This window comes from Gavia stellata, chromosome 4, assembly GCF_030936135.1.
Source record: "Gavia stellata isolate bGavSte3 chromosome 4, bGavSte3.hap2, whole genome shotgun sequence".
Lineage (NCBI taxonomy): Eukaryota > Metazoa > Chordata > Aves > Gaviiformes > Gaviidae > Gavia > Gavia stellata.
Genome location: NC_082597.1, coordinates 70,404,806 through 70,693,163, shown reverse-complemented (window position 1 = coordinate 70,693,163; position 288,358 = coordinate 70,404,806). Strand labels below are relative to the sequence as shown.

The following is a 288,358-nucleotide window of genomic DNA, read 5'->3' as shown; positions in this document are numbered from 1 at the left end:
TTAATAATAAGACCGAGATACCCATTTTTCTAGGAATACAGCAAATGTCACAGAGCCAGTCACTGTATGGTGAGATAGATAAGAGAATTATCCCAATGCACATTTCAAAGTGCAATCAAGAGGATGTGTGGGTCACAAAAATAATTTGTTCCACAGCTGGGAAGAAGAGCCAGTTATCTCAGATTGCAACCAACAAGGTCAACCTATTCTGAACTCCACAAATCAGATTAAGTACGGGCAGCAGAAAAAATAAGCTGAGATAATTCCAACTGAGCAGTAGGCCATAACCTAAGCTTGTCATGGTCTCTTGCTACTTAAAAGAAGAATATGCAAACAGAAGATAAAGCAAATTAAATCAAAGTACAAAATACATCTCTGAACAACTAGTCTGGTTTAACTCTGCATTGAAAACTGAGCTGGACTTTATGTATTTAGAGGGCATCAGAAAGCGAAACGTTTGCTCTGGCCACAGAGGCAGAAACAGAGAAATAAGAAAAGTGTCCACATCAGACTTGCTGTGCATCAGACAGACTTTGTGAGAGGAATGGGAAGGATTTAATGATGGCAAAAGGCCACTGTGAGCTGTCATCTCACCAGCTTCCAAACGACAACTGAGGTCATGTCTAGTCAATGTGTGAATAAGAAAAGCCAGTGAAGAAAATGGATGAAGCTTCTGTCACTGGTGCTCTGCTGCTTGATGCAGCACTCATCTTGTTGTGGGGGAGTTGTAGAGGCTGTTTCCCGGTCTGGTTCCAAAAGCAGAGGGATAGTAATTGAGATGAGGGGTGTAGATGACTGGTTGAACTGCAGCCTGCCTTTTTCTCTTGGCAGCCTCAAAAAAAGTAGCTGCCTTGCCAGGCTTTTCCTTTTCACATACACAATTCATACTGCACCTCTGCAATCTACTATACCTCACTCTTTCAACAGGAACATTTTACTCCACGGTTCCTACAGTATGAAGAGCCCAGAAAATAGTTCTGCTAAGATGATGATCTAATGAGACAGTAAGCAAAGTTCTCCGGAGAGCTGAGAAACAGTGACAAACCCAGTGAAATGATGGGTTGCCACACATCTACAAAATAAGAAGTCAGGCTCATCAATCTTTTGCTATCAAAACACTCTCTCATACATACAAATCTCTTCACTTGCTTTTGTGAAGCTGTTTCAGTGAAGCATGATAAATGCTACAGGGTAGATGAGGATAACAGCAGGGACTAGGTGGTGAATTCAGATGGTGCAAAGCACATATATAATTTACAGATACCCAGTGGAAGTATCTGATCAGAGTTTGGCTGGAGTACAGGCTGCAGATAACTACCCTGAGAGACCAATATTGTGGATGTAGCTATATAACTGCTGTAGCTTTGTTTTTCCCATTCTGCCTCCTTAATATGAAGGAAGGACCTGAACACCTTACCACTTTATAGGCAGTATGGATACAGCTTCTTACAAAAGACATACTTTATTTTTTTTTCCTTTGGCTGTGGCTTGCCTTTAGCTAACAAAAAAACATTTCAGCTGGAAGCACATAGCCAGCTGTCGATGTCAGAAAAAACTCAGTTTAAGATTTACTAAGAAACAGCATCTCTAGCACACTGAACTGCGGCAACTCTGAGTGTAGAAAGACACACATTAAACCATCAACACCACTTTCCTTCAGCACCTGGGCATTGCTTGGAGATTTTTCCATCCAGCTGTGGATCGGACCAGCCCACCTTTACCTTTTAAGCTCTGATGAATTCCCCTGAAATACAATCTGGCTTCTGGCCAGTAATGATCTGCAGTTCTACAATTTAATTGTACTCCTCCAGTGTTTGGGGACTAAATTACAAATGTCTAAAGAGATAACTACAGATAAGTCAACTAAGTGGATCTCAATGCACTCCCATTCAGAAGGCAGACTGTGGGGATAAAATGTTATAGAACTAAATAGCTGAAAGACAGAGAAACAAGCGAGCATTGCAGAATAATAGTGATGTTTAAGTGCTTTACATAGTGGTTTTACATACATATAATTTTAACACATTCAGGTATATGAATACATAAATATATACAATTATGAATTTATACACACAGACACACACATGTAAATGGTTAGAGAAAGACTGTTGGGAAAAGTTTCTGCTCCTCCCCAATAAAAGAAATGCTAGTCTAATTCAGGCAGATTTTTCATAGACGTCATTTTCCTGAAGATTGAAGTACCATTGTGCTTGTGGTATCTTCGAATAGTTTTGGAAAAAGGAATTGCTGGGGAGTCAGGTATGCTCTAGTTTAAAAAAAAAAAGAAACAGCAGCATTTTACACAAGCTCTCCAATGCTGCGTCTATAACTATCAAAGAAGAGTTTCACAGCAATTTAAGCCCTTTATTTATTTATTTATAAGCTGTGGCAGTTACAACAGATGGAGGAATCATGCAGAGCTAGAAGCACATAATTGCTATATGTAGCTATGCATAAAGCCAAACTTTGTTAATTCAATACTAACCTTGCAGCCCAGAGGATATAAAATAACTTCCGTCCCTCTGCGTCCTGACACTGGGTCATTCTCAAGTTGTTAAAGAAACACTATGAGGAAAACACAGAGCCAAATGTTCTCCAGCAATTCTCTCATGCCTCAACAGCTCAAGTCAAGCTAAAGAAGGAAAATTCTCTGTGGTTTTATGGTTGTGTATTAAGTACACCTCACATCATCCCCAGGGTGATGCTAAAGGATCCATCTGAGCAGGGATGAGAGAGAACCAGTAGCCACTGTGCAGAAGAAGAAAGACTCTGCACACAGGCTAGTAATCAGGCAACGAAGAGCAGAATCCTCCACTCCTCCCCTCAGATCTGCTCCACTGTTCATGTAGGGCAGGTTAAGGGATATGGGGGCAGAGAGATGGGCAAGTGCCCAATCAGAGATCCTGCCTCTGGCACCATATGGCTTCCATGACCTTCAGAACACCTATACAAATATTCATGTGAAATAGACATTTAAAGTCATCTTTGTTCCCCATGCACCCTAGACTCTGGGCATTTCTGAAATAACATCTTTTGGAGGAAGAGACAGAAACTATATGAAACCTACAATTATTTCTTTTAAAGAACACCCTAATGAAATATTGTTGAGCAAATCAACCATCCCTGACTCACCTCCATAGACAGACACCAATTTCCTGCCTCCACAAAACAGGCAGCAGCATGCTCTGTCATTAAATCACTCAAGCAAGAAGCATTTCCACAATTTCTGTTTGGAATCTGTTTCTTGACAGTCAGCCTCAATTGTCCTTTTCCTTTGCTTCATCCCATCATGTGAAGGTCCACCTTTCAGGCCATCTCAGTCTCTTCTTCATTGTTGCGCTCTCATATTTTTGTCTTAGTCACCACCTCTGCCAGATGGTTGAGAAGAACAGCCCTGATCATAGAGAGCTCCCACTCCCTTTCCCAGCCACTGCAGAGAAGACAGGTTTCTTCTTCTAACAAAAGTCCTCTATAATTTCAGCCTGAATATGAGCAGATTTACTTCTCTGCTCCTACAACTGAGGACTCCCTGGAAGGATAAATGCAATCTTTTCTTTCCAAGTCAGCACGTAACTACATACACTCCAGACATGGTCTGTAGCATCTTCACAGTTATTTTTGACCCAGAGAAGGATTACACTGGGTGCAGCACCATGCAATATATTCTAACATAGAGTAGGGTCAGAGCCAAAAAGCACTGAAATCGAAGCCTTTGACTACTCTCAGTGTTAACTCTGGCCTAGAGTCAATGGTACTTTTGCTGCCCCCATGCTTGAACTACCTGGGTACCCTAAACTATTGTGCATTACTTCGGTGTTTCCCTGTGAGATAGGAACTACCAATATCCCTCTTTTGGAAATGATCAACCAAGGCACAAAAAGAGCAAGATCAACAACTCAGTGTTGATTTCTTGATCCTTAATGAGCCCTAACTAGAGTTAAAATCCAAGTGTTTCCACCACTGCACTGGAACCAGTCCTAAATAGACAAGTCTTGTGTTTTCACAGGTACTGCATTCATAAAAACAAAACAAACCAGCCACTCCCCTCTCCCCTCACACTGAAATGATTAACCAAAGAGAAGAATGCTTATGAACAAAGCAAAGTACACATTGTGCTTTTCTTTGATTCGAGTACAGATTTGAAGCAGTTCAAACTGGGAATAGGTCTCAAAAGGAAATCCAAAGATTAAGTCTAAACCCATAACAAGAGATCATTAAAAGCAAATTAATAAGTGAGGAACAATACATATAGATTGCTTGAAGTATGGGAACGTCTATATTTCCTATAGTCTTTTTTTTCAGAAACTTTCCCATCTCCCATCCCTTCAGCTTTTGCAGTATATTTTTGATTTAATCAGCCCTGAATTGTTACATCCTCCCATGTCTTCTAAAATAATTTTTCTTAATATAACCCTTGATTTCAAAAACTGGAGCTGGGCACTGATACCAAGAACACTAAATCAACCCACCTCCAGTCTGGTGTTTACAGCTGGCATAACTGGGAAATCATTGAGTGTGTTTTTAAGTTACATCCTCATTTAAAATGACAGCACTGTGAACTTAAAGTAAACCATGTTTCTTCTACGAAATGGCTGGGGATCTGAACAAAGTTACTGGGGATATTCAGCTGTTGGGAAGATATCTGCAGAACTAGCAGCAAGAACAAATAACCCTGCTCTGGCAAAGATATCAAGACTAATAAGTGTATATTATTGGTTATAATTCATTGCTGTCTGGTCAAGCAGCATAGCATTCAGAAATGACTATACGCTAACTCGGTTGTCACGCACGGGTGGAGCAAGTGCTTCATATCTTATTACTGATGCCAGGCTTTCATTGCTCAGAAACTGCTCCGGTGAAGAGAGACCTCTCCACTCAGCAGGAGATCCAACAGCACATAGGGTCCTTTGCACACAGAGCTACCAGTTTCAGCAAGATCATGCCTCAGCCTGTACTTCTTCAAGAGGTTGCCTTCCCCTTTACACCCCTCACTCTCTGGCTTTCTTCTCCCTCCCACCCTCTTCCTACCTCCTGGCCTCCCCGCACCCTGACCTCCTCCTCCGGTAGCAAAGCACCATTCAAGACAGCAGTTTATTTTGCTGACCAAACTTCTCAGTTTATCACTTCCTCTGGAGCTTCAGCTCCAAGACTCTCTTTCTCCAGTGAATAGAAAGTGGTCTGCTAGACCAAAGCTTGTTTTTGCAAAAGCAGTATAACCGGTATGTTTATTTCACCAGAGGAAATGCCTCCAAAGTCCAATTTCCATAAAACTTTCAAAAGGAATCCTACATTACCCTTCTCAACTGAAGCAGCTCTGTGACACCATCAAGGGCAGAAATCATACAAGCAAAATTAAATAGGAGCTCTTTGAGGATATATTTTCTTATACAGTAGCATTCAGGTATATATGCAACAGAAGTTGATAAACTTGTAAATTGGCAGACCTGATAGCATCCTAAATAATAAGCCATCTTTAGTCCTGCCTTACAGTAGCAGCACTTTCATGAAAAGATTGTGTGAGGGAGTTTAGAATTTATTCCATACCAAGTTTGAGTTAAAGTTCCAGACCCAACTGTCCTTAGACATTGTGTCCACAGCTTCTCATTAGTAAGAACAACGGAGAGAAAGGAGCGTCTTCTCTAATCTGAACATTTGTGCAAAAACCAAGGATAAACTTAAAAGAGCCACAACAGATCATGGTGGTTGGTGGCTTCTGTCACTACAGAATCAATAAAGCATTCAAGGAGTTAAAATACTTTCAAGCTCTCTTTGCTGCTGCTTGATGCCACTTAGCAGCAAGAGCTCTGAACAGAGAGTAAGAAATGTCCAGAACAGCTTTACAGAGCCGTTGATGAAGCACTAGTTTCCCTACACAACAAGCAGCTATTCAGCCTAAGATGTGCTTGGAAATGAGGTTTGAATCCCAGAAAATTTGCTTCTATCAGGAGATAACCCGTGTAAACTGGACAAAAAATAGGTTGCCTGGTGTGGATCCTGGGAATCCCTTCAAATACAGCACCTGCTGTACTTCACTGAGGGTTTTATGCTGATCACTTACCCAAACTTTTCAATAAGTGTAGAACATCCTAAAACAAAAAAAACCCCTTGTGCTATCCCATTTACTAGCATTTAATTTTGATTTCCGTTTACTCATATTACTAGACCCACTGTAGCCAAACCTGCTGAACCATTTTAACTTCTCCAGCATTTTCTGCATAATATATAATGCAAGCCTTCTCACGCTCAGAAGTAGTTATTAGTGATGCCAGGCTGAAGAGCTGAAATACTGGATCTTGTTCAGAAAAACAAGGGCATTCATGGTTAGGGGCATCCAAGAGTTTATTCTGAGACTTGCCACAATTTTCAATACTATCAGCATATTTACCAGACAATTGTTCTTTGGATGAGTGATATTGCTACCATTTTTAAAACAAGGCTAAGATCTATCATTATTCCTTAGAATTTCAAACCAGATGTTTGGCTTATGTCCTTTAATGACATTAAATCTACAATATAGCCAAGATTACTGTTTCAGTCTATCCAAAACAGGCTGCACAGTCAGAAATATAAAAGATCACATCCATTGTATTGTCACTGCAGCCTTCAGGGTAGCCCACCCCAGATCCCCCAGATAAGAAAGGGATGAGAATCAAAACACCCGGCAGTAAGTGCATCTCTGGAATAAAGCCCTCCATCCAAAAGTTTTCCGACTTCAAAACTAGTTAAGAAATTTGCATTTTGACCATCTCTGTAGCATCAGGTAGAGAGCACTCTAACATACTGAGCTAGCATCAGGGAATCTGATTATTTTCTAAGTCACCTGTACATATGGTTTGTCACAGAAGGAGCCACATCTAGGTAGACTAGGATGTGTGAAGCTACTGAATAGAATTAACATCTGAGTCAAAATGGTCTGGAAAAGATTGATCCAAAGTTCACTGAAATCAATGCAGAGAATCTGAGAAACATGGGCATTCACAAACTGGTCCTGTTCAAGGTGGAGGAACCTCATGCTCTGAATTTCAGCTATTCTTAATTTCTTAAGCACCTATGGTATTCAAAATGCTTTAGAAACATGAACTCTCAAAAACACTTTGCTGTTAAGGATCAAGCTGTTGTTGTCACCCTACATTAAAAATAGTGCATCCATAGTGCTAATTGCTGGTCCTGACTTGGACAGAACTGAGAAAATGTCAAAGTTTGCTTTGAACTACGTTTTGAAGGTCAGTGGAATATCTATGGCCTCATCTAAACACTAATCACCACAAATCACCATGTGTCATATTAATGCTAAGAACATCTTCAAGGAATACGCTACAAAGCTGCAATTCTAATTATTTACTCTGCATGCTTTCTGAAGGCAGTTTATGAAGAGAAAAATGTAATTCAAAAAGCTGGTTGATAAAGAGAGAAAGTAATTCCTTCCAATTACTTGCAAAGAAGTGATTGTCTTTTGGGTACAGCAGGTGCTAACCAGGGACAGGATTTTTTTTTCCTATATACACCATACCATCTGCCCAGAGCACAGTGGAACATTTTCATTAATTTTCCTGTAGGATCTTTACTACTACACTGACATTGAAGCCACAGAAAGAATTTTTAATGCATTTCATACAGAAGTGCTGGAAATAAGGGGCATATTTTCATAGCTTGTCTAACTGAAGCAATACAAAAGGTCAAAGCAAGTAGCCAAAGCAATAGTGTTCTGGATGGAGCCCTTACTGAGGAAAAAGTTGTATTAATAAGACATGGAAAGATCATTGACAGTCTTTGTAATACTGACCAATTACATAATCAGAGGTGGAAAAACTGTAAAATAGCCCTCTATGCAAAATGAGCAATCTCTGACCTAACAAAATTCATTGGCACTTAGAAAAAATGGTCATTGCTGAGCAACCTCAGTGACATGTAAGTCAGCATCAGCTGTCCCCAGGCTAATCCAAAAATGAAGTTGTGTTTTACCCCATCACCACGTAAAAGTCTATAGTTTGTCTGTAAATTTCCATTATGGTTAAGGGATAATGGTGTACTACTTTGTTCTTCATGTGATATGCCACTCACATTTAATTTCAGATTCAGCAACTAAATACGTCAGTGGCTTACAAAAGTAGTAACTAAGGTTTTATATATGGTTCATTCTGTGGGTTTCTCCTTTTCCTTCAGAAGCATTGCTTCCTCCACTGCAGCTCTGCCAGGACCCAGCCTAAGCCCTGCAACCAACAACATCACTTCTGGAAGCAGCTCATTTTCCACCAACAGAACAAAAGGTACACCAAACAACCACGACCACACCAAGAATACAGAAGAAATAAATTAATTTTCCAATTCAAATTCTCACATTTCTCACTTATGCCACCCATTTCTCCATGCCAGAAATAAAACACCTGAGCAGTCTGACAATACACACTACCAAGCAGGCTGCAGCTGCCAGACTGAAGTGATAGAGGAAACTGGTTTTTAATATTAAAGCCTTCTATCATCAAGGAGACAACAGGAGAAATCCAAAGGGTGGAAAGTGAAAAAAGAAAACTGGCTCTGGATAGTAGATACTAAAGGAAACATTTACCTATTTGGTTTCTTTACATTCACTAGCATCTCTCTAAAATGTACAAATACTAAAATGTACAGACATCTCTCTAAAATGTAGAAACACATCAGTCATCATCTGGAGGAAGTGTATGTCTCTGCGGTTCTTGCCTGGCATTGCACGGTTTGATGCCGTGTACACGTGCCAATTTGGTTGACATTAATGAAGAATCTGTGACCTCTCCATCCTTTTCTCTGCTCATCTTCACTAACTTTGCACCCACAATTACATCAGTTGCAAGAGGGTAAGGTTGTATACAAGACTAAGTGAATAATTGTCATAGGTTAAAAAAATAGCTTAAATTGTGAAAGCTGACAGGCAGTTAGTTGAGTTTGGGTGGCTGGGTAGGTGGGTGAATGTCCAAAACTGAACTTTTGAACTCTCCAGCAGAAGTCTGATGCTTGCTAGCTGCAACAAGTGCAGGCTGGTTGTAGATTTTGAGAACACCTGGACTAAACAAAAGTGGCACATCCCAAATCCTTCAATTAAGAAAAAGGCATGAGACAGAACCATCAATTAGGAGGCTGACCACACGTTATGCTGCTTCTCACACACTGTTTAGACTGGGACAATCAGAGGTTTATGGTTTCAGAAAGGAGTCCAAAAAGAAGAGTTCCTTTAGAGAAACAGTAGTCTTGGAGAAAAGGGGGCCTGGGAAGAGGAAGGTGAAGATCCCAGCTGGAGGAAGATCCGGAACATCAAAGAGCTGTGTGGAGACAAATGCTGAGGGAGGCCCAGGGGAGTTGGCCAGTAGCACCTGAGACTGGCAACTGGAAGCAGTGCCACAGAATGAAGCACCATGGCTTTCTGCCCAACCTTCCCAGGTCAACAGCAACCTCCCCATGGGGAAGGGAAGTTGAGACCCAGTGAATGCAACACTAATGGGGGGAGCATGTGAGTGAGAGAGATACTCAAGGAGGCTAAAAGCTCATCTAAAAGTTTTTTGGTTTTGTTTTGGGGATTTTTTTTAAGTTTTTAAAAGGTAGAAGTTTATTTAAGAACCTCAACAGTTCTTAAATAAACCCCAGTGTTCAGATCCACTATGGGCTCTCCATAACTCTCTGCCACCCATGACAGTGATGTTCAATGTTCACTGTATTGTAGAAGAGATTCATCTATCGCAATGGCTCATACTGGACACACAGGTCGTACCACAGGGCTGCCAGACATAACATCATCAGCACCCACAGCCCTAGAGAGACCTTAACCTCATTTTCCTTCCCCAAGGGCTCTGCCCCTTTCCAGGAATTTCTGGTTTCCAAAAGCTTTCCTCTCATGTCAGCTGATCAAATGACATGTCACCCCCGAAGTGGCACTGACCAGAGGAAAGGGAGGGCAGGAAACTGCAGCAAGGTATGGGATGAGATTGCTGTTCTTTCCCATGGCACTAGAGATTTTCAGGACAGCATATGAGTAGGAGAGACATGGAGCTACAGAGGGAGTTTGCCAGGGGGGTGAGAATCCAAAATCCTATGCATAATCCCATCTTCTCTGGAGTGAGGAGCAGGAGAAAGCAGATCTCTAGCTGGAATCATGTATGCTGCTGCTAGCAGTATGGCAGCGGAATGTTAAACAGAAAATTTAACCCCTTTTTATCCTTCCCTCCCTTTCTCTATTGAAACTGTAGCTAGTAATGATCATTGTCACTGTAATCAGAGAGAAAGATGACGTGTAAAATGAGTGTGCCGCAACTACAAGGGGACAGTAACAGAAATGTGAACAGCTCTCCGGAGGTGGAATGCCTGATCTCCTGCTCCAGTGCTAAGTCATGTAATTTGGGAAGAGCAGACATTATCCAAAATCTCTCAGATGTGAGCAATTCTCAGACTCCTACAATAAACCATCTCTCAGCTCAGCTGGGGAAAAAAAAAAAAAAAAAAGAGAAACACCAAAACTACTGATCCATTTACAGTGAATCATCTGGTTAGTAGTCACTTTTGTATGACATAATTTGCACGGTATTCATAAACTGCTTTTTGTTCTCTGATGTTCCAAGCCAGCAAACCTACAACGACAAAAGCCTTCCAACTTCCACAGAAAAACTCCTGGGAGAAAGCTTGCAGAGCTATGCTTCAGTTCACTGGTTAGGATGCACAAGCCAGGCTGTGGCTATGCACGCATGGAAATTACTAGAGCAGGGCATACCAACATCCAGTGCACCAGCACAAGGAGCTTGTGGAATCCCCCATATCCCAAGGAAGGATCTCCCAAAATCCCTTGCTCCACGAGGGATTGCATTAGGCAGTGAGTGAGAAGATCCTGTTTGCTGGATCAAAAAATCACTGCCCACTTTGCCAATCTCAGTGTCTCAACCTCCATACAGTGCCCATCTACTTCAGGTTGGCCCTTGCCCATAGCTTGCAGTCCACAGTTTGGCTAGATTCCAAGGCTCATGATCCACAATTTGGCTAGCATCTGAGCCTGCCTAAACTTGCTTTTCAACCTGAAAAAATATTTTATGCCAAAAATATAAGCCTATTACATTGCCTGACCTTCTAATGAACCCTAGCTGCTGTGTAGACACTTTATTCTCTTTGCCTAAGTTAACACAGTGACAACAACAAAGTTGAGTAATAGAAAAGGACATACCTTGCTGGGAAGCAGATCAGCAAAAAAACCACTTCAAAGCAAATTTCTTTGTGATTACCAGGTACCCACTTTCCTATAAACCTATTTAAGGAAAACAGCTTTTCAGTATTGAAAGATTATGGGTTAATGCAACTTTAGGATTATAGGCAATATACTAAGATCACAAAATACAAAGTTTTACAGATTCATTATAGTTTCCTTCACTGAAAAGCTATTTAAAAACACCCTGAGAAATGGGGTTAGATTTTAAATTTAGCACTGTTCTACAACTCTGGCCACTTGTAAGCTGAATTTGGGTATCATAACTAGTTATTTAAGTCCTCAGTCAAAAAGCAAAAGTTTTATTGGGTCAGATTAATTTCTTAATAATTCTGGACACATTTTTTATATGGATATCACAAGACCAATTCATTATTTTACAGGAGGTGTCACCAACCAGTGCTTTTACAGACATTCTTACTTTTTTCCAAAAACAGAGACAGAACTGTCTTTTTTGGGTTTGTTTTTTTTTTTTAATACTATTGTAGTACTATTGTTTTGTGTGCCAGTTTCTTTAGGGAAGCTGTAGCAATCAGCAGGGAAGTTAACTCCATCTTAGTACTTACCTAGAGTCAATTTTGGAGAACTCAGAGTCAATTCTTGGGACAGTGGCTATAAATAAACTCCTAAATATAACGTGTTCATGGACTGACCCAAGGCAAAGAGGCAGTTTCTGACTTCCACCCGCCCTGTGCAGAATAAACCCACTGCATCACACATTTGTCTGCAACAGCGTTAACTGGAATAGTCCAAAGCAGAGCCAGGAAGAGAGTGAGTAATCAAGGAGTGCTGGTAACCAGAGGGCTGGGACAAGAACTCTCTCTGTATCTTTTATTTAACAGTATACACATACCCATATCCTAGGACTCTCATGCTGATGCTTAGGCAGAGAGTGCTGAAAACAGGTTGCTTGCCTGTATTTCACAGACCATTCCTGTGCTAGCAATAGCGTAAATAATGTCAATAAAAATTTCTTTCAATACGTGCCCAGGTTGCACTATCAAAGATTTCCGGAAGACAATAGCTGCTGCTCAGCAGAGTGATGAATCAATATATTAAACTGTCCAGGGCATTTACATCATGTGGGCTGAGGATATTAATAATCAATTTTGCAGAATGACTACAAGTGACAAGTTGCAATTTGACCACTGTGGCAAATAAGAGAATTGGCACTAGGACTTCAGCCCCTTCGTCACAGCAGGGAAGGGAAGCAAAGCTACAGCAGCCATCCTGCTGGATTAAGAATCTTTCACACTAGGAGTTAAATGTTATGAAACAATATTTGAGTCATTTTACAAGCAAATCATAAAACCTCTAACTGGAGACTTAAAACCAAAACCCAACAACAACAAAAAAAACCCCAAAAACAAAAAGCCAAGTTCATTCTAATTTTTCCTTTCCAATAACCAAACCATGACAAACTACTAATCCTGTGCATAATTCCATTTTATGGTCCACGCATTTATTTGTACTTTTATAAGAGACAAGGAAGAAAGAAAGGACTTTTTCTGCAAAGCAGTCACTTCAAAGCTGCTAGCTTTGCACCGTCAGGGTGATAACGGTATTGTTCTGTCCACCTGCAGATATGGGAGATGCTTACCAATTCCCCTCACCATCAGCAGTGATTTCTTTAACTCAGCAGCCAAAACCATTAGGGTTCGCTCAAGCTTCAAACATAGTCAATGGCAAGAATGCCACTAACTCTCTGAGAAATGACTGAACCATTAAAAAGATACATATTACAAGTGACATAAATACTGTGTTCCTGCTAGGTGGAGTTCCTTTGAGGTCATCACAAATTAAAGGACCCATGGAAATGCAGGGCTGTTCAACTGCAATCAACCTAGAATGCATTAAACAAGAAAGGGATTTGCCTCCTGGAAAGGTGTAGAAAACAGCTCCTGTGAGCTGTTTACAAGCAGACTCTCTGAACAAGAGATCAACAAATACGCCGATTTACCTGAACTGTGGCACTAATGCTCTTTGATGTCTCTCTCCTCTGAATTTCTTCAATACTTGATGAAACACAAAAGCTCTAGTCTTTTTCCAAATGCAAAAATAGATGCCTTCGAGACAACTATCTGTAACATATTGGACACTAAATGCTTTCTCACTTTCTGTCCTAAACAGGACTGTTGCCAGCTTGTGCAATATTTTTGTGTTGTGTTTTACTTAAAGCTACAGCAGTTTGAGTTAGGAGGATCTCAGCTTTTAATTTTTCTTTATTTTTAACCAAGTAAGAGTAATTTATCATTTGTTGTTGTGGAAAGAAGTAGAAAATATGTCACCTATTTAAGCTCAAATACTAGCTAGAAAATTGTATTCTTCTCCTAAATTAAAATAAAAATAAGATCCTGAGTTTTAACCTAGTTCCAGGTGGTCACATGCTTCACAGTCACTGAATACTTGGAGCTAATCCTACCAAGGCTATAGCTTTGTTACTGCACTAGCTACGGTTTATCACACTGTGTGTGCGAGAGACCATGCAGGAGCAGTTGCATGCAAATACCTATGCCTTTAGTACTTCTTACCTCCCGAAAGTTTAAGGTATATAGTCATTTTTGGGAGAGCGCCAAGCAGGTAGGAGGTACACATGCTTCATATCTTTAACAAACATAGATAGATAGATAAGAAGCTGGGTAGAGGAACAGCACTTCTGCTTGGCTTATAGCATGTGTTCATTCCCCATCAGACATCAGAGTATCACATAGGCACACTCCACCTGAAAGGCACCTCTGTAAAACAGGCCTCCCTAGATCCAGGCTCTCAGAAATCTTGTTCGATTTAGAAATGCAGCACTCAGCTTATTTATAAAACAATCAGCTGCCTATCTATATCTAAGTATATTTCAAAGTTTGGAAGTTAAAAAAAAAAAAGTAGTTTAATCTATTCCTTTAATCTATTCCCCCCTAACATATGTTTTCTATGCTGTCCTCCCGACTTCCAGACGGTAAGCCATTTCCAAAAACATATCATTCTTTCTGGATGTCTTTCTACAATACAACCCAACCAGAAGCTACAAGTTTGATGCAGCTATTAGTGGCTGGATTCTTTGGCTTGAATTATGCAGAAGGTCTGATTAACTTATTATAATGGCCACTTCTGGCCTTAAAACAAAAACAATACAAAACAACACAACATATAACATCTAATTCCCCTTTTCCCCTTCCAAAGACCACAAATATCTTGGGACTAACTTTCTTCTACAGAAGGAAACCTAACAGTATATGCCGTGGGTACACCAACCCATGCCAGTGAAGTAATCTCATTTGTTTCACTGCCATAGTGATTGCGTAGTATTTCTGGGAAGCAGAGCTCTTGGCTTACAAATCAGAACCCACAAATGTTATTCTTACTGTTACATGAAGCTCTGTGCAACGTGTGGTTCTCAGAGCGTGCAGGACTTGGTGCTTGAGGACTCGTTTACCTGCTGTACCTGCACCTTCCCTTCTACAGGAGGAAATGAGCCAGTTTGGGCTGTTTTCAGGCCTGACTCCCAACACTGGAGATGGCTTTTGGTTTCTAACTCTCCATGAAAAAACAGACTCTGGAAGTTACTAACAGCTTTTGCAGGATACTCTGTATCTCAGAAAAAGTGATAGAAACTGGGTGCTTTCCAGATTTAAGCTGTAACTTGCAAGAGCTCATACTAATCTTTACTGTTAGTAGCTGCACCCCTTACAGAGTGAAAGCGTGACACAGCTGGGTATTTTGGGAGTAGCCCAAGCATACTGAATCTAAGACTTTGGAAGGGGACACTTGTTGGGAGATGGGCACCTATTTTCTCTGACAACCCACTTGAGATGAAGTATAAAAGGCTGCCAGCTTCATATGGTTTCCTCCCCATATTTTCTTGGTTTAGGTTTCACTAAGTGTATTAATAGATTCAGAAAGTCGCTCTGCCTGGCATTATTTAGCATCAACAGTATCATTCATGTGGCAGTTGTGCTATCTAGGGATTAAAATAGAATCTAGTGCCTTAATGCATGCTATGTGCGCATTGCATCCCAGACACAAGCATTCTGAGAAACTCTGGAGAGAGAACCAAATATTGTAAAAAGCTGTTAAAAGCAGCAAGCCAAGCTTTACAGAGCAAGTAAAAATTTAGCCCTGGTGTAGTGCAACTGGATTTCTTGATTCAAATGGCCAGATTTCGATTGGGCAGAAATCAATTAAACTCCGTTTTCTGGCCCAAAGCTTCCTAAAGACAAAATCTCATTAAGTCATTTGCCTCTTGATAGGACTGAAAAATGCATCCCAGCAATTGTAACACTGGGAGAATATGAAACAAACCTCCCACTCTCTCCGAGGCCAGCTCCACACTTATGCAGATACTGCAGTTATTCATCAATGTCAGTTTGATTTCACACTAATATCCCAGTTAATCTTCATGATTTCAGTTGCTGCAGACTCTCGTTACAAATCTCTAGTGTGCATTCAGTGGCTACAGAGGCATAAGATTAATAAGACTATAGGATAAAGACATAGGTGGTCGTTTATTATAATTTGTTTTGCCATGCACATAATAAAACACTTCTTGCCAAAAGTAAATGTGCATAGCAGTATGTTTTCTATATCTTGCCTCTGATTTTATTTTTGCTAAATCTTATGATCAAACCCACTCTACAATAGCAAATTTATTACTAAAATTTATACCACAGGGTGAATTTCCTTCTTGAAACTGGGCTGCTGACTGAAAGATGTGTGGGGAAAGTCTAGGAGTGGAAATTTTACTTTTTGTAACACCTTCGGATCCAGCACAATCTTTTGACTGACAAATGCAGACAATTCTTAGTTCATTTTGGTCCCTGACACTGAGAAAAAATAAGCTTTGCATAAGCTGTCAGGTTTATTTAGTCAGGAGAATAACTTTACCTTACAAATATTTGTACAGTAAAAGCTCTTTTTGCCATTCTTCTCTCAGTTTTCTGTGCCAGCCATTTCCTATTAACTGGATTTCTCAAGTTAAACAAAATTTATTAGAGGCTGAGGGAGTATACACATACCTTTTACATGCAAAGGTGCTGGTGGATGCTCTGCCTGATGTAACCAAAGATGAGCAACCCACAACCTTAGGGAGGGGAATGAAGACTTTGTTCTTTGAATCATAGTGAGAGAGAACAAGGGACTTTCCTTTCTCCTGGAGAAAAAGACAGTCTTGCCCAAGTAGAGTATCCAGACCAATGGGAAAATTGAGTGAACAGCCAGTGAGCTTTGTAAAATGAGAAAATGGAATAAAAAAAGGGAAATGTTAACACCATTCATTGTATTAGCCAGTCAGATACAAAGAAAGGAAAAATTATAACTTAGATATAATGTCCTCAAGGTGTCTACATATTAGCAGCAGCAGATCAAGCTGGCAACAGAGATTTGTTTGCTCAGCTCTGACGTATAGGTTTAGTTGTATGTCGGAAGATGAAATATTTCAGCCCTCTTTCACCTGAAGTTTCCTAGTTAATTTTAAGTAAAGTACATATATTAGATTAAGTCTCTGCATGCAGATCATCTTGTTGGTTACAGATCTCTTTTTTGGTTGGCTGGCCTTTATGAAATAGGTTGATAATTTGTTTACTCAGCTGGACCCCTTCCAAATAGTGTTAATACACTCAGACTATCCTAATCCCAAGTATCTGTTTATAATCTGTGTTATGTTTACTGATGCAGTTGACAACATTGCAACTAGAAAGAGAAGCCATCTGCTGCTGAAGAGCACATAAAGTCTAACATTTAGCAAGGTCATTGGTGAGAAATGAGCACACCTCTCTGGTGATGAGCCTGTTGGTGTTAGCAAAGTCCTAGGAATGGCTGAACCTAAACAGATAAATTCAGAATTGATCAATCCTTTTTCTCATCCCTTTCATGAAAACCAAGATTAAATGTTTTTCAGGTTTGGTAAGAGGGACTTTGTTATTCTTCCACACACCCCTTTCATTTTCACATGCTTCTCTCATTTCTTGGCTCTGGCTGGGACCAGGAGAAAGGTCAGGATGCTCTCATCTTTCCAGCCTGACTAGAAAAGGGAAATATTAGAAATCTAATGAATGAAAAGCATGTCCCCTGGAGATTTTCAGCCCAGTTTTGCAGATGCAGCTGTAGTTCAGATAATCAACAAGACTTCTGGGTGCTTACTTGAATAGAATTATTTGGTTGCTCTGCAACACTAATTAAAGCATACATGGGATAAGGTGGTTGGCTTGGATTAATGGAATCTGTCGCTACCTACAATCTGTACTTTCAGCTCAGTTTTATGAGGTGCTAGTACTCAGCACACTGATGTCCAACTCTCACCAGCATCACTCATTTTCTAAATGATCTAACCCCTAGAGAGCAGCACTCAAGTAAGTTTGTTTTGCTTAAATAGACCCACCATTGAAAGAAGCTGCTCTTTCATTTGCAATTACAGAAAAGCTGTTCAGCAGGTATTTAGCCTATACCATCCAGCTTGTGTTTTGCTACAGCTTCCCACTTTCCTGTCCCTTTTACTACTGCCAGCTTGAGTAACTCATTGCCTGGCTAGATTGTACAAGATAGGCCAACATACTGGCTGTCTCTGGGAGACAATACTTTTCACCCTTTGGAGAAGTCTCCAGCTCAAGCAGCTCAGTATCAACTGCACAGTCTATGGTTGCATCGTACAGAGGGCTTCCACTGATTACAGGACATGCACTAAACACAGCACCAAGAGGAGTGAAGAATTTTGCCCTTATTTAGTGAAAAGAGCTTGGACACATGTTGAACTGATGAGCTCAACTGGGTCTATAGCAAATAGCCACAATTATTTGCCAAGTTTTATTTAACATTCTTAAATAGGTTTATTCTGTTAAAGGTGAGCCATTCTAAAGCCTTCTGACTTGGGATCCTGTGTGCAAATCAGCTTTAAGTAGAGGAATGCGTGAAGGGGAAATCCATAGAAAGTATCTGTAAACGGATGCTGGTGATTACAGTGTGATCTCTGATTATTTAAATGGATTCTCTAACACATTCTTGCTTGACATAATTAACTATACTTGTTATTCTGTTACACTACAGTAGCTAGCCATATGGTAGCTCACCCATTTTTGGAGTATTTTTTTTAATTATTATGTTTTTAAATTTGTAAAGGTTTAAATCTAGTACAGAACACACATTACATGATAAATTAGCCATATATTACCTTAATAAATTTATACGTAGATCTAGCCAACACACATTAATTTTGCTAATTAAATGTCAATATGTGCCCAAGAGTGCAGCTCTTCAACATTGTAAATGTCACAATTTAGCAAACAGGCAGAATCCTCTACAACTATATTGGTCCAGATTACAAACAAATTCTGCCATGCATCTCCCATGACACAATGCGGGGAGAGGAGGGGCAAGAAAGCAGGTGGTAGGATCTGCCAGCAGAGAGGCAGCAGCTAGGGGAGCCTGTTCCTGCAGCACTCCACGTACACTTTTTTCTCCCGTTATTCCCTGTTGGTCATTTGTGTTGCCAACTGCGGCATACAGAGAGGGGAGCCAAAAATTCGAACATGAGTATGCTGCTAGAGAATGCCACCTTTGAGCTCAGGGAAATCAGCCAGTGAGATTGCCTAGCATTAAAGGTCTCACATAGTGGTCCCTAACTATAGCCACTGATCTTAATTTTAGCGGCCTTGAATTAATTCTTTGGTCCTGCTGTTTTCAGTGGTTTTGACAGAGTGAAGTCTGTTGCAAAGAGAAAAGCCTTCTCTGTCAGTCCCTCCCTCCTCTGAGGAAGAGCAGGGACTTTCCTAACAGGGTTCAGTAACCGTGTACACTGGAACCCACCAAAGATCTTGCAAGTAAAACCTGCTATTTCTGTTACACGCTTTGTTGCAGCAATTCTAGTTCCTCATCTTCTAGAGGCGATCTGGTCTCCATTCCCTTAGGGCAATTCAGCTACGACAGTTTCTCCAACTTCTCTTTGTACCTCTTGGTCTTAAGCCACCTGAATCTACTGATGTTAAATCCCAGCATTTTAACATCAGTTCAGGATGATATATCAGCCCCGCAGAAATGAATAAATAAAGATGTATTCAGTTCACAACTCTAATCAAGTAAATTGATATAGGCACTTATTGCTTACTCTGTAGAGATATTGGCCAGATTTTCCACTGCCATTACTGCTGAATTTCCGTTGTTTCTTTCTGTCTTCAACATACTGCTTATTGCAATTTTTGAAAGACAGACTTGCATAAGAATAATTTCAAGAGAATGTTAACTTCATGCTATAAGTGTAGGCAGCTTTCCAGTTCTCAAGACTGATTCTAAGGAAACCTAGTACCTGAAGAGTCACTCAGAAATCACAAACTTCTATAGGAAAAAGATGCCTTTCAACCATTACAAAGGGCTGTATTAGCAAAACTACTCTGCACTGCCACCTTGTGACATAAATGCTCAGCGGGAGTCTGGCTTTGTGGGTTCAAATTCATCACAATAGTAATTGTGAAAGGCGATAGAGAGATATTCACTGCGAACACCTCAGATTAAACACTTGTTTGCATATTTTGATGCGACAGGTCTGAAAGCACTGTAAGGAAAGGCTTCGTTTCTCAGTGCAGTATCATCTGTAAAAGGTGTCAGTAGTTACGGAAGGGCATGTGGAGTTATTCTGGCTCCTCTTTCTGACATTGCTATTAGCTATTATTCATTCGCAAAATGAACGTTGGAAAAGTCACCTTTTGACTGTGTCTGACCCCCAAAAAGGTAACTACTCCAATAAACATCTCTACAGAAACTTTCCTCAGTTGTTGCCTAATCCTGTAGAAACTGAGTTCTCGGCTCTCAGAGCTTCTGTGCTCTTCCAAAAAAGTTTCAGCTGCCTGCTCTGTATCCATCACATGTCCAAGACACATCAGTGTCTATAAACTAGGTTTTCTTCTACTCATATTCCGGGATCCTGCTCGTCTTTGCAGAGCACACAGAACAGAGTGAGCTCTGCTCCAGATAGTTTTGAGGAAGAGTCAGAAGTTAACTTTGTCCCTCTTGCCCCATGCACATAGAGAGAATTCGTTACTTTCTGTTTAAACTCTTCTCCTTAGCACAATTTATTTGTTATTTGCTGACCTAAAGGAGAGAGTGAACACAACTTTTACCAGTGTTTAGAGAACGAACTTGGTACATAGGAGGGTTGTGCTGTAGTTTCACTAAATAATTAACCCAAAATAGCAACCCCAGAAGGCTAAGAGGACCACTCATGCAAGGCAGGAGTTCAGTCATTTTTCTCAGATCTAATTCAAGATACAAAAGAGAAATTCACTTCTCTAGCCCTCATGTAGAACCAATTCACCTTCATTCTTTCAAAGAAAGCTATCCAAATCCACCAGCGTGCCCAAAACAAAAAAACCCCACATGTGGGGCAAAAAAAGGACCTAACCTTCCCAAGTATCTAGTAATATAACTTAACAACACCTATCTAGTTTATTTTACTAAATAACTAGTGTTCTTACTGTTAGAATTTATTCTTATATTTGTAGGAAGCTAAAGAATCTACTTCTGATTTGTGGGAAACCTTCACATGTAATTCTGGACTGCACATTCTGCTAGAGAGCCAGATGACTCAGTAGTGACCATCTCAACACTTCACCATTTTTGTGACATTTCCCAACTCCCCCAGCTATAGAAATGACCTAGTAATAGTCTCTAACCACATAGGAGTATAATGAAACTCATGTCTTTGCTCTATCAATAAACAGGCTTTGAAGACTTCAATGAAATACACTATTTAAATGCAAGTCACTCTGCAGTGTATGAAATCAAATTTAGATTTTATTAGGAATGATCTTTGGGGGGGAAAAGTTTATGAAAGAAATGCTTTAGTGCTTGTCTGAAATAAAATGACGGGAAAATAATTAAGGTTTGACCTTTGGAAGGCCTTCCTTGGTAGAATCAAACTACAACAATGAGATTTAATATTAAATACATTATAGGATAAATACTCATTTCCTCTTTATGATTTCTGTAGTTACAGGGAATAAAACTATTATTGATTAGACAGACTGAAATAGTTTAATAGCTTCTCAAAACCAAAAACCATCTAACTCTTCCTTTGTCATAATTCTTTGAATAAATGTTAGCCATCTATGCTCTGAGAGACAGAGATTCATTCCTGTGATTAAAACACACTTCAAATCAAGTAAAATAAGAACAGCACGCCTGACACTACAGTTGCTGGAAGTAGAACAATTCTACTAAAAACCTAACCCCATCAAGGAAACTTGCTGCAACTCATCAATGCAAATTATTTCTGGTCCAGCCTGACAAACAAGTAGCCAGCTACCTGTTCTCTCATGCAGAGCCAGAAACGAAAAGTCTAGTTTTCCCAGACAAAACCACTTAGTTTTAAGGCACGTAGTTTTCAAGGCACTGTGCTTAGTATTGGTTTATTACTCTGCTTTACAAATACACATAACAGAGTTCACAATTCAAACGTGTTACTCACACTGCTTTTGGAGCTACATTGTCCCTTATGTACAACTTATCCTTCACTGTCTGCAGTATCTTCCCACGGAATTAAATGCCAACTGCTTTTTGTACCATTACCAGAAAAACAAACAAAACACACCACCCCTTCCTTAATTCCTACAAAATCTCAAGGGGAATCACATGCACACAAAAAAACCCAAACATTCAGCATTTGATTTTTTGGATGTAAGAGAGAATACCACTCAACAATTCACCTAAATAGAACTGTTTCTCTTAGCAGAAGCATTTCTTCTTAAGCAGGTGAAAATGTAAAATTTGTGTGGCCTGCTCTGCCAGTTTTATATTTAGTTACCTTGAACATAAAACATTACTCAGTCCCTAGATTTATGTTCATCTATGAATGCCCCGACATTTCTGGCATCTTAAGTTCAAATCATCACACAAGTTTGATAGTCTTAAGCAAGCAAAACCTCACATAACAGTGGAGATGGATAAAGTAACCATGATTTGTGATGCCTCACTGTATGTATGTCAGAACTATTGAGGGTGGCCAAAACCAGCTTGCTGAGCAGTAAAATATAACTAACATTAAATTCTCTTTACTTTTAACAAGAGGGCAGACACAAAGCTGTGGAAAATTTATTTGAATTCTTACCATTTTATAACAAAAGAACACTCATCTCACACTCTAGGCAGTGTTGACAACCTTAAAACTACATGTATAAACAAACAGAGCCATTAACTAGCTTAAGTTTGACTCAAACAACCCAGCAGCAACGCCATAAATATGAGAAACCGATTACAGCGTCTCGCAGCTCTCCACCACAGCTTCAACTCACTTTTCAGCTCTGAGGAATTTCCCTTCCCCTATGGACTTGGAAAAAGATCCAGATTCCTACAGCTGGATACTAAGGGGGCCATGCACCTACACAGGAATATAAAGCTAGTCCATCCTTCATCCGAGCCTGTGGAGGCTCATCACAATCTCTTGTTATAGAGAAATGATCTCTAACTTCCGCCAGCAGCTATAACTAATTCCAAAGAAATAGGGATTATTATTTTTTTAAATATGAATCTCAGGTGTTCATGTTAGTTGCTAGCAAGTTTCCAAGCATTCCCTCCAGCTGTATAATACAAACTAGTTAAATTAGAAAAATGACCATGGTTATTTGGTATATTTTGCAAAGGTTTAAAAAGACATTTCTACCTCTTGACAGTCTGAACAAAACAGGAAAAGTCAGGAATGTTTAAGAATAGTTCCAGTTTGCCAAAGGCCTTCCCATATCCCTGACATCCCTACTGTCTGAACTTGGTTTGGAAGCATGGTTTTCATCACAGAAGGCCTATAAGTTTGGCTTTTGCTCAGCTTCTCTCTTCCATATTAATTTTATGGTCAGGTGTTTCCTTTTCCAACAGTCTATGTTGTATTTTCAACCCAGATTTATTTTCAGCACTTGATAATATTCCATCAGAAGTTGTAATTCATCCTCTCTTTTTGCTGCTGTTTGTCATCATCAGAAGACTGCTTTCAAAGCTTTAAAAATGCAAATGCAGAAACAAGTGTAGAGACAAGCCATACCTCGGTGCCACCATCTAAGAGAAAAATGTGTTCTCTAATGACACTGAAGTTCTCATAGCAGAAATTCAAAGCAGGTGTCGTGGTTTAAGCCCAGCCGGACTAATCACCACACAGCTGCTCACTCACTCCCCTTCCTCAGCTGGACAGGAGAGAGAAAATATAAGGAAAAGGCTCGTAGGTCAAGATAAGGACATAGGGAGATCACTCACCAACTACCATCATGGGCAAAACAGACTTGACTTGGGGAAATTAGTTTAATTTATTACCAATCAAAATCAGAGTAGGATAATGAGAAGTAAAACCAAATCTTAAAAAAACAACACCTTCCCCCCACCCCTCCCTTCTTCCCGGGCTCAACTTCACTCCCGATTTTCTACCTCTCCCCCCGAGCGGCGCAGGGGGACGGGGAATGGGGGTTGTGGTCAGTTCATCACACGTTGTTTCTGCCGCTCCTTCCTCCTCACACTCTTCCCCTGCTCCAGCGTGGGGTCCCTCCCACAGGAGGCAGTTCTCCACGAACTTCTCCAACGTCGGTTCTTCCCACGGGCTGCAGTTCTTCACAAACTGCTCCAGCATGGGTCCGTTCCACGGGGTGCAGTCCTTCAGGAACAGACTGCTCCAATGTGGGTCCCCCGCGGGATCGCAAGTCCTGCCAGCAAACCTGCTCCAGCGTGGGCTCCTCTCTCCACAGCTCCACAGGTCCTGCCAGGAGCCTGCTCCAGCATGGGCTTCCCACAGGACCACAGCCTCCTTCAGGCATCCACCTGCTCCAGCGTGAGGTCCTCCACGGGCTGCAGGTGGATATCTGCTCCACCATGGACCTCCATGGGCTGCAGGGGACAACCTGCTTCACCATGGTCTTCACCAGGGGCTGCAGGGGAATCTCTGCTCCAGCGCCTGGAGCACCTCCTCCCCCTCCTTCACTGACCTTGGTGTCTGCAGAGCTGTTTCTCTCATATTCTCACTCCTCTCTTCTCCGGCTGCCGCTTCCCGGTTTTTTCCCCCCTTCTTAAATATGTTATCACAGAGGCGCTACCACTGTTGCTGATCAGCTCAGCCTTAGCCAGTGGCAGATACGTCTTGGAGTCGGCTGGCATTGGCTCTATCAGACATAGGAGAAGCTTCTAGCACCTTCTCGCAGAAGCCACCCCTGTAGCCCCCCCTGCTACCAAAGCACTGCCACGCAAACCCAATACAGCAGGTCTTTCTATTTTTACATTTTTCTGGGGAATGTTAAAATAACACATGACATAGGGAAAAACCCCCACAGCATGTCTCAGTATTAACCAGATAATTTACAATGTACAAGTATTTTTGAGGGTGTTTTTTTTATCAAATACTGTTTTCACTTTTTCTAGGCCTTCTGGATATTTTTGAATTCTGCTTCTTTAAAAAAAATTGCAACCATGCCATTCACCTCAGTACTCCTTGGAGCAAATCCTGGTGCAGATGTGCTTGTGTCAAACATTAAGCTCAGGAGAATCTGGGGCGCAGAACTGACCTTTTGCAGCTAAGGCCCATTTTGCAAACTGCACAAAAGCTGATGTCCATCATACTCATGGTCAATCAAACACTCTTCCAAAACTCTTCGGGAGAAAAATCATTTGCCTAGTGGTTTTGACCAAGTGAAAGGCCTTTTCCCCCCTTTTCATTTAAGAAAAAAAAATAATTAATTACAATGTACAGCCTACTGCCGTGTTCCTTTAAGGATGTTTTGGTTAACTCATCCCTACTGGAAATAATGCTTTTTGTCTATATTCCCTAATGTTTACATTTCAGAAATTTCCCAATGTGTGCTTCAAAAGTTTTTTTAAAATTAATATGTATTCTCAAGAACTATTCCCTGCTTAGAAGATTTTCTACCTGGCGTATCAAAGTGCATATGGATTTTTCAAAGAAATGAGATAGTGAGATAAAAGAGATATTTAAACGCTAGTTTCCTGAGTCACAGACATGACCTGTGTGTACATATTTCCAGTATGTGCTACTACCTGGTCCAAAAGCTGCCAGGTGCACAGTGCTTGCACATCATGCACAATTGTAAATGTCAGAAGAGTGCAGTATTCCTTAGAAGTGATTAGCTAACTGGATGGAAAAAAATGCATTTGTCTGTGCTTTTTGATCAGGCTTTCTTGTAACATATACAATGGTCCTTACTACTTCATGAAAGGGTCCTGTGCTATACTCAGAGCCATCTACCTTGTCACACTAAGTGGAAGATCTGGTTACCCAACACTGCAGAGCAGTAAGCATAATTACTCACATGTGTATGTGCTTTCCTAAAACCAAGGTCCCACAATATACCCGGAGGGCTCAGGCCATCACCTGATGAGTAGGTGGAGGCTTTGACCTTTCCAAGCAGTGGACAGATCAGGGATATCTGTGCTGCACCACTAATGTTCCCTCCTGCTCTGTGGACAGAGGGCTCATAGGGAAAAAAAAAGACGCCTAGCCAGGAGGAAGAAGGAAAAGGGGCTGTATATGCAGGCTCTGCTGGGGATCAGCTATCTTCTGCAGAAAGATGGGGCCCTTCCCCATCCCCACAAGGAGGGAGGGCAGAGGAGACACCGGGGCAGGGGCTCCCACTGCAGTAGATGCTCAGCACTGGTGCTGGTAGCTCTGGGAAGGGTTTTTGGGTTTTTTTTGAGAGGAGCAAAGTTATCCAAAATCATCTTGGCATTCTCATTGCTTCAGCAAGTGTGATGGGGGTGTTGCATAGAGGGCAACATAAGACCGCTCCAGAAGAGTCTGGGGCACTCAGATGGTGAAGGTCTAAGCCTTTAGAGGCAGAAGACAGCCCAAATCCTAGACCCCACTTCCTTATGAGCAAGAGGCAAGACCACAGACAAATGATTTACAGAAAGGTGGGGGGCATGGACCGTATAGTCCAGATAGCAGGCATAGAGCACACCTTTGCCCATGTACCAAACTCTAAGTTTAGGATCCTGATTCCTGATTTTGATCTTGATTTGGGGTATTTGGTTATAGAAAGTTATGACTTACTGTTTCAGGTCTGTATCAAGCATCTCTGGCACCTTTCACCTTCAGACATAGCCAATTTTCTCTCCTCCCACTTTCAAAGAAAATCTGAAGTCATTTCCTTAGGCGAGGGGCAGCATATGTTCAGATTGCTGATCACACAGGTCCAGCAGTTGACACTTAATATGCAAAGTAATTCTCACAGTAACTACTCATGAGAAGCTCCTTCCTGGCACAAAGCTCCTTAGCAAAGGATTAGCACCATGCTGACCTGATGCTAAATGAGAGTGCTTGATAATAAAGTTAAATAGAATAACTGTCTCTCATGCACAGCAGCGAGAAGTTATGGATAAAATAATAGGCTCGACAAAAATGTGTGTTTGCAAGAAAGACTGAATTTAAATATGCCTGCACAAGGTTCCTCTTTACAGCCAATGTGAATGGGATTATGATATGAAAGGTAAAAGACAGGAAAACATGACCATCTAGGCACTCTGTAGCTTTCTCCTTTTAATACATTATTTTTACAAGACTTAAGTTATCACTTTGACATTACTCAAAATTTTAGAGTAGTTCTAGTACAAACAAATGTCAGTCTACATCAGTCCTATTAACAATTTGATTCAGTACATTTAAAACAGGCTATTTCTGACAAGATTTCACTAGAAAATGAAAAACAATTGGGAAAAAAATACTTTTTCCTTCAGAAGCAGAAAATAGGCTTGTTTATCTGTACAGACATTTTAGTCTTCCAGAAAACCATGTAAAACTGTAGAAAATTCACATCTTGTAACAATTTAAGCAAACAAAAAAGATACGAATCTTCTTTGCAAGCTTTTCTTATCTTGGATTTTAAATAAAGAAACGAGAATTGCAAAAATGAGCAATGTTTTCATTAGATATCAGCAGGTTTAAATTTGAATGATTTTTCAACTACTCCTAAAACCAGACACTTAAAATTAGCAATCTCTTATAGAAAACGCTCTAGAGATTTTCAGCTCAAAATTAAAACAGTGAAAAAATCAATAAAGATACTACCCATCAGAACACTAGTACCTCTAAAAAAAATTTAGCAGGGAGCAATAGGAACCCAGGCAGATACACATCCAACTAGGCCCATTCTGCTAGATACCTTTAAGAAAAATGGCAGTAATTTTTTTCCCCACACTTTCCAGCCCTGCTCCTCCTCTTCACACTAGAAACAGTCACAAGTTTTCAAAATAATTTAAGATCTTATGTGTCAGGATTCCTTCACATCATTCATTATCATGTGATTAAAAGTCTGGGAGATATTCTTCCTGGTGTCAACTTTCTGCCTAAATGCAGAGCAACTTCATTTTACAACAGATAACATGAGAACAACCATCCTTCCCCATTCAATAAAGAGTTGAAGGATAAAGAGAGAGCGGGTTCTGTATATCTGGATGCAAAGCAAGGTACTCTGATGCAAGACCCTGCCATCTCTCCCCTGCACCAAAATGCTTAGCAGGTCCTCCTCATAACTGCCTAGAGGGCTGCAGTGTTTGTTCCCTGGCACACTGTATCAAAAATTTAAATGAATTGACTTAGAGGTAGGTCTTGGCTGCAAGAACTTTTTTGAACTGAAACACATCAGGGGGGAGTCATAGGAGCCACTTCACTGGCAGCAGGCAATGGGCAGCTGGGGTTGTGACTTCTTCCACCAGCACAGCCAGGCCCTGGAAGAGACTGTCGGCGGCTGAAGCCCTGAGACAAACACACATTGGGCTGGTGTGCAGAAAGCACATAGGATCACAGAAGCCGTTGGCTTTCTCCTGTGCCACGCTGTCAGACAGTCCATGATGCGCCTCAGCCATACACTGATGAACAACCCCACAAAGCCGCATGATGCATATGTTAAATAGCAGCAGAAGGGAATTAGTACTGCATGCTCGGCGTGAGGTTAAAAGGTTCTGGTAACTACAAGCATGAAATGATGTGCTGCAACAGTGATTTGCCCAAGCTCTGTAGTAAGCCTCCCTGCACACACTGGCAACTCACAGCAGTGTTGCAAGAACCCTAAATGCAAGGGAACACAGTGACATTCTTAGGTTTAGCGATTAAGGGAGACAGGTCCATTTCAGAGAGTGCTCCAGTATCTTGGTGGAGAGATCCCCACCTTCCCCTCCTCTCTAGAGGTGGAGAGGTCCCCACCTTCCCCTACTGACCTCTGGGTTTTTGATGAGCCCAGCTGGGACGGTTGCCATGGCTGTGCCAGATGCCAGGGACTGCCTCTCGGCCCCAGGGGAAACAGCAAGATGCTCTTATGGGCACAACAGGTCTGCCGGCACACAAATAAATTACACTATTAAGCCCACCCAGGAACTGCTATTTTCCCCCCGTTCCCTGGCTTTCGGAACATGCTGTAGCAGAGGTGATTTGGAGACTGACAGTGCTGTGAGCAATGCAAAATAGGGGTAGAAGGTGAGGTGCAAGGTACAACAGAGCTGGGTAACCAGCAACAGCCAACTGAGTCATGCAGACATAGCCCCCCTGCACTGCAGTCAAGATAAGGATTCATCTAAAAAGAGCAGAGTCCAACATTAGTTTGTTTCAATTGCTTATTCTTCAAGTAGTTCTCTGAGCTTCAATGGATTTGGATATGGCATGGGAGGCAGCCCAATTTACCTATTTTCTTTTCAGATTTACAGCTTGAGTTTGGACAAAATGAAAATATATAAAGGTACGTATTTTGGGCCAAATTCCTAATTCTCACTCACTTAACATTCAGATGGCTTCATGGGAGATGGAAGGAGTGGAGCAAGTGATGTTAGTTTCTAATATGAGTACATACAGCATGGCTTTTGTTCCTATAGCATATGGTAATAGTTTGTGGTTCAAGTAAAAGAAGATTGAGGACAATCAGGCTATTTAGCATTTTATTACTTGAGAAAGTGTGAACTATACAGCATTGTAGACTCTATTGTCTTCTTAGTGCTTTTCAGGAGATGGGAAAACAAAGTTTTGTATCCCTGTAAGATACAATCTTACAGTTAGAAAACTGTCCCTGATTGTTCATGAATTAAAGAAAGGTGAAAGACAAGCAATTCTCTCTCAGGACACACAGGCTTTAAAGTAGCATTATCTCCATTGGCAGATGAGGTGCTGCAGACAAAAGAATTTATAGAGGCTGATGCTAGGCAATCTGAAGAATCATAAGTGGGTTAGAAATGTCTTTTAAACAAAGGAGTGCTTGTGAATCCTTTGGGATACTAGCCACCAAAAATAGAAAAAGATGTAATTGGTTTGCAACTTCTTGCGTATTTTTATTGTAAAAGCAACTCAAACACTGGTGTTTCACACACCTATCTGTTACAAATAGTGCATGACCCTACCTAAGGTTATGGAAATTTGCTGATCTAGCCTTCTACTGAAAGCCTGGGCCAGAGAGAAGCCTCAGATTCTCAGCTTTCCAAAAGATTTTCTAAACACGTGTTCTGAATCTGCAGAATTTGGTTTCAGCTCATTATAAAACCAGAAGCCAACTGATGTTAACAGGTCTGCTCAGAGGCCTTACTGCCATAGGTTTTGCATTCTTTCAATTCATTTAGACTTAACTTCGATACACATGATTTTTAACTTTTATTAAGCATTAAGCGTTTGCATGTAAGATTTTCCGTTTCATTTGCAATGTCAGAAAGGACACCTGGACCAACCACAAGAGCTCTGAAAGTCACCATGGATAAGAGGAAAGGCTACAGAGGAGAACAAAAAGGAAGGAAAGAACTTTGTAGCCATCAGGGAAGCCTAAACAATGGGAATAGTATTGAGCCTGCATTAGTAAAATCTCATTATTTGTATCTCTAAAAACAGATTGAAAATACTGAACCACAAGGATTCAGTGCCAGTCAGATTCTGGCTGACTGAATCACACCAGCCTCAAAGAGGTACAACTCCTTTGTCCAAAAGCTGATGTTAAAACTGATCTTGTATTTTCCCATCTCCCACTCTTAAAATCTATGAATACTTTCCTTTCTTCAAAATAATAAACAATGACAAAAAATCTTTCCAAGCTCAGCAACATGCAGAGTAACATAATTCCCATCTAAAATAACACTGGATGAGCAGTGAACCTGGAGGATACACCTGGGAAACAGCAGAGGTACTTATTCTGCAATCACACCTATTTCTAGTCAAAATTCTGTGGGACAGAGATTTACAGAAACACTCCCCTGATCGGGTTGTAAGAGATTAGCTTCCTCTGGAAGGAGATGCTTTTTTGCCAATGACCAAGACAGCAATGTCAGCATGGAGAAAGCACATGACGTTACTGGCAGCAAGGTGTTTTTGTGTCAGCGTGCCAGCCTTCCTTGTTTACAGGCATGTGAAAGCTTCATGTTAGCACAGCCTAAGGCACTGCTGGGCTCTGCCTCAAGCCCTGCCACGCTTTTGCCTGCTGGCACAAGCTTTGCTAACATTTTATTTCTCTTCACTTTCCTCAAAGTGAGACCTTAAGCATTTTCCCTGTTTATTTCTGCTTCTGCCTATTCTAGAAACAGTTCTAGTACTCCACTTGCTTTTAGCACAGGGATTACAACAAATCACTATGGGTTTTCATTTTGAAAGCCATTCATTGAAGAACAGCCTTAGTTTGCTCTAATGCCTTTTTAAAAGCTTTGCACTTTTAGAGAACCTTCTGCCCCAACTTAAAATGCGTGCAAGACCATTTGGAGGGGTCTGTTTGAAACATAAGAGAAACTTACTCACTGTAAGTAAGTGCAGATCCTTACTCATTGTAAAATAGTGTGAATATTAACATTCGCAGAGTGATACAAACAGATGTAAACTGGTCGGTGGTATTGAACAGAAAGCAAGGAGACTATTTTAATCAGCCTGTCATCTCCAAGTCAAATTTGACGTTCTATTTGAAGATATCACCCAGGAAAACAGTGCCTCACTATACAGCATCGGGTGCTGGGTTCAGCACTCACTTGGGAAGCAATGGAAGCTGAGAAGATGAAAAGGAAAGCAGGAGAAAAAGCAATTGTTTGGAGGTGGTTGTTGGTTTGTTTTGTGGGCTTCAAGAAAAGAATTAATATTTACTGTTGATTTTTTTTTTTGGTTGTGCAAATCATCACTTGAAATACTATGTGAAATGCCTTATACAAAGAGCATAAGAGGCCCAGACCCCTTGGTAGCATCCTGTTTAAGCTCAGAAAGGGTTTTGTTTTGAGAGTTCAGAGCTCAGTGACATTTTTGAGGTCTGTATTCCTTCTCAAGTTATGCTCCAAAGAATGCCTAGGTTTTGGTGGTGAGATTATGAAGTTTGAAAATATGAACAATCAGCTGAGCAGAAAAAAGAAAAGAGAGCAAGGATTAGCTGTAGCAGTGACTCTGCAAATGGGGACCCTGCTGCAGTCCAGAGTCAGGGGAAAGAAAATTAGCGTGGAAAAGGGAGCTATAGGAGAGCTAAATAACAACCTGTGGAAACATTTTTGTTTACTGAAATAAAAACTGGGAGGGATAAGAGGTAGAAACTCCTCTGCGGTAAATTAAAAATACACAAGCTTGCTTCAAGTTACAAGGAAGTAAAATGCAGGAGCTGTGAATTCCAGAGAAAATGGTATTTCTGTATTACTTTAGCTGCAAGCTGGGTATCTTTTTTCAGAGCACCGAAGCCTTTGCAGTTTTAAAGCCTCACTCCCCTGCATCTCTGCTCTCAGGTGTTTTTCACTAGTGCCACAAATCTTTGAATTAACCAGAGAAATCTGGGAGGGGAGAATGACACCAGTTTTGCAAAGTACCATCATAATTCCTTGATTCACTCTTTTTAGAGCACTAAAATGCCATCATCATCATCCACTGAGGCATTTCAGACCTAGTAACTAGTGAGCCTGTGTCCAGGTCTAATCAGAGGCCCATTGAGAGAGGACTGAATGAGTCACCAGGTAGGGCACCACTACCTCCTCACAGTGGAGTAAACCAGCAGTTACCCCAAGATAAAGGCTAATCAGGTCTCAGTTTCCCCTCCCCTTCCACATCTATCAGATCTTGAAAGTTGGTGTCATTTCCTTTAATACATATTTGGAAAAAAAAAAGATCATTGCAGTAATCTCTCCTGATGTCTTGGTTAAGAAAGAGCATGGACTTTTTGCCCTGTTTCCTGCATCATGACTTTAACAGCTTTTAGGAAAGGATCTAGAAATGCACAATTCAACACATCTTCCACAAATGAAAAGCTCAAAGCCCTGAAGATGCTGATTTCTAAAAGAAGAATAGCGTCGATGATTGGGATTTTAGTTACATCATCAGAAAAACTGCACAAAATTCACACACTCCTTTGATACTGGTGAGGCTTCAGAGGCACACAGCAGCCAAGCCTATAACGTGTTTTCTATGAGTAGCCAGGAACATTCATATCTATTCCAAAACTCACTTCTCAAAATTACCGAAAACCTGCCAAGCTTGGAATCACTTTGGCTCCAAATGCTAAGCTTATTAACTGTGATACTAAACAGCAAACAAAATGTGTGCAATGAGATTTACCACACAACTCTTCAAATCACAAGAGCTTCTGGAAAGAGAAAAAGCCCTCTCTTCAAAATGATTTCCTTTTAGAGTTCAGCTCAAAAAAGCTAGCATTGTCCTCAATCTTTGAATACCAAAAAGTCAATACCAAAATATTTTCTAAACACAAACGTATATGATTTATGCTTGGATACAAAAATACATGCTTTACATAAGGCTCTCCCAGAAAACAAAGACAGTTTTACTGAAGTAAAAACAATAACAACAGGACTGTCTAGACAAGATGCTATCTGTTCGTTCTGTTGCAGTCATCATTCCAAATGTAATCACTACAGTTGTCTCCTGACAAATAATCCTTGATAAATAATTATGACTGTAAGGAAAAAATGTCATCTTACTTCTCCGTCTACATCTCTTATAGGAGAAACACAACGTTAAAAAAGAGGGAATGTGGGAAATTTATAGGATTTTTAATAAAAAGAAAATAAAGTATGAAATAAAATAAAAAAAATATTTATTTTCCTTACATTTGGATCTTCTGCCAAGCCAAGGAAGAGGCTCTAACCTCTAACCCCAAAGCTAATCATGGTGAAACTTCAGTGACCTGAAATTTAGAAACTGTACTCAAATATTAACCCTGTTTCTGTTCAAGGAATAACACAAGCCAACAGTGATAAAGAGACTAGCATCTTTTTGGTTTTTTTGTTTTGCTTACTCACCTTATTAGGGATTCTGGACACTTGCTCTACTAAGGTTTGGTACTTGTTCACTACTATTGGAAACGCAATTTACTTTGATGGGCACAAGCCCTTCATACCATATTGTGGCTTCAAAACAGCCACATCCACATAGAAAGATTAAAATACAATCACTGTATTAAAAACAAACAAACAAAAAACAAATAAACAAGAAAAACCCCAAACAAACCAACCAAAAACAACAAAATCCACAAAAACTCTTGGTTGCCCACAACCAGGAATACATGTTTTGGGATGCACCATCAGTAGAGTTTCCCCAATGACCACCATGAAAACCTGATCCTTCTAACGCCTTAGTAATGTGCAGCCTTTTCCCAGAAGAGTAAATATTAGCAGACGATTCCTAACAGCCTTGCACCACCCCTTACTCTGGTGTTTTCCCTCTTCTTTTCCCAACTTTTTTTCCAGCTCAAGTTTGTAAATTTTCTGCTCCTAGATTTCCTTCAGGCTTACATCAGTGTCCCATCAGCATGAGGCAAGTCATCCCACATGGCTCTATCTGGCCTTTCAGATTCAAAGGAAGCACTGCCCTTCCCCTTCTATAGCGGCTGGGGCAAAGGCAGCTTTTCATCCCTTGACCTGTTTGCAACATGCCTTGATAACTGGAAAGGAAACGAAATTGTCAGGAAGTTTTACAGGAGTTGGAAAATAGAAAGGAAAAGAAGTCATAGAAAACAGAGAGAGAGAAGCCAATGCACCGCCACAGTGCAACCAAAAAAAGAAAAAATCCAACTCACTGAACTGCTGCATCCTTTAAAAATAGTCATTTTTTCCAAGTACAGACAAACTGAAGTAAACCAAGTACAAAGCTCATGATCATGGATATGAAATTCACTTCAACAACTAGATCACTGAGCCAAAAAGCAGCATTGCCAGTAGCAGGATCCGATATGTACTTTGGATACAAAATTATTAGAATATTACTGGATAGCCAACACTTGTCTGCTGTCCTGAATTTCATGAAATTAATTTAATTTTCTTGCTATTGAAAAAATAGAAGTTGGAAGTTCAGGATATCTAGAGCTAGTCTTAAAAAAAAAGCCAGTGCATGGTTGATTTTTTTATTTGAAAACACTCTAATGCATGTGTGCACACCCAAGACTGCAGAACCCTCATGGAGTTAAATGTGGCAAGGATAGAAGCAATGCCTCTTTAGGCTTCTTATACATTCTTCACCTTAGCACCTAAGAGAATTCTGGTTTAGAAACTACAGAATTATCAATCCACACTATCCTAAACTCCCCCTATAGCAAGTAATCACTGGATAACACACTGAAGTAAATGGAAATTAATTTTCTAGTTGTTCAAATTTCAGCTTATGACTTTGGCTTCAGTAGACAGCCCTGTCCTTGTATCTTAAAGAAAATTGGCTCCAAAATGCATGCTTTTTAAGCTGGGTCTTTACAAGCAGTTATTGATTTGTGGTTCTTACAATTTTCTTTCTGTTGGAAATACGTTTCCAATAGCAAGTTGGGAAATATCCATTTTAAGAAGTTTGGTTACGGTCAGAAGATTGACATTGTAGAAATATCATCTTGATTCCATAGCTGGTTTGGGGGGAGCTATGATTCTGAGTTGCACAGGGTGAAACAAGCATTTATTTCTGTTTGCATTGCCAGGCCTTGGCTGGAACAGGAGAGGTAGCTGACACTAGGAAACATCGAGGCAGTTAGCAAGTCAGGCTGAATAGTCCTTATTACAGTCATACAAAAAGCAGAAGGAATATCTTTGGCATTTCAGACACTGGAATGAGATTTTGGGCTGTTAGATAGTGTGCTACATACCCCTGTTTGCAACTTAAGAGACTGTTTCATACAAATGAGAGTGAAGGAGAACAAACAGAGCATCGCACTGCCATTTTCACAGGGATATTTTCTAACTGTAATTCCACTTGACAGTTTAATACTGGCAGAAGTTTTAACTGACACCTGTTCAGGGAGATTTCTCACATTGACATGCAGCATATAGCTGCTTGAAACACTAATGAGATTGGTCTTCTGGAGAAAAAAATCTGAATTGCCGATTGTTCAGCACAGACTTACAAAGGTAAATGGGAAGGCTCCTTATTTTTCAAAAGACACAAAGAAATTAAAACAGTAGCTGTGGGTAACAACATTTTGATGCAGCTTCAAATATAAATCTGCCTTTTTTCCAGACATAAAATTTTTGTAATTTGTTCATCTTGCATAATAATTATTTTGCCACTTGTTTCACATGAATCAAGGTCAGATTCTAGTTGTTCTTTCTTCATGAAGAATGTGACTCAATGACTAGGGCAGGGGACTGGAAGTCAGAAACTCTGGCTGGGAATTTTGCCAGACTCCCAAAGCTACCTATCATCTTGATTTCATTGATGACTACAAAGAGAGATTTATGCAAGATCTGATGCCTTTCTGGAATGACACAAAGTGATAGCTATGGCAGCAGCTTGTGAATGCTTACAAATACTTAGCTAGAAGTTTACTGTGCACATAAAACAGTCCTGCATATTTCTATAGGCTGGTTTTCATTGTTTCAGTGTGATTATAAAAAATCCTGTTCTGTAGCTTAACAAGTTTTGTTTCAACTGGTAAAAGAAATTTAAAAAAAAGCAACAACAAAAAGAACCATGTTAGATGTCCCCAACAGCACAGGTTCACAGGTCCAGGATAAGCCAGAATCAGGCCAGCTAGAAAGAGGGGAAATTTTGATCCAAACATAGACTTGAATCATAATTTGGCCTGAATTAGGATTTCAATGCATAAATTTTACTACTTCAAAATTTGTTTAAAGCCAAGTGTATTTCCAAAACAGACCTGAAGTGTAGCATTAATCACCAGCCATATCTAGACTACAAAACAGCTTTGTTAACATTACGCAAATAACTTCGCAACACCCAGGTACTTGGATACTTAGTACCATGCCTGGAATTGCAGACAACCATGCATTCAATTGGTATTTGAAGTTGGTGAATCCTGTCACCAACTGAAAATGCCACAGCTTAGCGATCACAGCTATGGGCAGGCAGGAATACAGTGCAGGTGGGCACCTTCGCTGATGTCTGTGACACTTCCCAGCTTCCAGCATGGGTGTACTTGACTACATACATATCCTGCTTACTCAATTGTATTACTCCCAGACACCTGTATAATTCAAATATTTGTATGGCATCATTTGAAAAAAATAACAGTTCAACAGAACAGAAGTCAGATAAAAGTCATAAAAGCAGGGGGTCTAGCTAGCTACAGTCAAAACATTTTAAAGAAATTAGCATTAAAGTAGCTTTTTGACAAAGCTTACAATCTACATTTAATAATTTTTTGTCATTATTGTTACAATTTAATGAGTTTATCCAAAGGTCACTGAAGTCAGTGGGAGTCTTTCCATTTACATCACCAGGTTTTGGATTTGGCCAGCAGTTTGAGAAGTACTTTGGGATACTTTTGGATGAGAGTATCTGCATAAATGAAAGCTCAAGTATCTAGTATAGCACTATGAATTTTGAATGGCAAAGAGTCCTCAGACAAGGGATGAAGAAATCTGATTACATATCTGTGGAGGTGTAGCCACTTTTGTATTTTTAAAAAAATATTGTCAGGAAATATAATAATTATTTTGTTGAAACAGCATTATCTCAAACAGGAAATTGCATCCACAGATTTGGAAAGAAAGAGAAAGAAGTTAAGTGACAGTTACTAGCACTGATGGACTTTAGAAAGCTCACATTCCCAAGTGGAGATACAGTTATGCAAATATAATATCCAGTAGCTTCAAGTATGGTTGTGCCCCATTGAAAAAAGGCAAAACTTATTCATAAATCTAAGAACATTCTCATGTCACCTTTTAAAAATGATTTGGTGAGATTTGGCTGAATCTCTAAGACCCAGAAAATTCAGTAGAGCAACACCATCAACACTTTTCGTTGCTATTCACAGTGACAAAGTGAAATTCTAAATAAAAAAGGGACATAACTAGATAAAAAAATCATGGTTTATATAAGATATTTTAAACTGGGTTTCCTTTGACATTCATCCATTCCCACAATTAAGCAGATCAATGTTCTTTATCTGTCAACAGAATCTGTCACCTTGATGCTAAATCAAACATATCCACGTGTGTTTTCCCCACAGTAAGCTTTAGAAAATACTGTGAATTTCAGGGTGAGTAGAGCTGAGTTACACAATGTGATCCTAGGTTACATTTACATTAGTGCGTTAGGAGTGGATTAGAAGATCAAAGCAGCCAGTGTCAAGAACTATACATGTGCACTATAAGCATCTCAGAAGCTTTACGTCAGAGTAGTTCTAGTGTGGTCTCTGAACTGTACTGTACATGTAGTTCAAAGGATAATTATGCTCTAAACCTTTGTTTTCTTGGATACAAGACCCTTCATGGATCAGTCTAGGTAGCGCCATTGTCTTTTTGTCTGTCTCATACAGAGAACACAGCATACCGCTCAGCGCCTGACACTGTCACCTACCCAAGGCCTCACAAATGTATGCAGATCTCATTTCTGTTCCTGATTTTGCTCCTGTTCTATTTTTTCCCCCCGTACAAAAAAAATACTACTACTAACAATAATAATAAAAAAAGAGTGCCTGAAAGCAGAATCCTCAGTATATGCATTGAGAATCCTACTATATCAATATGACTAAAAACATATCTGAAAAATTAGTAGGACTTTTAGCCTAATAAGAGACTTTATTAGACTAAAAAAATAGCCTTTTAGGGCATGCAAAATAAATTCCATGGATTCCCTGTACATTTTCAAATACTTAATAAACTGCCAAGAAGAAAATAAGAAAGCATGAGCACTGGGCAAAAATCTCAGGTCCAGAGAAATTCAGATCACAGATCTGAGGAATCCCACGTAAATTCACTTTATATTGATGACAAAAAGAATTATTTATCCCACAGAAATTCACACTATATTTAATGTCAAAAAGAATTACTTAACTGGGAGTGTTAAGTCCCAACCTGACTTAAGTAAGGACTCTCATCTCTTCCTCGTTAGCCTAAAAGATCTAGAATTAAGACACTTTCCAGCCAATGAAGAAAAATAAAAAAATCCACTTTAAGGTCTTTGGTTTAGCTTTATTTTCCCCCAGAAAGAAGAGGTAATTTATTTTGGCCTGCTTATTCCAGAGGAGAACTTCTTAACACCTCTTCGCACATCCTCTTCATCCTAGACTCCTACCATGACTCTACTCAGTTGAAGCAGCAAGTCACTACCTAGCCCTAGCTCGTTAGAAGTTCCATCACACTGAAGTTGTTTCCAAGGAATGCTGAATGTACAATGAAATAAGGCTATTTACCAGCTGTTAATCTTTGCAGTGAAAAATAGTGTGGAAGGAATTGATTTTTCCAGCTGATGACTAGGTGGTAATTTGTCAAACATGCTTGACAGAGGAGACGAAGGGGAGAGATATCCAGGTAGCACTTCCTTGCTAATAAAAATCTGTAATATATTAGTGCTAGGGAGTGGCAGAGAAAGAAATATTAAATGGCAAGAGGACGGGGACATCTTCAGTAATTTTATCTCCTTCGGAAATTATATGGAAAGACTGAATGCCTAGAATCAGGGAAAATTGGCTCTCTCTTTCTAGCTAACTGCCTGAGCATTATATCCCTGAGCACACTTCAGTACCTCCCTTTCCAGATGGGAAAGGGAAGCTGCACCACTCAAACTGATATTTGTATCACCACAGTTCCCCAGACTTTTCCCCCCATGTTATTCACTTTACTGTCTTCCGCTGCACTTTCAACAGTCTCTCACGTTCCCACCTGCCCCCATGCTGAAGTTTCCTTACACAACCACACACAGCAGCAACCCCTTTTAATTCCTCACTGTTTTTAACTCCCACCATGGCTGAGGAATGGTTTCGACCCCTGCTTCCTCAGCCACTTCCTCCCAGGATGCTCCCAAAGGTGTGCAAGGGTGGACCAGCCAAGCCACCCACCCGCCTGGTGTGCAGCAGGGGCAGAGGCAAGGTCACCTCAAGCAACACCGGCCCCCGCTGACCCACCAGCGGCACACTCAGCTGAGACACGTGCACACACCGTGCCAATGGGAGACTGTAATGCCTGGCAGTGCCACAGAGGTGGGAATCTGTCCCACGCTTATCCCTGCTCCACCTCACTGACCCACTGTCACTCTTTTGTGCATTTATTTCACCCACAAAAGTCATTGTGCTGATTGTGGCAGTGCATTCCTTCGCCCCTTCCTTTTTCTGGGCCACTCTATGATCTCAGGAATTCCAGCTAGGCCTTAGTGCCATGAGTTGGGCGGTTAAGCATCCCTTGACCATACAGAAACCCTTGCATGGAGAAGGTGGGGAGTAGCACTGACTGCATCAAGCACTCCTACTACCCAACTCAAGGCGGGTAACGAGAGCGGGAATAATCAGTCATTCCCTGACAGCCCTGGAACATCCCTTACCTGGACTGTAGCCTGAGTGGAAGGGTACCAGTGTTGCTGGAATTGCAGTAACTTTCCAGTAATTTGCTGATGACTAAAGCCAATCTTACAAACCTATAAACGGTGGTCCCAAGTGAGACCCTTTGAGCTCTCCTGGACCACAGCAGGCTGTGACCAGCATCTCCCTCCAAGTTGGATGCCTCTCAGAGTTTCACAGACTCTCCAGTTTGTGAAATTTGGAGGACCGTCGCCGAAAGCTGGCGACGGGATCTGGGCTGAAACCCCCTCCTCCTCGAGGCTCAACCCTCAACTGTTGAGAAATGCTGAGACATTTGAAGTGAGTATTTCATGGAACTCGAGGGGAATTTTTAACAGGTATACTTTTATATATCTATCTATCTTTGCATCTGTGTGTAAATCAATTTGAGTACTCAATAGCAAGTATAATACTATCATTCTAAGTCTGTAATCAAGCCACTGTTGTGATTGTAGTAAACTCTATCAACTCATTTTGCAAACTTTAAACTAATCCATGATTAAGATGTGCTAAGATTTTATGATTTACCTTAAACTGTGAATGAAATTTAGATTGCTGCTAAATACATATAATTCTTTAGATATAAACTGTTGACCAAATCTGAGACTAGAATTAGACCTAGCCACACCTAAACTCCTCTCTGAGAAGGAGTTTAGAAAGCAAGGGAGTCTATTCTGAACCTCATGACTCAACAGGAGGGTATTCCTTACTCTTTGTATCTCTTCCACTAGACATAAATGGTTGTCCAAGTCTGGCACTAGGAGTGGACCCAGCTGGTCTTCTCTGAACCTCGTGACTCAACGGGAGTATTTCTTTGTCCCTTGTACCCTTCCTTTCCTTTAGACATGAACCGTTGATCAAGTCTGAGACTGTCTGGATTCAGCCACACCTAAACTCCTCTGAGAAGTTTAGAAAGCAAGGGGGTCCATTCTGAACAGGGAGGGGTCCTCTTTACCCTTTTCTTTCTCTGGTCTCTCTGTATAAATCATTCTGATTCAAATCTAATTTGATTTTCCTTTATATGATTTGAAAGTAATAGAGTGAACCTCACCATCGAATTCTGTTAAGTTGCATTTTTATAGACTTCTATTAAAATCGCTTTTGACAATATCCTTGACGGTGATTCTTCAAGTGGCCTAAACCACTCATTTGCGACACTGATGTATTTACCTCCATTCTTTGCAAAGCCCTCCTTGCTGAGGGTGAACCGCCACCCACACCGGGGCTCAGCACCGCTCCCTGTGGTCCATGTGGGAAGGAGGCTGACGGGAAGCGCTGACAGCAGAGCGGGTGGGCAGCGGAGGCTGTCAGTGGCCCTGCTCCCAGCCGGCCGGGGAGGCAGCCAACTCCCACCATCTGCAAGAGCAGGTGAGGGCCAGACTGCCCTATAAACACACAGCAGGGAAATCAGGATGAAGCACCGCTCTGAGGAATTCGCTGAAGTCCAAACCCCCCGGAGGAAGTGAGCTTGAGCATAGAAAACACAGATCTTAATAAACCCTAGCAATTCATTTGAAGAGACTCAAGGGAATTTATAGGCAATGTATGGCAACAAATCTTGTTGCATGACTTAACATTTCTTCCTAGTATTTTGTCCCCTAGAGCATAACCACATATTAGTATAGATACCAATGCAATTTAATCCAAAGTAGTTTAGAAAAATAAATAAAAGGATAAGAGTAGTGTTTGTTGACTGCTTCCTTTTAACATCCGTTTTGCAGATTCTTTTTCTTGTCAGTGCTTATAAACTGTGTTACCTACGAAGAGGTTTTTATATAGGTGAACTCACTTAAATTCAACAGGAGGGCACGAGGCAACACTGCACTGAGGAACTGGATATTATCAGATAGCTTTCAATAATTCAAATCTTAATCGTTTCATAAAAGATATTCTTTCTTACCCTCAATATTCTGAATTTAAATCTGCTTACTTTGATTATTGAAAATTGGCCTCTGATCAAATAAATTTTAGAAGCAAATAAATTTCTTCCTGTTTTCTCTATATAAACAACAAGATCTAGAGGTATAACCAAGGCCAGCTGCAGGCATAGACAAGGTAGGTAATGCAAAGGGGAGTAACCTGTTCGGGACAGCAACATGGACATGGCTCTGGTGTCCGTTTTGTCTCTTGCAGAAGAGAAACTTGCTCTGGCTGCCATTCATACAGAGGCCAGAGCAGGTAAGTTGCTGGCTGTTCCCAGGAGGGGTAGCTTCACCCAACAGCATCTGCTGCCTGCACCATCCCTGTGCCGGCAAAAGGGCAGCAAGTCCAACTCTCCAGAGTTTTGTCCTTTCCTGTGATGGGAGCAGCCACACTTTAAGCACTGATGCTTGGCACTGAGAATAGGTGACTAACAAAAACACCATGTTACCTGATACCAGGACATAAGAGCAAAGGTAAAAGAAAGATGAGACCTTGCCTCACATGGACCACCTCTCCTCAAGCCTTGCCTGTCCTTCCTCATGACCAGCTATGCCTTTAGGGTTAAACCTCTCAGTCTTCATTAAAATTCATCATCCCCACACCATCAGCTGAAGGTTTGCTTTTCGTTGCTAGTGCTGAGGGTTAGTCCCCTTCTGACTAGTAGCTCACCACAGTGGTTATGCAACAGTGATGCTGTCTGCAGCACACAAGCGGAAGAACCTTCTGCTTTACTTTGTCCACAGAGCTACATATAGTCAAACATGGCCATGTTGTGCCTATCTTTGAGGTCAGACAAATTCAGGGATTTGGGCGTCCTGGCTTTGTATCTGACAATTACAGGAGCTACCTGCAAAAAAAACCTCCAAAGTCCCAGATGACTTTCTGCTGGTCTGCAAGCAGGCACCTTTCCCCACCTAGCCTCTCCTTCACCCAGCACACCGCTCCTGGCTCTCCCCTCTGGCTGAGCAACCCACACTTCTGACCAGACCACAGCATTTGGCAGAGTATGGGGCACGTTCGACATCCATCTGGGAATGTAAAGAAGTTGTGAACGGAAAGACAGTTTCCCAGTACAGTATTTTAAATGCTGTTATGAGCCCAGAGTGACTGTGTCTGGGATTTTTGGAAGTGTAAGATACAAATCCAGAGTTTGTATGCAGATAGGTAAAACAGACAGATTTTAAAGCTGGAGCTAGCAAATCAAGTAGAAAGTAACACGAGATTCACACTGGAATTTAACTGTACGCCTCTTGATGTGAACAGCCCTGTCATAATTTCTCCCTAAAAATAAAAGCATGATTCTATATAAAAATCTGAACGATACCAAGTTTTAACGCTGAGAAGCACAGTGATTTAACAGGTTGGAAGCTGGCAGTCACCTGTTTGATGCCATTTAAGTTTCTCAACCTTAAGTTTCAGAGTTTTGACTTTGAAAGTACTCTTTCACAAGAAAATAGTTCCACAAGCTCTGTATTTCAGTTGGTCAAACAAAAAATTGTCATGAATGGTAGCAGATCATCTCATATAGCATTAGATCCTAATAAAAACAGCATAAATTCAGACAGGCCTTTTGCAATCACTGACCATTTGAAACCTTTTTTGGAATTTAAATAAGTCTATGTTATGCATTCATATTCTCCATGTGTAGCAAGAAACTACTGCAGGTATCTCAGAGCACAAAAATCCAACAGCATAAGGAACAGGAGTGTTTCAAGGCCATACTTTTAACTGCAGCCAAAAAAGAAAAATACAACAAACCTGCCCAACACCAAAATATAATACTGTATGTTGACAATTCTGCACTGAAGAAGTTTCTATTCTTTAGGGTTATGAGTAAAGCACTCTCCTTCCTTTTTTATTAAGCAAGTCCCTTTTTGTTTCCAATCAAAACTACTTGTTACCATAGTTGTATAATAAAACTAGAGAATACAGTTACCCCACCTTTCTCTATTTACAAATTTTTTTCTTACGCTCAGCCCTACTCCTAGCCAAGGATGATCACACACCTTAAGATGACAAATAAGGTAACTTAATCAGAGAACGTAGCTACACTGGCATTTAGGCCTACTTTACAGGAAAAGGGAAAGTCAAGGCAGAGACATACAGCGACTCTCCTGCTGTCACCCAGCCATCAGATTTTCCACGTGAAAGGCAACATGCTCCATTCCTTGTCCTTTGTTTCAAAGTCTGCCCAGAATCCAACCCTCCACCTTAGTTTCCATACCAGAAGTTCAAGCACAAGCGAAGCTGATGTAGCTGCACTCTGAGGCAATGCAGCTCAGGTCAGTGAGAAAGCAGAGGCACAAAGGGGAGAGCTCTGCAGGCTCTATCAGGTGATGGATGTGTTGTAAACAAAGATAATAGAAATCCTAAGTCTGGGTAAACACTCGGGCGTTAGCAGCAGGCAAACAGGGAAATATCTTTCATGACTCATTTTCTGTCTGCATTACTGGCAAAGCTCTATTGTGTTTTCAAAGATGCAAAGCATCTTCACAGATCTGAGGGACTGTATAAAGGGAAGAATCTGTAGATAAAAGATTATTTGCTTTTAAAGCCTTAAAAATATCAGAATGCCAAGATTTAGCTGCTTTGTTATACTGGGAAATCTGGTGAGAAGACAGGGAATTGAAGACAGGAACCATGTACTTCTTAGCTGGTGAGAGGAGTAAAAAAAAAATTTTTTTTAATGTTTCCTCCCTCTTATCCCAAGAAGAGGCTCACACTGACAATTCTACGCTTGAAAAATCTCTTTCACTCTCAACGCCTCAGCTTATAGTCCAAATCTAAATCAAGACCAGGCAAGGATTTTAAGAGGTCCAAACTATATAATTTTCTTTTTTTTTTTTGAAAAGGATCAGAAACTCTAAATATTTTTCTATTATAATGCAGATAAAACTGTTGGAGGGAGCAAGGGAGGGAATGAGGGAAAAGGAAGAGACAAAGTGAACAAAAGTGCATTCCCACTCCCACTTGGAAAGCTGACTCTGCTCTTAGAAGTTAGGACACTACACATGAATGCCAGGAGATCATTGGGATTAGGCTTGACCACAAGACTTCCAGAAACAGCTCTTCAACAAAGTGTGCGCCTGCCTACAAATTGCAAAGCAGTGGTAGGTTAAGATGTAAAAGCAGACCATAAGCATTCACCTGGGTTGAGGTATTCAAGTGAGAAGACAAGCTAACTGCAGCCTCCAAATCCTCTGCACCATGCTATTGAGACTGAACCAAATATTTTTGCTTAAATTTGATTCCCTGTGTCACATTTACTTAGTACTCGATCACTGTACTTCATTCAACATCAACAAGTATCTGCCTCTCAACATTTGCCCTGTATTTTGGTGACAAAGCACCATTTATTTTGAACAGTCTCTCAAATCCAAGCATTTCATTGAGAAGTCTGCTTCAGCAAGTTTCCTGTGGAAGGTTTCGAAAGTCAAAAGCTCTTGTGTCACACAACTATCATACAAGCTCCTCTACTGGATGTTTCAATGCAGTTCTGTTTTGCAAAACTACATCACAGGGTTGGTTTGATTCTAATGCAAAATAAGCGTATTGAAACTATTCAAATTTCTGCAAAACATCCAGTCCCCAAGTGGTCAGTCCTGAGGCCACAACAGCACCAATAAGCAGTGGGTAACTGGAATGACTTCTGCTGAAGTATTAATACAGAGTGCAGCAACACCACCGCTGGCTGACATCCAGAAGCTCAGATAATTATCTCTCTTACCAAAGCCTAAGTTTCATCTGAAGGTAACAACCTGCTTCAATTTTATATTCTGCTGCAAAGATAGATTCTAGGCAGATGTTGCTGGAAAACAAGATTAAGAAGCAGAAGGTCAAATAGCAGAATAAACAACAGCATCCTACACCCTACAAACTAAACAGCAGCACAAGAATACTAAAGCAGCATTCTGTGCTTATTATCATAGCATCTGCAAAAAGCAAATCCCAACCTGGTCTAAATCAGGCTGCCAGAGACATTTAACATGGGGATCTAGCAGAACCAAAATACAAATTATTACAGTGATGATTTGGATAAGACAAAGAACAAGTATCAATCTTTGTTCAGAATTTTTCTATGGCACATACAGTGCCTGATATATTGTGAGCATAACAGAGCGAAGTGACCCAGGGAGTAGCTTGCCTAGCAGTGTAATTTTTTTCTCACAAGCATCCCCCTGTCCCCAGAGCATAATAACAACTTTTCCTCTATAAGTTTAGAGCTTTCTTTGCAGCTGCAAAGTCGAGGAAAATAAATATTTCACAACCTTTTTCACAAGAGAGTACAATTTTCTTTGTATTTAAAAAGATACAAGCATCCCCCTATACATTGTGAATGACATGTGTACTAAATAAGGAAACTGTTCAAGTGGTTCTTGTTATGAAAGCCAAATGTAACCACTCCTTTAATTATAAATTTAAAATGCTGAAAGCCTCTGTAGCTAGATGAGCTAAAATGCATTGTAAACCATTGAGACAACAATGAGACAGTCACAATATTTTGTAGAAAATGCCCCTTAGAAACAGCTTTCTCCCTGTCTTATGTCAGTAATCTACCAGGAATGTAAAAAATGCAAGAAAATAGGAATTTTAAAAAAAAAAACACAGAAGTACTGATAAAACAGCATGCTATCAAGATGAGTGGATGGATTAGCAGGCAGAAATTCTGAAGACTGGAAAAATAAATAATTTGTTTTCCCCACAAATAACTCCTCACATGACATTTCACTTGTCCATCTGATAAACTGATTTGCAGCAGTCTCTCATTCATCTGGTGTCTGCTGAAGTCCACTGTATGGCCTATATACAGAATAATACTCGCTAATTTGAAGTTGATCCTGCAGTCTCACAAAGAGCAGACACTGAAGGAGTGGTGTTGAGTAATTTCCCAGATAAATGGCTTTGCATGACTTACAGGTAACTGTAATCTGTCACAACTCAGGCACCTTTGAATAAGATGAAGTACAGGGCAGGAAGACAGAGTATTAGTCTAATCCTACTTAACCTTAAAACTAGCACTACACAATTTACCTGCTCTTGACCACCACCCCCCCCCCCCCCATCTCCTCACTCCCACCAATGTCTCCAAACCTGCAATTTGTCATCCAAAGGGCTCCTTGGTGTGTGTCTAATCATGGGCAGAAGTCTTTTTCTGTGTTTAACAGAAACAAAATAATCTATGAAGTTTCATGGGAAAAATTGGGGGCCGCTTGAAGAGATTGTGGAGTTATACTTGAAGTAATGAGAGACTATTTCGTAACTAAGTCATTTTGTTTGGGCTTAAACTTATAGCTGAAACACTGTAGGGATAGTTACTTGTGTTAGCTAAGGAAGAAGGCTTAGTTTAAGTAAAATTGGTCAAGATCAGAGGCAGGATGATACTTGTAGGTTAAAGTAATAACTTCTATTGAACAAACCATATGATTGGAAAAATAAGCCTGAAATAGAAGCAGCAGCTTTCAAAGCTAAATGCAAGCTGAGAAATGCATTGCTTGGAGCTTAGCTAGAAGGATAAGTGCAAGAACATTTTTTGAGAGCAAAGGTAGTTAGCATCCCTGTGGAATAAAGTGAGATGATGAGGGTGAGGGAGAAAGAAAACTGATACAGTAATTTCACCCTCAGGGGAACAAAGGCTGGTCGTAAAGATAAGTAATGTATCTCCTGTGGACCACATAGCTTTTAATGTGCTATGAACCACTCAATAGAGTCCATATTTCTGGAATCTAGTAGCATCATGAATTTTAGCTTTTAGGCTGATCTTTGGCTATTTTTGTAGTAAAAGACCTACAGGTCTGAGGACTAGGACCAGAGAGAGCGATTGCTTTGTACAGAACATTTACTCATTGTCAGTAGGTGTTTTTCCCCTTTGCAGACTGCCAGTGAGAGTTTGTTCTGCTGCAGAACAGTTGCTTAGCTTCACACCTACTGCAAGAGCACTTCGGGTACATTCCTGGAAAGGCAGATGCAGAATCTGGGGATGCCAATAGCATTTCTGTAGGGAGTATTTGCTGTTGTAGAATAGCAGAGATGAACAGGAAAGTTTTTTCTCAGTCATGTTTCAGGTGTGTTATGAGGTATAGAGACCTTTGCCTGTGCTGAGGTTAATGCAAATAGGGATTTGTGTGTAGTCCAGCCCAGATGGTTCTGGGAAGCTTTCTTCCCATACAGGGGCTTCTTTAGTACTGTTGGGAATGCTTAATGTGTTTCCATGCAAGTAGCAGAGAAGGACAGTATATGACAACCAGAAGTATAAGACAAGAACTTATTTTATGCTGAAATAGTTCCTTATAATGTGCAAGCAGCTCTCTCAAAAGCCTGCATCTTCTTCTAGGGGACCATTCCTTATGGGTAAAAATCCCCTTCAGTTTACATCTTGATGGCTTTCCTTAGAGCAGAGGCAGGGGTATCTGAACCTCAACTATAACTTGGTACCTATCATTATAGCTGTCAAATTTAATAGCAGCGGCTGAGTGAGCTGTCAATCTTCTTTATAGGTAGCTATCTGTACTTTTATGTGGTTGACTGCATCAAGAGAAGTCACATGGACATAGAATCAACTTTCTATCCCAGATTCAGCAGTAAGGAAGCTCCAGTGTCTGTTCCTACAATAACACTACCTTCATATGATGTTAGATGCAGTGTGGGCTTGGTCATACAGTTGTTAAGAAATGTTCTTCCAAGCTAGGCCATGACAAAATCGATAGTGTGGTGCCAGTGGAGACAACTAGTTACTACAGTGTAGGAAGGAAGATTTAATATTTTCTTTTTTAATAGTTGCTACAAGTGGAGATGAAGTGGATAAGATCGACAATAGCTTTAACCCAGTAATCTGAATGCTGTCTCTCTTGTAAATACGCAGACAATATCTGTCAGCACAGTCCAAGGTGTTAGCATGAGGGCTAATGGAACTAGGCATATACAAGAGTAAAACTGTCAAGGCAAGCCTGCCTTAGATGCAACCCAAGCGCAGTGACTTTTCTTACTCTTGACAAAAATCCAGTCATTCTTCAGCACAGAAATAAGATTGGAGAGATGCTCTTGTCTTCTTTTTTAGACTGAAGAAAAGGTTCCAGGGCATTGTGGCATGTTAGTCCTGCAGTTGTCCCTCCAATTCTCCCAGAAAAAGGGGTCTAAAATCCAGGTGCCAATGAGAGACACTTACGTGTGAAGGGAGAGCGAGGGGATTTAAATAGAACCTGCTAAATGGTAGAGCACTGCTTAGCTCAGTAACATGCAAGTCTAAGTCTTGCATTCACTGTTGCAGAGTTCCAGGGGAAAATAGCCTGGGTATTTTCAAGAAGCTATGGTTTAGGGGCTTAATACTACTGGTTTTTCATCTCAGACTCACTGGCACAGACATCATGCTGAGCTCCAAGCCTTGGTGTCTAAGTGGAAATAGCTAACAGAAGACAGATTTGAATCCTTTGTTTGAGTATAGGAACATTGTCAATAGTAGCATTCAATCTCAAAATGTGTTATTAATATCTGAGCTAGGAGTAGTTTTTGTTTCATGATTAAAGTGCATGAAGTGTTATACCCAACTGCTTCATATGGAAGCCATGCCAGAGCTAGACTTGACTGGCTGTGCAACTGCTCCAACAATCACTTCTCTGTGTTTTAAATTCAAATTGCAAATCAAGGGGAACATTTTACTAACATTACCACTTATGTTATATGAGCCCCTTTAGGAGCTGTCTGTGAGTGCAGCTTCATTTACAACAGCAATATCTCTGTCTAAGTGCACTATTTGGCATCAGAACCAGTCTGAATTGGCATTTAATAGAGTTATCCTGAGAGGACAGAGCAAGGCTTGAACTTGATCTGTTAGGAACTAACTTCACTCTTCTTTTCCTTGCTCTGTGCAACTGCGTAATTTGCACGCAGCTACCAGAAGGAATTAGTCTATAATTCAAGCTGCAAACGCTATGTGTCTACATATGCCAACAGCTCGGTGATCAGGTCCTGGGAAGACACCTTCTCCTGACTTTGCATTAGGATAGTGCCGGAGAAGTCTTAAAAGGAATAGGCAATGGAGAGGCCAAGGAGATCTCCTCCATGCATTCTTGATCAAGAAGGGCTTGAATTCTGGATACTAGACCAAGACACCACAAACAATTGAGACAGTATCTGCTGAGAAACAGAAAGTCATTCTGCTTCTAACTCTAGATTAGTTTATGTCAAAGTTGGCCTCCTACAACTGCATGCCATCTCTCAGTTAGCAATAGTTACACAGAAAGTGGATCCCAGCTGACAAGACCAAGATTACTCTTCAAGCAGAAGTTGAACATGGCTTAATGAAGATGCAGGTCTTATCAGCAAAGGATCTGTGTTTGCAGATGTAGGAACTATGCTTCAGAGGAAACGAATTGCTCTGATGCAGATATTAAGAGTCTAAGCTAGAACTTGGAGGCAGCAGAGCTTACCTGACACTCTTAAGCAAACTAAACAGCAGCAACGTCCACAATTACATTGTTGGTACTTGTCAAAGCTATTAGTTTCAATTCTTGTATAGCTCTTCCTCCCACGCTACTAAGTGCTACAGAAACATTAAACTTTCCTGGCTGCAATGAGACCTATGTTCCTCTTGCCTTTTGGGAGACCTTTGTAACATTTCTGCCATCTTTGGCTTAACTCATCTTGAGCTTCTTCCATTTTCTAATTGCTGAAGCTGTGAGGCAAGATGTCAATGTGCAAGAGCTAACTTAGTCTCTACCACTTGATTTTATCATTAAGGTGCTTTCCACTTCTCCCCATATATCAGGGCTCTCAAAATGATGTGCAATATAGTAAGTTGATAAGCCCTATTATTTTGATCAAGGTCCCACCACACTTCATAGAAGAGTTGCAGTAACAATCTTTTTCCTGAAAAATAAGTTGTAGGTGAGACGGGAGCATTGTCTCACTGCTAGGTGCAAGCCCATTTTTAATTCTGAGCACCAAACTCTGGCACTGTGGAAGGGACTAGGAATTCAGAACGAAGGTAAAAATACCATGAAAGGGAGCTTGATGCTCCAGCTGGCACATCTGATGAATAAGATACACTGTTGAATGTAGTGCTCAGCCTCTCTCACCTGGACTAGAAAATACTCATAAGCACACTGTAGGCAAGGTTTATGAGCTAACCCTTACCTACTTTTGTGCTTGTGCACAAGCTAATTCATCTCAGATTGCACAAGCTTATCTGAGGAACAGAATAAAAGTTGTCATTCTTTAGGTTAGAGAGAGAGGTCAAACATGAAGAAAAAAGTGATTTGTACAGCATTAACTGCCTATCATTACCCAAATATTTTACTGAAGACAAATTTATAGCATATATCTAGTGTCACTTCACTTCAGCACTTATGACAGTAATTGCCTTTCATAATCAAGCCAGTTTCCCTCTCACACACTCATGTGTACCAATGTGACTACCCAAAAATCACACAAAACCACCCCTCTGTACTACCCTGCTGCCTATCATTACTCCAATAAATGAGATAATATTATACTTTCCTCCATCAAGACATCCCTGTGTCAAACTGGAAATGTTACAGAGACAGCCTACTTTATGGATGCATATAGGTTGATGAAAGCCAAAGGAACAAACAGTTTGACTTAAGGAGTGTCGTTATCTACGATGGTAGACAGGTAAGCCAAAAGCCACCATACTACATATTGCCTAAATCTTCATCTTTTTTAATCAGAAAACAGCAATCTACAGCTTTTCGTATTTATCTAGCACTACTCTCCTTCTGCCTATGGCTATTTGTTCTGTTCTTGACTTTACAGTCACATTCATGCTGTCAGTGATCGATCCGGTGATCTTCACACTAACTTGCACAGTCTTTTTTCTTGTATCTAACATCATCTTCCCGAGAATCTGTCATTTTGTGGCATGGAAAAAGCAACCAGCAGTGATGTCCCAGCACAGTGACTTAAAGCACCAGTTACATTCCCCAAACAAGGAGCTTTGTTGCACTTAGCCTATATATTTTAAATAGCATCTCACCTCGCAACACGGAGGGAATGCTTTTTCTCCCCCAGATGGGTAGCAGTTCTGTCCTCAGATATCAGGCCACAACCACTAAGAGCCAGACCAGTATACAAGCTGAATTGTAGTCACTACCAGAAAGCACAGTTTAAGAGACAACTTTTCCATTTACAGTATTTGATGTGCATCATTGCTGTCAACAAGAGATGAAGGAAATTACCTTATCAGGCTGTTACTGAAGAACTGACAGCTACTCCTCTTTGCCTAATTGAAAGCTAGACTGTACTCGATCTCCGTAACAACAATAGCGACCACATATGCTCAAAAAGGGATGGACAATCTACTAACACAGGAATCAGGTTCAGTTTATGTCTACATTGTAGACACATTTTAGTGCTAACCAAGTCCCAGCCAGGCAATAGCAGCTATAAATCTATATCCTTGCATTGTACACTGCCATTTTCTCAACTCCCCATCTTTCTTCTTGGAGTTTAATGTCTGTTCAGGAGAGCTTCCACAAAACATTAGAACATATCTCTGCATCTCAGCTGGACATTTTCACCTGGCTTCCAAGTAAGCTACCTAATTTAAGCCATAATCAGGCCTTAGCCATTCTCCTCCAGCTATGCTGCTTACTATGAAGAGTATGAGCCATGTCTGCCAAAACAGACCTCTTACCAGAGACAGGCTGCTGCTTCCTCACCCCACTCTTGACACTCTGCAACTCTGAGAAGGTTCCCATCAGATCTCCTACTAAACAGTACCAAGAGGCTGCCCAGATAGCTTCTTAACACCTTGTCTCAAGTACCAGCACACTCTTTTTGTGTGTTATCAGCAGGTAAGCTTTTTGTCATCAGGTAGAGACCATGTCTGAACTTATACTCCTCACCAAGAGACTCCTAGTGCCATCCTAAACTGCTTCTAGGGATATCACCTTTCAAGTCATATTGCTCCTTATCTGAAAGGAGTGACATCTTAAGCCCTACCAGCTGGTTAGGGCAAGTCAAACAAGACTCAGTAGCCAGTAAGGTATGTAGATCCTTTAACAATTCTCTCAAAGACATTGACAACAGGCTACAAAGCCATTACACAAAGCAATGCTACTTGCAGCAATTACTGTTAATGGATATTTCCTTGTTCCAAAGAGCAATAAGGTGCCAGAATAAGCATTGAAGCTGGTGAATAGAAACTGCATGAGCCTTTAGAAGAGTCTCTGCACAGTATGCTCACCCTGCAGATCAAACCTATTTGGAACTGGTAGTGAAGAGCCTTTCTCCACTGCATCACGGGAGGACTTTATGAACAGACTCTCCAGACGCAGGAGGACTTTATGAACAGACTCTCCAGAGATGCATAGGTAGTAGCAGCCATATTAGAAACTTTGTTTACTAAAGGTAACATGTTCTATAGTCTAGCCAGTATAACAAAAACAAGGACAGCAAACAACTAGCAAAACAATAGTGCAGACTTGGGTGCAAAGCACTGATTTTATGGACAATTATTTCTTAGGATATTTTACATATTCCATGCCTTGTAAGGCTGGTGAGACTACAAACTCAACAGTTCCTTGCAGAATTATTGTAAGCCAGGTTCGAGATATTAATTTACCTACCTAGAAAAAGGAAAATATAGCAGTGTTTTCCTGTGTAAAGCAGGACATAAAGTCAACAAGATGAGTACTGGCCAGTCTGTACATATATAAGAGATACACAAGCAACAGCACTTACCTGATGCATTTGTCTCCCATTCTCAGATGAAGCCCTGTGCATTTCTTTTCCAAAGAGTTCATCTTACAGTATAGACAAAACACAGGCACGAAAAGAAGCTGAAATTACACACTGCAGCCTTGCCTGTATGGGCCTGGGACCACCCGGTCAGGCCACAAGCCATGCAACCTCTTTACAGTATATGCACATTTAGAGAAGTTGTTTTTAAGGTAGCAAAATCACCATCATAATTTTTAGCCTGCAGTACTGTCTTCCAATTCATGGCTTTCACCTGCCTTTTATTTCCACTATTGCCATTAAAACATCTTTTCACAAGTTCAAGATAAATAAAGAAGTCAAGTCACATACAGAAGATAACATTTTTCAAAAAATATCTACACTCACATACACTCAGATAAAAGCCAAGCTGTTTCCCCAAAGGGAAACAAATTTAGAAAAGACCAGCTTCCAAAGACTACCAAGCATTGTCCTAGCTGCAGCTTTTCAGCATCACAACTACGTCGGATATTCACATACCTAAATATTACACAGACCACTGAACCAAAATGTTATGAAAACACACCTTAAAAATACAAATTCCTACAACTTAAATGAAACTAACTCCAAACTCTCCATGCATCAGTCTGATGTTTTGTTTCTAGCTACTGGCTCAGGGCTTACATAGCCTTGCTGATGACCAACATTAAATTGAGAGTTCAGTGAGGCAATAAAAATAAGGCATCCCCTGTCCTAAGAAATAAGAGAGCGTAATTGGGGTCTCTTTATAGACTTCATGGCTTAGAGGTAAGCACTTCACCATGTCTGATTCTAATCAATACCTCTGATTCTTTAATTACCAGCAGCATGTCATTCAGGTGGCTTCACTTGAAAATTAACATTTTGGTAGTTAACATTTTGTAAGAAGGGCTTCTAAATCCAAGTGGTTATCCTTGATCCTTTATTAAAGTAAAAGGTGGTGGAATTAAAAGAGGGGTGGGGAAGACATGAAAAAAAAAGAAACAAAACAACACAAAACTCTGGGACAAATTTAAGGTCTAAAATGACTATTTTTCCAGGAAAAAACAAGGTAATCAGTTGTAAGTCTGTCCTGTGTACTTCCAAATGGGCCATATCACAATTGTATGCACCCTGGGGAAATCCTGCTGCCCTATTTATCTGTGCCTCACTAACAAAATGGGTATGATAGTACTGCCTTAACTGATGAGCTTAGAGTAAAGATAAATCTACTTCTAAATGTAGACAGGCTCTGAAGTTTTGGTCACAGACTTTAAGAAAAAATGCTAAAACTTTTGTTTGGAGCCAAGAGAATTAGAAGCAAGGTGGTTAAAAAAAAAAAAAAAAAAAGCACCACAACACAAAACTTAAAATCTGGCATCTCAAATGGCTGACAACAGGACCTCTGTATAGCCAACTGCACAGATAATCTCCTTGGACTTGGTTCCCCCTCATAATGATTCAAAACCACCAGTGAGCAGAGGCAGATTATGACAGGCTCACAATAAACATGTCTGAATTCCAGGCATGCAATGATGTCAGTGTTAGGGCAACTTTAAAAATACATTTAGAAAAAAATGCAAGCTATGCACAGAGCATAGCTACAACAGTCAGATCTGCCTCTTTGCCCACAGCCTTCAGCAATACATGGCACATCGGGCAACCCTCAGCAGAAGCAAGGTGTACTGCAGCCCCAGGACACAACATTTCCAACCCATGACCGGCTGCCTGTGGGCTGGGCACCGTACAAAGTGAGAGAAAACCCATGTTCCTTTCCACAAAGGCTAAAAGAAACTTGGAAATGTTTAAGGTGGCCTGGCCACCACAGGGAAACAAAATGCAATACTGTGTTGGCATGGGCTACTCTGCCTTTCCAAGGTGATTTTATTCAGCGTATTTATTACCTAGATTGTCCAGGTCTTGAAGCAATCAAATAACTTTCAGTGATGGAAATCTGTTATAAAGTTTTCAGAAGTACAAATCCTTCAGTGAAAGCTCAGAATTTCCTCAGGAGCTGAAGGGGAAATTTGTTCGTAATTTGAGTGGCACAATACTTCCCATAGATAGCAGGTTCCTTACCCCAGTCTTCTCACACGTAAACTCATTTGCAGTCAGAACTGGCTTACCACCACTGACAGGAATATCAGTCATGGCCTTTGCTCCCTCCTTCACCCAAATATAGATTTGATGTCTGAGCACATCTTTTGGCTGGCAGCATATATACAGGAAACCAAGTGACAGACAGCTGATGGAGGGCAAACCATTCACTCCCTTTGAGATGTCCAGGCAGGCAAAGCAAAAGAAACTCACAATAGACTGTTGCACCTGGGAAAAGGAAAGTGTGGCACAGAGTGATGTTATCCCAGGCTATTAGAAGATAACGTGGCATTTCCAGTGCAATGGCCAAACACAAGTATCCACAGGCCCATCATGTGCTTGACAAGTGTCATGAAAAGACCAGGACAGAAAGATGCTCCTCCTGACAGTACAGGCATGGCTTAGGGCTGGACAGATTGTCTGCTTGTGGAAATTATCAGGCCCTCACAGATAGGTCAGCTAGTTTACATTAGCTGATGCCTGCTTTCCACTGGCTGGGAAGTAAAATTAAGTAGTCATCTTTCTTTCATTTGGGACTCATTTCAGAAGCAGCATCTCAAATTTTCTGCTTCTAACTTGAATGTTAGTTCGGACATGCTGGTGCAAACCAGAGTGCTGGGACTGAGCCTCATCCCCTCCTGGATGGGCCCATTTCTTTCTCCTCTCCCCTCATACTCTGTGGAAGCCACATTTGGGTCTGTCTTCTTAGACAACAGAGAGTAGTCATTCATAATTAAAAGTACAAGGGGAAATACAGAGCAAAGTTAGACTGGCCTTCTAATGAAGTTAGGTAAAAGAAAGAATACACTTTTTACAGCAAATTACAGCATAAAGTGACTTCCACAGACCCAGATCCTGATCCTACTTTCAACAGCAAAACTAGAGTAACTGTAAACATCTGACAATCTCCTTCTCCCTCTCCGAAAGTGAGAGAATTTTTTTAATTTTATTTAGAAATGAAGACGCAAAAATGAGGAGGAGATGAGCAGACAGGAGAGAGGTCTCACCTCTGACACTGAAAGCATTCTTAATACTCTTTGTGACATCCTCCCATTGTCCCTATCGATTCACGTGATTGTGCATGATGAAATGGCACAGAAGAAAGCAGGGTTGGAGAAGGGACTGTACACCAGCAGGTGGGTTTTTTCCAATTCAACAATCCAGGTAGCTGGAGAACAATTGTGAATTAGTCAGCCCAGTTAGGTCTCCTGAAAAGCATTACAGCCGCCCTCCCCACTGCCCACAGACACTTCCACGTGCACCTGGCTGCCCAAGATTAAAGTTCAAAACTAAATGAGCACAAAAGGGCCTCTGCCTTTTCATAATCCAGAGCCTGCCATCCTGCAAGGGCACACTATGAGCTGGATGCAGTCCAGGGCAGACAGCGAGTGCTGTGCATGCAAACCCAAGCTCAGGAGCTTGGATACAGAGGGAACACCGGGGAAGCTGATCTGCTGTAATGTCACTGTTGCATGCCCAGCAATTTACTCCCACCAAAATGGAGATGAAAGGACAAAGAGGGGATATTTAAGTAAGTACGTAATTTGCATGCTGAATCTCACTCATGTTCCTGGCCTCTGAGACACCATTATTTTCCACGTTTTTCCCACATCTCTCTAATGGAAAAGACAACAGACCTATGAAAATTTTAATGTGCACTTCTACCTGTCTCGACTCTGATACTATTTGAGCCAGAGCACAGAAAACAGCCTCTCCGAGGCCAGACGCAATGCTCAGTCACATCACCAGCCCACATGCACCCCTATTTATGAAAAGGACCATAATTTGTGGCAGCCTTCCCGCTTGGTCAGTGCCTGTGTCACCCCGAATACACAAATCCTCCCCACTCCGCTGATTCCCCCAGCGGGTGCTTTTGGTCAGCAGAATTTAATTCAGCAAGATATTCACACAAAAGGTGTTGCCCATACCCCCCCAGCCACCCACCCCAGGCTCTTCATGCAGGGTGCGGTACCTGATCCAGCTCCTGCTCCCGCAGTGCTTCCTGCGCTCCCGCTTCCCGCCTCCCGTAGACCCAAAGCTCCACCGTGGGTCCTCTGACACCACCACTGCCAGCGGGTGTGGGCAGTGGGTGGGGGTCCTGCCAAGGGGGCTCAGGGCAGGGTACTCCCTGCTGCCGGCCTCCGGACCCTGACATGGGCAGCACAAGGCTGCGTCAGAAGCGAGGGCAGCGTGCAAAACGGGGGGCATGGGGAGGGAGGGGTGTCAAATATCCAGGCAGAAGGCTGGGAAATGAAACATAAAGAGATTAACTGACTTCTTAACTCAAATCACACAGGGCACCTACAACAGAAGTGGAGGCAACGCCTGGATCCCACAGCGCAGCTGTAACACCCTGCCTCCTTCGGAGGGAGCAACCAGCACCCAAAGGAGAGCGATGGCAGCCTGGCTGGTCTGCAGGTCATTAACTTTGTTGGCAATCGTCTTGACCTGCAGAGCTGCTGTGTCTTAACGATTAGTGTACCTACAGCAAAATATCCTCAGAGACATTTTGGTACAAACAGAGCACCTTTCACATGGGTCTTTAAAAGCTTGGCATTTAACATAACAAAAAGCAATCGTCATGTTGTTACATGGAATCTTATGTATATGTTCAAGAGGCATACAATGTTATATAGAGAGATTTTGGGGGGGGGTACTTCAATGCTTCTCAATCATTTTTTTACTATCAGTTTAGAAAAGTTATCATTTACCTTCAAAACAAATAAACATATGCTTCTGGCCCTTATTTGAATTGACAATATAGCTTGGAATTTGAGTGGTTCTGGGCAAATGAATCAACATACCTGTGAGAAAAAACAGCCTAAGTCTGAAGTCCTGTTTCCTATCTCATGTCTGATTCACCAGCAAATTTCTTCAGAGAATAGGGGCTTAATTTCTGCTCACACAAAGTCATACCTATTCCTGAAGGAATGCCTTTATTCCTGTTGCCCGTTTGAAAAGTCAGAATGTACTGCACTGCATAAAAATGATCTATACTTCCAGATTAAGAAAACAGTTTTTGAAATAGAGCTAAATTAGGTTTAACCATCCCTCACACATCCCAGCCTGAAGGAGCACCCTAGCAACAACCTTCAGCATTTTGCAAACATTTGCTACTAATTATGGGTTCTTAGAACAATAATACAAGGCTCCATGCTTTACAGAAAGAGGCCAAAAGCAGCCTCAAAAGTAAGCTTTAGCCTTTAATTCAAACCAGTGCCATACAAATTCTCAAATATACGTTGCAAAAGCTTCCCAAAACACTGCTCTGATTAATGGCTCTGAAAACTTGTAAAAGCTCAGCTGCCAAGCATTAAAATGTAGGCTGAGAAAAAGCTCATATAGAGCAACTAAATAAAAATCCTTTGAAATAGCTTTTCCCTGTACCTTAAGCAACAGCAGCACGATACAGCAGCACACAACAAAACTCCCAAGAGCACAGGGCTCGCTCCGTAACAGTTCAAGGGCTCCCATACCTGCTTCCAGCAAGTTACTCAGGCCCCATGAAGGGCCACTCTGCCCCAGCAAGCTTTCCCTCACCTCTGATAAATCAGCCAGCCTTCCATAACTCGTCTGCTCACATTCCCATACGCACAGCTGTCCTCTCTAGCCTAAAAGCTCCCCTATTACCGCTTAAGCTACCTTTAGCCTTCATGTACTCTTGCATTTCCCTTGACCCTAAGCAGGAGGCAGAATGAAGCAGGCACAGAAGAAACACTATCCTTTCCAGATTCCAGTTGTTTTCATTCTCAGATTGTCTCACCTTAACAAGCAGCCAAGCCATACTCCAACCCCTCCAACCTCAACCATTCTGTGATTCACATTAGCTCTGCTTACAATAGGAATTTAACATGAACAGCCCTTTCCTGGGAAGCAGGGCTGGGTACCCTTGGCCATAGCCCCTATGAAGATGTATTGACTGGAACCCTTCTGCCAAGAGACTGGGAGATACATCTGTCCAAGATGAACTTTGGTCTTAAGGCAGAATATCAGCCCATAGGGATGTCCCTAGCTGAGAAAATGAGAGGGTGGGTTTTGGTTGGGGCTTTGTTTTTTTTTTAAATTTCCTGTTACTCTCACTCAGTCCTATTTCACATTTCCTAGATAATTTTTAGTGATTCAAACCTGTGGCCACAAACTCTCTGATACCTTTTCAATTTTCTTCATGAAGGGGTAAGGTATGAAACTATTTTATTTGTCTTTCATGCAAGAATTGTATTGGCTTAGAAACTTCAAAACTAATAGGAGAGCGGAATGACAGAAATGAGTAAAGACACTAGATTGCCGGCACTGACTCTTAAACATCTCAATGATTTAAATGACGGCAGAATTTCTTTTACTCACAGAATATGAGAATAAGAGAAACATCAAGGAAGTAAAAAAAGCTCTATTGTTTGCTGAGGCTGGAATCTTCTTCCCTGGGCTTAACAGTGGATTTCAGCATCACAGGCTTTCTAGTTCTCTGTGTGTTTAAAAGCAAAAAAGAAAAAAAAAAATAGCGGGATTTTTTAGCATGTAATGTGTTGGGAAAGGAATGTTCTCTTTAGGGGACCAGCTGACTATATCCCCTGCCCTGAGACTGAAGCCTGTTCATACTACTGCACAACTATTACTCTTAATAGGCAAAACTACCCCTGAGTTTCACTGGGCCTAATGGCTGATTCACTGCTGAGTATCCAGCGTGTCTCATGCGATTTCCACCAGTCAATGCTGACCTGTCAAACCACAATGCTTCTAATATCCCATGGAAAGGAGGGATTAAGTCCTTCATCTCCCAGACCGAAGTACCACGTGGGGCAGCACTTCCCCAGCTACTTTAAAAAGCTTACTGAAAATCCAGTGTCTGTGTGAAGGGCAGATGGGTGGAGGAGAAGAAAGGAGGACCTAGAGGCCTCCTAGAGGCCCAGATTTTGATACTTGTATAAAGAAGGGACCAGGGTTTGGTTCAATGTTTCAGCAAAGTACTGAACCTGCAACTGCTTGATGATTGTACTGCTGGGTCTTGTCATTTTATCTGGAGGGTTCGGTTATCTAAAGACGTGAAGCAAGAAAAACCCTGCTGTATATGATCTTCCCCCAGGCAAAAAACGCCTTGGAGCTGAGTCTTCTGGAGCTTTGGGAAGATCTGAACTCCAAGCACTGCAGTTCTGGCCAGCTCTCACCTAAATCTAGCATTAACCTTGGATTCTCTGCTGTCTGCGTTATCATGAGAATACATAGATATTGAATTAAAAACTGTTGGGTTTGAACAGTTTGGTAGTGATGGTAAAATTACGATTTTTTCCTTGTGCTTCAGGAAAAAAATTACATTCTGATGAAAGCAGGCTTCTACCCAAAGGCATCTCAAGATTCCATTAAATTATGGGCTTTTTTTTATGAAACAGAAAATGTGTTTTTAAATGGCAAATATTTTTGCTTCTACAGTTTATCACAAAACTGGCACATACATTATACAACAAAAGTTTCTTGCTGAAGTGTTTGGAAATGATTGGGATGCCTAACCTTCTGTAAAATGATGGTGATAAACTCATGTAGTCGTGATCTTTGTGACAGACAGAACTGGCCCTTTTAACACAAATTTTAATAAATGTCAGCATAAGTGTACCCCGTACAATTATTATATCATTAGACAAAGGCTGATATGACACAGCTGTTACAAGGTTGGACAATCCAACTAGAAATATACAATGGACAAAGTTTACCATCAGGTCTGAAATTATTGATAATCGGATCATTTGCCCCTGCATTATTTAAAACATACCTGATGGCACTAATTCTTGGAGATGGGCTAGTAATTCCTTTAAGTTTTGGCTTTTTTGGGCTAAAACAAAAGCAGAGCTTCTGTTACCCCGTCTGGTCTGTTGTTTATGCATATGGCAGCTTCCAATTTACAAAGAACCGTTTCCTCCTCTGACATTCTCCATCCTCTGTGTTTAAGAAAATAGTACTTCCAAACAGTCCCGGTCAATATTCAAGCTGTGAGGATTCCTGTTATTTGTAGCTCTTCATAAGTCTCTTCTAGTGTTTCCAAGGACTTTTCTTAATTAACCCAGTCCCAAGCCTCAATCAGCAGTAAGCAGCAACATGTTTTTTCTTGGTATGATTCATATGTAATTGGTTTTACAGATTCCATTAAGACTGGAAATAAATACAGATACCCATAAGGCTGAAGCCAACTGCAAAGCAGGCAGGTGCCATTAAAGTGGTGGGAGCAAGAGTCAATAAAGAAAGATGGGGTACTAATGGCTGCAACATCCCCCTGGGAGGGAATAAAAATAAACAGCTTACAATAGATGGGAGATAAAAACAAGTAAATGCCCTAAAAGATTTAAAGGGAATTGATTTCTATCTCATCTTCTTCTTACTATCCTAAGTTTTGGAGTTGTTTGCTTTTTCCCAGAGGTAATGGAGTCCTGTTACTGTAATGCCGAAGGTAAAGGGAGAGAGGAGAGGTGGTTCTGTTCAAAACAATTAACTGCTCTTTTCTCTTGCAGACAGCAAGACAGGGCTTAGGGTACAAATCAGGACTCATACGTTTTCTGGGAGAAGTACCAGTTGAAAGTCTCATTCATGTTCTAGAAAAGGTTACATTTCACTCCCTTGTACAAATCAAATGGTATTATGTTAAGGAAGTGCATTGCTATAAGCATGAGAACAGCATGAAATAGCAGCATCTGCTGCCTATTGCTGGGTCTAATTACCACCCATCACTATATTCTTTTTGTTTTCTTTTACAAAAAGTTTGTAACTCAAGAAGGAGCAGCAGGGTCAGCAGATGACTCACATAAATGCTCTGCAGTAAGGCATATGGTATGTCTTGAAGCCTTTAAATGTCAAAAGCTCTACTCTTTTACTTATAAAGCAGTTTTAGTAAGTATTTTAGAACTCTGTGGAAGCACATCCCCAAAGCAAGTTCATCTCTCCCAGCTTTGATATCCATGCAGTAGGCACGTTCCATAAGCCCCGAAGAATTAAATGGCATCCATGTCTGCATCAGTGTGAACCATCCAAGGCATTATAACATTTTGTGATTCAATCTGCATAGCTGGCTCTGTGCATCATCTATAATGTATTTTGAAAAGGAAATAGGTTGAGGAAGTGGTGAAACAAAACATGTTAATCTCACAGAAGTTCAATATTAGCAGTCAACAAATAAGTAAGAAAGAAAAACTAAGCAAAGCACTTGGACCTATGTAAGAATGTGCAGAGGAACACATTTTCTCCACTTCCTTTATACTGAGAATGCCATTCCATATTTTAGACTGTTTTTACATTACTGGTAATACCTACCTGGCTTAACCAGTGGTTGAACCCTGAAGGTAGATGAAGAACCTAAGATGCTGTGAGCCAAGCCTCCCAGTGAGCATGAGAATAAATGCATCAAGCTTACACTTTTTTTTTTACTAGGAGAAAGTTAGCTGTAAATAAACATATGTTGGTCAGAATTCTCCCTTTGGGAACATACATTTGTTCAGAGTGAAACATTTTACAAAAATATATTTCCACACTGTTTTTTTTCCCAAGGGGTGAGGAGAAGAATATTTTTTTCAGCATCCTTAAAAGGGAAGCAAATGATCTGGTTACAAAGTTTTCTGAAGGAAATGTTTTAGACTTACTAAAAAATATTTTACATAACAACATTGACAGGATGAAAAGAAACATCTCAATATTATTAATTTACCTGAAGTTATTGTAGAATCGTGTCTTCTGAAGTATCTTACTGTTTTGGTTAAGTTTAAAATAAAAAAAAAGAAAAAAAAAAGAAAGAAAAAAGAAAACTTGAAATTTTTTCTGCCTGTTGGAAAATTTAAGCTATCAGTACTGTGGGTGTTTTATATAAAGTGATCTTGCCAAGGCATAGTGCTGCATTCCAAGTGAATTATTATGACTTTCAAGTATTGTGATATTTGACTTCTGTCTATGTTAATGAATTGATATGTTTAAATAAAAAAGGAGTAATATTGTAATTTCCAGAAATCTGCTCCATTTCAAAGCTAGACTGAGTTAAATGGCAACAGGATGAAGACTTGACTGTAATGCACATCTTAAGAAAAAAAAAACACAGTTGAAAGCTGTATATAGCAAAGTATACACATTCATTCTTTGAAGGCCTCTCCTAATAACGTTTCAGCTATGACACACACTTGTTCTGCACCAGCAGAGCAACATGTGTTCACAAGATCAGTTATTATTAGCGACAGGACTAGAGGAAATGGCCTCAAGTTGCGCCAGGGGAGGTTCAGGTTGGATATTAGGAAAAAGTTTTTTACTGAAAGAGTAGTGAAACATTGGAATAGGCTGCCCAGGGAGGTGGTGGAGTCACCCTCACTGGAGGTATTCAAGGAGCGTGTGGATGTGGCATTGTGGGATGTGGCTTGATGGGCATGGTGCTGTGTGGTGTTGGGTGGGTTGGTTTTTGGTGTGTGTGGTTTTTTGGGGTTTTTTTTGGTTTTTTTTTTTTTTTAGGTTGGACTTGATGATCTTACAGGTCTTTTCCAACCTTAGTGATTCTGTGATTCTCTGATTCTGTGATTATCTTAAATTTTATGAAGCCTTTGTTTTTGGTAACTCAGAAGGCTGCACAGTTTATCTCTGCGTCTTCAGTAATTCCTGCGTAGGCAATGCCCATGGGAGTCCAGCACCCCCCTTGGCCCCCAGCGCACCAGAACCTAACACAAGGTTTCCACAGTGGAGACGTGTATCAGTGTAGGGTCTCCAGGTTCCAGAGGCAGCCTGGGACCTACTGGCCCAATGGCCACTACAATTTTACAACTGCTTAGAGCCCTTAGTCAAAAGGCAGAGTAAACCAGGCTTATAAATCCTTAGTTATATTCATTTTGATTTTTGGCTCCCTCACTTGCTTCCATCTTTTTGTGATGGTATTTATTACATATTTCCCCCTACAGAGTTCCTCAACTCATTTAAAACATGCTTTTCTTCATACATCACAAATATTTAAACAATTTGCTGTATCAGATTCCTTAATAAATAACCTATCACCAGCGCTTAGTGTCCCTTTGATAGGTGAATTTCAGATAAATGAGAATTTGAAAACTTACAGGTAAAATTAATCTTTTGTAGTTTTCCCTTCAGTTCCAGTTGCAGCTATAAAGCTGCATTTGTTCTCCTGTGAGGTACTGCATCAAACCATAAATCTGCAACACTCCCAGGTTGGTCATGGGGGAACAGGAGCAGTTTGTTGACATGAGTAAGAGGCTTCCATTAGCTTTGTTCCATGACTCAGAGATGCCATTTTCAAGGAGGTATCTCTGACAAATTTTTCTGAGCTGTAGCAAGACATAAAGGAAAGCTGAGTACAGAAGTAAAAGGTTTCCAAATACATGTGAGGTAAACATGCTTGACTTTTTTGCTGTTTTTTCAAAACAGCAGGACGGGTGAACACAAAAAATAACCTTTTCAGTGTGTCCCTTATGGATGCCAGATTTTTCTTCTCTGCATTTTCCTTGTATGTTGTAGTTAGATTTGCAGAATGAGGCAAGATGGTTTATAGAAATCTTTTTGGTGTTAACTCCTCATGCCTCTTTGTCTTAGCCTCTGTCACACAGAGCACTGGCTCAATCCATTGCAGTAGTGACCAGATAACGCTTGTGATATTGTGTTTCTTTAAAGCCATGAGGCTCATGAGCACCAGGTGGAAAACCAGAAACTACAAAAATTCCGAGGTGCTGGATAACCCCCAAAATAATACGTATTAAAGCAGTGCAACAAAAATACAGGTTTGTTTAAAAGACCTGAAGAAATAACATCTTTACAGAATGGCTATTGGTCACCCACTTGTACTCTCCTCAAGTCTCGATTAGCAGGCCTGAGCAAAGCCTGTCATACAGACAGACAAATTTTTTAAAAATCAGGTGAAAGCTTCCTGCAGCTAATTCCTCCAAGAGTTCATGCTTCCAGGACTCTTCAAGCCACATGCTGGATCTCACCTTCTTAAAGAGGAGTTGCCACTTCTGCTGATAGGTGCATCACCTCTTCCAGGGGGTCACCAGGATTAAGAACTCATTCAGCTCAGGCATCTCCAGCATGCAAGATGAACCCAAAGGAAACAGAACACCAGGAGGAGATCAGACAGTGATTAATCTGAGAAAATTTACCTAAAATACAAAGGGATGATGAAACATGGCAACTAGCACACACATTATGTGAATTTGCAATGTGAGGCAGCAAAAACATCAATGCAGTTTCAGAGTGTTTGGTGTTTAGGCAACAAAATAAAGAGCAAGGGAGCAGCAGGCGTCATTTCTCATCTAGGTTCCCATTCTCCAGTGAGCTCCAGACAAATGTGCTGCTCTGTGGGGAATCTCACTAAATCGGTAGGACTATAGGCACATGCAAAGGTCTAACCCCATAGGTCTCACTGTAAGACAGAGGCCTCGAAGAGACAATTTTTTTTATAGCCACCCTTGGTGGAAAGTACTTAATTCCAAGAACCTCAATTCCCAGGCAGAAATAACCCAACTGAAGGGATTTCAGAGAAAATAACAGTAATCGTATATTTATACTTAACGTATGTAATGGCAAAAATAAAAATAAGTAAAATCTAGAAGAAGATTTTCAGAGGTGTACATTGCCACATCTTCACAGAGGCAAAAGAACTAAAAGAAGTCATGCAAGATAAATATCTCTCTTGATAGAATAGTAAAGTAGTTCAAAGCAGATTTGGCAAAATACAGGGTAGGTACAAAAAGAGCTGAAAAATAAAAGAAAGGTTCAAAATGGAATAAAAATTTGAAATTAAAACGGGAAGAACGTGATGAACAAAAATATGACCCTGGAAATAGGTGCTAAAGGCCAAATCTAGGTCTTTAAAATTAGAATGGGTGAACAATAATGTCACAAGCTCAGTACCATAGACTGGATGAAAAATAAGGTTCCTTCTTTGTAATTTCTCTGAATTTCTCAGAATCCCTCTAGGTTTGGGAAATAAAGTTGTTCTGTGACAGGTATGAAAAGAGAAAGTCACAGAAGAGTCTTCCTCGTGGTCACAACAATAAAGCCACTAGACAGGAGGACCTGTTACACAGCATGGTCTCTAATGAGTGGAAGAAGCTGTCAGTAGCTTTAAAGAAAAAAAAATAAATCACTTTAATGACCAAAGGGAAGTCAGCAAATAAAATTTAGATGAGGTTAAATACAAGGAACTGGGATCAATAGATTCCAGAAAAATAAAACTGACGCAATCATCCTGTGAAAAAAAGAAAAAATGTTTAATGGCTTTATAGACTTGAGCATAGTAGAAATGTCCTGTGTTATGCTCCTCTTGAACCAGTACTTGCCCTCCCTCACCCCTTGAGCACCAACAGCAAAATGTTTAAAACAATGGTAAACTGAGACACTTTGAGCAGAGTGTTGTCATTCCTGCAAAATGCAATAATAAATTTGCATTCTCTTTAAACAAGTCATAACAAAGCTTCTAACACAGAGTACAAATGATAAAATGAGCGAAGATAAAAACATCTTTCTGTGCCACAATGCCTTTTCAAGAAGTGTCCAGGCTAGGTTGAAGAGCAATGTAATAACATTCATTTAGAGACGTGTCAAACTGCTCAGTGCCCATCTGAGCCCAAGCTTGCCCAGCATCTGAGCGAAGGCAGTTCTGAGGTTAGGTGCTGGCCCATCGTTATGTTTCATTCTGGCTCATGTAAACATCAAGCACTTAAGTAACTACTTTACCATACGTTTAATCCCCATGTAAAATAATGAAAATAACTGTGCAATAGCTAGAAACAACTACTTTAACCAGCCACAGGCAGCTGAGGGTTTGAATTATGGGAAACATCCAACTGGAACTGGTTGATGCCAACAAAACTCTTTACAGCTGGAAAGGTCTCTGGTGTTAATTTCAGGATTTCAGAAACAATGTGCCTAAAGGCGATGTGATGGTTGGACCAGAAGCTAATGAAGTGCATTGTGGAAAGGAGATATAATGATATTTACATGATCAACAGGTGCATATACTGAACAGCTTAGCTAAAAGTCATAAAGACTCCTGAACACCAGATAAAGATATTTGCGGGAGTATCTAATTGAAATCTCACCTTGTTTGTCTACTTCTTTTTCCAAGGGGAAAAAAAGAAATAAAACTGTAATTACTTTAGTATTATTTTTTCTCCTTTAGTATGCATCACAATGCACACACTTTTTTTCCCCTGTGTTTCCTCTGGGGCTTGAGTAAAGCATCTGAAATGCTTTTATAAATCTGGCTCTAGTCAGTGGTATTTACTTGTGGAGTTCATTGTTTAGGAGTAAGATAACCATCAAAATCCATCAGAAATAAGCATCCTCCAAAAACCATATGAGATTGAGTTAAAATTGTGCTAACTTCCTGAGAACCTCCCAGAAATATCTATTCTTGTCTCCTTTCCTTGGAGTGGTATTCACAAAAAACAGACTACTTCAAAGTCTACAACGGTCTTCTCTCAGTACCATGCTGCAGGTTTAGACTCTGAAACTGTCCTTTTCCTCATCCTCCACATCCCACTGAGACTGTGAGCAGCCACAGGTTGTAATCAGGAAAGGACTCAGGCCTGGCATCAAGAATATCCATCCAATTGGGACAAAAGAAGAGCTTTGCTATTGAATTACCAAGAAATGGGGTTGGTTTGGGTTTGGGTTTTTTTTGTGTCTCTACACCTATTTAATCCTTTTGCTTAGAAGAGTCAAAAACATCCTGATGTCTTTCTTGGGGTTATGAATATATTCCCCAAAATAAAACATATTTCAGAGCACCAAAGAGGCTTTGCTGTGACATGTAGTATTGTGAAGGTTTGGGATACTGAGCACTAGGTCAGAGATGAGAACTCCAAGACCTCCATCTTCTGCTACTATGGCTACCTCATTTCTATTTTTCGTCTTCATTTTTCTCAGTCATAAGATGGGAAACCACAGTCCCAGCCACAGGGTTGGTGTGATTAGGAATGTTATTAGGGTTCAGCCTAACTACAAAGATAGAGCCTGACTTTGTATTGCATGCTGAGGATGCTGGATATCAGTTTTACATTCAGCAGAAACTTATACATATTTGCAACCACTAGGTCTATCTTGAGCCATTTGCCCAGCCATCAGCAGGACATGCTGCACACATTGACACTCCCTCATACCAGATCACACATGCGAAATACTACGTATTTTTGTAATACTGATATAAAACAATACATTACAAATTATATACCCTAGGATCTATGCTATATAAAATATCAATACACATATAAAATACTTTATAACAGTTAATATTATGTATGCCATATTACAATGATGATGATAAGTGTAATTTTTTTTATTGTATCTGCATATTTTGGGTTTTTTTCAGATCATGAAAACATTTCAGGAGTTTGTAATTATAAAAAACAAGAAGAATATAATCTGTCCATGCACTAGGCAGCCCTTACAAGATTATTCTCCTTAAGAGGAAATGTTCAAAATTTGCCATGAATATATGCATAGTACAAAGTATTTAATAAATGTCTGGATAGGCAGAGGTATAGGAATATTTCATAGATTCATTTCATTACACAGCTAAAGTCTCATGCCTCTGAAGCAGAGGCAAACAGTAATCCACAACTGAAAAATATATGGTGGGTTGGTGGTAGTGGTGGGGGTTTGGAGGGGAACTTGTTTGTCTTTTTTCAGAGGAGATACATTGTTAAATTAGAATCCTTAGCAATACATGAGATTATAAGTCTACCCAGTGTATTGAAATATAACAGTTTACTACCTTTGAAACCTAATCTTCACATCTGCTTTGTTCTAAACTCTAGCTGTGAGATAAAGCATCGGAATAGTGATTACGGAGAGTTTATGCCAAAAGCAGGTTATACTGCTTGTAGGTATCATAAAACTACATACCGTACCTAGGGCTTTAATTCTGGTAAGCACATCTTGCATTCAGTGATGCAGTTTCCAGATGTCATTACTGTCAGTTCGTTCGTTATTCCCTCAGTTCCTCCACCCTGGCCCTGTCTGAATGGTTCTTTTTATAACATTGTCAGAGGATTTCTAGTACTTCAAAAGTATGCACACCACATAGGGTCCCTGTGGCTGCTGCTATATAACAACAGTTGTTCCCAGAAATGTACAATAGCAGAACCAGCAGATATATAAACACATGAATCTCCATTCTGTACAGCAGTGACCTGTTACCCTGACCAGTAAAGCAAGCCAGATCATTTCACTCAGTAATGTCAGTTCAGCCTAATTCACAACCGCTTTCCTCTTCAGCAGTGGGCAGGATGGGGAGGCAAGCTGAGGCACAGCAATGCCGAAGCCCACCGCGTCTCACTGAGGAAACAGTCAATTTTCAGTCTCACAAGGTGCTTGTGTGAACAATGGAAAAGCTAAAACAAAATCCCATTTGGGAACGAGCATGCCACTTTGAAAGCTCAGTGAAAATATATGTTTTTGAGTAGAATTTGGTGTGACCATCCATAAGCAGGGTCAGCCACAGAGCTACAGCAATTGACACGCATATGTGGAGCTCACAGCATTATCAAATGGTGACATTCGACCTCTGTTCACACTTCTTTAATTGGCAATGCCCGCCATTGGAAGGGCACAGCACTGGCATATGCCCATTGCCACAAAGTTGCTTCAGGTCCTAAGATGTCATTGAAAAGTCAAGTTTCTAGTGTCTATATTTAGCAGAATAACTTTCTAAACACAGACTATATCCAAACCAAAGGCGGCTGTTGCCTTAGTTACCTCACCACTGTGGAATTCTGAAGTCTATCAAGATTATTTATAGATGAATATTCATTTTTTTATTATTCAGCATTTTTGCAATCCAAACTTTCTCTAGTGGTATCCCAGCTTCCAAAATCCTAAATGCCATACTCACAACTACACTTCTTGAAAAACACAACCATGTAATTATGTGCTGGCAGTTATTCTAAAGTATTTTAAGTACCAGGAAATGTGGGAACAACGTAAAATAAATAGCATAATACAAAAGGATAATAATATGAATCACACAGTGTATTTTTTTGTTAGCTATGTGAAAATGCTCCAGTTTTAAGTTGAGCCAAAGCTGTTGCAATATATTCATTTTAACTGATCTGGAGTGCATCAAGAATATTTTGTCCTGTTACAGACCGTAAGTCAAGGTGAGACAAATGATATAAGGTCTTAAATGTTATTCCCATCTGTGATTCTCCATTTCTGCTTTTCATCTCCTGCCCTTTTGGATACAAGGGGTTTGTCCTGGCCAAGCAGAAGTTGTCTTTTCCCACAGCCTGCACTACTTGGGTGGAGACTACCGTGTCCTTGCCAAGTGGCCTGAACTCTAGGGATTTGCTCCAAGTGCACCAAAGTTTTCCAAGAGGAGTTCACCTCACCATGGAGCTGTTTCCAGAGTCCTGTAGCAATGTGAGATAAGAGGGTCTCAGATAACTGCTTCTTCAGCTTCTAAATATGGCTTGAAACAAGCTGATTTTGTTCCAGAAGCCAAACCATCTGAGTTTAGAATATTCTCAGTAATTATACTTTTAGTCACTTTTTTTAAACTTAAGCTTGTTAGAAAACTGAACAACTTAATATCAGTAACTATATTTGGAGTTGGTCAATGAACAAATACTTTAGAAAAAGAGGAAATTGTCCTATCAGTTGCTTAAAGAACATTTGGTTTCATACCATGGCTGGAAATACGACACAGAACTGTAATTGTTAATGATGGAGGAAGCTTAAAATCTTGCAAGATGCTTTTCCACACTCTTGATCTCGTGAAACTCCTGTTCTAAGAATCACCTGCTTCCTTTCTTAATGCACAGTATACAGCACTGCTGGAGAGGGATTGATGTCCTCCCCTTCGTTCTCACTGTTTCCTCCACCCTTCATCAAATATTCTGTAAACCAAAACCAAACCTGATTCCTGCCAGTCCTAACAGACATAATCTTTGGAGTATTTTGAAAATCAGAACACTTAGGAAAGACAGATAGCTTAGGGAGACTTGAATCACAAGGCAAAGAGGTGAAAGAAACCTTCAGCTAATTCACCTCATCAGCATGTCTGATACCAACCATAAAATAACTTAGGTGATGCTCAAAAAAAAAAAAAAAAGGTAGAGACTTGAAATCATAGACTTTAAAAAAGTATACCATGGAACTTTTAATTAGATATTCAGCCTTAATGTTAACTTTGTTCATATTCTCATTACTATGAGGATTTGGCTTTCTTTCTCTTAATTACTTGCAACTAGACACTACAAACTGAAGAAAAGTATCAGATATCAGAAGACTAAAAGAAAATGACAAAAATTGTCTATTTTATTCTCTCTTCCACTGGCTGCTGTGACAACATTTTATTAGTAATATTTTACCCCTGGAGAAATTAAAATGAAGAGCTTGTGGCAGGGTATCAGCTGTAGAAGTGAGAGCAACGTTAGACGAAGTGTCAGCTTCTGCAGGTTTCAAACTGCTCAGAGAAACCCAGAAGGAGTGAGGGAGCTTCCTCTAACACAAAAGGTACATAAATTCATGCTGGAGGACTTATAACTGGTTCTATTCCTCCTGCCAACATGAGAGGAGCTCATGAACAGAGTGACGCTCAGCAGTACCCAGGACTTATTTCCTAGCATCACAATATGTCAGAAGAAAAAGACAGACAGGCTCTTGTGCATATTATGGTGCCAAATGCTACAGACAAGCTGAGTAAACAGGGACAGGCTAAGGATTTCTGGAGATAAAGACTTCTCTCCCTTGACTTGTAGAGTAAGAGTAGAGTCGATCCAGAGCTGATCTGGCTGCCTTAGAACTCTAAAACCTCCCACATCTGCTATTCAGCCACCCTTAATGTATCTAACAGGCTGCTTTGCAAAATTCCCATCACAAGATGAGCTACGATCACACTCCTCAGCAAAACACAAACAAAAAAAACCTTACCAAGTCATCACAGAAGTTGTGACATCTCTGCATCTTTCCTGCCTCTGATATTAGGATAACTACTTATTTTTTCTGTACTCTTTATCTTTCCCTGACTGAAACAGAGACCCCCAGGCAAACACCAACTATCCTTTGAATCTGAGGGGGAGAGAGGAAGGGAAAAAATTAAATTTTAAAAAAGTATTAAAAAAATTGCAAAGGTACTTTATTTGCCCTTCGAGGTTCCACAGATCATTTGTACAACAAGCTAAAAAGACAAGAAAGCAAGGTAAATTTTCTATAGATGTTTGTACTAATTAGTGAACATAGTGGGATAAATAGCACTTGTCACAAATGCCTGAAGGTGTCTTAAAATGGCAAATTAAAATATACAGTAAAAATATCTTCTTTAACTGTTGACTTTTTAATTTTAGCTGATTTGATGTGTCTATTTCCAACATGAACAGCTCTGAGTTATTTATACAAGGCAGTTATACATTACAAAGTATCCCTCATTATGCTTTTTACTGTTTTGTCAAACCTAAAGCACATAAGCCTTCATGCTTCAGGTGAGATCCACATTTTTACTTTCCACACCTGGGCATTGTCTCATCAGCATATATTTTTCCAGAACCCAAAGAAGAATCTAGTAACACCTGCAACTCTGTGTGGAGGATACACAGTGCGGATCAAAACACAGAAGGGCACAGATGGAGATGCTTCTCTGTGCATACATGGCACTAACCAAATGCGAACCTTAAGTAGCTTATTTAGTTTGCTCAGTGCCCTTGAAATAAAAAGCAGCTCTAGATTCAGATTTCAAGTTACAGGCAAGCATTCAAGGATGCTCAGACTGTGGACTGAGTTTAACTCTTTTGCAGGGAAGGTAAGATGGGAAATATTATTTCTTGAAAGAGAGGAAATCAGAGCACATAGAATGCTGAAATTTTAAGTTAGGGAGACCAAGAAAGCAATTTTAAACACTAGCATCACAATGGAGTGCTAGTCTGTATTACATATGCGTAGAGAGTACCTGAAACGCTGCACAATGTCAAGGACATGGGGAAAGAAGTATACCAAAGAGCTGCATGGACAACCCCTGCTGCAATCAAAACATGGAGAAATTGAAAAACAGGCTCCCAGAAAGGTAAGAAATAATTTTGAACCAAACAAATAACATAATTACTGCGAACTAGTTACTGCAGGTAACTTTCTGAGAAAAATGCAATATCCCACTACACTTTTTGAAGGATTTATCCCTTTGCTAAGTGAGATGCACATAGGTGCAGGAAGGGAATTCAGCTCACCAAACTACAGCTGTGTAGAACTTAGTTGACTAGACCCCACTCGAAGACTAGAAAGGAACCGGCCTTGCACAGAGTTTTATCTGCAGGACAGGGCTTGGCCATCTCCACCAAGGTGAGATGAATCACTGCGGGGGAGTACTGATGGCTCCATTGCCTGCTGGAGGAATCTGTATGAGCAGGTGAGATGCACCATGTAGACGTTTCAAAGCAGGGAGGAGTTGCACCATTGTGTCCCATTAATCTGTGCGGTAATTGAGTGGCATCAGCAGCGTTAGAAGCCGGTGTATGCAGGACCTTTTGTTTTCCTTTTCAGGGCCAGGAGCCAGCTCCCACCCCAGCCAACAAGTGTAGCTGTCAGTTGCAGAAACCCAGAATTATAGCTGGCTTAAAATAACACCCCTCCTCTCAAGAACTGGTGCAGCATCATTCCCCACTCAAAAGCTGTTCACTAGGTTTGTGAAAAGAGCAAAGACTATTTGTATGAACCTTCAGAATGTGTTTTAATTTATTTAATGCTTTGCCAGCCTTTTTGCGAAAAAGGGCAGCAGAATTCTGGAAGTGTTTTGCCATATGTTTTAGGTTGGGGGTAAGCAAAAGAAAAAGCTCCTCCTTCAAGATGCCTCTCCTTCCTTTTTGCCATGATAACCGTCTCAGCTGAAATAAAATTTGGAATGTACGGTATAGCTCCCACAGCTGGAGATGTTCAGATCTGAGACATTGATGGGCAGCTGTAGAGCTAAAGTACACCTACAAAATCAGGAACTAGGTTTGTGCAGCAGCATCCATCACTTAGAGTTATTCTGATCCAGACTTCTGTCTGGGGATATCTTTAGTCTATAATTCTCAAGGAAAAAAAGAAACAAAAAGAGACAAGGCAGTCTTCCCCCAAAGAAACATCTCAACCCATTGCTTCAATCATTTCTTCACCACTTACTGCAAATCTGAACTTCTTTTGGGTTTAAAAAAAAAAAAAGAATAAAACAAAGAATCTATATCTTTCAATGTATCTGCCTTTTGCTCCTGCCTCCATTCTGTGCTCCACTGAAAGGCATGGAAGATATGCCAAAATAACACAAAATGACTGTTCTTCCTCCCATGCTCCCAGCTAGACAGGAAACACTCTGGCCTCACAAGAGTATTTTTTAAAGAACAACTGTGGCTTACCCTGCACTGAGCTCCATGGAAACATCAATGGAACTCATTGCTGGACCGTAGCCTAAAGCTGGGGTTTAGCTCAGTTTTTTGAGTTTGTTCTCATTTTGTCCAAAACAGCCTACGCATCTCTGGTACAGCTCTGCTGGCCTGTCAGGAGCTAAGCTGAGCTCTCCAACTTCTTTTAAAACAAGATACCAAGCAGCCATGAAATGGTAATGACTTTCAGTATTTGACCCAGTAACCTACAGGAGGAATGCAGGTAAAACTTCGTTGACTAATGCTGCATTATGTAAAGCCATGATCAGATAAGTGCTGGTATTTTTTCAATGCTTGCCATAATGAATAAAAGCACACAAAGCTTTATTTCAAAATATAAATGGGGTTGGGCTGAACAATTCCTGTAGCTCTTAAAAATTACACAGTTGAAAAAGAATTGTCAATCAGTTTTGTAGGGAACAATGGATGCTAAACCTCATTCAAGACTGTTTCTGTACTGGTCTTATTTTCTTAGCATAGAGCACATTATTGTGATCCACATATCAGATGGTATCTGTATGCCCTGTTCTTTGAATGATTTCATCTTTCGTGCATAAAGCCACAAGAGAATCCTGAAAAACCTTTTCAATTTCTTGATCTGAAAGAGTGTTTGAAAACTGGAGAAGCCTAGTTATTTTATATCCTTGACTTCATTATTTTTACAAAGTACAGCTACATGTGTTCCATTTTAACCAATAAGTAGGCCCCTGAAAAGTATAAATATGCCACTCAGTATGCAGGATTTTTTTTTCCCTGTCTGCAACAAGATGTTCTGCCAACTAATTCACATTTGCATGACATTGTAATACTTCCATTAAGATGGCTGATAAAAGTTTTGAGAGTCTGAACATGTTGGCAACCTTCAACATTTTTAAAGAAACTTTTGCTCTACCTCTTCTTGAGTAGGGAAGAAAGAAAACAACAAAAGAGTCAGACTAAAGGACTGAAGCAAATCATCATGACTTCAAAAAATGTGAATTTTAGTTTAATTAGCTTCTTACATTAGTTTTAGGTGGGAGAGCAAATCCATTTTTTAACATTCTGCTGTTTTAAATGTTTTGAGGAAATCAACATTGTAAGTGAAAGCGACATCCTGTAAAAGTTGGGCGTAAAGCCAGAAGAATAGGTCACTCGTGAGTGAATGTAGTCCAGAACTGTATTATCCACAAAGTCAAGATATGCGTCAAACACTGAAAGCAGCCAAAGGCCAGAAGGACGAGATAAAGGATAGCAAGGAGACAATCCTGAGCAGTTCCTACTTCATAAATATTAAGAGTAGCTGGCACACCTTGTCCAGAGAAATCCTACCTTGTAATGGGCAAATGGCATCCACCAAAACAAGTCTCCCCCAAAAGGCAAGAAGACAAAGAGCCAGAAATCCGCGTAATACAGGAGACAAATAAGGAAACAGATACCTCAGACTGAAAGTAAGCAGGTAATTAGGATGCTAAAGCCTCTGCTGCTCTGAGAAATAGGGGTCAAAGAAATCACACAGGGTCACAGGTATCAAAGGGAGAAACACTGTTCTGTTTGTGTCCTCAGAGACATGTGAAATTCAAGCCTCCCTCATCTCATGTGAGAGAGTGTCACAAACCCTGGAACAGGGAAGTTACCTTTATTTTTTCTTCTTTACATAAAAAAAGCAAACCAAAATACAAAGGTTGACTGATAAGTATGGAGAAAATAATAAATTTAGATCAAGAATGTCAGACAAGAATCAAGGCAGAGAACGCCAAAGCCCCTTTTCTCCTCACTCACAGCTCAAGACCCTGCTGCTGGGGGCAAGGGGGAAAGAATACACCCCCTAACCCTCCCATAGGTTTCCTGCTGTTGTCAGGCAACACTCCTGACAACTTTAATGCACTGATTAAGGAACTCATAACTTAACCTTTAATTAGTTGATCAACATCTTACAATCAGCAATGTGCAGCATACTCAATTCTAATCCTGCTCCACTCAAAGCTATCTTGATCCTGCAGAGTATTTCGTGCATTGCTATTCTTAAGTGCAGGCTGTTTTCAAAACTGATGATATAATTCTTGCTATGTGGGAGAGTTGGAGGGCTTTTTCTTCTGGAGGGTTACACTGGAATAATGCTTGTGCCTTCTAGAAATGTTATACAGGAATTCAGCCTACCCTGTTTCATAAAAATGTAATTTTTTAAAGCATGATAAGGAATACACATTCATAAAGTTCTTTATTAAAAGCCCAAGTGCACAGTGCTGCAGGACATTCTTTACCTGCAAACTCTTGTGCCCATGTACTGCTCCATGTAACAGAGCAGAATCTGATATAAGAACAACTGAACCTACCACACAATTGGGTCCTGTGTAAGGCAATCTCTTTGAGCCTGAAGCCATGTTTTAACCTAAATAAGAATTTTAATGGTCTGCAAAGGGCCCTAGCCAGTGGAAGAAAGCTTTATTTTCTTCTTTTCTACTTGCTCTCCAGGACAGACCTTGCACCCATTGTAACCCTGCAGATGTCACTCGGATCATCCCAGGGATGAATCTGCTGATACTGCATTAAATCCTTAAGGAGTAGGAATAAATGTGTTGCCTTTGCTTGACTAAAAACACCACTGGCAGAACAAGCAGGCTCCAGCAGATCTCTTGTTTGTGGTCATGCAAAAGCTCCTGTACAAAGCAGTTCAGAGGCGCACATTCTCACTGCAGGGTGGTACGATGCCCCCATTATTTTAAGCCACCTTAACTTTGGGTTTACAGTTCCTCATGATCTTGCCACTAACCTGTTCACACTGTTCTTATGAATTGAAAACCAGCCTTTGAGGGACTATTTCAAATGTCTTTACATTTCCATACCATTAACTCAAAGCAAGAATAGTTCCAATGTAACTAAGTGCAGTCTTTAAAAATCTGTAACAGCAGTGAGTGAGAAAGAGCTACGCCTAATGAGCCTTAGCCCACTAGAACAGATGTTTGTCAGTACTGCAGTCTATATTTGTTATGTAAATTATTGTACAACCATTTCTTGAGTCTCAAATACTAATGACTTGGTGTGAAAGCAGAAAATCAAGAAAGCAACCACGTTATTCATATCTGACTGTTTTTATTTCTGCCGTCTACCATCCGTTCTCCAATGTCAGCCAGACTGTTTCTCGAGATAAATCTTTTAATCCAGTAGTGAGTGCCAATGAGTTTCTGTGCTTGTGTCTGCAAAGGGGTCTAATAATAGTAGAGACATTTTGGTGCACACTGAGAACCAGCAAGGGAAATAAAAGAACCTCTAACCCAAAAGATCATCTTACTTTGGACCCTTTGGATTCCATAGGAAAGTATTTCTACACAGTTCATGGAAGAGCCTAAGTAATTTTTTTTTCCCCCCACATAATAGGTAAACCCATTCTTTCCAAAGCACCATAGACATAATTCTGCATCAGTGACCGCCTACAATGAAAACCACCCTTGTTTATTGTTTTAGTTTTGTAGTGCAGGGCTGACTATCTGCTGTAAGAAGCATCTCAGCTGCCTTTTCCTTAGTTTAAAAAAAAAAAAAATTCATTCTGACCTCTGTCAGAAAGAAACATTTTTCAAGTTAACAAGTTACCTTTCAAAAACATCTATGTTGCAATCTTAAAAGTGATTGACAAACAGGTAGTCCCCAGCTCCCTATTAACTAATTTTAGGCACTTAACTAGAGTTACCCTGAGTATCCTAGGAGATAACAAGGCACCTACTGACAGCACTTGAGATCTTAGTGGTACTAGCAGCTTATTTCTCTCCACTGACTACAGGGGAGACTTAGGACAATTATGTTCCTAACTGAAGTGCATCAATTATGTACCTAAAGTTAGGCAAGATGAATGCAGACCTACAGAACCTAACATTTTCAGACAATCAGTGCACCTAAGGTGCTTCTGTGGACAGGTCATTCTTTTAAAAGGCTTTTAAAGCCCCATGGTATGTTTTTAGGTACGTAATCCCCACTGGTTTTTAGGTACGTAATTCCCACTGAATTCACTGGGAGTTGGTGAATAACTGCTTTTAAAAAGACCTTTTCCCAAAGCACATTTGAAAATATTACCTCTTTTTCACCTGCTTTGGGTGGCTGCACTCAGCAACAGAGCAACCAAACACCTAAGGAGAACAGCTAGCCAGTTATAGGAGGAGGTACAGCTGCAGAAGAAAGAAAATTGCATTACCTTGTTGGTATTTCCAGCACTTCAGAGGCCACTGTGGAATCCTGATGGCTTTATGTGATTGACGTGATTTGTGAAGGTCAAGGAGTCATGAGCAGCAGCCCTAGGTAGATGCCACAGCTGACAGCGTTCCTCTTCAGTGGGAACAGAGGGACACAAGGCAGTGACAGCATGCAGAGTCTATCTCCGTGATATGCACTACTTTAACCCTTTATAAAAGCATGTTTGGTAAGGGCTTGTGTATTTATTTGCAAGATAAAAATGTCCTTATTTTGACAAAAAAGAAATCTGTTACAGTCCAAACAAAACTTTTGTTAAATGTAAGCAAACAGAGGCTCAAAGGAAAAAAGCACTACACACACACAAAATTGGTTGGTTTTATTTAGCATGCAAAAAATCCAAAGAGAGTTGAGGATTTACCAGAGCAGATCTGATAATATCCCATATGTAATTAGAGAAAAGAAAACAAATACATCATAATGTATCTGGCAGATCTCCATCACTGTATGCTACAGGAAGAAGTACAATTCTTTTCTCTCTCCTGAGATAGACCATTTAAACGTGAGATATGTCAGTTGGGTTTTAATATGTATTTTCACAATAATAAGAGGTATAACACAAAAACCTGAGAAATATAGGTAGACAAAATTAGTAAGGAACATCCATCTCCACACTTCCCACTGCTTCCGTCATGAAAAGAAGAAAACATCTGCAGCACCAAGCCTAGTTCCTTTCTCATTACTGACTTAGAAAAAAAAATATTACCCCATTGGTGTGAATTTCCAATACATCTCCACATAATCTGCCCCTTAGCTCTAAAATACCCAGTTTCGAAATGCCAGACTCTTCACTTCAGACACGGCTTACAGAATGGAAGTACAATCCTCCTGCACATAACACAACCTGATGCAAACCACAGGCCTTCCCTATGCTGTGTCATCCACGTCGTGAATTTTTATGCAGCTAGTAACATGGCAAATGTAAAGCAGTTCATCTTCCCAAAGGTAAGACAACATTGTTCTGCTTAGAGAAGAGTCTTTCAACCTCAAAGGAGTAGGTGGAAGAGTCAGCAATAATAGCAGCAATGGGGATGGACAACATAATCCAAATACACTGAAAGTCAACAGTTTCCTTCTCTGTCCACTAGTTAACCATCTTTTTCTATCAGGGACAATTATTTTACTATTGGTACTCCTGTCATTGCCTCCTTTTGATATTTTGTGCCACATCGTGCCCCCTGTCATTGCACAAGTTCCTTCCTAAATCAAATCTTCAACCTGGCTTTGTCATCTTAGTTGCAGGCCAGGGATTTGTACATTCAAAGTGTCCCATCAGACATGTCAAACATCACGGAGTGAGAAAGAAAAAGAAATGATCACTGGTAACATCTAAAACGTGCATTACTGACTCAGATCAGCACTATTACTCACTTTTAAATAAAAATCCGTGCCCACCTAACAAAGTGTTGACCTGTTGATCACACCTCAGCCAGACGTGCCTCCTGTATGTGGTACCAATATGGGACTCTACTGAGTAATGTGTCCTAGGATACACTGCAAAATAATGTGCAAGGCAACATGAAAGGCTGACTTGACAACCTCTGGTAGCTGCTGCCAATATTTATTGGACAAAGTGAGAGAGGCTTTCTACGGAGAAAAGCCAACTTTTTATGAAATAATTTATCACAAAGTTGAATATAATCCATTTCCTCTTATGCAGGACACAACAAAATATGTTGCATTGGGCACACTCCTAAATGGGGCGAAAAGTGGAACGGGTATCTCCTTCCAGTTAGGCTTTATTTAATTTAGCTTTTTACTCTGGCTGAGCCAAATTCCTGCATGCAACCATGGAAAATACTATAGGAGGCTTCCTGATCCTCCAAGCTGCAGTGTTACTGGTGAATTTGGTTTATAAGTTGTTCAGGGAGTATTGGGAAATTGGTGTCAGCAGCCAGCTCTAGAAAAGACAGCACTGAAGTGCAAGGCTGTTCACTGTATTAAATAAAGACTGAATTTTAAGAGAGTCATGGTCCATTTTCTTCATCATAACATATGTGATACCTGAGCCTGGTGAATAAAAGTGCTATAAAGAATCTCTGGCCCAGAGCAGGTTATGCTTTTAAAGCAAGAATTAATAACAATACCAAATAATCTGTGCAAGTCTCTTAACCTCTCTGGACCTAATATTTCCCCTCCACGAAACAGACATAATGTATATTACCCTCACAAAAATCACTATGATGATGAAAAAATATTACTTACATCCAACCCCTCTTCCATGTGAATATTTCCCTTTAGAAAAAGATTAAAAACCCGACCGATACACAAGCTTGATGTAGGCTCAGCAACATTTTCTTTCATTACAGAAGACATGAAACATATGCTCATGTGGGACACAGGTTATGGCCTTACTTCTGGATTCTTTTTGTAAATTTGTGTTCTAGAAATTAAAGCTTTTTAGTTCTTTATTGAGGTTTGTGATGGCATCTAGTGGTGGCTGTGTGAATGGGACATTTCCCTCTATCCCAGCTGTCAGGTGAACTAAATAATGGCTATGAAGAAAAAATTCCTGTTGTGAGTTGTGGCTCCCACTCTCTCACACAGGAAAGGTGGGAAAGAGCTAACCAGCAGAACTCTTGTGTAGCTGACACTTTGGGATGACAAATATAGACTCTTTGAATGTGAAGAAATAACTCCATATGCTCTCCAATGCTTTGCAACAAGCTAATCTAAGTCCTTACCTAATATTTCTTAATGTTTCATCCTGGTGACCGAAAATAGCTCCTTTCCTAAAGTTTCCCTCAAAGCCTTCAGGGTCTATGGCTTTTAAGGTGTGCCCAACCTCACTCTCGGTCCAGCGGAAAAGAAAGCCAAGAATGGTCTTTCCTAATGGAGAAACACAGATTAACTTTCAATACTCTTGGAACACAGTCCAACCATGCTGCAATAACAAGCAGCCATAAAGATGGTATTAGTGTCTGATTTTCTCACAGAAGAAATGTTTTTGAACTTCATTCCTTAAGCTGTCTTCTAAAGGGTCCTCAGGTTCATTTCAAAAGCATGACACTATCCCCTGGTGAGGGAAGTATATGCATTTTTCCTCACACGTAAGGAAAAACTTCTGCATGTATGGTCAGGCCTTAATGGCTTCTTTGTCAGACGCCATTCATCATTTGTCTCTTACCTACCTTGAAATCGTTCTCATAAAGACTTCTTCATCCAAAACTGGAGTCTCCTCGCTACACCACCGCAAAAATCTTTTAATGGTTTCCCTCTTTCTTCCTCCTCCTCGTCCTCCCTTCCCCCCTCTTCAGACCAAAGGGCCAGGTCTCCGTACAGTGAGAGGCTCTAAATCCAGCAAAGCACTGACACGACTGGGGGGCAGTGACGGCAGCACTCACTTTAGACACCACGTTATCCGTGTTCAATGGGTCTGGGAGAATCCGTTCCCAACATACTTGCTAGCAGAAATCAAGCTTTACAGAGTGCTTGTCAGAGATCTAGACATGCTCAGGGAGGGCCAAATGAGAGGTGAATCTATTTAAAACATGAAGAGGTTTGGGGTTTTTTTTTAACTTCTCATTTCTTCAAGAGCTTGTAAAGGACTCTCACTCCATTTAGCTTTTAGTTTCATCTGAAATACAATCCATTTAATAGTCAATTAAAATAATGACATCCTCTCATTCAGCTTTTCAGCTGGGTTCCCAGAAGAGGGTATAAGCCTCAATGGAGGAGCCCACAGAACAGCTTTGAAGTGAGTGCTTATGTGTGCTGGGAAACTGAGGCACAGATAGAAGATCATACAGATAGGACGTGACAAGGTCAGAAATAAAACCCAATTTTCCTAATCCCTAGGACCCCATCCTAATCCCTGAACACATTCCTTTCCTTGCAAGGGGTATTTCAAAATGAACCGTTAAATCCCACCACCGTTCTCATCTTTCTCTGGCCAGATGATAGCACATGTTGCTTTCATTATTGGTTTGTGCTATCCTTTGGCTCTCCTGCTCCACTCCAGCTCTCTTGGCTTGGCCCACAATCTCTTCAAAAGCACAGCACAAGTATTATTTCTGTTTCATGCAAAGTTTGCCTAAATTTGTGGCAGAGAAAAGGCTGCAGAAGACTCCCAAATGAAACCAGCTGCCTAGTATTTCCACGTCTGTAACTTTAGACCAAATTATGTGAGCTGGAAAGCTAATCTTTGGCCACCCTTTGACAGAGAGAGATCTTTATAATTATTTTTATTTACATTTTGTGCTGTTAGCATAGAAATTTGATCACAAATGTGACATTATTACCATCTCCTCTCATTCAACCAGTTTTTCTGCTAAGCTAATTACAACAGTGATAAGGGATATTTGCCTTAATGTGTCTTTAAATTGTAGCTGCCAAGTCTACTAATAAGAGGCCAATGATCAGTGACATCAACTTCCATAGGTCATCAAGGTGTAGGTGCTTGTGGCAATTGATAGCAATTGCAAAGCTCTCCTGCAGTCTTTACCCTGCTTCCTGACAGGGTGTAAAGACTTCACACCAAGCTCCATGCTATTATAGACCGTCCACGTCTGGTAACCATAGTACCTAATCTAGAGCTAATTTGGGAATACCTAAAGAGGCCAGTGTAGGTATAACATTAGACGAGAGAAGGATATTGGCACCATGGGCTCACCGAGAGTAACTGGGAATCATTGATGCTACAAGCTTATCTGCAAGATGAAGATTGCTTGTTTTTCAAAAATCAGTTATCTCACTCCAGAACAGTGAGTCAGTGCAGAAACTGTCTTGTGAAACACTATGGCCAGCACTCTGTAAGGCATAAAGTAGGCGATCGTGATTTTCCTTGTGGTTATTAAAACATATGCTGGTGAGGCCACACCTCAAATACTATGTTCAGTTTTGGGCCCCTCACTACAAGAAGGACATTGAGGTGCTGGATCATGTCCAGAGAAGGGCGACGAAGCTGGTGAGGAGTCTGGAGCACAAGTTTTCTGAGGAGTGGCTGAGGGAGCTGGGGTTGTTCAGCCTGGAGAAGAGGAGGCTGAGGGGAGACCTTATCACTCTCTACAACTACCTGAAAGGAGATTGCAGAGAGGTGGGTGTTGGTCTCTTCTCCCAAGTGACTAGCGACAGGACAAGAGGAAATGGCCTGAAGTTGCACCAGGGGAGGTTTAGGCTAGATATTAGGAAAAATTTCTTTACTGAGAGAGTGGTGAAACACTGGAATAAGCTGCCCAGGGAAGTGGTGGTGTCACCCTCACTGGAGGTGTTCAAGGAACATGTGAACATGGCATTGCAGGAGATGGTTTACTGGGCGTGGTGGTGTTGGGTTGATGGTTGGACTTGATGATCTTGCAGGTCTTTTCCAACCTTAATGTTTCTGTGATTCTGTGATACAGTCTTCTCTTGACCCTATATGTTAATGAGTGCTCATCTTGCAGCTACCAGCAGGGAGGAGTGCCTTGACTTATTTCACCTGAAGCGTTTCAGAAGTAAAGTTTCTCCTCCAAGCTTCTTTATTCTTGTGGGGAGGCAGAGATGGGAAGATATGGATATTTTTCTCATGTTCTTCCTGCCTTATTTCCTAGAACTCTTCTTAGTCATTCTGCCTGCTTGAGGTCTTGCAAGTGACTACACCTGACAGTTAAGTGACACTGGTAAGTTTATTTCCCAAAGTCAGGGTCTAGCAAGTGTAAGGGTGAGTGCATGAAAGCAGTCATAACATAGCACTACCTAGTGTCTTTAATCAAAATTAAAATTTCAGTGCATTAGGAGCTGCATAGCACCTCTTCCGTGAGTACCAACTAAAAAACTAGCCACCATGCATATCTTTTACTACCTGTACTCTTAAGTGCAAATGGATTGTGTCTATGGCACATCAACATCATCTGATTTGCATGTGAATTCCGTTTTTTGAACTTTTTCTTCCCTCAACATTTCAAAAGCCAAAATTCAAAGACCCACATAGTCAACCCTCAAAAATTTAAAATGGCTTATGCAACCTATTGAGAAACAGGTAACTATTTTCCTGAATAAAGCAGCAGATTTCACAGAACTCTAGGTGAAAGTAATACATGGCATGAACTATCTTCTTCCTTTGGAAGAACTGATGATGATGCTTCATTGGAATATTGTGCAGTAAAATATTTACTATTGATATTATGGAAAATCTGAAGATCCAAAAATAGAAGGTGGCAGAAGCAGAACACTTCAATGCCAGGTCTGAATTGTTATGGTCTATTCACAGCCAGAATCTTGAGGCTCAGAACAAATCCTGCAATATACTTTCTTCTAAAAATAATTTATGGTCAGGAAGAAAGCTGACTAGTGGTATGAACTCACCGTAAAACAAACACATGCACAAATCCTGGTACTCTTCAAAGGATAATAGATTGAAATCTACTTCCATCAAATTATTTCTTCATTTTCAGAGGGTACAGAGGAATGAAAGTATTCAAACTTTATCTTAACCCTGCCAGAGCTGCATAACAGAAGCCGGCTTATAGCTTAAGGCAAAAATATACTTATTTCTAGAATCTTTGTCTTCCTGGCTGCACATCTCATAGGCTGTGAGCATCCCACAGGCTGTGAGCATCCCACATCCTTGGCCTGCTTAAGTCTCCACTTCAGCAGATCTTCAGTATAACACATTAGTGAAAGTGAAAAATCACTAATTAACCCACAATCTAGGCATGCAATAAGCTCTCTCTCCTTTGACAACCTGGAAATGCAGAAGATGTCCTCAGTCTTCCCAAAATCATTTTAATTTTTTTAATTTCCAGAAAGATGTTTTTATTTCTGAATTTAATTTAAATTCAGAACAGTGGCAACAAAACCCAGATGCAAAAATCCTAGATCCTATGCAACACTAGTCTCACCATGTCCACAGCTTTTGTCTTACAGTGATAACTCAGAAGAAAGGTCCCAACTCCTAATGATTCTACAGATTTCTTTTTCCTATATAGTTTTGCAGTAGCCAGGGTTTTAGAATTTGATTGCCAGCACATGACTGTTGGCTATTCTACATAATGAAAGTCCCCCTTGTAGTTCTAAATGAATATATATATTTGCACATGTTTCTGTGTGTATATATATATTTACCTAAGTGTCAACATAAGCTGATAAATATGTAAACAAATCCTGGAGAGTGTAAATTATAGCATGCATCTGGCAGAGTCAGTTGTATTTGGGTTTGCCTATCAATTTTCATTTTAACTCCTTGCTCTTACATACTCATTACCTCTAAAAGACTTGCTTTTATTATTGTTGTTACTGATTGGTGTTATAGTAGCACTTATAGACTCAAGCCTTTTCTTTTAGGTATTGTATGCAATAGACAGAAATGTTCTGTGATTAGTTTCAAAGGTATCTCTTAGCTCTTGACATGACCCACAATCTGATTGAGCTGCATGGGTTCAGCAAAGCCCCAGAGAACCCTTCCAACTGACTGTGTGGACCATGCAAGGGACAGAAGCGTGCTGAGGTGTTGGCAGGATTTTGGCAGCTTATAGTACCTAGAATATACACACTACTGCAGGGTTCACAGATTATTTTTAAGGCAGTTTCCCAAATGCTTCTATTGCGATTTCTTCCAATTACAATTTCTTCAATCATTTAAGCTTGCTTAGACCTTCTAAAATAAAATTTTTTTTGTACTTCTTTTAAGTCTTGAAAAATTTATAGTGAGTCCTTTAGTTAAACAATATAACACTAAAGTGGCTGAAGCAGAAGTATTTTTCATGGAATGTTTCCAATGATGGAACACATTGAAAACACAGGATTTGATTTACAAGGTCTAACTGGTATAAGATATTTGATTTCTGCATGGAAGTGTGAAGGCCCCTTCCTCAGGCTGAAACAATATAGCGGGCACAGATTTAATAAGAAGCTCAAAGATAGGACAGCCAGCACCTTTATGGGACCAAGCTTTTTCCCCCTCCCTCAGTGCTGGGCAACTCTCAATGCTACCTTTGGTGGGGTGTTAAGACAACCAGAAGCTTCCCACACGTGCATTCTTCTATGTAGAGCATGCAGAGAGAAAACAAGATACTGCTTATCACCTCTTACACATGCTGTGTCTGGATGGCCAAGACACACACATGTTGGGTTTGCTGCACATTATATGCAGGAACCTATACAATCTCTCACATTAGACTCAAACATGTACTATGGAGACCACATGCCTATATTTCAAAAGTTCAAAAGTTCCCAGACCAAAACAAATAGCAATTTGTTCAGTGCTATATGATGCAGCCATGGTGTTTCAAAGCCTGCCTTCTCTCTCTCCCCGGCCCCCCCAACACATCACCTGGAACTGTACTTTCTCCTATGTACTCACCTCCTTCTCACCCTAGTGGAGATGTCAGGTCAGCCCCAAAACAGGCCAGGGAGTCTTTTGCAAAGATGAGAAAAGGAAATAGAAGCAGGCACAGAAAACATAATTGCTGGGGCTATCCAAAAGACAGTACTTCAGAAATAAAACTTAGCCTGAATTGATTTTTGGTCCTGCTTTCACATTAAACTCTAAGAGCATAGTTAAACCCTAAGTGGTAATGCTAGACTTGTACGTGCTTTGGGATGTACAGTCTGAAGCTCCAGCTGGCATGGACAGGGTTTGCAGCCGAGAATTACCACCTGACAAAAGTGGAACATGAACAACTAGCAAATACACTGAGTTGAAACTTCATTGCGCTCGAAGGCCTGAAACCTCAAGGACTTCCCAGAGCATTGTAGCTTCCCATCACCACAGCAGACTCAATCCAACCTTTTCTTGGTTGACACAGCCGTTATAGTGGTGTTCCTAGCAGCACTATGACATTTCGTAGAGAAGAAAAGGTTCACAACAGAACTGAAGACTTCACTCATATGTCTGTCTAATCCTAGACACCACTGTTGAATTCACTTGAAAATATCTTGCTTCTCAGAGCCTGCAATTACGTGTTTTCAGTCCTTTTTTGGCCCAGATTATTCCCATTTTTATCCTCTTACTAAAGCTAATAAAATGTGAAGTTTAATAGTACAGTAAAATGTTCCTTCACAGCTTCAGCTGTGCCTTAAGCCAACCTCAATATATAAACTTACTACAACCCATGCAAGGTCAATGCCAGTTTTTATTCTTTCAGTGTGCCCATTTGAACAGCAGAAATTTTGAATCCAGTGAGACTCATTAGAAATTTCTGGAGTTTTTCTGTCTTGGAACAAACACAGATCTTGGGTCTGTTGTTTTCAGAGGCACTAAGACATGGCCCAACATTTCTAACTTGGTTCTGTTGGTATTGTAGCATCTCAAAGTTCTGCTTTTTCATCACCATCATCTATAAAGGCATCTTATGCAAGTAGCCAGGAGCCTTTTGGCCCAGATTCCCAGCTGATACAACTCAGCATACCACTGTCTCATCAGAGAGGAGACTTTTCTTCAACATATTTATAAACAAAAACCTTACAAGCAAAGTACAATATTAACTATTCTATGAGTTTCCAGTAGAGAACAGAGAAATAACTTTTCCAGGCTACTTTTTCCAAGAGTACTGAAGCAAGCTGAAAATTTCCAATGGATACTGGCAGTGTTTTCAGAAAGTTTTGAGAGTGGCTTTTTAACACACTTGCATGACAATTACTATTCAGACTGCCACAAAGAGACTTTACTTAGGCTAAAGTTACTCTAAGCAACAGTAATTTCTAATCCCTACTTTTGTACACAACCTGAAAATGGGTTTGGACCATCAAGTTACTCTAATTAGTTTAGAGATTCAAGATATTGAAAAGAACAGGGAGCAAAACTCTCTCTGTAATTCCAGTACTGTATGTATACCAGGGTTATTAATTTCACGCAATGACAACAGATTATAAAGGTCATGAATCCTTGCTTCATTGTGATATTTTTGGTCTGCCAGGTTGCAGGAACTGATCCAGGTAATAAGTTTGCTCAGTTAATAGGCTTGATTTCTAAGTCTTAACTCACCTTTGACACATAGCAGATTAAGTGTTATCAAGTGCCAAGCCATTCTGGTGTCATGTTTTGCTGCTGCTTACAGCAGAGGCACTTATTTTAACTTTCATAACAATCAGACTTCGATGATTATGGGAGAAAGCTTCTTAGTATATGAATTACAGGCTGATGATCCAGTTGAACTCTCTCCACCAGCAGTCAAGCCCTCTACCTCAACATGAAAAGAAATCAAGTCCAACTTATACTACATAGGGGAGCCACAGCTCTCTTTTGGTTCTACTGTACAATGGAGCTTCAGAGAGCCCATATGCCAAATTGCATCATACATAGTTGGAAAGGATAGGAGTACTGGGTCTGCCTACTGCTAGCCTCAAAACCAGTCTCATTGCAAGCACTTAGAGGCAGCATTTGACCACAATATTACTTAACTTGAAACCTCTGGCCTAGCACTTACCATACCAGCCACGATAGTACTTTAGAAGAGACAAACTTTCAGTTTGCTGGCTTTGCCTAGTAGTGAGATGGAAGTAATTTGCTGCAAATCATTTATCATTCTTAAGCTTCAGTGAGGCTGAGAGTATGCAAAGTTTTAAACACATTATTCTCCTGCATCACTCCATATAGTAAGATGGATACTTTAAGTTGCTAATTTTTTCAGGGTCCTTCAGGAGAGGTGTTCAGAGCATCTCAGCAGAACCACGGAGCCAGGGACTTTGACGACACCAGGTTACCTAAAGGGTTTTGTGGCTGCACCTGTTTAATCCAGTCTTTGCAGCAAGGTGCCTTGGTGTTGCTCACAGCAGAGGTGTTTCATTGTTTTTTGTTTCTTTTTTAAATTTGGGTAACAATCAAACTGCGGTAGGTATGAGAGCATGCTTCTCAGTATGTGACTTACAGGCTGCATTGGATGACTGCATGTCCCTTGTGAGATTTTTTTCCCCACCTGGAGAAAAGAGAAGTACCTCACTATTTTAGGCCAGAGATTAATTGGTGACTATGGCTATACAGAAATCTTAGCACCATTGCTGCATACGAAGATGATGTGGTAGTTTTTAATTACTCTACTACCCAAGAGCGGGTAAATGTGGAAACAAGATGTGGAAAGAGCACCTGGGACTGCCAGGACTCGATAGAGATTTGAATATATTTTTCAGTCTGATGTGACACAATACCATAGCCTCAGCACAACTCCACATCAGCAAGATCTAGGATAGCCTGCAAAGCAATGTTTATGGTAAAGACAGTGCAATATAGGATCACAGCTTATATTGTGGTTGGCAGAAAGGAGTCAAAGTGTATTTCCTGAAGATTTGTAATTTAAGAACAGGGAGAAAGATAAAAAAAATCATTTAGTGAACTTAGCTGAAGGATTTTCAGAGAGCAGCTAGTGTCTATTGCTTCTTTCTATGGCTATGACTACTAAAACAGCTTGGGACTCCATGTTGGTCATGACTGAAAAGACTCATTTACCCTGAAAATTAAGATATTTATAGATTATATGCCACTTCTTTAAAATTATGAATAAGATGGGCAAAGTAAGTCCCTTTTACAGCTATTATGTCTAAGTGAAATAAGCCGGAAAAAGGATGAGGCTTTGGGTGAAACTGCAAGCCACCTGAAGGCTTCCACCGACTTAGTAAGGCCAAGTATTTCCTTATTTCCAATTTCTTTTTTTATTATTTTTTCTATTTCCCTTTGAGTACACAGAACTAATAAATGTGGTTTTATCACCGAGAAATAAGGTAGCACTGCTGGTATCTGCAAGAGCAAGTGGGCATGGAAATGCCTTTTTTTTTTTTAATAAAAGTTTTAATAACGATGTATATACAAGCCTTCCAGCTCTTCAATAAGAGCCTAAGCCTGCATGTTGCTTAAGACCTCAACTTCCCCTGAAGTCAGTGAACTATTTTACAGGAAACAATCTTGTGCTGGTCCCAAGGCAGTGAACAATATTATCTAATATATCTATCTTGAACTTCCGTGATTAGGTTTTTAATTATATCAGTTGGAGAATACCTATGAACACAGGAGAGCAGATACGCAGATGCAGCTATTTGCTGTCCTGGTGCAAGAGGGGGTACACGCTCCCTCCCAGCCTTGCACAGCGAGTGCTGGAAGGAGACAAAGCTCCCAGGGTCCCCAGCCGCTCTGCCCTGCCACAGCCCCGGAGCCAGGCTGAGCCCATGGCCTGCAGCAACGCTTCAATTCCTGGCCGCGTTATGGGAATATGAGAGACAAGACCTTGATGGACAACAGGTCTGACTGCTGCCAATAGTGCTAGGACCCAGAAGTCATAGAATCATCGAAACATTTAGGTTGGAAAAGACCTTTAAAATCATCGAGTCCAACTATAAACTAACACTGCCAAGTCCACCACTAAACCATGTCCCTAAGGGCCACGTCTACACGTCTTTTAAATACCTCCAGGGATGGTGACTCAACCACTTCCCTGGGCAGCCTGTTCCAGTGCTTGACCATTCTCTCAGTAAAGAAATTTTTCCTAATATCCAATCTAAACCTCCCCTGGTGCAACTCGAGGCCGTTTCTTCTTGCCCTATCACTTGCTACCTGGGAGGAGAGACAGACTTCCACCTCACTACAACCTCCTTTCAGGTCGTTGTAGAGAGTGATAATGTGTCCCCTCAGCCTCCTCTTCTCCAGACACCACCAAGACCAACACTATGATAGCTGGCAAGTTTTTTCATCAAAAACTGCAGCCTACAGGAGGTGACAGTGTCTGACACCTTTGCTTGCGGTAAACAATGAGGAATTTTTAGCAGGAAATTGCAAAAATAATTTTGGAGCCAGTAATTCAAAGTTTTTTGAAGTAAAAAAAAATAAAATGGATTCATACTGGTAACAAGAGTTTTCTGTTTCTAAAAGGGATATTTGATAAATTGGAAGTACCAGTTAATAAAACGAACTAGGCTAGTCAACTAGACAGAGAATGCCTGCTTGCAATTTCTGCAAGTTCATAAAAGAAGCATAAACTCATAAATTCACAGCAAGTTCATAAAAGGCTTTATAAAACATGGTGCCTGCAAGAGCAAGCAAGTGAGCTGCTGTGTGATCCTGGCAGACTTACCCTCCTCCCATTCCCAAACCATCCTTCATGATCCGGCCTCTTGAAGTACATTCTCAGACCTCCTTGGTGTCCGACCACCAGCCCAAGGAGCTTGCGCACAGGTATTCCCAGCACAAGGAGCAATTCTAGCTTCAGGCCAGAGGAAAAGTGGGATTAAAATTTGGTCCCCTGTTTATGACTTACACACACGCTGCTCCGAATATAACAGTAGAAAATTTAACTTACATTAGGGGTTTTTTTTGAAGCATCTTATTTGTGTTTGAACTCAAAAATGTGCTGAGAGTTGATTTACACTGTAATAAAGAAATATCATTCCTTTGGCAAGTATTACAACTACTTAGATATTCCAGTGAGAGCATTGCTTTAATGAAAGCAACAACAGTAAGAAGAAAAGACAAACAAACAATTTTCTCTGCCTGTTGAACTGTGACAACTGCTTTGCCTCCTATCCACCTCCATTAACAGTGGAAATAGTTTTCTCCAACAAATATTTGTAATAAAAGCTGTAGGCAGTTCCAAGTTTGGGGAGATCAGCACTTTGAATTTAATTGCAGATGAGTTCAGATGCCTTTTAATAATTTTTTTTTTTTTTTAAAGTTGAGTGCTACAAGATGCATCCAATTAAAGAAAAGACCAGACCAGCTATTTACTAGGAGAAAGGCTGATTCTGTTTTAAGGCTAAGTCACACTTAACACCAATATAAGTAGTACAACACGAAGACTTACAGATCTAGGAGGGCAGGCAGGAGGTACAAAACAGAAACAGCAACAGACAGGAGATGGCATGGAGACACACCAGAAAAGAAAAGAAAGAGGGGTAAACTCTAGCTGTCTTTTTTTTCCTAGCAGTCTCTGACAAGACAGATAGTTTTACTGTCTCCCATTTTCTCAAGCTGCAGGAGCACTCAGAGGAGCAGGGCTGATAGCACGTGAGACTGAGACAATGATGAAAATGGATTTTGGTTAAAAAAAAGCCCAGACAACTGCTGCTATGTCACTCATTCAAACAGCCACCACAAAACAGGTACACTTTGATTCGGGCATAACACAGAAACCCGCAGCTCTGTAGCGAGATAGGAGCTAATGACGAGGTATTGCTCTTACAGCCTGATTAAGGCACTGGAAAAGTTACAGAGGCTTTGATTTCTGAGACTCAGACACATAACATGTAATAACACATCTTCCCTACTTTCTCCCTTGTTAACCTACATTTTCATAAGCCTATTGCAACAGATGGTACATAACAAAACACAGATACACTTAGCTATGGGCCTTAAGAATAGAGAAAAAAAACCACCACATTCACTAGAAAAATAACTGCCTATCTATTCTATCTTTCCTGAGCTATGCACCAGTTAAAAGACTTACCTACTGTCCGATATAAGCTGAAAAGACTTGTTTACTTTCTGATTATGGGATTTCTGCAGCAATGGTTGCAACAGCTCATCACCTAGGACATCCACAGCACCCAGTTCATGCATGGGAGGATGTTTGTGTTCTGTGGGGTTTTTTTTTTAAACATAGTAAGTCAGCACACAGTATAGGAAAGGTTCAGCTATTTTAGAAACTGTTATTGTAAGGGAAAAATAAAAAAAAGTTACTTAACTAAGTTGTCATAGTCCTGATGGTGCTACCAGACCTTGCTGTCCCTGGCCAACCTTAGCCCCTCGAAGCCCCATGCTTAAAAGGGCAGGGGTGTAAGAAAGGCCCCAGGTGAGGCTGATTGGAGCCATTAAAGCTTATTTGTGCCCACAGTGCCCTGACCTAAATATCTCAAATAACCAGTCCTCCCATCATGCGGCTTATCCTAAGATATTTGCAAAGGAACAAGTAGTGTATTCCTTCATATTTCTGAAATACAAAATCCACTCTGTATTACAGCAGAGAAGTCCCTGCGTTCTCCTGTTGTACGAGTTTACTTAAGTATCACAGTTAGAAAAGAACACATTTTTACTTGTGCTGCGTGAAAAAACACCCATGATACACATTGTCACTTTTTCAGCTCTGGTGACTCACAGGAACAGGGACGCTTATGCTGAGGCAACTTGGATCTTCAGAGCCACAGGGGCCAAATGAAAGGAAAATTATGGAGACCCAGGCCAGTAATTAATCTTTAGATAACCTTCAGAATTTCAAGTAAATTTGATCTAGAAAGTGACTAATTTCTCCTGTGTTTGCAGAAGGACAGGGACAGAAGGAGAACAAGAACATGCCTGACATGAGGAGAAGTCGCTGGCTGCTTTGAGCAGGAAGAGAAGAAAGGGCTTGGTCTCCCCATGACTTGACTTCTCCAAGCGTGAACCTACTCTGTCACAGCCAGGCTCATAACATGGCCATCTCCCTGCTGCTATTTTTCAAATTTATATATGCCAGAGTCCCCGCCCTTAAGAGCTTATAACTGGAAAGGAGAAAACAATAGCAACAGGCAAAAGAGAAAAAAAAAACCAACAACAAAACAAAACTGGGTTATCCAGTTCTGGCACTGCTGCTTTTAATTAAATCAGTGGAAAACAATATGACACAGATAGATTTCCATTGTGGGTAGGAACAGAAGACTGACTCCATGATTAAAGTTTGTGCCATGCAACGTCTACTTTCTTTTAACTGTATACTTTCTTTTAGCTTTTACAAAGCTAAAAGAAGGAGCGAGCAAGTCCAGGGCAGCAAAGGTGAAGGAGCAAAGTGGATGGGACTGTAGAGGAGATGACTGCAACTAACAGAAGGACAGTGAGAGGAGGTGGGCAGCAAGGGGGAGAGGATAACGAAGGGCTGCTGTGATAAGAAAGCGATACGGCTAAAGGGGTCAGACTGCAAGTGCAGGCAAGAGAGATTCTAATTCCAAAGGTATCTAATCCAGCTGACTGACAAGCTCTTCACAGCTGGTTTGGATGCCTCCTTGTGAAATCCTCTATATAGAAAGGAGGTCCTTTAGCTGGAAGACTTTCTTTTTCAGTTGTAGCTGTGGCAGCTTTCAAAAAGGCTTCTCCCAACACTGAAGCCACGAGTCTCGTGAAACATAAAACAACAGAAAGACCCATGCACAGCTGTGGGGCCAGCCACTGCCTGCAGGCAGTACCCTACCCAAGGGTCTTCAGATGTTAGTCTGGTATTTATATGAAATTATGAAGACAACAAGACAGAGAAATTTTCTGTGCCTAGTCATTGACAAACTAAACTAATACTTCATTCAGCGCTTGGTACAGTTCCCTCATAACAGTAACAGACTGCACCTCCCACAGATTGCTCTTACTTAATAGAAAGCACAGATAACACATCATTCTGTGTTACTTCTCTGTGTAATCTTCACAACAGTCTGTAATTAAGAGCATTAAGCAAAAGAAAGAATCAGCAGGAAAAAAAGATGCTAAAAACCAGGATGAAAGCATATTTTAAGCGGCAAGAAAAAGGTTTGTATTCCCAGCAGAACATCTAGGAAGGACCCTGATCACAAAAATCATTTAGATTCAACCCTACCCTGAAATGAAATTTGAATAGGCTTGGGGGAACCCTCCTGTGTAAAATGGAAATGCTTTGAATGGAAGCTACAAGCTGAGCTGTAGTATCATGGATCTAGAGGTCAAGAAAGACTCTTATTGACTTCAGCTAGTTAGAATAATTTTCTCCCCATCTTCCTTACCTACCTACTACACTGATAGTCCTCGACTCTGCAAATAGATGATAGCTCTGTTGGGTAGCACCATCAAGGTTGAGATCATCAGAAATTAAAATGCACAGATTTTTTTCTACTCTCTATGGGTCTGACTGCAGCCTGAAAAGATTTGGACCAGGCTAAAAAAAAAAAAATAATCACATGCGGGCATATATTATGAGTTCTTACAGGAGTGCTGGAGAAACCTGGCATGATTTTCAAAGGAGAGATGTAAGCATCAGAGGAATTATTCTGAAGTTGACCATTGTAAGGCAGATTCTCTATACATTACAAAACTATACTTTATGCCATCGGATCAAAGAACATATGGATTAGCAGAGATAGAAGATTTGTGATTTATAGTGGCATGGCAAGAATTTGAAAACAATAAGACCACCAGAACGATAAGAAAGGAAGATAAGAAAAAGGCAGTTGCAAAAGTTTCCATAAATTAAAAATCCAAAGTCTTCCTTTGTGTGTATATTTTCACTGGACTACGAGTATGAGTCAGCTAACCAGACTATGAAAGTCAGTGAAATGGAAAATGTAATAATGTATACTACAGGTAAGTTACATCAGCAGAATAATAAGCACCATTGTGGTGATGTGGTCAATACTTCAGAATTACATTAAAAGGGTCTCCATTTCCAAAATGACACCCTAGTCTCTGATTAACACACCTTACTGTATGTATGTTTTCTGGCATATACAACAAAACACTTGGAAGCAGTCAAGTATTTTATGTCAGCTCAGTTTCCAGTTTGATTGTACATGTCAAATTAGCAATCCGTTTTGTTTGTAGATCAGCAGCATACAAGAAATTAATTCCACACATAAACTCAACTAGTGTGAAATAAAAGAGACAGTATAACAAAGCTTTAATGAAACTGCATCTAGCATTTGGGGAAACTATTTATGGAAAAGATAGACAAGCTTCTTCACAGGAATTCAGCAAAATAGCATTTGTAATGCTCTGATAAAATGTGAAGAACAGTATAATCTTCCTTCAGCTTGCTGGAGTGTAAACCAGCAACATTTTTCAAAGTTATTAGAATTTCAGCAGCTGATAGTAAGGAGGCTTGGAAGTGATTTTTTTTTTTAATTGGTGTAAGATGTTAATAGCAAAATGGAAGTTTGATGAGGACGCTAGTGTTAATGAAGTTACTGTCTCCACTACCAAGGCAAGATCATACAAAAAAGTCATCACAGAGGTCTGTAGTGCCATCCTACGGCAGCAGCTCAGTAGAGATAAGTTCTTCTCAGCCCTGCCAGATCTCAAACACGCAACTGAGATGTCCCGTTCAGGTGGGTCTACTGAGTGTCAGGGAGATCAGCAAGACACCAAGCAGATCTAAATATTCCGACTATTTGCACTAGATATACTCTTCTTATGCCTGATGGTTTTTCATCCTCTTGAGATATACATGAAATAACCAAGCAAATGGCTTCTCTTTCACACAATAATATTTTGCTTTGTAATTCCTAGAGTGAAAGGGAGAGAGATGATTGCCCTTTTAATTACAGAAATATATTTTTAAGATGTAGTGAAGCTGATTCCTATACAGTGTTTGAAACCTGACAGCCATGAAGTTCTGTTATTCAGAGAAGACAGAGTTTCCTTCAATAGCTAAAGTTTTCTCACTGGTTTTTAGAAAATTTCTCAGTTGATACTGGTAGTTACTTCTGCTGGAAAAAAAAAGTGTGATGGTCAGAAATAAACATGCCAAATCTTTTGTACTTATTTGAAGGCACTACAAAGAAATAAAATATGTTTCATTCTAGATAGCTAATTCAGTGTAAAAATTCAGCGAAAATTAAAACCTGTGTTGTTTTTATGTGAGCTATTTGGTTAGAATAAAATCTATAAAGAACATGAGAGTTTATACTGACTTCTTGACTGAAATGAAAACTACCATCTGATCTGCATTAGGATTTTACCACCCAGTCATTCTGAAGTTATTTTTTTCATTAGCAAATCCACTGCCAAAGAGTTTTTCTCTCTCTCTGCTCTAATCCGGTTTACTTCCTCTCTGCCAAGTCTGTCAAACAGCTAATGGTTGGTACTTTTGTGTGCATGCTTTAGTTCAGCTGATCATTGCAACTGAACTGACACCTCTTCACTTTTGGGTTAGTCCCTTTTTGAACAAGCTCTTGAAAAAAAGACCAAAAAATCTACTTAGTTTGAAAGCTGTCCTTGAATCAACTTTAGATTAAATAGCTCTTACTCCCTCCTTGGCATGCCACTCAATTTTATTTGTCTCTCTTTGGATTGTTTCAAAAGGGCAGGGTCTTGTAATCTCCTCTAGTAATACAAGCCATGCTTCCCCATATCTGCTCCAACTTGATTCCACTTGGACTCCACCCTTCTAAACATGGGTGACTAAATGTGTACATAGTATTTCAGATAAGGGCTTGCTGTGCTTTTTAATGGCATTAATACTCCCTCAAATTTTAATGAAAATACCTCACCCAATACATCACAGCTTTTATTTAAAGCCAAAATGTATCAGTGAGCATAGGCCATACAGCAAAAGGCCAGCAAGAGGTCTCCGAATTAGCAGAGGCTTGAGATGATAGTGAAGATTAAAATTCTTCTTTGAAGCACTTTTACATTTAGAGAAAATGTACTGAGCATAATCCAATCTTTTTTTTTGGGACTATTCCCTCCAAAGTTTTTCTAGGAAAAGGTCAAATTGCACCAGAGGGGTTTGGCATATTATGGGCATCAGTACAGGCACCATGATGTAACTCACCAGCACTATGTTTTTGTGCATTAAGAAGTGCAGGTGGAGAGAGAAGCTTAAAGGACCAGATTACCACAGAACTGAGCCATCTTTGAATCTACAGTCAACAAGCAAGTGAAATTTCTGGGCCTGATCCAAAGCGCACTCAATACAGTGGAAACATTTGTCCTGATTTTCATAGGTTTTCAATCAGATGCAGGGAGAACTATAACTCAACTTCAAGCCTTGTAGCAAATGCAATGCAGGTGTTTAGGAGCTGTTCTATTTCAGATACCTGTGGATCTGTTTTTCAAGAAGTATTTCAGAGAACATCTGGATTCTAAAGTTAAAAAAAATGAAAATTTTGAAAAATATTATTGTAGCTCCGATGAGAAACCCTGCTTAAGTCCTTTTTTTATTTAGTGAAGATTTGTATATCCTGATATTATTAAAATTTGTAGGCCTGTTGTGTGTAAGAAACACCTTACAAGGATTTCAGCTTCTCTTTATAAGGAGTTATTAGTTCACTTAAAAACACAGCCAGACAAGCATTCTGCATTTAGAGATGACAAACTCCCCCATTCTTTCTCTCCCTGTCTGTCTTTAGAGGTAAACAAGGAGTTTGGTCCTTCCCTACGCTCAGTTCTTTTCTGCAGAAAGAACCAATATATTTTGATTTAAGATGACGTCTTCTTGAATGAGAATTTGACTAAGGTTCTCATCTGTATTTGCAAAGAACTGCCAAAAGATAATGTCTGAATTATTATCACAAAAACAGCATAAAAGGTTCTCCAAAAAATGCTTTATTTTTATGCCATGTGTGTTGAGATCCCAAACAAAACCAGGCTGGGGAATACATTTACTTCTGCTTAGTCAGGTCATTGTAGGAATCTTATCCCAGAATGAACTGGAAGCTTACACTGAGGATTACTTGATGTATCTAATCTGAAGTTGATGAAAGGATTTCAGGTTTCTACAGCTTTCAATGTAATTGCTTTCACAAACAATAAAAGGTGTTTACAAAAAAAAAGAAGTATGTAGCAGACTTCTGTTTCTTTAATATTAAAAGATAATGAAACTGAAGGCTCCTAGAAACATGGTGACTTATTAGTACCATTTGAAAGCCAGAAGCTAATCACAGCAGCTACACCAAAAAGAAGAGGCAATCCTGCTTTGAATTGGACTCCTTCATCTCTAAAATACATCAGCTGATCTCCTTTTCCTTTGTGAAACCATGAGGAGAAAGCAAAGTGGCAAAACAAGACTGTTTAAGGACAGACAGGCAGAAGGAAGGAATCCAGATCCATAGCAGGAAACGGGAAATCCCTAAACACACCCCTGCACTCCCTCTCTTCAGTTACTTTTGGGCTATATCAAACCTCTGAGCTATGGATCGGGAGAAGCTGACCTATTTCTATCAGCTCTCCAAAGACCTTTCTGCCTCTCAAGACAAAGATTGTTGTGTGCGCCTGCCCTCCAGAGCGTGGGGTCAGAGCCTGGACATGATGATCCCCTGTTCTGCTCTCTGACATAGAAACTGCACGTGCACCAACAAATCTTCAAAACACATCACAACTTCTTCATTCAAAGGTTGAATCACTGATATAATGTTCTTTGCCCTAATAGGTAGTAAACTATTACAGGAAAACAGAAGGTGGCCAAAATTAATGATCATATGGAAGACAACTGTCTGGAAAGGAGAGGGGAGTATTTGCTTCCTACTGCTTAATACACTAACAGTGTCCTGTTCGCTAATAGAAATTAAGTGAGAATCCAATGGCATTTAAAAGAAAAATCTTCCTTCTCTCACTCTGACCATATATTGATTTTGCAGAATGCAGGGTCCTGTTCGGAATCTAGCCTGGTTTTGCCTAATTATAAAATATTAGAGCTTATTTCACTTCTCTCATTCAGAGAAACATAATTTTTAAAATGCATTCTCTCAGCCATTTAATCCTTTCCAGTTTATCCAGTGGTCATGGCATATTGCACAGGCTCTTCTTGCCACAAAGAGAGCCAGACATTTTTTCTAAACAAGCTATTTCTGAGTGTGAAGCCAGTGTGAAACTGTCTTCTCTTTACGGAGCCAGCAGTTTGCAGGCAGCAGTTACATATGGGAAGGAAATGGCTTTCCACTAGATTTTACTGCCTTGTAAGAAGTGGCATTACCTGCATATCCAAAAGAGCCCATATGCAGTGCTGAGTAGCTTATAGGGGAGTGAAAACACAAAAGCTAAAGAGTTCTTAACAATGCCAGTTATCAGAGAAACACAGTGTTTAAAACCCTGTCCAGATCTTGTGCTTTACACCTACCAAACTGAGTCCCAGAGGTACCGCACTCCGTGAGTCCAAGAATTTGTGACCAAATCCCGTTCTGGAAATGAACTTCACAGCTTAGGGGCTTCTCTGCATCATTATAAACTATGCAAGCAAGAAATGTGTTAAAAATCTTGTACCTAAGGAGCCCCATCGTACTCCCATTTTAGTCAATAGAGGGTTTTTAAAAAATGGGTTTAACAATCCACACTGCTACACATCTGTGCTTACAGCTGCCAGCTGTAATGGCAGCAGCACCTGTCCTACCATAAGGTTGTCTCTGCAGGGCCCTTCCCCATCTATTCTCCTTTATAAACACAAGTAAATGTGAAACACTGGCTGTTTTTTTCAAATGGTAAATTCATTGCAGGAATACCACTCGAAGTACCAGAAACCTTGCTGCTTTTATAAATCATTTCTTGTAATAAGAGCTTTGTCGCGTAGATAATTAAGTCCCTTGGAGGCAGCATGCTTGGAATGGATTGCAAATTAAGACCTTTATTTTCCTCTGTCTTTCTTCAGCAATCCCTCATACATCTATTTTTATTTCTAAATTCTTATTTATCGCTGTTACTAATTCCACTTTTGATAGATGTCAGGTCGCCAAATTTATATGAAACTCTATCAGTCTTTTTAGTAAAATGATAAGTTTTTAATACAGAAATTAAAGAATCAAAGACATTGGCAAAAAGGACTATAATTAATGGGCTTTTTTCTCCTGGCAAGGCCCTCCATCAATTCCCATGCCCTAGGATACATGGAAAATAAAATTAACGCTGCAGCCAGATTTCTAAAAACGTCAGCTGATAATAAAGGGCAATATGATAACATTTGGAAACAATAAATTGTCCTAGATACAGAGAAAAGTTTTCCAAGGGGGAAGATAATCCTTATGGCTTCCTTCTTACCACTATGAGCTTAATAAAGTATTAGTTAATATACTGTTGAAATAATCACACATTAAACTTCTCCACTCAGGCCAGGCTGTCCTTAAAATAATGTCCTGGAGCTGTATCCAGCTCAGGTATGGGCATCCCACTGCCCCTGCGTGCCTTACCACTGCTGTGAGCGGGTCCACGCCAGGCTTTCCCTCTGTACCAGTCCCTTCGGACCAGCTATTCCTGCCACTCGCATTCAGGGCACAAATCAAAACAAACACGTTGCTGCTCAGGGAAGTGATTCTCCTACAATCTCAGCCTAGCACATAAATAAATCTAAAGGCACTATTTTATTCTTCATCATCACTTTACCCTAGGCTGTATATAGGCTCTGTCATGTACTCTCCTATATCTATGATTAATGAACTAGGAAGTCTGCAAAATAATTCCCTCATCCTAAGGCCTCTGCTACCTAATGTGCCATGGATTGCAATAAGCTATATCATTAGTGTTTCTTCCATGACATTGCCATGCGTTGCATGCCCCTTTGAGTACTTGCACATTATTACAACTGGGAGCCCCCAGCTTTCTGATCCTAGGAGAAGGCCACCGTGCTGCACAAAGGGTAGGCAGCTACTCATAGATCTTCCTGTAATTTATTCAAATGTAAATATCACTGGTTTGTAAGAAAGCTGCAGATGGGTACATAATAGGCCCCAAGCCCTTAAACTTTCATTTGTGAAGAGTAGTACTCCTCTTCTCTACAAAATTATATCACTGAATCTGTGTTCTTTCTAGCAGATCTAAGTCTTGTTGTTCTTGGAGACAAAGAACACAACAAGATTGTCATTATGATGTTGATGCAGCTATTACGATGTTATCCTAATAATATCTTTAAATCAAACATCTTACTTACAATGACTCATTTTCATCTTAGAAAACTGCATGTACACACTTAGTCAAAGCTATTAAAAATCTTCAAATAAAATTATACTATGCTAAGCGACTACTTTTGAAACTTCTGACCAAAATTACTTGCACTGCATAAGTGTCAGAGGCAAGATGAAATTTTCCTGCTAGTTTGCTATTCTCACACCAACTCATAGTTTTACAAGAAACAATTGTGTTAGGTCTCAGACAGGTGAATAATCCTTTGCATTTAACAAATTATTTCTCAGTCCTTGAAACAGGAGCTGAAACACACCATCAAGTACATATTCACCCTTATTCAGTAAAGCTCTAAAACACCTCTTAACTGCTCTCCACAGCACACAAGCCAAACAGAGACATCAAACAACTGTTAACTGCATATGTTGTATGAAAGAAACAAAAAAGTCTACCCTCTTCTCCCAACATTCTGCTCTTAAAATCAGTTTGTGCAGCTCCATCCCTCAAATGCAATGGCTGAGCTTCTACTGTTTTTCAGTGGGACCAGGACTAGCCTCTAGGAGCTCTTTCTATTCTCTCTGGTATCACCATCATCCGCAGCTATGCTGAACATGACGAACTGCGCTGGGCCTTATCATAAGGATGCCCATTTTGCCTCTTGACATTCATGTTGATTTTTTTCCATCAACCCAAAGATGACATATAAGCAGGTCATTGCAAAAGAAGCTTTTGTTACAACCAGAAAACTAATGTGACTTGCTTAAAAAAAACCCCACAGAAGTCTCTCCTTAACCAAATACAGAGACCTAAATTTAAGTGCCCATTAATTCCTACATAAAGGCTCCTCACATATATCTTACCAATCTGAAAGTCTGCTGTATATCCAACCATATTGTAACCAACCCTTTCAAAGCTGGAATAGAGCCAACTATAAAGTAAAAAACAAGAACAAACAAACATAAAAAAACCCCAAGATATTACGAAAATGGAAAGCTAGACAAGTTAGACGAGTTTTACTACCATACTCTAAAAACTTTCCTGCACGTCCCTTGCCAGGTATTTTAAGTTTGAGGGTTTTTTCCTAATAATACTGCTCTAATTGAGTGGTAGCTAAGCATGTGTTTTGGTTTGCAGAAAAGAATGGGTTTTTTTGATAGCAGACAAGATTTACCCCAGAAACCCCAATACTTTAAAAGAAGTCTTTCCCCTAATCATTGGCTTCACACTTTCTCACATTGAAGACCTCTGCTAAATCAGTGCAAATCAATAAAGTAAAATCATAATAATGCCTCAGATATTTCATTCTGCTATTCTGTGTACTGTTGATATTATGTGAAAATAAAATGTGTAGCCAAAGAAAGACATGTAGTTGACCACTGTGTTCATGGTGTGAATGAAACAGCTTAGAGCTGGAAGCAAGCATTCAAACAGAAGCAGTTAGCCAAAAGAAATACAGAGATTAAAATATGAGGCTGAAGAGAAAGAAGAAAAATAGAGATGATGCAGAGGAAATTATATTATTAGGGAAAGAGATAAGATGACAAGGGACTGAATAGCACTAGGCTGGAAAGAACGGCTCAGGCATTAGGCTTAGACATTGAAGAATAAAAGACTTCTTGCCAATGAAATGGCAACAGCCCTGCTTCCAACAATACATTCTTTTATCTTCATTATTTCTGCCATTACATTTCTAGCAAGAATCTTGCAGCTGGTGAAGTGTTCCTACAAGTTACCAGAGAAGAAAAACATACAAAAAGAATGAAGGAGTAATTCAGCTTCTTCTAAACCATATTACATGGAGATTTTGCACCATCTACAGGTCCAGGAAGATATAAAGAAACTACAAATATACCCATCCTATAATAAAATACAATAGCTATAGGCATAATTTCCAGTTCCAGCAACAGTGGATTTTGTGGGATTTTTCAATGCGGCATTTGTGGGTGCTGTGGCTATGGGGGAATGGCTGTTTTCCCCCTTTCAGACCGCCTGAGTGCTCTCCTTCAAGAATCAAGCTGCCATATATATTTAATTTTTCCTTTATGCTCCAATTGAGTACAGAGCACTACCCTGCTAGCTGGGTTCAGAGCACTTGCAGTGACCACAAGCCTTCTTTGGACCAAGTTCTTTTGTTCACTACTTGGAAATATTAGAAGAAAGGGGTATTAAATGACCACAACCTACAACATATTTAGCCTCACCTAAACATAATCACCTTGTACTTCACTACATATTAAGTTAGACAATCTATCTTTTTCATGTACTAGTTCATATTCTTTGTACTTCTCTGCATGAGACACTTTTGACCATACATGGTAAGACTGAAAAATCAGCAGCAATCATAAAATTTCTTTTAGAGATAAGATGATTTCAGGTAAAGCACACCTTTTGCCAGTGTCACTTTGGAAGGATTCAACAGAAAGATATTCTGTGTTCTAAAAAAAGGGGTCAATATTGGAAGCTAAACAAATGTATCAGTGTAATCATGCGATGAAAATTCACAGTGTAAAAATCACTCAACCTAATACACTAGCACAAAAATCAATATAAATAGATGTAAGACATTAAATCATTGGAGTTTGAACTTTATTTTCCCAAAAAAGAGTTGTCCTCTAAAATATTACAAGAGAAAAATCTTGACAGTGGCTGACAAAAGAACAAAATAAATAATATTGTATTTAAGATGAAAGTGAGTTTGATGGATTTGGTAAAACCAGTTATATATTACAGTGCATCCTTATCTGATACATCTGCCCTACTACATATTACAGTGCCACAAATATAAACAAAAAGTCAGTGATTGATGGTAAAAATTTGTGATGAAAAGACATGTTGGACTAGTATCAAGTGTATTCCAGGGAAAGACTATATACAACTACTCCTGATGACTTCAATGTGTATTTAAAACAGACAGCTGCTTTCAATTGATTTTGAAACCTCCACTGACGTCAATAAGAAAACAATGTCAGCAAAAGTTCTACGATAAAATATGATGAGCTTTAAGAGCAACTGCGCTTTTGGTTATTTATTTTTAAAGTACTTTGTTGCTTTCAGTGAGACTTAGATGAAAAACACATTTACATTTGAGTATGACCACCCTACTTTCCCTACCTCTCTCCTTTCTCTCTGCATCTCTCATTTTGCATGTCTAATCTCATACCCTGCACCTCCTACACAGAAGATATTCCTAAGTCTTCCCCTGGTTTCCCTACCAGTTACGCCTCCACTTTCACAGAATCACAGAATCAGTACGGTTGGAAAAGACCTGTAAGATCATCGAGTCCAACCTGAAGGGGAAACAAAAAAACAAAAAACAAAACAAAAAAAAAAAAAACACCAAAAAAAACCCAAAAAAAACAAAAAACAAAACCCACGCCACACAACAACAATAACAAGCCACAACCCACCCAACACCACACAGCACCATGTCCATCAAGCTACATCCCACAATGCCACATCCACACGCTCCTTGAATACCTCCAGGGAGGGTGACTCTACCACCTCCCTGGGCAGCCTATTCCAGTGTTTCACCACTCTCTCAGTAAAGAACTTTTTCCTAATATCCAGCCTGAACCTCCCCTGTCGCAACTTGAGGCCATTTCCTCTAGTCCTGTCTCTAGTCACTTGGGAGAAGAGACCAACACCCACCTCTCTGCAACCCCCTTTCAGGTAGTTGTAGAGAGCGATAAGGTCTCCCCTCAGCCTCCTCTTCTCCAGGCTAAACAACCCCAGCTCCCTCAGCTGCTCCTCATAAGACTTGTGTTCCAGACCCCTCACCAGCTTCGTCGCCCTTCTCTGGACACGCTCCAGCACCTCAATGTCCTTCTTGTAGTGAGGGGCCCAAAACTGAACACAGTATTCGAGGTGCGGCCTCACCAGGGCCGAGTACAGAGGCATGATCACCTCCCTGCTCCTGCTGGCCACACCATTTCTGATACAAGCCAGGATGCCGTTGGCCTTCTTGGCCACCTGGGCACACTGCTGGCTCATCTTCAGCCGGCTGTCGATCAACACCCCCAGGTCCTTTTCTGCAGGGGAACTTTCCAGCCACTCATCCCCAAGCCTGTAGCGTTGCCTGGGGTTGTTGTGGCCGAAGTGTAGAACCCGGCACTTGGCCTTATTGAACTTCATCCGGTTGGCCTCAGCCCATCGATCCAGCCTGTCCAGATCCCTCTGCAGAGCCTTCCTACCCTCAAGCAGATCAACACTCCCTCCCAACTTGGTGTCGTCTGCAAACTTGCTGAGGGAGCACTCTATCCCCTCATCCAGATCATCAATGAAGACATTAAACAAGACCGGTCCCAAAACTGAGCCCTGGGGGACTCCGCAGCTCATCATTTCTTCCCAATTTACTAAAGATCAGCAATAAAGTCATTCTCTTAAAGCATTGTTATCACGCTTTATAGATTATCAGGCTAAGGAAGAATTCATTATTTATGCCTTTCAGGTACAGAAAACTTAGAAGATAATATGGACTAGGTGTAAACATTTTCACAATTTTAATTTTCACAACCAAAAGACCTAGAAGTATAATACTTCCATTTTAAAAGTTCACAGTTGACATCCAGGTAATCCTAATATGTTATAGTGTCCACATAAATAAATTAGGAAGGGTTGAATATATCTCCAGCTAAAGAAATAGCTTTAAGATCAAGAATAGATTATGCCAAAATTGAAGGAAGAATGGCAGAATCTCCTGCCAACGATCTAGGGGAAGGTAGGGCCTGTGATCTTCATTCCTTCATAACACCAGAGAGTTTTTCAGGCTTTCTTATACTTCTAACACAGAAAAGAAGCATAAAGCCACTGGAAGTGACAAAGTAAAATAATTTCCTTAAAAAAAAATCCCAACTTTTCTCTCTTTACTTAAAACATGGTGAAGTTGGCTGTTCTTCCTATTTAAAGCTATTTAAAAGGTGGATTCTGTGTAATGGGATTGTTAGCACAGTCCAGCTTTGTTAATAATTTGATTTCTTGAATAAAAGAAAATAAAATTGTCATAACACCTATCCTGAATTGATTCCAGCACATGGTTGTCTTCTCTTGCCAAAAAAGGTTTTAAAATTGCAGTTGGAAGCCGATCTGCAGAGACTCACAGAACCCTTCCTCTTTACCCATAAACAGCAACCATGTTTAAGACTCTAGAAAAGTCTCATGTAAAAAAAAGTCTGTAGATGAACAAGAAAACAAAAATTTAAATTAAGAGTGTAACAGTGTAATAAAAGCAAACAACTCTGTTTATATAAACGTGGTTAACTCGTCATTTCTAAGCATACCCCCTTCTTGACACAAGTGCATCTATTTTAATAAGGCCTTTAAATAAAAGATTGTCAATTCTCTTATAGCAGCAATGACAGCAATGAGCCATCATCTAAGCCATTTAAAATCAATTCTTTCCGGTTACTAAATGTAAATATCTTCTCAGGCAATTTGTTGGATGCCACCCAGGCATACATGAGTGTTCATATTCAGAAATAACCGCATGAGGTTGAGCTGAGAGGTATCTGACAATCGCTATCAACGCTTGAGAGTGCGAAGAGCTGGATCACTGCCACACCAGTACATTTCCTCACAGACCGCAACTTTCCTATACTCTCCTCCATGATCAGCCACCGCCATTCCCTTCATACTGCTTAGCTCAGGCAACGAGAGCTGTCAAGGTATTTATCTGGATCAAAGATGCTGTCTCAGCTCTTTTCCGAAGTGAACTGCAATGAAAGAGCTCCAAAATTTAAAGGAGGAAAGGAAGAGAGGAAGGGCCCTAAAAGCAAGGAATATGGAGCAATTAATCTGCACAATTGTTGAACTGAAGAAAGCCCTCACAGGATTTAACTCAAGGCTCTTCTGTACGCAGTTAAAGTACATGCTTCTGGAGAAACACAACATACTTGGCTTGGGAGTCAGTGGACCTCTGGTGATTCAGGTCCAATGAATTTCTAACCCTGGTCTTACAGAGTTTGGGTGAAAAGTTTCACCAAATTGGTGTCTTGCAACCACCCCAGAGGCCTCTGCTGCAGGTAGATGATTCTGGTAAGTACTGAAAATCCATGAAATGCTGCTAAATTTATGTACTGTCCATTGCACTCAAGGAGGTGAGAATCAATCAAAGCATTTTAGATGTCTGTCTCACATACCCAACTGTCATTGTCACTGATGTACCGCTTCATACTGACATTGCCAGATCCATAAACGTGACATAGTGCAAATAAGGCCAATGGAAGTAGTTCTGTCTCAGTTAGAGTAGGTATTTCCTGTTGTAAGTCATTGGTGTTTGCTTACTTTTGTTTTTAAAGAAAGGCTGAGAGTATACAACAGTTCAAAGACACAGTGAAGACTGGGAGCATCAGAGTATAACACAGAAGGGCAATAATTTGTCTTCACTGATTGCCACAGGCATCCTACAGGAAGGCCATCTGCAAAACAGTCACCTCCAGCAAGGTGGCAGCCGTGCTTTGACGACCACTGCCATGTTTGCTGTGCCTGCACCCACACGCTGCAGTCTGGGGATGCTCAGGGCCGGGTGCCCTGGAAGGGCTGCCAGGCTGCCCAGGGCACGATGGGACCATGACTCAACTAAAGTACAGAGGCAGAGATGGCTTGATCTCTGCTCATACTGAGCATTGAAAAAAAGCCTGGAAGGCTTTTAAACCCCCATAAAACCAGGTTTTATGCGGGTATTTACAACAATATTTATCTTCTTCTATAGAGAGAGGGCAATTAGGTAGAATAGAAGTGTAAAGGCTTCATAAAAAAGTTTGTGCCACTCCCTGCCAGCTCAGGGAGTTACATTAGACTTTGTGCCTTCACCCCTAGGAAGCACTTGCCACCACCCCCAAGGCCTGGCCAGCTGCTGGCCAGACCCTGCTTCTCCCCAGGGACCTGTCTTGCTGCAACATCCCCAGCAATGGTGCCCAGGACAACCCTGCAGCCCCTTTATCATGTCCCAGCTGAGCAGCCACCAAACCACCGTCAGGAACAGACCAGCTCCACCTACCTCCACACAGCTCAGGCTCTTCTTAAAGCAATGCACCAGACACCCTAAACCACACAGAGAACTACCACATCTCCACCATGGTCAAAGGCTGGCCTCCTCCAGGTCTCTCTGAACACACACCGGAAAGATTTATCTTACATGGGGAGAGGATAGAAAGAACTGCTTACTACTTACAGCTTTTCTAGATATCCTCCAGACACCCCAAAACATCTCACAGGTTGCATCATGAAGCTGCTCAAAGAAAGCTCCCAACAAGCACAGGGAAGGGCTCAGCACTGTTGTAGCTCCTATGCAGGCAGCATGGCCAGAGAACAGCAGAAGGAAACATGCTCCCAAGGTCCATGGCTGCTCCTCCCCACTCTCACTGCAGGAGAAGGGATTTGCAACTGGCTGCTTCTTGTCAGTTTAGCAAAATGTACTCATTATTTCCAAATGACCACAAAGCGCATGCCTGCCAAATTCACGGCTGAAACACCAGCCATGAGGGACTACAGCAGCCATTCTCCAGGAGAACAAGCTCAAAACCAATTGCTGGTGAGCACCCCGTGACGTGACAGCCACACTTTGAACACAGCTGCTACGTTTGCCACTCCTGTGGGTAAGTCCCTGCTTGCATCCACACGCTGCAGCCTGTGGGTGAGCGGGGCCGGCTGCCCCAGAAGGGCTGCCCAGGGCGTGATGGGGACGTGACTCAAGTAAAGCACAGAGGCAGACTGAGCTGAGCATTTAGGGACTTGAGCATCTCTTGTATTAGGAGACGTTGAGAGAGCTGAGGCTTTTTAGCCTGGAGAAGAGAAGGGTCAGGGGGATCTTATCGATGTATATAAATACCTGAAGGGAGGGTGTAAAGAAGCTGGAGCCAGGCTCTTCTCAGTGGTGCCCAGTGACAGGAGGAGAGGCAACGGGCACAAAATGAGACAGAGGAAGGTCCCTCTGAACATTAGGAAACACTTCTCTACTGTGAGCGTGAGTGAGCACTGGCACACGTTGCCCAGAGAGGTTGTGGTGTCTCCCTCCTTGGAGATACTCAAAAGCCATCTGGACACGGTTCTGGGCAACCTGTTTCAGGGCACCCTGCTTGAGCAGAGGAGTTGGACAAGATGATTTCTAGAGGTCCCTTCCAACCTCACCCTTCCGTGATTCTGTGGATATGTCTCAATTTTCACCCATATTGAATTCTGCAAACATGCCCGGTAGGCTTTTAGACTCACAGAAAAAAAATAGGTTTTACTAAAATATAAAGGGCAATACTTACCCTCCTACTATCCGTTATTTCATATTTGTCATTTCACTATTGTTGCAATCCATACATTGCAATGGAGAGTGTTGCACCACCTTTTACATTTCTCTCTGACACAATTGAGTCTCCACATCTTTCTTCAAAAAAAAAAAAAACAAACCCAAAATCCACATCTTGAACACATTTCCTATCCCGTTCCCTTACTGTGTGTGGCTACTCACTTGTTAGCTCTGCAGGAGGACACATTTGTGACAGGCTCCTTAGTGTTTGTTCAGGAAAATAATGCACGTTGCTTCCCCAAGGAACGCTAACAGCAAGGCTGTCTCATGTTGGGGCTTTCTGAGTAAGTACTTTTATCTGAACAAAACCATTCCCAATAATATTAGACTAACCACGGAAGAGATTTGCTTTTTGCATTGCAGTATTTTAGCAAAGGCTGATCACGAAGGAGCACCATAACTTTCTGGAAGAGTCACTCTAAAGGAAGGACAACTCTAAATGAGACACTAGTAAACATCCAGGGAGGTGATAGTAATGCCTTGAAAACCATGGCCATGCTTAACATGGTTATGAACCCGTTACCTCTTGCATCTGCACACTCTGATTCATGAAACAGCATGGCAGGGTGCTCCAGGGAGCTGCCAGGCTTTCCAGGGAGTAACTTTCCAACTGAGTAACCGTGACTCAGCTAAAATGTTGAGGTCGATGGGCCTTGGTCATCACCCATATGGTCTCCAGGAAAACAAAAAAAAAAGAAAGAAAAAAAAAAAAAAAGGAAGGCTTTTAAACTCCTATAAAGTCAGGTTTTATATGGCTATAAATTATAGTTATCTTTCTTCATGCAGATAAAGCAATCAGGTAAAACAGAACGGAAATGCCTAAACAGAAAAGCCTGTACACATAAATGTGTCCTTCCACAGATCTGCCCTGCCAGCCCATGCTGAGCTGAGCTCCCAAAATCTCTCCCTATTCCTCCCTGGCCCCCAGGAAGTTCACTCCAAAATGGTTAAGGCCTGGCCAGACACTGGCCATACCTTGCTTCTCTCCAGAGGCAACGTCGCTGCACTCCCTGCGCTCTGGATAGCTTCCAGATGCCCCCAGACGCCTCCCAAGCGGCACCCTGGAGCTGCTCACAGGAATCCCCCGACAAGCGCGGGGAAGGGCTCGGCACCTATTGCACCTCCCACGCGGGAAGCGCGGCTGGGGAGCAGCAGCAGGAGACGTGACACCCATGTCCATGGCTGCTCCTCCCCACGCTCATTGTATTAGTACCAACGAGGCCACTCTTGGCTGGGACACAACTGGCCCCATTGATAAACAAGCAGGAGGTAAAGAGAGAATGACACATGTACTTATAGTATCCATATCTGTGGGCACAGACTTATCTTAAGAAAAAAGTGTACAAACAGGTATGATGAAATGGATTAATTATGGAGAGCAGCAAATTGAACTTTGTCCCACTGACTGAGGGTGTCCGATGGGGTGAAAGGTTCACGGCCACAAGAAGTTGATGGCAGCTTCACCCTCTCAGCCCCTCTCAAGGAACACAAGTTTGTTGCAAGCACATCCATCTTCTGGATCCTTTCTGTTTTGAAGGCCTGGGATCCAGGCAGTTCTTAATCCCTTGTTTCTCCTCCTTTCTTTGGTTGTTTAGTAGTCACATTATTAAGTCCCGACCTCCACTGCAAACTGTCTTTGATGCTTTTGGGAATGTGATTCTTTAGCAAAGAGTGGGGATTTCCATGGCTTCCCTCTCCAGTCCAGCCTTTCTGAGGAGAGCTCACTATTGCTATGGTCGGGCTAGTGACAGAGAATTGATGGACAGGGCCCTTTTAGAAGTCAGTCAGCCCAATATAAGAATATTTGGCTGGGAAACAAGCCCCCAGCAGAAAAGGGACCCCCTTCATGCAGTGCTGAGGTGGATACGTAACACAGAGGTCAACATCCAAGGTGGATTAGAATGCAAAAAGGGGTCCTTGAAAAGAGATGATACTCACACAGTATAATTCCATTCAGTCACAGTGTCAGAGGAAAATACACACACGTATACCATATAGCTAAAAATTTGATCAAAGAGAAAGCACAGTTTAGCCTGACAGATAATACTTAAGGCAAATCTGGACGTCATCTGTTTCACCTGACCTAAAATGCCAGACTGGCTAAGCGCCTAAAGGCTCGGAGCACGTTTGCACAAAGAGGGCTGGCTTGAATATAACGTGAAACATCCAAATGATAAATAATTTTGAATTGATCAAAACCAGTGATCACTTACCTTCTGCCACCAGTTACTGGTTTTACAGAAGTAAATTATTTTAAGTGTCAATTTGGAAACCTCAGGTCTTAGAAGACAGGCTTAGAGGGAGGAAAAGTATTGAAGACTCTGTCTAGACACCTGGTTAAAAAAAAGAAGCAAGGGACAATATGATTGGTTCTTATGCCTTTCAGACCAAGATTTGATGTAATTAAAGGTAAGTTGTAGCTCAACCTCAATATTTTCTAGTCTGTTCTTTACATTATTTTAGTCAGCTCCTATTGCTGTAGCACCCAAGCGTCTTTAATAATAATAAGTTAAGCAATAGGTATATGTCATAGGCTTGGTGTAAATGTTTGTCTATGTAATCTGAAATCAGTGCAGAAGAGTAGTGGGGTCCTTTCTGGCCTTAAAATCAATGTACCATTATTGATTTTCAAAAATCTCTGTAGTTTGTTTCTGTCCTTTTTCTGTAGATCTTGCTCTCTCTTTTCTGTCAAATTCCTCACACCTCTTGCAGTAGCTTTGTTTTTCTTCTTTTTGGGGGGGTTGGTTTGGGGTTTTTTTTCATATTTGTTTTCAATAGAAGGGACCTCCTCCCACTGCTCTAGTTTCAGCATACTGGAGTTGTCATGTCAGTTTGAAAATTTTGTTTTCCTACCTACAGTTTGCTCCTCTCTCTCTGCTTTGTATCCATTTGGCATCCTTTTCATTCTGCAAAGTGTGATGACATCCGAGGCAGCAGAAAGATGACAATAAAGCTTGGTTAAGCTAATGGCTTGGAAACCAGGCCAAGGAGAGCAGGAAGAGCTTTTTTTCGTATATAAACCCAGAACATGAATCTTCCAATCAACTGAAAATACTATCCTGTAAAAGCAGCTTAAATAATGCAAGTGCACAAGGTTTTAAAAAATCACATCGAACATCATGGTTAGAATGCACTAGTGGCACAATAATTCATGGCTACCTCTGTATTTTGATAGGCAAACATTATCAGTCTAAGCATAAAATATTTGATTCTTACTCACTCACACTGTACAGCTCATAAGAAGACACCAGTGAAATATGCACAACATCTAAACTGGTAGTCAGGGTCAACAATGAGCAAGAAAGAGTTTATAGCAATATAAGCAGAAGAAAAAATAAGATTCAAGAAGCAGAGAATCCCTACTCTGATAGAGACAAAGCCTAGGCTCTGTGAGGTGTGAGATGGCCAAGGTAGGGTGTTGAAATGACAGCATATTTTTAGTACTTTCCATAGGGATCCATGTGTTTCCTGAAAAAATGACAATGAAAACAATGTTGTGAAAAAGCACAGGGCAGTAAGATCAGCCCTTTGAACTAGATAGATGGATAAGGCTGTGAATGTCTAAAGAGACAGACTCTAGAAAAGGTTAGGAGGGAATGGGGTTGGAGAGAAGAAGGGACCTTACTGCTATGATTACCCAGCCTCTCCAGCAGCTATGTGTGATGCTGGCCAGGGAGTGGGTGCAGAGCACCATGGACACCCTTCTGGGGGATCACAGAGCAAGGAAGGAGCCAGATGAGGGGCAGTGCCTGACAACATACAGTCAACATCATCTGTGCAAGTCTCATGCTCCATGCCTGAGACCTGAGTTGCCTTTTTTATCAACCCAGGAGACTTCCCTGAACCTTTTCCAGATAAAAGTTTGCCTGGTATCTGCATCCATGTCTGATTTTGTCCTTGTTTGAACTGGGATTATTTTTAAAAAAGAAAAAAAAAAAAGGTTGAAATAACTTACATTGACGAGGCACTGGTCTCTGTAATTGTGCCATCATATGCAGAATAGAAACCTGAGAAAGTGGGAGGAACTTAATATATAATGTAGAATTATGGCTGGTACTGTTTAGGGGCTACAGCAAAAATCTATGCGATTTTAAAGGTGATCAGAAAAACTGTTTTGAGAAATGAGATAAAGGTACAGTTAAACTGGGCACTGAAAGCCCCTAGAGTGCAAGAGGCAGGAGGCCTCCTGTACACGCAGGGAGCTAAGACCCACTGCAAAATGCGACCACAGCTTTGATGCTTAACATCCGCTCTCCGAACCCATATTAACGTACATAAATAAATGACATCACTCTCAGAAGAGCTTAGCACGCATAGTGCCTGTTGAAAGGCATTCAGACACCACAGTGAAAACCTAACTAGATGGAGTCATAAAAGTGAGAGTCAGGGTGAACCCCTTCTGTTATTTACTCCGGTAGCATCCCTCCCGTTGAGTTTGACGGCCTGGATTTTGCCTCAACTTCCTAACAGGAAGCAACTTTTTTCTCAAAACAGCTGCCAGCTAAGTAGCCCAGCCCTCCCAGGCCCCTGGCTCTTGATTTCTGAGGCACTCTGTTCATATAGTTCCCTTAAACATCAGCCCTCTGAATGCATTTTGACTCTACATAAAAAGCAGGGGTTTATTCGGACTAAAGCAATGCCTGTAGACAAGCTGTGACCACAAATCCCTTTTGCAGCCTCCAACACCCTACTGATGCTGGCTGATGTTTTAACTGAGGACAGGGAACCGATGATGCAGGGGTCCTGCGGGGAGCACAACGGGAGCCCACCCCTCTGCAAACACAGGGAACGCAGAATCTAGGTAAAGGTAAGACCACGTTCCCTTTTAATGAATTCCTTTGTGAACAGCAGGTAAGCCTAATATTTTCTAGGATAAAAGGTGTAAATCTCAGTGCGTTTGTCAGCACTTGAGAGTAACTGAGAAATTCTTACAACGGCCCGGACACTCATTGCCTCGTGCAGCAGTTCCGGCACCTGTCAGGCTCTCCCCAGTGCAGAACACGCGCGAAGTGCCAAGTTCATCACTACGGCATTTGCTTTTAGTTTGTTCAATGCAAAACCAAACAAATCTTCTCAGCACCAGGTTTCTGTAGCCAGCCGAAATCTCAAAATCACGGGCGTCTTGTGTCACACACCTTACGAGACCCCGGCGGAGGCGGCGGCGGCGGGGAAGGAAGGACGGACGGACGGACAGCCCCGGCGGGGCGGCGGGCGCGGGCGGAGGCGGGGCGGCCCCGCGCCTTAAAGCGTCTTCGGCCCGCAGTGGGCACGCACAGACAGACAGACGGACGGACACTCGCAGACGCCATGGCGAGTCCCTGCCTGGAGCTGAGCAACAAGATGAAGATGCCTGCCCTGGGGCTGGGCACTTGGCAGGTACCGGGGCGGGCAGGAGGGCGCTGGTCCGGCGGGCGCTGCGAAGATGAAAAGCAGAACCGCAGCCCGAAACGGGGCTCCCGCGGCGCGGCGCGGTCTGCCGCGGAAGCCACGTTCCTGCGTGGGGGCCGGGGGGGTCGGTATGGCCGCCCGCTGGCAGCGCCGGCCCGGATTGCGGCCGCTTGTGTAACCGGGAGGGCTGCCAGGGACGGGGGGGAGGGGGCTCAGAGAGAAAAAAGCGAAGAAAAAAAGGCAAAAAACAAAAAAAAAAAAGCGGGGGGGGCTGAAGAAGGTGGAGGGAGGCAAAATAAAGAGGAAGGGAAGCAAAAGAAGAAACCAACGGGAACGAATGAGAAGTAGGTTGTGAAAGGCTGCCTGGCCTGGCGCTTGCAGCCCTGGGGTGGGTCACTTCTGATGGGAGCCCTGTGCCACGAAACTGCCTCTGTGGGGATGGGTCTGGGGAAGGTAAAGAGAGCAAATAAGGGGAAATGATGCTGGGCATTGCGCTGCTGGAAATGACGGAGGCCAAATGGCTTGCAGAAACCAACTCCTTTCTGCCCTGTTCCCTTTGCCTACAAAAATGCTGTTTGCCTGGGAAGTTGAAACTCAGTTTAAATGCAGGTCACAAGGAAACTCTAGCAGCAGCTGGGAAGGGAGACTTTGCGGGGCTATTGCAGCAGCGAGTACTAGAAGGCAGCTATGGAAGAGCTCATGCTTTGGTTGTGTTTGCTTTCAGGCTCCTCCAGGAAAGGTGGAAGAGGTGATCAAGTTTGCTATTGATGCAGGCTACCGCCTCTTCGACTGTGCCTATTTCTACCAGAATGAAAATGAAATAGGGAATGCAGTCCAGCAGAAGATCAAGGAGGGGGCTGTGAAACGGGAAGACCTCTTCATTGTCACTAAGGTACAAGGATGTAGGATTATTGGGACATTCAGCTTTTCTCAAAGAGAAACCCTTGGTCAATCTATAAAGTAACCTAAGGACTTAGTCCCTTCTGTGATATTCATTTCATGGTTGTCTTGTTGTGTACTATAAATTCCATCCTTTATTTGCAATTTGGAGCGAGCTTTATCTAAGGAACCATGGACAACTTTGGAAAGATAGTCTGGCTGTTGCTGATCTAATAATTTCCTTGCATCTATTAAGTCACTTAATTATACTGAAGGTTCATTTGCACACACCCTAGAAAGATCAGAAAAAAAGACAAGACAGATGTCTGAATTCAGAAGTGCTGTGCTACTTACTGGTTTGCAAGACATTTGAAAGTGCTGTCATGTACAAAATATAAGCCTGAAAAGGAATAGAAATTAAAGTATGGGACTTCAGTCTGAAGTATTTTCCATGTATTTACTCCATTTCTTCATCTCCTCTACTTACCTCAACAATGCCCTTTACCAAAAAGTGAGAACAATTCAACTGAAAAACTTATGACTTCTCGGGTTTCACCAACAAAACCAGAGAGCATTGGGCATAACTAAGCTTTTCCACATATTCTTCTTTTTTGTTAAAGAACAGGTTTTAACCTGAATAATACTTGCAAAATCTTCTATTTAAACAACTCAAATTTCACTTAAAAAGTGAAGTAAAATTGACAACAGTTCTCACTGTGGCCAGTTAAAAGGGACAGAAGGAGGGGTAGGTATGAGCTGCTCAAAACTCAGAGTGAAAAGAGAAAATTCTAACAGCTCTGCTACGTTAGCTACACCTGGCTGAGTTACATTTAGTTCTGAGAATCTCTTTTAATAAGTAGAAACACTGATTGTCCACCTTCACTACTGACTCCCTTATTATTTGTGGTATGTTTGTCCTGCCGTACTATTAAAATATTGGCATCCATTGGGTGGGCACCTATTCAGTGTGCACTGGGTAGGTGGGGAGGGAGTTGCCCTCCCAGATCACCAAGGGAGACGCTTCTGTCCCCTGGTCTGGACTGTGGAAGCTGTAGAGTCACGGTCGGGCTTGGTTTCTTCCCACAGTTGTGGAACACGTTTCACGAGAGGTCCCTGGTTAAGGTAGCATGCAAGAAGAGCCTTGCTGCACTGCAACTGGACTACCTTGACCTCTACCTGATACATTTCCCTATGGGATTCAAGGTAGTCCTGCTCTACATTCCTCTTCTCCTTACCTGGCTAGAAACATGGTGTATTCTCTCATCTGTGCTGTGACCACCTTCATTATGCAGCTGGGATATGCTGTGCTTCATTTGCCTCTTCCCTGAACCTGGTGGTAGCAAGCATTCAGTCACTAACTAAGTACTGGTATGTTTTAGCATGTGGGTCTGGATTTCCATGGCTTTTGGAGAGAGATAGTCATAGGTATGACCACTGCTAATGAGCCCCCTGGGTCTTCAGGGAAACTGTAACCAACACATAATGGTGCAGTTTGGGATTGTGGCCTTCTGCTGGGTCGGGACAATGTGAACATATCAGGTTTTGGAGATGTTGGCTTGATCTGGAGTAATCAACAGTGAAAATGAAGCATGGCGCAGAAAGAATGTGCTTCTTTTTTCCTCAGTCTACACCCGTGTAAAACACAAAACCCCCTAGAATAAAGGTAGGGGGTGTCTGTTCCCTTCCCTCTAAATCTGCCTAAATTACTCACATAATTGCTACTAATCCCCACTCTTTATATGCAGGGATTGCTTTGTAGAAATATGGCCCTCAACCAAAAGAGAATACTGATGAACTTGCATAATTTTTAGTTATGCAATATGTTTAAATAACCTGCTAACTTGCTGCCTATAATTGCAGTCAGAAATGCTAGTAAACATTAAGAAATTAAACTCTTAAAAAAAAATCTATGTATTATCTGCCTTGAAATCACAGGCTGGTGAAGAACTGCATCCTGTGGATGACAAAGGTATGGTCATCCCCAGTGATACTGATTTTCTGGATACGTGGGAGGTAAGTTAACGTTTGCTCTTTTGAGCATGTGTCAGCACTAAAAATGGAGTGGAGATCTGCATGCACGATGAAATTAAGGGATAGGTTTGGGTACAGAGGATAGTCACACAAAATTTTATTTCATGACCAGAATGAGCAGAGCTGCTGTTACCCCTTGTTTTGAGGAGCAAGAGGAGGATGTCTTTAATAAGAGGAAAAAGTAGGAAACTATCAGCATTGTAGGTGCTATCACTAAAATTATATTTGAATAGGCACAATGGTAGTGAAGTGTAGATTAATCCAGGTGTGGCTGCTAATTTACTGGGTGTTCCATACAGATAGACAATTCTCACACTTCTCAGTGTTGGGCATCAGCATCTTGGCTGTCCTTCAATCCTCATTTCCTTGTGGACTGAGAGGATTCAGGGTTTGCCTCTGCTACCTGCACCTCTGTGATACTACAACTCTAGGAATTAATAGTTTTCTCTACAATAGCAGATTACAGTTGCAAGAAAGTATTTTGAGGTAACTGAGTTTAAGCTAACATCCTCCCTGCTGTGTTCTGCCAACTCGGATGTAGTGTGCTGGTATAGGAGGAGGTGGAGGGGTCTCCCTTGCTTTTTTAGCTTTGGTAAAATGACCCCCAGAGAAACCAAAGCAAAAGATTTTGCTTCCCATTACGAAAGAGTTGGCCAAGCCATTCTTATATTACTTTCCCATCTGCAATGGGACATAAAGCATACGGATAATACAAGGTGTAAAGATTGTTTTTAATTGGAGATACTATTATTTAATCTAGTGTGGGTTGTTTGTTGGTTTGTCACTAGCTTTAGGGAAATAAAATAGTGTAGTTGACAGTAATACCACCTCAAAAATACATGTTGGTTGTCCTTACTCATTAGGCCATGGAAGAGCTGGTGGATGCTGGTCTGGTAAAAGCAATTGGTGTCTCCAACTTTAACCATGAGCAGATTGAAAGAATCTTGAACAAGCCAGGACTGAAATACAAGCCGGTAAATAACCAGGTGAGATTTTTATTTCCATTGATGTCAACTAACCTTGAAATATTCCTAAATATATTCTTGCTACACTCCAGCTCTAAAACTGACTTCTGCCATGATCTTTTAATGTTTTTGGTGCCATGGAAAGATCTTGAAAAGATCTAGGTATCTCTGGTTGTCTGAAAGTCCCTTCAAGTCAATACTGCCTGCAATATACAAGTCTTTGGTATGGTGTCAGTGTTGATGGTTTTTAGTTGACAGGGATCTCGACAGAAAACTTTTTTGTATACTTGTGTGTATGTAATGCAGTGGAGATTTGAGAGCAATACCATACAAAACAGTATGGATTATTCATATCACAGTAATATGAAATAGACAATATTTCACTTTGACATTGAAAAAAGAGTTAAAATATCCATTACCTTGCAACTTTCTACTACACATACACATCCTCTTCCACACTCCCAGTGTCACAGCCCAAGTTGCTACAGGCCCATTTCTGCCAGCCCTGGAATAATGAGCAAAATCCCCACTGCGAGCTACTGCACAGGCATGAGAATGTGCAGGAATGCTCTAACCCATTCACTCGGTTTATTTTTTCAGCATAAAATAAACCATTTCACTAAACCTCATTATAAAAAGGAGTGTTGAAGTATACAATTGTAACAAATTCTCACTACATACCTCATCAATAAAATCACAGGACAGCAGGGGCATCAGGACCTTCTGACTTTCTTCCATATATGACTCTTTTTGCACTCAGCTGAGAGTGCCGACTGCCCATCTCTGCTGGCTTGGAAAATTCAGGGCAATCCCCACACTGGGTCCTGTGCAGGCACAGTGTTCTCTGCGCTGCAGTGCCAGGCTTGGGGCTAGTGTGCACACTGGCCAGGCTTAGCACAAGGGGGACATAGGACTTGGAAAGATTTTATTCAGGGTTATAAAGTTTTGGTGGGGATGGACCCAACTAACCCCATGTTAAAAGCTGGACCAGCTTCAACACTTCAAAGAACTTCAGGCTTTTACTCCAGTTTGCTTATACATGGGTGTGCTTGTACCACATGCTGTCATAACAGTAGTTGCCTCGTCCAGCTCAGGTCTAAATAAAGTCCCGTAACTGGATTTCATGTCACTATGCCTGGTAGCAAAGCTATAGCATTTAGAAATGGCTGGGTATGTGCATGGTGCCACACAATACAGTGTAGACTTAGCCCTGTGGTCATACTACAGCTTGTGGCAAGCTGAGCAGCATCCCTGTGTAGGCTCCTGTTTCTAGTTACAGGATGTCTTGCCCACATGGCTGGTTGCAACATGATCTGAGCTAAGCTAGGGAAGCTCATCTCCCCAGGCTTCTTCAGGACTTGGGGAGACTCCTTGAGGAGAGGTTGGGTGACTTGGAGCAGGTATTCTGAGCTGCCCCTCTGAAGATGCACTGCTGCTCTCTAGTAGTCCAGGAAGACTGACTTCCCTGATTCCTGATACAAACAGCAGTTTCCCCCTTCTCATCTATTTCTCACCATCTTTGCATAATATGTAGCATGAGGAAGCCCTATCCTCTGTGCCAGTCCTCTAGTTATTGCTGTGACATTAATAACTTTTTTATAAGGTAGATTTTAATCATAATATTGGGAGTTTTTTTCTTCACACTTTCTGTGACCCAGGAGGAATTAATGTTAGTTATGCTCTGGAGCTCACTGCAGACTGCCTGTGTGTCAACCAATGTTTCTGTGCTTGCAGATCGAATGTCATCCATACCTAACCCAGGAAAAGTTGATCAAGTACTGTAAATCCAAAGGGATTGCTGTGACTGCATACAGCCCCCTTGGTTCTCCTAACCGCCCATGGTAAGAAAGCATTGCAGCCTTTCTGTATACAAAACAAGGCATCTGCAAATTGAATCTTTGAGGCAAATGATATAAATAATGCAGGTATAATGAAAGAAGTGCTGTTGCTTTGTTGCAGATTATGTCACAGAAAATCTCAGGCTTCCTGCAGGGAAGCTAATACCTTTCTACCATCAATATCCTGGCTTTTGTTTTTTATAGGGCCAAGCCAGGGGAACCTATGCTGCTGGATGATCCCAGGATTAAAGAGATTGCGGTTAGACATCATAAAACCCCTGCCCAGGTAAGTGGGGTTGTCAGGACAAACTATTCCTCCTCCTCAGACATTTTTACAGGCTGATGGCCAGCCTTAGCAGATGCTGCCTTCTCTAGAGATGCAGTATAATAGGGCTGAACTGCACTTGACTCTTTATACTGCCCCAGTTCTTACCAGCATTCATATGAATTATCAGGTAGTTTCTAAGATGCCTTCAGTGCTGAATTTTGGAGGCAGGCTGATCAGCAGTGATATGTGCTTATCTCAGGTGTTCCCCATCTTTGGGACATCTCTTGTGGTCCCAGAGAGAAGTGCTTGCTCCCTGAGAACCCTTTTCCTCTGAGGTTTACTTACAGATCATCAAGCCGACTTGTTATTCTGTTCTCCAGTTAAATTAGCTGAGTTATTCTTCAGAGAAGCCCTGTAATTTGGAGACCTGTTTGATTGCTCCCTGTTCCTTCATGTTCACAAAGAATCATTGAAAGCTGCTTGAATAGTCAAGATGCAACTAATAGAGAAAGTTCTGGTCACACAAGTGAGCTCTTGCCCAGGGTGTACAGAATCTGCACCTTCAAACAAACCCACATTTTCACAAGCAATCAACCATAGTCATGTTTTAGGATAGGCAAAGCACAACAAAACATTGTATGCAACAGTCCTCTATTGAGGTGGGAAACTTTTAAAATCTGTAAATGTGTTTTTTCCTTTTAAGGATTTCAAAAAGCTAAACCCAGGTGAGGTGCTTACCTGTGAGCCCAAAACAATCTGCAGTATCATTATGCTCATTTGGTCTGAGCACCCATATAATGCAAGCCAGAAGCATCATTGTTTTTCTCCCACTCCTACCCTAAATGAAAACAAAACAAATCCTGGAGATGCCAGGATGTAGTTGGCCAGAAAACAATTATAGTTTGCCAGGAGACTGCAAGCAAATGCTGGCACATCACTCCTGTGTGCAAACTGGCAGAGTCTACCAAAAAGTGAACATGGTTGTAGAAAGCAAAATTGGTTTGTGCGTGGAAAAAAAGGTAAGAGAGAACACAACATGCATTTGAACAGATTTCTTGGTACCCCTGTGTTCATGCTTCTCCTTGCCCTTTCCTAGGTTCTGATCCGGTTTCTTATCCAAAGAGACGTGATTGTCATTCCCAAATCTGACAAACCACAGCGTGTTGAGGAAAATATCAAGGTGAAGTTTCCATTGGGACTGCTGCCACCTTTTTACACAGGATAGACACCCACACCCATATCTCCTCCATGTTTCCAAGCAACCCTTAAGAGTAAGGGGAGTGCAGAGATGTAAAGACTGGGGCTCAGCGCTACCTAATCATCTGCACTTGTTCGCTGGGGAAACACCTTTTGTTCCTGCCAGGAGAGAAATGGGTTACACCAGGGTGGTCTGAGCTTGGGTGCCCTGGAAGGGGAATCCCAGCTTTGGACTTGCCCTCTGGGAGATGCTTAGTGAGCCCCTCTTTAGGGTGTAAAGGAACAAATGGTAAACACCAGACCCATTATGGTTTATGTCTCACTTTGAGACTGTGGTTCCCCTTGGCGGGGAGGTTCAGCTGAATGTTTGCTCATAAGGCCTGGCATCTTAAATAATATCTCTGTGCTACTTTCAATTCTTGCTGCTACATTTTGGACTTATTTCTTCTATGAACCACCAGCAAGAATTCTTAGATGATTGATTAACTGTGAGACAACTATTTGAAGCTAGTACCCAGCAGTCCTCTGTTGTAGCAGAAATATTTATTGCTAGTTGCAGTATTAGTGATGCATCAAGTAATCTGTCCTTAGCACCTTAAGTTTTCTGTCTGTGCATTACAACACAAACTGCAGTGGTGTTTGCATTCAACCACCCAGAACTATAAGACATTGCTATGAACAGCACCTCAGAGAAAAGGACTATCTTGATTACTTCAAAGGTAAATTGGTATTTGGCTGAGAAATAAGAGGATTTCTTATGCTTAGTGTGGATGCGAGATGTTCTTACCTTAAGTCATAAATGCATGAAGCACGTTTAGTAGCTAACTACTCATGAACCTAAGTAAAAAGGCCTTTTTTTTTTCCCTGCTAGGTGTTTGACTTTGAACTGTCTAAAAAGGAGATGGATGTCATCCTCAGCTTTAACAGGAACTGGAGAGCAGTTCCAGTGCTCCAGTATGTTCCTTATTATCCTTACTATCCACTAGGCCTATCTCTACCTGTATTTTCATCCCCCATATCTTGAAAACATACATGACCAAAACCAGGGAGAGCTCATATCTTAAACCCTGGACCCCAGGTAATGAGACATGTCCTGGAACTGAGGTCGGGAGGGAGATTCATTCAGGGCATTCCCTTCAGCATCTTGGTGTTGCACGTGCTTGTTCACAAGCCTGTGTTCAAATTAATGACAGCAGCAGAACTTGAGTACATTGGCAGTGGGAGACGGGAGTAGGGAAGTGCTGCTGAAGGTACATTCTACAATACTTAAATAACTAGTTCTTTCTCTTCTCAGAGCTGTCCATCACAAGGACTACCCCTTCAAAGCAGAATATTAATGCCAGTGGCTTCTGCAAGACCTCCGTGTAACTCCTTCCAGATCAGAAGATGTACACTGTAGCTTAGTTTTGATGAGTTGTTCTGTACTTGACAATAATTAAGAGCAGTTACTTCTCCTCCTTTTTTAGGAGGAGACTGATAGCTGGTATAAAAATGCATCAATAGGGATGGGTCTTTTGTTACGATGGCTAACAGAAATCTGGTTTTGATTAGTAGTAAAAAGATGATGTGTCCTCATTTCCTTTTTTCCTTGTCTTCCTTAATTAAAGACATGTTTAACAAAAAACTTTGGTTACTTACAACATTTTTTAATGTTATTTCCAGTGTGGTCAGCCATACTGGCTCATGAGTTGTTGTCAAGGAATGCTGTCTCTAATTACTTTGTTTTACATAGTTGTGATTTTTATAGTATGACTCTCCAATGCTTTAATATTTTATATGAATAAAGTTTGAATAGCAACAAAACTTAATCAGTGTAGTACTTAAATTGTTTCATACAATTAGTTATAAAACATTCCTGAAGTCTTGGTTTTTTAAAACTTTAATACAGATAGAAATTAGCTTTTTAAATTTACACAGACAATGCCTAGAGACTACTCTGTGGCTTATGCATCAAACAGGATCGTGCTGTAGCTAGAACCTAAAGAACAAATTTGTACCTATTATTCCACATAGCCCTTCCTCCAGACAACTAGAAATTGAACTCTTGCGTGATGAGAGGTGAAAAGTTGAAGACAGCATCATATGCAGTGATAACACACATCAAAATACATCCAGCAAAACATAAGAGCTACCTCCATAATCAGACTGCCTGGCCCTGGAAGCCTTAAACACAAAATTAGATTTTTGCACCTCTGCTGGCAGCATTCAGAACAGTACATCCAGACAAGGGTTGGCTTTATCTAAGGAAAACACAGAAAAACTTTTCTTTAAAAACACCAAAGCAAACCCTGAGGTAGACTCAGCAATGCTTTAAAGTATTTTCAGAGTGGGTAATGCTAGCCCAAAGCAAAGGCAGGCTTGAAAAAGGCTGTTTTGTGGCACTCTGCACACTGACAAGAGACAGTCTGGCTAGGATGCCAAGTGAGCTGCAGGAAAGCATCATTGGAAACTAAGGTGACAAATTTGGTATTGTCTGAAAAATCATCACCTCATGATGGTATCGAAACACCAAAAACACTTGTAGTGCTGCTGACTCAGCCACAGGGATTTTTCTGTGGCAAATTCTGCCAGAAGGTGGTGCCAGCTGGTAGGAACAAACCATGACCACACCACCTTACACGAGTTACTAAAAGTAAATCTGTGCCCAGCATGCTTCCACACACTCAGAAAAGGCAATAACCAGGAGCAAAAGAAACTTACCTACATCAACAAGGAAAAGCATCACTTCAGCAAAGATCGCAGAGAAACGTAGCAACGTAGGCGTAGAGTATAAGGCAGGAGAACAGGCACGCTTGCAAGCATACAAACTCTTTTGAGGTTAAATTAGGCAGCATCTGATTATTTCTCCCCCAGTAGTTCTGAAAGCTGTGTTTGCTGTAGCCTTCCCAGTGCTTCCCATGGAGCTGGCAGCAGCCGCGGGGGGGTGGAGTGGGGGGGGCGCCTCTTTCAGATGACCATGACCTGGTTAGAGCAGGGCGTTATGTGCTGTGCTGCTGTTAGAGAAAAAATGAAGGGGATAGGGGGACAATGGGAAAGCCAGCAGCTCCCCAGGCTCGGTCCCCGTGATCATCCAAGCCTGGAAGCACATCCCACCGAGGCAGGCAGAAGAAATACGACAGCTCTCACACAGAAAACTTTTTTCAAAGCAGGAACGCAGACGGCTGTGCCACTAGGTCAGAACCTACTTCATTGAGCACTCTGACTTCTGGATGATGCACAGCTCCTGCCTTGTACTGATAGGCATGGCAATTAAGATTTCTTTTTTTTTTTCCCCTTAAGAATATGTAGGTTAAAGCTGCTGATTTTACAACTTGGCTGTCTGGTGTGGGATAGTACATCAGGAGAGACATCCTTTGAGGTTCTTTGCAATGATACCTTATTTTTTATGGCCTTAGCATGATTCCTATCCCAGTTACAACTGGCTCATTGCTAGTCATTAACAAACAGGGGGCTGCTGATGGAAATATTCCATTTATTGTGGATGCAGTTTCAGAATACATTGTTTGAACAAATCATTTTTATTGCAGCTATCGGATGTATTTGAAAGACTCAGAGGAGTGTTTACAAAACCCCCAAACAAAAACCATGACAACTCACAGACAATGTCAGGCACAGTTTCACCCCATACAGGTAACTATGTGCATCTCTATGTGTAAACAAGATGTTTCAGCTAAGCAGGGGAGCTCATCTTTGGGTTGAAATATAACATTATTCATCTGTAGGAAGAAGTCAGATGCTGTAAGAGATGGAAGTGGTGAAAAGGGAGATCCTGGTAGTTCCGATGCACAACAAAGCTATTAACAACATGCTCAGGGGCTACTTCAGTTGCTCAGTTTATGCCACCCATACACTGTAGGATGTAAATGCTAAACTGTATGGTATGTAAATTCAAACCAAGCTGACGTCTTATAGCCATGTGTTTACTATATACAAATGAAAACATCTGTAAATAAGGTATTTGGGAGAGAGAGTTAAAAAGAAGCACTGTAAAGATAGAGATTTACTTCATTTTAGGCGGACTTAGTGTACGGCACTGATGGATGGCAAGATTTAGTGTACAGTCATTTGAAATAAGGTCCAACTGTGTTTAGGGTTGGGGTTTTTTTAATTATGGTAGTTTTATATAAATTAAACTACAATGTTTTATACAAGTGACCTATTTTTGACCCTCTATACCCTTACCTTTTCCTCTTTTAAAAACTATACTTTCTTTTTAATTACCCATTACTGGGCAACTGACATTTAAAATTTTTTAATACTTATCTCACCATACCTCTAATGGCAATTATGAAATCTTACTATAGAAAAGTGTGTGATTTTGTCTTTATTTTTTTAAGCTGTGATATTGGCTAATTATGTATGTTTATTACTAAATATAATACTCTAGCACATGTTAAAGCATTCTACCATTAGTAGTGCCTTTAGGCTAAACTTTGTAAAGCTATGTGTGTATATATTCTAAATTGCATTCAATTACTAGTCACTAACAACAAAAAGAAATATCAGTACCGCTGTCAGCTAACATAATCATCCAAATTTAGATATTAACTTAAACTAGAATGGAAAAATTGGTACTTAAAAAAAGTATAAAACAAAAAAATTGAAACACGTTATTGATGCAGTATTTCTCATGACATGGGCAACTTACAGAAAATATTACATTGTCAACTAAAGATATTTCTTCCATGCCTTAGTCTAAAGTGCAGAAAGAAAGACTTCTGTATTACAAAAGTAACCATTGTTTTCATAGGTTTACTGCACACCTTTCTTAAGCAACTTCACTTTACATGCATTTTGGGTTGACCTCTTATGCCAGTTGAAATCACTGTTCAGGTACATAGTTAGTTATGACTATCAGTAGGAGAGTCTATATATTTCACAGCATGGGTTTCTTTAGGAATAAAGGCTCTTGTGCAAAGGCAGTACTATTATGATGAATGTCTATTCTGATTATTAAATACAGTGCTAATATACATGGTTTTAACTGGATAATGCAAAAAGACATTTTGGTAAATAAACATAAATATAAAAAGAACAATTTAGCACTTTTTCCTTTTTTCCCCCAACTGATTGGTCCAGCGTCTTTAGTGGCCTTCTACGGTTCTTTCTCAAATTGTCTCAAACCTGCTGAGAAAGAGAAAGATTAAAGATGCCTTGAAATAACCCAAACGTATCTCTAAAACAGAGGAGGCGTGGCTTTAGATTAACACACAGCGTGTAAGAAGGCAGGGCACAAACTGGGTGCTGCTGTGCTTGTGTACCGGCATTGCTCATTGCGCAACTGCGTTTCCCAAACTAGTAGTTTCAAAATGACTGTAGTAGGACTCTTTTTGCCTTGAGAAGACACCAATGCACAGCTCCAGCAACAGCAGTGCTGCTGTTGAATGTGTTTGAACTCCATTCCAGTCTGGGTATGCAGGAGCACATGAGACTCACAAGCAGCCAGAGGAATTATTTTTAAAAATCAACACTGCTGAATTTTCATTTGGCTTCACAATTACCCAGTGGCAGTGTTTAAAAATCAGATGCAGGGCTTGTTCTCAGTAGTACTGAAGTCTTCCATTTCTGCTCAAATAATGCTCCTGCAACAGCCTTGCTTTTTAGGTTTCCCCTCTTCACTCATGAAAGTCATATCCATTCCTGCTGCAGCTTTTAAAAGAGCCTTTCCCAGATGCCTCGCATTTGATCTAATTAGTCAAATGACCATCCCATTCCTTGGACCTCACACAGTTTAATGACGTTCTCCAGCTACAGCAAACATGCTACACATGTCACTCAAACAAGGCTTTGCAAACATGTCTGGAGCACTGCTAGTTCTCAGTCCTCCTAGAAAGATGATTTAGGCTTACATCTCAAACATTCATGTTTTGAAGATATTGCAATGGAGCTTTTGAAAGGTAAAGGCAAAAAGGGTTGGGTTTTTTGCATCAACATTATGAGCCATAGAATTTGAACACTCAGATGTCCCTGTAGGAAAATGTGGCAAAGTTCCTATTTAATATGCAAATGTGTTATTAGAATTACTTACCATTAGTCTCTGGTTTTTTCCCCATAGCTGATACCTGTTTGAAGAAGTAGTAAGCTATTATTAAAGTTGAATATGGGAAAATATAGCTATTTATAACAGGAAAAAAAAAAATCAGCTCCATGCAAAGGACAGATTTCCATGCGCAACACAGCTCTGCCAAATAGGAATATAAAAGTTACACGCTGCTCACGGCTTTCTGTGCCTCCTTGTACTTTCTTTTATAGATAAAAGGGCAGGTTAGTAACAAAAGACACGTAGCAGCCTAATTCCAACTAACTGACCATATGAAGGCAAACAGCACCTTCCCCCTAGAAAGCCTCCCATAAAGATACTATCCTTTCAACAATGCACTGAAGTATTACCTTAGAAGAAGAAGATGGCTTTTCAACTGACTGCTTCTCCCAGAGATTACGTTTGCCGGATACATCTCCTGGTTTTAAATCCTGTATTTTTAAATTAACATCAGAGAACAGAAACCAACGTTAGTTCAGGTTTGTTTTAATTTGGTAGAGAAAAAGTTAGAATGTGACTTCCTCATAAGAAAAGTTGAGGAGCATCCACCAGTGTTAAATATTACATTGTCTAACAATTATAAAGCTATTCAGAATGACACTTCACATAATCACTCCACACATATACATGCTTTACAACAAAAACCAACCCTGCTGCATCTCTTTAGTATTGCACAGACTGGCCATAACTTACTATGTTCATCCTAGAAAGTACAGTTAAAAGTTACTGCACCATCAGGTTTTTAAGACAGACAATTCCAATTTTTGCAGAAAAAAAGATTTTTTTCAGAAATAGTATTTCTATTTTTTTCAGAAATAGTATTTCTCAGTTATTTTATATCAGAATCAAAATATTTCATAAAAAAAAATAGTAGGACTTCTAATACAACAGAAAAGCAGATCTTCCTCTTCGTTCTTAAATATAGGTTTCAGGTTTTAACACTGTAGTCCTTCATATCCATTTGAATTTCCATTACATCCTTTAAAACCTTAGTATGTACCAATCACTAGCCTGACAGAAAAATGCAGGTGAGGTAAAGTCATTAAAAAATAATAATATTGTCTGAAAATGAGTGTATATGGAGACTTTAAGCAAAACTCAGTAAAAATGTCGAGCTGCTCCTTGGAGAAAACCAGGGCTACAAATCAAGATGACATATGCTATGCTAGTAGCAATGCACCTGCTTAAGGACAGATGGATTGGTGTCTACCTCTGTGGTTGGCAAACAAAAGACTCTTGAAAGAATTTTGGACATAAGTATTCTCCTTTTCAAAAAGTGTTCAAGTCCTGCACAATTTCCAGAATCTTGTTTTTGCCATCCATAGATAAGTAGTTTTCTGCACGTGAGAATTTCTAACTTGGGATAGAAAAATGCCCAGTGATGAATGGAACTGTGATTTCTGCAAGAGGTATTTGCACCCAACAGAGATGAATTGATCATAATTTACAGCCAAAGAGGGCTGCTGATGGTTAAGACTTTAAGCCAATTCTGTACTTTAAAAAGCGAGTTCAGCAATAATAGAGGAAGGAAGAAAACAGCAAAATTACAGTGGACCTTATCACAAAACTACTTGCAATGGACATTATCATAAAACCACTTCCATAATCCTGAAATCATTTGGGATCTGTGATTTAGGTTCACCATAAAACTACTCGAGACCTTTGCTCCCTCTACTTTTAATTGAATGTCGTTCCAAAAACCACAAGAATCTTGATGGTCACAAAAGCTTCGAACAATTCTTTATTTTGGTGGAATGTGATGGGGGTAGGAAGTTATTTGCTAACTAAGATATTCTAGGTTTCCCTTTGATTTATTCTGGTAAAAAAAGTAAAAATCACACAATTACAGATGTATATCTTTCTTCATAGTCAATTATAAACAGTTTTACCTGACCACCTTAGCAAAGAGACCCCCAAAGAAGAAGAATAGGAGGAGGGCAGGTTCCTTCAAGCAGAGATATTGCAACAAGAAAGAACAATCTATTGAGAAGGAGGGAAATAAAGACATAGATAGAAACAGTTGACTGAGGGGAAAACAAGAGGTTACTTTTACATTATCTAAAAGATGCAACTTAAAAAAAAGACAGGAAAATCTGGAGGCAGATTCTGTGCTGGTTTTCAGCAGTTGTGATTAAATACAGAGACCACAATGATTTCTTTTGCTTTTATATTCATGTCCATAAGGACACAATATCCATGTAGCTACCACTAAATACTGACATTAGAGACAAAGCTACAAATTTCAAGCTCCTCTTTGGGACAAATAGGAGTGTGAATTGAGAAAGCGTTTGTCAGGCTGCACCTTTTATAAAGTGCAAGCGGACTGGCAGAAAAACACTACACAAGGATATGTGAAGAAACCAGTTCTTTAATAAAATCCCAAAGTTGAATCATTAACACCATGAGCGATGCCCTGCCATTCTTCAATATGGACACCTACAGCTCCAGTTCCTCATCCCTACCCATCTCCACCCCATGACTACCTGTTTCTGCTCCTTCCCACATCCACACTACCACTTCTCACACTCCCAGCTTATTTACTTTCATAGCATTTTCTGCTCTGTTTCTTGCTGAAGTAGTGGGCATGCTAAAGGACCTTCATTAGAAATGACATTTAGGCTCTTAAAGGATTGAAATATTTCAGTTGTGTTTAAAAATATACTTGGAAGATTTTTACAGGGCAAGGGCCAAAGCACAAGTGTTTCATCCAAGCTCTATGGCTGGTAATTTCTAAATTAATGGTAGGCCTTTCACAGATGGTAAATTAAGGTCCTTCTCTATCAGAGAAGTGCTTCTCTGAGCACTGTCTTTTTAGAGCACCCCTAAGCTTTAAGGTGACAGCTGCCCTGTTTCATCCCCCTCTTTTCTGACTACCCAGAAGTCAGCAGCCAGAGGACCTCTGTGAGCTTCCAAAAGAGGACATGCAGCAAGGTGCCTCCAAAGACCATCAGCTGGTTGAGGAAGCACCGTCACCACCTCTGCCCCAGGAGAGAACCCACCTACTGAAGAGATGGTTGTTGCAGGTTTACTTACAGAAGGTTTTGGAGCAGGTGATTTGTTGCTCTCTGGGGTCTTGGTTAACCACTCATTGATACGACTGGAGACACCAACCTTCAGTCCAGCAGTTTCCTGCAAAATTATAAAATCTAATCAGAAGACTTTCAGAATAGATTTTTCTATGTTTTCCACAGTTTAGATTTAAAAACAAAGCCAAGCCTAAGTTTAATATAGAGGTCCTCACTGAAACTACAGCTAGCTAAGAGTCATCATGTGTCCGCTGAACATATTGTCCCTATGAACTACACAGTACTATCGCCCTCTAGTTTTCAGTAATGATAAATGTGGGCTGACAATTTCCATTTTAGTGCTAACCCACGAATAAAGGTTAGACATACACGTGCTGTTTCTGTCATAACCCCAAACTCCAAGTAGGAAAAAAATCTTTAGCATAAAGAAGAAGAAGCACTAGTCTAAGTCTACATTTTTGTTTTGGTAAACTAAAATTTTCAAAAAAGCACATAATAGAGGAGTTAAGTGGCCTAATATTTAAGTAAATAAAATAAATCTTTAAAAGATTAGAACAAATTACTGAAATTCCATGGCTATCTGTAATAACCCCCTTCAATCCATGGCTCAGGTTTTTGGCCGTGATGAACGCTCATCAATTCACATCAATTTATAGAAGGGAAATGTTGCCTTAAGGATTTACATAGAAAGATACAGGTCTCACAAATGCTTTGATGCGTTAGCTATAAAATAGCATCATTATCTTGCCTATCTAACCCTCTTCTGCCCCCCAGAAGAATCTTTCCCAACACAAAGAATTTCTTTGTACTCTGCTTGAACTACCCAGATATATTTGTCTAAGATATCTGATGTGGCTCTGGAATGTCTCATAACTTAGCTCAATATGTCACTAAATTCTTCCATTGTACTCAATACTGCAGCCACACAATTTTGTGGGTTTCTGAGGACTTCAGGGTCCTTTGGGATATTCTTCACCAGTGATGTCAACAGCCAGTCTTACTCATAGGAACACGAATGGCAAGGTCAGTTCCATAACATTAATTCTTTATAATCACTATGTAAAATTAAACACGTACCTTATTTGGTGTTCCTGTCCCAGAGGGTGATGAAAAAACATTCCCTTTCTCCCACATGCTCTTGATATTACGGACACCCTCAGCTGGAACAGGAAGGTCAGAGGCTGCTGGCTTAGCTGGTCTTGCAGCCTTTGTGCCCTGCAGAAGAATTGAGGCCAGTTGGTGTCTAACATTAAGGACTGGAGTTGCAGGGTGGTTTGACTCTGGGGCAGTGCCGGGGAATGAAGCAGCATGTTCTAGCGATGATCATGCAAAGATGGAAAGGAGTACCCAGCTCAAGGATGCCACTGAGACCCTCCGCCTTTTGATTTGCAGTTGCACCCTTGACACGACCAGCTACAAAAACTGCAATCACTTAGATTTTTGCATTTCTTACATTTCTAAAGCTCATGGCAAACCACAGCTCTGCACACAACTGCTCCAAGGCTTTCATTTGTCCTCCTTCAAGTCTCAGCACCTGCATCCTGTAAGCATGGTTCTTTCAGGGACACAGCTAAGGAAATCCTTATGCAGAGGCAGGGGAGAAAGGCTGCTCTGTCATTCAGCATCAGACTCTGCTCCATCTGTCCCAGACAACTTAACCTCACAACTCGGGATTCTAGCGGTAAATTTCAGCAATTACAGTATATTTGAAATGAGGTGGTTTTTTAAAGCATGAGGGGGTTGAGGGATTGGGGGTTTTTTGGTAGTGTGTCTTTTGCATCGTTACCAAAAACACTGGACCAAACTCCTCCTGTTTCTTCTTTCCGAAGTTCTTGTACATTTTACATAACACATATTCGAGGAGAATAAGAACCTGTATGAGCTGAGGCTTTGCCTCTCTAGTTGCAAAGAAATTTGGCAACTTTTGGAAAAATCAGAAACTCAGCAAAGGAATAATTTCATGTCAGATGGGAGCTGTATACAGCTGTGAAGCGGTACTGCCGGCCCCTTGCCATAGAGCTATGCTTTTTAATATCTAAATGGAGGATAAAGACTCAGGACCTTAGCACGGCCCTACTGAAAATACTGGAGAACCTAATATAACCTGTGGGTGGGCTGGTCCAGTCTTCATGGGTTGGCAAACCCTGACTTCACTATCACACAAATTTCTTATGACAGACGGAGCTGCAGCTCCAACCCATCCACTCTCTTTAAGGAGTTTAACATCAAACTCCAGAACCAAATTAAAGCCCTTGGTCACTCGAGGGTGGTTGTGTCTCATCCAGAAAAGGCGTGGAGTGAAGCGGGAGGACAGAAGCTGTATGCTCCTGCTTCGATGATATGGGGACTACTGGGTGCCATGCTGACATTCATCTCTTCAGCTTGACATATGTGCTGGGGGCAAGCCTGAGCCTTTGGCACTGTCATGCCTGCGCTTTTTTCATCAGGAACTGACACACAGTATAAAACTTTCCAGCACTGACAGGCTTCCTAGCAGAAAGGTTAAACAGACAGCAGTCACAGAAAAAAGCCTCTGTTAATTGATCTTTAATTACTAAAGTTTCCTTTAAGTTAAAGGATAATAAAGCCTAACCAATTAATACCTTAGTGGAATACCATGCTTAGACTCTATATATGAACAAGAGGAGAAGAAAATCCAGCAGGGAATGGAGAAGTGCTGGACCTTAATCACAGCTATGAAGATAATATCTTTATCTTTTTATATTATTCTATTCCCATGACACTTACCAACCCAGTCCAGTTGGCCTGCTATATTAACCAGTAGCTTTCACATTGCCTGTACTCACTAATTTATAAAAAAAGCTAAAAAAAAAATGAAAAAACAAACAACTATTTTTCCTTGGACGATGAAAAGAAAAAGCCCTCAATTCTGGCTTCAAGGCACATTATTAGCCGCTACTTGTCAAAATCACCTGGGGTCAAATTCTGCACTTTATTTTGATTCTAGTTTTCCTTTGTCACTACTTAACTCCCTAGTTCACTAAAATGTCTGTCTTTGCCAAGGAATTTCACTCTGAAGTGGCAGCCAGCAGCACAGGCCCAGTTCCTTGCTCTCCTGAATAAGCTGCTAAGTCAGCTTTGCTCAGGATGACTGTCAGCTCTCTGCTCATCGTACTCTCATCAGCCAAGATGAGGATGCGACTGTCACTCAAGAGATGGTGACTGAGTCTTTCAAGAGCTACTCCAAACTTACAGAGCAGACAGAGTAAATTGTAGCATGAAAGGGAAGACACAGATCTGAGGTTTGTTTAGATATTTGTTTAGATATATATCTAGATGTTGGTTATAGGTGTGCCTCAAGCATTTTGTTCTTGAAGTTGCATTAAAAAAGAGTTTGTGACAAAAAATCCCTGCAATTCTTGAACAGTAAAAACATAGGCTGATTAAAGTCCCAAAAGCCATTAGTAACTATAGTCATCATGACCTGAAACTAACTTACCTCAATTGCACTAGTGTATTGCTCAAGTCTACTGTCAATCTTTGAGACAACTGCTGTTGTGTGGGTGGGTTTCATACCACTGTAGGAAGTAGAAAAAAGAAAGAAAGAAATTATTCCCTCCAATTAAACACTGCTGTTTTGACTGAACCTACTGTTTTATCGCTTTACCTCTTCTGAGCGGATTTGTTCAAAAATTCTGCTCGCTCCTCTATCTAGAAAAGAGAGAAACAAGAGCTATAAGTTTACAGTTAATAAAAAAGGCAGCCTGTACAAGGCCAGGATAAAATGTAATTTTGAATGTCAAAAGGTCGGTTTGAAAGAGATGCATTCCAACAGAGATCACCACAGACAGACACACACAGGTTTTATAGTTAGGAGCTTATTATGATACAGATTCATAAGGGTGGCTATATTTTCTGCATTAATGTTTGCATCCTGCCTATTTCTTCAGTGCCTCATTTGTAACAAGAAAATAAACCACCAATACAGAAAGGAGACAAGGGAAGAAGTTTATCTTATGAAAGGGGTTGATATTCACAAAATCTATGTCAAATTTCCTCATATCTCCCACATAAGAGCAAATATGTATCTCTTGAGACAGACAGCAAATTTAATAAAGTTTTTCTGAGTTGAGACATCAGACTAGGCCATGTTTGGAGCTCAGCCATGTATTCTATCTCATGCGTGTTTTTGCAGGACGCTGACAATTTAATTTGAGCTACAAAGAACCAACCAGACTGTACTCTGCTCATGTTCAGCAGGGTCATTGCTGAGTCAATATCTACCAGCTGTTATACAAACTGGCATCTTACATTTCGTCATTATTTTCTACTCTGTGTGTAAGAAAATACTGTAATGTTTCCAGGGAAAAAGAATCATGAAGGTCTCATAAGACTTATGGTAAATCTCTCGATAATTTGAAAACAAAAAGACTCCATCCCTGAATAAAGTTTTAAAACATTTCATGATGGTGGGGGTCTATTTGCATTCTGGGTCAAGAAATACTTTAATCAACTTCCTGTGTCAACAGGAACAATGTGTCTCTTCCCCATTGCATTGTTCCACTTCTTGTCCCAGGCTCTACAGTTTCACTTAAGAGTAAAATATAAACAAACAGCTCTAGGGGATAGAAATGACTATTGATCAGCCTGGCTGGATTCCCGTGGATTCCACGATCTCAGTATGGGTTGTTCATTTTCAAGTTACTTTAACAGTGACTGTCGTGCATTCATGCCTTCAAAATAAGGCAATGACAGCTATTCCTTTAAATGGTTCTGCTCCGTGCCCTTAGCATCCAGGCTGTACCAAAATACTAAATCCCACAGCAACCCCATCAAAGGGCATGCATGTTTTATTTCTCAAGCCCATACAAGCAAAAACTCAAGCAATTCCCTTCAGCGCGGAATTTGCCAAACAAGCTCACTGGAGGAACTCCAGCTAGCATCAGTCCAGCTCAAAGGCACCTCTAAAAAAATATATACAATTTACAGAGTAATTTACATTAATAGTTTTAGTGGCCAATATATGATCTAAAATACAGTCCTGAGTGGAAAGATGGGCTTTGCTTGGCTATGTACCAACTGTTCCAACGCCCTGTTGTCAGAAGGAGGCAGCAATACACCAGGCAGGGGCTGCAGAGCCCTGCACACCCACACGGGTCCGGCTCTTCCTCTGCCAGCCTCAACGGCTGACAACTTAGTTTCACCCAGAGGAAATACGGGCGGCATCGCCATAAAACGAGCGAGTAAATTATTTTAATAAAAGTGACTAAACAGATCTACCAAGCTAACTTAAAACACCTCATCTCTCCTCAATTATGGTACAGCAGGAAGTTTCCCACAATGCTGATTTCTGGGTCAGAACCAGCCATACATTAAAATGATGAATTCTATCAAAAGAGACGCTGGTTTCTCTCATGCTCTGCATGAACAGGTAATTCCCCGACTGCATCAGTGAAAGCCTGGCTGGCAGCAAGGATGAACAACATGGACTATCTCAAAGGACTCAAGGTAACCATCTAATAATTCATTTACAGCATCTTCCAGTTCAGATGAACAGAGATTCCCTTGAAATCTTACAAAAGGGACAGATCTTAAAAGATGCTTAAAAGATGCTAATAGTAGACTCTTTATAGTCTTCCTGTCTTCAGGAAGGAGATGTTTCTACACAGCAGGAAAACCTGGCGGCAGTAGTCACTGGTGTAAGAGGGGGATAGGTTGGGGGTAAGACAGACATGTATTCTTGGGGCTGTAGTAAAAAGACATGGGGTCATTCTCTACCCGCTGGAAGCAGCGATTCGCAGAGCACATGCTGTGTTATCAGGAGTAAGCCGGGGATTGTTCAGAACTGCAGAGTGAGGAAGCAAACCAGAAAATAAGTTAAATAGGAAAGCAGAGTTAGGAAGCAACCCTCAGAGCTGAACATGGTCCTCTTCCCAAGGAAGCAGGTGCCTTGTGTGGATGGATAACACATTTTCTGAACATTTATATGAGAATTTGTTCTAGAGCATCTTCCACAGTATACATGGAACAGAAGCATACACTGAATACACTTAGAGAAAACACACCTGTATACACACATGTATTCAACATATAGGTCAAATACATTTAGACTGAACAGCAACATCTAAAGGTCATTTATCCACTGCACACCACACAAACTCCATGCAAAGAATTTAAAATGTTTGGCACATACAGTAAACAGTATTACAAAATAGACCTGTAAGAGAAATAGACAAAGCAAGGTGGTTAGCACAAAATGCAAGATATTTCCTCAATTTGAGACCAGGAAATAAAAATAATATTTTTGCTGCATTCATTTGAACAGGATCTTGTTAAATAGCTTGGACTATGTTTTGTCACCATGGAATACTTTCCAAGGCCTCTGACACAGAACACACACGTACTCCGAAAAGGCAACCTGCCGGACTCTAATTAAATTCTGACCAGAGAGAAAGAACACAGGATCTCAGGCTGCATCTCTCCCACCTAAACTCAGTTGCTTGAAAGTTCAGCATTTAGTCAAAATTACTCATTTTGGTTTCCTGTACGGTCAGTGGAGAGGCAGAGGAGCTGACCTCACCCCATGAAAAGTGGAATTGCTTGTCCACTGAGGGTGGACTAACTACCTCGACTAACTACCAAAGAAGCTTAGATTAGACAACAAAATGCTTAGATGGACACCTACCCTTCGCTGGTGAAGTCAGATGAAATGAAACCAATGGACATAAATCAAAACCATGTGGAGTCTCACACCTGATTAGGACCTTACTCAATGGGGTCAGCACATACAAGTGGCAAGGAATAAATTAAGCGAGATGTTATACAGAGATATATGTATGCATTTATCCACATTCAATATTAAATAGACATGTTTAGTTCACTGATTGTGCAAGAAATATCTTGCCTATCAAAAACGCAGTTAAAGTGTAGGTGTCAAAGCACACCGTCTTCTGTCTGTACATTCTCCAAGAACAGAAATAGAAGAGGAATGAGTTAACACGCAATTTGAGCCAATGACTTGGGACCCATCTAGATATTCCCAGTAAAACTTGTTTCGTACAAAGCTATTAAATGATTCTTAGGAATTTTAAACTGGGTATTACATATTATGCGACAGAAAGTGCTGTAAACTGATATATAGAAAAACTCTTCTCAAAAAATGGGTCAAGGAGGAAGGGGAATAAGAAATCCATGCAGAAAACAGAAATCCCTGTATTATAATTTTGCCTCATATCCAACAGGTGGAAGAATCTAGTGGAAATCCATTTTGAGTGGTAGTCCCTGGGAGTCCAGTGGCTTCTCCTTATCCTCCCTGAGTGGCTCATGTGCTCTTTTGCTTCATTAAGCACAGCTGGGCTTCTTCCTGCTGTCAGCAGCTGTGTACCAATTTACTCCAGTTTACCTGCCAGACTAGAGTGCTGCCATCAGCATCAAAGATGGGGGAAAAAGAAATGTCACAAATCCTGTTCTTATCACTCTGTCTTCCCTCTGCTGCAAGAGTAGGTCATCTAGGAAGAATGGATTGTGTGGAGTCTAATTCTTTCCAGTCACTGCTCCAGCTGTCAGGTATTGAGAGCAATAATGAGATAGGACAAGACAGGTCTTTAAGGAAGTGGAAAAAAAAAAAAATATCAAGACCTGAAAAGTCCTATCTTCTGGCTTAGCTGTCAGAATTGCCTTGCAGAGTGCAGGCTGCCACATCAGCCCATGTTTCCCAGGAGACATTTTCTGCAAAGTGAGGAGATATCCCAGGCTCCCAGCCTCCTGCCATTGCTTCCTCCTCTCAGTCCCTAACAGCTTTTGCATTTCTGTAGTGGTGGAGCTCACCCCCAAGAGGAGACTTAGTATTGAAATATCCTGTTCTCTCCTGATTAACCTAGATATTACTTATACAAGAAGTCAATAACACTCCTTCCCAAAGAAAACATGAGGAATAAACTTGTCTAAAAAGGAAAACGAACAAAGATTATGCAGGAAATCTCATTCTTCTACTGCAGCACCATTTATGTGAACTAAACTAGGGAAAGCATGAGCTAGAGAGGGATGGGAGACCAGCAGAGGTTATTCCAGTCTTTGTCCTCATAAAAAAAACCAAGAGACGCCAGAGGCTGAAGAGAGGTTTGGTACTGCTGCTACTGCCCACAGGGACTCCATCAGCCCCGAGAAATCCAAGCTGCTTCTGTCCCTGATCTAGTGATGAATGTGGCCTGTATTTACTTTGTATGCTTCCTCTTCACTGTCCCCTCAGAAAGGACCAGCCCTGGTGCTGTCACTGGGAGGACGCCACACTGCAGTAGTAATTCTGCTGAAGGACTGTCTCAGTTTTCAGGGAAATACTATATTTAACAGTTAAAACAACAGGAGCTGTTAACACTGTGTAGGCTGTGATATATTAGAGGCCAGAGTAGATAATCACAGTAGTTCTTTCTAAATATAAGACTGTATGTATATTATGTCCATGTTTGTATACATACATTTATATATGTGCATCCATGAGCCATGTAATACATGGAGATGAGTTGCACGTCTCGGTCTCTCAATTCTGAGCCTGCATGTCATGCTAGTCCATGTCCTGCCTGATGGATAAATGCAGTGTCCATAATATGATAATATGCCACACTCCTTTTCAGTTTATCTCCGTTCTTTCCTTTGTTCTTGTAGTTCACTTGGTAAACAGCACACCCTACTTTCCTCATCTAAGTCACTCCCAGGAACTTCTTTTTGTTCCCCAAAACTTATCACAACAGGAAGGACAAGGAAGGAGAAAAAGATGCTTTGCCAGACTGTGATCTAGGAGAAGTCAGAATGTGCACATGTATCATACAGTATTTTAAAACTGAGCCTCCCTTTTTTCATTATTAATTCCAAATGCCCACCCACAATTGTGCATTTAGGGTTCTCACATGACTCATGACACATCTAACCAGACGATACATTAATCAAGGGAGAAAATATGTGCCAGATGCTTTACAAGCCAAAAGATAATTTGGGCAGTGCATAACAGGCAATGAGAAAGCTGTGTGCCAACCAGGTTAGACCAGCCTGAGAATTCTGTCCAAATGAAGGGCAGCAAAATATACTGTCTTCTAAAAACTGGAGTTTGACATCAAATTTGACATCAGGTTATTAAAATGAGATTATTCTCTCCTCAGCTATTGACCACAGAAGGCCAAGAAACAGTTTAGGGTGTGAAGTTCAGCAGCATTACATATCTACTCTGGCCACCCACAGACACCAGACTGGAGTATGTACAGCATCACCAATTTCTCAGAGACAGAAAAGAGAAGAAAATGTGTACAGAGTTACATATGTCAGTTTTTGTAACCAAAAACTTCTACCTAACAAGCCATAAAACCCAGCAACAATTATCATCATAAAAAATTGGACCTTGGATGGTTAATGACATATGGAAAATTCCAGCTTTCCTCTAAAAATACACTTAGAATAGTTCTCTGAAAGCTATTAACCTCCTGCCAAATCCAGTGTTTTTTCCCACTCTCCCCAAAATTATGATCTATATCTTTCTATTATGTGTTTTAAAGCATAATTTCCTCTCTTCTGAGTCATCTGTGAACTAAAGCTCTAAATGTATGTCATAAAAGGCATCTCAAAAAACAGAAAGAAGAAAAAGAAGCCCTCCCAGGAGGGCTGGGAAGAAGCTGTACATTTATAGTGTCTGTTATTGACATGGTCTTTTGTAACTGAAATGGCAAGACCAGGTTTATCTAATAAGAGCAAGTCGTGAAGCTTGGCAATCTTCGTTTACAGCTGTATGTGTTCTGTCCTTGTATTTCAGGTACAGACGTGTCTGAGAAGTCAAAGACAAGTCCAGTCAAAAGCATTTGGACACTGTATTTGCTGGAACTGGACCCAAAACAGTATAGGGCTGAAGCTCCAGATCGGTTCGAAGTGTAGCTTTCTGTGAGTGGAAATATAATTTTGACCAAATGCAGTTTGTCGCTCAATAAATACAGTTCTTAATCCCATGGAGATCTACTTCATGGTCCGATGAGCTCCGACCTGATAACCTCCCACCTGGTTCTTTTCTCTCCTACTGCCCACTAAGGGGCCTTTTTTGACAAGCATTTTGGATTCTTAAATGACTAATGACAAAATGAGAAAAGGAAAAGATAGCTGAAAACGATTAATAGATCTGTAGTTTGAGCTTAAGCTGAGAAAGCAACTGGACTGCATACCAAAACAAAGTTCCCAATAATTTCAGTGGGGCCAGGATTCCTCTTCCATGCTGAAAGGCCATTTAATTGATTTATCTGACTTATAATATAGGCCACAGAAGACCACTTAGAAATTCCTGCACCAACAGAATGGGCTTTTTTTCATGTTATGTAAGAAAATTAAATCCAGCCCAGTACTTCTAGATGTTATTTTTAGGGGGATTAGACATAAGCTAGAACTCCCATATGGGGCAATTTCAATTAATGATGATTGGGCTGAATATGCGTAAAGACAAAGTAATCTGGCAAGGAAGAAAGTAGTTGTGGATGTGGAAGGAGAGAACATTTGTGATCTTTATCTACTCCAGTTCACAAAGCACTCCTATAACAAATTAACATTGAAAATCAACAGACTAATACAGCTCTAAGTTTCCAAAACAATTTTCTCTTGAAGGTGAAGATCCTTTTTCAACATTTTTTCATCAACAAGAACAGGTAACTCCCAGTCTAGACTCTATTTTTAATAAGGATCTCTAATTTTTCAATCATCTCAATGCATGAAGTCTTTCAGCTAAAGGTTTCAGGCTAAGGTCTCTTTCAGAGCATTGTCCCAGGTCTGATTTTAACTATTTCCACACTGCTTTGGTGTTTGGTTGTTGGTTTGGAATGCAACCCCCATTACTTTTACTGTACTATATAGATGTTAGTGGGGAGGATACCTTGAGAGATGAACCTTTAGGACTGAAACATTTAAATGGCTTCTTGTCTTCAGATACACCATCTTCCGGCATCTTTTGACGTTTCTCAGCAGCTTCAGCCCTTCTCCTTTCAATTTCTTCCTTCATCCTCCTCTTTTCCTCCTTAAAAAGATATGAATGGTCACTTATTCTTTCAGAAACTACATCACCATTACAGGGCTTTCCAGTCCCACAAACATTTACCAGATTTTCTAAAAACAGATTTTTATGCCAGCCAAAAAAGTTTGGTGATCTATCTGAAATCTAGCAATGTATTGCTGCTAATCCATCACAGCGTTAAGGAGGCAAGGAAGACAGCTAGTCTGTGCTGCTTTAGTGTCTCCTCACAGTGAGGTCACCAGATTTATTGCCATATAGTGTCACTTAAAGAGAGAAAAAGGCACATTTATAAAAATACTCAAATTCAGTTTCTCTGTATCTTCACGTATCATCCTTGTACTGTTCTTCTGTCCATCTACTCTGGCACTTGTTGTGCCAAGGTTAATACTTCACAAGGAATAATCAATAGGTGCCCAAAAAAGTGAAGATTAAATGCTTACAGTTTTCCCTCCAAAGAGATAACATGAGTTTTTACTTCATAAGCTACAAGTCAAACCCTCAAAGCACAACCATTGCGAATGCTAGTCAGCAGGATCTGACCAGCAAGGTGTTGTGCAATCTCAGCATCTATTTAGTTCTACATTAAAGAGCTTAGTATACTAAAGCAATTGGCATTCAGCTGTCATACGCTATTATTATTCATCTACAATTTGTTTTCCAAACAACTAAGATTCCTAAATGGTGCACCAGAGATTTGGAAATCCTATTTATAGAGTCCCTTGGCAGAGGAAGTACAAGCAAACAGATGTGCTTGGGTACTCAATATTTAAATAGACAAGAATATCTTCTTAATGAGATCTAGCCCATCGTAACTATATATAACATTAGCATTCCAGCTCATCTGCAGCAGACGAATGTTGACATGTGCTTTGTAATTCAATTTCTGTAATGTCAAAAATACACCCAGAATAAATTAAGAACTCTGTGGCTATAACACTACCCCCAACATTTTGCATCCCCCGAAGATAAGAAATTCACAACTATCGCAGATGAAATCCTGACTCGTGAAGACATTTATTAGAGCCCTGTCTTTCCTGAGGCTAGAACTGTAACTTTTCTTTCTACCCTGGATAACTGCATGTTTTACCTGGGGTCCTCACTAGAGCACCTGTGTGATGTGGTCAGTTGGTAACAAATATAGCATACTTGCAGTTAAATCTGAAGGTTAGAAAACGGGGTGATTTTAATGCTGGGTACCATATTTGAAATCAAGGTCTGTTGCAACAGATCATCTCCTGACAGACACTAAGAAACAGCGATGCCCAGAAGAGCACACAACCCAGAGGGCCCAGATAAAGGGTGCAATTTGAAGCAAAGTCACAGCAGCAATTCCCTACACAGCAGCATCAGATCCAAGAAGGAGAAGCACACTTTGGCCTGTATGCTTGGGTTTGGTCTTGCCTTCTTTGCATGCTCCTTCCTCAACTATGAGCCAGTCTCCCGTGGCTTCATTCTGCCCTTTTGTTAAATACAGATCCATCGACCTCCAGCCCTGCCAACTTCTTTGCCTAAAAGTGTCTGTGCAGACACTGCTGTAAAGAGTTATCAACTAATGCAAAGCCAGCGGAAGTGATGTAGTAATAACAAGGGAATAAAAACAGAGTCCAATACTTCATATTTTACACTTACCTCCTCTCTGGCTTTTCTCTCAGCCTCCTCCTGCTTCTTCTTCTGCTCCTCTTCCTCCAGGATTTTCCGGCGCTCCTCCCGCCTCTTCTTCAGTTCATCCAGCTCTGCCGCTGCCTCCTGCTGCTTCTCCTTCAGCTTCTCAAACTCCTCACTCTCACCTCGGCGACGGCGCTGATCTTCTAGCCGCTTTCCAGCCTCGACCTGAGACCCCAGCTTTACTTCCTCGGCATTTGTGGTCCCTTTCAAATTGGAGCGGCTGGGAAAGAAATGAAAGGGAAGGTGATGCACAATGGGCTTTCCCTTCCTGGCCAGAGCCACCCACTGCCATGCGCTCACCAGCAACGTGAAAGCCTAGCACTCAAAGATACTCCCTTATAAGACCTTTTGCTCATTGCAAACTACAACAGGCAGAAAACATTTTCATCAGGAGTTAGCAGGCTGGGATACTGCGAGGAGCACCTCTCCCAGGAGTCTCTCATGTGCTTGTGTGCACAGGACCTGCACCTCCCTACCTAGGAACTCAGCTTGAACTGAGCTTGAAATATTTAACATCTCATGTAACTTCAGCAAGAGATATAATATCTCATCACGATCTCTATGGTATACAGTAAACTGTTACAATTTCACACCTCTGCTCTGCAGCTTGTGTACAGAGCAAACACTTCCAAAAGCATAGTATACTTCATACAGAAAACAAAGCAAAGGAAAGCCATAACTAATTCCTCTCTGTTGATATTTTTTATAAACTCTCTAGAAAAAGACAAGCATCTCTGGGGACAGAGTAAGTTACTTGGCTCAGGGAAAGTAGGAGGAGACAAGAGAGGGGAGAGAATCTTACAGCTTCAACAGTGTTTTATAAACCTAAAAAGGTTCCTATCTCATCTATAACACCTATCACTTGAACTCTCCGAACCTGTATAAACAGAAAGCTTCATCAGATCTTTTGCTGACATTTTCCAGGGAAACTATGACTTTTTATTAAGGAACTGGAAATTATTTATTAATGGCAACTTTCCACATGACAAAACCAGAAGTTTTCCAACTGTAATATATGAGACAGAAAGAAAGAATACGGAAAAAAAAACCCAAACCCAAAGAATTTGCATAGACAAAGTGTATACTTTCAACAGAGTCAGATAGCATCACCTAGTTAAACAATTACCACACCAGTGTTTAGACAAATGTCTGCTCCCTGAGTGCATTTAATATTATTGCTGACAGTGAGATAGGTACCTAAGAAGTGTCAGTGTGCTATTCACAAGAGGCAGAAAGGGAATGTACTTACGAATTCTTCTAAAAAAAAACTTTCTGCTCTCTTCCATTGGCATTTAAAAAAGCTGAATATTAGTGATTTTATTAATGCAACCAGAGTGTTGCATAGTATAATACCACAAGATGGTACAAATCAAGCATTCCAAGAATAACTGTTAGCGATGATCAGATTAGAGATTACAACATGCAAAACAAATATCATATAAATTTGCAATCTGGTGAATCGCACCCAATCCTGCAAAGGTACACTTCATTCAGATAGATGCCTCATCTAGATGGAGTTAACCATATAAAACAGGCTGTAGGACCAGAGCTAAATTATCTGTGGTTTCAATATCACAATAGACTCTACTAACAGAGTCCTCTGCCCCACTATAATCTTACCAAATTGGATGAAATTTGGTTCTAGCACGACATGCATGATTTAGGAATTGTATCATTAAAAAACATATGGCAAAATAGCATAACCAAACTGATGCTATTATGTGAACTCAGCTGCTGTACTTCATCTGTGCAAGCTCAACACTAAAGTAGTAGGACCTAGCACTTATTTTGCAATGTGTTTACTTAGTTTTAGAATGTATTTTCGCATAACACCACAAAGCAAAGCTAAAGAAAAAAAGTCCCAGAGATCTGTGAATGTATGTACCCCCCATATATTCTCATGTCTGATTTTCTAACCTAGAGTTACAAGTACATAATATGTATTTCCCTAATATCACTTTATCACAATCCTTTTCTGCTCCAGTCCCTATTCCTGAATGTGTGTTTGCAGTGGAATCACTTAAACCATTAAAGTAGAACCACAAGATCACCCTCCACCATAAGCATCAAGTTAATGTAAGTGGTCACGAATAAGGACTTGCATCTGGTAGTGATGTCTAATTAAAGAAAGGAACTCACGCTTTTTTCGTGAAAAATACATATACAATTAACTAAAGCATTGTGAGAAAATGTTGGAACCTTTATCTGAAATTTCATTTAGCCCATTCAAAAACAAAGTGAGGACCAATACTTGAGGTGCAAGGTATGATTTTGTGTGTCCAGCCTGAAATATCTCTGATTCAGTTTGCAGAGTACTGAGAACCCAAAATGTTCCACAAGCCTCTATAAGGCACTAAGTACTTCTAAGGATCCAGTGCATCTACCCTGCACAGGCCATGAGAAATACCTGGCTATTTTAAGGCTTTCCTGCTTCATTGCAAGGTTGTAGCCTCTATAGCAAACATCCCAGGAACCTCACTAATTTTTTTTTTTATTTTTTTTTTTCCTCTTGGTCTCCAAAGTCTGTGTTGCCAACCCACCCAGACCTACAAGCTTTGGGCCAAAAGAAGATGCAAGAGGTCACTTCTGATAGACATAATGATATCCCTGGCAAGGGCAAATACTCAGCCCTCAGAATTAAGAAACCCAAGAACTCAACATTTGCCAAGATTCTCTTAATAAATAGCCACTCTGGTTTACATCAGCACAGAAGAAAGGTTAGTCTTCAGTGACCTCAGTGCAGATAGCCTCAATGAAATTAACAGCTACTCTCAGCTTTCAACTGATAAAAGGCAAAGGTAGAACACAGTCTTAACATATTTGTTTGGAGACCTCAGGTAACGATTTTGTCATCCTTACAAAGAAGAACATTTAAAGTTTCTAGCTTATTTTATTCCCATGCAGCTTACAGGACTTCCCCTACTGGTTCTACATAATCCAAAATAGCAAACAATGAACTGGCAGTAATTCTGCTTATTTTCCTCAACCTCCCAAACTCTTTCTGTTTTCAACAGATTCTGGGAATCTCTGTTCCCTACTGTCGACATTGGGAAATTAGTATTGAGATGGTGGGTGGAGGAAGAGTTTCGTAAGCACCTCTTTGGTGCTAAGAAATGAAGTTTACTGCCAGCTTTCAGACAAGAAGGAAAAGCAAAGAAGTGGTTTGTGGGAGCCAAAAACGTCAGAACAATGTGAAAAAACATATTACATCATATTTAGGACTTCTGCAGTCCTGTATGAGAATAGGGAGGAAGACAGGTGGGAGGGGAGATGGGAAGGGGAAGTCATAAAATGGGGTTTTATTCTGTATTTTTCCTACTGACTGACGTAAACAAACAAGACACAGATAAGATTTTTCTTTAGCCTCCACTACCCTGTTTTATTCTCAGTCCTCACCACTTAGAGTTAGCCAAGTTACATGCTTCCTAACTAGTATCTGATATGTTCACGTAAAAACAAGAAGAAAGGTAGTTCCAAACAAAGCCCAACAATGTGGGGGCAAATCATTAGAAAATAGGCCAAGAGCTTTAATTCATACCTAACAACCCATGAAGACTAGAGCCTCTGCTGATGTTGCCCACCCAAGTCTTCTAGTCAAGCTGATAAAAGGCTATTAAACAGGCTTCTTCCCACATTTGGAAAATAGCAGAAGAAAAACAGAAAAAAAAGGAGTGGAAACTCAAATCTGCATGTTGCCACTAAGGCCTGTCTCCCACAGGAAGTAAAGCAAATGAAAACACAACAAAAATATTTTTAGAAAACCATTCTCGTTATTGATGATGTGACCCAAGTCATGAAGCAGGACAGTTCTCAGCAAGGCCCATTTCCTGCTATTCCATCTCCATCTCTGTCTGTCTTTTGGCCTTAGGTCAGGGTGTCTCCAGGGACTTTTGAACCGCATTTTATTTTGAGAAAGTTTGCTTTTCCCGGAAGAATCACAAAGGGAATGCTGAGATACAACAGCAAATCCCATCTGCCATGCACAGATTTCTAAAAGTGCCTGAAGAGCTTAACCTTTTCTTTGCCTGTGTCAATGTAAAAGAGAAAGAGAGGTGCAGAAGGAAAAAAAATTAGATTTCTAACCTATTCATTCCTGTTTTTCTGCTAAAAGGAAGAACTTCTGCTCTGTTTCATGTATCCCCTCCTTTTAGCAGGCAGAATCCTCTTTTAATAAACTTTTCACTAGAAATTTGTTACCTTCATTGAATTTCCCAATATAGCCATAAGGCTAACATTGCCTTGAAAAGAAAAATAAAAATCAAACTGTGATACAGGTTATAAAAAGGCAAAAAATAGAACATTTTGGCTAGGAGAGGTTTTCACCTGACTGAAAAACCATTTTTATAGAGTAGCCATTATTTTCAAGATTTGCCTTGAAATCAAGAAACAAGCTCTTTCAAGAGTTACCAACTGGATTGTGCTCCATACTGATATGCAGAGTCTGATTAAAAGCATGTGGGTAATTGGAAATAGGTTGCGTCAGTAAAAGTTGAGATCTGACTTAAAAAATTAGAGAACACAAAATCTGGGCTGTGGTCATTACTGGCCTCTGTGCAGATATTAAAAAATAAATGTCCTTCAAGGAAGGAAAACCCCAGCAGAGCAGAAATAAGCCACTCATCTCTACTGAGTGAGCAAGACTATTATTTACATCTGCTTTCTGTACTTCATTTTGTTACTGCAACAATGTGGGGGTAGTTTGTTAGAAAACAGGCCAACAGCCTTAATTCATACCTACAACCCAATGAATGCTAGAGCCTCTGCTGATGTTGCCAAATGAAGTCTTCTACTCAGCTGCTACGAGGCTATTAAAGAGAGACCCAGAGATGCCCCCCTGCTCTGCTATAACATAAGCAAGCCCCGTGCTCACTTGGAACTTACCCAAAAGCATTCTCAGTAGGTTTAAGTTTTGGGGCAGTGAGTTCACGTTCTCCGTTCTGTGCCTTTTGCTCAGGAACTCCCTTCTTACGGTCCCAGATACTTTTCATTTCCTCTTTGGGTGCTTTTCCTTTATCCTTGTCATCTTTTACCTGCTCACGAGAGACCATAAATCATAGAACAAAAACAAAAAAACAAACAAAAAAAGAAGTCACAATGAGGCATTCTAAATAATAGCTGAAGAACACAGATTTCTTGGTATTAATGACTAACTAAGCAACTGTCCTCAAAATGTTTATATGCTTTATGGCAGAAGTAGTCTGTAAAGCTCTAAACTGTGACCAACCACCACTCTGCTGTCCTGATCTGAATTCAAGAAGAAAACATCTTGAATAACTTTATCAGTCTTCTGCAAAGTTTGTTGTGGCCATGGGACTATGCTACCACATTGCTTCATTCTGCAGCTGCACCCCACTGAGGCACCCCAACCCTCTTCCCTCCTACTGCAGCATCATTCACCTGTTGCCTATTAAGAATCTAGGTTGCAAATTCTTTGGGACTAGGCTTGTTGATACATTCTTGGTATAAGGTTTAGGGCATTGGAGCAATGAAAATAACACATAACCTTCACCAACTGTCAAGTTTGCTCGACAAAGTTCACACTCTTTCCAGTGTCATAGCAGATGGCTACTTCAGTATTGTAAGAATAATGGCCAAAACACAAAATTATCTTTATATCAGAGTAAAACTTTGACAAAAAGCACAGTCCTACCAGGGGCTAGTCATGGATAGTGTTATCAGACACGAATATTTAATCCTATGAAGAAGCAAATGTTCTCTCTGGAAACACTAGAGCAAAAATTCTTTCTATCCTTACAAAGCTTTGTCCTATAATTCTTAATAGTAATCAAGTATATTTTAGTGCATGGATTTCACTCTCCAGTATTCCTTCAGAGCTATGAGCTTGAAGTATTTATCAATACCAGAGCTGGCCTGATCCCAGCATGCTGAGTCATGGCTAGCTACTGATAAGAGGAGGAGGATATGGACTGATTTAAGTTCTTTATCCTCAGGTAGAATTATTCCCACTCAGTTAGTTAGACTGCCAGCCTAAATAAACTTTCAACAGTAGCAGATGAAACATTTGCCTCCAATTTTATTTTTTCTTTTCCAGCTCTACCATGTTGGAGGAAGATTCTAGCTGGCAAGCAAGACATACCTTCCGTGAAAAATTCACAAGACGACCTTTAGAAAAAAGTACTTTTGTCCCTTGGAAGCCTGTTGCCATCCCATTTGCTAACTAGAAAGAAAAAGAACTTCCATAACAGTCCTGCCTGCAACACAACTGCTTTTATGGCATTCCAAGCTGCACCTTGAAATAAAAAACTAATATACACACACACAAATCAAATCAAATTTTTTTTTTATATCCTCCCTCATCAAAGAAGAGCTTTGGGAGATACGATATTACCAATAAAGGAGCAGTTCAGAGTCTTCATAGTCAAGATCCTCCTAAGGCGTTGTATTAAGCTGCTGAGTGAAGTCCCAAAGTCAGCCTCTGACTTTACCTGAGGCCAGTTTGCTTGCTCACAGAAACTCATACGATGGACAATGCCATGGTGGCACACGCTACAAGTGAGTACTGGGTGGTTAAACTGCTTAAGAAAATTTGCCACTGGTGAGGGACGTTGGACACAACCCACAGAGACATTCGCTCTGTCCTGAGAGCAGGCAACAGCAGTGCAGACTTTCCCCAACCTCTCCTGCCAACAGGCTTTAGCCATGACCTGGCAGAAATGCCCTGACGGACAAGAGGGGAGTTCAGTTTCCATGACCATGCATTCTTTGGCCATGATGCTATGACTGCTAGCAAACATGGCCATTATTGCTAGCAGCCTCAAGAAATGGGTTTCTGTTTTCTAGGAGCTGGGCTGAGACAACCAGGGCTATTCACTGAGCCTAATGAATGCCATCAGACAGTAACATCTTTTGGGTGCTCCCAAATCTGGGCAAGATTGTAGCTAGTGATCATGTCCACAGCAAAAGTCTCTGCTGCCTGTTAGCAATCTCCTAACCCTTCAGTCCCAGTCAGGGTGATAGTGAAACCAGTGATGTTGATTGTTGCAAGATTTCACGTGCCAGGATGTCTGTGTTGGGATTTTGAGAGCATAGGATTTCCTTTGCCGAGATTTTCATCAAGACCTTTCTAAGTCTCATTACAAAGCCAATACTTCCAGCTGCCTGATGTATTGAAGTCCACTGTGGAGGGTCATATCTCTTACATCTTAATTGAAGTCGCTGAGAAAACTAATATTAAAACAATATAGTTCAAAAATTAATAGGTTAAGATTTCAGAAGCCAGTAGGATTTATGGTAATGTGCCTGCACTTGAGAAAACCATTAATACAGCTTGGCCTCTTTATTCAAGAAGATGATAAAACAAGATATTACAGAAACATTTCACAGCTTTTGGGCCCAATCCTTCTCCTACCAATTTTAATGCCAAAACAGACATTGATTAGCACAGAAGGAGAAAACATTATGTCCCATTCCAAAGGTATCCAATAGAACAAGTACTTTCCCTTGTCTCAGTGCGTCCCTAAATTACAGGCTAATTCAGCTTCTGCTGAATTCAATAGAAAGGACTACACTGACTCCAGCTGGAGTAGACAGGTGGTATTACCTGAACTGAAAACAGTTCACATGCTCTCACAAATCTTGACCATCAAGTCAAGACAGAACACAACCAAAAGCATGTTTAGCTAATTTCCAGCTTTATTTATTTATATTTTAATCTTTGTCTACACTGCTTCTTTCCTGTTAGGATGTTATGCTAATATTTGAGAGTTGCGATTTCTAAATCTGGAGTTTGAACACCTTCATACCACAGTGAATCAGTTACGGAGGTTGGGGCCCTTTGGCAAATTTGATTCCTTATTTGGGCTCAATTACTTGGTGACTTAAAAGCTGTGGGCATCTGGGTCTAGGGCTTCCATTTAGAGCCAACTACCATACCAAAATACTATGAGAAAAGCAACTGTTGCAGCATGTCTAGCCAAACTGGAAGCAGGAAATACCAGGACTCTCACATCATGAGAAAGTTTGTTCTTATGAACTTTTGAGGCCATTTTTGAGAACCAAAAATTGTGGGGCAGTTCAGAAAAGGAGACAGATTTTGCTTGCTAATTTGATCAAAATCTGAACTTTGAGGGCCAGATTTTGGTCACATTAAGAAAGGACATGTGCTTGTGTTGCACAACTGCAAAAGCAAAATGTGATTTTGTAGATACACCGTATTCCTTCAGGATCTTGTTCCTGATATACTGCCATCCTCTTAACTGGTTTAGAAATAGGCCTCATTGAATTTGTATGTCCTTGAAGGGGGGGAAAGAGTGGAGATGGGAGCCTGATCTTCACTCTGTTTGGAGTCTGAGAGTGTCAATTTTTCTTCACAAGCCAAGAAGTAACAACTGAGATTTTCAAAACTGAGCTTTGAATGCTCAGCTTGATACATGTGCAAAAGATTTACCTTTCAGTGGATGGGTATTCAGCATTACACTAAAAGTGGGACTCTCTTAAATTGTCTCAGCTTGAGCATCTGAAAATGGAAGCACTAAAATCATAAGTCACTTTTAAAAGTCTTACCATTATCCTGGAACAATCTAGCCCTGTGGCTATAGTTTAAAAGCACGATGAGAGCACCAGTGAGAGTTGACTAAGCTCCACATAAACACAAGCAGGATGATTGTGTCTCAAGTCGCCCCCAAAACCAATATTTGTGGTCAAGTTACAGCCTTCTTTCTACTTGCAATATTCAAAGATTGTGTGCAACAGTGAATATTACAAGCCGATTCTGTCTTATAAGAACCCTTAATACAATCCATCCCTTATTTTTTGTGCAGCTCTTTCCTCTGCTTTCGCAATCGAGTTAATTTAGCGTAGAATGATTGTTTAGTTTTTCTAGTGCACACTTCTGACGCATCTCCATTTAACTCTTCCCCTTTCTAGAGTAACTTATTCTAGTACTGACAATCTCTCTCCCTGTTCATTAGGAACCTTTCTTCTAACCATCTTCATCACTTCATTCGCCTTTTCAATCTCACGTGTACCTTACTCAAAATATGATACCCTGGATGATTAAGCCAGGCAACTGGACATAAAACCTTATGATATTATTTGTCTTCACGACTCTCCAAGGGTGAGCTAAGCATCTACAGCATGTTCCAAAATAATCCAACGTCTAAGGACCCTAGACTAGACCATCTACAACCCTCAATGCTCCCAAGCAGCTGGACAGGCAGCATGCTGCCTGTTACTAGATCTCTGTGCTGTGGCTCCCTTTAAGCCACACAGACCTGGCTGAACCCAAATGGGTCCAAACTTCCAAGGTCCTGACCAGTCTCGATGTCCAATTAGAATCAGCGGGTGTTTTGATACGTGCTGCATTGAACCAAAACCACAGTTGCTACACAACGTTGAAAATGGCTCCCTGTGTCCAGCTGTAACCTGAAGAGTAAATGATCCCCAAATCTTATTTACTTACCATACAGTAAAACACCATGGCACCAGCTCCTGTGTTTACAGTGGAAATGCAATGCAGTAAATTTTGTAGATTTTTTTCTTTAAAACAAAAGAAGAATCTTGGGTATGCACAGTTTATATCATGGAGCATTGCAGTTGGGGGAAAATCATTAGTTAAGGCAGTCGGGTGGCCAAAGGGCCTAGATGATTATTATTTTTGTAAGAGTAGGTCTCAGTCATAGGGAAAAAGTTCACAGTAAAGTGGGAGGAAATCAGGGAAGGATGATTAGTTGATACAGTCCTGAAAAATTCATCCCTAGGGTGCAAACCACCCTTGCATTATTGACCAAACTGAATTTCCTAAAATGTTTGTTCTAAGACAAACAGGACTTGGTTCCAAAGCCCTGAAAGAACAAAATACTTAAGCATTTACTTCATTTTAAGCACATAAGTAGCTTCATCCCTATTTATTTCAGCAGGATTACCCACGTTCTTGAAGTGAAGCACACGCTTAAGTACTCTGCTGAACAAGCAACTTTCGGTTATAGGTCCCTTATTTTTTTCTTATGTTGAGTTTGCCTACAACATCTAAACCAACGGTTTACAAGTTACCTGATCTTTTTTGGAGGTGGGTTGGAGCTTCTCATCTGGTAACTTTTCCTTTTTAGCTTCCACTTTAACCTCTTTTTCTTCCCCCTTTGTTTTTTGTTTTGAATATTTTTTTTAATATGAAAACATTGCATTTGTTTCTCCACACTGTGTTCATGTACCAATCCTGTGTGCAGCCACATCTCCATCATATGCTGCTGTGCCCACATCTCCGTGTGCAGCTGTGCTCCCTCCACCCCCTCCAAATGCTCCCATTCCCCCATCTGGGCCTTTCTCCCTTGCGTGGCATCATGCTCACATGTCCCAGCAGAGAGCACTCTCTTGTGATTGCATTGAACACACACGTTCCTCACACAGTTTACCAGGTGCTCATAATATTTTGTGCCAAGATGTGTCTGCCTCCACCTCATGTGTTACTGCATTAAGCCAGTTTATAGTAGCTGAGAAAAAAGGCAGCAAAAAAACATGCGGAGGTCTGAACATGCAAGGTTTTCTTTGAACGATGGAGTGAGGTCAGGCAAGTTGTGCACTACATTATTGGTAAGCAGAAGTAAGGAGCTTTCTTTTAAAAAAGAGAGAGCAAGAGAGAGCACAAGTATTAGTCATTTCAGTGCAGGAATAGATCTGTGAGGAAGTTCCGAGTCAATCTTTTTTTTTTTTCTTGCATTACATTTCTCATAAACCACAGGTGTCTTATTTTGGTGCAAAATGTTTACTGTACCTGTTTTCTTAGGAAAGCTGCTTGAGGTTTTTCCTCTTGTACTTTCTTCTCTTTTACCTGTTTATCTTCTATTTTCTTTTCTTCCATCTTTTGTTTTGCCTTTAATTTCTCTGCTTCTAGCTTAGCCTTCTCTTCAGCTGCCCTCTTTTCCTCTTCTACCTTAGCCCTCTCTCTTTCCTCAGCTGCCCTCTTCTCCTCTTCTGCCTTAGCTCTCGCCCTTTCCTCAGCTGCCCTTTTCTCCTCTTCTGCCTTAGCCCTCTCTCTTTCCTCAGCTGCCCTCTTCTCCTCTTCTGCCTTAGCCCTCTCTCTTTCCTCAGCTGCCCTCTTCTCCTCCTCTGCTTTCTGTTTTTCCTCAGCTGCCTTCTTTTCTTCCTCTGCTTTTAACCTCTCCCTTTCTTCTGCCTCAAGTTTCTCCCTTTCTTCTGCTTTCTTCCTTTCTTCCTCAGTCTTTTCCTCATCCCTAAGCTTCTCTTTATCTACAGCATCCGTTATACTCTGCTCCCTTTCTGGCACAGCATTTGTATCATTCTCTGCTTTGTGTTCCTCTGCATTTATAGCTAGATTTTTTGTTTCTACTACTTCTTCTTTAGCTGTGGATTTTTCTGCTGTCACATCTACCTGATTTTCCTCTATGGGGACTTCCTTTGGTTTCTCCTCCTGTACCTCCTCCTCCTTGTCTTTTTCTTCTTTTTTTTCCTCTTCTTCCCCATCTTGTCTCCAGTTGTTCCTTTGGTATGATTTGGTAACCGTTTCCATTTCCTCAATCTCATAGCGTCCTCGGCGTGTTTCAGCCTTTTCCTCTTTCCCTGTGGTCTCGTTTTCTTCCACATTGTTTACTTCTCTCTTGCTGGGCAGTGACAAGCTCCCATCTGTGATCGTGGGGTCAAATTCCTTTTGACGTTCCAGGGCCTCCTGTAGACGTTTTTGGCGTCTCTCCTCCCGTCTTGCCAGTCTCTCCAACAATGCAGCTTCATCATCTGTTCCCCCTGTGGTTGTAGTACGCTTGGTTTCCTCTTCTGCCACACTACACAAAAGTGACAATTTTGCATTAAAAAAAAAACTTTCTAACAATGTATGTGCTTAGCTGTTTCTAGAAAAAAAGCTTGCTGTAACATCATTCCATGGTTTGAAAACAGAACAGGTTTCATACTTCAAAATTTAGCAAAATGGTTCCGGAGATTAATTTTGGCATTTCTACATGTGTAGGAATGCGGTGTTTCACAGTGTCAGAGCCTGGAAAGGTTCCCTTCTAGGCGAGCTCCGACAGCCGCTGAAGTCCCCGCGAGTCTTACTGACCTCAGTAGGCACTGGAACGGTCCCTGATGCTTGGAGCAGCTGAAATATTAACAGCCCTAAAAAATTCATCCTCCCCTGCTGTGCCCTGCAGCAGAATACTTGGAAGACCTTAGCTTGCTTGAAGGCACCCTTCAGCTTGGCCTGAGGCGTACATGTCTTATGTACAATCTTCCCACCAGGCTTTTGAAGATGCTACACAAGCAAGATACTTTCTGACTTCAGTGAACTTCTCTAGCAACAAGAAGCTACTTCTGTTCAGCAACAACATCCACAGATACCGTCCATAATGGGATAGCCTGGCAATTAAGGATGCAGTGAGGTTGAGATTGTCTGTACAGGGACAACAACCTGTTAGAAAATGGAGTGAGCAGAGCACCTAACTTAAGACATGCTATTCAACACCTCTAGGCAGCAGGACTGGATCTTGCTCTCAGTCCCTGAAGGTTTTTTGACTCCTTCAAAATTCAGCTGTTTAATTCTCCTGTGCGCAAGTTTCTTTCCTCTTTCTAGCTTTTTCCTTCCTCTATTGTGGAAAAAGATTATAATCTACAATCAGAAATATTGTTGTTTTCCTATCTATAGCCATTCTCCTTGTCTTTAATAGAATGGTACTTGTGCTCAGTATCTATTAGCTTGATATCACAACGTTTATTTCTGGTCTCCTCTATCAGTTGTGTTATGGCTACTGGAAATCTGGATATATTATTTTTGACTATGTGAAACTGAATAAACGACGGACAGACTGAAAGGCCAGCTTTGCCCACTCAGCTTGTGACAAGTAGCGCCTCACTCCATCAGCTTCTCTGCTGTTTATAGCTGTATGACCCTTACAATGCCAGGTGAGGGCTGAGGTCTAGCACTCACACCCAGTGCCTTGCAGGCATGTTTCAGCTGAAGCTTGAGGCCTGGGTGCCCACCAATCCCATACGCCTTAGCCCCATGACTCCATGGCCCCTATAAGCAGGACAAAAGATGTGGAGGTTTGTGAGGCCAGAGGCAGTCATGCCTGAGGGAGTCTGACAGCAGGATGCATCAAAGGTATTTCCTTCCATGAATCCCAGCTGAGTTACCCCACAGACAGCCCTGAGGACACCTTGGGAATGGGTTATGAGCATGGCCTTAAGCCCAGCTTCAGTGATGTTGCCACACCCCACCGTGTAGCCACAGCCAGTGCTACTCCTCACAGTGTTAGGTCCTCTTCAGAGCAAGGATGGCCAAGCTTTGGGCTTAAAATTTAAGTAGCAAAACAGTCCTCTTCAAGATACTTCTCTACCCTGAACAAAAATTACTGTTGACTTGACAGTAAACAACATCAGACGTTTACCTGTTTTGGGCATTAACTTCTGATTTCTCTGTTACTTCTCCTGATAGATCTCCTTCTTCCTTTTGCCGCAGCCTCTCCTGTCGAGCCCGTCGGCGACGTTCTCTGGCGGCTTCTTCCTCATCGTCATCGTTTCTCTGGTAGGACAGCCTGCAACAGAGCATTAGGGATATGGAAAAAAAGGAGCTGTAGCATATAGGACACTCTGACTGAAAAATTACAAAAAGCAGCTGATCAGAGCACAGTAAGCATGGCTGCAGTGGCTGCTCGAATGCTGTTTAGAAAATACACTGTCCAGTTAAGATGCATAGTTTCAAAGCTTGGTTTTGTTTTCTTTTTCAGAAATGAACTTGACAAAATAGTCATAGTGAGGACAGCAGCCACATCACACTGTCAGTTTGCTCCTAGAAAATGCCAAGACCATAAAAGCCCAGCTCCATAGCTGAGCAAACATCCTGCTAGACTGCACCATGATCCTGCCAGAATGCACACAACAGCATTTGAGCAGACTATCGCTCAAGCCCATGTAACTGAAACTGGACTTAGGCAAGCAGCTTTTCATTAGCCTCCTCTAAATATAACATGCTTAAAATGATGACAGTATTCTAAAATTGAAAGACTAAAAAGCAGGGAGACACAAGTATGACAACGGCTCTCAGTGCTCAGTTCTGAGTGCCAAACATCTGACACCTACAAAATTTTTGTGAGCCCAGAGCCCTGCCAGGCCAAATCACACAAGATCGCTGCTGTGATGAAAGCCTGCAGCTGAGAACCCATTGTGTTCATCTAACCCAACAGATGATTACATTTAGTTTCATCCTACTTGAAAAGGAAAGCAAGACATTACAATCCTAATAATCCTGCAGCCCATTCAAATCTTTGCTGAGGTGCATTATTACTGTGTGAGATAAAGGGAAAGGCCTGCATTCCTCTTATCTTTTTGTGCAGGAAAAGTGAAATAGGAAGCTAACATGTGCCAGACCCAGTCAGGACATTCATTTACTTTGCTTCCAGCAATGGTCTGATACATGATGGTTAAGAAGTCACCTTCCTTAGGTAGTCACCCATTTAAGTTAGCTGTACAGCGATGCACATAGAGAAAAAAAGAGCTCTGCACCAAGTAAAAACAAGCACAGTCAAACTTGTGTTTCAAGGAATATTTTAAAACTAAAATCAGCTAAAACATTTTGATTTAGTAATGAATTGGACTCTTTGGGTCCCAGCCTCTCCCATTGCCTTGTTCTGGTACTGCTTTTCTCCTTTTCTGAAAGAAAGGGGAAAGTATAGGTTCAGCTGAGATTGAATTATCCCAATTTTCCTTTAAAAATTAAAGTTAAAAACCCAGCATGGCTGAGCCACTTGCCAGACCTGGAACAGCATTTTCATGCCATGCAACTTTTCTTGGCCTCAGTGCATGAAGGATTTGATTTGCTTGCAACCTTTTCTTTGTAGAAACAGCTCCTCCCAAGGAGGGTGAAAACCATGAGCAGCATGGCCATAAAGGATCACAGTAGAGGGAAGAGGTAGAAATAAAGAAGATGAATTAAAAGCACTAGAGGTGACGGAGGGAAGGCAAGGAAAAACACTTCCTGTCATTTCTAGGCAATTTAAAGGGGGAGCAACATTTCATTTAGGTCTAGAACAGAAAGCATATGAATAAAATAATAAACCAATAGGGTCAGGGTCTTTAATTTGCAGAAGAAAGAGACTCTCTGGAATAAAATTGCATTAGCAAACTGACCACAGAAAGGCCACTCGTTAAGAAGATGTTCTGGCTGCAAGAAGCCTATGATCTTTTCAGCTCTGAATGCCAAATGTAAGCGTGCAGGAGAGGGCATGCTGCTTTTAGCCTGTGGCAGCTGGATAATGGCCATGACTGACTCGATTCCCAGTGCCTATGGCTCAGGATTTGCCTTTGCAGTGAGACAACAGGATGATGAAGTAGTTTATCCTACTCTCTGTACCCACACAGAACACTCCTACACAGCAAGGAGAACAACTGCTTTTAAAAGCCTCTTTAAAACGTCTTTTTAAAACGACCAGTTGCTCAGAAAACTAAAAAAAAGGAAAGAAAAAATACTCTAAGCAAAAAACTTCCACCAAATGGTACCCATTAAATAAGTCAAATGAAAACAGATATGTATTTCCTGTCCTTGGACACTTACCACATAGATCATCTGTTAAGAAAGCTAACAGTCTTTCTCAATATCCTTTTAAGTATATCCACTGCCTCACTGCATATCACAGTGGTTTCCTACAGCGAACAAGGACACCAGAGATGGGCTCCACCCATAAGGATCACCTGAAGTATTCAATTCTATTCACTAGCATGGATGCATGGAACATCCCCAGTAATCTGGAAATAGTCAAATCAACAACTAACAGCGGTATTTTATAGATCTGTACTATATTTTCTTTACAGTTATGTTAGCACTACTTCCCAGATTGTACTTTTGCAGGCTGTTTTGCTTGCCTCGGAAACACAAGGTTTGCTGGAGTGAATCTGAGTAGCCACCACAGACTGACAGTAGAGTAGGCTGAAAATGCAGGTTCAGGTTGCCTATGTTAATGGGTTCATGACCACACTGTGAGCAAACTGACAGCATGATCATTTATGAAACATAGTCACCCTAACTGCCATTGAATTTCCATGAGAAATTCAATCATAGGAAAGATGGTGCAAGTTAGACAAACACCATTTCTGCCCATGAAAAATATGCTCTTCTGACTACAGTGTTCATCTCACCATTCTCTCAATCCTCATGCAATGAGTTCATTCACCCTAACTCAGCTGGCACATCATTTTCTTCCCCTTAGTAGCCACCGCCTCCTCTGCTCCTAGGGTGTCAAACAAATTTCACATAGAAAGTAAACCACAGGCAGACACATGAATTCACGCACCCTCCACTGGGAGTGGGAAGACTGACCCTCACTCTCCCACTGTTACAGCTCTCCCTAGCTACCCATTGCAAGCAAGATCAATTTGGAGCTCTTCAGAGCTTATCTTCGACTTGCCTACATCTTTTGACATTCTTTAGACCAAGAGTAAACAAATAATAAAAACTGTGACTCCAAGATTTCAGCTCTATATATCAGACAGATGGAAATCTGATGATCCACGCTGGCCTGTGTTATTTCTCCACCCTTGGAGAACAGCCTTGCTGCCCAGCATGCACACACACCCCACAACTAAATTAAACTAACTTTATATCCATTTGTCACCTTCTGCATAACTGTTCAAAGTCTTTGCAGACAAGTCTCATTCTACAGTTAGCTGTTCCAGCTATTTCAGGCAGTAAGAGCAGGGCACAGCGTGATCTCAAAGAGGTATGCCAAGCCTTCTGATATACGACAGCTCTTATTAAATATTCAGATGAAAAGATGATGACTTGGAAACCATACTACACCTTGTTACCAAAGATAACACGCTCTTGGTCTAAATGTCAACTAAAAGGAAAAAAAAGAAAATAGCAGAGTGTTGGCTGCTTCTCCTGTTACCATCTTTATGTTTCTGACATGAGAAAAAGCAGTGTAAGCTCTGTGCATTATTGGTGAGTTGTTCTAGTAAAGCATTAGTGCTGAGCCTACCATACTTCCCATGCAGCACAACTGGAGTACAGGAGACTGAGCATCTCATCTATGCGAGAGGACATTTCTCACCATGGTAGATAGGGATAACAAGTAACAACAGATGTTCTGCCCTGTTAGGGAGGTAGGACAGATTTGTATCTCCAGCACTGAAATCCCACACCTGCTGAAGTCAACAACAAATCTCCTGATTATTTGAGTAAGTCTCAAATGTTACCCTCAGACTGAATGGGGGGACTCTACAGCCTAGAGTGGAAAATAACTCTGCTGGATTGGGAATATAGGTGATGAGGCCATCTGCCTCAGAACTTCTTCAGAGAGATTCAGCACCCTCTGTATTTTACATCGAGCACTGAATTTAAATAAAGTTATAACCCAGTAAGAAACTTTGTAATAGCTAGGATGATTATGGGGCTGAAACCATTTCATACAATCCAGCTTCAACTGGTTTCCACTTGAAACCGCAAATCAGTTCAAACATTATCTGAGGCACTTTGGTTTTGGAGTTTCTTGCCCAGTACTACTACATTATTATTATTGTCTGAATTATGACAGCACTAAAATTTCCTGATCAAGCTCAGGGGCTTGCTGCTGTAGGCATTTTATAAAGAGAGGGGAAGATCTGGTTCCTGTTCTAAATAGTGTGTATTCTGATTAAAGAGAAACGTAATAATTTGTGGCACTACCTGTCCTCAGTGAGTTGTAAGCTAAACCTGATGAATCTAAATTCTTTTTCATTTTTCACAGGGGTGGAAAAAACCCCAACACCTAATCTAAGCTGTATCACACTACTCCTTTCTAGAGGAGGCACTGAGAACGAAGAGCTGTTGAGGGTGTCAGAAATATGTGAAAAATTTCCAGACAGAACAAAAGCCTTTAAGACTGGATTTTTTACTTAAAGAGGCAGCCCAGGTCTGCCTCTTCTTTCCCTCATGATTCACTCAAATGCCAGTCTGTCTTCTCTTTCTCCTGCCTACAAAAACACCTTGCATTCGTAGCACTGCCCTCCCATCACATAGCTCAATTAGATGCAAGTGTACCTCTTCCGCAAGCCCTTTCCCACACAACTTTGTTATCTAGAAGCCTTTACATCTATTACAGATTGATTTTCTCTGTGGTCCACCCCAAAAAATGAGATCATTCATCCTGTATCAAACTGCTGCACCTCTACTTGCAATCTAACCTGCTTCTAAGACCTTCACCCTTCATTACCTAACACCACAGCAGTTGAAGTGACATGTGTTGACTTGTACATCTCCAAACTGATGGCAGACAGGGGACATCAGTGAAACATGCTTAATGGCAAATTTCACTGCCAGACTCAGTCTATAGAAGCTGCATTTGTTGGCCTTCTGCACTCTTAGAAAGCGTTTCTATTTACCCAGGCTCTTCCTGAAAGGATGGGTGGGGTGAGGATGGACTCTGTTACAATACCCACTGGGGAGTGCTCTTTGTGTCACTGTTGATATTTGGTACCATTTTATTTATGATTGCATATGTTTTTAATTTTTTTATTGTTCATTTAATTTGTGTTATGATAGGCACACTTCAAAATGTGGGTATAAACAACTGATCAATCTTCACCTCAAAAAAACATAACAAATGCACGTGCTTCCAGAGGATTATGCCTCTTGTCAAGCTTTGTATGACAAATGACAGCTGTATTTCGTTCAACTCGTATCTAAAAATGTGCTGAATGGTGGGAGGCAGTTGTGGGGAAAACTGTTTCTTCTTAATCATTCCTCCATAATTCAATGACAGCTGCCAGCATTCTGCTCAGACCTGCTCAAGATTCGTTTTTATGAGGGAATGAGCACAATTTCAGTCCAAAATGCTTATGTTTCAAAAAGATGTAGTGAGTGAAAACAGGGGATTATGCTGGAGACATGCAGACATGCCACCACAGTCCAATGTTGTGCATGAATGCTGTTATTAACACTCATATTTTTCACATATTTCTCAATTTAATATGCACCTTTTTTTTCCTTTTTCACATTGAGTGCAGGAGAGACAAATGAATAAAATTAACCAATGGCTGGAAATTAAACCCAGACAAATTAAAACTGGAAATGAAACACATGTTTTTAACAGTAAGGGTGCTTAAATATACAGGAAATTATGGAACATCCATCTCTTGCACCTCCACATTAAGATGGATGCCTTTTTGGAAATTATACCACAGTAAAATACCAATTCTTGGGCTTATTATAGACACAACTTGGTGAAATTCCATTATCTCTTAGGTATGGAAAGTTAGACTAGATTATACGGTGGCACCTACTGTGCTGAAACACTACAGTCTTCCATTTACAGAAGGTACATGCCTTCCCATTCTGCTCATAATTTATTTCTGTGTCACAAATATTTTTACTTTTTTCACCCATACATTCTCCAGAGCTACCCAGCCTATACTCCTAAGCAGGCAAATTACCCACATATCCACATAGTTCTCTGGGAAAAATAAAGAAACTGATACACCTTTCAATGTATTCCCTTCTCATTTACATAATTTTCATACTGTGTGTTTCTAATATCCTTTCTTATTTTTCATAGCTCCAAAGAGTTCAAGGATTATTATTTTTCTGCTGGGTAACCACTTATTCAATGGGTTATCAGAAGAACGTTCTTTCTGTTACATCTGGCATCCTTAATTTCCTGCCATACCTTTAGAAGCCTTTCTCCTACTTTAAACCTCGATCTAAAAATATCTGAAAGATAAAACAATGTGCATTTTAACAACTAATTTTTTTCTTTCAGCTGAGAAAAATCTTTAGATTATTTACATTGGTTAAGGATCTGGCTGTGAGATTGTTATTTTGTTTTGCATGACAAAACAGTTAGGTGTGGGAAAGAAAAGGTCTTCCGAGCGGTCCAGCTTGTGTACATTCTTCTTTATGGTTTCTTTCCTTTTGATGTTTTTGACATTCAGATTTTACACAGGTAAGGAAAGAGTAGGTACACTTATCCCTTTAACAGTTTGATTCTAAAAAACTAAGGTGCAAGCAATCCCCATGGAAGAATGAAGTATAAAAAGTAGTATGCAAGCCAATAACCACAAGGGAAAATGACTGCATACTGATGACAAAAATACCTGGTGACTACAAAGTAATTCATGCCAAAAGTAGCCAGAGATTTTATTTCATTGCTGAAGATGGCACTGAAGCCTCTAGGACAGATCCTGGCTTCCCAAATTACTGGTTTCTGTTGAAACTGTAAGTTTCAGTTGCGTAGACACCCAGGATTTCCAATGCCTTGTCTCATTTCTTGCAGTTTTCTGCTCAAAACACCACTGTTGCTTTGATTTTAGATTCAAGCCCTAAAACCTGGGCCTCATAGTTAGAGCCAGTCTGTAACATCACTGCATCATTCTGCGCAAAGGTAGAATGACTCATGCACGTGCCTATTTTTTCTTTTCCTCATAGCTGAAAACTGATGATGTTTCATAATATGAAATGCAAGCAGATTCTCCAACCACATTTAGATAACTCTGGTAAATTGCCTGTGAGTACCTCAGCATAAATAGCACGCAGGGCCTCTAACACGAAGGGTAAAAACCTTCAGCTACTGAAACAATGTCAAATTTGCCTCCGACATATATTATATTTAGATAAAAGCGCTTGTTGGAAATGTCCCAGGGAAAAGCATGTAATTCTCTCAACATGTGAAGTTTTTAATGCTCTGTAGTTTTACTTCATCCACAATAGACTTGACATTGACCTGTCAGTGAGCAGTGCGGTATATTTAACCTGTTTTAATTTAGAAGTTTCACATGAAAAGAAAAGAAAAAAGTAACTGGCCAGAAAACAATAATTGGACAAGTGCCTTCTAGCTGGTAACTATTACTTTTTTACTGCTTTCCCTGAAGCTTAGTGGAATTCACCCAAGAAATCTGTTTCCCTGACAGAAGACAACCATGCAAAAAAGTGTACAAAACAAGCTTACTTTTTCAAGCTTAAAAAAGTGGGGGCAAAACCCAATGCCTGTGCATACCACTGTGGTTGATGTGGTATTTGTTGACTCTGTAGCAAATTTCTTTCTGCTTGCTGCCACCACCTCCAGTTGCTAGTGCTTTATTGCTTATAAAATCCAAAATAAGTTATGCCACAGACTTACCCAGTAATATTTCATGCATATGACTTGAGAATAATGGGCATTTTGCCTAGCTGAGGCATAAGTAAGAACTTACAGGATTCGCCCCAGAATATACAATCTACAATTGCTACAAAGCCAAATCATAAATATTCTTTCTTGTGGTTTTTGGCCCCTGTATTCAATATGGCTTTCAAGGCACTTTTATACCTCAAATTGCTAGCTTACTGAATGTATACAAAGTTAAGATCTAACTCCTCCTCTTTTATATTTCATTGCAAATAGAACTCCAGTTGACACGAATGAGAGAATTACTCAAGACAGAAGGAATTAAAAATGAAGACTGACGTGAACATTTGTAACTTAAAAAAGATCCCCTGCATATTGAGAATTGTGGTCTTTCTAGAAAATACGCAAAAGATTTGAGGAATGAAACCTACATTTTCTTTCAGGCACCTTTAGGCAAACTGATGTCTCCAATGTGTCATGCTCAAGCTACAAAGTTCTGTATTTCCTCCAAACATCTTTTTAATTCATACAAAATTCATGTCATCATCTATGATATTGATCAGAGATCGTTACATGAAGGCAAGGGAGGGAAGGAAGGCATGAGGAGGATTTTTCTTACTGGGCCATTTCCTCATCCTACACAGTCATGTCATTAAACTATGACCCTGAGGTAGATGTAGGCAGAGATGGATGCCCCATCAGACAGCCTGTGGGGGATATGGAGCAAAAGCACATAAGGAACTTTGCAGCCTTATGGGGAGGAACCTGAACAAGAGCACAGGACCATTTTTCATGGCCCAACAGCAATTTTTCTATATATCTTTTTTATATGCAATCATATATAAAATATATTTTTTCTCTCAGAAATGAATATGAGAAACAATTTTTCTATTTAAAAATAAAAAAGTCGACATCACATGCAATGTGGTTTTTGCACCAGAAGCTGGAGTGGAAATTCTGTTGTCATTACGAAGTGGAGCTTTTTGCTTTTATTCAAGCACAATAGTTATAATCCATTTCAAGAGGATTCCCAATTACTATTGTTCAGTTTACCTATACCTATAGAAATGGTCTTGTTTTGCCAAGTTTTCTGATGTAACCACCTCCCTTTAAATGCAAGAGACTGCTATTATTGAACAAAGCTGGAGCTCCTCCAGCTTGGACTCCCAAAATGCAACTCAAAGTTGCAGATTAAGCAGAACAGAGTCTGTCTTAGTCCTGTACCTGGCGGATATACTTTGAGAGGGGTAAACTACTGAATAAAGAGGGGTTAAAATACAATGGATTCAGCTTATTTCTTAGACTGATAAAAGTACTTTCCAGCTGAATTGCACTTTCGAGTTTCTTACACTTGGGATCAGTAGCAATAGCACCTTCAACTTTTTTTTTATGCCAGGCTTTTTACAGCATCACAGTGTTTCTTCCTGATGGTTCAATTCTGATGGCAGCAATGGCAAAAAGCAGACCTTCCAAACAAGCCCTGTAATTGTAAGCTCATCTCAGCTATGTGAGCCAAAATCAGATTTACAGAACATGGTGCTCAGGGTACAGGCTGCCTCCACACTAGTGTAGCTACAGCAGTGACAGAAACAAGGGATATTTTAGCAAGGTTTTGCTATAGATACAAAGGCAGGGAAACTGGATGGAAGGAGAATTAACTTTGACCCTTCTCTGCCCAGTGTCTGGTTAAGCCCTGTAACTGCAGCAGGTAATGTGTTCCGAAGAAAAAGAAGTTTAAACTTTTTAAAAAAACAGATTATTTCTGGTGTAATTTTTATTCCAAAACAAGAACAAAGCTACGATTTCAGGAAAGCACAAACTGAATTATTATAAATTATGTATGTATTGCTGACCTGGAAACCCACCCTCTGGCCTTTCAATTTCATCTGCTTCTCTACTTTCACCCTGGTTACCCACTTTGAAGACTTGTTTAATGCAGCACACTAAGAAACAGAGAGCCTCTTAACAAGCTGATGCTTGCATTTCATTGCCTCCACGAAGATTAATAGAATTACTGCATTTTAAGAGGACCATATTTTACAAGGAAGTGCAGGACCAAGAGCATAGGTCTTATACATGGGAAGCTTCTTTAGTTTCAACCTTTACTTGAATATCATGTAAGGACAAATGGTAAAGAAGTTAACTCAGAGAATCACTGGATTCATTAACATCCAAACCAAGCTCAGTCGCAAACCCTCTAATCTTCCATCACTGTGCCCAATCTACTCACAATCAACTTCCAGCATATACCCATTCATCATCTACACTGCTAAAACAAGATGTGAAATTTGAGATGGAACATGGCTTTGGTTTTTCTCAGATGACAAATCTTCTCTATGAGCAGAATCCATTTTTGCATTTATGCTTTTTCTTCACTTGCCTGCCAGGTTTTGCAGGATCTAAGGAGGAACCAGGGGCCAGGACTCTACAGCGGGTGAATCCTGAAGGGAAGAAAGTTCATGGCATCATGTTGATTGATATTAGGGACAACACCCACCAATAGTGCTGGACTCATCTTGAAAGAAGTTATTTCATCTATCACTGAAATGCAGCCACGCCTAGGGTGGATCAGCATGCAGGCTATGGCTCCGTAACCAAAACATTGGTCACCAATTTAGGACTGACACTGAAATTTATTACGGATTTTGAACAAGACTGGGACAAAGAACCAGTGGGGCAGGAAGGAGGAATATGGAAGCAGGGATCAAACAGGGGCTGTAGGAAGAGGCCTGGAACGAGACGTCTCCCTGGGCTGGGGAGGGGGAGAGAGGAGAGACAGACAGCAGCCATGGATGAGGAGCCTCTGCGTCCACAAGGCACGAGATGGGCAATGGAGAAAGGTTGATGAAGAAATACTCGGAGGACAGGGAAGAGGAAAAGAGATCTGTCAGGGAGTAGCAAGGACAGTGAACGCACCAGGACTGGGCAAGCGGCTCTGCCACCAACATTCAGCATCAAGCCAGGTTCACACAGCTGCCCAGGGCCTGGAAAGCCAAAACCCACCATGACTGACAGAATGGAAACTGTAAGATAGCAGGTCGTGATTACCCACATTACACATCACTCAGTAACTCCTTCGGCCTTGCCTGAAATGTTATGTGGTCTGAAATGCCTACAAACTGTCAGAACCTGCTATTTTTATTGCTCGATTCATCAAAAGTATGGGTGTTAGTATTAAAATAGGCTCTGTGAAGCATCAAAACTTCTCTCTATTTCCCAGGGGATTAGAGATTGTAACTAAATGACTATTGCTCAGAGCCAGACAGGTCCCCGAAGATGTCTGCTGGATCTTTCGGAAATACAGCAAAGACGGTGCTGCACAAACAAAGTACAAGGCATGTATTTGCGCACAGGGAGCCTGGAAAAATAATTTTACCAGATAATCATTCAGATAATCATAGAATAATCTTTTTTTCATCCACTCCTCCTGACACAAAATATGCAAGTAAAGGACACAGCCTTAACATACCGCAGCAGACTAAATATTGAAATAAAAGCTGCAAACAGGAAAGCAGCTGAAATGTAAGAGCAGAACACACACCAAAACAGAGCGGACTGTGAAGCCTTATGCTAGCTGAAATAAACCACTTTAGGGGGGATATGGCATTACAAATACACTCAGTACTACAACATATGGTGAACGGGAAAAAAATTAATGAAAATCAGATGTCTCAAAGTTTTCTGGTACTGATTCCCCATGCACACAACTCACGGATGCTGTGAAGGTGCGGATTTGGTTTCAAGGGAAATTCATGGCTGTTCACTTTTAACATGGACAAGCATCTGTCTCCTTCTCAGGTGTTTAAGAAACCTACTGTCAACAGCCAAGGTGATTAGGAGACATTTTCAGTGAGACAGCAGAGGAATTACAAGTGCAGATCCTGTCATTTGCTAACAGGATTAGGGGCAGATACATTCCATGCATCTCTCTGAAAGCTAATCCTGATGTGTCTTTCACCTTCATGAAAGGTAAAAAACCCTTCCATAAAACAGGCCCGTACAGATATGCAAAGTCACGTACAGCACTTTGAACAGCACGCTAATGTTAGAATGATTTGCGGACATCGTATAACAGCACTGTGCAATTTAAACAGCTGGAAGTTTGAAATGCAGCCATTGCAACTACACCCACATAAACACAATAAAATATCCTAGCTTTATCCTTTCAATTAGTTTTCCTTTAGATGTGCCTGATCCGCTTACATTGCTCCGCTGTGATTCTTATTCCATGACAAGTTACTTGTAAGAAACTACTAAACAACTCAGTGTAAACTACTGGAGAAAGTCTGTGGAAAGCTGACTGAGTTCATGAGATGTGATCACTCACACTGAAAATACAAATATAAAAGTTGCTGTTCTTTAAAAAGGGTAAAAAAAACCCCTTTTCACAGAACTCTAGCATCCAACAGAAACCTCTCCCATTTTAAAGCTTCACTAACAAATTAACTACAAGATATAAGTTATTCACGGAAAATACCCAGATAAAAACTAGGAAATGGAAGAAAATAACAATTAGCTTTGCCCTAGAAGTTCCCAGTTCCTGCAGTCTGTAGACTTCCAATAGGACATACACAGCTGTTAAAGGCATAAGGCACCTAACACAGAGAAACTGCCCTGTGGAGATACTGTGCCAGAGTAAGGGCCTTTTCTGCGATATACAGCATGCTTCCAAATCACACCGATTATTATGGTGCACTTTTTTTTTTAATTTTGGTTTCATTCTGAAATAGCAGTTCCACACAGGGACCCAGTCCGTAATAGCTGTTGCAAAATGCTTTATACTGTAGCATCACCACACAGATGAGCTCTGCATGGACACGGAGCTGAGTGGTACTGCCAGTTGTATGTTCACAGCAAGTAATTGACCGGGTCCTGTGGGTTCTTTGGCAAATCTTCCACTGCCAAACAGCCATCCCCTGCCCTAACTGGTCAGTCTCTTCCCCGCCCCTTTTGTGCTTGGTGTTCATCAGATACAAACACTGGCCCCAAACTTTCAGTCCTTGTCCCAGCTCCAGCCTGTCCAACAGGCAAAATACATTCACACTCCTCCCACATTGGCACCTGGGTTGCAGGAGAGGGTGAGCAGCACTAACCTGGGCCAGACCTATGAGCTCTAGGTTGCTTCTAGAGAGCAATGAGTGTGCCCTTGTTGGAGAGCACGGCATTACTTCGTGTTGTGATTGTCCTTGCCTCTGCACACCACAACCAAAACACTGGGCCACAAAGCATCAGTTTGATGCCACACAACATATACTTTCTTTTATCTGCATTTCATCATACTGCTAAAAGAAATGGCAGGTGAGTCCAGGGCAGCAAAGGTGAAGGAGCAAAGCAGATAGGACTATAGAAGAGAGGAGTGTGACCAACAGTAGAAGGAAAGCGAGAGGAGATGTGCAACAAGGTGGGGAGGATAGAAAAGGGCTGCCATGGTAAGAAAGCAATACAGCTAACGGGAACAGACTGCAAGTGCAGGCAAACAAGACCCTAATTCCAAACGTGAGAGGAGACACGAGATTGTAAGTTTCCATCACCATGAAGCAAAGCCTTTTTACAGATTCAGCTGACATTTTTAAAGAAAAGGTAATCGAAAAAATCATCATTAAACACACACACAAATGTTTAAGCCAAGGCTTCTGGTATAATCCATTACATTCCAGGACTGAATGCAGACTGATGCTGTTTTCCCCTCGTTGTTATATTAGTACTTGGCACTTACTAACTTCTTTCCATCAAAAGATCTCAACACGCTTTACAAATCTTAATTAATCCCTTCAATCCCCTTCTGACTTCTGCATGGTGGGTATTATTACTACCATAATGCCAGTTTATGGAATGGAAAAACAGAGACATAGATGAACCTACTTCTTTTCGCCTAAAGCACACAGCAAAGATTCTCGCTTTGGCTGCACTACCTCACGCCTACTCCAAAACCTGTTGAAGCTACCAGGAGCTTTTTCAGCAACTTCCAAAGAGAGTTGTTGCAGGTATGTGGACTCCTTCCTCCCAGGCCCATCTCTAACAGCTGCACCATGCTGACTTCCATCACTGTGCCTGAAAGCGTGTGAAAGCCACTGGCAGAATTGATTTTCCTGAGACATTTTTTGCTGGCATACTGAACAAAGACACATCCTCCCCTGAGCTCTCTCTGAGCAAGTGACAGCCTGCCTCTCCTCTGCGTAATGCTTTCTGTTGCTAGGTACTTCCAAATCAGTAGTTTACATTTTAAAAAGAGTTGTGCCTGCTGGGAAATGGGAAAGAAAGGGTGAAAAGCTAGTTTAGCCCAGAGGATCTTGCAGTCGTGTCACTGCGAAAGCACCTCAGGCTTTCCACAGGGGTCAGCATGCCTCAACACAGCCTGGCACCTTTCTGAAGCACTGGGTTGCAAACTGAGATACATTTAAGTAAAACTATGGAAAATGGGGTGCAGGGTCCTCACCCTACCATTGGGAAACAAGGAGTTAGCTTACTGGCAAACCCTTCTGTTTCTCAAGCTTCAACAGGTGCAGAAAGCCAACTTGGTGAGGTAGGATTCCCAAAAGGTGACTGAGTGACAAAACTCCTGCTCTACACCAGAGAGATTTTAGTCCTACAGAAACTGTAGAAGACATCACCTGAGAAGCTTTCTGTGCACCATGGCTCTCACTGCACCCTCTTCAGTCCCACAGTGTAGATGGGACTGACCTGAATGTCAGCCAATCCTTCCAACACTGGCTCTTGCAGGACTTCATCTTGCTTCAATGTCAAAACCTTTCCTGTTTCACCTGCACTGCAAGACAGAGGAGTGCTTTAGGAAGCCACTGAGACTCCTGTAACAAGGTATTTGCACAGCAGATGGATCCTTAGAAATAACGACACCAGAGAACAGACCTTAGACGTGATCCAAACATGCCACGGTTCATCCAAGTATCCTCTTCCCAGCAATCCATAGTAACTATTCATATATGCACACTAAGCCCATTGCAAGGGAGATGCAATTCAATTTACCCTTTTATGAAAGTTCTCACTGCATTTAAGTCATGCATCCTGAAAGACACCAGGAGGGGCCAAAAACCAAGCACTGGATAGCAAATCTACATTTAATATATTTTCGTGAAAATATAACATTTGGCAAGCAAGGATTTGGCAATGTAAATTGCAGAATATTTGGCACAATACAGAATTAGGACAAGCATAAGAGAATTTTAATTCCTGCTCACAAAGAGTGTGGTCCAACCTGTTACCACAACTCAACTGACTGAGATTAATGAGTAAATAAGAATATGGTAATCATCTGCCTGAAGAAGATAAACTTTAGCAGCTATAAGGTAACAAAAGGGTTTGGGGATCAGCAATCTTCCAAATTAGAAAAATAAGTTAAGTCTGCTTTTAACTCAAGCTAACATGCTGGTAGTTAAGATGCTAAATGTGAGATTTAGAAGGCTTCATTTGGCCCCTCTCTGCTACAAGTTCCTGCATGAGATGCTTAAACTCCCTCATGCTTCAGTTCCTATCTGACTAATGCACAGGAGCATTCAGTGAAAAAAAATCATCCTTTCGGGGGATCCGGACGCTAGCAGAATGGGGCATTACGTACATCAATAAGGCATTATACGACCAATTGGTCTAATGCAAACACTAGCAATCCTCTGCCAATGAGGTGATCTTGGATGTACTAACAGGTGCTTCTGCCAGCTTAAGGTGAGTATGAGACAGAGTAACTGTCAGTGTTAGTGCATAGCTGTAAGCATGTACAAACAGTTTTTCTGGACCCTTGCCCAAAGTTTGCTCAAAATACTCCCATAAAATTACCAAAGGTTTGAGAAGCTCCAGGGAAGGTCCCACTACCTACTTTCCTACGTTACAGAGAAAACTTCCAAATGGTTTTCTCCTCTATTTGAGCTCCCCAGAAGCTTTTCCAGTTCCTTCTCCAATTTATTCTCACATTCCAGGCAGCCCCTGTCACTCCTCACCTAATGGCATTTTAATGGGTGTCTCCATCTTCTTCCTCCCTGTGAGCCCTGTGCCTTAAATTCTCCCAAGCCTGAACCTCCCTAGTGCCTACCCTTGCAACACTATCAGCCTTTTCAGGACTCAGGCTCTCACTGAGATGATGTCATGCATCTTGAGAAGTGCTGGAAGGGACCAAAAGCCAGGCAACCAGGCACTAAACAGCAAAATCTCTGCTTGCTATAATCTTATGAAAAAACATAATTATATCCTTTTGGGGGAAAGAAAACACATTGGCATGATTACCAGGGCAGAACAGCACAAGAAACAACTAGCACACAGAGCACGTAACAGAAACAAATACCATTTCATAGGTTCAGCGCATTCACCGTTCTAAGTTCAGGGGCTATAAACATAGGACTGGATAGGAGGTATCAAGCCAGACTTTATCTCTTACCTTATCACTCCACAGTGTGTTGGGTGAGTTTGAAAGAGAGAGAAATCCAGGAAATCAAGTAAGGAATTAACCCCATGGCTATCCCAAAATGACAAAGGACCAAATGCAGCTCTTAGATATGCACAAGACAGGAATATTTGTCCTCAACTGGATGGGCTGCAAATTATCGCTAATGCACATGCTGTCAGTGGGAAGCTTTCACAGCCATATAGATAAGGACTGGCAGGTATACCAAGATAGCATTGCTACAGTGTTAAGAAAGCTTTTTAGCATTTTCATAAGTCTTGAGGAAAAGCTGCATTTGTAGAGAACTTAAAAACTGCTTTGCTACAGCCTTTATGGCAAATGTAACACAGGAACTAGAAGAAAGGTAGTCCTCAGCCTTAATCTTTCTAACTAAAGTAAAAGTTTAGCTAGCTTTGGAAGCATATGTGACCTCTGCTAATTAGGCTTTGGGACTTTTTCAAATCCTGAGAAAGAAAACTGCTGACACGATGTGTCTGACCACTCCTGTTCCAGGAGGAGGCAGATGACTAAGGCCAAGATGCACAACACAATCGTACACACCCAGAATCCATGCCAGTGATTTCCCTCATGAGAGAGAAGCACAATCCTAAAAATCTCCTACTTCACAGAGGAAAGCTGGGAGTTACACAAAATACATGAGGCTATTATTCAAGAATAGTTTAAAAATGGGAGGTTACTTTTGAAGAAATTAGTATGCAAGAGAATAAGGTATGTTGGAACAGACTTCATTTGGGCTTTGCAAAATACTGTGTAACACACTAGAAAGAGAGAGGTGAAAGGGAAGAACAAAAGAAAGAGGCAGAGGAAGCATATGGCAAAGGAGAGGCCACTGTAGCTCATGGGAGCTGGAAAGTCAGGCACAACCTGAAAATGAACAAAGAGACTATAAAGGTTCCATCATGGCCATGTCAGTGTGTGATGATGGTCCACATCATTTGTGGATGCTGAAACCTACAGTGTATTGAGCCTTGTGAGGCTCAACTATCCCATGATGCTACTGCTGAGTTACAAACTCCACTGAAAAAAAAAACAACCAAAAACCAAAAAACCCCACAAAACACACACACAAAAAATTAAAAAAAAACCTGTAGTAAGGATTGTGCCAGGACAGCAACAGTTATGGTGCTAGAAGGTACTTCTGTAATTACACTGAAGCAACTCCAGTGCTCGATGTATTGCAGATGGAATTTGGCAAGCCAAAAATCTCCTGTTCAGAAACATGTAATATATTTTTATGGTTAAGAAATCTGCAGGCAATTTGGCTATGACAAACCGAACAGAAGCCAAAATCTCACATCCTGTGATGACAAGTGCATTGGTCTCAAGGACACGCCTCTAAGGACAGGCCTCCACATTTCTTGGAGTATCAGGGGAAGGAAAACAAGTGCATGTGGACAACTTCTGCAGGGGCTGCTTTCTCGAATTTTTGAAATGCACAGCACGCCAGTTAGGAGATATTTTCTGAATAAGGTTTTAAGCTGTCTGGAACAAGAATCATCTTTTTTTGTTCTGTAATACAGCAACCTTTACCTGAGGACCCACAGCAGGTCCAGATCCTCCTAAGCAGAAGTATAAAGCAGATTGAAAGTGTTCTGAAAAAGGTTCAGAATAAAAACTGCTTGCACAGAGTTAATCCTCCCTGGTTGGCATGTCAGGTTCTGCTGGAGTCAGTCTGGCTCACGAGAATCTAAATATTTCTCACTGTTGCTTAGTCAAGGTATATGAAAAAGTGGTGGATGGAATTAAAAAAAGATGACAACAAAGTTAGACAAATCCCTTATCTTCAAGAGAGATTCTGACTTTGAGGAAGAAGGATCCGAATACAAATAGGCATCAAACAAAAAACCACACACACAACCAAACCCCAAAAAAGTTGTTGCGCAGCAAGCTTTTAGGAGTAGCCTACTCCTAATGGTGCATCTGTATGTTTTGCTTAATGTGAACTGGTACATCCAATCCCTGCTACTAATGCTGTTTATTTTTCTTTTCTGCTTTATTATCATCCAAGTCTATCTTTCACATCCTTTGCCTATGGTAAGCTAACCTCAACAATAACAGGATATGTACTCTAGAATTACTATGATGGGGAGGGGGTGGAAGAGGAAAAACTTGCTTCACAAGTGACACAATCTTACCATTCTCAGAATAAGCAAGAGACAAAGAAAACTGGGCATTTAGTGACTAGGTTAACCGTTATTCCTCCTACAGTCAAAGAACCGCACCAGGGTGGGAAGGGGGCAGCCACTTTACATCACCTTTGGTCTCCTAGTGCAGCACAGAGTGAATTTAAGCAGAGCCAATACTTGGCTTGATATTTCAGTTACCAACAGACAAACAGAGACTGAGGAAGGAAAGAATTTAGATACTAGCTTCTGCCCCTGCTTGAAACTTTGCTCATTGTAACTGAGTTTAAAACCCGAGGAACTCTATTGACTTCAGATCTGAAGCCTGTATTTAAGCCTGGGATGCATTACTCATCTCTGGAATTCAGTATGAGCCTTCAAAGCAATTTGAAAGAAAAACAGCTGAGCAATTTAAAAGCATCATCTAAACCTTGTAGTGAGTACTTTCCTTCAAAGATAGATTTTTGAGAAGAGAGAAATTGGATCATAATACCTTGGACTAAAGTGTGATTTTTCCGACAACTTCACAAACTGTTTAAATGCTTTAGATGTAGAACAACCCACATGGAAAACTGTGTTCCAACGCACCCACTGTTCCCTAAAAAGGTGATTACAGTATGGCACTGTTAGACTTGCAAAAACTTCTCATTACCACGTCCAGTTTGTGTATCAGAAGAAGATTTCACAGCAAGGCTGAACACTTGTGAAAAAGAGAAGGAAGAGGGAAGGGAAAGGCGAAGGGAGGTGTGGGCGAAGCCCTCCCTGTCTACTCTGCAAAGGATTTGAACTGCAGAAAAGAGGAACCATGTCAGCAAATGCCAAACCAATGCGATACCTGCCAAACCGCACCTTATCCTTCTCAATCAGCAAAAAAATTATCCGCTGCCTGATTTCTCTTACCTCACCAATAAAGGGCTAGGGTTTTTTCCCTTATTAGGACAGTCTCCATGCTGTAAAATTCTGGCTGTAATAAGTGGCTTTAACAATATGTGCTGCACATCAGCACAAAAAGAAAGCAACTAATAAAAATAAAACACAGGAGGAGAACAAAAGGACTGAGTCCTAAATTAAAAGGGACAACATCAGCTTAGTTCAGGCTCCAAAATTTGATCATAGATTTTATGAAATGAAGAAATAAGATTGGAACGGATAAATGTACAAAGACTAACATTATACAGATATGTAATTATAATCTTGGCCCTGCAGCTACTTATACATGTAAGCAGCCTTACTGAAGTCAAGGAGACTTTTTTACTACACTTAAGTGCTTACATGGCTCAAAACATAAATCAAATGTCACTTCATGAAAATAGTGCAAAGAAAGGTTTTTTTATGTTTTCTTTAACAAAATAAAATGTGAAAGGAGTGAAAAGTTACAAAGTCAGTTAGGTGTCCATGTTTCAGTTATTTCAATGATTGATGGAAGTGTTTTACTCAGTTGGATTTTTAAACATATGGGTTTGGATTATCTAGTTTACTGCATCTGCATTATATGGACGTATATGCTTGTATATGCATATATATAGACAGAAGAACACAGAGGGCCTAAAATAATCACCAGAGAATTTCCCTGGTTCTTTTGAAACTTCTTGTTTTACTCTGAATTGGCAACAGGGTGGATAGGGAGGCCTGGGACTGCAGGTTCAGCAGGAAAGGGAAAGGCAGGGGTATGAAGAAGCAGGATGAAGTTCTGCCACCCTCATCCCACACTGGTTGAACACCTATGCCAACAGTGTGGCTGTGGAGGAGTTATCTGGATTTAAGATCTGCACTAACAATGAATTTTCTAGTTTTGCTGAAGCAGAAGAAAAAACCCTTGTCAGAGTGAAGTGATATGGAAAATGTTCAGGGCTGTTTTATTTTAATTCAGCCTGAAACAAGAAGGCAAATCCTCCATCTAAGTTTTTTTCTTTTAACTTTTTTCTTTAAAATGTAGGTCAATTTGAATCAAAAGATTAAAAAAAAAATCAGAATGTTTTATTTCAAAAAATATTGCAGAGATGCAGCTCAGTAATTTCTTATTTAGAAAGTGTCCAAAAAAAAACCATTTTAATTTCAAAAAGTATTTCCTCTTGTTTTCATTTAGACAAAGCTGATCTCAGAAACCTGACATGAACTCCCAACCAGTTCTGCTCTGCCCAGAACTCTCCCAATTTTTCTTGGTTTTGCTAAATTTACCTTTCATCAGAAACAATTTTCACAGCTCATTTCAGGCATTTGGATTCCCAGAGACCAGTACCAGGTTGAATGTGATATCTCTCACCACTGTCCTGGCTTGAACCAAGGCTTGGACAGGGTGGAGAATTCAGCTCAGGGTTTTCATGAAACTCTCCAGAGATGCTTGTTCTCTGACAAAATCTTAGAAACTTGATTCTCAGAGTTGCATGACTTCAGACTCAGGTGGATGGACAAAACCCCACACAAATTAATCCAGCTTTGTGCTCCTGACACCCACTGCCTTGCTTGTGCTGGAGGAAGAAAAACATCTTTCACTGAGGCAAGAAGGCTGTGAAATCTCAGAGATGTTTCCTTATAGACCTGTCCTTTCTCTGCCATAATGTTTCTTCCACTAAGGATAATCTCATTCAAAAATGCTTCAGCTCTTCCAGTAAATTTTTTCTGACCCACTATGAGGAAAGTTCCTAAATCCAGCTACAAAATCTTGAACTAGACATTCAGTCTTCAGTAGCCACTGTCCCTGTTGATGTGTAAACCAGACACCAAACCACACGTATTTCATTCAGGTGGCGACAACTAATACATCAAGAATGCTTAGTATACACGGATTTTTGTTACCACAGCGTTTAACATAAATATGTGGTCCACCCACCCAAAAGATAAATATATTTGCATCAAAAGCACTCACCTACCATCCCAAGTGCTTTGGACTTCATTCCCAGACATCGGGCACTGAAGTGCAACTTGGATATAAACAGTGCAGCTCACAAACGGACAGGACATTGTAAGAGAACTGCATATTTCTTGGCCCATGGTACACTTGTCACTGTTGGGCAAAAGCCACGCTCAGAGGCTGACTGGCATTCTTAGCTTTCAAAATGGAGACAAATAGGCTCGCTACAGGTTAACATCTTTGTACATCTGGTCTTTAGCTACATTATGTCCATCTTATTTTACCTCAGTAATGTAAAAAGGCTGGTACAAATTAAGGATTCAGGCCATTTCCCACTGGAGAACAGGAATGAAAATCACGGCTAACAGAAGACCAGGAAAAATGAAAGAGATGGCTTCAAGTGAAAATGAACAGCATTGATTGTTGGAGCGGAATTAACCAAATAACAAATAACACAGTGCCACCAACACTGCTGCTGTCTGGAACACTAGAACTACTGCTGTCCCTTCTTTTAACAAAACTAGCCATTAATCTGTCTTGAACATCCAGCCAAGAAGCAGAAAAGATAACCTACAATATGAAGAACCAAACAGAATATGCTGTGAAAGAGTGAACTTCCAATGAAGTTGGAGAGAACTTCCAAGCTGCCCATGAATGATCTGTAAAGTCTGAATAAAAGTTATAATTTGCTGGAAGAAAACATTCTACCTGTTGGCAAGGAAGACTTGTGCTTTCCTTAGAAACTTGCACAGTAAACACTCATTTTAGTGACCAGCAACGTGAGCCAATTCAATCCCTATACATTTACTAAGCAGTCTTTATATTTTCAGGCCAGCCGGAATGATTTCTTGGCTACGATGAGAGCTTCTGCTTTTAATTTCTAGTGTATCAAATGCTAACAGGATTATATTCAGCTATTTAGCAATTACAAAATTTTCTACAAATACTGCAAGTACACTGAGAGCGTAGAGTATCTTTAAGCGATGCAGCTGAAGCAATCATATAAAGAGGCCATTAGAGGACATTTGCAAGAATTTAAAAATCACGTTGTACCTCATTCAAAACAGTGCAATAACAACCTCCTCCTTTTCCCTGGAGACTCTCCAGAGAGTTAACTTATAAGGATTTTAATACTCCTTTTCTTTTCCATTGCAATCTCCTGAGAAGACATGAGCACTTGGAATGATTACGTTATGCCTCAGCCTGGGAAGGGCAGTATTTCATCACGTATTTCACTGAGCAATGCTTTGAAGAAGCCTTTGTGGGTAATGCTAAAGGTGTCTTCCCCGCTTTTGGCCTGAGGTCACGGAGCTGTTTGTTAAAAGGGAATAAATCAGTTTCCAAATTTTGGCCACACATTTGATTTCTCTTAAGAGTCCTTGCCAAAGAGAGCTTTGCTATTCTTCCCCAGATATGCTACTGTGAGTCTTGACAAAAGAAAACTCATGTCTGGTTGTCAAGGTGCGTCTGCTACAGGATACAAATCTCCCAAGATTCAGGAAACCAACAGTATAGTAGCTAATCATGCTTCAAGAGAAAGGGATTGAATTGTTTTCGCTCAGATATAATTTCACAGACTTCAGTGAACTCACTTCACATAACATAATTGCGGGTGCTGCTGCAGCATACACAAGCTAGGGCATTCCTCCCAGCACTCGCCCAACACTAAGGAGATACGCCAGGCATAAAGTTAGCACACTACTGGTTCCCTCTCTCACCCAAAGGGGATTGGAGGAGAATCTCTCTCAGCAAGGACATCCAATGATTTCTAGTTTTTTAAGCAAAACAGCCAGACACTGACATCTAGCTAAACCAGCCCCAATGCAAACCAGCGAAAGGGTCCAAAGGTCGCCTCAGAGGCTTCAGCCTGGGTCACTGCACTCAGGGCCAGGTCCCCACAGTAGGTATCAAGAGTCAAGGTTTCCACCAGTTATATCAGCACTGAAGTGCCCAAATCTCACCCACTTTGCCCTTTCCCCTCCGTTGCTTTCCCCTTGTGCTGCTTACAGAGAAACTGGTGCTCCGCTATGGCTGCTCCCCATTCCCATACAGCAGTATAGGAGAGGGCTGACTGCCACAGCTTGTGGCTGTATTCCAGCATGGATCAACACAAAACAAACCCATTTGACACACTCTTAGTTAAATTATTATTTATTGCTCAGTTTCTGAAATCACAATGAAGGATTTCAGATTCCTGGAAGGGACTTAGTGGAGGAGCTGAGTTTCAGAAATCCCTGAGCTCCCTCTCTCTCCGAAGGCACAGGATTTCATGCTGGAAACTCCAAAAACAGAGACCCAGAAATCCCAGTTGCTTTTCAAAACCTCTCCCAAATTTTATATCAGGGTTTTCTTTAAATCACAGTATTTTAGAAACATAGTAGTGTCCTGTTTCCCACCTCCCCAATATATAAAGCAGACAAAAAAACCCAACAACACAGGACCCAAACAAAGCAGATCTTTTCTTTGGCGATATTACACAGGCTAATTGATTTTCTTCTCTTACTTCCTTCCCGCATTCAGAGAAGAACGTGCCATGAGGACTTTATTTACTCAGTGCATTAAGCAATCTGAGTTATGCAAAAGCTTTCACACAAACTATGAAACTTCTGCAAACCTCCCATTAACAGAACTCCGATTAGCAACCAGTCCTTCCAACATATTCTTCTTCCACTGAACAAAGCCATTTAAATTCTGCAATTCAGGTTGGAGAAATGCATAAAGGCAAAGGCTTTTCCTTTAGACAATAGAGCACAATATAGCAAAAAGGGGAGCAAAAGAACCCCATCTGCATCCAATGGTTATTCCCCAGTTCAACCAGCTTCCCAACTTGTTACACCATTCTGTTCCCCTTTCCCATTGCTACCATCCAGCACTTCCTACACAACACCAAAAGGCTAAATCCATACAGATATCATAATAAATCGGCAACTCACTTGGAAAGGCTTGACAAGTTCTGCCTGCAGTATGATCTGCTGATCATGTCTGTAGCGTATGAATCAGTGCAAACTACTGCCAGCTCCAGGGAGCAAATGGACGGATGATCAGGGCGTGGAATGAGATAATAAAAATGCCATTATCCTTTCAGGCATGCGAGACTCATTGGATGCTCTTTCCACCCCACAGGTTAACCATTTGGTCGGTCCTGTAGCTCCCGTAATGACACTCTCTATTTGCCTATTGTCAAGCTCATTATCTATCTTGTATCCTCCTCCCCTCCCTTCGCCCCCCTCTGCTCTGTGATCATATGATTTTTTTTTTTTTTTTTTTTTTTTTTTACTGTATTCTCTCTAATATATCCTCTTTGCTATGTCTGGGCCCCCAGTTACAGAAATTCCTGCAGATTTCTCAGCTGCTCAACTTGACCGACAAATGCTTGCTTCCCATTCAGCTTTCACAAGAAGTGCTTCTGTTTAGCAAGCTTGTCTGAGCACCGAGCTGCCTGAGCACTGCACAGAGGTGCCTTCACAAGTATTTGCTTGTAGAAAAGTCACATTCCAGCCTGCAGAGAGATGATGAGCGGAGAGGACCCAAATATAAAACAATGGTCCAGGAAACTGTTCTCCTTTTTGATCATAAATCATCGCCTAAGCATTTTGCAGGCACTTGCATCCAGTCTAACTTGTGAAAGGTCAAGCTGGATCAGATAGCTTAAAAGACTGGAGGGTGGTTGCCAAACAGGAACAAATCTGGGGAGGTGGGAAGTTGCTGCAAGCTCAACTGCAATCAGGGTTAAGACCATCTTGTGTTTAGCAAAGGAATTAAAAACAGAGCTGGAGCTAAATCCAACCTAACAGATTCTCCTCAATGTTACTCCATCTAATCTAGTGAATGAGGCAGGAAATAGAAATGCAAAGTGATTTAAATGAAGGCACCATCAGTTACCATGATTTCACATGCTTGGCTCTCATACCCCTTTAAGCCCACATATGTAAGTAAACTGAAACAGCTTAGTGTGCAGTCCTGCAGCCATTCCACCCCAGGCTCTGATCTTGCTAAACCTCATAAATTACAAGGTCGGGTGTGGATGGATTAGTACTCTGAAGGGAAATCTCTACTGCAAGCTCGCCCTTCTGTGGGAAGGAGTGTGGGGGTTCAGTAGGTGGCACTCTGACCTTGGAGTGAGCACCGAGGCAATCCTCTCTGCACCAAGCCATGGAGGATGACTGGACGTCCAAGGAGGCATCAACCTTGACAGTTTTTTTCTCAGAGCTTGCAAGAAACTAACGGCTGCACTGTGCCTGGGGCACTGATACTCATTTACCTTCTGCTCAAATCCTGCAGTCAATAATCACAGTTTTTTCCTCCAAAAAAACTCCCTGTACAGCTTCAAGAAGATAGATTTTTGTGAAAAGGTAACAATTCTGTGCTTTATAGATAGGTGAAAGATTCCCATGCAAGAATGTACAAGCTCAGGGTTTTTTGCACACTCAGAAACAGGTCTGCAATACCCTAAGGAGTTGCTATTTCTTCACATACACCTTCCACAGACCCAGCCCCTTGTTCTAAAGTACATGTAAAAAGCCTGTCTTTTAGTGTATCAAATATACTGGAATGCGGGTCTGGAGCAAGGAAAGGCCAATAGTGCTGATTGCAAAGGGAGAAAAGCATGAATTCCATTTCTGTGATTGCAGAGAGATCTGCAAATGAGATGAGGGTGCAGCAGGCAGGCCATCTCCATTTCTTTTACTCTGACCTCAAGAGAAAGAGGGCATGTGAGGCAGTGTGAATGCATAGAGTCCTTAAAAATGTTGGTGAGAAGGCAGTCATATTTATTCTTCCTGGAAAAGGCATTTCTACTACTGGGGAATTACAGAAGCAGAATTCTTCCCTCTGGAAGAGCATTAGTTAAACAGAGATTGTATCACTGTTCTGCCAAAATATACATTTTAATCAGATGCCAGATGTAAGAGTTGATGTTTATGAGTTCCAAGGCAGCCCTACAGATTGCTAATACAGGTCTGTGTTTACTACTGTGTTACAGAAACATTTTTTTTTCCAGTTGAGCGAGTTCTACACCCTTTTCAATCCATCCTGGAATAGTCAGGTTATTGCAGTGCTCACAAACAAAACTGTTTCCACACAGGATAAAAATAAAAGCAAATTGACTATCCTCTAAAACATTATACTCTACATCTTCGAAGAACGGTTCCAGATTTTTCAAAAATCTGCCCCTACTGTCATGCAGATTCTGGCTCTAGATGGCAAATCTGGCCTATTTGTTGGGTCATTAGGAACAGGGGAAGCCTCTTGCACTTGTAGTAAACCCCAGAATCATTTTAAAATGTCTCCCTTAGACTAGGACAGTCAAAAGAATCCCAATTTCTTTTTCTTTGCTTTTCCAAATAATGTTTTGAATTAAAAAAGTCTGGAGAACTTCACTCTAGACGAAACACAATGATTCACATGGTCAGCCTATTTGGAGCAAGACTTCTAACACCAAATTACATCTTCTTGCCCATACCTCTACAGCACTATTGAGAATAGATGTCATTTGCCTACTGATTGAGCAGTAAGCAACACCAGCCACACAAGTCTATCCTCAACTCATGTGCCATCTTTACCTGCAAATGAAGAACTGAAGATATAAAGGTGAGCAAATCCCACTTCCAAACAGTATCAGTCTCTCTGCCCAAGTGTCTGTAGTGTTAATCTGTGAGAGGTAGCCTTGTCAACAACTGCTTGAAAAGCTCTGTAGGTTGGTGTCCCACATATTCATTTTTAATTTGGCAGCAGTAGTGTTAATGGGTTTTTTTCATCCAGAAATTGCTACAACCATGATTTGTCACACTTGCAAAGCTGCAAGATCAAATGTGCAATTCTGGACACAGGCATATTAACCCACTGTGTTCAGGGAATGAGCATACTGCCAAGTGGACCTGGGCTAACCCATATGAGCAGCATACTGTTGCACTGGTGAGTGCCCGGGAGGCTTCACCTTCAGCTGTCCCCTTCATTTAAGTTATAAGGCCCATTCAGCTGAGGAACATCACTGTTTTAACAAGAGCTGCAAGGACATTTTGATTCAGTCTGCAACGCAAAGGAAGGCTCCGCCATGGCCACCGCATGCAATGCCAAGCATTCACATTCAGTTGGGTGCGGACCCAGCAGCTCCGTAAGTTTACAGCAATGCAGAACTGGTTCCCCTGAAAGAAGCTGACACAGTCGAGGCTTTGCCATGCTTGCAACCCCTTTAAAAAGAAGTGGGAGGAGGATCTGAGTGAGTTATAGATCCTTGCACTTAATAATCCCTTTATTACTTCGAAGCCAAACATTTGTTGTCTACTTTCTTCAGTGACTTAACTGAGAGGGATATTCTCAGTACACTGTGCCCCTGAGGTGAAGATCTTGCATATGGAGCAGCACGAGGCAAATCACCTTCCCCTAGATCATTTCAAAAATTCACATGGGCATCTGAAGCATGAAAAATGATGGGGGCAGGAGAGGCATGTCTCAACCTGCTTTCCTTGTATGTTCTGATGCTTCAGAGATTATTACTTGGCTCTAGGACACCAAGACCCCTAAGGAAGACACTAGAAAGAGAAAAAACTAAGTAAACAGACACTAACTAAACTAGGGCACTTGAAAGGTGTCACTCACGCCAATGAACTCAAGTAGAAGTGGCTCTATAGGAGTGTAGGCCCATCTATTACAACAATGAAAGGAACTACAGGGCCTTTCCTAGCTTCTCAACATTAGAAGCAGCAAAATGAGGAGGAGGAAGGAGACATGAGAGCTTTCCAAAAGGAAATTATTACTGGGAGGTTCTAACGTCTACTCATACTAACAATAAGAATGTCCAGAGGTCATCCAGAGAGCCACTTAATATTTTGTTTGTTATTTTTACTTTAACCATTCCCGTATGCGAAGCAGAGTTTTCAGTGAGCTGATCACAATGGCTCGTGAATCCTTTTTCTTTTGAGATTATACTGAATTTAGAACCTGGCAGAGGCACATGTGCTTTCCAGACCATGCCTTTTCATACGTAGCCTATTACTTTCTGTACCTGTTTGTCAACAGCGGATTTGCTGTGCTGCTCACTGTTCTTGTCCCGTTATTCAAATACCATCATGTTTCTTTATCTCTTTGTTTAGGCCTTTTCCAAGTTGAGGCAGTTTTAAAATGGTCAGGCAAATAACTTACAGAAACGTATCTGATTCATTTCAGAGACAGTAAATAGCTCACCCTGCACCGCCTCTCTTCTGTGCCACTAGTCTGAAATAAGTAGGCAGACTTTGCAAAGCTACTGGCACTTTGCAAGGGAAACAGAACTCTGTTTTTTATGAAAATCCTTTCTAACGACATTAACATCTGCTCCTTGTTTGAAGAATATTTTTAACTGTTCCCTCCCTGGGAAAATGAAAGATGCCACAGTCTTTTTCATGTTCTCACGGAGTAGACAAACTCTGTTGGTTTTTTTTAAGGTCTCTTCTGAAATGCCCCAGTACTGTTCACTGCAGGGAACTCTGTGTATGCATCTCACAAGGCAAAAAGAATCTGCGTTCACCCTCCTATGAGATTTCACTCTAGGACACTGGCATGTGAGCAGGGACTTCATTTCACAGATGAACAACACTTGGCGTATTAAATCATACGCAGTAGGTAAAGTCTGGCAACCCATACATAAGGTCTTGGAGTAAATCTCTTGAGTACTCATAAAAACAAGGCTATGTACTTCATCATCAAATAACGCTGAACTGTCTCTATGTATTTTTTTTCCAAGTCCAGTTTTAAATATCTCAAGTAATGGAGATTCCACCATTTCCCAGTGCTAAGTCTTCCATGCTCTTACAGGGTTCACTACTAAAAAGCCATCCTATGGCTATAACATCTATTCCTCCCTTTATTTTTTAACTGTAACCCATAGTTATATCTACCTGGATGCCTATAAACAGCAGCAGTGCCAAAAATTTTAACGTGTTCAGTGAAACCTGTGAGTAATACTTACCCAGCCACGTAAGTGGATATATGTATTGAAATACATACTCAGATTGGAATATGTAGTTTTGGGTTTGGACATATGCATGTGCAAATCATGGAGGCACATGCAAACAGAGCTTGCATGCTCACATGGACACATTATTATGCAGCTAATGCCTTAGCAGACGATAGAACTGTTTGCATAGACAAGTTCTGCAGGATTGAGAACACAACCCTGTACCATCAAAACACAAGAGCCTGAAGTCTGAATTTGTAAATACTTGCAATAACGTACTTCCAGATATTGAAGACTCTTATAGATCCCATGCAGCACTCAATCCTATCTGATGCCTGCTTTGCTGGGAAAGGCTGGCCTTGGATAGCGCAGACAGGAGTTTAGTCCTCTGCAGGGAAGAGAATTTAATTTTCTCTGACTGTCCTCAGTTCTTGAGGTATTAATATTACCCTGTTTCTCACATGGAAAAGTTACTGACTGCATGTATGGCTGTAGCAGTAAACAAACTCCAAGACAAGTGTTAAAATGGTATTCCAGGGAGAACTTCCACTGTAAATTGAAACTTGATTAGAAAAACATATTTTCTGGTGTTTGCATTCTCTATCAGTTACTTATGGGGCAACACACAATCCAGAAATAAAGCAGCATAATATTTCACAGGTGTGATAGACTATTTCCACCAAAGCATAGCTTTTGTTTTATGTCATGTTTTCGCTGCTTTCAAATAAACACTAAGATGCAAACAATAGTCTCCATGTAACAGCCAGGATATAGCTACCTTCTGGTCATTTGAACAACTGAAATGGAGGAAACCATATTGAGGGAAACATTCAGAAAGGCTATCTTTACCTCCTTTCCCTATGCCTCAGTACTGTCACTAGCGAGGGGCAGACTCAGGTCCCCTCCTGCTCTGAGCAAGAGCCTATTTCTCTCCAGCCGCCAGCAGCAGCAGAGGGAAGGGCCACCATTCCCCCATTCACTTCCACACCCATTCTCTTGTGCTTTACGCATTTCAGGGACACATGCCAATTCTCACAACAATAAAAAGCAATCTATTCTTTTGGCTGGCAAATTTTAAAATTTGCTGTCTCTCATTTATACCTGAACTGTAGCTTGCTTGGAGCAATAACTGCTATTAATAAATTTCAGCTTTAGCAATAAGAAAGATAAGTACTCAAAGCCCAGAAACCTATGATTGGACTTGTAGGGCTTCTGCTTACAACCATGTAGGATACTACTTGCAGAGTCCACAAAACAGAAAGCTGAATACGCTGCCAATAATGTAGACGCAAGTTCTCTCCGCCCCAACTATTTCTGGTAATAGTTAATTTCAACACTTTCAACAACAGGTGTTATATAAAATTATTAATGTTATTTTTAATATATTAACAGGCATGCTCAAAATATTACTATTCACTTCAAACTTAGCCACAAAAGCCAGAAAGAGCAACAATGTGGTAGGTATGATACAAACATAGAGGATAGATGCATCTCTAGCCAAAACAGGTTATCCCTTCATTTTACTGCTGAGTGGGCATGGGTGGAAGCCTAAGCCAAAGCTCCTTAACAGACACCCCAGTAAACAACAGTAAGCTCATGAAGTGTGAAGCATGGGAACTATTCACCCTTGTGTGCCACCACATACCAGTGAGAGCATCCACTGTCTCACTTTAGTCTGAAGCCATGGTCCAAGTCCAGGCTTCAGGCTTGATCCTTCTCTGCTGGAAGAGTCTATATAAATGTGTGCACAGGCACACACACACAGAGCTCTGGAAAGAGAAGAGCATTTCCTGCTGGGCCAATTTATGGAGATGTTCCTGTACCAAAAGCTCCTATCTTATGATACTCTGAATTTTACTGGTGAGCTACTTCCAAGCCCCGGTCAGGATCTCGACTTCACAAACAACCCAATAAAGTTAGCTAGCAAAAGCCATCCGAATTCCACCAAAGGCAGTGACTGTTCAACAGCTTATGCCACTTGAACAAGAGGAAATGGCCTCAAGTTGTGCCAGGGGAGGTTTAGGCTGGATATTAGGAAAAATTTCTTTACTGAGAGAGTGGTGACACACTGGAACAGGCTGCCCAGGGAAGTGGTGGAGTCACCATCGCTGGAGGTGTTCAAGGAACATGTGGACGTGGCATTTGTGGGACATGGTTTAGTGGGCATGGTGGTGTTGGGTTGATGGTTGGACTTGATGATCTTACAGGTCTTTTCCAACCTTAGTGATTCTGTGAACAGCTCAGAGGTATTCAAAATGCAAACCTCGACTAGAAATACTCAGTTTGGGCCTTTCTTATCCCTGAACTTAGCTTAAAAATAGGAAATCGGAGCCTCAGACCAGGAGCCTGCCTTGTACAGGTTAATGATCAGTTATACCCGTCTGACTGGACAGCTCATTTTTAATACCTGGTAACAGCCCTTAGGTGTTTTGGAAGGGGCTTTATTTCACTAGCTGCACAGGGATTACCAACTAACCGGATGCTCCCAGGAACTTTCAGAGAGCAAACAGTGTCAGTTTATTTAATAACTTTCAAAGTGAAACTAAAATCTTGTCCAAATCATGTCTCCTCTGATTTAATTAAAACGCACCACACATACTGCACTGCTCTGTTAATCATTAACGAAGTTAATTGAAGACAGAAGATGAGTCTTTTCTTTTCTTTCCTTCAAAAGCCTCCAGCCAGTGGAAAACTTCAAAAAACATTCCAAAAAAAGACCAGTACAGTATGATTTTTGTTAGAATGGTCAACACGTCGGTATGTTTTTTCTCCTTCTTCTGTATTTCTGATTCCTATAGGAATGCATGTTAAAAGAGAGGGTTTTTTTTTTTTCTTGCTTGGCAAAATACCTTTCCCAAATTTTCTAAATATTGCCTGGTATTTGCGTCAATATGACAGTCATTGGGTTTGACAGGAATCAGATTGCTAAACCCACACAAAAATGCATTGGAAATTAGGGGTTAGTTATACATCCAATTTCATTCAAATCCACTTAGCAAACTGGCAAGGAGTGGATCTGAACCGTCCCCGTTATCCCTTCACTTCTGTGGTTCACAACAGAGGTTTCTTCAACATGCTAATCTTTATCCTAACTTTTAGACTCACTCACAACTTCTGCTGTCTGATAAATCTCCTTAGCACTCCTGTCCCAATCCATTTTCACTTTCCAAGATGACCTAGCAACCCATGAAACTTATTCTCCCTGTGCAGCAAGCCTTTCCAACTTCTTCCAGGGAGGAACCGAATAGGAAATTAAATAGTATTAGAAGTGTAACACTTTGTGGACTATTCAAGAAACAGGATACATCCAACATCAATTTTTCCAACAGTTCTCCTTTTTTGAGGGAGACCAAAACAAAAAAAAGCAAACAGAAAAGGTTTTTTTTCTTCACTTTCTTCAGGTCTAAGGGAAATCTAAACACAAAATCTTCCAGTCTCATCGGTACAGTTGTTATCTAATGGGATTTCCCTCTTGAAAGCAACGAAGGGTCAAGGCTGAACACTTCCACAAGGCCTGTCGTATCAGATCAGGACGGCACTCTGTCAAGGCTGGATGTTTGCCTTCAGCCACGGCTCACGCCTAATATTTTAGAGGAAAGAAATGGGAAAAGAAAAAAGGGAAACCACACTGCACCTGGTCCATTGAGCAAAGCTCTCCGGCACAGCAAAATTCCTCTCTGCCCCCTGCAGGCAGGCAGCTGGGGCCCTGCCACATACAGGCATTGCTGTCTGCACTACAGGGTCTTTAAAAAAAAAAAAAGTAATTTATTGCAGGGCAATACACATAAAAGGGTATCAAGGAGTCAAAATGAAATCACCGTAAATGTTCAGTATTTACATCAGGACATAATGATCTAGGGACTTAAATTACTCCAGTGTAATAAAACACCCAAGTATATTTTTTCTTTGTTATTTCTCTGCATACCAACTGCTAATACTTATTTCTGCACTGAAGTACCTGAAATCTATTGTAATTTAGTAACAAGGGCATGTGAACAACTCTTTAAGGCATTGCTTATCTACTTCCTAGCTTCTCCTGGAAAATGGATCTCGGGTCACACCTTACACTATCAGGATAGGCCAGGTCTGAGAAAACTCTTAAGATCTTGATTTCTTCCCACCTACACTGTACACTCTCAAACCCACATTAAGGGGCTTGACCTGTCTGCAAAAGGACAGTCCAATGTGCTTGAGGCTCCAGACCTCATCCATGCTACCCAGATGCCCTGCGTGGACACAAGTGCAAGCACCGTTACAAACAACTGCCCCAGCTCAGCGCCTCCTGAACACAGCTCAGCATGGCCAGCTGCAGGCACCATGGATGGGAAGCCTTGGACCACAGGTCTAAATGCTTTAGCATCTGAATGGTTCACCAGCCAGGTAACAGCATGTGAAGAAAGCCTCTCAGCTCTGATCTTCTGCTGAGCATGTTCAAGCCTCCAGCACCTATGCATAGCCTTGTGTCCCCCCCCCATCAGCACAAAACCATGAGCCACTTGGGAGGCAGACCTGTGGGAAGGAAGAAGAGGGGCAGCTGCAACCCCTTACATTGCATTGTACATGAGTTGGTTTTGTTGGTTTTTTAGGTCTGTTTTGGTTTTTATTTTTAAACATCTTATATATTAAGGTAGCCATGAAGAAATGCATTTGTAAACAAACACCTGTGCAGTGCTCTCCATTTGAAGACAGAGTCCGTCTCAACTCTTCACCATTGTCCACTGACTTAGGAAAGCATCCCAATCAGCCCAGTAGCCAGCGACTGGGGGATGAAGTGGCACCATGTGGGTGACAGGTGAAGTCCCCAAGCTGCAAGGCTGCAACCAGGGCATGCTTCCCTGTCTCAGCAGGATCATGTCCCTCCTTCAAAACCTACCCATCGTCACAACACCCTAAAGATTTCTTAACATTGATTGGAGAGATGGGTCATATGATGAGGATAACCTCAGAGACACCTGAGCAGGGGTGGGGTAGCATGCATTCCCCACTCCTCCTCTTCTGTGGGCATAACACAGGAGCTTACATGAGGACTTCAACTATGTGCTTAGGTTAAGCATCCAAGCAATTTGTCAGCCAGCTGGGTAACAGAGTGAGAAAAGCCTCGTAGCAGGAAAAGCAAACGTAAGTGTTAGTCTGTGTTTAAGGGAAACTGATAAATATGGAATTATTCCCTTCCCACAATCTTAAAAACCCAATTACTGGACCACTCTCACAAGGACCAGCATCCCTGTACAATTCTCCTGGATCTCCCATGTCACTGCACAGTGTTCTGTGGGGCTTGATTTGAGTACAAAAATACACCTTCCTCAAAACTTCCACTAGCCAGTAAAGTTTTTTGGCATGCTACAAGATGGTGAAGAAAGGGCCTGAACCTCAGCTGTTCTTTCACTAGGCAAAGAACAGGCAAATCCCCTTTGCCACTGCCGAACATAAAAGAAGCCCTTATCAACCCTCACTGGCTGGGATGGTCTTGCATCTTCTGCCATCTGCCACTAAGCAATAGCCTCCCTTTTCCATTCAATTCCTCATATTAAGACGGAAAAACTATCAATAAGTGGCTTAAGAGAAATGTAACCTTTTCCCAAAAACAGCTGACAGAGTTGTCTTCAAGAATATTTAAATAACATAGCTATCAAAAGAGTAGCAGCCCAACTCACATAGAGAAATATTGACCACTGCCTACAAAGAAAAATAATTTTCATTTTCAAACGGCAAACCTCGCCTCCAGATCTGCAAAAAGCTGCAGCCTGAGCTCTAGAGCTGTGGCTATAGTTTCATAACAATGTTTTGTGCCCTGAGAGAAGGCTTCAGAGCGTCACGTTTTATGAATAAACTTCATGGGATGGGAAGGATTCCAGGAACTCCTCCTCCATGGGTTCTTACAGGATTTAGAGGTTCTGGAGATATTAATGCATATGCAGTATTACAACCTTCCTTCTAAAATAAGTCATTATAACAGGAACCTACCCTTCCAGTCTAAACAACTTACGTTTGGAAAGTGACCATTTTCTATCACTCCAAAGTGCAGGCAACCGGAGACAAACCCATTCTCAGAGCACCATCTTTGCACTTACAGAGCTTCTGACCAACATTTCAAGGTTTTCATAGTAATAATTAGCAACAGCTTACTTAAATGGCCACTAGAAATTTTAATTCACTAAAACTTTTCAAAACTATTAAAATCATGTTTCCAATAAACATTTCTGAAAAGTATGAAAGACAGAAATTGGACACATTTTCAGAAACTTGGCAGAGTTTCAAACACTTCTAATACTCGAGAACAATTTTTTTTTTCTCTTTCAAAAAAGGTTTGCAGCTTTTTCATGAGCATTCATTCATTTACACTGAAACTGCTGTGAAATTCAGAGCTTGAAACTAAGCAAGGACTTCAGGATTTGACCCTGCAGAAAGTAGAAAAATCCCATCAGCTCCAAATGCCAAGGTAGAGCCTAAAAAGCAGAATGGAAGCATTAGACTGAATTCGTCGCAGTCTGCCAACAAGTAAGCTAACTTGACGAGATGTTCTGTGATAAAACTTAGTTCTTTTTTTAATGTTGAAGCTCTTGAAAAGACTGTTTCAGGCTCCATGATAAGCCAGATGCTATCTCAGCGAGGGCTTCTAAAGCCTCCAAAGAGCTCTGAAATCAATCAAGGATCTTTGGGCTTTCCCAACGTGTTTAGAAAGGGGAAGGGGAGCCAAGATACATACTTCTGATATGCTCATTAAAACTGCCAAGGACACTGATACTTGTGCAAAGTACACTGCGTAATCAAAGCCAAACAGGTCTTGGGTGGGTGCTTAGTGGGTTCATGTCTAGCATTGTGACAGCATGGGATTCATAACAGGCAAGCAGGCTCCTTCCTCACGGCCAGGTTGGGCAGCCTGTCTGAGGGCAACGGTGTAACTGAGATGGTGATCCCAGGGGATGCTGCCCACAGGACATCCTGCTCCCTCCCTCTTTGCCCACGTGTCCCAACCACCCGCCTTCACATACAAGGACGACCTGGCAACGGTGTGTGCAGCCTGTGGGGCAGGAAAACAGCACCCTGACCCCACACCTTGGGTGTTTATGCAACTAAAGCAAATGGGAAATACACAGCTGGGAGAAACACTTCTGGTTGCATGGGCTTCACCCTGCACTGTGGCTCCACGGACCTTGAGCAAGCCCCAGTGGAGATGCCACCCCTTGGCAATGGGGAAGGGACCAACAGCAGGTCCTGCCTCCCCAAACACCATCATGGACAAAGACTTCTTCTGCACCACTTGATGGGGTTTAAATGAACACCTGCGACACTTGGGATCTTATACTAAAACAGCTGGCCTAGACCAGTTCTGAACCCAAAGAACAGTAGATAGCCGACATTTTGGGAGTGTAAGAAACTGTACAGAAAAGAAAGAAGCATAGTGTGATCCTTCACTGGTATTTTATTCCTATCAGTATTATTAAACATGTATTCCTCTTAAACACAATCCCTTTCCAAAACCCAATTTTGTCCACACCCTTCCATTTGAATCCCAAATACATTCTTTAAAAGTGTACTTCTCAAAAAACCAAAACCTAGACAATATACCTCTCAAATAACCCAATCAAATTATGGGATGTTTTCTTTCTCCATTCTTCCTTAGGAGGAAAAATATGAATCATAATAATCCCTAGACAGAGAATATCTTTATATTTACATTTTTATAATTTACAAAATCAAAATAGGGACACTTCTTGAAACATTATAACCTTTTTTGTTATTTTTTCCTCTAAAATCTTCCCAGAAAAAACTCTCATCTATGATAAGACATGACATGCAAACTTTCAGGGTATATACAATTCTTTGGAGAAAGTAAAGGGAAATTGATTCAACTGGGAAGATAAGCCTGATCCTTAACTGTGACCTGGCTACTCCTGATGCACATGACAAGGCTTAAGAGGTTAAATGTGGTTCTGAGAGGAATATGGTGCGGTTTTTGTTTTTAGAAACTCTACTTTTAATTGAAACTGGAGATAAAGAAAACGATCCTTTGATGAACGGGGTCTGGCTTTAGGCATTTTCTTATCAAGATAGCCACGTTCAGAACCCACCCACCAACATACCAGAAACCACAGCTGGCAAATGCTACTCGCAAAGGCATTTCCTGCATTCTGACTTTCTAGCTGAGGGCCAGATGCTTCACGATCCTTCCTTAAAAGCACAGTTAAAGGAGTGGGCGTACAGAGCCTTGCCCGATCTTGCATGATCTATCTAAAGACCAGGTGGCATCCCAGCCATACGCTTGGCATCAAACAGGCAGTGGTCTCTTCCCTTATTCTCAGGAGTTCCCTGTCCCAGTGAAGAGAGGGCCAAAGGACTACTTTTTCTACTCCATCATCTTACAAGCTACAGTTTATAACCTAAACCTGCTAAATTAAGTAGTAATTATTGTGGTCCCCATCCGTGTGATGTGTCAAAATATTACAATGAAAGGAAGAACAAAAATTATTAAAGTAAACAGCAGCTGAAGGGCCTAGAGACAGCATTGTGGTTTACTTCAACCTACAGCATGCACTACCTATACCACTTCCAACAAGCTACTTCCAGCTTTCTCTCCTATAGTCTTTAATATATAATAGGATAATTACTTATGTGAAATTCTCCAAAAGCACTTACTTCAATTAGAAGTGAAAGACTATTTCAAAAGTAGGAGTTAGAACATTATAAGGAAGGTTTTCTTTCCAAGAATTTCTACAGGCAAAAATTCCTAAAGTTATAAAAAATATTCAATCCCTGACCAATAAAAAAAAAAAAAAAACAAAAAAAACCAAGCACAGGCTAGTAACTTCATGCCTGCTAATACTGAATAAAGAAAGACAGCTTTCATCCAGAGGTGAAACACACAAAGTTCAAGTGCAATTTGCATGTGCAACTATCAGACAGATTAGAAATAATTGCACAGTGTGGCTGGCTAGAGATATAAATTCTTTTCATGTACATATACACAGTCCATGCTTACAATAGTAGCCCCTGCACATACAATCCATATTATTTTGTTTCAGCGTGGAATATGTCATTGTACATGCCTGTCTACAAAAATCAAGCACAGAGCAAAGGAGAAAAACTTGTTATGGTAAGAAGATACCTTCAACATGCCAAAATCAGATTCCCAGAGCATCCTTAATTCTGCGATCTTGGGCCTATATGTTACAGTCCTTTGCTACCTGAGGAACCCAGATGTATACAACATGATGGATTGGAAGAATCAGTAACGCGAGAAAGTCACAGCTGCAGACATAGTTCCTCTATCTATTGCCTTTCTATGACAGTGTCATTTAGGGCAGTTCTTTCACAGAAGTTACCCCAAACCACCAGCTTTTTTCCTATAGACTTTCAGACAACACTGGGATCAGAAAATAATGCACTCTAAACACTGAGATCTTCTAACCAAATGGGGAAAGCCTATCGAATTCTTTAACAATGTAATTAAATATCTGGTGAGGAAACTAGGAACTCTGCATGGAAAAAACCTGATTTGTTCCCATCATTTGAATTCATCTAAACCCCAAGATCTTGGCTGCAAATGGTCACAGCAAAACAGAGGACTCTAAGTGAACTGCCTGCAGTGAAGAGGTCACTTAATTATTACTTATTTAAGTGTCCTCAGTTGTGGGAATTGTGCCTCTGAAGCAGGATTAAAGGAGGCAGGACCAAGATCTAAACAATAAGCATAATCTTTGCTACCTTATGTTAAGAGTCACTCTATCTGTTTTCTCATAAGAGGCTCAGTAATGTCATATAAATTCAGAAAAGGTCCGTTATCTAAAATGAGGTTAAACATTTCATTTCTCTATATTCTGCTTACCTTTTTTTATTTGTGAACAGCTTGCTTACAAATACAGGTTGGAAAAGAGAGACTGCTTGAGTAAATCAACACAAATCACCAGCTATCCCCTTCCATGTGGTGTGGATCTTCCCTAAAAGGTAGGCTGGATAATGGCATTTCTGATCCACCTCTCCACAAAGTGATGGTAATCAGTCAGATGCCATGCCTTCTTTCTACATGTGTGCGCTACTGTATGTGACACCCCCCTTCAAGAGCGACATACCTAGTGCAGGTAAAAAGAAAATAACTGATATATCTCACAACTTAGTACACAATATTTGTTTGGACTATTTACCAGATGAAAAAATTTATGACACCAAAAGCTTAGGATACCTACACACACGCGTATTTTGTCCCAATCAGTCCCAGAGCTCATGTTGGAGTCTACTACCCACTCTGCAGATTCAGACTGAGACCTAAGAATAGCAACTGGGTTTCTCCAGCTCTTTGCACTCGTGGCAGGAAGAACAATGCTGACAGCTGCAGCAGAAGAAAGCAGAGGGATGGCCTCATCACCCACAAATATGCACATTAGCTCAAATGCTGCCAGCAATGGTTAGGCTGAGAGCAGTCCCAGGTGAATCAAGTTCTTCTGTTTTGGGTAATAGATTTTATCACCTTCCCGACAGCTAGACAAACATCACCTGGTGTCTCTATTCCCCCTGAAGCTGGATGGCAAATGTACCCAGAGTAAATATTCTGAGAAGTGCACCCAAACCTGGGATCTCAAATCACTGGTTGTGTTCATTTGCCTTTTTGTATCTCCAGCAGAAAGAGAAAAATCTTCCTTCCTCTTGCCAGTTGAGCTCTTTTGTTGGCTAAAGTGCTAGCCAAACAGAACAGGTTATGATGGACAGGCAGATATTATTATTTCATCATTAGTTTTTGCCCACATCTGCCCTATACTAATCTGGGCTCCAGCTATACTATAGCATGAAAAAAAAATAGGAAGCAAGAGTTAAACAAAGATTCTTTAAATACTAGCAAAACATTTGGATTCAGGCTCTCGATCGTGCCTTTTAAAGCCATAATTTTAAAAAATGTTTATGCAGCAGAGACATTTCTCCTACACATAAAAATTCTTTAAAAACAGGAAAAGGAAATTAATGCTTCCTTCGAAAGTAACCACTGTTGGCACAGTCTTGAGCCTGTTATTGTGATACTCTACTGTGCCTTTACCTTTGTCCATATTTACAAGATCCTGAGCTTAATTTTGAAATTAAGCTACCAATAAGTTTCAAAGGGAGAATAAAACCAAGCATTTTTACTGATGTCAAACATGTTTTTAAAATAATTTTTAAATTACCATCAAATTACACAAAACATTATAAACAAATGTAGTCCCCAAGATTGCATTTTCAGATTTAACCCAGAATTTTAAGAAATTTGCAATGTCTCACCAATGCACTAAGATGGCATAGCCAGCCATCCCTTCAACACAGACCAGTCGGCAAAATTTCTTTTGTTCTGGCAGTGTTTCTATTCCCTAGCAATTTCCATCCACTGCATGGTATGCTGTCACCTTGCTGTACTGGGGAAGAAGACTCCCCATGCCTTACACCTCTTCTAGCACACCTATGCAGTGCCAGAAATCATATGTCCCCCATAATTTTATCAGTGGAATTAAATAGTGCCTGTTCTGATCAAAACAGGCTGAACAAAAACTTAACTTTAATCTTGTGCAGATTTCCTGCAAGAGGGCACTTCAAAACCATTCCAGTCCCAACACAGCAAAGCTCTTCAAAACTTCCTTAAATCCTGCTGACAGCAATGAGTGTGTACATGTCCAAGTGTTGTAGCTCACGCAGATGGATTAGAAGCCACCACACAGATTTTTGAAGGCATCCTTACCCAGGGAAAATGTGGTAATGATATTGACATTTCACAACACACTGCAACCCAAAGATGCACATGCCTATGTCTGCTATCAAAGCGCTGGTATTTTTACAAGACTAAAAGGTTCAGTATGGATTCGCAACAGCAGTGGAAGACTTCTACCAGACTTCTAGACAGTGCTGATGGGACCACTGCCATGTTGGCAGTGGGAATGCATATGATTGCAGGGATAACGATGCAAGCTATTACAGCTCATCCTAAAGAGATAACACTAACCACGTGAAGGACTTCTCATTCCCCTTCCCTATACAGACTGGGCATAGAAGAATATCTGCAGCACAAATTCTAACTCCACAAGTGTTACATCAACCATTACCAGCCCTAATTGCTCTTGAAGACCAAGCAGTGGCTAGATTTTGTGAGCTTCTATATGTCTGCTGAAGTCACCTTTAGCAAGGAGCTACGTGAGACTGTCCCTGACAAGATGAAGCCAAATTCAATCTTTGTGCAGCTTCATTAATGGCAGCGTCCCCAGGCAATCATGTCCTGTGTTTACTTCATGGAGGGGAGCCCATAAGCAGCAAGTGAGTGGACACAGCTCTTTTTTTACAATGTACTTTTCAATACTGAGGACTTAGTTATATTTTCATGTCCAGAGGACCATGTCTCAGTTGAACAGGAGATCCTTTTAGCAACAAGTTCTTCTTTCAGTGAAACTGCACCAAATTTGTTGTCCTGACATTCTCTGAAAATAGTTATGTATGGTCTCACAATTTTCAAAGACAAAATACATTCCCAGCCTTCGTGGATAGAGGACAAAGAATATCAGATATAGAAAAATATGAATGAAGAAAACGCCATGAGTTTAACAGCTGGTCAGCTTTCCCCTGGATTGCCATTCCTCCACCCACAGTGAAGCCACCAAAGGCACATTAAAGCTTTTCCTCTGACATGAATAATTCCTGGGAGGATGATTGTGAACTAGAGATGGAGGACTGTGGTGCTGAGAAGACAGTGGGGAGGAAATAGAGGGAACACAAGGAATGAAAACACAAAACATCTCTGAGAAGACCCTGTAACCCTTATAGATATGCCCATTTTTAATTTCTTGCCACTTTGGATTCAAAGCCCCTAAGAATATGTGCAGAACAGCAGTATCAAGGAAATTCTGCAGTTACAATGTTGTCCCTTGCCTTACGCACTGAGAGAATGTCCCAGATGCCTTTTACTTCTACCTCACAAATAAAAAATTTAAGATATGAACAGCTCAATGCAATGGGCTTAAAAATGGCGTCATCTTTCACAGATCAAGTCTCACAAATTATGTGAGCAGTAGCAAAATCCTGCAAAAATCCTGCTGGGGCATTTTCATTTCCATGAGCGCGGTCCTACTAAGTGAGATGTATTCTGTTATGGTTACTGTGACCTTGAATATTATGTAACTGCAGTCTGGGAGAGATTTTATTGTTGAAAAAAACTTCATGTAAAAAAAGTATTAAGCTACTAATGTTCATGACAGAAGGGGGAAATTCTAGACAACAGAGAAAGGAGAAAAATACTAAGATTGAATAAAAACATGGTTTCATCAGATAAGAAAGGCAAGGTAACTGCGAAAGAAATCATTTCACTAAATCCCATAAACTGAGAACATGAGAAACTTGGTGGTCTCCAGCCAGGTTTTAGTGGACACACTACACCAGGCACCCTTGCAAGCTAACTCAGTAAAGCTGCCTCTCAGTCAAGGCTATTGCACATGCAGAAAACTTCCATTCATGACGCTGCCTGCTGTCTTTGGCTTGGGAGTCAAGACATCAATATGGCTGCGATCCATCACCTTTCTTCTTGCTGACTTCCAATGGTTTCTGGCCTCCCTGCTGGAATAGCATGGCCAGTACTGACCATTGGGCAAGGCATGAAACTGAGTCCTGCATCCAGCTGGTTCCTGCTGCTCCCCCTGGCTTTTGCCCACTCAGGGCAGGAGACCCCCCAGGGTAGATGAATTTACAGCATACTCATTATTGTACTCCCCAGGGCTCCTCCCCAGGTGGATCATTGATGGTTTTCAGCAAAGACCTTCCAAGACTACAAAAATCTGCCTGCGGTAGGTTGTCAGCTGCCTTTGGGCAGATAACCCCAGCCCTTTTGCCTATTTGAGGTATATCACAGTTTCTCCAGGAAAGCATATCTAAGCACTCAACCGCTCTCCAGTCACCAAGCAGCAAGTATGTTTCCCTAACATTTACATAGTCTTGAAGGTCAAATTTTCTGTTTAGTAGTAATGTTTAATAACCTGTGATCATCAGGTAAACAATATTACAGTCGGGAAATTAAACCCTGATCTTTGTGAACATTACATTGCTCACTCGGCAGGTCAAATGAAGGCGCAGTCTGCACCGAACAGGATTTGCGTGAGTTTTCCTGTCCTCCCAATTTCTTCTCTCTTCCATTAGCACAGCAAGTGCGCTGCGTGGCTGCCAGCCCTTGCTTCAGACAGAAGAGTGTTTCAAAACTGCAGGGTATGTGTACACATCTGCCTACATATTTATGTGGCAAACACAAATATAACAGCCTAATTAACAGAAACACAAGCTGTCAAAAACACAAACACAATTCCTATGAAGTGAACAGCACTGTTTTACAAAGAGGGCAGGTGGGTTACAGGCCACAAATCCTATTGTTTTCACCTCTGCAGAGAAACTGAGGCTTGAAACATTCATCTTTCACCTCCCAAAACGCCATGCCCTCTCACAAAGGTCAAAAGGATGCTCTGGGGCTGCTGGCAGTAGCAGGGAGCTTGGGTGACATTTTCAAGAGTGTGCACAGATTGGCTTCTGTGGAGCCCCATTAGAGATAGACAGAGATTTCAAAGACAATGTCACAAGGTATTGAAATACCTTTTAAAAACTGACTCTCTGGACAAGACATACCTCATCTAATTTTAGCTGTCAAATAATCAGCTAAAACTTCATACTGATTATCTAGGCTTCCCTTCCTAGAAGCTACCTAATTCCCATTAACTGTGAGGCTCTGCATGCTTCAGTCTCTTTTAAGATTAAAATCAATCTTTAAAAAACAAAAAAAAAGAAAAAGGCCTGACTAGACTGCACAACTGTTCATGGGTCAACTGCGAACTTCTCTCAAAGGCTGCACTTTAAAATGTTGTAATTATTAAAAGGTTGTAATTGTTTATCAACTTGTGTGGAAACAGGCATTGCTGGGGACCATATTTTTAAGTTACAAGTACGGTTCAGCATGATACTTTTTTTTTTTTTGTCCAGCATTAACTTGAGTATTGGTACAAGTAGCAGCTCTCACAAACTTGCCAAAAAAAAGTGGAATACTTTCTGTGGGAGTATAAAATAGATTGGCCACTGTTATTCTAACAAGCGCATTAGTTACATGTGCAAGAGAAATAAAGTGCTCATTCATTACCCAATTTGCAGCGACAGCCTAGTGAGATATCTCGTTTACATTCTGATAGCCCCATGAAATGAACTGAATTCCCACACAGTTGCAAAAGGCCAAAGTTAGCATTTTCTTTTTAAAAAAAATAATAAACTCAAGTCTGCCTCTGGAGCAGATTGGTTGTAACCTTGAACCTTAAAGGAAATGAGAGGGAGAAAGAAAGAGTAAGGCACACGTCATAAGAGGGAGTGGGGAAAAGCTAATGGCACCGGGAATGGAAAATACGGGCATTAGAAGAATTTCCTATTCTAAACAACATGCAAAGTTAAAAATACCTTCTCCTGAGATTATCCTTGGCATAAATACTCACAACGGCTATTTATAGCTGTCTGGTAGCCTACAACAAAGATTTTTATTCCAACAAAGGAGCTGTATATGAATGCAGGACCAGTTTAAAGGACTATTAAAATGGAAAATAAACCACTCTTGCGTCAGCCATATTGGTACCTGTTTCTAATGTAGTCTAAACACTGCTTTCCTGGATGCTGACCGTTGAGCACTAAATACTAAAGGGAGGGAAGAAAAAAAAACCCTTGGTATATTTATCACAAGTCCAACACCCATTGTTATAAAGGCCAATACCCAAGTGCCTGCAAGGGGAGGTGCTGGGCTGAAATAAAGAGCATGGAAGTTGCTCAGCACCTCTGTAGGTGCCCACAGGCTTCTGCACAGCAAAAGCCCAGAGCTGGGACTGTGTGGGAAAACGCAGAGAGGGACCATGCCTGGGCCCCTGTGCAAGCCAGGCACTTGTGGGTACGATCCTGCACCACTCGGAAAACACCCGGGCCAGAGTCATGTGGCATGGTTTACCAGGAACTCATCACATGGGAGATGCTTTAAAAAATTATTCTTTTTCCTAGTCAGTTCTTCCACTTTTAAATCTTTTCACTAGTGTTGGTCTTTGGGGGTGGGAGGACTGAGAAAAATGTGGAACATGTTTAATTTAGAAGAAAACAGAACCCAGAGCACCACACATCTTCAAAAAGGTGGGATGGCCATGTAAAAGTAAGCAGTCACTGGTTCACATGGAGGGCTTTGACCCCAGTCCTGGGAGTCCTGAGTGTTCTTCATGTTCAAAACGGAGTGGGAACAGAGAGGAAGGGAAGGATAGGGATCACATGTAGAGCTTGAAAGGAAGAGGGAGCTGATCACTCCCAGTACACGGCAACATGTATTCTTACTGTTTTGGTTGCCTTCAGCTTTGAACTAGGAAAAAACCCCACAACTTAAAAGCAATTTGTTTGTGAATATACTTTTGAAATCCATGGGAGGCTTTGCTGAGATACCCCATGATACCAGATTGCAGGTACTGCTGGTGAGGTTTTTTAGCGCAGGGTACACCTGTAATATGAATGGGGGAAGGGGTCTGTACCCTTACCACCTGTACGTGATAAAGTGCATGTGTCCCATTAGATGGGTCTAACAAGGTGACCAAAGCCCACTTTAAACCCCCCCCAGGAACTAGATCCTTTCTTTTTACCTTTCTTACCTTTCTTTTTAGTCTCAGGTAAGCAGTTGCATCTTGGGGTGCAAGGGAAGGTGGGAGAGATCCTGCTTTGTCCCTTTTCAGATCTCCTTATAAAGCTTGTCTTTCAGTGCAATCATTGTGCCTGGGTCATATTTGCTAATGACTCCCCAGTTAATTAGCTGAGTTGTGACCGCAGTTTGTGTTATCTGTAATTGCCTGACTGTATGTTCCACCACTTCTCTGTCAATCAGCTGTGCACACCCTGTGTTAATTAAGACTGCAAGAATTTCGGAGCAGAGGTCTTTCTCTTCACTATGTATGTGTAAGGGACTTTGCAGTACAGTTCTGATCACAGAGTTCAACTAATGTATATTTTTCAGCTCAACTTCGGTTTGGCTTTGGCTTGGCTCCTTCAATTCAAGTTAAGATTTGAATTAAAAAGAGACTTCTTAAAGTAATGATTTGGACTGAGTTGCAGTTCAAGAAAAGAATAACAGCTTAAACTAGTTTCAAGTTCACATTCAGTGTAAATTTTTGGTGCTGGTTTCTAATTTATGACTCCAGATAGTACTGAAACACCACTGATTTGAAGTTAAGTACACGTAGCAGCAAAAGAGAAGTTGCAAAGCACAATTTAGCTAATGCAGAGGAGAGAAGCCAAGCAGCAAAGCAATTCACAGTGCAGCAGCGCATGCTTCACAGTGATAACATCGACCCCTGTCCCCTCCACCAGAAATAGCTCTTGCTCCCCAGCCCTCTCAGGACACATGGTTCACAGCTCAGTACTAGCACGCAAGGCCTCTACCCTTATTTCTTGATGGAACAATTTACCACTTCAGAAAGTGTTCTCCATTTGGAAAAAAACAGAGCTGCTCATTGTCACCTTAGAGGAAACATAGAACTTTCCCTCCTCCCCAATTTCATTTGTAAAAAAGGGTTTGGGATAAACTTGCCCAGTTTTCAGCACTCTTTTTAGCTCCCCATCACCGAAAGCTTCTACCAATACGGGTTTTCATGAAAAACAAGCATACAAGCATTTAATCCACTTTTTGTCAGGATGAGATCAACAAGAATCTTGCCCACAGAAGGAATAACAAACAGGAACTTTTGACTGCCTGAATAAGACGACTCTCTTCGCTTGCATGCAACTCTCCCTGGAAGCAGAGGAAAGTTAGCACTGCAAAATAAGCCATTTTGAGACATGGAATTTTAATGGTAGTTTAATCTATTGCACACAGTTTAGCGACGTAATGAGGAGCCTATAAACCACACAAGAGCTACAGACATCCACATTTCAGTCATAGTATATGGTTTTAGACCCAGCAATAACCATAGCTGGATAGTACAGTACATTCTGTTCTACCAATGGCAATTCAACAGCATCATCTACATCTGACTCTCATTCTTCCTGGTATCCAGTATTATGGCTTTTGGAACAGGCTAATAACTATTATCCCACTCCCTCCCCAATTCTGTGGTCAGCAGCTCACTACTCCTAGCATATTTAATTGATAAATAATGGGGAATGGGGCTAGGGAGGAGGAAGTCTAGCAAATGGAGTTGAGTTACATAAGTGACTTCCCCCACACACCCCAAAAGTCTTAATTTATTATCTATTCACAATGTTCACTAAATGTACAGGCTCAACTGCCACATTCCCTTCCTCTGCATAAACAAGGCTGCAGACAGTTCTGTGTCTTTTGAGACTTACACTGCTCTTTATTAAAAGGTGAAGTTGCATTTCTCCTAGTTTATGAGATGCCCAAAATACAGCCTGAAAGCAAACTGCAGAGCAGGCTGCTCTGTATGAAAGCTCACAGCTGTACTCTGCCTTAGAAAGACAATGCAGTCCCATGGCAGAGATACGGCTTCTATTCCCGGGTCTCCACTAAGTGATTAAAAATAGAGCTTGAGGTAAAATGTATTATGACAGCCTAAACCCGTGATGACAAAGGTACATTTACAAAAAATAGGAACATGGTTCTGGTTTAAGAAAGGAAAAAGAAAAAAAAAAAGGGAGAAGACAAAAACAGGGAAAAAATAATAATCTGATATGGCCGTAGCTGCTATCCCAGATGGTGAATTCAGCTCACAAATGGCAGAAAAGTACCTTCAGTCAAAGGGTCTGGTATTGCTCCTGCCCTATTTTCTGATTGCTTTCCCAAAAAAATCAGTATCGTGTTTGTTAGTTTTGGCCAGAACAAGCCTCCAGATGTCTTCCACGTCCTTCTCTCACACAGACCTTCAGCAATGCAATGAAGTGCCCTATCCACTGACCATTCAAGATGTGACTCTAAAGCTTGCACAGGTATTTGAAAGACTCTTCAGTCTACCCTTAAACAAAAGCTATACCAAATGAAATCCCACAAAATCCAGTGGAAAAGGACTATACAAGGAGGTGCTGTTACTCCTCTCCAGCTTCTGGAAGTGTTTATTGAATTAAAAACAGAGCTGATCTGCAAAAATGCTATAGGCTATGCAAATCAGCTCATGACATCTCAGTGCCAGCCACCCAACTAACCAGCTAACTAACCAACACCCAGCTAACAAGTCCAGTATTATCAGGCTGTCACCCTAGTCATCCTCCCTTGCCAGGGAAATCATCAGCATACGCACTGCAATATCTCCATATCAACATCCAAGAGTCAACAGTAAGTAAGTGGCAGAGATAAACAAAGGCTCCGCATCCAATTTTCTGTGCAATAAAATATACATGGAGTTCTTATTAAATGTAATCAACAGAGGTGGGCCAGCCTCCAATCTAAAGACCTTAAAACTTATGGAGGAGGATTCTTGAAGCCAAAGCTGCTTTTCATGGCTTCTCCTTCTAAAAATGGCCTGTACCAAAATGATGGTGCTAAAAACTGTGGGCCTGGGTGATTTCTACCATCATTCTCCAAATTCTGCAGCTTGGAGAAGATCTAATAAACAAATAGGCAAGCAAAAAGGATTCATACATCCCCTCTGATGGGATTTTGGCTGTGCCAGTGAGTCCCTCTTCACTCCCTATTAGCAAAGCTAAAGGAACAGCACTTACGATATTACAAGGATGATGCAGGGGTATATACGTTTAGTAAATCATTGACAAGCTCTCAGATACTCTGGTTATGGGGCTGTACAAAGCAGCTTGCAGTATGAGAGAGGCACTACAGTGCTAAAGGAAGGAGTAAAAATAGTTAAAATGGCATTACTATTCCCAACAGAAGGAATCACTTTCAGCTACCTTTCAACCTCTGGCCAAATTTCTTTATGTTTATGCCCTTACGCTTACATCCTTACTTCATCTAATTAAGTACTTAAGGTTTAAAGAGTCTGAATTCTAACTAGCAAAGAGATTATCCTATTTAAAAAGTCTTCATTTTACACCCCTTCTGCAACTCTGTTTATCCTGCCCTGCAGAAGGCACTATGGAAGTGGGACGTGAACCTGCAACCCATCCTCTGTAAAAGCCGACAGTTCAGATGATAGTGGCTTACATTTACAGAAGCATCTTTCATATCAAAAGTGCTTTATAAACTACAGAGGCACACATCTCTAGCAAAATGCAGATACTGCCTGAGTAAAAGGTGGCAGCCTGCAAAATCAGGCACTGCAGTGGAACAAGGAGATACTTTAGCTAAGAACATTCAATATCGGCCATAAAAATAGCACATTCTTTACCTCAGAGCAGTGAAGACCTCAACATTTACCATATGTAATCCAAATAAAGACAACATTCAGAATATTTTTATTGAAAACAATTGTCTTGAATACAAATGGCCCAATTTACAATATGTTGGGTAGCTGCCGGATGTCGATAGAAAAGGAACACATGCTGTAAATTCAGTGCTTGGTAATTAGGAAAATGTGCATGTTTCCCAAGTCTGCTTCTCTGTAGGTAGGACTAAAGGGCAACATTATGTCATTTCCCTTTGCGCAGGACTCCCTATTGACTTCCATAAAGAATTTGGCTTAAAAACTGATGACAGGGTACAGCCCAAGTTGAGGGAAGAACAACCAATAAAGGAAGATGGGTTAGTGACGGAAAAGTCATTCCTAGTCACCAAGACATCTTACCAGTATTTTCTTCCAGCAGTATAATGAGGACAGGACAGATGATCTGTACTCTCAGTTATACCAATCTCTTAAATCCAAAGTAATTGCTAAACGTACACAACCACTGAAAAGACGGTTCAGACTGAAATGAGTGAAAGCAAGCCTTAAAACACTGAATGCAACTTAACATGGAACAGCTATCAAGGTATGATACAGCCTGTTAAATGGATCCTCTGAGCTTAACTGGGGGCTAACCCTTTCCTCCTAGATCTATCCTGCTTTAAAACATATTCTTTAATAATTGTTTCTATTTCAGAATTCTTCTGTTATCAGCAAGCATTGACAAGAGTTCAAAAGCTTTCATCAACCAAACTGCATGTTTTGTGATCTTTGCTCCACTTCCGTGCATTTATGCCTTTATCTCCTCAAAGCAAGATATTATATCTGGCAAAACCATACAGCCAACAGACTGAGAAGTCACATTCCCTCCAAAGCCAGTATAACCACAAGCATGCAAGGCCTATAATGATATCAAAGTCGGTACATCAGGATCTCATTGTAAGTATGATGTGAGCACGATAGGTGAAATCAGGATGGAGCCAGGGAAGCAACAGGGAAACAGATGAAGAAAGTTAGACTTTTAAGATGTGAGTCACCAAAACAACACCTTCAAGCGCTTCTCTTTTCTCAAACAGTGTCAGAGCTGGTGACACTGTTAGTGTCTTTCATAGTCTTCATGGTTAATTAGGTACTGTATTAGTCCATCTGACACTAATCAGTAAATGACAAATTAGATTACAAACCCATTGAATATGCCTAAACATTTCTTGTGTGCCTTGAAGATATATTTTCTTTAGTCAATTTATGTATATCCTGTACATATATTCAGGACTGACAGAACATGATGAGATTTTCTTTACTTAGTAGAGGATTTTCTTATACTAAATTAATCACCAATATATTCCTTCTCTCTAGAATTTTGAAATTACTCATCCATTCCACAAAAAGTTTTAGTGTGAAATAAGACAATAGCCCTGAAGAAACTTATGCAACCCTCCAGTATAAGAAGATGATTACAGGCTAATGAGAGAAAAGACTCACTAGCTTGTACAAGAAAGAAAGGGGGGAAAAATTAAACCTTTTGCTTCAACAAATCCATCTTGTGGCACTCCAGCACAGACAACTCCTCCAGCCATCATAACTCACTGGTTTGAAGAGGTCATTAGTACTCTATCCCAGTTTTTTGGGAGAATAAAAAGCCAAATTCATGGCCATGACAGGAAAATTTGCCCTTGGTATTGCTGTGGGATGGCCTGAACCCTGAAGCCCTACTGTGGAGTTTATTTGGGGCATTTTTACAAAATAGCCCAGCACACGGATTCTGTATGTGGTATTCACAACTACATCCTGCAGCCACAGTGAGCACAGCAATAGCATCACTACAAAATACACAGCACTTAACGCTCTGCCTTTCTACATTTCCCTACCCAACTGGTTCTTTCTCCTGCTCAGAGCAGGCTGAACATGTGGCACCAGACACATGATGCCTGTGCTCAAAAAGTGGGAAGCACTTTTTTAGCCATGTCGCTGACCTTCAGAGGAATACCCCGCTGTGCGAGCTGGACCATAAAAGGAATCCATGTGTAGCCAGTGTTTAGAAAAGCCATCTCCTTGTCTTTCCCAGCTATGGCACTGCCTTATTAAGACACTGAAGTAATAACTGCTGGAGAATGTCAGGAATGTTCTGAGCAACAGTGCCCATAAAAAGCTTATCATTTTGTATGGGCTGAAGATGAACTTGAAAAAGCTGTGAGGACTGTTCAGCTTAGCAGTTGCGGGCTAGTAAAAGAAACCTATTCTAAAGAAACTGCAGTCATGCTATTAGTGTCCGTTTCACTAAAAGCCATTTATACCACCTCCTTCCGTTTCTGGGTTCAAAAATGGAAAAAGCTTTATTCTTGTTAAGGAGGCATTCTGCTCTGGGGCCAACTTTACCCCTGTATCTCCCTCACCTCTGTAATAAAATAATGCCTTTCAGAAATGCCCAGGATTGATAGTCAGAGTATTTGATTTTCTCCTTATCACTAGAGGGCTGGCAATTTTATAAACAAAACCAGCTTGCTCCTGTAAGCACTGTCTGCTTGCTGAAGTCAGAAATTTGCTCCACACACAACCCAAAAAGACATATTTCTGAGAATTAAGCTATTACACACAGGAACCCCTCTTGTGGTAAGAAGCTGTATGTCTTGTGTATATGTTCTCAATCACTTCTGCAGTGCTTTTCTCACTTTAAAAGTGATGTTGCTCAGATTTTTCTTTCTAGTCTCTCTCTCTCTTCATCTTTGCAGGATACTCCTTTGAAACAGCTGGCTGTAATAGTCCAAGCTATTGCAGGAATCCAGCCAGGACCAGGAAGAGCTGTAGCCATTTGCTGACTCCACAGTGGCTTGCAGCGAGTCCCTGAGCTCTCCATTTCTTGACGAGTGATCAGTAGCAGTTGGTGGATGTCCTTAACATCTGATTCACCCATCTAATACCAGTCTTCCCCTGATCTGTACCTGACTCATACAACAGGGTAACATGAAGAGACTGGAGGTAGGTCAGTGTCTGAGCTTCCCTGCCGATCATTGCCTGTGCCACCCAACTCTCCACAGAGCCATGTTAAGAGCAGAAACAAGCAGCTGTAAGAAGAGGCAGGATTTGCATGGAAAATGAAGATCAACAGGGATTCCTCATCTGGGAGTCCAGCACCAATGCACCTCACCTCACAAAGACCTTGTCTGTACACAGAAGTTGCAGAAGTTTACCTTAAACCTGGGTTTAAATCAAGTGCATTAAATCTATGCAAACCTCTCAATCGAAATGTAAATGGTCTTACCCTCATACACTGTTTAACAATAGGATACCTCCCTTGCAAGAGGCTCGGCTGACAAGCAGTAAATCGAGTCACGGTAGTGTGGTTACTTTCCACCACGTGCACTTAATTGACAAAAATTTACCATGACATGCATTAGGTTTAAATCATACAAAGAGGGCTCACAAAGAAGGGAGTGCTTGTTCAAGTGAATCAGTTTAAACACCAGTAGACAAGATGTCATCTCGTACTGGTGGAAGAGGGAAGTACTAGTATGAAGAAGTAACTTAACAAAACCTTCGAAGAAGCCCTGCTTTAGAGTACCCATTTTCAACCACCTCTCTTACGGCCTCAGCACAAGAAGAACACAGTCTGCCTAGAAGATAACCTCTTGCTAGAGCAGTCCTTGTTGTTAGCTTAAATAATGTCCACATTGAAAATGGGTCATGAGCTACTTAAAAGGAAACCAAGGCATGTTTTCAGCAAATGTCAGAGAAAAAAATGCCTGAATAAATATTTTAAAAAAATAAGATAAAAGACAGTCACAAACAGCTGTTGAGTTACAGCCTTCCCTTGATTTTCTATGTCAGCATGACAAACTTGCTGGCCTTTTTTCAACAGACTATCCAGCAAAGACTATTAATAAGCAAGTTTATTTAGTCCAACCAACAAGTTTTGACATAAAGGGGAGAAAAACAACATCTATTTACATTTTTTTAATGTCAACCAAAATGAGGCTAACCTTTAACTGTCAAATACATTACCCACTGGTTTATACTTTCCAATAAACGAAAAGAAAAGCATCCTGCTTACTTTTCCACTTCCCATCACCCTCACTGCTCCCCACGAAGAGAAGGGCTCAGCTGCAAGGCTGACAAAACTACTGCTCCTTCTAAACTGTAGCTGTACCACTTCTGTTAACCCGACCCTCTGGTCATGCTGCATGCCAGCATCCCCGGGGGATGGGCTGTCACCAGACTTCTTTTCCAAGGAGCAGTTGCCCATTGACCTTATTTCTGGGCAGGAATATTTCTTGAGCTGTGTACTGATGAATTAAGTTGCCCAAGAAGTACAGCCACCTGATGTCCTCCCTTCATTCTAGGAAAGACCTTGATCACACAAGGACAACCTGCTGGCAAGAAGGATTTTCTTTGTTTAGCGCAAGCTAATGAATAGGTTATGATGAGAGAAATAAAGCTGCATATAAACATTTATCTTCAATAATTAAAGCTTTGTTTAAAGGCACAAAACCAAAAATGCAGGAGCTAATTGACCAAATGAGATGCTTCTGCAAGTTGAAATCAGTTTGGAGTTTCATTTGCAAATCACATTTTTCCTCTGTAGTTCTTTGAACTGAGCTGTGAAAGGGTAACTTTTCCCAGGCTGCCAGCAATTTGATAGTGTTTACATGCTATGCTTATTTGTGTGTAAAACTTGTTAGCATTTGACTTCATTTAATCTATTATCCCTGCAAACAAATTAGCCTCAGCTTTTTAAAGGGAAATCTAATCTTCTGATTATCTGGTTTAATTTCAGATATTAGATCATAAAGATGTTAATAAAATGCAAACTCACACTGAGAAGCAGATGCTCCTAGAAATCCACTGGCTAAACTCATTTTCATGTCACTCCTTAAAGAGTCTCACAGTAGGGTAATAACTGCAGTTTCTATCATGCCTAATAACTTTTACTATTCTGAGCCCAGAATGCCCTGAAGAACAGTGACAAAATTAAGCAACAAGTTCAACAATGTTTTTATTCACTGAAAAGAAGGCATTGCAATGTAACAGCTAAGAGATCAGACCCACCCAAGTCTGGAAATTTGCAGTTTTAGAGGCTGCTTTTAGTTACTTTCTTCTGTTTAGAGCAAAAGAGCAAATTCAACACCACCAAAGCTCTCCTTCCCCAGCAGCATCTACTCAACACATCCTCTAGACACAATGGTGTGTCACCACGCGCGCAGGGCAGTTCACACCTTGGCAGCTGGGCTCAAGACCCCCAGCCCAAGTCCAGCCCCAGATGCACCACCCATAAGTAGCTGCTCAGCCTCTGGGGCCAGGGTACGGGTGCTGTGGCAGGGAGGCAGTGCAGGGCAGCCCTGCTCACTTTGCTCCCACCTTCCTTCTTAGGCAACAGCAAGGAGGGCTGCACTAGCAATCAACCTGCATGGCAGGAGCTGAGAGAAGTAACCAGCTGTCTGAGCAGCACTTGACAACCCTCTGCCTGAAAAAGCATCAAGACCCCATATGGCCCAACTCAGTGGGCAGGCTGGACCACCAGGATGTATGCCATCAGCCGCCTGCAACAAGCACATGTAGGTTATAGAATGTATTATTGCAAGGTGAGTATAGCAATGCACAATGTATTTGCCTGAAAATATTTTTTGAACATTTTGTAAGATACAGGGATATTGAACCATCAGCTTCTTTTGTATGGGAACACCACAGTATTCCTTTTGCTTTTCTTTAAACTACATGAAATTTGTTGCAGAGCATTACTATTAATAAAGCCTATTTTTAATCAAGAGAAGAAGGGTTAATGTAGAATTTTCAGCCAACTCATTTGTAGGCATATACATTTGTATGATGAGGTATGCACAATCCTATGTCCTGAGAAGGCTTTATACAATGAACTAAATTAACCCTGTCTCTTCTGCTAGTTGTGGATATCAAGGCAGGTGGGAATTGACTAAGCAGCTGAGAGCTCAATCATATACTTACTGTCTAGAAAGAAATACAGATCAATTGTTTTTATTTATGAAGACAGACTGGGTTAAGAATCTAGTAAGACTTAGCAATGATTCATGCACGTTTTTCTGACAACTGGCACTGGCTGTCAAGGTCAATGAAGATGGGGGATTGGCCTGTCTAAGAAAGAGTCTGACAAAAGTAGACCCAGGGACCTGAAAAGGACTGAACATCCTTTATTCTGGGTTGTTTTAGGACAGCGTCTTTGGTCTCTGCGATACTGAGTTAACTGAAGGTAACCTACATGAAGGGCTGATGTACTCTCCTTGCCAAGGGACATAAAATGCTGCTGGGGAAACTGAGGTGCAATATCTGCCTTCAAGGAACCTACATACCTATAGTCACAGGCACAACATTGCTCCGCTGTGGCTGGTACGGGAAGTTTGAAGGCTCTATGCCTTCACAAACATTAGGCCAATGTTCAGTTAATGCAGCTTTTTGTATTTAAAGTTTCTGAAGTATTTTGTATGAGAAAATTGTGATGGCAGATATGATTTACACCGTTTGAAGGTACAATGACAGATGCACAGAGCTGCAAGAGCACTGCAGGCTACCCTAGCTTAATTGACTACATACTGCCAATTTGCACTTAAGATATTAAAGAGATGTTATTTTTCAACATAAATATGACAGGACAGCCATTGACACTTATTTGTACTACACTGGCTACATTCCTTCAGCCTCATGATTTTCTTTGTGCAGTGCCTATGCTTCAGTGCAATTCTGAAAATCATGAAAAAATACCATGTTGTATTACTCCTCATATGGTGTCATTTTAAATATGCATGCAAAAATTGTCAATAACAAGTACCAAAAGCTGTCCCTCAATACCCATTTTTATTGGGCATTTAAGCAAGATCCAGCTCATCAAGGACTTCAGTCTAGTTAAAGCTAATAAAAATACAGTAGGAAACAGAAGGGCGGACTTCCCTTTGGTGGTAGGTGGGTTACCTGGTTATAGGCTTGGAGGGGGTGTTTTTCACCCAAGAATTTCCCAAACTCCTTGGTGCTTCCAAAGCAAACCTGCCACTCTGTTGAAAAAGGTGAAAGACAGGGCATTTTGCCAGCTGTCTGGGTGCTGAATTTGGGCTGTCCTCCTAAAAGCTTGGCTGGTATAGTAGGTGTAGTACACAGATTACAGAATGATCTTAACATACATGTGGGATTAATAGCTGAAATGCTAAGGAGCTGATTTTGTTGTCTGCTTAGGAATTGCAGTGGGGTTAGCTCAGTAAACTTTATATTCTGTATGTCTAGCTATTTGGAAGAACAAAGCTTCTTTTATAAAACATTTCTCCATAAGGACTTTAAGAAAATGTAATCCACAAAACACACAGTTGCTGTAAAATTAAGTGGTAGGTTCTACTCAGCTTTGCATATGTTTGGTTATTTCCTCGAGGGCATCTGAAATGCTACAATAGCAAAGATTTGTCTAGTATCCACCCTCACTTGAGAGTGACAGCAGTAGGGCGTGCTTTAATGAGCCACTGGGTCATGCTTTTCTCTCTGGGTGAAGAATGAGCTCCAAGAACTGCAGGAACGGCAATCAATACAATGTGAAGGGCCAAACTCACCTCAACAATCCAAATATATCGTGTCAGTCCTGGAATTCAAAGCATTTGAAGACAGGTTAACAGCTGGAGCACTTTGCCTCAATTTGTTCTCAACCCTCATGCACTTCTAATCTTATTTATTCATTGTCTTAATATTTAACTCCTAGGCAGAAGATGTCATGTCTCAGCTCTACCAGAAGGTATTTTATGGAAAGACAAGCAGAAACCCTCAAAGTATTTGGAACTTCAGGATATATGAAGTTCATGGAGAGATTAAACCACTGTAGCTCTTGTTTCAGTAGCAAAAGAGGCTTGGACCAGACAAGGGCACAGCCCTCAAGAAGACAGAGGCTGAACACTTTTGGAAGTACTGTTCTGAAATAAATCATGAACATTGGGAAATTACATGTTAGGCATATGCAGCCAGCTTCTCTTATGTTTAAATACGCACTCCTTGAAAACTTGTATTAAGATCATATTCTTCATTCTGTTACACAAGCCTGAATTGAAGCATGGTCTCTGAAAACTCTTAATAAAAATGTAACCAGACATTGGGGAACAAGACGCGGGCAAGTCCTAGTGTTTCAAGAAGTAAGGCATAATTAAAAAGGAACAATCTATGTTCATTCCTAAACTCTTCACTCTGTTTAACATTTGTCACTAATGTACATTCTACACCAGAGATAACTCCACTGCAGGAACGAGAAGCAGTTTCAAAAGCTATTTGTGGTCATTCAATGTTGATCTAACATGAACACTCACTCACCCTCACTGTCCTGGACAGGAGGAATGGAAATTGTCCACTTTCTGTGGCTGACAAGGATGACTTTTCCTTGCTTTCCAGAAGCATTAAGACACTGTGGCAACAAATGTGTCCTGTTTTACCCCCCCCACACACCCCCCAGAAGATAAGCAACATGCTTCTCATTAAGTCCTGCAAAGATGCACCCTGTCTGATCCTGCTGGTTTTACCTTCTTAACTTGGTGAATCAGCCCTTTGTATGTTTACCTGAGCTACACCTGCCTCAGCAGGAGCACTAGAACAGTAAAAGGCATGTTAAATGACTTGCTGGTTCTGTACTTACCTTCACAGGTCTGGACTGAAATTCACTTGACTTCTTTTTCAGTTGCACCAAGATAAGTTTGGGGATTAACTATGTGTCCTGTTTTAATTGAAGCTGCATTGAACAAATTACCACTGCACGAGATTTTCAGCCTGCTGCAGGCTGCTGCCATCCCTGACCTGCAAGCTGGGTTATTTCTATGAGCATTCCCCAACCTACGTCCATGAACATGAACAACACTGCCTTATAAAACTGTTTAAATGAGAGGCTGGAGAGAGTTTGTGACGGAACTGTCGGATGTTTTTTTAAATAAAGAATCTTTACCTACTGCCTTTAGTAATTAATGCTATCAGGAACCATAATGGTTAATAGCAGTATCTTTCTGTACACCCTATCCACATACCCTCTTAGGGTATGTTTAGTAATGTCTGACTGGTCTGCAAGAAGATGACCCTTTAGTCAGGACAGCTGTGGCCCCTGTCAGGAGATCCTACACAGCCTACAAAGTAGTATGGTAGTTTTAGAGCCTTTTAGTAACTTGTGATTTGATGCTAGGTAGCCACTTCTCTTTGCTGTATTTTTACAACAGGATGACCAATACCTCTCCATCCCCATACAATGACCTGCAGTCCCTTAGGGAAGAGCATTACACAGGGCAAAACTGTGGTTCAGATTCAAAGTTAAGCTTCAGCTAAACGGAGAGCAGTCTGACAATGACCCTAAGACCTTCCTGAAGTCTGCAGTAGTGATGGTATGGCAACAAAGCAAATTGGATCAGCTTCCTAGCATAATTTTTAAAAAAGTCCCAACAGCAGGGAGAGGTGAAAATACATTGCTGGGGCTATAGCAAGTCAGCCAGTCGTAAAATTGTGGCTTAAGTGCTAAATAGGTTAACCTGAGAGCTATTCTTTAGACAGTTCAAGGGGCCAATTTTTGCTCTCAATTATGCTGAAGTCAAGGAAATTGGTCTGTTGTCACCTTCAAGAAGTATTTCACCTCAATTTTTCACTGCAGCTGCGACAGACCAAAGTGCATCAACAAGATATTCACAAAGCATCACCCCTCCAGACACATACACACACTCTACCCAGCCCCAGGCTAAATTCTTCTAATGTCAGTTACAACATCAAAATGACAAAACACGATGGTGGTGTTCAAGAGAACATCTTTTACTGCCCAGGAAGAAGCACAAAGCAGCAGGTGGCATTTGTTTTTTCCCTTGTTGAAAGAAGTCAATCCCCTGTGCTTCAATTACATACGGGATTTTTCCTGTCAGTTAAGTGCAAGCCATTTCTGTGACGGCCCCGATACTCCAGCACAGTATGTACCCTGTGGCTGGGAAGGCAAAGTGTTCGGCCAGCTCCTTCAAGGCTGTCACTGAGACTGTCTCATAAATCATCTGGCTGGAATAACTCAGGTAGGGCTTAATCCAAAGCCCATTGAAATCAGTGGAAAGCTTCCCACTGAATTCAGCCAGCTCTGGACCGGGACCCCCAGGTTATACAACCACCATCCCAGGCACAGGACTCTCTCTGCCTCTGAGGAGCAGGATAAAGCCTTGGCTTTGCCCCAGAGCAGTTAGAGACGTAGCATATCACATCACCCAAATGGCACATAGGGTCCTATTTTCCCTGACCTTGCACCTGATCAGTACAAATCACATGCAAAATGCTAGAAGATGGGCACAGTTAATGCTGCCATACTTTGTTCTGGGTTTCCCAGACTAAGCCTGGAAAGCCTTGTTCCCCCAATGAGGTACAAGAGCTGCTGGGTCCCCACCAGCCTAAGCATGTACAATAAATCTGACAGCCTGGGAGAAAGCTGGACAAAGCCCCATACGCCTGCTGTTGGCCACATGCCCCCTATACAGGTCTGCACTGCTACTCCAAACATGCTGATAGGCCTCCAGAGATCCCAGACAAATACAAGTAGTCAAAAAATTCTGGCTGGACAAAATTTCTGGGTGGGTGCATCAAGCCCACGTGGGGAACCCAGGACTTGTGGGATACCTTGAGATTGTAAGAGCTTAAAATGCCAAAAAAATAGCTTTCTGAGTGGTGGAAATCTATATCTGAGTTGCCACAGCATGAACTACTGGCCAAAGCACAAGCCAGTGGTGAACCGCACTGCTGATCTTTAAAACACAAATCCAGCCTCTCCTCAGGATCACTCCTAAGCGTATCAACCCAGAATGCCAGGGCTACACAGCACAACAAAGCATCATTTCCAACAACTTTCTAATGGGAAAAAAAAAAAAAAAAAGCCTAATATCAGCCCTCAAGGGTGCAACTTGCACTAAGCACCTCCAAAGATTAGACATGAGTGGCTGGACGTCAGTGGCTCCAGCATGACAGACACTAGGGAAGCTGACAGCACATGTATCCTGACCAGTCCTCGCACAGCCTCTGGTCCCTGGGGAAGACACAATAAGGTCAAGTCACTCCCTCTCGGGCATGTGGTGCATGAGTCCATGCTGCTACAAGGCATCTTTACCCCTCGATCTCTCTTGGGCACGGGCGTCAGGCTGGGAAGACAGGCTTTCCATGTGCCTTTATCCCAGGAAATGGCAAAATGCGTCACTGAGGCTGGCTGAGTTACAAATACTGCTGTTTGATATGGCTGCTTGCACTTCTGGGTTTACCGTTCAACTCAAAAAAGCCTAAACGGTGTCTGGGAGACCTAGCAAACATGTTACAGCCTACACATAATCATCTGCCTGTTCATCTCCCAGCGGAAATGCTTACAACCAGCAGTGGTTTCCCCACAGCAAGGCCCACTGATGGGAGGGTGCAGGAAAATGCCCTATGTCCAAGCAGCAGGTACCAGTGCTCAGAGCTGATGGAGCATTTTCAGCCTCCACGCTGCTCTTTAGGACCACAAGACTCACTTGATAAAACACCTGCAAGTGTTCAGACAGAGGGAGGTCTGGCAAGCAGATTGCTGTAGCTTTAGACGTGTGCACAAACACGTTGTAGTCCTATTTTTAAAGGTGAAGATGATTCCCAAATCCCTAAAAACATTAATTACCCAGAAAGAATCCAGTGTGACATATTCATTTGTTAATAACTGCCCTAATGCTGCTGCCCTCAGCTCGATATGAGCGGCGCAATGCAATGGGGGCAGATGCTCACCTCCTCCCTGGTGTTGCCCTTCCTGGGGCAGGTTTTGGGAGGTCCAAGCTCCCAGAGTCATATCTGAAGTTGAGAATCAGGCTCTGTTATTGTTAAGGCAAACCAAAAATAAAAAGGCCAGACTAAATTATTTTTAAGATCTCAAGATTTTTAAAGCAGTCTTGTGACTTTTAAGGGGTCTGACTCATGATACTTGGATGCTTGAAGTTGGCAGCAGTGGAGGGAATACAGCAAGATTTAGTGTACAGCAATTCATTGCTAAAAGCCTTCAAATGTGTGGGAAAGGGCATGGAGCACTTCTGCAACGATTTGGCAGAAAACAGGGACACGGGCTCAAGCCCTTCTCCTCCAGCTGAGCTGCCACTGAGCTTGCCTCCTCCACAAAGGTTATCAAACAAAATCCCAGCAAAGCCCCCCCAGACGTGGCAAAAACACTTCCCAAAAGCAGGCGTGGGTGGGTGGGGAGGGGGGCTTTTTCCCGTGTCAGCGGCCGTCTCTCTCTGGCCCAGGCACCTGGCTTCCCCATCACGCAGGGGCAGAGGCAGGTATCGCCATCGGCATGGAGGGCTCCCTGGGGATGGCTCCCTCGAGGGACGCCGGTGAGCTGCTGGCTGCAGCTTTTGCCTCCCCAGGGCTCTGGTTTCCCGGTGCGTGATCAGGCCAATGCATAAAATCGCAGTCCGCACAGTGACGTACAGACGCACCTGAAGTCCAAGGTGGCGAGGGCAGAGCGCCTTATCCCCAACCCCTGCGCCTGTCACTGCCTCCACAAGCCAGCCATGCCACATCGCTGATGCCCACACCACCCCGCAGCCCCTGCATACTCAGGTAAGAGCTTGGATGCCTTCAAAGGGAAGTTCAAGTGACATTTTTCCATAGTAGAAAACACCTCCCAAACTACTTCCCCCAGCATCCTCCACAGGGCACCCAGGGCCTCTATTAGCAACAAACCCTAAAGTCTTGGCCTGTCCTTAAAAAGATTTTCTTAAAGCAGAAGTACACCAGAAGTATACAAATACCATGTGCTATACCATGCACTGTCACAGGCTCTGCAATCCCTCCCATGCTGCCCAACAAAAATATATCACCGCAGGCCTGGGGGGAAACCTTCTGGGACGAGAAGGCAGCTTAGTGCCATGGCACATTTGCCCCTCTGCTTTTTGGGGTATGTCACTGACCAGGTGACGGCTGCATTTTGCAAAGGGAGGCTGCTGCCTCATTTCCCTTTGGCTACCACACTTCACGTGAGTTTATTTATCTGCAGGCAATGCTGCTGCTTTCCAGAGCTCACAGGTTCAGCTTATAGCCTGACGAGAGCTCACATACCCAGTTCTGCACGGCAACACTTCCTTCGGAAAGAAAGGCGGCTATTGCATTTTGTCTACCTGGGATCTCCCCCCCAGGTATCATCAATGTCCAGGGAGCCCTGTTTATGTAGCAGGGCCTTATTAAAAAGCTCAAAGCAGACATACAAAATATATTTGGTATTGCATTCTGCTGCCTTCCATTTCAAACTGCTCTGAAAATGTATTTTCTTCTACAGCATTCAGAATCCGAAACACCACAGTTTTGTCAGTGCATGGGCAAGACCAGAAACAAAAATGAAGTCCATATTCAAGATTAAATACAAAAATGAGAATAAAACGTGCTTAAACCTAAGTTTCTTTTTTTTTTAATCACTGCAGTGTTAACAAACTAAATCAAATCTTTATATCAGAGAAGACATTACAAAAATAAATGAAGCCTGACTTTCTCCCTGTTTACTCTAGTGTAAATCATGGGAAATTCCGTTAAAACAAACAGAACCATACAGGTGTAAAATAGGGTCAGTTAATGAAATGTCATTCCCAGTATTTTCAGGCTGCTTCTTTCATAAATTGACATCATTGTAGCAGCAAATGCTGCCCTTGTTGCCCATATAAAGTGGCTGTAAATGAATAGTGACAGGCAGCACAAATACAACAGCAATTGCACAGTAATGGCATACAGTTCACAGATATGCTATACTACATATACCAAGCATATCTCATCTTTCAATTGATATCTTATAATTTTAGCTCTATGTCTGAAAAGATAAACACAATCCCTTCTGCACAGCACTCACTCACATGGCATCTGAACGTGAGTTTTCTTATCAATAATTTCACGTGGCCATAGTCCACCTTCACTGTTTACATTTATCCATATAACAAAATAACTAGAAGCCAGGACATTTACAACAGCCTAAGGGAATTAGGCACTAGGCACCCCTGACTCTCCCACAACATTAACTAAAGCTATTTTACGGCACGTACCATTAGCAAGGACTCTTTGGTTAGCTATAGCATACTTTGGAATTTAAGACAGAAATCCTCAAAGCCACTGCTAATCAAAGGCAAGCCACCGGCACAATTTTCCATAAGTAATACCTCACCTCTCTGCTTCAAGGCGCATTTCCTCACGCTTTTGCCTCCTGAGCTCTCTACGGCGTTCAAAGTCATCCATGGTGAGTGTTCAAGCGTTCAGAGCTCTGGAAAGATCCAAATCTAAAAGGGAGATGACCACTTAGATGAGAGAGAAAACACAATGGATGCATTTAACCAACTGAGTCCATTTAGTTTTGTTTTGCTTTCTTAACTTCGCTGTAACTATTTTCTTTTTCCATCAAAAAATTTAACTTCCTCAGCATTGTTGAGATAAACAAGATTAATGAAATGCCTTGTAGGATAAACATAGCCCATGCCTGCGTTTAGTTTCCTAGTTAAAATTAAATCAACATGCTTTAAATAAGGATTGTGTACATCTGCTAGCCGCAGACTAGCTATTTGTAACATCACAGGTCTTTTCTACAAACAAAAGCAATAATTCAGCAGGATTTTAACTTTAAGCTTCCAATTTTTACTGGAAGCAGTAAAAACGCTGCACAAGAGATTTCTTAATTTCTTTAGTTGCACAGATAATTAAAAGTTTTGCAGAAGTTAGTCCTCATCTGTCTGTTCCCACCCCTCCTTCAGAAAAAGGGAAAAGAAAGGGAAAAGAGAAAATTAGAAAAGAAAGAAAAAGAAAAGGAAAAGAGACGAGAAGGAAAATAAGCCGCAGCTTTTAAATACCACCCAGGAGGAGCCAAACTATGTATAAATCCTGCTCAAAGCAGCAAAAGTAGCAATATTTTTTTTGTAGTTTAATCCACGCGTTTTCCCCGTGCCCTACCTTCTTCTTTATGATTTAGTCCATGAAATATTTTCCCCTTTACAGTTCTTCATATACAAAGCCTTTCCAGCCTCGGTTTATATGCCATCAAGCCGAGTATTACAGAATTCCCCTGCAGCCCCCAAACCAAAAATGACTACCAGAAAAGGGAAAGCTGTTCTCTTTTTGTCCCTGCTTTGTTTACAGAGCTGTCAGTGGTTAGTTAAACTCTGCCTGGAATCTGGCATTTAAGGCCTGCTCTAAGATTGCTTCCTGTGCAGGGCTGGAGGCCTCAGCTTCCTCTGCAATCCTAGCCTAGGCGCTGCACTCGGAGGATTTCCACCCCCCACGTCCCCCCAAAAAACGTTTTCCAGCCCGTTAGCACAAGACCAGCCATTTACACCACAGAGAAGGCCAGCGTGCGAACGCGCACGGACATTTTCGAGGGTGGCTGATGAACTGCTTGCAGTTTAAGGGAAACAAAGCCAAGGTGCATTTGTAAATCATTGGAAGGGCTCTGTTTGCAGATGTAGCTCTGTCTTGCGGCTTTATATTCCTGCCTGCTGGTGCAGCGTCCAAGCACCCTCCCCATAAAATCACTGGTGACAGCAAAGCCTCTCGTGACTTCAGGGAACCCGTGGCTTTTCCTGCCCCCTTTTCTGGATTAAAACACTGCTGAGGGCAGGGGTTTTGTGAAGGTTATTTTATTAGTTTACTTTTCCCGGGGGTGTTTTTCTTTCTGATTTGTTCCTGGATTGAGGGATTTTAAATTTTGTTGTTGTTGCGACTTTCTTCGTGTTTGGCTGGCTGGGGTTGTTTTGTGGAGGTTCAAAGGGAATGTTAATTTTGGATATCTGATAGCGACCTTACAATTGCTGCTGCTTTTTTTTTTTTTAATGCACCGTTAGACTATATATATAAAAAGCAAGTTGTAACAAGACGTTTTTTCAAATCTTGTGTTTGTTTACTCTTACCACTGTGTACCCCTTGAAGAACACAGAACAGCAAATCTGCCGTTTTCTCCCGTGAAGCGTTTTCATCTCAGCCTACGTATGCAGCTAAATCCTGCCCCAGTTCCTTTGCTAGAGGGCCTGTGGGTTGCAGGGCTGATGCAGTTCCCCCTGGCTGGGAGACAAGGATCAAAGGAGGAATGGTACACTACAGAGAGCAAATTCGAAGCCGTGTCCTGGGTTTCTGCGCAGAGGGCAGATGACTGTGTCTGCAGGAGCTAAGACTGCACCAAGCAGCAGCATTTAGTCTGTGGAGTACAGTCACCATCAGGGATTTTAAAAATATAAAGAGCTGACTGTTAGGTTGATACCTTATATGCTAGAACTGAGAATCCCAAAGTATTTTTCCCCCCTCTACCTCCCCAAAGCAGACATGCTTTGACACCTGATTTATTTGCACCTTCATCACTTCTTAACCAGCCAGGTACATCCCCCTCTCCACCTTCTCCTGCTCCTCCTCCCCCACTTCTTCTTCTCCAGACTCTGTGCACCCACATTTCCCCCATCCCCCCTCCAAATGTCCCAGTCAATACCACCAGCCCTTCCCTTCCTACATGGTCCTCAGCACCATCTCTCATCTCCAAAAGCTCAAGCTCTCTTCCTCGTGAGGAAAGCTGAGGAGCATAATAACAACAACCCAGAACTATTTCTGCTCTTTATCCCCTCTTTCCTTCCCAGGAGCGTCGGGGAGATTGCACAGCAGTCAGGAGAAGTTCCCTGATGCAACAACCTCTCTCCACCTACAGGGTGCTTTTCTGTTGTTCGATGAAGATCAGATGGATGGACGTCTTGGGAGGATGTCTAAGGTTTATTAGAGTACAATGTCTCCTCTCAAAGAACTGAGGTCGAGCCACTTCATGGCATTCCTTCATGGCAAGCCAAATCCCTTTTTCAAAAATGAGGAAGGCACTTAGGAAATGGAGGTCAGGTCAACAGTATGACCTTTAGTTAGCAAAGCCATATCAGTGCAAGAAAATGAGTCATCAGCTAGAAGGTCCACTTGAAGAAGTCAACTATTCACTGTCTTCCCAAAAATGATTTGTTATCTTTCAACCTCTGAAAGCTACTAGACAATATCTTCATCAATCTCTAAAAATATTTCCTATTTCCACAAAAAGAGAGTATAAAATCAGAATTTCTCAGAGTGTTACTGCCTCTCAGAAGATTCAAAAATTGCTTTGCTTATAGACGAAGGCACCAATTATTTGAAGTACTTTCTACAAACCATTTTTGGAAGCATGCACATTTTGATGCTTCTTTTTTTAAAATTGAGATTGTTCATGAATGAAAACATCCTGGGCCAAAACATAACACTCCACCCAGCTTCACTCCAGGGCCTGCCTTCAGAGCCAAATGTGAAAATGCCTCTCTGTGTGACCTTCCCAGGTGTGCAAAGAAATTAATTTTTTACTCTTTGATTGCCTTTTTTTTTCCCGTTACACGTTTTTAATAATTTGGTGTCAGACCAAAAAATTTTCATTTTCCTGAAAATGAAGAAAAGTGTTTCAAATCAAAAGTTATGTTTCATTCAACCTCAAAAAAAAAAAAAAAAGTTCTTTGGTTTTATTTTAAATATAAAAATGTTGGGTTTCAAAATATGATGGAAAATGTTCTGATATCTCTTTTTTTGCCTCCAAATTATTTCCAGGTATGTTTTTCACCTAATTCAACCAGTCTTCATAAATAAATTTTAAAGAAGCAGAAATACATTTTTTAGCAAATAGAAGTAGATGTCTGAAACTATCTGACTAGTTCCATTCCCCTGATATCCACACACATATGCAAATTACTGGAATATGGGCTACTCTTACTGTGAAAGGGTACACCACAAAAATTGTACTTTTGTTGCTTCTACCTCAAAACAAGATCCCCAGCATCTTTTCAAGCTTTACACAACTGAAATAATACTGAAAGAATCTGAAGTGAACTCTCAGGAGTTCTCCACCACCAGACTCAGAAGAGGGACCTAAGGAAGAATATTACAAAGATGTTCGACCTTGCCTTTTTTTTTTTTTAAATACCTCTCAGAAACTACTGAAGATAATTCTTGCTCAGGACCTCAGATTTTCCACAGCCTTACATACAAGGGTCTTCTCAGGGTCCCTATCTTTTTTGATTCTGAGACTGAACCTTTAGATCATGGGATGCCTGATGAACCCTGTGGTCTCTTCCTGAAGACATGCTAAGAAAGACTAAGATAAGACAGATAAGCAAGGTAACTTACCTACAACATTTACCAGCATTGCCACATTGTTTGAATCGGAACCATAGCAATGTGCCCTGCAAATACCATCTCCCCGCAAAAACATTTCAAAAGCAGTACCGGTCTCAGTCTCTCTCTCTCCTTTTCATCTCTTCACTTCACATAATGCTTTTAATCTTCAGTTGACTATCGTTTATTTTTCAAATTTGTTGAGTTTTTCATTGTCTTGCTAAAAAGTGCTTCCTTCAAGGACAGCCACATTTAATCCTTCCTAGGACAAAACACACTCACGCAAATCCCACTCCCCTTTATGTCTCACCCAGTAAGAGAGTTTAAAATTTTGTCTTCTTTCAGCTTTCATCAAGGTGGAATATCAGAAGAACACACAGTAATTGTAAATATATGACAAAATATTTTAGTAGCAATTAACAGGAATATGCTTTCTGAAAGCAAACAATAAATTGGCTAGGTAGAAATACACACACAACCACACATCTGTATAATTCCAGTATGGAGAGCAAAATAACCTCCTGCTCTGGCTCAGATTTAATACCATCCTCACCCTATTCCCAGCACTGATTTCAGAGACAACTCAGCACCCAGGGGGGCCTTGAAAACAGATGAGCTAGACTGGTAACAAGCAAGTGAAAATGCAAACTGCTACTCAGGTCTTGAACAAACAGAAATGTCTTTCAAGACCTGCCAGTCACCTTCCCATTACACTGAACGAGCTCCCAGACTGCAATGTTTATGCTGAGTCTCTGTACCAGCTTCAACCTAGTTGAGCCAAGAAACTTCAAAACAGAGCACGTTCCCTAATATAGCATAGTTGTGTATCGCACAGGGCTCTACACTGGCCACAGCTGGTGACAGCATTGTGCAAGCACATGCCATCTTGCTTCCTTCTCAGTACAATGAAACAATTGCAGATTTCCTCTTGGTGACTTTCAGGCCCAAGGATCCTGAAAGTCTTGTTTGTTTCCTTAACATGGGATTGCTCACTGCTCCAGCGTTGTGAATGCCCAGGGCAAGCTTCACGCAGACAACTGCTGGGCAGATTGCAAGCTGTGATGACTGCCCATGCAAGCCAGCATGGATCAGAGCTTTTGCCAGACACCCTCTCAGCAGTTTGGCCTGCTCTTCATTAAAGAATGAGGGCAGAACATAGCTTCATTCACCTGAAAGGGAGCAAGGGGATTTGGCCTTCAGTTTCTTCGTAACAAGAAAGATTTTCTGCTAAATTTCCTTTCTTATCTAGCTAAAGACATCTGCAATGCACTGTACACCAGGTACCTCCCCTTCCTTCCTTAGCCCAACAAGCCTCTCACACTGGTGATTGAGGTGGGGTACCAGCACAGACCCATCCTGCACTGTTGTGGGACCCCAGTTCTCTCGGAGCTGATAGAAATTTTAGGACCCACAGGAAGCACAGAAAATGGCTATAGTAGTAAAAAGGACAATACCAGGTTTCTTCATGAAAGAAACCATGACCAGTTCCTAGCCTCTCTGTCCTTCCTTTCATCCCTCCCTCATCCCAAGCAGAGGGAAGCAGGAGCAGTGCAAAGAAAAACAGCTTCAGGATTTCCAGGACAACTCAAGTAACACAGTGTAGAACAAGGAGGCCAATGAGATATCACAGCCCAGCGCCTAGCATTCAGGGTGAACCCAGCAACTGGGGATACTCCTGCTTGGTTCTACCTCTGACTTACTTCACAGCCTTAGGGACTGAGCCTTAATCAACATAAGGACTAAGAGGCACAAAATTATGTCCACCAACTGCAAATTCCTCGCACTGTGCATTTGCAAAAGGCTAAAGCACAACCAGGCCCTGGGTTCAGTCCCGGCCACTAGATGTAACTGTAACATCAGTACTAAAAAAGCCATATCCTACAAATTGAAACGTCTGCTGCAGAGAAGGGCTGAACAAGGTGACAAAGGGAAATTCTTTCTCAACCTTTCCTACAGAGGCATAGAAAAGGGAAGGCTTCCAAGTCCAACTACACAAAGGTTTTCTACATGCATGCAGGAGGACCTCTGACTTCTGACCTGTCCTCACTGCAGGATCAGGTGGTAACACAAGACCTAGTTATTCTGTCATTGCCCTTTTTTGTTTGTTTGGGTTCTTTTGTTTGTTTGTTTTTTCCCCCCGATACTCCCACAGAAAGGATCAAATGTCTCATTAAAGCTTGACATAAATCGAGACTGCAAGCAGCTTTGTGAGTTGTACCCCATTAATTCAAATATCCCATATTCCCCCACCTGCCTCCACTTCAGTTGTCCCAAAGCTCTAGTGTGGGGGTGTGGACATTTCAAATGTCAGTAAAGGACTGGTCAGTGAGAAGCATGAAGAATATTTTGCTTCAGCTGACTACATGCCATGACATCCACTGTATCTCTAGGACTACCATTGCCCATTCTTTCTACCTCCTCCACCTCGGAAGTGAAAACAGAACCTCTTCATTGCCCCTTTTACAGCTGAGAGCAACTCAGCAAGCAACACTCATTGTCTAAGTGTGACTTGTTTAATCTGGCACCCATGAAATTCAGGTATGACAAGCATTCTACTGCAGTATCTGGGAGAATTAGAGTTCCTTAATCTATTTTCAGTCAAAATAAATAAACCTCTTTTCTATGAAAATCTGTCAGAAAATGTTTGGAAATTATTTTCCCTACTCCCCTTTTAATTCTGCATTAGAAGCATTCAGTGCCACTCAGATCTTTCAGAAACAGGTGCAACTTCACTGACATCAAAAGGTGGAGTTCAAAAGATTGATTTGTCCCTTGTCACACCTCATGCATGCTCTTTCTTTAATCTGAGATGTTGGGTATCGCTGGCAATCGTATACTACCAGTAGTAAAGCTTATGTTTAAAGAGGCTCTTCTTTCCTCCATAAAATCATTTTTAACGTTCCTTTTATGTAAAACCACATCTTCAATTGTTGCTGTATACTTTGCCAAGTATTCAAGTTGACTGCAGATAATGAACTCTTGTACATATATGTACACACACATACATACTTGCATCAAGCGGCTTTATTCCTTCCCAAACAGAATAGCTCATTTGGGACTCAAGGCAAAATAAACATATTGGGTCATGTGAACACACAGTTTTATTCCAATCTAGCCTGTGCCTTGTTTCATCTGACTATGCTTCTTAGGACCTCCAAGGAAAATTCACCAATGGCAAACCAACCAAGTGCAGTTCATACTTCGCATCAGAAACTCAAACTTTGGAGGTTTCTCAAAGTCCCAATTTCTCTTCTCAGAACATTTCACTTCCATCTACATGTGTATATCCAAACCACTGATTCTGTGAGAAGGAGGCAGAGAATTATCTAGAATTTCGACAAGTCAGAAAACCCATCTGTTAAAATCTCTGTTTGTGGCATAAGGTACATTTTCCATCTCAACTTTCACAAGAGTAAAAAAAGCTTAGGTACATTGGTGGGGCATTTTTAAACCTGGTTAATATATTAGTTAACATCTCTGTGGCATCCTGAGCAAAACTATGTAGTGATTACATAGAATAGAGATTCCCAGCTGGTGCTCTGGAGACTACTGATGGCCCACAAGACCACACCATGGTCCAGGCCCTTGATTCAAATAGGTGCTGAACAGGTTTCACCCACCCTGGCTACAGCACAATGGTTACCTGGTTACCACAATGAATGCCACACATGTCCTTCAGGTGCCAGGCCCTGCGTCAGCTCCTGCTGCTGCAGGATGAACCACATGAAAGTGTTGGCATGGAGCTTTTTATAGGACATTGTCCCTGCCACAGAGCTGACTCCTTGGGCTTGCAACTAAAAATTCCATGGCTTTAAATACCTGCTCAGGTCCATCTCTCATATCCATGATCTAATTCAGCACAGGGGAAGGAGCATTACAGAGCTGCACCATCCCCAAGGTGTTAGCAAACATCTAGCATGCTACCACTAACACTGCCATACACTTCTAAGCACGCAGCAGTAGGACCTATCATCTCAGAGCCTGTCAGTTGCAATGGAAAGTCCGTACTTGTCTTTATTCCCATGGGCAGGCTGAGTGCAGGTATGCCATTTCCACTCCTCCCGCTTCCTTCCTCATCTTTCTCCTACTGCACATGGACATAAGGGCCAGGCAGAGCTTTCTCTTGACATTTGGATTTGCATATACTGGTCCCACCCCTGATCTCGGTGACATTTGTCTATCATTTCCCATTAGCAGGCAAAGGAAGAAAGAAAACATAGCTGGAAGCTGCTGGCACAGCCACTGGTTCTCATGTTAGAAGGATTGACCCTTGACTCTCCCGTTCAAGTGTCCTCTGAAGTATTTCAAATATGTTGTCCCCAAAGATCAGAAGATACTGAAATATTATTCATATACAGACTAGAGTTGAAATCCTGGTCCTGTTGGAATCCCTGGCAGACTTCCCAGACACTTCAATCAGGACTGGATTCAACCCTCACAGGCCAAATTCATCTAACATACACTACAAAAGATCAGTAAGCTTACCCTGCATGTCAGAAACTGGTGTCATCTCAGATTATGCCAATATAGGCTACTTCGTCTTCTCATACCATTGTGCACACACATGTAAAGGCAAAATTTCTTTTACTCTTGCAATGCTTACTTGTGGGAAACAAATTATTTTTACTCTTATCATTATCACTGAGGAAATACTTAGCCTTTTCTGCAGATACAAAGGGCAGCTGAAAATTGCATTGCCCTTTACTACTGTTTAATCATAAGTGAAGAAATCCCAGGTAATGACAACAAGGCCCCCATCTCAAAGAACAAAGCACACTGAAATCGAAGAGATTTTATAGTCCACAAAACAGTTTGTAAAACTGCTTAGTCCCAAAATGAGCTCTGACTTGCATTCACTTTTTCTCTACATTCAAACACTGGGAAGCAGATATCATTCAGTAGTTACCCTTGTCTTTTATCTGCTTCTACCAGTGAAGACCTTCAGCTTCATCATGTTAATCTAATCACAAGAATGCCCACATCATGCGTTTAGTCCTCCTGCACACTTTGTCGCGCATCTGTGGCCTGATGAAACTTGTGGCAATGCCCCGGCTGTTGGCCGGCTTCATCTCTCACTGAAGTCTCTATGAGCAGATAACCAGTGCCCATGCCAACACCTTCCAGTCAGGAGCCATTTGTTTCTTAATAATAGGAAAGAACAGACAAACATCACTAACACAGGTTAAGTCCAGCTCAGATGACCAAGGCATACTAAAGAGAACAACGCATTTCCTCTTGCCCTATAAATGGCAATGCTAATTCTCCCATTGATTTCTATACGAGAAAAATCAGAGCATGGAAAAGAATATCACACAGACAGAAAAAGCTGCTGCAACTATGGAAAAGCCAGTCTTCGGTTTCTGGCCTACACAAATAAAACTGCCACATTATATCCATTCAATTTGTGCCTTTAGAGGCACAGGGAAAAAGAAAAAAAATACTTATTCTTGTCAATGCTCTCTCATCTGACTTCATGTCCTCTGGAGAGGGAGCCTTATGCTAGCTCAGCATCCAGATGTCATAGATGCACCGCGTGCCCTAGTCCCGCTGCCTACCTCCTCTCTGAGGGAAAGGGCATAGCTGCAACTGTGCCCAGTGGAGCATGCATCAAGACAGACATGCAAAGACACAAGCATTGGCTGGGACAGCAACCATCTGGGAGAGGGGCAGAGCCTGCCCCCAAACTGGAGCTAGGTGCAGTGGAGGTGCAGCTGGGGACAGAAATGCCCACAGGAGCTGATGACCATGCACTGAGTGCTAATCACTGTGATGCTGTTAGTCCCTTGTCAATGTGCAAAGCCACAATGAGCCCACATGGCAAATTACCACCACAGCGGTGTCAAGCAGGACAAGCCACGGGAGGAGAAAGCATGCTGGGGGCTCTTGCCTAGCGGAGTTAGTCATCCAATGATGCAGGCAGAAGTGACAGAAGACAGGACGGTCTGGTGTCCATCATGATAAGAGCAGAGGCTCGCACTGGGAGCAGCAGTCACAGCTCTGGCGATAGGCAGAGGGTCTGGGCTACGAGCAGGGCAGGCGTCAGCAAGGGAAGATGTTGCTCTGTCCAAGTGCATGAGCATTTCTTCTGCACCAGAACTGGCAAGGAAGCCAGCAGTAGCAGTGCAGCTCTCCATACTTGCCCTTTCACGAGACAGAAAGGTTTCCCCCTCCAGGCAAGGAGCTGATCAGGGCCAGTAACCAGTAAGTATGGGAAGGAGCTGCCTCTCTGCCTTCCTGACTTCTACTACTCTGCTCCCGTCCCTCTCGTTTGGTGCTCCCATCTTGTCCTACCCTTGCACCATCCCTGTTGACCTTCATGCTCACATGCAGTATTTCAACAATATGTTGGCTGAACTTCTTTGTGTCCAAGTAGATTTTATGAATGTTTTAGCACTCTATTCACACTCTTCCTCTGCATGTCTTAGGTCCTGAATTAAAAAGCTAAGGTAATGCCATTAGAAATAATAAAATGTTCACACAAGTCGAAGGTAAGGTTCCAACAGCAATATTCACTCAGCCAGATGTCAAACTCCACACATTTTCTGGAACGCAGTTGAAAATACAAAATCATGATATATTAAACTACATAGTCAGTCATAAAAAAAAGTCATAGAAAATAATATGAAGATGCAATGCAGTGAGCTTACTGTGGCTTCATTTTTGTATTTTCAACCCTTTTTCTTTTCCTGTTAAAACATGCAGCCCTAGGATCCAGCTCCCAGTGCTGAGCATCGTAAACTCAATGAGAGTTGAGGGGTCTCACTTGCTCTATTGAACCAGCAATAGGCAACAAAACCAAGTTTTAGTCATCATCCCTGCATTTTTAAAGAAAAAAAAATACTACAAAAACGCACCTCTAAAGTTTCTTGGTTTGCTGATCTTACTAGTTGTGCCCGAAGAACACTAAGTATTTTGAATCCAAGCAGTTCCTCAGAAGAAATGAATGATAAATTTTCAAGATCTTGCCTGCTGCTCTTGAACTTTAATTAATTCATCTTCCCTCCCAGTACCTGTACACTTACTTTGCACACACACAATGCAATGTCACTGCAGCTGAAAGTCCAGTTACTCAATGGCAGATCATCATGGAAATCTGTGGAATTCCACCAGGAATGGATCCAGCTGCAGAAATTTCTACTGGGCTTTTCCAGCTCACATTTTTGAAGTCATCTTTACAAATGAAACCCAGATCATTTCCTGCCAAGTAGCTATATCAATTTATCTCTAATGAGCAGCAATTCTATGTCATTTTGGTTGAAAATTGAAGCATGAGGTCAGTGCCAACTTTAAAGAGGTAAAGCAGGGCAGCAAAAATGCAAAGCCTTTCGACAGGACAACTCAAACAGTACCACAAAATAGATGCCCCTCAAACCATTTGCCATATTTGAAGTTTACATCACAGACCCCACTTTGTGCTGAGTTTAGCTGAAAGCAGGGAAACACTAACACAACCATGTCACCAAAACAGAAGACCTAACAGAAGTGAGACTTTTTTACAACAAAAAAAGATAGGCAAGATGACACACTTGCATGCTGTGCATGAGCCAGCATAAAACCTGACACAGCAAGATTACGATATTGCCAGCTCCCCTCATGATACTCACACAGAGAAGCTGTTAAATAATCTTGACAATAATCTGACTGCTATCTGGACATTCAGGCACAAACACTTATTGCCAGCAAATACCATGACATCAATGCATTGCTACATCAGTAATGTATGCGACAGCGCACTGCTTTGCCCTGAAGGGGAACAGCGTCGCCAATATTCTCAACAGAGCCTGGCTCAGAGTCAATTAAACAAGACAGGTGAGGTCTGACAGTATCCTGTGCGCTTAATACTGTAAGCACACAGACACACGTACTTACTTTGTATTAATGTGACAAAGGAAAGTTATGCTTGAATACTGTATCAAGCCAATAAATTTTACAGTAGTTTAATTTTTTAGGAACAGTGCCTCAGACAATGTCTGTGTGGTCCAGAAAAGAAAATGTTTAATTTTCCTTAAAAAAAAAAAAAAAGGGGGGGGGGGGGCAGAATCTCCATACTGTGCATTATCTGCTACCTTTCCCTAAGGATCCAAAACCCTTATCGGGTCTCCTCCAGCCTCCCTTGTTGCCATGTTAGGTCCACCCAGCTCAGAACGAGACACAGAGCACACATGGCTGGTCACAGTCTAAGTTCCGGGCACCAAAGGCACATGAAGGACATTTTTCACAGCCAACCCACAGAGTGGAGTCGTATGTACACAAAGTGTTGGCCAAAACCAGAAATACAAAGGTGGAAGGGGAGGGAAGGGAGGACAACTTCTAATCTGTTTGAAATGCTCTACAAATAGGAAAGCAGCCTATGTTTACTAAGCAAATTGGTTTTCATAACTCAGTCACCTCATCTTTAGTTATGGGCTAACTGGAAAAAAAAGTTGTTGAACTCAGCCCTCAAATTGTATGCCTTCTTCAAAATGAAGAAAGCAGAAATAATTGCATTTATGACTGGTATGTGTGCACTGAGGCCTCCTGATCGTGGATGCTTCACAACTCACCAGATCTGATGGCTCTAGTGGAGTGGAGTATAACTAGAGAGACAATCTCTGCAAGGTTACCCTATTAAATATGTGGAGAAAAACATTAGGAAAGCAAGGGAACAGGAGCAAGAATGGGAAAAGAGGTCTGAAAAAAGAAATAGACTGGAAAAGATGTACAGAAAAGGATCAAACTAAAATCGCAGATCATAATGCTTGCAAACTTGGAGGATTTTTACAATCCATACCCCTGATAAAAATCCTGAAAAGAGCTTGCACCCTCAAGGTGAACGAAGAAATTAAAAACCAGATCTGAAACTCATAAATAAACATGAGTAAACTAGCCAGATTTTTCAGTGCTTACCTGGTCCAAATCAAACCTTTACAACTTGTAAATACTGACAAGTGTCACTTCATGTATTATTAAAGGATTCCCTAAATTTAAAAGACCAACTGCAGGTTGGGCTGCAGTTAAATCTTTTCTCCTTTGCTTTTCTAATGCTGAAAGTAATTGAAAACAGAAGACATGCTTCTTGATGTAGCCTAACTTTTTAGGAACAGAAAGTATAAATGTTAGTTATAGAGCTGACATTGCACTTCAAGTTTGCACTGAGTTGCACCCATATACATTCACACAAAGCCAGGTATAAAACAAAAGCATGAATACTTACAGTTGTATAAAATACATGTGCAATATACCCTAGAGCACCTATTAAATGATACCACTTGCAAGACACCCCAAATAAAGATCTACATAAAGATGGCACCAGTTCTTCTGCTGGCCAAGGAGCTTTGGAGAAGACACAAACTCGTAACCTGCTTCTTTCAAACAAAATGGTGTCACAAAAGACGTTAGAAAAGCTCTGCCCAAAGCAAAGTGTTGTATAGGGAATACATATGATTGGAACGTCTGAAGGATGTGCACATACTGGCAACAGATCTGAATTTTTACTATCTTTGCTACTGCTTTAAGTCAATATTATTTTGGTATTTACGTTAAAAAGGAGACAGAAATATCTTTGGAGATGACTAAGCAGTTTCTTGATTTCTATTAAGTATCAAAAAGCAGTCCTGCCAATTTATTAATATTTAAGCTTCTACAACTTAATATGAACTTGGTTCCAAGAACTACATAGGTCTCCTTAAAGTATGTGTAGCAAGAAGTCAACGCTGTGCCAGCTGGCAGATTAAACAAGCCATTAAAGTAGGCTCCTACTGAATTTAAAGGATTGTTTTTCATCTTTTCCCTCTCTATATCCAGATGTATTATTTAGGGAATATTTTCCAGCCCCAGTAAGAAAAGTAAAAGAAATGCCCTTGGCACTTAATGAGTTTTTCCTCCGATGTGGTCTCCTGCTGCACTTGGAATTTATTCCATTACTGTATGGCTTGCAATGGTCCCAAAATACCTCTGACTGTATGAAAAGACAGGGAAAGCGTGTTTGGGGTAGGTATGGTTCTTCACTCAAAAGCAGGGACAGCCTGGGGTGATTGATCATAGGGGATGGCTTCATTCAGACCATCGTTATTCCGGCATGCAACCCCACGACCCATGCCCTGCAGCCCCTTGTGTAGGAGACCAGCACTGTTACCTGCAAGTTATAGCTGGGAAAAGCGGAGCACACTAGCGTTAAGGACAAGGCCAACACCGGCCTGGAACAGGTTGGCAGAGCAGCTCATTTCTCTGCAGCCCCTGCAGGACTTCAGTGATGAGAAAAAAACCGTGGTAAAACCCTGTGCCATCACAGAACAGAGGCCTTCAGCATATCATTTTTCCTTCAGAGGTTCAAATGCTTATTTGAACTTTGTTAAAGCTATCTGAACTTCATGAAATAGCACTATTCAAAGTAAGAATGAGCCTAGAATAAACTCTGGTATTAAACCAGCCCTAGTGTCGTCCATAACAGTTCTGTAACAGCATTTCAGATAAAAGCGCCCCGTATAACAGTTTTCCAGATAAAACCTCCAAAAGATCAGAGTTGTTCCTGCTCCCTGTGGCCATTTCAGACTGACTGGAACTACTGGCAGCTGAAGGAGGAGCCCTGGCTTTTGAAATGCCTGGAAAATAATTTTATAAAAATTGAAATAGAGAAAAACACCACCTAGGCCTCCCTCAGCATTTCAGTTGCTGGGTAGTAAAATGAGTTCAGTCCCATAAACTTGCTACTGAACTAGAAAACAAAAGGGCCTTAAACACAAGTATAGGCACACAGCCAGGGGCTGAGATAGCCAGCTCTGGAGCTTGACCGTGACTCAGAGCATCTCCTTCCCCAGGAGCAAGAAGCCCCTCCAGGCAGACCCAGCAACCATCTTGGCCCATGCAACAACTTCAGAATTTGGCTCAAACAGAGTTTAATTTGCCAAAATTGTTCTGGAGGTCACAAACATTCCCTGCCCGCTTCTTAAGGGGCAGTTTAATTCTTAATTGTATAAAGCCGGAGTGTAAAAACTGTATTTTGCATGTACTCTTTGTTTCTAATACTCAATATCAGTAAGGGGACTCCCTTGCTTGGCTAGCAGTCGGGATTTATTAGACCTTTTATGATGATTCTTTCTGGTGTGTAGATATATGATGAATCTCAGATGTTTAAATAGCATATAACAGTGCTCCATTGACCTTGCTGAGTACAGTTGGAGGGAAAGAAAGGTAATTTTCCTCAAAGAAATGTTAAAAATGTGTCTCCACTATAGCACAGATGCAGAGGATAAAGAAACTCCAGAGGGATTAAAATATTTTAGATTAATTTGGAAGAAGGCCACATTGTGTAAAGCCTAGTTAGTTTGGGCCTTTCCAATTCCACGCCATATAAACAAACCCATTTAAACTGCATTTGTTAGAAGGAATGTTTAAAAAAAAAAAATCCCCCAAAGTAGTTGTAACTCAAATGACCTCCAGTTCTGTATTCTTTTCTTACTGCCTAAAGAACAAACATATGTACAATATATTCTAGCCAGAGCTTGTGCAGTTGCTGCATGATTCATACTGCTTGAAAATTAAGTCATTTAAGTAAAGGGATTCTGGCTCCCTCAAGCAAGGGTTTAAAACTGAAGCAAGGTTAGATCTGTTTGGTTTTGGAGCTAGTTTCCATACTTCGAACAAGACCGTTGCTCATAGATCTTTGCTTTAGGCTTGGTGGAAGGAAGTGAAAGAAGAAAGGAAATTGAAAGGTTGAGATGGAAAGAAAGGAAAAGAGGGAAAAAGAAAAGAACCCATAACATCAACACAACTATATAAGGACTAACATAATGTTCAGTGTGCCACTGTCTGGCAGGAGCAAGTCCTTAATATTTACTCACTTGCAAGATCAAATTTTGTCCTTCTTACTCACACCAAATAGAGTTTTTGCCTACAAAGTCTTCCAAAGAGACAAGTCACAGAGTGCAGTACTAAATAACCATAAAAAGTAAACGCTTGCTGACCCTTATGAGTTAATCAAGTTGAGACACAAAGGAATATGAGAGTAGCAGTGAGCCAGCCAGAGAGGTAACAGCATGAAACACACAGTGAGTCATTTTGCGTGATTGGCATCTACAAAAGAGCGGGCACTTAAAGGAAAGGGACTTTCCTAATCATAAATCATAAATCCCATAGCAACTCAACATGAGGAATACCCTCCTATCTGCCATGTGGATGAAGAGAGCTCCCCAGCAGTCCCTGGCCTCCTTGAGTTCTTGAAAATGTACCCCTGTATTTGACCATAACTCAGTCACTGTGCAAATTCCTCTCCCCTCAGAGGACTTGAGGCAGCTGGCCCAGACAATATATTGTCTGCTCTCTCCCAAATACCCAAAGGAGCCAACATCATTTCACCACCGACTGTAACCATCATGGAGAGGAATATGGCAATTTGATCGAAGTTCAGAACAATACAACTCAGCAGTTTAGAATACAAAATGAGCAAAAATGTAATTTTCATTACAAGTAATGCACTTTCAGAGAATAAAAAGTTTAATTTAAATTCTGGGATTTGAGGCTAGCATCCTTCTCTTACTTAAGTTATTATGAGATGTTCTGAATATGATATTGCAAGAGGCTATGATGGTTCTGACTTTATGGCCATAAAATTCAACTGTGATGATGGTTTCTGCAGCTATCATACATTTGATAGCACATCATTTGCTTGTTACTAGTTTAAGTTTTCCATGCGATCTTTTTCCTCTTGGTGGTTACTGCACATTAGCGATAAACACATTCTCCAGCATCTCCTGCATATTTTTACTTTGATTGCATCTGTAACCAGCCCTGTGCTCCCATGTTGAGGCATGAATGGAAGGGATACATTAAGCTCTCTTTGGAGATACTCCAGGATTGCAGGGATATAACGATAACCAGAAAGCTGGCCAAGGGGATTTTTACATCATCAAAAAATCAAATCAGAATGTAGAACTTCTTGTGGTTGGGTTTTGTTCTTCAAATGTCATGTATGGACCTTTGTTGACATACCACTCTACACATTCATGAAAACAAGATGTTCTCTAGTCACTTAAACTATCACTGTAAAACATTTTAAGTAAATACTTCACATAATTTCAGAAACAGATGCTAGATAGTAAAATTGCATGTTTGCAAAAGAAATGGCCAAGACCTATTTATTAACGCTTGGAATTTTCTATTTTGTACTTCACATTATCACCAGCACTGGCACGAAAAACACAACAGCTATTACATCCTAAGCTTTCCTTTTGAAATGTATTTATTTTTTAAATTTACTCCAAGAAGTTTATGAGTAGAAATTAGTATTTTTTAACACTCTTAACTCTGCCCTTTCACTCATATGCCTGCTACAATTCTACATCCATGTTTTATTCTTTTCTGCATCTTCAGGAGGATTTGCGTTTGTCTGCTCTACCATCTCACATAGTAGCTTATATAGAGGCTCCTCCACTCTGTGTAGAAAGACACACAGGACTTATGTGATAATTTCTGCCATGACCAAAATATCATCAAATCATCCTAACTTCCACCTGTCTGAAACAGAAGTTACGCTCTGCAGAAATATTTCCCACTTTCACCTTAGCCATGGCATCCTTCCTTTGTGGAGTACTACTTAAAATTCGGAAGGAGCAATGCCGTTCACACTGCTTATAGTCCTAAAGTTACTGCATGGCCCCTTAAAAAAAAAAAAATCCACTTCTGAAATGTACCTCTTTTGGGAAGCTTTCTTTTTCAGTTTAGCATCAACACTGATAACAATTAATCTAAGAAATTTTATAAGATATTCAGCCTAAATTTTGCTTCTCTTAATAGTTCTAGCCTAAATGTCGGTCATCATAGTACTCCTAGTTAGACACTAGTATACTAAAAACATGACTCCATTCTTAATATTGCCCCTTTCCTGATTGATTCACATGGAGTATGTCTGTTATCTGTAGTAATAAATTTTGAAGCCTTACTGGCTGTTAGTCAAGTGGCAGAAGTAAGATTAATTTGCTTGCTTAATAAATCACATTGTTGCAGTTTAGTTACAGCTACAGCCAACTTTATGTTGCCTGAGGTGGTCAGGGGATGTGTTGAGGTCATACAGATACACAGCGGGGATGCAGATGTACAGTGATGTAAAGTCACCCAAATGGCTTTGCTCAGAGCCATTTCAGTTTACGAGTAGGCTTTATGAGCTCTGGTAACAAGGGAACCCCCCAGCTGCTTCCACACAAAGCTCCTCAGGTGCATCAACTCTGTGTTTCCATCCCCTGGGCTCCTGGCACCCTCCTCACTCAGGCACTGGATGCAGTAGGGAAGCTGCGCACAGCCACCTAGCACCAGAAATGAGTTAAGACCCAAGATGTGAGTGCAGAGGGCTGGCTCTGGTGTCCCTGCATCCATGTCAGGACTAATCAGCTGACTCAATAAACTATACTCAGTTAACGCTGATTGTTAGTTTGTTAAAGACTATGTAGACCTAGTTGGTATGGAATAAAACCCCCTGAAAATTCTGGTAAGAAAAAAAAATAACTGGAGGGAACGAATAAAAATAATTAATGAAATTAAATTTTACTTTGACATTTGTGATTTTTTTTTTTTTTTGCAGACTTTTCTCAGGTTTTGCTGTTCAGTATTCTTTTTTTATACTTGTAAAGAAAATAGTACTTAGATTTTCCTCAGTTTTAACACAAGGCAAAAACATGAGAGATATTTGTCTTTCAGTGATAAAACTAGTGAAAATAGAACACTTATGATAACCCTGCCTTTGAAAAACATCGGTAAAAAGCTCCCCGAGCTCCATGAACAAGTTGCAGACTGCACATGTCACATAACTAAGGACTACAATTTTTTGCCTGAGGCTGCCACATTTAACAAAGGGAAACACTGCTTTCAACAAAAGATGCTATTCTAGTTATGTGCCCTTTTACCCTGTCAGAGAAACAGCTGGTATCATAAAGTCACACCTAATTTGTATCATGTCTGCACTAACAGTCGGATTCAGTTTGTATCAAACTTTCAAAGTTGGACTTAATACCAGTTGATGGACAACAGCTTTTCTTGCCTCCCCCCTTCTCAAAACGTGTTTAAACATTGCCTCCCACAAAAAACCCCCACAATATTCAAAATACAAATGGAATCTTTAACATGTTTCACATAACCATAATATATGAAGATGTTTAAAACTAGTGAATTTTAAAAAAAAAAATCCTAAAGAAGGGTGAGAAAATTACACCAGCAGTTCTGAAGTTCTGTGACAAATAAATAGTCCTTTAAGACAGACATGTGGGTACCAAGTGTAATGGACAAGAAATTTCTCTTAAAAAGAAAAGAAAAAACCCGCAACTTACTTGCCTCAGGTAATCTCTTGCAGTTTGGGGTATCTGTTCTCCTAAAAAAAATTCAGTCTGCCTGCAGAGACTTTAAGGGCTTTTTCAAGGTCAGCACTGAACAATTTAGGGAAGGCCAATTTCACTTTAAGGGACCTGTTTCTCATTTATGCTATTAAATGTCATCTACCCTCATTTTAAGATCCCCGAAGCAGAATGCCTGAACTGTGTAAAGGGACTTTAGTGAAAGTGAGAGTCAGGCCAAAGTCTTAACAGCTCCAAACCCGCAGCGCTCGTGTGAGAAAGAGCTGCAAAGACCAGGCTCTTCTTGGAAAACAGGCATGGGGGAACATCCAGAGATTAGGAGTTCAAGCTCGGTTCAGATAAACATCTAACAGTGCTGGTGCATTTCTGAGGCTACCCTCCACAGCACCTGAGTCTACAACATTAGCTGGAGACAAGATATTCTTTTGAGATTTCAGCTACTTCCCACTTCCAGATGACCTAGAAGTATTTGACCAAGGTTCTTTCATCCCACGATCTGAAAGCGTCACTGAAATGTAGGCAAGGAAAGTCTCACAACATCCTGGGAAGTAGGGAATTTTTTTTTAATTTTGGGGTTTTTTTAATGCTGCACAGTATAATGATTATCAGGGTTCTGAACAATTGGCCCCATTTATCAGAAAGAGACTGGTCTGCTCCGTAAACTTACATACACCAAGTGAACAACATCCCTGGGAAGTTCAAAGCAGCAGTATCACTAATGCAGTTTTAAAGTGACAGGAGAGCTTACTGTGACGGAGCTGAGAAAGAGCTGTTGTCAATGAAGACTGAAGAATCCCAGCTCCCAGCCTATCTTTCCCTCAGTGCACGCATTTCCTGCCTTAGAAGGCTAATATTGTGCAGAAGACAGTAAGATACAGCTTCTGCTGTGCCTAAGCTGTGCTTGGCACTGCTCTCTGATGGACTCCTTGCCAGCGAACAGAGCCAAAGCGCAGCATGCTCCTGCCACATCCTCTCCAGTGAGCTATATCTGCTCTCTACCTACTGGGAAGATGCAGATAATCAACTCCACTCCCATCACTCTGAGCACAGCAGTGACTCTGCCCCTAGATATGATCCCTGTGCTTGTTCAGATTTTTTTTTTTTTTTTAATGTTCTTAAACCTCTGTCTGGCAAGGCATGGTTTATTAGAAGCAGATTTCTCTTCAACTACTCAGTGTGTCAGTTTACAATTCCTAGGTGGTGTAATTCCTGGAAAATAAAAAATGTTCTTCATCCAAAATTTTAGATGAGTCACAGCAGGTTTACTTGTTTTGGTTCACCCTTAAATGAAGCACAACTTTCTATATCTAAATGATGCTCCGGTTTCCTTTGTTTCAGCTGCCTGTTAGCTCCAAATTTCTTAAAAGCAATAAGACTTTTCTAGCAAATGATGCCCACCAATAGGATTGGGCAGCCAAAGGCAGCCATCACATTTTCATGGGACTGTGAATTGCATCAGGAAGAATGACACTACTACTTCCCAAGCTTGATCCCCTGGTATTAAACCAGACAAAACTCTGAATAGTTGTCTCTACCACCTCTTCAGGAATGCAACACAACACAAAAACCACCAGGTTCTCGTCTCTCACAAAAGAGCTTTTACCAAAAAGTTCCCTGGCTGCATGTGGCGGTCACCTGAAGTCCCAGAAGCTACAGGGAACTTTGGTAAGTTTGAATGCTGCACCTCCTTTTCCAAGCAGCAGAGTGGACAGACGAGAGAAGGAAGACCCTACGCTCATCTCAGTTTAATTCATCACAATAAAGCCATAGAAAAATGTCTTCAGAGACTTTACAGAAATGCTTTTGGTCTTGAATATTTAAGAGAAAAGCTGACCAAAATCTTTCTTACACAATGTTTCCTAATGGCAAACATCTTGACTTTTAACAAAATGTAAATTTCCAAGGAAGATAAAAAACAATCGTCCCTAGCTAGTGACTTTGAACCTTAACCTTATGGGGTATCGCTTACTTTTGGAAGTAATTTATATAAGCATGTCTCAGATTGTCTTCCAAAGTCAGATTTGGCTGTATTCAAGAACTAACAGAAGAGTTACAGGACTGTAATCATAATACTAAACTATTTTACTGCTTTGTATGCTCAGATAAAGAGATATGCCTTGTTTCCGGTACTTTATGGAGATAATGCTTGTTTTTTCCTTTCCAAATGAGTGTATTGGTCCACATCATTTGCTTTAATGATTTAATGATTTGCTTTAATGATTTAATGATGTTCAAGGAATGTGTGGACATGGCATTGCGGAACGTGGTTTAATGGGCATGGTGGTGTTGGGTTGATGGTTGGACTTGATGATCTTACAGGTCTTTTCCAACCTTAGTGATTCTGTGATTTCTAACGGCAACTAGTGGCCTTTTCCATGGTATTTTCATTCATGTCCCCTAAAGACCATCCTCCTATTCGGCCAGCTTTATAATGTGAAAGAGGAGGTTAAGTGTGGTTCTTCCACCACTTTGACAAGTGCTGTGCAAGCACCATGGGGACTTCAGCACGAGACAGATTACACTCGCCCTGCATCCTACATTTGAAGTAGATGAATAGGTCCCTGAAGGTCAAATTTTCAGATGCAATTTATGCATCAAAATAAGGCACCAGCTCAGAAATACACTGAAGCACAGTCTCAGTTTTGAGGGACTTAAGTCCCTTCTTTCAACACTACAGTCTGCATGCTCAGACATGTCTACAAACACAACTCCAGTTGCTGAGCTGTCAGAAAAACTCTGGAGGGCAGTCACTGCTCTCTTTGAATATCCTATCCTAGGCAGAGGGGGAGAGCACTTGCATTTCTGAACCTATTTGCTTTTGGACAGTATGACCTCCCTTCTCCTTGGGTCAAATTTTAAAGGAATTTAGGTATCTCATAAATGCACCACCCAAGGAAGCACAGAGGAACTTAAATTCAGTGATCTCACTGGAAGAAGTGTTTCATGGGAAATTTTAGAACATTTAGGCTGGTTCTGAATCAGAAAGAAATCCTAATTTCGGAATATCGTCATTTCCTACAAACTGGAAATCCCAGATTGTATCTGGCTTCAGTCTTAAATACTCCCCCCACAAAGGCTTGAAAGTAATACAGAACTCCAAAACGGCAGCCAGGGCAGAGAACAGCATGCAACAATTATCAGCCCATTCAACACTTGCACAAACCTTCTCAGAAGTGCAGGCAAAGTTAAATTCACTTCCCCAAGGACAATGACAAAACCAGCTAAAATGGGCTCAGACCCAGCATTCCTGATGGGGGGGAAGGCTGCTGGAGATGAAAGGCAATGCAACCAGTGTTCAGCCTGCCACCATGTCTCTCCTCCTCCTCCACACTGCTCTTGCCAAAAAAGAAGGGGAATGGAGCAGAGGTACAGAGGAAGAACATGGTCACTCATCAGTGAGAATAAGCAGCTTGCTGTACCCTGAATTAACTGAAGACGATGGTATCTAAGGGACTTGCCTTGACCCTGGTGCAATATTTCTGACCCCATCAGTCTGCTGTCATAGGCACTGCTTAAACTTAGAGTCAGTCCTGGGTTTGTCTCCAGTCTGGAATTTCCGTATATTGAGAGGCTGAAGTTTACACACATTATAAACACTTCCTTTAAATGGTTTGTGAGCCCTCACTTGTTCTGGCAGTGAAAGAACAATGTTTGTAAAAAATGTCTGAGTCTTACAAATTGTAAATAATCAGTAAACACGGTTACTTGGACTCTCACAGACTCCTCAGAGCCTGCTTGTTCTGAAAAGAACAGAAGGCACAACAGAACAGTAACACACCAGCACATGATCTTAACACAAGTAAATATGATTTAAGACTCCCATCGCAAGCAAAAAACTTGCTGAAATCCAGCGGAGAAATAATGGCCATACACCCACAAATTATTACTGTAAAATTCAAAGATTTTTATTTGAAGATAAAATTCAAGATAAAATCCTTTAAATTGACTATTAGTTCTGAAGAAGGTAATCTCTGGTCACACTGGTCCCAGAGGAATAGGAGTCAAGCGTCTGACTGCAGGGCTGTCTACTGATTTTCAGAGGGGTTTCGATCAGCCCCCAAAGAAGCAAGCAAGCACACAGTGGGGAAAAAAAAAATCCAACACAAATGCCTCAATACAAAAAACCCGATACAGAAAAACCCTCTGAATACCACAGGCAAGGAAATCTGTGGTAACTACTTTGATCATACTCACGGGAAGGCAATCAGAGGAAATATTCTGAGCTTTTCAGTAACAAATCAGCTGCTGATGAATTCAAAATGATGACTCCAGAAAATAGAGGTGATCACTGTACAGAAATAGAAAATAAAGAACATTGTTTAGTAATGGCATAATTATTGCACACTCTTCATTTTTCTTTGGTAAAGTCCTCTTTAACAACAACCCTACAAAGGTTTTTTGAAGTATGGAATAAAACAGAAAAATTTTGCAAGAGACTGAAAGAACCCACTATGAACAGCTCTGTAAATTAGATTTTCACAAAGCAGACTTTGACTTCCCAAAATCTCTCAAAGTCACTCACTAAAACCTCTTCAAGAAGCGATACAGAGTAATCTGAACATTCTCTTGTGATTAGTAAGAGACAAAGCAAAGCATCAGACCAGCGGTGACTTTTCATAACAGAACAAGTTTTCCAGCGTACCTCCCTAAGGATCTATACTGAGACCAGTAGTATTCAACATATTCATAAAAGCACTCTGCAAAAGCAGATGAACAGTGAGAAGACAAAGTCTGCAGATGATACAAAATTATTCATTGTAATAAAACCTAAAGTCAATACAAAGAACTGGGGAAAGAGTTCATAGTAATTTCTACAGACAGACTGAATTCAGTGTTCATAAGTAAAGGTACAGGGGGAAAAAACCTTATATCTGTATGCACACAGTAATCAACTCTAAACAAGCCAATAACACTCAAAGATATCTTGGAGACTAAGGAAGAGCTCTCTGAAAATATTAGCTGACTAGCCAGCAGTTGTCAAAAGACAAGTTAAGAATCATTAGAGAAAAATCTAAGTTCTATCTAGGTCACACATACAAGTATATGGTATGTCTATGTTTTCAGTTTTGCATGAAGTTCTGGTTACTTTTTCCTCAAGAAGAGCCTCAGGAAGGGACACCAATAATGATCAGAGCTATGGCACAGTTCCCACCTAGGAGGCTATCTAGAGTATGACTCTTCCATTTGAAAAAGAAAGATGATTGAGGCAAGATACGAGAAAGGTCCTGAATGTTTTTTAAACAGTAAATGTTGTTTATTATTTTACAAGAACTATGATTCAAGAGGAATCAAAGAAATTCATGGAGGATAGTTTCATCATCTATGAGATATCATACTCTGGATGTGACCTCTAGCTTAGAAAGTCCCAAAGCAAAGATCGCCAGACTGGGAGAGCACTTAAAAGGAAGAGCCATTCCACTCTCATCTGCTTTCACTTGCTTTACTGTAACTGACTGTCTCAGGGTCTCAGTCAGAGATAGGATATTAACCTGGATGGACCCTTACTCTGACCCAGCATGACAGCAATTCTATAAATGTGATTTCAGAGAGCAGAACAAATGAGCTCCCACCCTTATACAAAGACAGTACAACAATTTGTGGGTGATCTAGTAGAAACTCATACTGGATACCAGGAAATACAGTAAGAACGAGCTTCATTGAAATGAGGTATTTTTTACCTGAAGACTCACTCTGCATTCAGCTACTACTTGCTAGTATACAGACCCACCAGAGTAAAAATAAAAACTTCTAGATTTTTTTAGAGCGCCTCGCATGATCCATTCTCTTTAGACCCAAGGACCTTCATACAGAACATACTGATGCCAATAGAGGAAACTGATTATTTAAAAATCACTGAATCCTATTTTCAGTAATTTAAGATCATAATGTGGGGTCATTACTTGTATTAATTTCTGCTTATTAACTGGAAACTCATGGACTTTTGACATAAATGACTATTCAGCAATTTCAAAAACAATTTTCCAGTCTGGTCTCTAGGTTTTATAGACACCTGTCAGTGATTTATATTATTGAAAACCTTGGGGTGGCCAAAGCCAAGATTTTGATTCATTCCATTAGAAGTTTCAGTATTAGATTCAAAAGAGATCTCAATCCCCTTTTGATGCTTGGAGTTACTATGCAAGTATCACATAGCAGAAAACAGCAATGTAAGAGGACATCCCTAATCATCAAGGTCTGAAAAGAGCAACCAAGAGCTTCAAGTCATGTTCCTCTCACTGGTTACTCCTGCTTACAGCGAGAGCAGACTGGGCTCTGTCAGTCCACAGAGCTCCAACTCATTAACAGCATGAAAGTCCTTCCAGGTCACTGAATTAATTCAAATTTTTTCACTAACTTGAAAAGCTGATTTTGCCCATTTCTATTGTTTAGTGTGCCTCACTTGACTCTCAGCAGGCATAACTTCATGACATTCAGATCATGCCTTAGGAGGATCCTGGGTCTAAAAGTCTTTTTCAGCTTCAGACCGTTTGCTCTCTTTCAATCTCTTCAAGATTTTTTTTTTTTTTTTAATGGAGACAACCCCCGAAGATTTTCCTTTTCTTTCCTGCAGTCACAAAGCCCTCTTCTGCTATTCCTATCGTATTTTCTCTATCCTAAAGCAACATTTTTCTGAATTGAGCTTAACTTAATTTGCAGTATCAATAAAATGACTGAAATATGCTCTCTCACTATTTGCTATCCAAAAGAACCTCCATCAACACCACAATTCCATTGTGAGCTGACTGTGAAGGGCTAAGAACAATTTAACAAACAGGAAATTTCCTTACAACTTAAGCATGAGGTAAGTTCAGGTCCAGGTCAGAAACGAGGCTCCATAAATCTAAACCCTCCAATCCAAGAAACATCACTAGGGTTTGGACACATTTTGGGCTGTAATCTTCAGTGGTAAAATTGGCACAATTTTTACTGATTCTTCAGTCCTTCGAATTCCCCTGACCATAAACAGTGGGTTCATGTTCTGTTCTCATTCACGCAATGGCATTAACAGCATTGCGGACCTAGGCACACACCCAGCACTGCACATTCAAGCACACAATGGAACTCAATTTCCAGCTAATATAGGTACTAGATTCTCAGCTAATGTAGGTCAATATCCATTAAATGCAATTTTAATACAGAAATGCTTTTATCAGAAGCATGGTGGAAGTACTTTGTGGTTTAAGAAATGAGGAAGTTGTTTAAATTTGGGGTTTTTGATTAAAAGTTTATGCGCCCACACACAAAAGAAAAGCATGGTTTCACTCCCCTCTACTGTGTTAATGAATCTGGTTCCATTATACCGGGTAGCTTTGAATGGAAATGAAGTTATGGAGCCCAGTTACTGAAACTGTGTGCTGCTCCATTTTATCCAATACCTCAACAGCTAGGGCTGTGACAGGGTTCAGATCTCATGTCTTCTTGTCGGGATTTTAGCCTACATCTTCCAAAGGACACCCTAGCACGAGGATGTTCTTCCACATCCTCTCCTACCAGCGATAGGGCTAAGAGTATATGGGGAATTGTAACACACTAGACTGAAGATCTGACTAGCTCCGTATCCTGGCTCCGGCAGTGGCCAGTATCAGATGTTTAGGGTAGAACATAAGAAGAGGGAAAGCATATAATGGTGCTTCCCACTAATACTCTACAACAGCTTGTAACTTCCAGAATGCCCAAGTCAAAGGTGGCAGCTGTGTATTTACTTATCTCCATGGCAGCTTTTTTCCATTATTATTTCCAGTAGCTGCCAACACTCAGCAAAATCCCATAACAGTGTCCCACAACTTAATTAAGTGCTATGTGAAGATATAGTTCACTTTGGACAAGTAATTAAACCTTCAGACTGACACAAGGACTCAGCTATGCCACTTCCCAGCTGAAGGCTCATTCACCTAATGCACAGTTAGGTGTGGTATGCACATAAGTATTCCTTGTTGCATCACATATAATGGAGCAATCCCAAATTGTCCAACAGCAAGGTGATTAAGAAGTTGTTTCGGGAATAGCACCACCTGGGTTTCAGTCCCAATTACATATTTAATGATTTAGGAAAGTGAAATAACATCAGTGGGAGAGAGTGGAAGCACCATAAAGAATAGTTGGAGAGTGCACTTTACAGTTCTTTTGGACAAAAGAGGTAACCCAGCCTACCTACTGGATTCTTAGTAATCTATTAGATTAAAGAAGGATTTTATCCTCCAGTCTTTAAAAACAGCAAATCATTTCACAGAATAGTTTAGGTTGGAAGGCAACTCTGGAGATCATCTAGTCCAATTCCCTGCTCAAAGTTGGCTGCCCAGGATCATGTCCAGTTGGGGTTTGAATATCTCCAAGGATGGAGAATCCACAGCCTCCTGGGAAATCTGTTCCAGTGTTGATCACTTACATTAATAAAGTTTTTCTTTACAATTAAATGGAATTTTCTGTATTTCAATTTGTGTCCCTTTCCTCATGTCCTTTCACTGGGTACCATTCAGAAGAGACTGGTTCCATCTTTTTTGTTGTCATCTGTCCCCCCCTCCCATAGTCAGAGTCACAGTGTGTGACAGCCATAGAGTGGCTGTTAAACTTGAATGTCATTCAAGTTACAGCTAGGAATTTTTACCCATAGATTTCAGTATTGGCTCTTGTGCAAATTATTTTTTTCCCCTCAAGCTGTGAAAATGAGAGCAGGAAACCACCTTTTAAAAAATGGTCTATGTAAACTATTTCTTTATTTGCCCCTTTCTTCCAGATCTCCTTTTCTCCTTTTGATTTTTATGTTGTCAGGGTTGCCATGTGGTTCATTTACTTACGAAGACATTACAGAGGGAGCACTTAAGTAAAACTTTTCAACTTTTCCTCAGATGTGCTATGTGCACAGGCATTTTCTTACAGTGTTTGGCAAACAAGTGTTGCCAATAGAAGAGGGGAACAGGAAACCTCAAACTCATCCATTACTATCTAAACAGGTACCCAAGGAATTTGTTTTCTAGGATGACCTAAAAAGGGGAGGTGCGTTGTCTCCTGTGAACTGCTTGCCTAAGCACTTACAAGCAGCTTATCAGTACAAAACATCAGCATTCAAAGTAAATAAAAATGCCTCTCAGGCAACAATACACTTAAGTTAGAGTTTAATTCAAAAACCACAGTCAAAGCCCATTGACTTCAGGCTAAGCACACATTTATGTGCCCTGCTGAACATGGACAGTTTGCTGTCCTTGAGCTTTACTTCCCAGAGGGCTGCAGCCATCTCCTAGTTATCAATTTTTCTGTTAGTGTTAGGAGTGCAGTAGTATCATCCAGCCCCAGCTTTCTGGGTGCTATACAAACAGTAGAACAAAAAGGTAATTCTTACTTGTAAAGAGTTTATTATCCAGGTACAAGAGGGATGAAGGTACACATTAGAAATTTCTGATCTAATAGCTAACTCTCAATGAACTTAATCTAACATTATGTTATATATGTAAATATATTTTTAAAGAAAGGGTTTAGAGTTCAAGTGCCATCTTAATCTCAGCTGAAGAATGACCATTAAGGTACAGCCCACAGGTCTTCAAGGAAATACTTTCATCTTTCAAACACGTAGCTACATGTATATACCATTGTTAGTTTTCAAATGTTATGAAGCACTTAGACCATTACAGCTTCATTTTTCTGTGGCCTCATCTGAAGGGGATTTCAGCACTGCAGAAAAGTATAATAAGTAGAGATTCATAGGGAGAATGTGAGCTGTAGGAAGAAGTTTCCCACCCTATTATATTTTCTGGTTGAACCACACAGGCTGCATTACATACAGGGCTGATAGCCCTGATTCTCCAGATGTGTTCAGGGTCTGGAGGTAGAGTCAGGGAGAGGAAAAGCATGCCATCAGCAGAGCCTCTTCCAGCCCAGCTGCAGAATATATTGGAGATCTAAAGAGCAGGGAGGAAAGAAATCCTTCTCCAACATCCACCCACCCTTTGCAGTTCAACTCCTTGGGGCCCCGCTGGACCTCACTTTCAATCCATTTCCAATGCCATGGGCATAGCAGTACACAGAATGGTTCCCCAGAGCAGGACTTGGGGGCACCCTGAGCACACCCCATCCCATGTATTAAGCTGCTCAATGAATGTTCTTAATTACAAATTCAAATCAGAGCTTACAATCATGATTGGTTTTTAAAATAATGCCAGACAGCCATACACATTAGGGGAGAAAGTCTGTAAAGGAGAAAGATCTGTATCTTCCCTTCAGCCAAGCTCCTAATAACCTTTTAAACAGCAACTCATCTGACATACAACATTTCATAAAATTACATATTTCTTCTCCACCATCTTAAAATGCCAGTTATCCTTACACTGACCTCAGCAGTAGAACACCCTAATACTTTGGAGAACAGTCACTCCTCTCACATGCACAATGATACTCCTGCAATAGAAGTGAACATCTTTTGAATACAATGACTGCCCTACATACAGGCTTTCATTTTGCATGTCTTGGCATGAGACAGAAAAGAAAGAGAACTGCTTCCTGAGGTTAAACACAACCAAAAGGAGGACTAGATACAGCTCATGCTGAGTGGAAGCAGATTGCAATATCTTTGCATGGCTATTCTTGAAAGTATAGGCTAACGAATAAGCAAACTATGTGTACATCTGAGCAAATGTGGGCTGGAACATCATCCTCAGCCATGCAAATGTAGCACTTGCTTCCTTCTTCGGCCACATTCATGCTACTAAGCAGAAACCATTTGCTAACCACACAGCAGTGGCATTCACATTAGCAGAAAACCAGACTCCTTGTCTCTTCCTGCTTTGATCAGCAGTTACTGCCCACAGGAATAAACAGGGGTTGTGTTCTTCACTTCCTCCGTGCAGGGTCTGCTGTTCTCACATGGACATCAGCAGCAGCAAGAACAGGCCAAGCCTGTTCCAGAATAGCCATTTGTCCTCATGTAAACCTGTCTCCCCAATAGAGCAGCAACATGCACAGCAAGGAAAAGACAATTCAAGGAGGGGTTTCCACCTTCAAACTGGGATCTGGAAGAATAAATATTTTAAAATTTAAAACCCAAAGCTTTCCTTATCCCTTTTTGATCATCTGGAGATTGAACACAAGCTCATCATCAGCAGTGGATACAGGCATGTCTGCTACAGAGGGAAACCATTTACTACTAATAAGAAGTCCCAAATTCCTTGCAAATTCGTTGTCCCTTTCAGAAAAGGGTTACAGAAAGCTTAGAGCTCTAATCCAAATTATTAGTAATCCACAAAGAATACTGCAAATAATTCAGAAAATAGTCGCTTGCAACAGACAGCAAATGGAAACTGGCTGCTTTAAAGCATATTTTGACAGCTGCTAGCATCATTCAACACGACAGATGAAAGAATTTGCTCAAAACAAGCAGAGTAGGGCAGCTAGAATGAGTCTGTAATAACAAAAAGGTTGTCTCTTGTAAAAGCTCTGATTTTCTCCTCTCCTGAGTCTTCTTCGGTTATTGAATGTAAACACACTGCTGGGATGGGTGTCAGGAAAGTGGGAGCTGCAGGAAAAATTCTACAGGCTGTATCCTTTTCGGGGAAGTTTAACTAATGCTGCTTCTGAGAATTCTGATTGACAGGATTAGTGCCAGCACTAAAAGTTACTATTTGTGGATCCTGGAACTCACAGCTCCCATAAAAATAAAGCAGTTTAGAAAAGAGCTTTGTGCAAATGAAGGCATTCCCTCAGCAGGGAAGGTTCATGTGAACCTCTTCTGTGGCTTCCCTTCACATGGGTTTTTCCGTGGAGATGGGATAGCAGAAAGTCCCTGGAGAACACCCTCCCCTGGGTGCAGAAGGTTTGATTCAAGATTTCTAGGTTAGTCCTTGGGGAATATTTGTATAATTAGCCAAAATGAATGAATGTTCCCAAACTTTGTGGAGGGGAACATTTGGTTCCACTTTCTTTGCTTTGAGATTTATTTTTGAGATTTATTTTTGAGATTTATTTCAGGTTTGTAAGGAATACCTTTTTCTTTTAGTTTTCCAATTCATACCACCTACTAAGATTATCTTCTAGTATTCTCCTAGTGACACTCAGCCCAAAACATGATTTTACTGCTTTAATCTCTCATAAGAGCTTAGGACAAATGATTAAATCAACCACAAGCATTGCATTTTATTTGATTATTAACAAATCTTTAAGTGCTAACCCAAGTAAACCATCTTTTAGAAGGGGTAAACCATTACATGCCAAAACAAGAAATCAGAAATAAGCAAATGCTGCTCCATTGCAAGAGCAAGGGAAGGACCACAGCATCCCAGTTCACACATGAAGCACCCACCAGTTTGCTGAACCATCTCCCAGAAACTGTGAAATGGAAAAAGAAAAGGTGATTCTTCCTCCTTACTCCATCCCTCTCAATCACCTTCCTCAGACAGGCTGATAAAGTAATTCAGAGACAGCGATTTCTTCCCAGCAATTTTCAGGCACCTCATTTGCATTGTATCTTCACTTTCTTGCCCCATATTTTCCCTGCTCTTCTCCTGCTTTCATATACATCGTGCCTCCCCCACTGTACTCTTCTCCAGCTTCTTTGTTGCTCGTTCCTGCTCACATGCTTTCTACCCCAGACTTTAACCAATTTCTTGCCCCAGATCCTATTGCCCTGCTTCCTCCTAACTCCTTATTGCTAGTTTCCTGATATCTGCTACCTCTCAGTTTCTTGTCCTCATCCCATAGTTCATCATGACAGCAAACTTTATCACCTGTGAAAGGTTAGCATGGCAAGCACCTTTCCTTAAGTAATGTATGTGTTCAGTCCCACCATGGTCATTTTGGATCAGGGAAAATATTTGCAAATACTATGAGGCAGAAATCAGAAATTAATGAGAAGTCTTGAATAATTTCTTAAGAACTCTCAGAACAAACATCATAAGGCTCACAGTGGCATCACAACAGATGTCAACCGTTCCATTTATTATGATAGATACACCTTAGCCAGACTGGCACATAACATCTTATTTATATTTCACCTGTTTATGCATTTCTCAAGAAGTATACAACAAGGGAAGAGCAAACTGGTCCACAGAAAAGAAGAGTCATCACAGAAGTTTTTCCAAAAATCTCCAATCTCTCTCAAAGCCTTTTTGGGCCTTGAAAATGCTTGGATAACATTATTTCTTCAGGCTATAATCATTCACACACATTTGTCCTTGCCTTTCTCATTTCTAACTGAGGCAATATGAGCAGAGCTTAACTTCCACAGAGGAAAAATATAGTACACCAGAATGCTGCCACTTATTCAAGAATAACCAGTGCTAATAACTGTTTAAAGTGACTATACGGAAAGCTTGCAAGTCACGCATCGCAAAGACTGTCCCAGTAGTGATTAATACATATATCTTCTTCCATGGCCTGGTTCCAGTGACCCAACAAACCACTACTTTTATTCTAGCTACTACATTTCTGTCTGGGAATAGCTGTAGATTTGATGCTGTCACAGCTCCCACCGCTGCTGGTAATGTTTAGTATGAACAAATGGTACGTGAACCTTTAAGGCTACAGCATTACTATCTCAACTTTAATTAGCTTAAAAATGCCTGCAGAAAGTACCAGATACTCCTGAATACTCAAGGGCCTCTAAACATCTGCACAAAAACTTAAATTTTAGTCCACTCAGGAAACCAGATTGATTGTTACAGATGGACACCATCTTCTCCACTATATAAGTAATCAGCTCTGTCACATGCTGAGAAATGGATCACCACCCTGACTTCTTCCTGTTCTGCCCCACGGACAGAGGAAATGAAATTGCTGGAGAAGGCACGGCAAGCATATCTATTTTCTAACTTTTCACCTAACGTGCAAACACAAAAACTGGCAGTTTGCAATCCATCATCTGAAGAAAAACCACCAAGGCTGCTTGTCAACCTTCAAACACTACCTGTGTGCTCAGTGATACCTGACCTTTGCCAAACCCACTCCATTTATTTTAATGAACTACAACTCATAAATTCAATATGCAATTGAAGTATCTCCTCATTTGGCAGCCATATAAACAGCCAGGAACTTGCACATAAAAAAAAGTTATCCTGGTCACACCTATTACTTTTCCAAAAGGAAGGGCATACTCAGGTACTGTAGATGAGAATCTAGATGACTGAGCCCCAGCTACTTGTTTAGGCTGTTAGCCTTGCTTTCAATGTTAGGAAATATTACATAAAATCCATGTAACACATAAAAGCTAAGTGCAAATGATGAAAGAAATCAGCAAGGGAAAAGAGGCCAGAGAGCTGTTGTGATGGAAGAATAGCAGCTGGGAAAACTGAAGTCAACCCAGCTACGTTATTTTTTAATTAAAAATAAACATGGGCTTTGTTGCCAAGGGATTGGTTAGCATTCCATTTAAAACGAGAAAAAAAAAAAAAAGGAATTTTGTTTTACTTCATTCTCATTCCCCTCCTAACCTCCCTCCCCTCTTCTCCCGCCTTCTTTCCCCCCAAAAAAGTATTTATAGATTTTGCAGAGAAAACATGGTCATAAAATTTAGGTCAGTATGCAGTACCACACAGAGCCACCTATTTTTAAGGCATTCTTTCTCTCACATGAATACCTCCTTGATTAAAAATAGTAAGAAACTATAATTTTAATTTTGTTAATTATTTCGTCTTCACTGCTGACCTCCTTGCTAGCTGCACAAGTATGCATGACTGCACTGCCTGAGACTGCACGTGTGTAAATGATAAAGGCCCTCTTTGGACAGCCCTTTTAATGAAAGTTTCAGCAGACCCACGTTAATCCTTCCAAGTTCAGCTTTGCCTCTCTTCAATCAAATACTAAAGCAGCTTTTATTCATGCCTGGATAGGGGTTTATCCTATTTTTTATGGAATTTGCTTGTGTCCAAGACCACTAAAGGACTTACACTGTTTCTTCGCAGCCCCCACTTCACAAACAGGAGTGTGAAGTCACTAGCAGAGAAAAACCAAAGAATCCAAAGACTCCGCTCAGGCTTTTCATACATTCCAAAGACTCAAAGGTTAACTACTTTTAAAGGCTGACTACCTCATTAGCCTCTCTCCCCTGTGTTTTTCATTCATTTATCTTATACATTTCTTGCGTGCTTTTATTATGCCTGACCTCAGAGAAGCTTTCTGCTACCGAGGTCTTAGCCACAGACGAGCCTTATCACAATTATTTCTTTACGCTGCTTCCACATCACGTTTCAAAATCGTATCTTGCGTAATCAACTTTTACTTTCTCTCTCCCCATCTGCTTTACTAGTTATTTACACCTTGTTTAAGAGGTTTTAGGCCATAATTCATATGAAATACATATCCAGAGGCAGATGCAATTGTTCTGATAGAACATGTAGGAGCTGATGGGGCAAATCTCCCCCAAAACAGATCGATGAGATTGAAATTTTCTATAGAAATATCCATCTTCACCTGAGTAAAGGTATCAGTTCTGATTGAATCAAGGAAAGGTCTATTTAATGATTAGTCATTGAGCTGACTGGTGAGAAAAGACAATTCAAGTGAAGTAAAAATACTTGTATATACTTCCTGCATCTCAGATGAGTACCATCATGCACAGCAAGTCACCAGCCTAAGGGCTGTTCTGCAGTAGGACTTGCTTGCATCTATCTGGAGTCATTCCAGTTTTCATTTAAAAAGTCCATTGGCAAAGGGAATAGAATATTTAATTTATTCAGTGCGGAGCAGCTCTAAAGAGAGACCTGAACAGGAACAGTGCAGTACAAGATGGTCAATGCACCCATATTTTCACAGGAGAAAGACCCAACCTCCATCCCAGCTGCACAGAATAGTATTTAAACCTTCGATCTTGTGAGGAGACCTAGCTAATGGATTAGACTGAAAGTGTTTCTCCCTGTCTGCTTTTCTACATTGTGAGGTCTTCTACTCATCCCATTGTATTTCCAGAAAGATTCTGAATTTGTGAAAACATAAAGACAGAAATAATTTTGCACTCATCTCTGGTCAGTATCTGCTGACTCACATCCAGATTCCTCCGGTATCTAAATCTTCCATTGACTCCAGAGAAAATTTGTAGTTGACCACAGAACATAAGGTTAGCGAACTAAATAGCATAATGCATATTATTTGTGATGCAACAGTAACCACAGGAGAAAGGATACTGGGTTGCAAAACGTTTTTCTTTCTGCTTTGCATATTTTTTGGAAGAGGAAAGAAAACCACATTAGGCAAAGCAATGTATTTGTTTTGTCTCAAGGACATTGGCTCACAATGAAATGTTGCTGCAACTAGTGAGAGTTCAAGTCATTGTTGCCCAAACCATATAAAAAAAACATTAAAAAGCCTTTGGAACTCAAATGTTATTCCTCATCCCAACCAAATGTAAATAATTCAACAGCTTACTGATCAACAGTACACAACAGAGAATTACTTTTCTGGGTAATTAAGCATCGAAGCAGAGCTGAAACTAATTCTATTAACATTAATTCTCTTTTGTGGTGACACAAAATGGGATTCAGCATTAGAAAATAAGAGAAGGAGGGGAAGAATAGCTTGGCACTGGCAGAACTTAAACATGCTATGCTTCAGCCTCCCTGAGTTTTACACCGATTTCCACATAAGAATAGAATTTGGTTGAATTAAACATGATTAGAGGAATGGTTTTATCTTTCAGATGGTCAGTTGCTGCTTGAGTCTAAGGGTTACATGAAAATAGAGAAGTCAGAGAGGCTTCTCAGTTAAACTCTTCCTTTTCCAAATAGGGTGACTATTTGACTATCAAAATAGGAACTTCCTAATTCTGACTACTGAAGAGGATTCTACTATCCTTCCCACAGTATTTTTGCTTTTCTTAAAGATCTGCAACAGCTCAGTCTAAAAAGCAAAACAAGCTTTGGGAGGTTTGTTCCATTGCCAGTATAATGGCAGAGGGGTACATACAATCACAGAAATACTGAGGAGGACAGGAAAACTAAAGTGAAACTCAGAAATACAAATGGAAGAATAGGAAGGAGTTGTAATAAAGTCACTCAGAAATGCCATCAGCCTTTTTTGTTCAGAAGAGCAGTCATATCAGTAAAGAATATCTCCATCATTCTGCTATATTTTAAAAGGCTGGGAGCTTCTTCTCATCATATGATAAAAGCACTATTTTGTTTTTTAAATCTCAGACCAAGAAGCCAGGCCACTGAAAATGCGAGCATGTGCCAAAACGGGCAAAACATTTAAGACCATCCACACATCCCATCTTCATCTGGCAGACAGAAAATGGAATGCTATTTACAGCCCTTTGATATTTCTTTGGTTCTCATGGGAAACTCGTTGACGTTGTCTATTGTCAGCTCTCATTGTTAACAACACTCATGGAGAGTTTATTAATTTTATGTCTTGATGCCATTTGTCCAAAGCAACCTTTCTATAAGGGTCACATTAGACTAATAAACAGCAAGGTACCATATAGCCATCAGGATTCATTCACTAAGTGGAATTCAAGAAGACTGATGCTTAAATTTTATGTATTTCTTATTTTAAAACATAACCCTTTTGTCAGTCTCAGGATTTCCTTGATCTTTAAGTTGCAGAAATAAACAAAACTAAACAATAGTCTCCCACTCCACTAATTTCTCCTATCACATCATATACAAAACCACAGTTCAAAGAACATTTCCATTTGAATATGCTCCATCTTCCTTTCCTAGTCCTGTTCAAAATCTGGGGATGAAGTAGTTCATACGTGAAATGATGCCTAGCTTCATCCGTTCAATAGATGCCAAGTTATGACTCCTCCCAGTTCAGAGAACAACTATTTCAGCTGGAATGGCAGAGCCCCAGAATAAATGTCACATCATGACAATGACATGTCACAAGTTAGTGCCAGTTTAGTTTCATTTGTTTTGATATAAGTCAGAGAGGAACACTGGGAACAGTCCCAATGCTTTTAAACCTATTAGACCACCTTACCTATCACAACTTGAGTCTACTTTATGCAGACTAAAAGTAACATTACCACCGGTGGTTGAGTGAAAGAAGCTGACAGAAGGAGTAGCTATAGAAAGAAATCTGCCCTATGCTTTAGATAAAAAACACACAACATGGGGAAGAAAAGGGGACATAGAAAATTAAAGCAATGGGAAAGAGGATGTTAAAAACAGAGGAAGAGCAGCAGTGATACAGAAGCATCAAATAAGATTAAAAGGATGGGGACAATGATTGGCACAGAGAGAATGAGACCAACCTGAAAACTAGTTAGGAGGCACAAGTTTAGAAATAGGCTTGAGCTAGGTCCATTACACTAGAGGCCCAAAGCAACTCTTACAGATCCTCCAGTTTAAGGCTGGGCCTTGTTGCAGCTGCATGGTATCACATTCAAAACATTATCACATTATTCTTTTATATTTATAGTATCCTCAGTGGTGCATGTCCCCTCTACAGGCACCAAAGAGACAGATGATCTGCACTGCTTGATTTTGCATCTAGAAAAGAGACCCACACACACCAACAGAGAAGAAATCTGTGCTGATTTACTGTCAGATAGGAGGACTGCACAAAAAGGCTTATGATAACAAATACTTGATGCAGCAGCGCTTATTCTACTTATCTTTCCAGAAAAAGGAGATTAAAAATACATAATCAAAGAAGAAAAAAAGAGACAAGAATGAGGGTTTGAGAAGTTGGATGGCTAGTGTTGTAGCTCCAAGTTTGATCTACCAAACAGCTTTCGTCAAAACAATTAGATTGTTCTCCTCCAAGTCATTCATCATCTCAGATATTTTTCTAATTTTGACTTCTACCCACTAGAGAGCAGAAACCTTCTAAATAATTATCATCTAGGGATTCCTCAACTGGAATTTAGACTGGCCTACATAATTCCTCCAGACAATGCTCCTCAACTTTTTCCCATAGACCTCACTATTACAGTGCAATGCCTGGAATGCCAGCTCCATGCTGCAGAAATTAGCCTTCTGTGTGACAATGTCAAATTCAATTACTTGGCAGCAAGACTTTGAAAACTAAATAGTATGCTCCCACTTCTGTATTTGAGTTATAACTTGTTTCTAGGATGAGTTTGAAGGGGAAGGGGGCAACCAAATAAGTAATTACGGGGTTTTCTAAGTGATGTTGGATTAGCAGTCTCATAGAATGAAGTCTTTCACTGATCTACAAAGCTGACAGAGTGCTGGTGACGGCAGCTATGTCAGCCCAGTTAGGCACAGACTGATTCCCATCTAGTGTTTGGCTACTTTGCATTTTCCATCCAGGGTGCCAGAGTGGGACAGTAGCCTTAGTGATCCTTCTAGTAGGAAATCACTGATTCTGTACACAGCGTTGCCCTCTGCATATCTATGGTAAATCAAAAGAGCTGCATCCCAGCTTGAGGAACGTGGTTGAAACTCCACACAGGGAAGGCTTCAGGTAATACATCATCTCTTCCCCTGGCTAAGTTGGTATGGTTGCTTGCAATACACAAGCACAAATACATCTCTAATCACTTTTAGTCAGCATTCAACCACAGTAAAGTTTTTGGTTTTGTCTACGGTACGCATACGATTTCCACTGTAATGCTGAGTGATTCAGTTTTCAATCTCACAACAAACCTATGAAGAAAGGAGTAATTTCTGTTCTCATTTTACAACAGGCTGATTGTAACAAAGGGAAAATAAATAACTTGTACAGTCACAGACATGTTCTGTGAATGAAGACCTTACATGGGTGCCTCCAAATGCGTCAAACAGTGGACAAGCTTTTTTTTTTTCCATTTGGTTTTCTTTACAGGAGGAAAAAAAAGCAACGTTCTCTGAAAGAAACAAATGCTTCATTTCCTAGAAACACAAAACTGGTTTCTGTCAAATTCTTTCACTGGTATGCTCTGAAAAGGGAGAGAGGGCAGAGGATGATAAACTGCTGTCTTCTCTAGAAATAGCAATTCTGTTGCTGTTGACTTCCTTGTTTGAGCCAGAACCAAAGCACACGCTTGAAGAAATATTGAAAGGCCTCTTTATACATCCATAAAGGACATACAAAGCATTAAAAATAATGGGAGGAGGACGAAGGAGAAAAGAGAGGAAGCTTCAGACAAGCCCCAAGTTTGTACTGTCTTGTCCTGAGCATACAAAGCAGCAGCAATATCTTTAGTGCCCTATTTGAACTGCAAGTAGGATCACCTGTGCTTGGTAATTGACCAAACATCTGTGAAGATCATACGTGGTTAAAAATCTTTATATAGTCAATGTAGAGACTGTGATTTATCAGTCCCCAAACTGTGCAACATTCTTATTTCAAGATAGATCTAATAAATTTTCAGACAGACATTCATAAAAAGCTGAAAGATGATCTATAATCAAAAATTTCTACTTATGTGCCACAGTCTTAAGGGTTCCTGCCTCACTGGGATTCTTGAAATCAGGACACAAAGCTTAAAAATATCAATTTATCTACTTTCTTCTTTCTTTTAAAGAGGAAGATATTTCCTGAGTGCACTTGGAAGTGGTATGTTCATCTACACTGACACAAAATCTCAAGTCTCCTTGAATTATTTGCACTTCTTCCATGAGGTCTCCGTGGCCTAAGACTCATGAGCAGACCAACCAATTGCAAACCAAGCTCTCTCAGTTTTAGGACACTCATAAAAATGACTCCATTCTCATAGGTGCAGATTTCTTTGTGGATTGGATTTGTTACCATTTTCAAATGCCGGCCTCAACACAAAGACTGGTCGTACATAGGAGTCATAGCATTGTTTGCCCTCTGGTGGCCGCGCATCACCTCCCCGGTAACACATCCACAGCCAAGTAATTATGGACCACACCATCCAAGTAAATTTTCTTACTAGACCAGAAAAGCCACAAAAAAAAAAAAAAAAACCACATAAAATTTCACCAGTTCAATCTTGCCTTTACAACTGCAGCCTTTGGCTGATATGCAGCTTCTTCTAGGAAGAGAAAGCTGCGCTACTTCAATGAGAGATACAATTCTGAACAGATGCAGCTAAGCCCTTACAAATCCCTGGGTAGACATAGTTATTTCAGTTTGAGAGCTTAGAGTGTGACTGGAAGTCCAAACACTTTGAAGATGACGTAAATCAAAGTAGCCTCTCCTTCAACGTGGAGATTTCTCCTACTTGGAGTTCATTCTACTTTGAGAGACTGGCTATAAATCAATCTCTCAAAGCAATACACACTGTTCACTAGATTGTGTGAAGTACTGTTCTGTTTTTTCTTTTTTTTTTTAAGGAAAGAAAAAGGAGCTTTTTTCCTCATGCCTGCTGGTACAGCTTAAAATCTTGTTATAATGGCATGGTTCTGGGTGACTACTTGACTGTAGAACGTAGACAGAAAGTCAGCTTCTTTTCAGTTTAAATGGAAAGGAAAACCTCAGCACTGTGGTGCAAGGGAAGTGTGGTGACACATGACAAGTACTCTTGTACCCACAAGCATGTGCCAACAGTGGGGGTTTCAGTACATTTTTGAGAATAAGACTATACACTAAAAGAAAAGTCATGTGAGATTTCTGCCTCTGCACTTTCTGCTACCTCCCGACTATTCTCATTAGTGTAGTCAGATGATTAGCTCTGTTCCCTTTGGGATATCTCTATATGTTCCATGTGAAGGTGGCCAGTCCAGCTACTTGAACAGAAGTCATATCAAGAATGTGAGCAGTGAGATACAACTGAAGCACTGCTCAGCCTTAGCGATACAAACTGCCACGGCCATAGCTGCAGCTGGTCTCCCAGAAGAAGAAATCCTGGGACTACTCTGTACTAGAAAAGAACTACAGCATTGTGCCTGCTGGATTGGTCTGAAGGATGAGAACACCATTTTGATCCTTTTCTTGCAACAGGTTTCACCAACTCTTTCCTCTACTATAAAATACCTAACACCACACAGACAATACAACATAAGAGGCTTATCACATGCTTTACACAGTCCAAAGACTGATTTTCAGCCTCCATATTATAAGTGAAATTTGTCTACAAGACATAAGCGGAGCTGCATTTATATACTAGCATACCCACTGAGGGTATAGTGCTTTATGTATTATAATGTTCACTGCTAGTAACTATGAGAACAATCACTGTTTATGCCTACAGATGGCTGCATCAAGTAATTAGACATTTTAAAAGGAGACCAAAATCAGGGTAACCATTCATAGAATCATAGAATCATTTAGGTTGGAAAATACCTTTAAGATCATTGAGTCTAACCTACTTCAGAGTAAATACAGACAAACTCTCCATGTCAAGAGTTTCATTCTGGATGCAGGGTAATGTAATAGAAAGCAAAACACAGATAATGCTAACATCACACATTAATAAACAAGCTACTAAGAATTATCAGGGTTCTAGTCATAAACAGTTTACAATGGGATAGAATATATTCTTGAACAGAAATCAGCACATTAACGGGTTGATAGTTACCACGACTAATGCACAACGCTATTTTCCACTGATATCTAAGATACTTTGTTCATATCAGTAACTTGACTGTAACTTCCTGTGATCACTTACCAACACTTTATAAAATAAACTTGGAAATAAGTACTAAAGTGGTCTCAATGGAGAAGCTTTCATCACAGAACCCTGGAAGAGGTTCTTCAAGATCTCAGCCCATCCTTGCCTTGCTCTCAAGCTCCAAAATGAGTTCTGAGAGACAAATACTTGGCTTGGCCAACATGCATGTTTCTAGGGAGATGTAAAATATAGATTTCTGAAGGCATAAATAACAGTTAAATGCCCAAGCCTCATAAGTTTTAAAAGGATTTATGCACCTGTATCTTTGAAAGTGTCTTTGAAAAAAGTCTATCGCCTTCAACAAAGACTGAAAAGAACCAGGTTTAGATAACCTAATTTTTACTCCCAGTTACACTCATTTACATTTAAGGATGACATAACACTCCATCATGGCCAAATTAGTCTAATTTTTTTGGATTATTTTCAGATCAGGAGAGCATTAGATGTTTATCTCAACTTTAGTAAGGCTTTTGACACTTGCTTCATAACACACAACACATCCGCATAGACAAAGAGATGGGTTGTAAATTGGAAGAACTGTCAGGCCCAGAGGGTTGAGGCCAGCATTACGAAACCTGCTAGGAGGCCAGTCACCAGTGGTGTACACTAAGGTCAACACTGGGACCAATACTGTGTAACATCTTCATTAATGGCCTGGATGACAGAGGAGCCCACCCTCAGCAAATTTGCAGACAATACAACACTGGAAGGAGTGGTTGATACACCAGATGGCTGTGCTGCTATTCAGAGGGACCTCGACAAGCTGAAGAAATGGTCCAACAGGAACCTTATGAAGTTCAACAAAGAGAGGTCATGGAATCTCCATCCTTAGAGGTATTCAAAACCCAACTGGACACAAACGTGAGCAACCTAATCTAGCTGACCCTGCTGACTACATAATCTGCAGAGGTCCCTTGCAATCTCAGCTGTTCTGTGATTCTGCAATTACAGTAGAGTTTCGTGATAACTATACACCTATAGATCTTGCAATACATGCAGTACAAAAATACAGTGCAAACATACAAACCATACTATCTTCCATAGTATTAAAAAAGTACAATAGGCCAGTTCCTTAGGTAATAACTTCTCTGTGGAAACTAGTCCTGCGTATTCCAATTTGCATCAGTTGAGGTTATGAACAATGTGTATTAACAAGGTTTTGTTCCAAAGAATCAGTTTCAAGGGTACCCTGATAAAAATGCGTTTATCAGAACAATTATTTTTAACAACTCAGCATCTTACATGGAACTGCTCTAATTATTGCCTTAATCAACATCACAACTTACAACACAACTTGCAATTAACATATGGTAAATAGCATCCACCAATTAGACTATCATGTGCACTGTACATCTGATTCCTGTTTTCACTGGAATGCAGCTATTTGTGCTGGATCCTGTCCAGGATCTCTGCTTTGGCCTCTAATGCTCTTTGGATGAGCAACTCTCAACTTTCCGCTGCAGTTAAGGGGAAGACAAGATTCCTGCACATATGAATTAGGTCATAGATATGAACCTTGAAAGGAGGTTCATTAGTCATTTTTAGAGCTCCACTACTTTAAAGTAGAAGAAAATAAATCACAGAACACATCCACTTCATCACTGCATACCGTCATCACAGACAGCAAAGTTAAGTCTGTATTAATCACACATATCCCACCATTTCTCCTTTTGTTCCCTGTCCATCCTTTCCTTTTTTTGTTGAACTTCATGGCCTAGAAACAAATACAGGCAATTTATTTAATTATTCAAGATGACATCTCTGCTGTTACTGAGTGTCTTCTATGGATGGCTTAGGATTCACACTTTCCAGGGCCACCTATAGTTGCTCAGCATCTGTTAGGACTGGATGATTTGTCTTGACAAATAATTAATCAATTTACTATTAATGATCCCTTTCCTTGGATGTGCCACTTTCTCTAGAGCAACGATTCTTGAGTAGCAATAAGCAACTGCTTCAAAGTTGAATACACATATAGGCTAAAGGACTGACTTGCCCTTTGCAGTTTTGCACAGAGCCCACAGCTTCTGCTCCTGAGGGATCTGCAATACCCAAACACACAGTTCTCAGCAAACCATAGAGCAGAGGTATCAGATGTGAAGCCCCCTAAACCTCTTGCACATTAAAAAAGCACAAGGCAACCAGAAATTCTAAGCAACCACATGATCAAATCATGAAGGAAAACAGAACTATCTTAAAACTTCTGTAAGCGTTGCTTTGACTTCCCAAAACCAAAACCATTCAAAGGAATATGTTCCAAATTGAAAAAAAAAGCACGACAGAAAGAGTCTCTGCTTTTATGTGCCTCAGTAACTCATGCTAGAGTGGCAAAACCATCTTAAAAAGATTCCACCACTGGCGTGGGTGACAATTTTATTTAGGGTCCCAGAGGAAAAACATGACAAGCCACTGCTACCATTATCAGTCAAGCTATAGAAAACAGTTTGAACCTTTGAAAGACACCCTTTTACCAGCAAAAGAGAAAGCTGGGGCCTGATACTCAAGACAAGACTTAGCTGCCTAACTCTGCCATGTGATTTGGGGAAAGGGTTTGGGGTGAGACTGAGACTGAAGGCAAGGGTTTGGCTCAGTGCTGCTTCTTCCCCTGGTGCCCTTTGATTCTCACCTGGTCAGATTTTAAGTCTTTGAGATCTTTGAATGCTTTTCAACATAAACAGTGCTTGAGCTCCTCACAAGTGTGGTATAAAACTATTAATACAAATAATAGAAAGTGCTTTAGTTTCTTTTCTCTGGGACAGAAAAAACACCAATGGCAGGTTAAAGGAAGCATGCAAAATTTTCCACACTAATCTATTGACTGCATGTTGCAGAGTCAAGGTCCATTATGAGCAATGGAGGTTTTGCTTCAGTCTTAAAGGCAAAGCTCAGTTGCCATTTCCACCTGTGTAATGTGGAAAACATAGCAAAGGTTTATGTGCAACGTTCCATCATGTGTTCTTGTTGCTGTCAAATAGATAAAGGGAAGAAAATGGAAACATGAATCAATGAAGTCATTTTCATTCCCACATACAACCTCAGGCTGAGATGATGTCAGATTTCACAAGCAAAACAAGTTTGAGTGGCAGCAACGTTTGAGAGGAGGAAATCCAAAGGAAACCTGCGTTCATCAAAAAGTGGTGCTGATGATTCAACAGGCAGCATCCCTACTGCAAAGTCTGTAATGAATCAAGGTCTTTGTGTGATACATGGCTGTCAGTGCTGCGAGCTTTGACTTTCATAGAACAGGGGCAAAAAGTGTGTAAGGGCTATATTCTCTCCTACGGCAAACAAAACCTGAAGGGACTGTAAGACTGGTTCCCTTTACTCTCAAGGCATCCAACCTCCTGCTGATACTAGTCCAACATGATTTTTATGTAAGTGCTGTAATTTCTGACAGTTCTCAATCATTTCCACTTAATCAGGAATCATGTATCAACAAACATAAGGAAAAAACACTCAGGTCCCTTGGATTCTCTTACTGGAGTAAAAATGGGCAGGGTGGACATGAGGGCCAGTTACGCTGGCATTGTGCAAGTTGGGATGCTGCTTCTGCCAGGGAATTTTTCTGCAGGATAGCTGTAGTTGGACTGCATCCTTTCTGCACCAGACAAAGCAGACAAGACTGGGACTGAGAACACAACCCTCAGTCTTGACCTTTCATCACTGCTGAAAGTCCCACTGTAATTTTCACAAGAGTAGAAGCGCTTGGGAGAATTAAATTCAAGTTCCCCTCACTCTACATCTCCTCTGTAGATTAAGATGTATGCGTACCCTACCTAGACTTATGAGATCCTCCACACCAGGATTCATCTGGCCATATCAGAACATAGCTCTGCTGCCTTCCCCCTTCCTCCACATAGTCAAGTGGGCTTTAGCAAAAACACAGATCAGAGATTTTAAAACAATCAAGTGGAAACTGCTTTCACCTCATTTCACTCTCCTCGCTCCTGACTTGCTACCATTTCACATGCCCCACTATTCAGTACAGAAGCCTCCATTTGAGGTATGATTTGAAGAAGAAGAGGGAAAGGGGGCAGAGGGAAAAATAGACCCATTTTTTTTTCCCCTTGCATATGACTTTTTAGAAAGACAGGTAAGGAAGGTACATGGCACCTTAGCTGGTGTATTAGCTACTCCTGTCATTTCAGGGTAACCTTAGACGTGGAAAGAAATGCAGCAAGCTTGAACCACTTTAAAGTCCTGATTTAGCAAAGTGCTTTGAAACAGATGCTTACAGTTAAGCATGTGCCTAAATGCTTTGCTGAATTAGGACCTATGTTGGTAAAAGGGGCAATTGATTAATGGCTTCTGACAACCACCAGAAACTAATGAGCCACAGACCTCTGCTTTTTCCTCCAAATGACTGTACTTAAACCCGAAGGAAATTTCATTATGGAAACAGAAAACACTTATAAATAAATCATATGTGTCTCCTTTGCAAATATTAATTTTTATCTGCAATTAGTGGTAAACCCAAACTTCCTTTCATACGGTAACCGGAGACAGTGCCATTTGCCCTGTGTAACTGCTTACTCATTCAAACCCATAAATTTCTTTCTAGAACTGCATGGTTTATGGAAAGCTCTGTGAACCCAGCTAAATCAACCATGAAATATGCAGCATCCAACACACTAACCAAAAGGTTGCCTGACTGCAACATAAACTTCAGGATTAATCGTGCCAGCACTGTACAATCCACCTAGAAACAAAGAGCTCAGTAACATGATGTGCTGAAACCTGCTTCAAGCTGCTTCTCACTGAGATGCGTTACAGGATCAAATCCCAGGGAATTAACACGAGCTATTCAAGCCCTTCCACATGAGATGGAAAAGGTCTGAAACAGTGAGAGGATAACCTTGGTCCTCTAAGATGCAATCCAGCTCTCTATTTGCCAAGCTGTACTCCATTGTGGAGGTTTTCTAACTGGCCATGTGTTTTAGCTGACTTCTCTTTATTTGTATTCAGAGATAGGAAAATCCTGTGGCCAAGGCACATCTACAGGAGCCACGACACTCAGGTGTAATGTCAACCTTACCTAAATATCATTGAACAACTCATTTTGGTTTCCCTAGCACAATTATTATTGCAGAGAACAGACACCACTTCCAGTATGACAAAAGCAATCACTGATGTTAACACTGTGAGGTCCTCATCAAACAGATACACCTAGAAACTTCAAGATCATAAGTTACAAAACAGGGTGGTTTGAATTCATAACTGGCTGACCAGTTACACTTAGACTGAAGTTTCACAATCACTAGGTTTGTGCACAAACATACCAAAGTCTGCAAATCTGATCATCTGTGATCACTTTTTTGTCCTATTAGCTTATGGAGTTTACACTAGCATGATGCCTTTGTACCAGCTCTTGTGACCTCTTTGCAAGCAAAGGCAATACGTAATCCGCCAAAAATCCTGCCAGTACAAAGTTAACCTGTCAGTTTGCTTACTAGTTACAGGAATCAGCGGAGAGGATTTGTATCACAGTTGCATTACACCATCCAACTACAATGTTTCTTATCGATTACTAGGAGCCCTGATGCACAATTTACTTTATCACTGAACCATGACCTACTGGTGAGATGAGGACTTCAGCTTCCAGAGTTTTATTTAAATGTTTCTTGAATATCCATTATGGCCTTTGTAACAGAGACGAACTCTTAAAGGCAGCTCTGAGGAAAGAAAAGTGACACGACTAACATGCCTGCGCCTTGGGGAAATGACCAAAACCTATCAAGTCAGTGGAAAAAGATTGTTTCAGTTCCCTAGGTTTGAATCAGATCAAATACGCACACAGTAACAATGCCCCAGAGGAAAGGGTGGGGAGGGAAAAGGAAAACACTTGCCTTTTCTTCACAAGTCTACACAAATAAGATACTACATTACTAAGTGCTCAATGTTTACACTCCTGTTACACTGTGAAGAGGAAAACAAGTATTTACCTTTGCACAACTGACTGTTGCCAATATGTTTATTCTAATTCAGAGCCTGGCTTGAAAAAGTCTATTTCATGTTTCCATGGATTTCAATTAACATTTTGTAAATATGCATAATACACAAATGGAATGTTATTAAGAACACCTAGCACTCAGTTGAGGTCTACATATGTACCACAGTAATATGTACAAGATATTCCTAGGTTCAAACAGAAAACTTTCAGCACAGTTTCAAAAAGAAAGACAAGGTGGTGAGCTTAAAAACATATGTCCTTATTCATTCAGTGCACGGGAAAGTTTGAAACAGCAGTTATTTCCTATTCCTAGCACAGTGAAAATCTACAGCGTATCAGTTATCACCCTATGAGGTAAATTGTGGTATTTCTAAAGGTGAATACTGTAGCTAGGCAGTCACCAACGCAAGAAAGTTTATGCCTTTAGTAAGTATCTTCTGAGAATATTGGACAGATTCAGCTTGACCCACACAGAGCCCACAGAGTAGCACCGTGGACATCTGGCCCCATCCATCACACCCACACCTGGGCAAATAATGTAAAAAAACCATGTATTCTTCAAAGGATTAGAGCCTTTTCTCTGCTTGATTATAGTAACAGACGCATTGTGAACTCTTACCATTATGCTTCATTACAATAACAAGTCCAATTTTGTATTTCCTTAGCCTTGTATTTCCAAAGCTTTTTTCACTACTGCATAGTTATACTGATGGACACTCTTTTTCATTCCACCTCTCTTTTAAAAAGTAGAAAAAACTGGCTTGAATTGAATGAATGGCTCAGTAGTATTAAAGAACATATATGGACCTTTCCCTGCAAGGCTGCTATTCTGAATTCAGCATATTCGAACCATGGCAAATGGATGTTAGGAACTGACAATCTCTTTGCTACCCGTGTAGGTGTTCTCAATTTACTTCTTTAGGGGATCTATGTGATAAAAGCTGTCCTCTTCTTTAACAATCATCTTAGCATCTAGGAAACCTCCAGGAGGCCAAGCTTGAGGAGATCTGGATGATTCTCCCACTGCTATGGTAAATTCACTTCAAAGACTCCAAAGTATTTCTGTCATGGAGTCATAAGGAGGATTAGAGGAGCAAGCACTTCGCCTTAAGCTGTTCATCTTATATGGAAGAAGCACGGCTTCCACTCTAATAACATGACATCTTCTGTAGGACTCACTCCACTATCAACAAAAATATGTTTTCTCTTCTGTCATAGCATTGCCTCTTCATTCTCAAGATTTCTAAAACCAGATATTAAAAATTAATATGAAGCACGCCCATAGGTGTTGAAGAAAGTTGGCTCCCGATCCATCCTGCTCTCCTAAAGTGTTTCTCTAATTCCTGTTCTAATCACTTACAAAAACTCATTGAAGCATTTCATGCATGCATTTCCATTTCCCTCACTGCTCTAGGGCTTGCCTCCCTATTTCAGCCTATTTTGCTTCAGCCTGACCTATCCCTGTGAAGCCACTTGGTTATAATGTGGCTGAATATATTAGGCAGCCCAAGTCATTGATCAAAACGACCAAGATTCTTCATTGACACATATTTTGCTATTAATAGCTTAAAAATATAAAAGTTGGGAATTGCAAGTGAAGGCACTATTGAACATGCAAAACCAGGCAATTTTCTGCTTTGAGCATTCTAAACTTGCAGGCTAAATCTCTCTAAAAATAATCATGATAGTGGTTTGGCAATTACTTTCACAAACACTAGATAGTGATTTACTAAATGAGGCAGTAATTCTCAATTCTTAAAAATGAAAATGGAAAAAAACCAACACCCAGGGCTGACAGTGAATCGCACTGTAGGAACACTGTCATATGGTTGGAAACAGCAATTACAAACAGCACTCCCTTCCTCTTGAGTACTGGTCAGTTCCTGGCTGGAGTCCCGAGTTCATCTGCAGGTATACATCACTTCAGGAAAGATGTGGACCAATTGGAAGAGGGTCCAGAAGAGGGCAACAAAAGTTTTCAGAGATGTAGGACACACATTCTCCATGGAGAGTTTGGAAGGGACAGGTTTGCTGAGGTTAAAAGACATGGTAATTCTCCTCACATATATTAAAGAAGAGAATGATCAATTCTTCATAACCACTGAGGGCAGGACAAGACATAACATGCTTAAGATGGAGCAATGGAGACTGATTTTTCTCCCTTGACACTAGTGATTTCCCTACCGATTAAGACACTTGAGGAAACTGTGTAAAGAGAAGGATAATGAAGCACTGTTACAGGTCAACTGAGGCAAACTGCAAAGCTCTGCATGGGACACTTCCAGAACAGAATACACCACTCAAAAATTATTTAAGTAGTAACCTCTGGTTTGGGCCAATAGAATGGACTGAATTACTTGCCAACATTTTTCCTAGCCTACCTTCCATATTTTGTAATACCACCTGCCAGTTTCAGCATAAGTGCTATATGTGTGCCTTCAACAAGAACAGCAGTAAGCTGGAGCTCATCAAAAGACCACAGGAAGGAGGAGGAAGTGCACAGTCATTACCTTCACAGAAGCACTTGCAGAGAAAGATTCCTAAGGATTCAACTGGCAAGTCAGCATATCCTCATAGCCAAAAGGTATCAAAAGATCGATGACAGATGTAACAAAACCAGAACCCAAGATACATCGACTATGGACATTCTGTTAACCATAGATAACAATCAAATCAACATAGAAAACCCCAATCTAAAGCCAGATTGGGATAGCTGCATAATGAACTCAAGATGCAGAATTTTTTTTGCCAAGCATACGGTTTTAAAGTCCATTAATTCAATTTCTTTTCCTTAAAACAAAAAAATCTGAACCTGAAAATTTAAAGAGAGTTTTTAAAGAGATACAATGTACAGTTATATGTTTGACTTTCACTGAGTGCCTATTTCCTGTCCTTGAAACTCTCCCCCTAACCACTTCTATTTTCACTTGAATTTCCCCACATATTTAATTTGTTTATAAAATCCTTTTCCTATTATCATAAAGCTCTGATGTGTTATTTTTGTTTGGATCATAAACATAACATCAGTGATACCAGCTGTAGCTGCTACTCTACCAACGTCAGCATTCTGCCTTCAACAGTAGCTATGAAATATTCATAAGACGATTAAACAAATCCACAATTCATCTGTCAAATCATGCAATAACAAGCAGGATAAGACAGGTGAATTCTTTTTCTGAATCCCTCAGCATTCAGCTTACACTCTAGAACATGAGATCTGCTTACCTTTACCTTCATAGGCACATCTACACATTTTATTAAGAGTCATAAAACAAAATCTTCTATTATATCCAAGCTACTTAATCAAATTCTTGGCAAGATGATTAACTAAAATTCTGGAACAGATGGGGGGGAGGGGAAGAGCAATAGGAAGACTTTTCTCCCCAAAACACAAGTAAATGTAGCAGTAACTCTTTAGCTCACTCTGTTACATGCCACAGTCATATGGAAGGAGGCAAAAAAAAAAACCTCCAAAGCAACACTGTAATTCTGTCCCAAGAACACCACAGGTGAGCCATAATCAGTCAGTGCTTCAAAATAGCTGCCTTTTAAAATAAAATAGGAGGCTTGATCCAGAACACATCTGGATCTCAGGTTCATACTGCTGGCTCACCTCTAGGAAAAAAAATCAAACCCAAAAATCTCCTACTGGGTTATTTAGAAGTTCATTGAAGACTTTGAAGTTTGGGTCCCGGCTGTAGCCAGCTTATCCAGACTTGTGCTCAGACTTGGGAAAGACTTGAATTCTCTGCGAGTCCAGCCACCCCAGCCTTCCTGCTGTCACAGCCATATTCATTTCACACAGGTGAATCCTTTAGCAAAGTCACCTGGACTTAAAAAGGACTAGCTCTTAAAGGGGACCCCCTTAGCTTGAATCAAAACTGGGTTTTGCCTATATCAGGGTAGTTAATATTTAGACCACAGCGGGGTTTACTGAGTCAGCCACAGAAAGACCTTTCTGAAGACTAGGCTTCAAACCCAGTCCTCTTCCAATCAGACTATGACCCCTAGACAAGTCAGTCCACATCTCTGCTCCCTCTCTGCACATGCCTATTTTTGTCTATTTTAAGTTGGAAACACTTCAGGCAGGAATTGCATCTCACTAAATATTCACATGAACAGACCTGTATTAGTGCCAGTGACATACAAATACTCCTCCTGATCAAGCATATGTTGTCTAATCTGGTTCTGCCATGTCAGGTTATTCCCAATAGGAAAACTGAGGTACAGAAAAAAAAGGCATCTTGCTGAATTCCTGTCTCTGCTCACACAGCTCAATCCACTAGCCCAGTCCTGGTAGTTTAGGATTAAGCCAAGGGAAGGTCCACATGCAGATTCCAGTAACAACTGAATTAGTTGTGGTGCTGACACCAAGAACACCACGGCAGGAAGGTTTTCTGCTAAGGCTCCTCAAAGTCAACCAAAATACAGGCTACACTTTCAGCAAGTGCAGTGTGGGTCACTTCGGTTTCTGTGCCATGTTACCCTGCCACAATCTCCCCTCTCACTGCTGAGGAGATGCAGTCCTCTGCTCCTAACTATCTGTGTTAAAACCATGCCTTTGTCTAATCAAATATAAATTCTGTACAACTTTTTTGCTTTAATATTCTTTGTAAGTGCTCATTTGGAGAGTTGCTTGGTTGGGGTGTTCTTGTGTTTGCATGTTTTATGCACAAGCTGGACAGTGTAGAGAGGAGGCATTTAGATCCTAATCAGAAACTCTTATGTTCCTCTCATAGTTAAAAATGGATCAGAGTTCAGATGAAACAGTGACAACATTTTCAAACTGCTCTCAGAAGATTTTAGCTGGAATATCTTCTGGACAGTAGCTGTTCTTGGGAAGTCCACCTAAGGCAAGAAGCATTTCTATGGAATTTTGGCAAGAACTGAACTACAGCCCTGCAGAAGAGCTCCTTTCTGTACTGGACCTAAAATGGGAACCAACAAAAGTGTTTCTCTCTCTACCCCCTCCCCATTTCCCTTGAGTGAATTCAGCACTAAGGCTGCATTTCCATCTATTTTACCGTGGTCTGATGTGTTGTGGGAATTCAGAACACAAATAGTCACTTAGAACCTCCTCCCTCCTGCCCCAAGGGACATGCGCTTTTGAACATCTTCCTTGCACTTTTCAAACCTTTCGCGCACCTTTCAGTCCTCATCCGTGGCTCCAGTCTATAGCAAAAGCCTTCACCTGGACAGTAACTTTCACAGAAGTGATTTTGTAATCTTTCAGTCACCAAACTCTATAAAGCAGCTATATACAGTGAAAAATTTATCGCTAAGAAAACTTTTTTTCAACTATGTTTATCCTCAGCCACCTCAGAGCATTCACTTCCTAATATAAACTTAGCTTACTAAAACTATAAATCACAGATTTATTTGTAAACCTCAGGGACCATTACTGCAAATTTCTCACCTCACATAAGCAGTATTGGACCTGATTAAAAAGACTGCCCATGAGTCAGCCTGGCTTTCAGATATGTTACAATACTCAAAGAACCCCTCACCAGGTATGTGCCACCAATAAACACCAGTTCCTCACAATTTAACATCCAACTGGATGTTTCTGCAGTGAAAACTTCACCAGCTTTGTATCTCACAAAGATGATGGGTAGAGGAGAGTTGGACAAATCTGCCTCCAGCTGCATCCGCTTCATGCAGCAGGGTATGACACAGTTTTCTTTAATCCAGTAAATCCACATGCTGTGCCAGTGAGTGGATTACCAGCCTGGGTTCAGAAGAAGAATTTGTGACATGTCATCATTTACACAAGTTCAGAGTACATGTAAAAATAATATTTTATTCTCTCCATGCTCCACTCCTAGCTCTGCTACATTTTTTGATGATATTGCATTTATAGCAGGGCAAAAAGAACACACTCAAAAAGACAGGCTCACTTCCTTTTCCAAGATTTTCGGCTGATTGTATACTTGCTTGTGCAGTTCTCTCAAAATAAAAATCAACAGCTGGGCAAAACAACAAAGCAAATTTGGACACGTTAAAACCATATTCTCAATGGGTCTCTAGTGAACTTTGCAGAGGTTACACTTGATATAAAGTTCACCCTTTTCATTTGATTTAGTTCCCTTCTTTTAGCAAACAACGTGACAAATGATTATGCACAAACAGAATTTTTAATGATGGTCCTCCTCAATTTCCACAAGCCTGGACAACATAAGTTTACAGGTCATGTAATGCGGTTTGCTGCAGCCTTTTGCCCAAATATTTTACATTTCCACTTCTTCATATTTTTCAGATCATGTACAAACTTGAACCAACCCTCACAGCGGCCTTAACCCAATGCAGCTACTATAGTGTTATCATCCTCTAACACATACAGACACAGGGCTCAAGAAGTCAAATGACTTGTATAAGATCATATGCATCATCAGCAAAAAGCAGGGTCAGAACTCACGAAATGATTCCAGCCTCCTGGCAGCACAGTGCTGTCTTTAGCTACAAACCACAGGCATGGCTTCAGCCATTTTTTGCGTCTTTGAAAGTTGTTACCAAAATTCGCAATCAAAAGGCTCAAAGGGTTTAAAGTTGGCCTTGTTTAATACCGTTTCTTAGGAGTACACATCAAATAATGCATGATGTGGTAGCAGAAAGAGTCCAAACAATATTAAATGAAATACAAAAGGCAACCTCACAGGGCAGAAAGGTAATATTCCTAACACAGCTCTGTGGTGATCACACCTGGAATACTTCATTCAGCTCTGGAGAACTCATTTCCTGAATGACAATAACAACCCAGAGGAAGATCACAAGAGAGCCATAAAAATGTTAAGCAAGCAGAGAGGGACTGACTTACAAAGAGAGATTAAAAGAGCTAAGGACACATCGACTGACTAAATCCTAAGTACAGGACGTGACAACTGTCTGCAAGTATTAGAAGAGCATTAGCAAGGTCAAAGAATCATTTTAGTGAAACAAGAGTTTACAGCTACAGGGAGTAGTAGTAAATTAAAAATTATGAAAACATTTATTGATCAAAAAAGTCATTTTAACAGCAAAATCTACTAGAGTATGGAGTAGACCTGATAATATGCTTAACCAATGCTCAACTTTTTGTCCTTTAAGAATGCAAAAATTGTCAGCTAAATCCTGAAAACACTCTATTTTGAAATTTTAGGTTGAAAACTTAAGTTTTGAAATTTCCCCAGTGGAATATTCTTTCCCTGGTTGGGGAAATTTCAGACATCCTTAACCCTGAAGCAATGTCAGGCCCATTGCTTTTGCACTACCCCAAGTATAAGCTACAGCTCCAACTAGGAACTCCCTGACACAGGTAGACCAACCTGTGTGTACTGATGAACAACATCCCAAATGGGGCATTCGCCAGTGGCTCCTGTCTCTTGTCTAACATCCTGAAGAACAATCATGAAAATAAATGCCAGATCCTGTTCTATTTGGCTTTGGGATAACTTGCAATGATGAGGGAACTAAAACAACTCAATATTTAGTATTTTCTGTTTCTCCTCTTTGTTTTCTCCAGGAAACAGGACAGGCACATAAGGGGACCTTGTTGACAGTCCATCAGGACACAAAAGGCTCCATCTGCCAAACTCAAGCAAACCTTGTTGCAACAGTTTAGAGTCACCAATCCGCTTGTTCACCCTACCCCTCTGCTGGGGACTACCACGCCTTGGATGAGTCTGCCAAAGGGAACAGGTATGTTTGTGCCTCAGCCAGTCAAGGTTCATCGCAATCCTGTTTTTCACCCAAAAAACAGCATAATATTTAACTACTGGGCTTTTACTGGGGTCTGATTTACAGAGTGATCAAGATCTATGGATGAAAAGCACAAGGGAACCACAAACTTGTGTTATAACAATGTCAACTTTGGGTTCCTTTGTCTTGGAAAATGGTCTTTTTTTGCTACCAAACTTTAATTACTGTTTTTAAAGGGTTCTATTTGTCTTATTTTATTAAACCTGCTAGTTCTTAAGAAAAGCAGTGGCTGTCTACTCCATAAAATATGAGCACAAACAGTAAGTACATCAAAAGCCTATCGCTGGTTGGCCAGTTTCCCTGTAGCCTAATATGGTTAAGAAAATGTTTGACTGGAGCCCAGAGCAGAGTGCCAAACTTAACAACTCTGCAGTAAGCAGAGTGCCACAGAGCCCTCTGCTTAGGCTCACTAATTTCAGTCTGGTGAAGTTACTACCTATTCAATTCACATGAACTAGACCATAATTGTACTTCTGCACAGTTACAAACCCCAGATACTTTTGTTCTCTCTCCCCTGCCGACAAAGATTAACACTAGCTGCCGTACAAGGCTTTCAGAGATAGAAGCTCATTGGAGTGTTTCCCTTCTTGGGCTAGATCTATTAAGGAAATCCTGGGTATCCCAAGGGTATAAAAAGAACATGCACTGTATGAGGCACTCCGTGTTTGTGTAAACATCCCAGAAAGTGGAGGTTTTAAAGGGCTGCAATACAAGAACACCCTTTCTATACCTACTGCTAATGTACATATGAGACGTTTTACAGTATCAAATCTATATGCAGGACAGGTATTTTCCTCACTATCTGTCTTGCTACTACTGTCATTTATGAAACTTAGCAAGGCACAGATTGCTTACCTGCCTCTGAGGCCACTGCAAAATAAACCTTGCCCACTCATGTTATGTATTTGCATTTCCATCTTTCAAATTTTGCCAGGCAGCAAGCAGTTTAAGATTTTTAAAATAGTTAAGACAAAAAAGGGTGACAAAGCAAATGAATGACATTATCAAGGCCACTGTGTAAGTCACACTTCAGTCCTCTCATTTACTCTTTAATGTAATGCCACTGAAATCATTGCTAAGTCTGATAACAGGGATTTGGTGACAGAGGAAAAGGGGATCGTTGAGCTTGTATCAGTAACACAAGTCACTGTAGGCATTAAAAGAACAATGCTACCTTGATCACGCAAAAGGGTTAGCCAGCCTCTCCCAGATCATTTCCTATGAGATCATATGCAGACTTGGAAACAGAAGGGACTGGTTTCAGGAAGTTTGGAAGCCTTTTATGGCTTATATTAACAAGGCACAGGCTGTTCCCTAAAACTGATTGTACATCAAATTCCATTATGGCCACATGCCCTTGGTTGGAATGCCTTTAGCATATATGATAGTACCAACAACCACCAAAAAAGCAGCAATTCTGTCATTTAATCCCTGTGACTTTTTTTTTTTTTTTTTTTTTTTTGATTACTGGGTAATAATTGTAATTTTCTGGGTGTGGACAGCACACAACAGATTACAATGGGATATCTGTTAGGTTCCCTAAACTTTAAAGCATCCTACAGAGTTTAGCCACAACTTTGTAAAAAGTTAAATACCTGTCTTACATAGGTAGAAAAAAAAAAAATGCTACATTGCAAGATTTTGGAATGATACCTAATAACTATTAGAGGCCAATTTTTATTTTTCTTCTCCAATAAGTACTAACAGAAAAACATACATCTACACAAAACCACATCAGTGCTTGACAAATACTAATTATTTAATTTTTTTGCTATTTGAGGTCTTAGCTATTGCATTTACTACCAAACTCCTTTTCCAGTCAGTTTAGTTACCGTACATTAATTCTTGATATAGCAAATTAGAAAGCAAACCAGCAACTGCACTCCTTTTCTAAGAATTAATGCTGTGCATTTTCTTACTTTTTTAAATTTTGCATCTAGGCGTTATTTTCCTGGTGATGCATATGAAAGAAGCAGATGCCTCACATGCACCAGGACTGCCCTGTGGTTCCAGGCAGACCCATGAGTCTATAAACACCCCCCAAATGCTGTAACTCTGTTTGGAAGTGTCAAGGCATTATGAAGGCTTTGACCTTCATCCTCTTTAGCAAGGCTTATGCATCACTTGGGTTTCATGTTAACTATTTGGCAATGCATAAATTGCATGCTGAGCTTTTTAAGACCTGCACTGTAAGAGGCTGAATTTCACTGTGGGAGGCAAACTAATCTGTTAACTGATTTAGCTAACATTCATCTATCTATTAGCAATGATACTAGCAGATTTTGTTTTCAGCTGAAAGTAACACATTTTCAAACAGCAGCTCTCAAAGAAAGGTAGTCATCTTCCCTTTTGTTTACAGACAGGAGAAGAGAGGCACGGATAAATGCAGGTACCTGCCCAAGCCCAGCTGATCGTTTAACAGCAGCACCTCCTGCATCCCAGTTAAGTGCTTACCCCCACCAGGTTGCACTTTCTCCTACCATCTGCATGGTCCTAATGCTAATATAATCTGCGTCACTGCTGCCATGGCTGAAGAAACTAAAACATTTAGAATGAAGATTCCTCCAGTGTCAAAGTGCCATCTCTTATTAGAAATAAGACACATTTTTGTTCTTGTTGGGACTGAAGAGAAATAGGAGGCACCTGAACAAAGGAATGAAAAGCTCACAAATTTATTACAATTATTTACTATCTGTTTAATGATAATGCTGTTCTCTGTGCCGAAGAGGATGCAACAATTAAAGACAACCATTGCCTTTGCTCAGTTTGGGGAATAACCATGACAATACAATCTCCCAGGAGTCCATCCTTAGAGCCTTGCCCATCACTATTTATAACTGAGTAAATATTAGAGGATTCACAACTTTTGCCCTGAAAAAACAAGACCTTTGGCTTAACATTTCCTTGGAAAGTGCTTCAGAGAAGGCTGTTGCTCTGCAACAATGTTTCCTTCCATTAAAATTTCCTCTTAAAAAATATGGCCCAAAGGAGGAACACTAGACCTCAAATATACCAACAAATATGGACAAGTCTGCCTGCAGGCATTTGGAGGCTGGGAATTTGCCCAAAACATTATCCTTAGAGAATTAACCAACTCTCTGTTAGTCAGCATAGTTAACAGCCTCAAAAAAATAATTTTACTCTGATGTGCCTTTGTCAGGACAGCTCACCAATTGTATATTGCATTGTTTTCCACTGCTTAAGGACTAAAACTGGAGCCTTTACACTTCATGCAAATTAAAAAAAAATCGTTTGGAAGCCAATACGGTCCAACAAACTATCCCTTTTAGGTTTCTACTACTCCTGGCTTTAGCCCAGCTCACCCTGCCTCTCCTTTCCCCCATCTCCTGACACAAGCTGTGATAGCCAGAGTCCAGAAGAGTAGGTAAGCTACAGCCAACCACACAAACTCAGTATGCGCTCAGGACTCTGCCCTGCTTGGGGCTCTTGCATCTGCCTGATGAACACCAGTCACCATAAAAGGGAGACTAGAAAAATGGTACAAGACAGGCCATATGACTCAAAGGCAAGCCTATATCTGCTATTCACTCACTAAGAGTTAATGCAGACACAATAGCCATCAGTTCTGCCATGTATATGACCATGACTTCTTGGGACACTTCCAAAACACTACCCTCATAGGAAAAGTCAAGATCAGATCTGTGATATCGCTCATCCAAGACACAGCCCTTGATAGTGGCCAGTCATTTCAGAGAGGTGTTTAACAAATAGGATAACCATTCAAGGTAAGTCCCTTCCTCATCTCTCATCGAGGCTTGCTTCTTCACTTAAGTTTTAAATCCCTTTTAATTGTTTTCCTTAGTCTTTAATACCATAACTCTGTATTGTATTAGTATTTCATATAAATGTCCCATCCTTTTGGATCAGTGAATTTGCTGTGCATGATGCCATAACCTCCACCTGTGTAGTCAGAATGATGGAGTTCCCTCACTTGGAGCAATCTGTGCTAAACAGCAATTATAAAACAAGCGTAACCTGGGAACATTTATTATTATTATCATTGCTTAGCAAGACTCCTATCAAGTGCTGAAGCAACAATTTTTGAAAAGCCAATTTCCTCCCACCTGGCAAGCAGAATTGTTTTATATGTCCTTATGACACTGAAACCAGAACACCTAGGGAATATAGTCATTGACTTTGCTAACATATTCAGCAACATTATTATCTTAATGACATATAATAGTCTCCATATTCATAACCTTTCACTAGGAGAAAGACTAGTGTGTCTGTTGAGCTGAAATAATTACCTCAGTCTGTACCCTATGTGTACAACTGATGTGTGTGTGCATAGATGACTGCATGTAGGTTTAAGACAAAGACAAATAAAAGTTAGGCCTTCTCAAGGGAAGAAATGCTCCCCTCCCATTCAGGCAATGTCCAGGGACCACGGAAGCCACAATGTAGAAGAATTTCCTCAGTGTTTCAGAGAGCTAGATTACCATGCAAATACGTACTCGTAATCCTTAGCACACAAAACACTGACAGAAGGAAACATCAAGGTGGAAGACTCCCAAATAATCAAGCAATTTCTGACAGTCAATTCAATCAAGGACTACCATAAAGTATCTTCCCAATGTGTTAAATTAAGATGAATACTAACCACCTAGAATGGCCTCTTTCCACACCAGACCTTGAGTTTCAAAGGAAACTACACTAACACTAAAGAGCTGCTCATGATAGCAATTGTCTCAACTGAACAGAAAATACCTCCAGGAAAAAGAATAAATAAATATATGTATATATATATAAAAAAGCATTAACAGCGTATCTCACCAGTTACGATGCCCTGAGCCTGGAAGATGCTGCCTCTTCAGCTCCCAAGGGATTCTTTGAGTAACTAAATGATTATCACAGGCACTAGAAAAACAGAAGTGTTTAATGGGTGGCAACGAAGAGGCAGAAGAACTTTACAGTAAGGATGATCTAGAAAGCAGACCAGATCTCAATCATTGCTGCAGTTGCTAGGTACTATTACACCACTGACTAAGCTGACTTGCAGCTCGTTTTTCTTTTTCCAGTGACTCCTCTGGGAGGAAGAAGAAAATCCCAAGTGAGAAAGAGCAGACTGCACTATGCATCCAAAGACCCATTAAGGGAAGAGAGTTGCTTCCACTTGCAGGGAAAACTGTTCCATTCACCTGATCCTCTTGCCATGACTGTAACCCAATCACAGTGTAATGCAATCCTGAAAACAGCCTGGGAAGCATCAGCCACAGAACTGACAATTTTAATAGCCAAACTGCACCGATTAATATGGAGCCAAACCTGATTATGCCCCCATGATTCACTTCACAAAAAAATATCTGAGGGAATTCCCTATTTGTTTTGGCTGTAGACCAGGACGGTTCCTTGATTGCTGGCTGCCTCCAAAGATGCAAAAATGTTTGGCTATTTCTGCATAGCTGCTGGAGTGCATTTACACAGTTTTCGGTGACAGGTTGTTTGTCTGCCTTTATATGTACTTAGCCACTTCGTGACTGTTACAGTGATAGAACAGCTACCTCTGAGTAATAGCCAGGATAAATGATAAGAGCTTGGGCAGTGTGCGGCGAGACTGGAAATTGCCTCTGAGCGATGCCTCAGCGGGAGAACTGGAGAGAGTTCCTGGGAGAATAGGTTCAGATATCCCACTTGGAGTAACTTAAGGCAACTTGGGAAGCTGCTCAGGGGCTCTGGTGGCTCCCATCCCCTTTCATCCACAAAGGCAGTGAAAAGACAAAACTTCCAAATATCTATATACTCAAAAGACAAAAGGTAGGTATCACAAGGTCCAGAGAAATTTTATTTATCTGTTAAACCAGGTGAAGAAAGATCTCTCAAAAATGAGCTGGCTTCACAATCAGCCTTTAATTAGACAAATACACAGTTTACCTTCCTTCCCTGTTCTCCACCTAATCAACACAATCAGCAGATGTGTTTATTCATTAGACTAATTGGCTTGAGCAGGAGATTTGACAAAGCTCTGGAAAAATATATAATACCTTTGCAAGTGACACTGCATTTTTGCACCATTTTTTCTAAATCTCTAAGCAGTAGTGTTGGGGGGCGGGGTTTGCTTATCTTAGGGAATTTTGAGGGGTTTGTTTTAATTTTACACGGCCTGCCAAATGAGGTCTTACGAAGACAGCACGAGATGGGATGATGGGGGAGTCAAAGTCTCCACAACACATACAGTACTGTGCTCCACCATGGCTAAACAGAACTTGTACTCTGTTGTTTTACAAAAACAAGGAACACCTTTGTCGGCTCAAGGACTACCAAGATGGAAAGTCACAGCTGTGTCCAGCTGAGGTGGCAGTTTTACAGGAAACTCTACTCTGGACATTCCTAAGACTGCATCGCAGTAAGTGTTAAAGAGATGTACTTTTTCTGAGGTTTGCCAAACCCAGGAGACATGGTGAAAGGAATACAGATTCCCTCTGAGCATTGCAGAGGTCCAGGTTTCTGGACTATCTCAACCTCAATAAAACTCCCATTAAATTCAATAGCAGTTGAATTCTCCAGTCCAGAGAAAAATCTAGATCTATCCTTGCATCAATAAAACACAAAACTGCTCCAGTTATTAATGAAATTCAATGACTGACATTCCATTCAGGAGTCTTGTAGCTATATGAGGTGATCCAGTTCTCTCAAGTAGGAATTCAGCTTTTACACTGCTCACCCTACATTACTTACTATAGGCATAGAACAAAGAAATACACTATCATTTACGTATGATGAGGAAAATAAAAATTCAAAGGTTCAATACAGTAGAGTTAAACAGCATTATATTCTGTAACTTTCTGACTGCTGAGATATTTCAGACATAAAGCTCCCTCAAAGGTGGACATTAGTCTTAATCAGACGAACATTTCATTTCCATTCTAAGGCTTTCACTTAGGCTTGTTTCCTGTGATACCTTAACATCAAGTCTTTCTTAAGTGCTCACATTTACAAGGTACTTAAGCATGCCCCTCACCAGCCAAACAAGATTACCCACCTACTTGAAGTTAGGCACACATTTGTTGAGGCAGAGCCAAAACATACATGCACACACAAATACCTGACAAGGACATGTTTTTCTTTCATGGGCTGGTTTTATTGTGTAGTCCAAAGCACAGTACCAATAAAAAAGAAAATCCATTATGCCACATCTCTTCAAGAATTCCTCGGTGAAACAAAATTAATGAATATATTTTACACCATTTATTTCCTAACTGCAATGACATTTTCCGTGCATAAAGTCTGCATTTGTGCCCTCAAAGCTATCAAAACCCAAATTGTCTCCTAAAAGGAAACAATAATGAAACATCTATGAAATTAAAGACTACAAATGACTGAGCACTAACGACTAGGCAGGATTTGAGCCAGAGGAGTGTTTTATCCACTTGTTGATACAGTTTTATACTGTTTTATACCATATAGCCTGCAAAATATCAAAGTCAACAGACACCAACAACTAAAAAGATTGTATAAAACTAATCTATTTGGTTCATACTCAAGCAATCTCTGGATGCCACATCTAAAGAAAAGCTGAGACTTAATTATCTTGCACTTCTTTACTAAAGGAGGCCAAAGTGTGATACAAATGGATTTAGCTTATTATTTCTTTGATCTTTCCTATAGATCATCTCATGGTTGCATTTACTTACATATTGATCAACTAATTACCAAGTTGGGGAAATGGAGGTATGGGTACCAAACCCAAACAGTTGTGGAAATATAAAATTTCCCTTCCTCTTCAAGTTGTCAGTACTATCTTTCTTTCATAATTTTATAGCTAACAGAGAAGCAGACAATTTACATTTTTATGAGCAAACTAAAGCATGTTTTTCCATTGCTCTTTTCCAAGGTGAAATTCTGTTCTCTGTAGGAAGGGGGAAAAGACCATTTTCAGAAAATAAACTCATTACAGTTAGGCATTAGTCTAATATTTTTGAGAAATTCCTTTCCTTCAGTTTAACTTGACCACTACAATAAGCAAGCTAGATTCTGTGGGTTAGTTTTGCATACCGGAGCAAGCGTTGTGTAAACATGGTATAGCACCATAATTCTTTGTAGGTCAAGCAAAACAACCAAGTATACATTGTCTATCTCTCCCCTTCCTCAAAATAAAAATTAATGGCACACTACAAAAAAAATTGTAAGTTTTCTGAGCTAGTCCTTAAAACCTGGAGTGCCTATAAGTTGTCCAGATCAACTTAGAGCACAACTTTTTAATGGTTTAGGCCATTTTGTCAACATGAACAAACACAAGACCTCATTCACCGTTACACTGCTGCTTATTTGATCTCAGGTAAACCCAGGTGATGTGAGCACAGGAGCTGTAGAATCAGGCCTGAGCTCTGAGGAAGATGAGCTGCAGGGCTTTGCACACATCCCGTTTCACACAGATGGGGGCCTACAGACTGGTCCCTTCCTGCATTAGTAAGTAATAGTGTCAGGATGTTACATGCCGATTGGAAATTGGGTTGAGGTACTGTAGCCTCTCACAGCAGGGCAATCCTGGTGGGCTTGTTCCGTGATATTAAATATGGGAACACGTAGATGGTAGAGCTTGCATTAGCAAACAAAAATGACGGCACCGAGGGCTACCTACTTCCATTCACCTGAAAGGGACTTGATTCTCTTTTCTATAAAATGCCTTACTTCATTGCCACACTCATGAAATGCCATACCCTTTGAAGTTTTGTTTGGCCAAAATCCACTCATTACGGCACAAACCTTTAAATATCTACAGAAATCAAACTTTGATTTCTGAACTATTTGGAGCCCTGGCTCACAGCTATTAAAGCAGGAGGCATGAACAACAGCCAAGCAACTCATTGAAACCATATCAGGTATGGCACTGATTCAGAGGAAAGCATTACATGTGCTGAATCACCCTGCTTTCCAGCAATTCTCGCTACAGAAGTTCCCAAGGATTACTTGGCCTGGTTTTATTCAGCTCCTGAGATCAAAAGACATCACAACCCAAGTGGATCCGGGCTGCAGACATTTTAAAGGAGACAAATGGCAAAAATATCTTTCAGTGCAACCAGCAACACCATCTTCCACTTATGATCACCTGAAGAGACAACATGAAAACCATGACCCATCACAGACAGTAGCTCCTCTTTGATGTCCTAATAGCAAGCAACCCACAGTGCAGAATTACACATAGACACATCTCAAATGCTCAATAGGGTAGTCATCTTCAGATGCAAATTCCCAACTCTTACAGCTGACCAGGCTGAAGACAGAAACATTGTGACGTAAAGGTGTAATAGGTTGCAGCTTATAGGCTTCTCAGCTGCTTTTGAAAATCTCCCTTAAGATGTCATTTTTCACAAGCTTTGTTTTTTATATATATATACACACACACACGACTGGTTAAAGGGACATAGTTAAAATGGCAAAAAATTAATTCTGCCTGTCACAGCAAGGTAACTTCTTTTACACTTTTATCTTACCTATTAAGATAAGTCCTTTAATTTCACCTCTAACAGCATTTAAGAGAGACCTAAAGCAGTTTTGCCTGTTACTTGAGTAGCACTTATTTTTTCACAGTATTTTTCACCACTGATATGAAAAAGCACAGTTAGCCATAACCTTGCTCAAAGTACAGCTTTTAGTCCCGTTCATAACTCAAACATGAAACTGAATTTCTGACAATTTGTGTTAACAATAATTTGATGACAACTCAACATGTGATAGTCAATTATATAACGGGGAAAAAAAATGGAGGTTTTCTGTTGTTTCCTTGTCAGCCTACAAAAACACAGCATATGCATGAATGCTGCATGTGTAGGCAGAACCCTGTTTTTAAATCTCTGATCAGACATTTTTGTTTAAAACTCCCAGCACCCACCCATCTATCCTACTGCTCTATCAATTCTGGTATCAATCATCAACAGAAACATTTGCATTTTAGAAAAGAATGGCTTTTTTGAGGATCCTTTAAGTCTTGCATATATTTACTCCAAAGGTGGTCAAGTCCTATTTAACACATTTTTCCCCTGACATTTTTGTTCCATGTTTTTCTTTATAGGAGACTGAAAGGGAGAGATTCTGTACATTTTTGTGGGACAACTGCATTGGGCATCCAGCCAATTCCTAAGCCAATATCAGCAGTGAGTTTATAGCTCAAAGAAAAGAAAACTCTGAAGAGACAGGGGTTTGTGGGAGGGAGGTTTTGTTTCGTTTTGTTCTTTAAATCTGCAAAGCTGTTTTTGACAAGTTTGTCATCAGGCTCACAAAGGACAAGTGGAATTTAAAGCATCCTCTCCTCTGAAGGATCTCTAGCACCCAATCACACCATGCTAAACACCTCTCCCATACTCCGGCTCCTGTCCCTGGGGTTATTCCTACTTTCGTATACACTGGCAGAGCTAATGAGCGCTCCCTGCACATTTAAACTGACCATTGGTAGTCTATATTATAAAACAAATAATTTTTACCTCACCCCTCATTTTTGTAACTTAATTCTCTGGAGTTTCAGTCTGTACTGATGTAAGGAATAAAATACAAGCCAAACAACATTTTGCCTAGTTTGAGACTTTGCTACAGTGCTGAAATTTAGCCTTTGTTCATAAAAATATAAGTTTGTTAAAGCAAAAGTCATCTTATAGGCGTCAGTAGGACAATTATAGTTCTACAAGTAGGGAATGTTGAGTATCAAATACTTAATTTTAACAAATGCTGTGTTGACAGCAGGCACCCAGCATAGCTTCAGAACAGACTAAGAGTTGGGTAGGACTGAAGGTTGGGTCAGCTATACAAAGGCATAACACCGTCACAGAGCTGTCAAAGCTATGCATCTAGAGATAAAAGCACATCCCAAGATAAAGCAGCGAACCGATGGCAAAGCCTTACAACTTGTCACTCTAGAGCGAGGACAGCTAGACAAGCAGACATGGCAGCGAGCGCACTGAAGATGGAGTATTAATGGATGTTCACGCTCTGGCTGAGACTGCTCTGGCCCTCAGCTCATTCCCACACATTGTGGT

The 288,358-nt window shown here is 40.9% G+C and overlaps 2 protein-coding genes across 8 annotated transcripts; one reads left to right on the top strand and one right to left on the bottom strand.

Annotated features, from left to right (window-relative positions):
• Window positions 1-116,203: 116,203 nt before the first annotated feature.
• LOC104261792 (aldo-keto reductase family 1 member B10) lies at window positions 116,204-124,799 on the top strand. Its single transcript, XM_059816249.1, has 10 exons — window positions 116,204-116,272; window positions 117,009-117,176; window positions 118,250-118,366; window positions 119,099-119,176; window positions 120,058-120,180; window positions 121,894-122,000; window positions 122,202-122,283; window positions 123,362-123,445; window positions 124,334-124,416; window positions 124,757-124,799. The coding sequence occupies exons 1-10, from the start codon at window positions 116,204-116,206 to the stop codon at window positions 124,797-124,799; spliced, it is 954 nt and encodes a 317-aa protein (XP_059672232.1).
• A 3,395-nt stretch (window positions 124,800-128,194) lies between these two features.
• Window positions 128,195-245,522, bottom strand: CALD1 (caldesmon 1). Of its 7 annotated transcripts, none has more exons than XM_009817960.2 (15): window positions 245,437-245,522; window positions 221,949-222,060; window positions 158,536-158,682; window positions 155,916-156,939; window positions 155,198-155,281; window positions 150,068-150,216; window positions 145,151-145,406; window positions 143,384-143,524; window positions 136,157-136,200; window positions 135,989-136,067; window positions 133,606-133,743; window positions 132,536-132,631; window positions 129,853-129,933; window positions 129,491-129,524; window positions 128,195-128,589 (listed from the first exon to the last, which is right to left on the bottom strand). In XM_009817960.2, the coding sequence occupies exons 2-15, from the start codon at window positions 222,017-222,019 to the stop codon at window positions 128,558-128,560; spliced, it is 2,376 nt and encodes a 791-aa protein (XP_009816262.2). In that variant the 5' UTR covers window positions 222,020-222,060; window positions 245,437-245,522; the 3' UTR covers window positions 128,195-128,557. The 7 variants fall into 7 exon arrangements, 6 of the variants coding, with proteins under 6 accessions (XP_009816262.2, XP_059672567.1, XP_059672568.1 ...); XM_059816584.1 differs by lacking the exon at window positions 245,437-245,522 and adding an exon at window positions 222,725-222,950; XM_059816585.1 differs by lacking the exon at window positions 245,437-245,522 and adding an exon at window positions 222,725-222,950 and having other exon boundaries at window positions 128,195-128,586.
• Window positions 245,523-288,358: the final 42,836 nt, after the last annotated feature.

What these genes read in the sequence shown, in the direction of transcription:
- LOC104261792 (XM_059816249.1), top strand. Translation starts at nt 116,204, where the DNA reads ATGGCGAGTCCCTGCCTGGAGCTGAGCAACAAGATGAAGATGCCTGCC. An exon ending in ATTTCCCTATGGGATTCAAG is followed by an intron (nt 118,367 to 119,098) that starts GTAGTCCTGCTC and finishes TTGAAATCACAG; the next exon opens with GCTGGTGAAGAACTGCATCC. An exon ending in ACAAGCCGGTAAATAACCAG is followed by an intron (nt 120,181 to 121,893) that starts GTGAGATTTTTA and finishes CTGTGCTTGCAG; the next exon opens with ATCGAATGTCATCCATACCT.
- CALD1 (XM_009817960.2), bottom strand. Translation starts at nt 222,019, where the DNA reads ATGGATGACTTTGAACGCCGTAGAGAGCTCAGGAGGCAAAAGCGTGAG. An exon ending in ATGCGCCTTGAAGCAGAGAG is followed by an intron (nt 158,683 to 221,948) that starts GTGAGGTATTAC and finishes GCTCTGTTGCAG; the next exon opens with GCTGTCCTACCAGAGAAACG. An exon ending in GGACAGGAACACCAAATAAG is followed by an intron (nt 132,632 to 133,605) that starts GTACGTGTTTAA and finishes ATAATTTTGCAG; the next exon opens with GAAACTGCTGGACTGAAGGT.